At 34.3% G+C, this 288,358-nt stretch overlaps 1 pseudogene; it reads right to left on the reverse strand.

Moving 5' to 3' along the window:
• Window positions 1–45,514: 45,514 nt before the first annotated feature.
• On the reverse strand, window positions 45,515–206,402 carry LOC101131217 (large ribosomal subunit protein eL14-like; annotated as a pseudogene).
• Window positions 206,403–288,358: the final 81,956 nt, after the last annotated feature.

The following is a 288,358-nucleotide window of genomic DNA, read 5'->3' on the forward strand; positions in this document are numbered from 1 at the left end:
TCACCTCAGAGAGATGCAGGTCAGCAGTTGCTCAGTGTGATCAGCCCAGGATGAGGGAGTCAGTGTTTTGGGTCCAATCCAGGGGTTTAATGCCTGGCAATGAGCAGAGAGTGTGGGGATAAGACTCAGGAGAGACAGATTGGCCTCCTCAGCTTGGGTTGGCTACAGCTTTTTGGAGGTGTGGATGAGGCATTTAGGGTATTTGTTCCTTTGTTAGTCTGAAGGTAGCAGGGTTAGTCCCATGGCAGAGGCAGTGACAAAGAAGTTTTCAGTTGCCCCTGGGCCTCTACCTCTGAGAAGTATGGAGCCACTGTTACCGGGAGTATTCGGCCAGTGGGGTGGGGCAATGACACTGCTGGAATGAACTTGGGGCTTCCCTTGTTGGGGATCAGGAAGTGGAGGGCTTACCAGAAGGAGACACTGGTCACCTCTTCATATGGTGACTGTGGCAAGCTGTAAGCTCAAGTGTAGCCCTCAGGCTCTTTATTTCTTCCCCAGACTGAGGACAGCAAAGATAGAAATGCTGCTCTGACAATGGAAGAGGGACTGTTGTATGCCTCTGGGGGCTTCTCCTCAGGGAAACTCTGCATCACTACCAGTGGGTTTATGCAGCCACGGGTAGGGTGACTGTTCCACAGTCACAAGCCAGGGTCCCTGCCTGGTGAAGAGTGGGCAGTTAGGGGTTCCCCAGGAAGAGGGGCTGGATTCCTCCTTGTATGGTGGCTATGGTGTACTGCAGGTGAGAGACAGGACTAGCTGGATTTCCCAGGCCCACTAAGAATCCCTAAGCCTAGCTGGGAAGGTGACCACATCCACCTTTAAACATGGGGCTTGCAACTTAGCTCACACCCGACCCATCAGAGAACTCACTAAAATGCTAATTAGGCAAAAACAGGAGGTAAAGAAATAGCCAATCATCTATTGCCTGAGGGCACAGCGGGAGGGACAAGGATCTGGATATAAACCCAGGCATTCGAACAGGCAATGGCAACCCCCTTTGGGTCCCCTCCCTTTGTATGGGAGCTCTGTTTTCACTCTGTTTCACTCTATTAAAACTTGCAACTGCACTCTTCTGGTCCATGTTTGTTATGGCTCGAACTGAGCTTTCACTTGCCATCCACCACTGCTGTTTGCCACTGTCGCAGACCCGCTGCTAACTCCCATCCTGCTGCTGACTCCCATCCTGCCGCTGACTCCCATCCCTCCAGATCCAGCAGGGTGTCTCCTGTGCTCCTGATCCAACGAGACTCCCATTGCCACTCCCGATCGTGCTAAAGGCTTGCCATTGTTCCTGCAGAGCTAAATGCCTGGGTTCGTCCTAATCGAGCTGAATGCTAGTCACTGGGTTCCACGGTTCTCTTCCATGACCCATGACTTCTAATAGAGCTATAACACTCACCCCATGGCCCAAGATTCCATTCCTTGGAATCCGTGAGGCCAAGAACCCCAGGTCAGAGAACACGAGGCTTGCCACCATCTTGGAAGTGGCCCACTGCCATTTTGGAAGTGGCCCACCACCATCTTGGGAGCTCTGGGAGCAAGGACCCCTGGTAACACAGGTACCAGCATAGTGACTAGGCTCCTTCTTCCTTCCCTGATGTAAGGTTTTTAGGGTGGTACCACTGCAACTGCAGTGGTGGAGTGGTTGTGTGTTGACTCTTGAATTTTATCCATGGAGAAATGTTGGGCTGCCTCTGAATGGAGTGATCAGGCAGTGGGAGGGTGGTTGTGCTGGAGTCTCAGGTCACATGGCTCTGCCCAGTGAGAAGTGAGGACCAGAACCTGTGTGAAGAACAGTCTGGCCCTTTTTCATTAAGTATTTTGATATGGTTTGGCTGTATCCCCTCCAAATCTCATCTTGAATTGTAACTCCCATAATTCCCATGTGTTGAGGGAGGGACTAGGTTGGGTGATAATTGGATCATGGGGGTGGTTTCCCTCACGCTGTTCTCATTGTAGTGAATAATTCTCATGAGATCTGATGGTTTTATAAGGGGTTTCCCTTTTCACTTGATTCTCATTCTCTCTTTGCCTGCTGCCATGTAAGACCTACCTTTCACCTTCTGCCATGATTGTGAGCCCTCATCAGCCACATGGAACCATAAGTCCATTAAACCTCTTTTCCTTTATAAATTACTCAGTCTCAGGTATGTCTTCATCAGCAGTGGGAAAATGGCAAGTTGTGAATTTAACGTCAGCAGCGTGAATACAGTAAATTGGTACTGGGAGAGTGGGGCATTGCTGTAAAGATAACCAAAAATGTGGAAGCAGTAACAGGCATTTTGGAACATTTTGGAGGGCTCAGAAAAAGAAAGGAAAATGTGGGAAAGTTTGGAACTTCTTGGGGACTTGTTGAATGGCTGTGACCAAAATGCTGATAATGATATAGATAATGAAATCCAGGCTGAGGTGGTCTCTCCGAAGGAGATAAGGAAGTTGCTGGGAACTGGAGTAAAGGTAAATCTTGCTATGTTTTAGCAAAGAGACTGGTGGCATTTTGCCCCTGCCCTAGAGATATGTGGAACTTTGAACTTGAAGGAGATGATTTAGGGTATCTGGTGGAAGAAATTTCTAAGCATCAAAGCATTCAAGAGGTGACCTGGGTGCTATTAAAAGCATTCAGTTTTGAAAGGAAAGCAGGATAAAAATTCAAAAAGTTTGCAGCCTGCAATGAGATAGAAAAGAAAAACCCATGTTCTGAGGAGAAATTGAAGCCTGCTGCAGAAATTTGCATAAGCAACCAGGAGCCAAATGTTAATAATCACCAAGACAACGGGGAAAATGTCTCTAGGGCAGGTCAAAGACCTTTGTGGCAGCCCCTCCCATCCAGGCCCAGAGGCCTAGGAGAAAATGGGCTGGGCCCAGGGCCCCCCTGCTGTGTACAGCCTAGGAACTTGATGCCTTGAGTCCCAGCCACTCTGGTCATGGCTAAAAGAGGCTAAGGTACAGCTTGAGCCATGGCTTCAGAGGGCGCAAGGATGCAAGCCCCAAGCATTGGCAGCTTCCGCATGATGCTGAGCCTGCGGGTGCACAGAAGTCAAGAATTGAGGTTTGGTAACCTCCACCTAAATCTCAGATGATGTATGGAAATGCCTGTATGTCTAGGCAGAGGTGGGCTGCAGGGGCAGGGCCCTCATTAGGAACCTCTTCTAGGGCAGTGAGGAAGGGAAATGTGGGGTTGAAATTCCCACACAGAGTTCCCACTGGGGCATTGCCTAGTGGAACTATGAGAAGAGGGCCACTGTCCTCTAGAACCCAGAATGATAGATTCCACTGACAGCTTGCACCATGCACCTGGAAAAACCACAGACACTCAATGTCAGACTGTGAAAACAGCAGAGAGGGAGGCTGTAACCCTGTAAAGTCACAGAAGCAAAGCTGCCCTAGACCATGGGAATCCACTTCTTGCATCAGCATGACCTGGATGAGAGACATGGAGTCAAATGAGATCAGTTTGGGGTTTTAAAATTTGACTGCCCCACTAAATTTTGGACTTCCATGGGGCCTGTAGCTCCTTGTTTTCTGTTTTTTTGTTTTGTTTTGTTTTGTTTTGTTTCCGATTTCTCTTATTTGGAATGGCTGTATTTATCCAATACCTGTACCCCAGTTGTATCTAGGAAGTAACCAACTTGCTTTCGATTTTACAGGCTCATAGGCAGATGGGACTTGCCTTGTCTCAGATGAGACTGTTGACTGTGAACTTTTGAGTTAATGCTAAAATGAGTTAAGACTTTGGGGGACTGTTGGGAAAGCATGATTGGTTTTGAAATGTGAGGACATAAGATTTGGAAAGGGCCAGGGACAGAATGCCGTGCTTTGGCTGTGTCCTCACCCAAATCTCATCTCGAATTTTAGCTCCCATGAGTCTGATGTGTTATGGGAAAGAAGTGGTGGGAGAAAATTTAATCATGGGGGCGGTTCCCCCATATTTTTCTCATGGTAGTGAATAAGTCTCAGGAGGTCTGATGGTTTCACAGGGGGTTTCCCTTTGACTTGCTTCTCATTCTGTCTGTGCCTGCTGCCATGTAAGATGTGGCTTTTGCCTTCTGCTATGATTGTGAGGCCTCCTCAGCCATGTGGAACTGTGAGTCCATTAAACCTCTTTTCCTTTATAAATTACCCAATCTCGCATATGTCTTCACCAGCAGTGTGAAAATGTACTAATACATAGTTGCTCCATGCTGGAGATCTGGACCTGCTCTGGGCCCCACAGACTATCCAGTCTGGAGATAGCAAGGTCAAGGGCTGCAAGACAGCAAAGATAGCAACCTGCCCCTACCACTGCAAGTTCTGTTCCAGGGAGTTGCAGAGCTGATGGGGAGTTTCTAGAGACCCAGGCCTGAAAGACCTGCCCAGTAAGGAGATATGGGATTGGAGGCCCACATAACAAACAGTCTGGCCACTTAGGGCTGCTGCAGTGTGCAGGGTGTCCACTCTAGTCCCTAGTCATCTCAAATGTTCTAGTACCTGAAGGAATCAACAGTGAAGGCTGTGAAATAGCAAAGATGGCAGCCTGCCCCTTCCTCTGGGAGCTCTATCACAAGGAGGTACAGGCCTGTTGCCAGCCCTAATACACCTGCAGGAAGTGGCTGGAGACCCCAGTAAGAAGATCCCACCCAGTGAGCAGGAACAGGTTTGGCGACCCACATAAAAAAGCAGTTTGGCCGTTTTTCCATAGGGTAGCTGTGCTTTGCTGGGGGTCCGCTCCAGCCCTGGTCACTTCCCACTCTCTAAACATTGAAGGCAACACCAGCGAAGGCTGCTAAACAGCAAAGATGGTGGTCCACCCTTCCCTCTGAGAGCTCCTTCACAGGGCGGTTTGGAACTGTTGCTGGCCAGAAAACACCAGCAGGGTAGCTGGAAACCCCTGAGGAGGTCCTGCCCAGTGAGGAGGAATGGGATCAGTGACCCATGTAAGAAAGCAGTCTGACTGATTTATTTTCATTTTATTTTGTTTTATTTATTTATTTATTTAGAGACAGAGTCTCTCTATTGCCCAGGCTGGAGTGCAATGGCACGATCTCAGCTCACTGCAACCTCCACCTCCCAGGTTCAAGTGATTCTCCTGCCTCATCTTCCTGAGTAGCTGGGATTACAGGCACACGCCACCACGTCCAGCTAATTTTGTATTTTTAGTAGAGACAGGGTTTCACCATGTCAGGCTGGTTTTGAATCATGTCGGTCAGACTGGTTTCAAACCATGTTGGTCAGACTGGTCTCAAACTCCTGACTTCGTGATCTGCCCGCCTCGGCCTCCCAAAGTGCTGGGATTACAGGCGTGAGCCACCGCACTCAGCCTTGGCTGCTTCTTTTGTAGAGCAGATAGGCTGTGCTGGGGGTCCATTCTATCCCCTAGTTGCCTCAGATTCTCCAAAGCCCAAAGGCAAGAATGGCTAAGGCTGTGAAACAGCAAAAATGGCAGCCCAACCCTCCCTCTGGGAACTCCATCCCAAGGAGGTTAGAACTGCCCTCAGTGAAAAACACTAGCAGGGGTGACTGTAGACCCTGGTCTGGAGATTCCACACAGTTAAGAGAAATGAGATCTGTGTTCCGTTTAAATAAACATTATGGCCACTTCTTCACAGAGTTATAAACTGTACTGGGGGACCCCTCCAGTATCTAGTTGCCTGGGACTCCCTAGAGCCCAAAGGCAAAAACAGCTAAGTCTGTGGAACAGCAAATATGGTGGTCTATCCCTCCCTCTGAGAGCTCTATCTCAGGGAGTTGCAACGCTGCTACTGGTGGCTGTGGGTCTTATCCTGCAAGGGGTTTTGGAAGTGGGACCTACAGACCATTGATGCTCAGCTTTCTGGATTAAGCCCTTTTCCTGGGGGTATGTATGGGGGGTCCAACCTCCCACTTTGCAGGAGTTGCAGTCACTTATACCAGGAAGCTTGGGTAACTAAGGCTCCCTGAGTTCCACGTGTGCCTGAGTGGCTGCTCTGTGGAGACTCTACATAGCTCTGCATGTCAGACTGAAGGCCCTGGTGGAGTGGGTTCATGAGGGGGGTCTCCTGACCTAAGAGTCGCAAAGATCCTTGGGAGAAGCGTGTTGCTCACTCAGTCATTGCTTTCCTGGGCTCCTCTGGAGCTGTGTCACTCCCAAGTGGGCTGTCATCCTGCCTTGCTTTACTACTTTCTCTGCGGGTCGAGTTGTTTCCTGGATGAGACTCAGTGCATGCACCTGGATGTTTCAGTTGAAGGTGCTGTATTTACTCACCCCTTCCATTTCTCTCTGTTACAGAGGTGCATGCTAGCAGCTTCTAGTCAGTTATCTAGGCCAAAACCTCAGGATTTTCTTTTACTGTATTTGTTTTGTTGTTCTTTTCTTCTTCTTTTTCTTATTTTTTAAGATTGATCTCCATTTTACTTTGCATCTGGTTCTATTTACTTACAAATTAAATGTCTGATTTCATGCTTTGACTGTGACCCTAAAAAGAGACACCTTACTTTTTTTTCAACAATAGGTAACTCTTATAGGTTACCACTAAACAGTGGCAGAAATTTAAACAGCTACCTACAAATATTATATGAAAGTGGAGCAAAGCATCATCATAACTATTTTAGTTATGATGGAGGCATACTCTATAAAGAAACAAAAAAAGAGAATTTTACTGTATTAACAAATGTGTTCAATTTTGCATGAAACTGTTTATCAGCAAAATAATGTGAGTAAAAACAAGCCAATAGTAATTTCTTTCCAAAGTTTTGGAAAATGTTGGTAGTCATAAATGTTGGTAGTTGTTGTTGTTGTTTTTTTTTTTTTTTTTAGTTTGTGGTATATAAACTCTCGGTATTTTTATTGTAATTTTTTTCAAGGTAGCTTTTGCTCCCAGATTTGTGCTAACAAGTCTGTGACAATGATGTAGTAATGATGATATACCTCAGATTAGCACTACTTAAAGGGCACCTGTAAAAACAGCAGGAAGGCAATATAGTGAGGAACAGAACAGCAGGTAAGATGGTGTTTGTGCAAGTGCTAGCTATGTAGTTGTTAAAGCTAATGAGGTATAAAAGGTAATGCGACTTATCCTTGTCTTGTCCAGAGTTTGGAAGCATATTGTAGAGTAAGTCCCAAGAGAAAATGATGGAAAATTGCCTAGATAGAGTGAAATCAATGGCCAACAGAACAAATGACTTTTTTTCTTGAGTCTACAATAACCAGTGCCGAGTTAGAAGAAAGGAGTGTGTTGGCCTACAGGTCCTTAGAGATACATGATATCATATATGAAATAGGGATATTTTATTATTTTTAAATTTTATTTAATGCCTCCTAATGCTGAAAAGAGATCTCCATTAATGTGTGAAATTTCTCTTTGAAATTGGGCAGGGAGGAGTGAACCATGATGAGTTTCATCCCCAGGAATTAAAGTGCTAAAGTAAAGTGAGGATGATATTTCATTTCTTATAATCAGCCAAATAAGGAGGTGGAGTGAGATCAAGTCATGAAAATTTTCATCATTTGTTGATAACATCAGATATTTTTTCCTCCTTCTGCCCCAACAAGATGAGTCCTTGTTTAGTCATCGTATTAAGCATAAAGGTACTTAATATTAATACACAATGGTATAAACATAAGCCCTGTATATAAATTTGTAATTACCTATATATCATCTAGTCACTATTAAAGATTAGAAAAAGTTACCTTAAAAGTTAAATATTTTGAAAATTCAGATTTCTGTTGCTAGATCTTTCTTTCTTTTCATTTTGTAGCTTGATGATTATTAAATTTCATCATGCACTTAAACTGTGGAAATCGTTTGTATACAAAAAACTTGTATGCTATGCACGGCAGATTTAAGGAAATGTCAAAGAAATGTTGCATGATTTAAAAGTGTTTGATGATAGCCCGTATGACACTTTACAGTCTAATTTCATGCAAAACACAGTCTCGGCTATGTGAATATATCATGTGTGTATATGTGTGTGTGTGTGTGTGTGTGTGTGTGTGTGTATATATAGGAATTGGTTTACTTATGTGGGAACCAGCTAGCAAGCTCCAAAATCTGTGTAGTGGGCCATGAGGAAGTCCAGGTTGAAACTTGGGGATGAGCTGACGGCAATATACAGGCAGAATTTCTTCTTTTTCAGGGAAGCTTCATTACTGTTCCTAAATGACTCAACTGATGAAATCAGGTCTTTTCCCAGATTATCTGTTATAATCTCCTTTATCAAGTCAATGTATTATAGATATTAATCATATCTACAAAATATTTTCACAGCTATTCCTAAGATTTGTGATTTATAGAATAAATGAACACTACAGCCTAACCAAATTGATACATAAAAAATGACTAAAGCAGCTATTTACGTCAACCATGGAACATATCATATTTTTCCAAGATGCAAATAAATGACATGGATGATTTGTTTTAGGGCACATGTAGTATTAAAATATTTTGTTTTTCTCCAAATTTTGAAATAACAATCATTGATTTTGAGGACCATGTGAGCATGTGTATATTTTTATTCTATATTTTAATTTGTAGCATAGAAAATTTCAAACCTATATGGTTATTCAGAGAATAATACAGTGAAGCCCAATGTACTCATAACCTGACTTCAACAATTATTAATAGTTTCAGAATTAAAAATACACACATATATTTCTTTAATCACTAAGATATACTACTAACTAGATTTGGTTATCAATTTGTAAAAGGCATAAGGGAACTTAGTCTCTCTGAGGGATACTGGACTTACATTTTTCATTTATTGGTTAACACAAGAGAAAATCCCTGTGAGTAACAAGGTGGCCAGAATAACCTGCAATATTATTTTCTTTTTATTTTAGTTTTTTCACCTAATGAATGCAGTTGAATTTTATGACACCACCATTTATTGAATAGATGTAACTTTCCTATTGAGTAGTATTAAGAAAATACTAGAGAAAGACAATACTGAGTAGTAAAAATCAAGGATAGCAGGATAAAAATATATGATAACATTTCAAATGGTGCATTTTAAGAGGGTATAAAAATAATTCCTTTAACAATATACAAAAATTATGTTACTGGTCTATTAGGGATAGGAAACTCAGGTTGGAGAGAAGACAAGGTATTTGCTTATTTATCCATTGTAAGTTTTCAAGATACAGCACAATGGATGAACTAGTGAAATGCCACATTGCTTTTACTCAGTGCAGTATTGCTTTAATGTAAAATTCATGCTCAATTGCAATTTTCCCTCTGAAGGTTTAAATGAGCCGATGGATTCTGAAAAATGCACTGAGCAGCTAAAGTCTAATAGAGTTATGGTGTTAATAGCAGTTGAGATCTCTCTATTTTGTACCAGAAATAGGTATGATAGAGTCCATAAGGAGCGGGGGAAAGGGCTCTTTAAAATTATTTAGTCACAGAAGTGAATGTCACATGATTATTACCCTTGTCTTAGGGAAACATGCATGATAATGTATTCATTATTGATTATTTCTCTGTAGGACTTCTGCTTTGGCTCATTGCTCATTTTAAATGGCTCAGTAAGTCACAAGTGTTGTCAGTGCTTCCTCACTTAACTTTATATCATTTGTTTACAGCATCTGTTCAACACTAGCTTGCATTATGGATGAACTCCTATAGTCTGTAAGGATTTAATGCATAATGCAGTTTTATATTAAATATGTTACACATATGTCATACCCACAGTGGAATTGTTTGGAGACAACTGTAGATAACAGTGTATTATTTTATTGTGTATCCCAAAGACTTAGCACAGTGCTTAGAACATAGTATGAATTCTGTGAATGCCTGTTGAATGGTTGGTGTATAGATAAATGAATGAATAATAAAAAAAACTCTGCTGATTTTTATGTAAAACTTTGCACAGTGGTATACATTGCATGCACTATTGTCCTCTGCCTGGAATTCCAAATAATGGCTTTTTTCCCCTATGTAAACCCTCTTCTTCAAGGATTTGCCTTGTCCTCATGTTCTCTATAACTTTTACTTTATCACTTCATTAAATGGTGTTCTGTCTTTTGTTAATCACTTAACACTTTACAATAACTTATTAGGAGAAAGAAGACATAAACAAGTGATGCATTAAATTATAATGTACGAACTGAAAAATTAAATCAATATAGTACCAGATAGGCACTGTGTTTTACTTTTAAAGAATATAATATTAATGTTTAGATTCAGGTCCTGTTCATTAAACTAAAATAAATCACTAAGTGTTATGAATAGACTTCTTTCCCTAAGCACCTTGTGAAGATGAGACACGGCAGTTTCTAATAATAATGAGAGACGTAAAGTTTTTGTGTTTAAAAAAACTTTTTGAATTTTTCTTTATTTTCAAATATCTCTTATCTGAAATTGTTTTTCATATAATAAACATATATTTGAAAAATGATAAATATTGAACAGCAGAAAATTAGCTTTTTATCACTCAAGTCAAAGATCTAGCACAGTTTCATATATCAATACTAATTTTGATCAAGAGATTAACACTGGAGTATTAGCATTCTGTTCTTTCAAGGACAAAATGAAAGATATAAAGTAGTCATACCATTATAATATTGAAATTTCAGCTTTTAAAGAAATTGGAGCAATTATTAACTCTCACTCTTCATGCAGAGCTGTGGTGCTAAAATCTTGTATTAATTATTCCTAAGAACTTCCTGCCTTTTTGGCAAGTATGAAATATGTTGTTGGAATTAATACAAGAAATTATCAGTGGAAGAGTAAATGATGCAACATTCATTCATTCATTTATGTGTTTACTCTATAAATATTTAATGATATGATACTTTCTGGAGAAACAATTACTTTCATTTCTTATTTCTGAAATAAAGTAAAATATTCAGAATCATAGGTCCCATAGTAATATCTTAGCATGGGATCACATTCCCACCTGGATGGATTTGTTCATAGGATGTGGGTGTGAGCTGATAATGTAGCCTTTTCTACATACAGTCCGTGTAATCTTTAGAAGTAAATAAAGAAAGTTGGGATTAAAAAGTGGCTTCTTGAGATGCAGTTAAGAGTAAGAGAATAAAAGTCTAGAAGACCAACACACTTTTCTCTTGCTTATTCTGATAATGTCTGTCCCTCATAGCATAATCCTCATTGTTATGATTACAGAACCTCTGCCAATTTGCTTTGTTTTCTCAAACTTGGTATTGGCCAGGATTACAGCAGGTGGAATGCAAATTTGTCCTTTCTAAGGAAAGAAGCGGAAATAGGGAGATTGGAATAAAAATCCCATCCTGCTAAAGATAGAGGAAGCCTTTAAAAATTATTCTCAGAGATCTTCATGATAACTGGCACTTAATTACAATAAATTTATAATGTCCTATTATTAGAAGAATCGACATACTGAAGAAGTTGGAAGTAGGCCACTATAGCCTGTTTTCTTCCTTCAGTTATTGATATAGTTTGGATATGTGCCCTACCTAAATCTCATGTTTTATTTTAATCCCCAGTGTTAGAGATGGGGCCTTATGGAAAGTGACTGCATCAGAGGAGTGGATTTTTCATGAATGGTTTAGTACTATTCCCTTGGTGCTGTTCTCACAATAGTGAGTGAGCTCTCACATGATATGGTTGTTTAAAAGTGTGTGGCACCTCCCCACTCATTCTCTTCTGCTCCTCTGTGGCCATGTGATGTGCCTGCTCCCCCTTCACCTTCTGTCATGATTGCAAGTTTCCTGAGGCCTCCCCAGAAGCCGAGCGGATGCTAGCATCGTGCTTCCTGTACAGCCTACAGAACTGTGACTCAGTTAAAACTCTTTTCTTTATAAATCACCCAGTCTTAGGTATTTCTTTATAGCAATGCAAGAAGAGACAAACAGTTATAGAAACATTTTCTTTTCTTTTTTTTTTTTTTTTTTTTTTGTAGAAAGTACCTGATCTATACAGAGGAGCAATGAGATCAAGCTATTACAAAAGTTGGTATTTTTTAGACAGTTGGATGATCTGTTTGGGAATAATTGGCTGAATCTGCAGGGTTGCTGTGCTGTCCCCATTTGCATGGTTCTGGGATTCTGATAATAAGGCAGAGATTAGGTCACATATGCTAAGAGTCAGTTTCAACTAACTGGTTCCACTGGGCTTGGTATAGAATTAAGCATTCATGACTTTCTGAACGATCATAGCCCCATCACAATACACCATTTAAGCAAGGACACTGTTTTCTTTACATAAGCAGAGACAAGCAGCAGTGTATTTTTTTATTACTGTGCTTAACTTCCCAATAGGTGAGATTAATATCAACTTCTGAAGCATAAAAGAATATTACCTTACCATTAGGTGATATCGAGAACAAGTAAACAAGCTTTCTTTTTCCCTTCTGTTGAATGTATATGTATTATTTCGTTCTCACACTACTATACAGAAATACCCAAGACTGGGTAATTTATAAAGGAAAGAGGTTTAATTGACTCACAGTTCCCCATGGCTGGGGAGGCCTCAAGAAACTTAAAATCATGGCAGAAAGCGAAGGGGAAGCAAGGACCTTCTTCACATGATGGCAGGAGAGAGAAGAGCAAGCAAGAACAGGGAAAACTGCCTTATGAGACCATCAGATCTCAGGAGAACTCACTCACTATCATGAGAACAGCATGGGGGATCCCCCTCCCCCATGATCCAATCACCTCCTCCCCTGACATGTGGGAATTGTAATTGGAGATAAGATTTGGGTAGGCACACAGAGAAAAACCATTTCAGAATATATAAGGAAGTTTGGAGGAGAGGGAAACACTTAAGTCCCTAGTACCAGTGATAAGCTGCTTAGACAAATCCATACAGAAAATTTTGTATTCACTTTCAATAACTAAATGACACAGACCTTGGGGATAAAAGAGAAGCTTGAGAAAGAAGGAGTCTAGATGTTGATTAATAAGGAAGGTGTCAAAAATTTCTAACAGATTTCATCTAGAAGTGAGTTTTTACCTTAAGATTTTAGAGCCAATTACATAATGACTAGCTAGAAATATAAGGAGATGTTAGTTACAGTGAATTTACATCCTATCTCTTAATCAAGGAAATTTAAGCAAAGCAATTAGATAAAATAGGTCAACATTTTCTGCTAAATTGCAGATAAAGTTAAGAATTAAAGGAAAAGAAACAGGTAAAACAACAAGCAACAGAAATAAATCTAGTGTCATATTTAATTAGTGCAAGCAACTAATTGAAAATTGAACCAGTGCTAGAATAAATTAAATTCACAACCCTTATTTGTACATCAGTAAAACCATATAATGAAAACAGCATTTGGGAAGATTCACAATTAGAACATTTAATGATACATAATATCTAAAATATCTGCAGTTTAAAAAAGTACTTCATAATAATCAGCAAGAATTGAAAAAGTGTTTATTTCTAATTATTAAAACCCTCTTAGTTGAGATGATTATGGAAAATAAAGTTAATTCACATGTTAACAGAAATGACTTCTCTAGATAAGAATTCAGATTGACACCAAAACTTAAAAGCTGTATTATAATATTCCATTTCATGGAATAAGTAGAACCATCATTAAATTCTTTCAGCAATTTTATTATTGCTTATAATAGTATTTAAGGTAAAGCCACATTATTATTCCTATTTCATTAGAAACCATGGTGTTTGAAACTTAAAAAAATTAAGATTGTCTGTGAACTGTAAATTCTGGAATGAGTTCAAAATCACTTAAACTGAAAAACACCCAAAAGACCTATCACAGTGCAGTCCGTGAGGAGTGTGTTCTCTTTCTTTTATCCGTTTGAAATAGAAATTGTAAATTAGTAATTTTGAAATAGAAATTGTAGAACCTAACACACAGAAATTACATGTTTATATAAATGATTATTTAATTCAGGGTCTTTTGAGCAGTCACAAGAGTGGCTTCTTTAACAACACATTTTTATTGTTGCTTATTTTATATATTTTTTTTTTTAGAGATAGGGTCTCATTGTCTTGCCCAGACTGGAGTGCAGTGGTTTGATCATTGTTGATTATTCATAGTACAATACAGAGTTGCATGTGCTGAATATTGTTCCAATCTTGCCTTTAGAAACACTAGGTATATATTAAATATAATCAGTCTTTCATATCTGTGGATTCAGCATGTGTGGATTCAACCAACTCTGAATTGAAAATTTTGGGACAAAAAGTATGATTGTTTCTGTACTGAACATATACAGACTCTTTTTACTTGTTATTATTTCCTAAAAAATAACAATATAACAGCTATTTACATATCATTTACATTGCATTAGGTATTAAAAGTAATCTAGAGATAATATAAAATGTAGTGGAGGATGTGCATAGGTTATATGTACATAGATTATTTTATATAAGGGACTTGAATATCAGTGGATTTTGGTACCTGTGGAGAATTTTGGCACTCTCATGTATATTGAGGGACTACCGTAATTCATGTTTAAAAGTCACATATGACCACTGTATATTATTATAGCAAATATTTCTTCAGAAATAAGCTATAAACAGGTATGTGCTCTTCTTTGTTGTAGTTATGTTGGAGGACACTTTTGTAATGTGGCATTGGCAATACTCATGGGCATGAAAATATTTGTTGTGTCTTCCAGTCTGTTCTCAAAGACAACAAGAAGACCTTTTCTCTTGTACCAACAGCCAAAGACAAACAAACAAAAAAAGTAAAATAGAGAGGCTGAATCAACAGAAAAAACAAATACAATAGCAAAACAACAAAATTGCTCTCAAACTGGGGGTAATTCACAGAAATACAATAAACGTTTCAAAGTTAAATTTTTGTTTAGCGAAAACTTTATAGAATTTTTAGGATGAATGGGACCTATTTGTAAAGACAAGCCTAACTCAATCCATTTATTTTTCAGAAATATGAGTCCAAATTTTAATAACTTTCTTAATTTTAAGACCTTTTAAATAACAGTTTGATTTTGTATTGTGAAATAACATACTTGAAATATATGATTGTTTCTTGTCCTTGTCCTTAAGAACTAACAAACCTGCATGTTCTTCACCTGTACCCCAGAACTTAAAGTATAATAAATAAATAAATAAATAAATACTCGACTTGCAAAGTGCTAGGATTACAGACGTGAGCCACTGCACCCGGCTGGTGGATTTCCTGAGCAGAGGAGTTCCAGACCAGCCTGGCCAACATGGCAAAATCCCATCTCTACTAAAAATACAAAAATTTAGCAAGGCATGGTGCCAGGTGCTACTTGAGAGGCTACGGCATAAGAATTGCTTGAATCTCGGAGGCAGAAGTTGCAGTGAGCCAAGGTCACACCACTGCACTCCATCCAGCCTGGGAGACAGAGTGAGACTTTATCTAAAATAAGTAAATAAGTAAATAAAATAAAAACCCAAAACACTACTGTGTCTGTTTGTTCTAACATGTCCAGGGGCAGAGAAACTGATGATGCAAAGGTGCTCATCTCTGTTTCCCCCAACTTGACACTAACTGCCTGCAGAAAAGTAAGTGGTGGGCCTTGTTCAAACACAAGTAAGTTGACTGAAAAACCTGTAGCTCTCAGATGCAAAAGATTACAGTTAAAGTATAAAATTACCTATCTGGGGAGATAATTTTCTTTATGAAATTAAAGCATTCAAAAGTGCCCACATATACTGCACAATTTAGAAAACCACATGCATGCTTACGGGCAAGAGGCACACTCAGAAAAGGAATGAGAACATCTCTGCCTGATCTCTAGAGTCAGTGCTAGGAGGAAGTGAACAGTCACTGAATGAAATAGAAAATCATTACAGGGGTTTCACAGCAGATCTCAGCAGGCAGAACAGAGAATCAGTAAACTCAAAGACAGCACAACTGCAATTAATCAATCTGAGAAATAAGAAAAGAAATGAAGAAAAATGAACAGATATTAAGGAAAAACGACATTCTCACATATATAGAAGATAAGTTTGTTACCAACAGACCTAAGAAATGCTAGAGGAATCCCTTACACTTGAAATAAAAGGATATTAGGTAGAAGTGAAAATCATACAAAGGAATAAGAAAAGGTGAAGGTGACTACGGCAACTATTATTGTTATTTTAATTTGTAACTCCACTTTTTATTTTCTACATGATTTAAAAAGCAAATGAACAAAAATAATTATAAATGTATCCTGTCAAATAATGTATAAAGAAGTAATTTGTGACATAAGAAAAATAAAGGGGAGAAGCAATTCTATAGGAATAGAAATTTGTATATCATTGAAGGTAAGTTGGCTTTAGTGAAAACTAGATTGTTATACATTCAGTATGTTAATTATAATTCCTGTTAGCCACTAAGAAAATATCTATCTATTTATTATATATCTAGCTATCTTTCTAGCTATAGATACTTACATACACTTCTACAAATGTATACATATATAATATATTATCTTCTCATTTCCTTTTTTGTGTATATACTATACACATAACTGTATATAATATATATTTTTTGTGTGTATGTAAATACATGTATAATGAAGAATGAATAAACATTATACATATATAATATGTATGGACAATTATATACACACAAAATGAAAGATGAAGGGACTCAAAAACAGTATACTACAAAAACAACAATATCAACTAAACATGAAAGAAAGATGTAGTGAAAGCACTGAGGAATGAAAAGGCAGAAGGCACTGAAAATAAATAATAAAATGTCCGAAGTAAATCCTTCCTTATAAGTTATTACTTTAAGTGTAAATAGATCAAACTCTCTAATAAAATTGCTGAGATTATCAAAATGGATTGGGCGAAGTGGCTCACACCTGTAATCCCAGCACTTTGGGAGGCCGAGATGGGTGGATCATGAGGTCAGGAGTTCAAGACCAGCTTGGTCAAGATGGTGAAACCCCATCTCTATTAAAAACTACAAAAATTAGCCAGGCCTGGTGGCAGGTGCCTGTAATCCCAGCTACTTGGGATGCTGAGGCAGGAGAATCGCTTAAACCTGGGCAAACTCTGTTGCCCAGGCAGTGAGCCGAGATCACGCCACTGCACTCCAGCCTGGGCGACAGAATGAGACTCCATCTCAAAAAACAAACAAACAAACAAAGTCATCCAATTTGTATATTCTTTACAGAGACTTACTTTAGATCTCGTGAGACAAATAGGCTGAAAGTGAAAGAATGGAAAAATACGTTTCATAATCAAGAAGAGCTGGGGTGGCAAAAATAATAATGTACAACATAGCATTTAAGCCTAAATCGTTTACAAGAAACAAAGTAAATTAAAGGGCCAACTAATTAAAACACCATTATTCATATATACACCAAATAACAGAACCCCAAAACATATAAAGCAAACAAAATAATAGATGGAAACTTCAATAACCCCTAATAGAGATTCAACATTTAGACAGAAGGTCAATAAGAAAAGAAAGAACTTGAACAACATTACAAACTACCTAGATCTAACAGACATAAAGAGAATACTCTACCCAACAATGGCAGAATACACATTCTTCCCAACTGTACATGGAACATAATCTAAGATAGGCTATATGTTAGTCCACAAAACATGATTTATTAAATTTAAAAATATTGAAATTATACAAAGTATCTTCTCCAAGCACAACTGACTAAAGCTAGAAATTAATATTTGTAAAGAGCAAAACTCACAAATGTGAGTAAATTAAACACAGCACTAAAACAATGGGTTAAAGAAAAAATGTCAAAGGGAATTAGAAAGCACTTCAAGCAAAATAGAAACAAACAAACAAACAAACAAACAGAAAACATACCAAAACTTATTGATAGCAACAGGAGACAGACAAATTCCTAGGCAGACAGGGACAGATCCCTAGTGAAACCCGACCTTAAAGCCAAAGACAGCTTGAAGCCTGAAAACGGATCTGCCAGTTCCCAGTAGAGTCCAGGACCAGAGTGAGAACTTCCTCAATGCCATTTAGCCAATTGAATGGTGTTCTTTCAGGCCCGCCACTGGCCCTTTCAGCATGCACTTCCCCATTCTAGGCCTTAAAAACCCCAGACTCAGCCTCACAGATGGCTACTTGCTTCTGGGCCGCTTCTCACGCAGAGGACTACCCACTCTCAGGTCCCTTGTGTGCTGAAAGCTTTCCTTCTGTTACTCAATAAAATTCTTCTCCTTCCTAGTTACTCTCCAGTGTCCAACTACCTTATTCCTCTTGGTGGAGGAACAAGAACCCAGAACTTACCAAATGGCAAGTGCCAAAAGAGCTGTAACACACCCCAGTTCACTGAGCTGTGGGCAGCAAGAACGAGGGACAGCTGTAACATTTCTTGGGGGCTCAGACCTCAGAACTTCCCAGGAGACAGCTGTATAGCCCTTTGGAGCTCCGCGGTTGCTGGCATCTCCGAGTTTTCCGGTGCCACCACATTCCCCTCGCCCAGATGCCGGTGCCCAAGCTGGTCACAGCATGCCTGGTCCAGCCACAGGCTGAGCGAGGGTCCTGCTGCAGGCGTGGGAGCCAGGCCAGGGCACAAACTGAGCACAGCCTACTGGACCAAGCAGTGGAGTGAGCCCAGCAGCCCCAAGTGAGGCCCAGACAGAGGTCATGGTGGCCGCAGAGATTTCCAGCTGGCGAGGCAGCACCGAAGAAATCCTGTAATACTGTAACCCTCACTCCTACTCACTGAACAAAGGGGGAGAAAAAAAGATGCTTGAGCGCCATTCCCTCCTGCATACCAAACTACAAAAGTCACAAAATTATGAGATGCTTTGAAAGCAGTGTTCGGAAGGAATCGTAAATGCCTGAATTAAAAAAGAAGAAAGATCTCAAATGAATAACCTAACCGTACAATCTAAGGATCTAGTGGGCAAAAGGAACAAACTAAACCTAAAGGTAGCAGAAGGTAATAAAGTTTAGAGAAAGCTGACAAAATAGAGAACAGAAAAAAAAATTAGAATCAAGAGAAACAAAAGTTGTTTCCTTGAAAAGATCCACAAAATTTATAAGCCTTTAGCTAAACTGACAAAGAAAATAAAGAAAAAGAATTAAAATCTGAAATAAAGGTGGATATATTACTACTGACCTTACAGGAATAAAAAAGACTATAAAGGAACACTATGAAATAAAAGTATGCCATAAGATAGATATCCTAGATGAAATTAACAATTTTCTAGGAACACACAAACTATCAAAAGTGACTCAAGAAGAAATACAATATCTGAACAAATCTATAACATGTAAATAGATTAAATCAATTAAAAAAATAGAAAGAAAAGTCCAGGATGGACCAGCAGGCTTAACTGGTGATTTCTAACAAATATCTAAAGAAAAATTGACCAAAATTTTAAAATAATTTCCAAAAAGAGGAGGGAACATTTTCTAACTAATTCTTTGAGGCTAGATATCTAAGCTAACTATAGCAAAAGAAAATAAAATTACAGATCCATATCTCTTATATACATAAATTCAAATGTCCTTAACAAAATACTAACAAATAAAATCAAAGAACATATTTAAAAGATTAGACAATATGACCAAGTGGGTAATCCCAGGAATGCAAGTGTGTTTCAACATAAGAGAATCGAACTGTGTAATATAGTGCACTAAGAGGACATAAGGGGAAAAATACATGATCATATCAATTGAAGTGAAAAATTATTTGGCAGAACCTAACATCTTATCATGTAAAAAAGGCTCAGACAACAAGGAATAGAAGGAGGCTTTCTAAATATGAAGTCCTTTCATTAAAAACCCCCAGCTAACATGTTGTTCACTAGCGAATATTGAAAGCTTTCTTTTTAAGATCAGAAAAAGGACAAGGATGCCTACTAGTCAACATTTTACTGGAAGTTCTAGCCAGAGAAATTAGACAATAAAGAGAAATTTAAAAACATCCAAATTGGATAGGAGGATATAAAACCATCTCTCTTTGCAGATGATATGATGCTGTTTGGGATGGTTAGTTTTAAACTGTGTCAACTCGGCTAGGCAATAGTACCCAATTATTTAATCAAACACTAGGTTTTGCTGTAAAGGTATATTTTTAAATAATGATGTAAAATTTTTATTGCATTTTAATGATCCTCCAAAAGATAATATAAACAAAGTATATGCAATCAAATGTGGTTAATATCTATAACCATTTGATTTAGAGCCTGTGCACCCATATAGTCTGAATAATAAGGATTTAGATGACATCCATGGAAACCTAAAAAGGTTTTGAGAATTTTGTACCAGCAGAAACACTGCCAACTTGGGCTGACAGGAACCGAAATGGGACAAAATGAAGTTACAATGACTCTGAGGATAGAGACATGGATGCAAAGGCCAGAGAGCAAAGCAAGGATTCCAGAAGTCAGGGCTGAAGAATTCTGTGAGAGGCAAGGGCTGATAAAGCGTATGCGGGCAAGATACCAGGGCTGTCATCCAGGAGAACCGAAACAGCAGAGCCACCACCCTGGAAGACTGAGAGGGTAAGGCCACTGTCCTGGGAGGATAAGAGGACAGACACTGAGCTACAGGGCATTCCCTTCAAATTTTAGAGGCTAGTAGATGTGGCCCTGCCGGGCTGTAAACTTGCTTTAAACCAGTAACACCTTTATTCCTCCCACTTTCTCCCCTTCAGAATGGAAATGTCTGTCCTGTGCCTGCCCCACTGTTGTACTTTAGAAGCACATAACTTGTTTTCTAGCTTCACAAGTCTGTCAATAGAGAGGAATTTTGTCCCAGGATGTACCATATTCAGAGTCTCAGCCACACTTGATGTAGATGATTTAAATGTTGAAATATGGGGGTTTTCCTAACTTGATATTTAGCTATTTGGGTTTTAGAGTTGGCCCTGGAGTGGCTTATACATTTTTGTCGTGTTGGGATGGAGTGAATGCATTTTGTATATGGGCTGGATGTGAATTTTGGGGGTCCAAAGGACAAACTCTACTAAAGTGAATACTGTCTTCCCCCCAAGTTTGTGTTTACTCAGAACATTAGAGTGTGACCTTATTTGGAAATATAGTCTTTGCAGATGTAATTTGTTAATATGAGGCCATCCTGAATTAGCATGGCCTTAATCCAATGGCCATTATCCTTATAAGAAGAAAGGAATATAGAAGGGAATACAGGCATTCAAAGCTGGAAGCAGGGATTGGAATTATGCTACCAAAAACCAAGACATACCAATAATTTCTAGCAACTACCAGAGGCTAGCAAGAGGGATGGGGAGATCCTTTCCAATGTGTTGAGAAGGCATGGCCTTGTGGAGACTGGTTTTAGGCTTCTAGTCTCAAGAACTCTGATACAATTATTTTGTTGCTTTAAGCCATTCAGTTTGTGGTGCTTTGTTATGACAGCCTTAGGAAAATAATACGCTACATATAGGAAATCCTAAACAATTCACGAAACTACTAGATTTAGTAAATTAATTCAGCAAAGTTACTGAGTATGTGATCAAGAAACCAAAATCAGTTGTGTTTGTATCATCAGCAATGAACTATGTGAAAAGGAAAATAAGAAAACAATATCATTGACAATAATCAAAAGAATTTTTATTCAAAAGAATAAAATAACTTGGGATAAATGTAACCAAAATGATTAAAAACTTGTACAATATAAATTACAAAATATTGCTGAAAGAAATAAATAGAAATATATTCTATGTTTATGAAATGGAAGATGTAATATTTTTAAGATATCAATAGTATCCAAAATGATTTACAAATTCCATGCAATTTCTATAAAAACTCCTATGACTTTTTTGTAGAAATTGACATGTTAATCTTCAAAATCTTAGGGAATTACAAGGAGCCTTGAATAGCCAAACAATCTTGGAAAACAGAATGAAGTTAGAGTACTCCCACTTTTCAATTTCCAAACTTACTACAAAGCTCAGTGATTAAAACAATATGGTAATGGAATGAGGATAGGCATACAGACCAATGGAATAGAACTGAGGGTCCTGAAATAAACCTATATGTATATATGGCCATTTGATTTTCAAATACAGTGCCAAACTAGTCAATGGGAAATAGTAGTCTTTTCAACAAATGATGCTGGGACAAATGTATATCACATACAAAAGAATGAAGTTGACTCCCGCCTTAGAGCACATGCAAAAATTTACTCAAAATAGTTTTGTGACCTAAATGTAAAGTTCAAATCATACAGCTCTTAGAAGTCAGCATATGGGTAAATCTTCATGACTTTAGGTTAGGTACTAGGGCCTTAAATATCATACCAAAAGAAAAAGCAACGACAATGAAACTACGTAAATTGGACTTGATTGAAATTAAAACACTTGCATATCAAAGGATATTGTCATGAAAATAAGAAGGAAATCTTCAGAATGGGCGAAGATATTTGCAAATTATATATCTGATAAATATTTATTATTCAGAATATAAGGAATTTTTATACCTCAGTAACAAAAAGACTGATGACCCAGTTAAAAAATTGCCAAAAGACTGATTAGACATTTCTCCAAAGAAGACAGACAAGTGGCCAAGAAGCACATGAAAAGATGCTGGACATTATTAGCCATTAGGAAAACACAATTCAAAAGCACAGTAAGGTGCCACATCATACCCACTAGGATGGCTGTAACAAAAACACACATCATCAGAGAGAATGCAAAATGGTACAGTCATAGCCATTGGGAAAAACAATTTGGTGGTTCTTCAAAAAGATAAACAAAGAATTACCATGTGACTCCAGAATTCTCCCAATTCCACATATCTGACAAAATTTGAGAAAAGATACTCAAGTACATGTGCATAGCAGCACTATTCACAACAGCCAAAAGATGAAACAGACCAAATATCTACCAGTACATGAATAAACAAAGGTGAATATTCTTGCAATGAATTATTCAACTATAAAAATGATTAAGATACTTATACATGCTACAATGTGAATGAATCCCCAAAACATTACGTTAAGAGGAAAAAAAACAGACACAAAAGGCTACATATTATATAATTTTATCTATATAAAATATCCAAAATATACATGCATAGCGACAGAACACAGATTGGAAGTTGCTATAAACTGGGGAAAGTAGGAAGTGAGACGTGGGTGAAATTGCTTAATGGGTAGGGGGCTTTACTTTGGAGTGATGTATGTGCTTTGAAACTAGACAGGGGCAGTCATCTAAATGTCACTGAATTGTTCCATTTACAATTGTTATTTTATATAATGAATTTTACTTCAACTTTACTAAATAATATTTCCTGTAAATATTTCAGCATACTATCATCAAAAGAATATACTAACCTGATAATATAGTTTGCTCTATCTAGCTTCATCCTTTGTTTTTGTTTCACTCATTTATTTCATTAATTATAATCAACACAGTTTCTAAGTATTGAGTTTACTTGTCTCACTAAAGTAATAACTGATGTGATAGACTACAGCACCAGGAAGCTTGAGCTAATACCGTATTGCTCAAGTTATAAGCTTTTTCAACGCACCTTATTTTGTTGTTACTGTTATTTTTGTTCTGTTTTGTTTTATTTTAGGCTTTCAGCAGACTGAAGCCGTAGTTTTTAGTTTCTGTCTCTAGTGATAAGCAGAAAGGAGAGATGAGGAAGGGGCTTTACCAGAAACAAAAACTAAGAAACTATTCTCTCACTTGGACACCCCTCTGGCTTGGCCCAAAGCCCCGAGTAAACAAGCTCTTACCATGAAGGATGCTCCAAAGACTTACAGGTCAACTGCCAGGAGTTGAAAGCAAAGCTCAAATACATTTTGGGCAAGTTAATCTTTTTCGTAACTTTTCCTGCACAGCCTTAGTGTCTTATGCAGAAGAAACATTCGGTAATGCCATTCATTGCTCTACTCTTTTCTAGTATCTGATTATTTAGAAAAGTATTGCAAGCTCGGTGTAGTGGCTCTCAACTGTAATCCCAGCAGTTTTGCAGGCTGAAGCAAGAGGACTGTTTAAGCCCAGGAAATCGAGGTTGCAATGAGCTATGACCCTGCCACTGCATTCCAGCCTGAGTGACGGAGAGAGACCCTGTCTCCAAAAAAAAAAAAAAAAAAAAAGCTTTGTAAATTAAGCTGTAGAATACTAGAATACTTCATGCAATTTATAAAAAGAAGATTAACATTCAAGACATTAATTGTAACACAAATTATTTTTATATAAATGTATATAATTCAAATTATATATAAAGCAAATTAAAAGTTTATATAATATATATAATATATGTGTGTATTATATAAACTTTTAATGATCAACCTAGAACATAATCTAAATTGTTGAGAGCTAGGTAGAAATTTGAATATCATGGGAAAGTTTTTTATCGCTCTAGACATTTTTCTTACCAATAAATGAGAGCTGGAAAAAAATCTAGTTTCATGCTTGTCTGCCTTCCACAGTGCAGTGCTCCTTATAACAGTAGCATTTTGTAGATAGTGGTTCAGTTTAGATTTCACTGGAGAAGAAATGTTAAGGACCGTGTCTAACTTGTGTATATTGGTGCATTGGAAAATGAAGAAATGCAGTTACAAATTCACAGTACATTGCTCAATTGTTCAAGGACTGTGGAATTGGAAAAACAAAATTGACTTCTAGAAAATTTTACAAAAATAAGGATGATTAAAAGCAAACTTGGATATCTCTTTTCAAAATTCAAAAGCTGTGCTATTTGTTACAGATTTCAGGTGTAATGCTTGCTATTGCTCGTTTAATGTAGGTAAAAATAGTGTTGCCTTTTAGTCTCATGGAAAAATATATTTAAAAAAGAAAATAATGAGAACTATCCTCATGCAAACAAAGTGCTGGTCTTTAAATTTTCTTTCCAAATAGAAAAAATATTAAAATATGTTTTATTTGTCAAAGTCTCTTATAATAAAATGTAAATAGCCTTGTAACTGCCAGTTTTCATTTATATAAGTCTGCTCACAGGTGAGTATATCAGAATGTCTTTATTAGTCCAGAATGGAGATGCTGTTGGTATTGATGCAACCTATTTGATGTGTCATAGAGGAGGAAAAAAAACAATAAACTTTGCATGAGTGTTCTGTATCAGCAGTTAAGAGATAGGTCATTTCCTCTAAGGACAATTTTTGTCCTTAAATAAGCAAAAGCATCACATTTTTAAAAATCCATACTGCAGACAAACAAAATATTAAGCACATAACGGTTTGTGTTACTATTTGTCCTAATTTAATAATTATTAAATAAATAAGTACATGTTTCCTTTCAAGCTACAGAAATTTCGTCAAATGGCTACAAAGGCTAATTTAAGCAGAAGTTTTATTAGCCTTTGTTTTTAGTTTTATTAGCCTACTATTTCTATTAGATAGAAATAGTATCTATTTTAAATATAAAATTTTATTTTTATTTATTAATTTAAGGGAAATGTGTAAATTTAGCCACTACTTACCAATGAGTTAAATGTACTTAAAAAATTTAAAAAGTAATTCTCAATTTTTAAATTTCATTTATTTATTTTTACTTTTTGTATGTAGAAAAGCAATTTATTCCATTTTGAGCACTTAGACAGTTAGTCATGGAGAGTACCAGGCTCGCTGGTGAAACAGGTCACACCCAAAATGGAGATGGCATCGAACTAGTAGCCAAGGACTAGCTCCTAACAAAAAGCAGTTTTTATCAAGGATTAATTTAACAACAAATACCAGTTATTGATCTACTCTTCTCAACTTGACAGTCTACCTGTGGTATAACTGTCAGGTAAGATCATACATCCCTACAAATTCGTGTTCCTAAGTTGTTTTTAAAATAAACAAACAAACATCATTTCATAGAAAGGAAAAAATATAAAAACAGTTCAAGAAATACACTAACAAGCAAAAATGCATGGGGAAAGAGAAACGTGTAGTTTTGAATTAACTGAAGAAAACAAGAGGAAACTGGTCTGCATACGAAAATGTACGTCCTGGAAAGTCAAGTGTGAAGATTTCAGAGCAGGAATCTATTTGACTTGGATCTCCCTATTTCCTTATTAGAAATGATAGCTTACAGTATTTATATTTCAAGGCTCAGAGACCTATCTCCTTTGTCTCTATTCCTTACTCACTCGAGACTTTACTTAAATCACTCTGAAAAACTTGGAGACACAGCATAAGAAGAAAAATAATCACACATAATATTTTCCTTTCTGTAACTGAAGTAGTTTCTTCGGTTTCCCTTGTCCTTAACAGTGTTTCTTATCCTTTAGACCTAAAAAAAGTTTCTGAGTTCCTTTTATTTTCTTCTTGTGATCATGAGAAACAGAATATATTTTAAAATAGTCCCAAGGATCATCTGTACCTTTTAAAGCTAAGTTTCCCTTTCTGTAACTTTATAGAAAGGGAAATGTTATGGGTTTGTTACCAGAAAATCACTGAAGAAAATTAAAATGTAAGTCTGTGGCTTTGGTGCATTAAGTGTCTCCCAGTTAATATGTAGAACATACTCATTATTTGGGCTAATAGCATTTTTGGTGGTACCTGTTATACAGGGGTAGTGTGTTTTTAAACCACTGTTAAATCGATCTCAGGGTTGAGCGACAAATAAAGAGAAGTCTACAATCACTAGAAGTACAGACATATCTAGGGCCCTTATTCTTCTGAATCTATGCTTCCTTCAAGGTCTTCATCACTATAAATGATCTCTAATATTTGCCACACTACTTGCAGGACATTGTCTTGTAATACAGGACAAATCATCCAAGTTCATTGGGATTCCATGAGAAATCAGGTATCTTGGGAATGAGATGACCATGAATAGACAACAACTCTGGTGGCCTATTTTCTGAATCTTATGAGGTTTATTCCTCTCCAATTATACTTAAGTCTCAGACATTCAGTCTGTAATCAGTACCACCGGAAGCCAAAAACATCTTATTCTGAGGCGACCACTGAACCTGGAATAGCTTATCCTTATGTTGATTCAAAGGAATGCAACTTAAATTTCTCAATTTACATGCCATTTCATTGTAAGGAAAATGAAGAAAAAAATATGATTTAAAAATATTTAGATACTTCAGTGTTTGCCATGATATACACTTTAGAATTCAGCAGGGGTTCGAATTTTAATAGCAACATTGAAATAATTTTCAAACTCTGAGCACAGCCTCAGATATATCGATATACATATTTAGCACATGATTAAAAGGAAGATGAAGAGTTGAATCCTAGGGATCAATCAACTATTGCGAAGTTAAGAAATGATTTTAATTTTTTTTTTTGAAGTAATAGTGATTGTCTTAAGAAAGTCTATATAGTATCTCTCAGCTCAGAGATTTACTGACTTTGTAGAAAATGAAGAGGGAAAATACAGGGCGTAGAAAGATTATAAACAGTAATGATATAGTTAATGATGAACTAATATGTATTAAAAGCTTTTGGTTTTGTATGGCATTTAAACATACACCACCCTCCTGTTTCTCCACAGCAAACTTCTTAAGTTTGTATCTCATCAAAACACATTTGATGAGAAAATGTTTTAAATATTCACATCTTACTGATTCATACTGAAGATCAGAGATTAAATGATTATGCTATGGTCATAAGCAGTGTACCAGGATTTAAACTTAAGTACTCATCTCAAAACTTGCCTTTTTTATTAAACAAAACTGCCTTTATCATGCTTTAGGGTCACCAAATCAATACCATCCCTCAAAGGAGAAAATTGAGACTAGCCTGTAGGTCTCCAACATTCATGCTGGCAAATATTTATTCCAACATTATCCACTTTATTCCAACATATTATTTATCTTGAAAAATAAGCTGAAAATGAGTATAAAATGAGAATTTAACCTACAAATGGTATATTCTGTGCATTAGAACTTCTGATACAGAGGACATTTTAAAAATAAGTTATATAGGAATGAAAATACTGAAACAGTTTTACTTATCCTTTAAACTTAAAAAAAAGTTTCTCAATTTCTTTTCATTTCTTCTTGTGATCATGACAAACAGAATATATTTTTAAGTAGTAGCAAGGGTCATCTGTACCTTTTTAAGCTACGTGATGTTATTTTTATATTTCTATGTGACAAAGCAAAATTAATCATTCCTAATTTTTGCAAGAAGCTGCCATGTGCGAGAGAATGTTCTTATTATAATTATCCATAACACTTGAAGAGACATTCAGGATGTTATTCATCAGCCAATTCAATGTTCTTGGATTTTAACATTCCATTTTAATTTAATATGAATGATGGTTTCTCAGCTTGGTCAGCAAAAGACATTTTGTATAATCATTTAGCAATGTAGGAAAAGATATGACATTAGGTTATTCCTTCATTTTTACTGACTGTATAAGCACTTTAGATATTTAACTAACAATTTCTTCACCTGATATAGAACAACTATAAAGTTAACACATTGGGAATATTTAGCAATCTGTTTAATTATTACTTGGAACAAAATTAAAAATCTAATATAGATATAGAAATATCTTTCTGATATTTCTTTAAAAACATACTCTCATTATTTTTGAGTAACTTAATTTCTCATACAGTTCTGACTTGCAAATTTCTACTTAATTTATTTGTAAAGTAATATACAACAATTTGGCATGTTAATTGTGATGACTGACAGTCAAATGATCAAACTGATTATAGGTGAATTTCCTAATATGCCTAGTTATGGTTCTGGGACTTGACTACTGGTCTAAGATCATCATATTTGTAGCATGCTGGTCAGTGGAATTGAGAAGCTGAAAAACCATTCAGATATTTATTTCTTGTATGAAACTATGTCTAAATAGTTTATCTAATCCTTGTTTATTTTTTAATTCAAAGGATTAAATTTACATATAAGATTTTCCCCACTTAGATAATATAATGTGAGTTCATTGCAATAACAACTGTTACCATGCTGAAGATAATAAACTAAGACCTCAAAGGGACTAGGATTTTGTCTCTCTATGAAGTGATAAAGGGATCATAGTACAGCAGCTTTATTCTAAGCTTCTATTATTGTCAAAAGTGTTTGATATTTTTAATTTCTTGAGGGAATTAGAAAAATACACCTAAATCCTCCAATTTTAAATTTGAAGACACTTGGATTTAACACTTACTGAACTACTAATTTACAAAGAAATGCAATGTTCTGTAAGACACTGTAGTGGATACATAACAATGTACCCGTTGCACCTGTCCTGCCATAATAAATCTAGTGGACAAGATCAGATGGAAACAGTTCCTGAAATTCAAACACTAAGGGGTTAGTTCCACAGAAGTGGTGTGGTAGATTGTCAAATGGACAGAATTACTTCTCTTCTTCTATCCAGGTCCATTTACAATGTGATGTTTTTTAGCTTCTCTTATTAACAGGTAAAATTTATTTCTCCACCCCTCAAATGTGCATTGGCCTAGTGATAGCTTTGGCCAATAGAAGGTGGCAGAAGTGAAGTTGTGTTATGCTTTCACTTTCTTTTTAAAACCTGGCAATGCAATCATGTGAACAAGACTAGTCCAGTTTTCTAAAAATGAGCTACCACATAGAACAAAATCAAAGCAGCCAATACCAAGCAGACTCTCAGAAACAGACCCAATTAGTTGATCATCAGCTCACAGTAAATGCAGGGATTACAGGTGGGAGCCACTGCACCTGGCTAATTTTTGTATTTTTTTTAGTTTCACCATGTTGGCCAGGCTGGTCTTGAACTCCTGACTTCAGGTGATCTGCCTACCTCAGCCTCCCAGAGTTCTGGGATTACAGGTGTGAGTCACCACACCCGGCCTACAATATATTATATAATAATAATAATAATAAATCATTATTATTATTATTAGTTTAAGAAACATATGTGTATATATGTATATATGTATATATGTACGTATATATGTGTATATATGTACGTATATGTATATACGTGTGTATATACACATAGGTATGTGTATATGCCTGTGTATATACACATAGGTATGTGTATATGCCTGTGTATATACACATAGGTGTGTGTATATGCCTGTGTATATACACATAGGTGTGTGTATATGCCTGTGTATATACACATAGGTGTGTGTATATGCCTGTGTATATACACATAGGTGTGTGTATATGCCTGTGTATATACACATAGGTGTGTGTATATGCCTGTGTATATACACATAGGTGTGTGTATATGCCTGTGTATATACACATAGGTGTGTGTATATGCCTGTGTATATACACATAGGTGTGTGTATATGCCTGTGTATATACACATAGGTGTGTGTATATGCCTGTGTATATACACATAGGTGTGTGTATATGCCTGTGTATATACATATAGGTGTGTATATATGTATATGTGTGTATATACATATAGGTGTGTATATATGTGTATATGTGTATATATACATATACGTATGTGTGTATGTGTATATGTGTATGTATATACATGTGTGTATATATGTGTATATATATGTACATGTGTGTATATGTATATATGTGTGTGTGTGTGTGTATATATATATATATATATTTCTTAGGCCAGCACCTTTGTATAAGCAATATATATATAGCCAAATGATACATCACATTCTCCCTGCCCCATCCTAGTACTCTGTAACAGGCACTAACATGAGTAATTAACTAATCTTGGTCCATTTAAACCTCCTGGGAAACCTAAGCCTTGTTTTATACATTTCAAAAGTCTTTCAATTTCAGTCACAATCTGTTATCATTAACAATTATCTTAATTATATGCCTGATTTATATAACATCTAGAAATCAATGACCCCAATTTAAGAAACTATGTCTCTGCTCTCACAGAAATCTTAAGTAGCAAAGCCAACACTTTAGCTAACACTAAAGTTTACCAAGGTCTATTACCTCTGTCTAAAGACTTTCCAGATTCGTTCCACCATCTCCAAGGCCAGCGCCTTTGTGCAAGCAATCTTCTTTCCTCACGTGAACCAACTGCTACAATGGCCTCAAAACTGATTTTCCAATTCCCACTTTGATATTACCAACTATTTTCCAGACAGCAGAAAACATAGTTATTTAGAAACAATTGAAATTACATTTCTACCACATTTAGGTACCTTTTGTTGTTTTTCATTATACTTAGAATAAAATTCAGACTTCTAGTCATCAGTTAAGAGGTTCTACATCAACACATCCCAGCTATTCTACATGCCATAGTGAAGTTTCAAGAAAGAGTATTTCACTTTTGTTTCTTGAAAATTGAAAATATTCCTCTGTGTGTGTGTGTGTGTGTTTCTGCTTCAAAATATTTGCATTTGCTTTCCCTCCACATAAAATACCTTTTTTTTTTTTTTTTTTTTTTTTTTCTGAGACGGAGTCTCGCTCTGTCGCCCAGACTGCAGTGCAGTGGCGCCATCTGGGCTCACTGCAAGCTCCGCCTCCCGGGTTCACGCCATTCTCCTGCCTCCCCAGAGTAGCTGGGACTACAGGCGCTGGCCACCATGCCTGGCTAATTTTTTTTTGTATTTTTAGTAGAGATGGGGTTTCACCATGTTAGCCAGGATGATCTCGATCTCCTGACCTCGAAATCCGCCCTCCTCCGCCTCCCAAAGTGCTGGGATTACAAGCGTGAGCCACCGCTCCCGGCCCTAAAATACCTTTTTTATAATTCTTCACTTGACTACTCCTTACTGTTCTTTAGCTCATGTCCTGACTCTTCGCGGTGAGTGCTATGATCCCTTCCTCTGTGGAAACCTCTCTTCTCTGGTCCTCTCTATCAGATTATCCTGATTATTTATAATACGCCACTCTTTCATTTGAAAGTGTCTTGTTTGCTAAATAGTACATTCTAAATTCTTTTTTATTCCCTTCTACTAGATTGTAACCTGCATGAGAGGTTCGGGTCATCATTGTGCATGCCTAGGTTAAATCTAGGTCAGTGACTATCGTACACCTGTCACATATTTGTCATCAAAGATATATAACTGAACTACTGAGTGACCAAAATAAATACAGTAACATTGTTCCAAAACATTTAATTCGGAGCTAATATAAAGCACATTTGGGTCAATTTTCAACATTTTCTAGCTTTTTCTGTGAGCTTCACTTTAAATATAGCTGAAATCAATAAAGGGTTACTAATGTTGAGCAAAGGATTAAAAATTGAAGTAACTTAGTGTAAAACATTTTAAACTTTGCCAAAGTGATTGTATAGTGAACTGAAGAAACTGACTTTTAAAATAACTTTTAAAAATAAAAGTTATTTTTATTTGGGAAATAATTCAGAAACTTTAGTAAAATCATAAAGGCCTTTACTTTAAAGCAAAGAAAAAAAATTACTTTTAAACAAAATTAACAATCCCCGATACAAGGATCCTGGTTATTTATTTAATTACACCAAAGCTTTGATAAATACAAGACATAAGAAAATCACTTATTTAAATATCTGAAATGAAGTTCAATTTTTAAACTGGTTTTATTTCGTGAAAGTACACAGAGCAATTCTGTGTAATATATGTTATAATAAATTATATTTGTATAGTTAATTCCACATGTGATTGTTCTTGTTATAAATACTAGGAAAATATTCCATAAAATTTTTATTTTTGAATGTATGACTTTCCTTGTTCATTTGTTTATGACATGTTGTTTTTTGCTGTTGTCATTTATGTTTGTTACGTAGACAGGTTTGAGATTTTTAAATTCAGTAAAATGCTATTTTTAGATGTACAAAAGTATTCAGTAATATACTAACTACTTCAATCAAGATACTGAATATTTTCAAAACCTCAAAAAGTTGCCTAAAGTCCCTCTGTAGGTAATTTTCTCTCCTTATGCGCAGATCCCGTAAATCAGTAATTGTGTCTTTCTTTACAGTTTTTCCTTTTACATAATGTCATTTATATAGAAATTTATTTTTAGTCTTTTCAACCTGGTTTTGTTCAAATTGCTTAATACTTTGAGATTCACTCGCGTTGTTTCATTTAACAGAAGTGTGTTCCTTCTGCCACTTAGTAGTATCCTATTGCATGGATACATTGCAGTTTGTGTAATTCAGTCACCAGTTGATGGGTATTTGAGTGCTCTCTAGTTTTGGTGATTATGGAAAATTCTGCTATATACATCAATGCAGAGGTCCTTTTGAGAACATATGCTATTTATTTAAGAGTAGAATTGCTAGTAAGGATATGTTTAATTTTGAAAGAAATTCTCAAACTGTTTTCCAAAGTGAGAATATTCTCTTTACTTATCACCATCAGTGTATGAGAGTTCCAATTGCTCTGCAACCTTAAAAGCATTAATAGGGTTTATGTAGTTGTTGTCTACACTAGCAGGTATGTAGTTGGCATGTATTGTGATTTTAATTTGCATTTTCATAAAGACTAATAATGCCGAATAGTTTTTTCCTAAGTTTTTTTGCCATTATTTCTCACCTTTGGTGAATTGTTCATTTAAATAAGTTGCCCAGTTTAAAATTTGGATTTTGTGTCCTCTTATAATTAAATTGTTAGGGTTCTTTATATGATCCTCATAAATATCCTTTACCAGACATGTGTTTTGAAATATCTTTGAGGTCTGTTGTTATTGTTTCAATTTCCTAGTCTTTCAAAGAGTTGAACCTTTTAAAGTCCAATTTTTTTCTTTTGTAGTTCATGCCTTTTTATGTACTGTATAAGACATCTTTGTCAAACTCAAGATTCTAAGAATGTTCTGTTTACCTTTAGATGTTTTATTTTCTTAACTCTTACATTTACAGCTATGAACCCTATCAAGATAATTTTTTGTATATTGTCAAGTAAAGGTAGAGATTTTCTTTTTTATTGAAATATGGATATTTAGTTGCTTCAACATCATTTATTTGAAAGATACATCTTTTTCCATTTAATTATCTTGACACATATGTTCAAAATTACATAAAGGTGGGTTGGCTTTTGTAATCTCTGTTCTGATCCAATCGTCTCTAGGGCTCATGGTTTTCTTCTTTTTATTGTTTTTGTTTTGATTCACCTTTTTATTTTTAAATTTTATGAATACATAATATTTTCATATATTTATGGAGTATATGTAATATTCTGACACAAGGAAACAATGTGTAGTGATCAAAACGGGATAATTGGGATACTCATCACCTTAAACATTTATCATTTATTTGTGTTAGAAACATTCCAACTATACTCCTCTAGTTATTTTGAAATATATAACTAAATTATTTTTATTTATAGTTACCCTTTTGTGCTATGAAACATTAGATTTTATTTCTTCTATCTGACTGTATTTTTGTATGCATTAACCAACGCCTATTTATTCGCCCCTCCTTCTTTATCTTTCCAGCCTCTGGTAGCCATCATTCTACTCTCTACCTCCATGAGATCAATTTTTTTTAAGCTCCCACACATGAGTGAGAATATGTGATATTTGTATTTCTGTGCCTGGCTTATTTCACTTCACACAATTTCCTTCAGTTCAATCCATGTTGTTGCAAATGACAGCATTTCATTCTTTCTCATGGCTGAATAACATTCCATTGTGTACACATACCACATTTTCTTTCTTCATTCCTTGATGGACCCTTACGCTGATTCTATATCTTTGCTTCCGTGACTCATGTTGCAATAAACGTGGGAATCCAGACAGCTCTTCAATACACTGATTTGGTTTTTGTTTTAATATACACAGCAGTAGGGTTGCTGGATCATATGGTACTTTTATTTTTGGTTTCTTTAGGAACCTCTATATTTTCGAGAGGGGCTGTACTAATTCACATTCCCACTGACCGTGTATGAGCATTCTCCTTTCTTCGCATCCTTGTCAGCATCCATTTTTTAAAATAAAAGTCATTTTAACTGAGGTAAGATGATATCTCATTGTGATTTTGACCCTCACTTCTCTGATGATTAGTGAAGTTGACAATTTTCACATATACCTGTTGGTCATTTGTCATTTTTTGAGAAATGTCTGTTCAGGTCTTTTGAGAAATGTCTGTTCAGGTCTTTCCTCCATTTTTAAATCAGATTGTTTGTTCTATTAAATTATTGAGATACTAATAACATATTAATATGTAGCCATGCATTCTAGCCATTAATCCCTTGTCAGGTGGGTGGTCTGCAAACATTTTCTCCCATTCTGTGGGATGTCTTTCAACTTTGAGTATTTCCTTTGCTGTACAGCTTTTTAGCTTAATATGATCCCTTTTATTCATTTTTACTTCGGGCGCCTGGGCTTTTGAAGTCTTACTTAAAAAACCTTTGCCCAGATCAATGCCCTGGAGCATTCCCCTAATGTTTTCTTCTAGTATTTTCAGAATTCCAGATTTTAGATTTAAGTATTTGATCTATTTTGATTTGATTTTTGTATTTGATGACAGACAGGGATCCAGTTTCATTCTTCTACATATGAATATCCAGTTTTCCCAGTACCATATATTGAAAAGACTGCTCTCCCCTCAATGTATGTTCTTGGGGCCTTTGTTGAAAATGAGTTGACTGTAAATGTGTGGATTTGTTTCTGGGTTCTCTGTTCGGTTCTATTGGTCTATATGTCTACTGTTTTGCCAGCAATCTACAGATTCAATGCAATCCCTATCAAAATATGAATGCCATTCTTTAAAGAAATAAAATGTATACAGGAGCACAAAAGACCCACAATAGCCAATGCAATCCCAAGAAAAATGAACAAAGCTGGTGGCATCACATACCTGACTTCAAATTACACTACAAACTATAGTGACCAAACTAGCATGGTACTGGCATAAAAAACGTATGTAGACAAACGAAATACAATAGAGAACCCAGAAATGAAATTTATTGGTCTTCTTATGTCAATAGCATGCTGTCTTTATGAGTATTGTTTTATTGTGAACTTTGAAATAAAGTAGTATGAATTCTCTCAATTTTTAAAATTACTTTAGAAAATCTACATCTTTTGCTTTTCCATATATTTTTATTTTAACTAGGTTGTTAATTTTATAAAATATCTTGCTTCAGATTTTGTGTGTGAGTGAATACAGTGATTAATTTTTCAATTAGTGGAGAATTGATACATGAACAATATCGGGTCTTCTTATTGATTGTGGATTATCTCTTCAATTACTTAGGTTTGTAGTGATTTTTAATGAGTATTTCGTATTTGTCATTATCTAAATACTGTACATGTTTTATTAAATTTTATTAAATTCACCCTTGCTTTTTTAATATTTGTTGTTGCTCTTGTGTACGGTTCTGTTTTTAACCTCAATCTATAATTGTTCACTGCTAGTATGTAGAAATATAGTCAATTTTATTTACTAATCTTTTGGTTTAATTGGCTCCTTTCTACTCTCTTTAGGAAAAGGCTTAAATTATTAATTTTTTTCAGTTCAAATGCAAACATTTAATATTATATATTTCCTTTTAAGCATTATTTTATTTGCATCCCTCTGGCGCTGCTATGTTGTGTTTTACATTTTCCTCAGTTCAAATACTTTCTATTTTCTCCTGCTACTTCTTTAATTCATGGATTATTTGGAAGTGTGTTGTTTAATTTCCAAGTATTTAGGGATTTTTCAGGTATCATCCTGTTATCTATTTCTGGTTTCAATCTGTTTAGGACAAGAACATTTTTTATTAAGGTCAAATAACATTCTTTGTAGGATTTCAATTCTTTTAAACTTTTTGAGTTTGGTTTTATGGCACATATTGGCTATGCTGCCTAAATAGAATATATATTCTTCTTATATTCCATAAAGCAATTAAGTTGGCTGTCATATTGTTCAAGTCATCTAAATACTTTTTGATTTTTGTCGATTTGTTTATGTGTTAGATCTATTATGGACAGCAAGTGTTGAATGTCCTATGATTTTAAATCTTTACGTTTTTTCTTTTAGTGCTAAGATATTTGGAATTATGTATTTTTCATACATTTTTTTCTAACATATTTTTTCTAACATATTTTTGCCAGAGCCTATGTCCAGAATGGTATTTCATAGACTATCTTCCAGGGTTTTCATAGTTTTAGGTTTTACGTTTAAGTAATCCATCTCGAGTTGATTCTTGTCTATGGTGTAAGGAAGGGGTACAGTTTCAGTCTTCTGCATACGGCTAGCCAATTATCTCAGCATCATTTGTTGAATAGGGAGTTCTTTTCCCATTGCTTATTTCTGTCGACTTTGTCGAAGATCATGTGGTTATGGGGTGCAGCCTTATTTTGGGATTCCCTAACTTGTTCTATTGGTCTATGTGCATGTTTTTGTACAAGTGCCATGCTGTTTTGGTTACTCTAACCTTTTAATATAGTTTGAGGTCAGCTAGCATGATGCCTCCAGCTTTGATCATTTTGCTCAGGATTGCTTTGGCTATGTGGGCTCTTTTTTGGTTTTATACGAATTTTAATATGGTTATTTCTAATTCTGTGAAGAATGTCATTGGTAGTTTGGTAGGAATAGCAGCTTTGAATTTGTAAATCCCTTTGGGCAACATGGCCATTTTAACAATATTTATTCTTCCTATTCATGATCATGGAATGATTTTTGACTTGTTTGTGTTGTCTTTGATTTCTTTCAGCATTGTTTTATAATTCTCATTGTAGAGATATTTTGCTTCCCTGGTTATCTGTATTCCTGGGTATTTTGTTATTTTTGTGGCTACTGTGAATGGGATTGTGTTCTTGATTTGGCACTCAGCTTGGACGTTGTTGGTGTATAGAAATGCTACTGATTTTTGTACACTGATTTTGTATCCTGAAACTTTGCTGAAGTTGTTTATCAGATTTTGGAGCTTTGGGGAAGAGACTGTGGGATGTTATAAGTGTGAAATCATATAATCTGCAAACACAGATAGTTTGACCTTCTCTCCTCCTACTTAGAAGGCTTAGTATTGTGTTAAATAGGAATGGTGAGAGAAAATATCCTTGTCTTGTGCCAGTTTTCAAGGGGAATGCTTCCAGCTTTCCCCTTGGGTTTGTTGTACATTACTTTTATTATTTTGAGGTATTTTCCATCAATGCCTAGATTGTTGAGATTTTGAACATGAAAAAAATGCTGTTTTAAATTTTTTTCTGCATTAATCAGTCATTCAGGAATAGGCTGATTAATTTCCATGTGATTGTATGGTTTTGATAGATTTTCTTTATTTTATTTTATTATTATACTTTAAGTTTTAGGGTACATGTGTACAACATGCAGGTTTGTTACATATGTATACATGTGCCATGTTGGTGTGCTGCACCCATTAACTCGTCATTTAGCATTAGATATATCTCTTAATGCTATCCCTCCCCTCTTCCCCCACCCCACAACAGTCCCTGGTGTGTTATTTTCTTAGTTTTGATTTCTGTTTTTATTGCCTCATGGTCCAAAAGTGTGGTAGGTATGATTTCACCTTTTTTTTGAATTTTCTGAGTGTTGTTTTATGGCTGATTGTGTAGTCAATTTTAGAGTATTTGCCACCTGCAGATGAAAAGAATGCATATTCTATTGTTGCTGGGTTGAGAGTTCTGTAGATGTCTGTAAGGTCAATTTGGTCAAGTGTCAAGTTCAGGTCCTAAATGCTTCATTAGTTTTATGCCTCAATGATCTATCTAACATGGTCAGTGGGCTGTTAAAGTCTCCCACTATTATTGCGTAATTATTTACGTCTATTTGCAGGTCTCTTAGAATTTGTTTTATGAATCTGGGTGCTCCTGGGTTGCATGCATATATATTTAACAGAGTTAGGTTTTCTTGTTGAATTGCACTCTTTACCATTATGTAATTACCTTACTTATCTTTTTTGATCATTATTGGTTTAAAGCCTCTTTTGTCTGAAATTAGAATTGCAACTCCTGCTATTTTCTGTTTAATGTTTTCTTGGTAGATGTTTCTCCATCTTTTTACTTTGAGCCTATGGGTGTCATTGTATGTGAGACGAGTCTCTTATCAAGACAGCGTACAGTTGCATCTTGCTTCTTTATCCAACTTTCCACTCTGTGCCTTTTATTTAGGACATTTAGTCCATTTATATTCAAGGTTAATATTAATATATGCAGACTTGATTCTATTATCATATTGGTATCTGGTTATTATGCAGACATGTTTGTATGGTTGCTTTATAGTGTCAATGGTTTATGTACTTAAATGTGTTTTGTAGTGACTAGTAATGGCCTTTCCTTTCTATATTTATAAAGGCCTCCCTTAAAGACCTTTGTAAGGCAGGTCTGGTGGTAACAAATTCCCTTAGCATTTGCTTGTCCTATTTCTCCTTCACTTAGGAAGCTTAGTTTTGCCTAGATATGAAATTTTAGATGAAATTTCTTTTCTCTAAGAATGTTGAATTTAGGTCCCCTATCTTTTCTGCCTTGTAGGGTTTTTCCTGAAAGGTCCACTGTTAGCCTCATGGGGTAATCTTGTAGGTGATCTGCCCCTTCTCTCTATCTGCCTGTAACATGTTTTATTCTGTCATTTTGACCTTAGACAATCTGATGGCTATGTGTCTCAGATATGGCTGTCTTGTATATCATCTCACAAGGTTTTTCTGCATTTTTTGAATTTGAATGTTGGTCTCTCTAGTGAGGCTGGGGAAGTTTTCTTGGATAATATCCTCGAATATGTTTTCCAAATTGGTGCTTTCTTCTTCTCTTTTTCAGGGGCACCAATGTGTCATAGATTTGGTCTCTTTACATAATCTCATAGTTCTCAGAGGTTTTTGTTCATTCTTTTTTATTGTTTTTTCTTTATTTTTTTCTGACTGAGTTACTTCAGAGAATTGGTCATTGAGTTCTGATAATTTTTCCTCAGCTTGGTCGATCCTGCTGATAATACTTGAGATTGTATTGTGAAATTCCTGAAGTGAGTTTTTGAGCTCTATTAGATCAGTTTAATTATTTCTTAAAATGCCCATTTGATCTTTCAGCTGCTGTATCACTTCACTTTATTCCTTAGATTCCTTGGATTGGGTTTTGACTTCCTCCAGAATCTCGATCTTTATTCCTATCTATTTTCTGTATTCTGTTTCTGTCATATCAGCCATTTCAGCCTGGTGAAGAACCATTGCTAGAGAACCAGTGCAGTTGTCTGGCTTCTTGAGTTGCCAGAGTTCTTGCACTGGTTCTTTTTCATCTGTGTGACTGATGTTCCTTCAGTCTTCGAGGTTGCTGTCCTTTGGATAGGGATTTTTGCTTTCATCTTCTTCGATGCCCTTGGGTATTTGACTGTGGTATAAGGTAGTTTCAGTTGGCTGGCTTCATTTCTGGAAGATTTTAGAACCCCAAGGCTCAGCTCATCAGCCCTGGGCTGCCTGCTTTAATTCTGGGGGACTAGTATCAGGCCCCCTCACTCTGTTCTCTGGCCCCTTTGTTCTTTGGAACCTACTGTGCTGGAGGAGCAAAGGTGTTCCTTGTTGCTGGCCACAATACTCCTATGGGTGGTGCTGGCCAAAGTGCTAAAGTCAGGATGATGGCAGTGGAATCTGTGCTCACTAGTGAGTGCCAATAGCCATGGCAGTGCAGCCAGGGCCATGCACATTGGTTGGGGCAAGGCACCAGCAGGAGTAGGGCTGTCACATTCCTCTGAGTGCTCACACTGACAGCATCAGCGGCGGTACAGCAAGGGTGGGGGCTGGCGGGGGCAGGATTGCTGGTATCTGTCCAGGTGTTCACACCGGGATGGTGGCATGGCAGGATACCCATGCATCAGAGGGGGGTTGGGGGTGCAGCATGGTGCCAGCAGTACTGGCACAATGGGGTGTGCACGTGCACAAGCGCTGGTGAGGCAGGTGAGGTGAAGTCGGTCTGTGCGCACACACTGGGAAAGCAGTGGGTTGGTGGCCATGAGCATGTGCGTGCCAACAAAGCAGTGGGGACAGGCTATGGTGGCAGGATGGTGCAGGTGGGCTGGTGCATGTCATCAGGGTCCACTGTGCTGGTGCTCTCCAAGGGTCAGGTGTGGTCTGCCTCTGCCAGCCAAGAAGTTATGATGAGGGCCTCTGGGAAGCATATTGGTGGGAATTCAAGACTGTGCTGCAAGTAGGTGCAGCCAGGCTGGGGCCCTGGAAGAGGCCAGCAGGAAAAACGGTGCTCAGATTAGACCAACTCCAGCTCATGGGCAAGAGAGCCCTGCTCTGCATAGATCTGACAGTCACCCTAAGACTAAAGTCTCCTAGGGAGCATGTCCAGCCTTGGGGGATGGGAGTCCCTGACCCTGCTCCACTGCAGATGTTCCCACCTCACACCCTCTGGGCTCCACACAGGCTGGAGTCCTGCCCCTACCACCTCTCCAAGCAGCATTCCCTGCCAGCTCAAGTATCTGTGGAGGTCATGGCATCTCCTGCTGTTAAGATTCCAGAGGTTCGTGGTGAGAGCAGGCCACCCCTCCTGTGTTCAACTTACCTCTTCCCCAGAAGCCACTGGGGGCCAGGAACAAGCCCCAGTGTTCGGTAGCCATGTGCAGGGTTCCCTGCTTCCTCCTTCGGCCTAGTATCTGCGTCCTCCCTCCATCCACTCTCAATGCCCTCCCTCCAAAGATTTGCTTCGTGTGACATTCTTCCCTATGTCCTAGTCTCTTGATGGGAGATGTTCTTCCTGGCTGCGTCCAGTCAGCTCTCTAGCTCTGAGTTTCATCTCCTAGTTTGTTCTCAACAGAAATCAAAACTGATGTTGAGCAGTTATGCTCAAAGCAAAAGCCTTTTTCCATTTTCTGCTTATATCTGCTTCTGACCTCCATTTAGTTTTCAGCCTGTAAGTAGTCCTCACCAACTTGTCAACTTATTGTTTCACTTAAAATTATAATTTAAGCTATTTTTTTCAATAACTTTAGTTGGTTTCAGAGGTAGCATCTATTGAGGAACCAACTTTGTCTCAGAATGACAGAAACAAAAGTCCACTCTGGCTATTTGATCTGTCATCTGTCATCAGGGCCTCTTAATAGACATTTTACTTCTGTGTAAATCAGGAACCGAAAATGTGATTGTCCTGCTTAGTCATTATACATCAAGTTTATCTGTTTAAACTCTTCTTTGCTTTATTTAGTAGAAAACTACCTTTAAGTTCTTAAAAATCATCTTGGTATGATTAAAATCCTAAACAGAGTAAATAAGACATATTTTGTAAATTAATATAAATCTACTAATTCTTATGGCACATATGTTTTTAAACTAATTAATTAATTAATTGGTAGCATGGGAGATTCTTCTCATAAAGTGGAGTTTATTTGGGTCATGGTAATTTCTATACTGAAAAAGATAGACATAATTTTTTTCACATGCCTCCTTCTTAAAGTGTACTATAATAACATATTCCTCTTTCCTTTTAGACTCACAGTAAAAGCTGGCCACCAGTGAACAGTCACATACCTAAGAACATAGTGAAGTCATTTGTTAAATGGTTTCCTTAGTTCATTAATTATATCTCTAAAGGCTGTGTTGGCATGCTTAACATAGCCAGGAATTAATTTATTTATAAAATTGAATATAGGAACAGTAATTGGATATATACAACAAAACTTTAATTCACCTGGTGATTTAATTTGTTCTTTCATATAGGCAGATAGTTCTAATTTTACATATATGTTTGTTTAATTCTTGTTTGAGATTTCAAGTGTATATATTTTTCTCTTTTTTCTAATAAGATATGGTAGAGTGCTTTCGCTCTTGGGATAGTAGTGTTTCAACAGGAACAGATTTTGCTGCTTGCATCAGTAAATATGCCAGGGAAATCAAACTAAATAGGAAATTATCTACAACACAAGAATTTTCTTGTCATTCCATCTTTGCATAAAGAAATAACTCTGGAGGATATAAAGCAGATGAATAGTGTGTGATTAATTTTGATATAATTAAAGACTGCATTTACCATAAAATCAAAGAGAAAAAGATAAATATTAACATGAATATGTTAGAGAACTGAGAGAGGACCTCTAGTCCAATTATTCTTTAACATTTTTACTCTGACATAACAGAATTACCTTTCTTCAATACTAGATTTCTCTAAATAATTACATTTATATCATTCAATTGAAAACCTGGAATACAATTTCAATTCTTTGTAATGTCATGAACCATTCCACTCTACTTTCTAGCCTAATGACTCATCACTGTTTGAACATATCCTCCAGGTAAAGTTGGATTTAAAAATTTTGAATAAGCCATACTGTTTCTTAGTTTCATTAGTATGAGATAACCTTAGTTTTATTCCCACTTTATATCCATACCAATAATTTAAAGAAAGACTTGAAAGTCATCTCCGTTTTATTATGTCTCTCACCTATGCTTTACTTTTTCCATTACAATTCATAACTCATGGCTTGAAATTTCTTCATATATTTCATTCACTTCTAGTAGAATTAGCTATTTGAATATTGTTTCCCACTATGCCAAATCAAGTGCAATATAGTTGAGGGCCACTCCTTGAGTCAATGAATAAATAAATGAATTGTCTTATTACAAAAGAAGGACATGCAAATTAAGACTACAAAGATATACATATCTATACTCACCATTATTAGCAGCAATAAAATGTCTAAGACATTGAGTATAGGCAAAAGATTTAAAATGGGTAATTCTTATTCATTAAAAATGATAGTGTAGATTGGTGTAAACTCTTTAGAAATAATTTGGAGTTATCTTGAAAAGGTGATATTATATTCTTAAGTATATGACTTAGAAAAATTTTCTCTACTCACCAAGAGACATTTACAAAATATCTGATTGCACTTTTCACAATGGCTAAAAAATACACCAACCTGGAAATAAGGCAAATATTCACTCACTTGAGGTGAGTTAGTGAATTTAATATTTGCACATAATGGAATACTTAAAGCATTGGAAATTAATGAACAACCTAATACAACAGTAACTTGGATGAGTTGTAGAAACATAGTGTTGAGTGAAATAAATAATTGCAGAGTGTTACACGATGCCAGTTTTAAAAGCTTTAGACCAAGAAACACACAAAATATATTTTTAGGAAAACTAGATGTTTGAAAAAACATATATTTTAAATGCAGGTAAATCATGGATACAAAGTTATAGATATATAGATATGTCTTGCTTTGAGAAAGTAAGACATAGTAATAAAAATTAGGTCTCGGCTGCAAGAACCCTGAAATATTCTTATTCTTTTTATTATTCTGCTTTATATTTACATACAGGTTGAATAATTTATATTAATGTTGCAATTAGTTTAAAAGTGGATATCCAAAATATAAGGAAGTCTCTAAATATACATTTTACATATACATAAATCAAAATCCCACAATAAAAATGAAAAGGCTTCTTCAATAAAAAATAATAATACAATTTTTATGCTAGAATTGTGATATCTAGAGGCCCCTTGATAACAACAAAGAAAGAATAACTATACTCAATATCCTTTAAATATTAGAAGTACAAATTCTTCCAGATAACACCCACAACAATAACAACAACACAACTGGGGAATTTATCTCCAGAAAACCTGCTCTAAAGAAATAAAAATTATTAAGGCAAATTTTTATTAAGAAGGAAACACAGACTTATAAGAATAGATGAAGGGAAACGAAGACTGAAATATGAGTTTAAAAATGAAATTTATGGCCAGGCGCTGTGGCTTACACCTGTAATCCCAGCATTTTGGGAGGCTGATGCAGACGGATTACGAGGTCAAGAGATTGAGACTATCCTGCCCAACACAGTGAAACCCTGACTCTACTAAAAATACAAAATTTAGCAGGGCGTGGTGGCGTGCGCCTGTAGTCCCAGCTACTCAGGAGGCTGAGGCAGGAGAATCACTTGAACCTGGGAGGCAGAGGTTGCAGTGAGCCGAGATCATACTACTGCATTCCAGCCTGGCGACAGAGCGAGACTCCGTCTCAAAAAATAAATAAATAAATAAATAAATAAATAAATACAATAAATAAAAATAAAAATAAATGAAATTTATGAAACATTGACAGTACCAGGCAAATAAAAGACATCTAGAGAATTCTGAATACTAACTAAAATGTATGAATACAATGATGCGAGGTATAAAAATTAAATGGAATTTGTGTATAAGATTTTAGGACTGTAGGGAATATTTGAAAGTAATAATTTTTATCAACTAAGTGAATAATCCATGTTGTAAATCTTGAATCACTATTTAAAGCACAACAAAACATGCATAAATAAATAAGTAAATTGAGGAAAAATGGACTGAGAGTATTTCATTCATCTAAAAGAAGGCAGGATGGGGTAAAACAAATTGAAAACTGATACATCAACTGGGAAACAAATGATAAAATGACAGATATTGATGAATGGCAGAATATGTACCCCAAAATATGCCATGTGGGTATAAGAATTATTTTGAGTTAAAGGCACTTCCAAAGCGGCAAATGTAAAAATGTCATTCTAATCTCTTTTCAACCTGGAAAGAGGAGATAAAAATTCCCGTGTGCGAGATGTAGTCCCTGTACCAGAAGAAAAGAAATATTCTTGGCTGAACGGTCATGACCAAGAGAATTCTCTACAGACCTTGTCAAACAATTATTATCTTCTTATATTGATATTTGTAATCAAATGTATTGAGAGATTGGGCTAGTGTCTCCTCAGGACATGATACTTACGTATTACTATTTTCATTTTATTGAAAATGTCTGGTCTGAGGAAGAAGTGGATCTACCTAGCCATCAGCTGTTTTCTGTGTTACAGAGTTATGCACAAGTTTATCAAAATATACAAACAGCAGTGGATCAAGAGGGAAACAGAATAGTTAAATTAATACAAGACTATGAAAATCTATGTGGTGGCTTTCCTGGGCAAATTAGATTTAAAAAAATGTCTTCAACGTGTCAAAAAGAACCTTTATTTACTTTCATAACAGACTCTTATGCATTATTGTCAAATGCATTTGGAGCAGGTGCTCTCGGAACTGGAGTTTTCTGACCCTTCTCAGCTTTTGGAAGAGGACCTGCCTTCTGGCCTGTGGCTTCCTGGGAAGGAGGCTTCTAGGCTGAAGCCTTCTTTCCTGCAGTGGTCCTCTTTATTTTTATTTTTATTTATTTATTTTTTTATTATACTTTAAGTTCTAGCGTACATGTGCACAATGTGCAGGTTTGTTACATATGTATACATGTGCCATGTTGGCGTGCTGCACCCATTAACTCATCATTTACATTAGGTGTATCTCCTAATGCTATCCCTCCCCCCTTCCCCCTAACCCACGACAGGCCCCAGTGTGTGATGTTCCCCACCCTGTGTCCAAGTGTTCTCATTGTTCAGTTCCCACATATGAGTGAGAACTGCAGAAGCTGCAGCAGCACCTTTAGCAGCAGGTGTTTTTTCGGGAGAAGTTTTCATGACAGCTGCCTCTTGAAGCTTCTTAATTTCATTCTTGACTATTCTGCTCCTCATTTTATTTGCATTCATAACTATAAAATTATCAAAATCTGTCATCTTGGCTTTTCTTTCTATGGCTTCAATCTTTTTGTCCTGCCTTGTGGCTGCCCATTTTGTACTGACATTGGCCTTCTGCCAGGCTTGTCGGACATACTTCTTTAGGGTGCTGTGTACGAACTTGAGGATGAAGTCAGTGAGCCGCATGCATTTGAAAGGAGCGGCCTGTCTCCTTACCCTAGTTCAATGTCCATTAACCAAAGCCCTGTTTTGATCAATAACATTTACAATTGGGACCGGCTTTCTGGCATGAGGTCCAAAGGAGACTTAGGCCACCTGTCCAACCTCTAACACACCTGAACACCTTATGTTGATTGATCCCTACTCTACACTGCTTCTTCAAATGTTAGGCATATTAGTGTTGGTACTATTTCTACATTAGTTCTGTAATGCTACACACAATGTAAGTATGCTGACAGATATGATCATTTTGCTTTAAGGAGTCTGTGACCAGACACCGGAGGTTGAATTGTTCATTGTTTTCTGGCATCACTTCTTAGAATTAAAAGAACAAACACCAGCTTGATTATTTTTATTTTTACGCTAAGGGATGATTTGCTTTGCTTGTCAAATGCCTGAAAATTTATTTCTCTATCCTCGAAATTTAACAATTTAAATGAGTTATTTTTAAAAAAACAAAACAAACAATACATTTCTCTCAAATCAATATTCATCTCCCATGATTTCTTCTGCCATATCTTCAATATTATGCATGTAAATAGATTTCCTAATTATTTTTGTTAATCCTCTAGAAGTGCATTGCCTCATATACAAGCTGTTATTTTGTTTTCTTTAAACTTATGTACTTACTTCTTATGTTTAGCGTAATATTAATGTATTTTAATTTTTTTTTTTTTTTGAAACGGAGTCTTGCTGTGTCACCCAGGCTGGAGTGCGTTGGCACGATCTCGGCTCACTGCAACCTCCACCTCCCGGGTGCAAGTGATTCTCTTGCCTCAGCCTCTCAAGTAGCTGGGACCACAGGCACGTGTGGCATGCCCGGCTAATGTTTGTATTTTTAGTAGAGATGGTGTTTTGCCATGTTGGCCAGGCTGGTCTCGAACTCCTGACCTCAGGTAATCCAACCGACTCAGCCTCTCAAAAAGCTGGGATTTCAGGCAAGAGCCACTGCACCCAGCCTTAATTTTTTTTAAGAATGATTTCCATCCTTTGAAATGTAATGAGGCTCTCTAGATGAATTAGCTTATGGTTATTGTGATGGTTAATATTGAGTGTCAACCTGACTGGATTGAAGGATACAAAGTATTGTTCCTGGGTGTGTCTGTGAAGGTGTTGCCAAAGGAGATTAACATTTGTGTCAATTGACCAAGACTGACCCACCCTCAGTCTGGGTGGGCACAATCTAATCAGCTGCCAGCACAGTCAGAATAAAAGCAGGCAGAAGAACGTGGAGAGACAAGACTGGTTTAGTCTTCAGGCCTACATCTTTCTCCCGTGCTGGATGCTTCCTGCCCTTGAACATCCGACTCCAAGTTCTTCAGCTTTGGGACTAGGACTGGCTTCCTTGCTCCTCAGCTTGCAGACGCTCTATTGTGGGACCTCACCTTGTGATCATGTGAGTCAATACACCTTAATAAAGTCTCCTCTATATATACATCTATCCTATTAGCGCTGTCCCTCTAGAGAACCCTAATACAGTTATTTTTGTGACATTTCCTTGTGCACTTGAAAAGAATAAACCCCCAGCCATTATTTGTTCCATTGTTCTACATATCAGTATGTCAAGCTGGCTAAATGAATTTTTTAGCTGTTATCTTTCTTTAGTTTTATAACTACTTGCTCTAATACAAAGATGTCTTCTAAAGTCTTCTACTATGACTGTGGATTTGTACACTTCTCTTTTTAATTCTGTATATTTTTTGTAAAATATGTTTTAGAATGATGTTTTTTGATATACACATAATTAGAATTACAACTTCTTTCTTTTGGACTGAACCTTTTATTATCATGAAATGTCTCTTTCACTTTTCAAAAAGCTTATTATTAAAAGTATGTGATAGTCTTATAATAATTCAGCTATACCAGTTATCTTTTTGTTGGTGTTTGCATGATAATTTTTTTCTTTTCTTTCACTTTCAACCTTTATATATGTGTGTGTGTGTGTGTGTGTGTGTGTGTGTGTGTAGGTTTTATTAGTTTGTTTTTTTCTATCAAAAATAGACAAACTGACCAAGGAAATTAAAAAAAAAAAGAAGAAGGGGTGGAGAAGGAGTCCAGCAATGGAGTCACTCATACACATTCATCTGACTTAAGCTTAAAGCACTATACTAGGGTGTTAAAATGTTTTATTAAAATAAATGGTTCTATGTCGATTGGATACAAATATAGGAAAAAATGGTTTTAATATATTATTGACAACATAAACAAAAAATTTCCTTTATGTATTACAGTCCTAAATCTGAAAGGTTAAACAAGTGAGCATTTAGAAAAAAAAAAAAAAGAAAAATATTTTATGATATTGGTGTAAGCAAATATTTATTACACAGGATACAAAAAATCAATAATGTTATACTCAGAAGATTAAAAATAATTTAAGAATCAAAAAAATTAGAATGATAGTTTCCAGCTTCACCCATGTCCCTAATGCAAATGACGAGTTAATGGGTGCAGCACACCAACATGGCACATGTATACGCATATGTAACAAACCTGCACGTTGTGCACATGTACCCTAGAACTTAAAGTATAATAATAATTTTAAAAAATCTAAACAATTAGACAACCAAAAAGGAAAATAAATACAGGTGTAGACAGTCACTCTAAAAGTAAGCTAACTAAATAGACAATGAATAACTTTAAAACATGTTTGATGTTACCTAAGAAAAGCAACTTATGTCCCAAAGCTATACAATAGATCAAAGAGCTTTATGAGTGAAACAAAAATAGGAAAGAAAAAACAGATAATTTCAAGTTTTAGTGAGAAGATGAAGTAAAACAAATCTCATAAACTTAACACTTTAGAAAACTATTTGACACCTAGTAACTCCCTGATACACATATCCCATATTACTTATAGACATATACATAGTTCTAGTAATATGCCCAAAATAAATTTCTACATGTATTCACTAATGGACAAGTAAAATAATGTTTATAGCAGCTTTTTTTTTCTTACAAGCCTTGGTTCAGTAAAATCCCAAATACATATGAACAGAATTATGGATAAATAAACTGTGGTATATTCATTCAATGGGCTACTATTCATACATGTGTAGCAAAAAGAATGATTGAACTAAAACTATATTCAAAAACATGAGTGAATCTTCCACACCTAATATTAAGCCGAAGAAGCCAAAAACACAAAATTGTTCATTCTGCATAATTTATTTGTATACTGTTTTAAAACTGGCTGTACATATATATACATATATATATACATATATATGTATATATATATATATGTTACTAGAAGTCAGAATAACGATTACCTTTGTCATGTAGTGTAACAGCTACAGGAGGATGGCTGGTATATATTCAACTTGTTTTGACATAGGTGCTGATTACATAAGTGTATTCACTTTGTGAAGTATTATTGAGCTGAACACATACACTTTAGAAACTGTTTGCTTATTTTGCAACAATAAAATATGTAAAATGAAAAAATACTATAGGTTTGCTATGACCCTATATATTAATGTTATAAAACATACCACAAAATCAACTGATAAAGAACTTTTAATAATAATGACCTAGACTGTTGTTGAGTCTATATTTACTAACCCAGTTGTGTCATATCTGCCACCAGAATGTGGATTCATTATTTAACTAAGAAAATAAACATTTAAACAAAAGCTAAGCCAATGTGAATATGACAAATTTCAAAGGACAAGTGTATATTGGAAGTGTGAATATCCCCAGACATAATCTATGTTTTTACTCAAAATAGTTCAGAAATCTTAATAGGATGCATATATAATTTACATATACAACTATGAAAAGAAACATAATAACATTACTTGGCTTTTTTTTCCAATTTTACTTATAAACATACATACTCAAGCAGTCCTTGGATTTTGCTGTTTCTCATTATTTTCTACTGAATAGCAATAGTTAGCGTCATTAAAATGAGAAAGAGTTGAACTAAGTTGGAGGACGTTCAAGATTTCAGAGCACACAGTTGCAAAATCACTGTCAAGAGTAAAGTTGACCGGGCGCGGTGGCTCATGCCTGTAATTCCAGCACTTTGGGAGGCCAAGGCGGGCGGATCACGAGGTCAGGAGATCAAGACCATCCTGGCTAACATGGTGAAACCCCGTCTCTGCTAAAAATACAGAAAAATTAGCCGGGCATGGTGGCGGGCACCTGTAGTCACAGCTACTTGGGAGGCTGAGGCAAGAGAATGCCCTGAACCCAGGAGGTGGAGTTTGCAGTGGGCCGAGATAACGCGCCACTGTACTCCAGCCTGGGCGACAGAGTGAGACTCCGTCTCAAAAAAAAAAAAAAAAAAAAAAAAAAAAACAGTAAAGTTAACTTTGATTGACTTGTTTTTAACTGGCTTTGCAGCTGTAGACTACAACATTATCCCACAGGTTAAATGTTGCTGAAATGATTCTTAGTAGCTCTAGTAAGAGATCATATACTCTCTAATCTGGGAATTTCAAATAAATTTCTGCTAGACACATGAGTTGGGTGTAAGCTTTGAATAAATTATTTGGTATCTCAGGAAGTTTTTTTTTTTTCCAGTCTAGTGAATGTTTCAGAGACTGACTGTTTACTGCTGACTTCTAGTAGACAGTTTATGAACTGTTTACTTAGTTCAAGATAGAATAAGCTTTACCAGCAACAAAGTTTCCTGTAGAATGTCTCCTCTAGGAAAAATGCATCAGGATCTTAACTATGAGTGCTGAATAAGATTTAGTTTTCATACAAGCTGTAGATTTTGAGACTATAATACAGAAGTGATACTTGGGTTTCTTTGTTTTTATTTTGCTAAAATGAAAGTGATTGCCACATATCATGACTACTGAAGAATATATAGTTTTCAGATATTATTCTTATTAGCTCATTTTTAATGTCAAGTTTCGTTACTTTACAGTGATTCTACATGGTTCCTGAAGTTTGAATGTGATAGAAATGTTTCCAAATATATTTTCCACAATTAAATACAATATTTCAGAAAAACATTTAGTAAGATATATACTAAACACCTTATTGTGTCCTTACCATTGTGATAGATGCTGGATGGTAGAAATATACCAATATATAACACAGATTTTAAACCCTAGAGAAATGTCTTTAGATGAAAATAATTATGTATGTAAAAGAATGTACTCATACATTCATATTCAATAGTATACACTCATATTCTATTGGTTGCATTTATAAATATGTATTTATACATTATATTATGTATTAATATATACTTATATATTATATATGTAATGTAATATATATTTATATATAATAGATATTACATATGTATATATAAACTTATTTACATATAAAATATAAATATATAGATACATAAGTATATATAATACAAAATATGTAAATATAGCTATATATTATATATAACATATCATTTATGTTATATATTTATATAAATCTATGTAAATATATATAATATGATTATATGAGCCTATGGTATAATATATTACAAAATAAGTGCTATAAATATCACAAAATATAAAGGAATAACATACAAATTAAGCTGTTTGTTTTCACCAAATTTCATATAACTAGAACTCTTTCACATAAAGGTGTGCCATATAGAAGAATACTTGAAAGTAAGTTTATAAAATTCATTTCCTTTCATTTTAACTCAATAAAATGACTTCCTAATGTAAAACATTGCTGCTAGGCATTTTGTGCACTTTCAGCTGACATTTGTCAAAATGGAAAATTTTAAATGCTTTTTCAAAGGGAGAGATTTTAACGTGCATTTTGAAATATTTTGTCTTTGATATCTGAAAATAAATTGTTATAAAAGTCGTCAAGATCTATGTTTCTTATCACTGAGTTAAATTTTGAAGGGTTTCAGAAAGTTACCATACAGCTTGATAATTCTCAGTATTAATCAGTATGATTACAGTAATAGGCAATTAATTAACCTTTTAGGTAGAAGTGTGGCTAAAGGAATTGTCAGGAGGAGGACAGAAGAGAGTTAACATATCTTGGTTACTCTGATTTAGCAATCATTGTTCATGTCTAATCACATTACTTATATCAACTCTATTACATTATTGTCACTTAGATGTACATGGATAGTGATATTTTCCACTTCAATCATCATTTTAAAGATTATGTAGTTATTTGCTTGACTCAAATGAACACTCCATGATCAGTGAGCCACCTAATGCTACTACTATGAGTATTCTATTCAAAAAATATCTAATTTTCTAAAACTCTTCAAACCAAGCCCTGCTCGAAGGTTTTAGGCCACAAAGATCTTCATGTATATGTCCTGTCACTAAATAAATAATGTAGGTTGTGCTACGCAAACCATGCGAGATGTTATTGAGTTTCACTTGAGAACTTGTTTAAGCAAAAAATTGTCTTGTGGAAAAAAAAAAACAAGCTGGGGGTTATTAAATATTCTGAGGCAAAAAGACCCTCCTCTTAGAGCTTGAAACAATAGTCAGAATATGCTTCTAAATAAGAAAACAAATGGACTTCTTTTTCCTGAGTTTGTATTTTCAAGTTAATTATTTTCATGTAGGACACCATGATACTGCTAGGCAAACACAATTTCTTTGCCAGTCTCCTGAGTCTGAGACAAGTAAACAAGAACAAAATGCAGATGCATGCTTATAATTATATAAAATGATATTTTTATATCTGCACAGCCATTTACTGTTTACATGTACAATAATGTCTGTAGGTAGGAGCATACATTTTTGGTAACAAGAAATTTGGATTTTAGGGAATAATCTTCTCTTCATTTTTGCTTATATAATGATTACTCCAACAACTTTGTTAAATGAGTTCAGTTACTTTTCTGGGCCATGTGTAGATGTAATGAAAAATTAGGACTTGGAAGGTACGTCTATGATTGCTCAACAAACAGAGAATCCACTGCCCCTCCTAATTATCTGACATCCATCTGGCATAAGCAAAGACAGCGTTCTCTTGCTATTCCACTAACTTATTTGTGCTCAAAAGTGCTTAAAATTGCAACTATGTAATGAAATCAATGTGGGATGCTAGACAGAATATAAAAATATCAGAATACGTGTTTATAAAATAATAGTTATTTAAAACAAACATTTTATTCTATTATTATGGTTAAATAACTTTGGCAAGGGATGTACAGAGTAAAATTAATTCAAATGGGAGAGATTTCTTTGACATTAAAACATTAGTGGAGGTGTCATGTAAGTGATTTTGCATGTAGTCTAGAAAAGGGTGTAGAATTTGGACATGTTCCTCTATTTTGAGGAAAAAGAGCCAAAGTGTACCAGTAAAAACTAAGAAATATATATATATGGGAAAATTTTTTATAGAGTAGCTTAAGCATATGGGAAGTAAAATAGGAAAACTTACCTACACCTATATTAAAGGGCTTTTAACTTCTGACCTATGATTTAAAACTGTTTTATGTGATACATCAGTGCAAAGTTGTCAAAGAGGCTGTTGGAATTGGCAAAGTTCCATGAATTCCAATGTTAAATAACTATACATGGAAACATTTGACAGAGCAGTTAACCAATTTATGTGAATTGGATATAATTTATATAGAAGGAAGCCTAAAAGAAAAGAAGAAAAGAGGCTAAAGAATAGATTTGAGGCATGACATAAAAAAGAGAAAGAGGTAAGAAAGCAATTAGAAGGAAGAATTACAAGACATTGAATTATACCTAGGAAAAAATGGTGTCATGGAAACCAAAGAAGCAGAGAAATTCTTGCTAAGTCTAGCAGCCATATCAAAATATACAGAGATGCAGACTGCAAACAAAAAACCAGGATTCAATATTTGTTTTAATTATCCTTATAGAATAGTATAAAATCAGTGAGAAGATGTATGGAATGAAACTAAGATAAACAATAGACTAGGAAAGTAAAATTAGGGTATTCAGATGAGAAGTATTGAAGTGGAAAAATAAAATGATATATTTACATGTTAAATCAAACCAATGAACTCTGAAATCTATTATAGAAAATTGTATGTGTGTATATGTGTGTGTGTATACATAGAGATATATACAATCTTGTCCCTATTTTCACGCCCTTTCACACATTTTACTTTGCTGCATGCTATGTGGACAAATCCAGACTGGCTTGCTGAAGAATAAAAGAACACTTGGAGCCTGGACACCCATGCCAGATGAGACAATTTAGTCCAGTCAGCACTCGGCAAGATCGGCAGGTGACTACAGAAGCACTAGTGAGCCCTGCCACCAGCTAAGCCTGGTCCAGCCCAGCAAAACCACCTATCTTAGAGCAACCCAAATTGCCATCCCATATAATGTAAGCTAAATAAAGTGCTAGTATTTTAATCCACTGGGTTTAGGATAACTTATCGCATAGTAAAACTAACTGAATACAAATGCATTAAAAAAAATTCAAGGTAATTAAAAATCCTATAAACATTAATTTTAAATATATCTTACAATAATTTCAAATTCTGTGGAATTGTTTGCGAAAAAGCTTATTCCAAGGTATCCTTATGAGACCAAAAAATACATGTTTTTGTTCTAACCCTAAAACTTAAAGTATAATAAAAAAATAAATAAATAAATTTCCTAACAATTACTTTATTCCACCTCATCAGATTAGCTGATACAAATAAAAAACAAATGAAGTCCCTAAGGGACTGGGAGAAAGAACTAGAAATATGAAAATTTACAGAAATAGTATATATGGTAACCATATATTTTGGTGTATTTGGAACAGGCATAGTTTATGTCAGTATTTCCAGTGTCCTATCTGTCTTAGCATTTGTCCCAACCTTTTCTCTCCCAAGTGTTTCACAAATGGGACACAACATTTTATATGATTACTCTAGAACCTGGGAATATGGTAGCATGAACATAATAAAATTAAAGCAAAACTGTTATCTAGTTATTTTTTTCCCTAAGTTGGTGGTATTTAAAAGTTACAATTCAGGCATGAATAGTGACAACTCTCCTAAACAACAAACAACCATTAGTAACTTAGTGAAATTCTCTTGTTTTATATTTCAAATAAATAATCTACAAGTATAATTTCATTGCAAAGATTTATTTAAACATTATTTATGATATGTTGGTGAGGTTTTACCTATTTTCTGTCAAATGGTGCTGACAAACATTGTTGGTTGCTTTGGCTTGAATGCTATCCAATATTCAAACTTCAGGAAAGATAACAGGTTTTCACAAGGCATTATTTGTATAGAATTAGAAATAACCACTTTGTTGTTCTTTTATTATTATTTTTGCTGAAATTTTAATTGGACTAAAATGTTAAACTTTGAAAAATAATATTGTTTGAAGAAAGTTTTCGGAAAAATTCCTCAAAATTTTAAGATAAGAGGAGTAATAAGGTGATCTATTAAAACCTTATAAGAAATCTGCTTATACAGGTGACAAACATCTTGCTTTACCACCTTCAGACTGGTTTCTGATAGAAGAAAAAATAAAACAGGGAAATTTTATTAGCTTTAAATTATTTGAAGGCACAAACAATTTTTTTAATATATAAACTATGTCCCTATCACCTTTGTGGCAGTAGCAGTGCATGCAAACTACATTATACAGAACTATTTAAAAATGTTTTGATGTTTTCATTAAAATAGGAATACATACGTAAGTTACACCTTGGTTTAGTGCTATTTAATAAAAGTGTTAATAAAAATGTTTCTGAATTCAGCATATTTCTTAAAATTGGAAAGCCAATTTACAGTTATTATTTTTATTTGATCAACTTCACTTAGATTTGAGGTAAGAAAGAGATATATAACTTTGATATGAAGTATAATTAGACTATGGAAACAATTTTAAAGGTCAATGTTTTTTTCTTTATCACACCATCCAGTGGTGAGTCCCTGTTTCACAGCCATTATTATCCATGCACATTATCAATACCATCCCTTCACTTTTCCCAGCTATAAGATTGGAAATGACCACATATGCTTTGAACTTCTCCTTTACCATTCTTACAGCTCACTTTCCAAATCTCCAAATTTGTTGTTTTTGTTTTTAATACCACCTTCTAAATATCTAGTGACATACCATCTGCACTTATTTTATTTTGGCATAGACTACTTTAACAGTTTTCTTTTTTTTTTTTTAGATGGAGTTTTGCTCTTGTCACCCAGGCTGGAGTGCAGTGGCGCCATCTTGGCTCGCTGCAACCTCTGCCTCCCAGGTCCAAGTGATTCTCCTGTCTCAGCCTCCTGAGTAGCTAGGGTTACAGGCGCACACCACCACACCTAACTAATTTTTTGTTTTATGTTTTAGTAGAGATGGGGTTTCACCATGTTGGCCAGGCTGGTCTTGAACTCCTGACCTCAGGAGATCTGCCCACCTTGGCCTCCCAAAATGCTGTGATTAACAGGCGTGAGCCACCGCTCCCGGCCCAGTTTTCTACTTTAGTTTAATTTTCTCCAGTATTCACCCACCCTAGTTCATCTTTTATACTGCCTAAACTTTCTGATACGTAAATCAACTTTCAAGTATTATGAGTATTGAATTAGAGATAACAAATAAATTTTAGCGAGTATGCAAATCCACAAATTTAGAATTAATGAATAATGAGAAGAGACTGTATCATTATTAAGTGTTAGCATTTATTTGCCCCTGACTCCACTATCCATTTTCTTTTTATTCCAAGGGTGAATTCATCATATTGTTCCTGAATCACTCTAAATACCGAAAAAAAGGATAATTTGGGGATTTTGAAATCCAGGATATAGAAATATTATGGGATGTTAAAGATTGCAGTTAGTACATATATACTTATTTATAATAATGCTAATTATAAAAATATTTATAATTTTTTATAATTATTTATAATGCTAATATAGCATTTAAAAACTATAGTGAATGATTTTCACCTTATATTATCTAAATTAATGTTTAAAAACCCCTGATATAGTTATTGATATTTTTATATATAGCAAAAATAATTGAAGCTAAGAAGTGATATGTTTTATTCAGTGTTGCTATAACAAGTAAGTGGTACAGATAGAACACAGATAGGTACAGATAGAACACAGATTCATAGGTATCTTCTGTCGTGATATACATGTCTGTTTCCAATAATCTATGCATCATACTTTTATTAGATCATAGGTGTAATTCATCCAGAGGTTATTAATCGTATTTATCAAGACTTTATTTTTAATTTTTTTATTATACTTAAAGTTTTAGGGTACACGTGCCCAATGTGCAGGTTAGTTACATATGTATACATGTGCCATGTTGGTGTGCTGCACTCATTAACTCGTCATTTAACATTAGGTATGTCTCCTAATTCTATCCCTCCCCCCTCCCCCTACCCCACAACATGCCCCAGTGTGTGATGTTCCCCTTTCTGTGTCCATGTGTTCTCATTGTTCAATTCCCACCTATAAGTGAGAACATGCGGTGTTTGGTTTTTTGTCCTTGCGATAGTTTGCTGAGAATGATGATTATCAAGACTTTAAAGTGAAATAGCAGCTGAAATTTGAATTTATTTTGTATAAGAACAAACAGCTAAAGAATTGATATATCCTCAAACAATTTAAAAATTATAACCTAAAAAGAGATGCTCAAAAATGTTGTGTATACATACCATTAAGAACAAGTAATAAAGCAGATCTTCTTTAGGTGCTGGAATTTCAGTTCACATACGTGTGTTCTGTACACCTGACTTCTGCACACCTGACTTCTAATGCCTCTATGTGACACTATTTGAGAAACTCCTGGCATTATGATATTGCTCATGGCATCTTGGGCACTTATTGTGTACAGTACTACTAAATTCAACATTCCAATAAAATTGAATTTTGATTTTACTTGTTTAAACCTAAATTTGGAAAGTGAAAAAAAAGTAGGAAATGAGTTTTTACATTCAATAGAAACAGAATCTGTTCATAGTATCATCAATGTCTATCAAAATTTTTAGTACTTTTGGTGCTTATGCAAAGCAGAACCTAGCAATTTGGGATTTTATTAATATTAAACATATGTATGATAAATATGTGTTTAATAATTTCCATTAATTTGCAGAATAAATTTGCCATTTAAAAATCTTCATGTTCTTAGTTGTTATAAAACTCCCACTTCTTTCTTAATATTACACTGAAATGTTTTAGAGATAATATACTTTTAGGACTATCACATTCATAGAAACATACATTGAATCAGGAGGGAAAATGTGTTGGCAACGTGAAATTGTCTGTGATAAAACCATGCTTATGTATGGTGAGCCAATATTTTTTGAGATTGTACAATTTGGGCACCTGCAAAATATGGGTAACAATGTTAGATTTCTAGAATACTGTTGTGTGTTTAATGTGACTGTTACAGAGCATGTTCACTTGCCAAGTTTTACATGCCTGGGTCTACAATACTCATGAGCTGCAAAATCGTATTTTAGCTCAGAGTACTGATCCCATGGAATAAAGTTTTGACATCTTGTGTTCAGTTGTCAGAAGAGTGATTTAGCCTAAATGTTCAGATTTTTATGATAAAACTGTACATATAAGCACTTTAAGGGTCCGTAACATACCTGATAATCGTATGCTATCAGCAGAGATGGTCTCCTACTCTATGTAATTTTCCTTCCCTCTTGATGAGTTATTTGCTTTTACAATAAAGTCTTTTCATTACTTTACAAGCACATGTAGTTGAGTTTCCATAATCTTCTCATGGAAGTAAAAAAAATGAAAGTGTGTTTTCAATTAGTGAAAAATTAAAATTTATCTATTCCAACTAAAAATTATCTACTTCAACCCTAATTTATAGATGAAGATATTTGAAATCAGTTGAAACTCACCTAAAATAACTCAGATCTATAAGGTTAGAGCTGAGAATAGACCCATTTTCTTATGGTGCTTTAATTATTCTTTTTTCTAAACCATTCTTCAATAATTAAAAAAGAAACACAAATTTTAAAACAGGTTTGTAGAGAAAGCATTATCCTCTTTTGGTAGGTAAATGCCCCTACCAAAATAAATAAAATAATAGTATTTCAATTTTTAAAGTGTGGCATTTGAATCAATTTGAATACATCTCACCTTTAGTTTGCAAGGGTTAGCATATACTGCTCATCTGCTATTTCCTGTATTGAGCTATAATTCACAGAATGTGCACCAATTTAAAGTATACAACTCAATGTATTTTAACAGCTATACAGTGTTATTCAACCACCACAACGTAATTTTAAAATATTTTTGTTTTCTTCTTTTTTAGCTTTATTAAGGTATAACTGACAAATAAAAATTCAGACTGTACAATCTGATTAATACATGCATAGATTGTGAAATGATTACCACATTCAAGCTAAATAACATATCCATTACATTACAAAGCTACTTTTTTTCTTCTAGAAGTTATGTTAATTAAATGTGAAGGAGGTGATAGAAATAAAATGAGGCAATTACACAAAATTACATTACGTTGCGAGAAACTATTTAATCTCAATTGATAGAAATCCGGTACACCTACACACTGCTACTTCATTGGAAGTAATTCCTCACATTTAAAAATTACACTATTGTTATGAGAAAAATTTCAAAATACAGTTGATGAAATCGAAACTTCAATAAAAAAACTTTTAATAGTCATTTCAACTCAATTTTTGTTTACAATGAACAAATATTTGTTTTTGATATTGTCTATCTATCTCTTAGAAAATTGTTGTACTTCTTATTTTTGGTAGGTTTGTCTTTTAGTTTTCATACCAAAGATTTGAGTATTTTACACAGCACAATCACAGACTTAGATTATTTTGTATTTCTTTGTGTGCTTACTTTAATCAGTAAGTTTTATACCTAGAGATGATTTCCTGTTGCTTGCCAACATTCTTTTCTTTCAGACTGAAGAATTTCCGTTAGCATTTATTGTAACACAGGTATGGTGTTAATGAAATCCCTCAGCTTTTGTTTGTCTGAGGAAATATTTATTATTTATTTCTCCTTAACCTCTGAAGCATAACTTTGCTGAATGTAATATTCTGGGTTAGAAGGTTTCTCCCCTCACCCCGTGCGCCCTTCTCTGCTTTGCATATGTCATCCCAATCCCTCCTGGCTTGTGAGGTATCTACTGAGAAGCCTCCTGTCGGAAGTTTCAGAGCTCGTTTACATGTTATTTGCTTTTTCATCCCCTCTTGCTGCTTTTGGGATCCTTTTATAATTCTCGACTTTTGAGAGTTTGATTATTTATATGCCTTGAGGTAGTTTTATTTGGGTTGAGCCTACTTGGTGTTCTTTTGCCTTCTTCAACCAGACACTTTCCTCTTTATCTGTGTTTGTAAAGTTCTGTTATTACTCTTTTGAATAAAAGATCTACCCTAATATATTTCTCTACATCTTTTTTAAGGCCAATCATTCTTCAATAACTCATATTTGCCTTTTGACCCTATCTTCTAGATCTTATATTCATTTCCTTTTTATAATAATAATTATTATATCTCCTCTAATTATGTATTTTCATAGAAGCTATATTTGAGTTCACTAATTCTTTCTTTTGCTTGACCAATTCTCCTGCTGCGAGACTGGTCATTTTTTCAGTTTGTCGATTGAATTTTCAGCTCCAAAATTTCCACTTAATTTTTAAAATTATTTCAAACTTTTATTAAAAACTCAGACAGAATTTTGACTTCTCTTTTTCTGTTACCTTGAATTTCACTGAGCTTCCCTAAGACAGCTATTCTAAATTTTCTGCCTGAGAAGTCACATATCTCCATCACTCCAGGACTGGTCACTGGATTCTTATTTAATCTATTTGGAAAGGTCATGATTTCCTGGATGTTCTTGATCTTGCTTATGTTCACTGATGTCTGGGCATTGAAGAGAGAAGCAATTATTCCAGTCTTCCCAGTATGGACTTGTTTGTGTACATCCTTCTTGAAAGGGCTTTTCACATAGAACTTAAAGTATAATAAATAAATAAATAAATAAATAAATAAATAAATAAATAAATGAAAATGGCTTTTCAAAAATCCAAAAGAAATTGAGTTTTGTTGGCTAAGCCTATGCTCACTGCAGCTGCTTCGGCACTAGTAGACACCCTAAGTCCAGGAACACTGCAATTCTTGAAACTCTTAGATACACAGTATTGGGGGACTTAGGAAAGATAAGGGAGAATTTCCTGAGTATTCAGGCAAAGTATCTCACTCTCTTTCCCTCAAGCTGAAGGAGTCTCTTTCAGCATTGTGGTGCTTTGAGTTGAGGAAGGAGTGAAAAGGGCACTCCTTTGGCCACCACATCTGGCACCATATTGGGTTGCATGTAAAGCCTATGGCCTCCCAGACCAGCTCGTTTCTGGGGCTTGCCCAAGGATTGTGGCCTTTACTGTCTGGCTGTTGCTGATGTTTGTTCAAGGTCTAAGGCCACTTTAGTCAGCAGGTGGTGAATCCTGCTGGACTGAGTCTGTTCCACCAGGACAGAGGATTTCCTTCTGGCTAGGGGTGGGTCTGGAAATGTTATCTAAGAGCAAAAGTCTGAAATCAGGGCTTCAGTATTTTTGCTTGATGCTGTCTTTTATCGTGGCTGAGCTAGTATCCAAGTTGCAAGAAAAAGTTCACTGTTCTCCTTCCCTCTGTTTTCCCCAAGGTTAAAGAGTCTCTCCTGATGCGGCACTGCCTAGAGTTGGAGAAAGAGTGACAAAGGCATGTATGTGGCCACTGCAGTTGGTGTTGTACTGGGCTCCATCACAATCCCACTGCCCGTGAGACCAGCACATCACTAGGTCTTGCCCAAAGACTGCCATCATGATGACCTGATTACAACTCAAATGTATTCAGGGTTCCACTTTAATCAGCCTGTACTGAAGCCAACCTGGGGATTCCCCTCTGCTCCAGGGCTAGTTGAAATACTTCTTCCTTGAGTACCAAAACATTCTGCCCAGTGTTGTTTTCCATTGTATTGGGATGGCACCGAATCCCACATTCACTTCACTCTCCCTTTCACAAGCACAGATATTCTCTCTGCACTGCTCTGCCTGGGGCTGAGGGGTGGTGGTGTAAAAAGTCCAAGAGTTCTGTTCTTTTTCTGTCTTCTTCAATGTCTCTTTTATTGTTATTATATTAAAACCAAGTAGTAGGATCATTCATTTGATTTTTTGTGTTTTTATGAAGATGCTTCTTGCATGGCTAGTTGTTCTAGTTGTTCAATGTGGTGTTTCTACAGAAAGCTCATCACCGGAGGGTTCTATTTGGCCATAATACACCATCTCTGACCCTACTATATTTTCTTTCTTTTTCTTCAACTTTTAAGTTCAGGAGTACATGTACAGGATGTGAAGGTTTATTACATAGGTAAATGTGTGCCATGGTGGTTTGCTACATAGATCATCCCATCACCTAGGTATTAAGGCCAGCAACCATTAGCTATTCTTCCTGATTATCTCCATTTTCCAATCCCTTCCTACAGGCCCCAGGCCCCAGGCCCCAGTGTGTGTTGTTCCCTTCCCCATACTTATCATTCAGCTCCCACTTATAGGTGAGAACATGATGTGTTTGGTTTTATGTTCCTGTATTAGTTTCCTGAAAACAATGGCTTCCACCTCCATCCATGTCCCTACAAAGGACATGACCTCATTCCTTTTTGTGGTTGACCTCATTCCTTTTTATTCTGTGGTGTATATGTACCACATTCTTTTTTTTAATCCAGTCTATCACTGATGGGCATTTGAGTTGCTTCCATGTCTTTGCTATTGTGAATAGTAAGTGCTGCAATGAACATATGTGTGTATGTATCTTTATAAGAGAATGATTTATATTCCTTTGGGTATATAACCAATGATGGGATAGCTGGATCAAACAGTACTTCTGTTGCTAGGTCTTTGAGGAATCGCTACACTGTTTTCCACAATGGTTGAACTAATCTACCTCTCACCAACAGTGCAAAAGTGTTCCTTTTTTTTTTTTGCAACCTCACCAGCATCTGTTATTTCTTGACTTTTTAATACTCATAATTCTGACTGGCATGAGATGGTGTCCTCATTGTGCTTTTTATTTGCATTTCTTTAATGATCACTGATGTTGATCTTTATTTTCATGTTTGTTCACCACATGAATGTTTTCTTTTGAGAAGTGTCTATTTATGTCCTTTGCCCACTTTTAATAGGGTTGTTTGTTTTTTTCTTGTAAATTTGTTTAAGTTCCTTATAGATTCTGGATATGAGTCCTTTGTCAGATGAATAGATTGAAAAATTTTTCCCTGAAAACATTTCTTCCATTCTGTAGGCTGTCTGTTCACTATGATGATTGTTTGTTTTTCTGTGCAGAATCTATTTAGTTTAATTAGACCCATTTGTCAATTTTGGCTTTTGTTGCACTTGCTTTTAGTGTTTTTGTCATGAAATCTTGGCCCATGCCTATGTCCTGAATGGTATTGCCTAGATTTTATTTGAGGGTTTTTTATAGTTTTGTGTTTTACATTTAAGTATTTAACCCATCTTCAGATAATTTTTGTATATGATGTAGAAAAGGGGTCCAGTTTCCATTTTCTGTTTATGATTAGGCAGCACTTCCAGCACCCTTTATTAAATAGGGAATCATTTCTCCATTGCTTGTTTTTACCAAATTTGTTGAAGATCAGATGGTTGTTAGTGTACAGCCTTGTTTCTGAGTTTTCTGTTCTGTTCCATTGGTCTATGTGTCTGTTTTTGTGCCAGTACCATGCTGTTTTGGTTACTGTATCCTTGTAGTGTAGTTTGAAGTCAGATAGTGTGATGCCTCCAGCATTTTTTTTTGCTTAGGATTGTTTTGGCTATTTGGAGTCTTTTTAAAGTTCCCTGTGAATTTTAAAATAGTTTTTTTCTAATTCTGTGAAGAATGTGAATGGTAGTCTAATGGGAATAGTATTAAATATATAAATTACTTTGGGCAGTATGACCATTTTCACAATATTGATTCTTCCTATCCATGAGCAAAGAATGTTTCTCCATTTGTTTGTGTCTTCTCTGATTTCTTTCAGCAGTGGTTTGTAGTTCTTCTTGAAGAAGTCCTTCACTTCCCTTGTTAGCTGTATTCTTGGGTACTTTATACTTTTGGTAGCAATTGTGAATGGGAGTTCATTCATGATTTACCTCTCTCCTTGTATGTTGTTGGTGTATAGAAATGCTAGTGATTTTTGCACATTGCTTTTATATCCTTAGACTTTGCTGAAGTTGCTTATCAGCTTACAAAGTTTTGAGGCTGAGACAATGGGGTTTTCTAAATATAGGATCATGTCATCTGCAAAGAGGGAGAGTTTGACCTCCTCTCTTCCTATTTGAATATCCTTTATTTTTTCCTCTTGCCTGATTGCCATGGCCAGAACTTTCAATACTATGTTGAATAGGAGTGGCGAGAGAGGGTATCTTTGTCTTGCACCATTTTTTGAGGGGAATACTTCCAGATTTTACCCATTCAGTATGATATTGACTGTGGGTCTGTCATATATGCCTATTATTATTTTTAGGTGTATTCCTTCAATACCTAGTTAATGAGAGTTTTAATCATAAAGGGATGATCAATTTTATCGAAGGCCTTTTCAGCGTCTATTTAGATAATCATGTGGTTTTTGTGTTTAGTTTTGTTTATGTGATGAATCACATTTGATTTGCATATGGTGAATCAAACTTATGTCCCAGGGATGAAGCCAACTTAATTGTGGTGGATAACCTTCTTGATGTACTGCTGGATTCAGTTTCCCAGTATTTTATTGAGGATTTTTGCATCAGTGTTCATCAGTGATATTGGTCTGAAGATTTCTTTTCTTTTTTTTGTTGTATCCCTGCCAGGTTTGGGTATCAGGATGATGATGGCCTCATAGAATGAGTTAGGGAGGAGTCCCTCCTTTTCAATTTTTTTGGAATTGTTTCAATAAAAATGATACCAACTCTTTGTTGTACCTTTTGTAGAATTCAGCTATGAATCCATCTGTTTCTTGGCTTTTTTCAGTTGGTAGCCTATTTATTACTGCCTCAGTTTCAGAACTCATTGTTGGTCTACTCAGAGATTCAATTTCTTCCTGGTTCAGTCTTGGGAGGGTGGATGTGTCCAGGAATTTATCCATTTCTTATAGACTTTCTAGTTTATGTGCATATAGGTTTTTATAGTATTCTCTGATGGTTGTTTGTATTTCTGTGGGGTCCATTGTTATATTCCCCTATTCCTTTTATCATTTCTGATTGTGATTATTTGATTCTTTTCTCTTTTTTCTTTATTAATCCAGCTAGCAGTCTATTTTATTAATTTTTTCAAAAAGCAGTTCCTTGAGTAATTGATTTTTTGAAGGGTTTTCCATCTCTTTATCTCCTTCCATTCAGCTCTGATCTTGGTTATTTCTTGTCTTCTGTTAGCTCCGTTTGTTCATTGATGAACATTTAGGTTGATTTCATCACTTGGCCATTGTGAATAGTGCTGCAATAAATACGGAAGTTCAGCTCTCTCTTCAACATGCTGATTTCATTTCCTGTGAATATGTACCGAATAGTGGAATTACTGGATTATGTGATAGTTTTATCTTTAATTTGTTGAGGAAACCCCATACTGCCTTCCATAATAGCTATACTAATTTAAATTTCCACCAACAGTGTATAAAAAGTATCCTCTTCTTTTAATCCTCACCAGCATTTGTTTTTGTCTTTTTTGTTGTTGTTTTTGTCTCTTGATAAAAGCCATTTTAACTGGGGCTAGGTAATATCTCTTGTTTCTTTTTATTTGTATTTTTCTGATGTCTAGTAATATGCTTTTGTCAAATAACTGCTGGCCCTTTATATGTCTTCTTTTAAGAATACTTCTTTTGAGACCTATTCAGATCTTTGCTCATTTTTAATTGGACAATTTGAGTTTTTTTGTCTGTTTGCCTACTGAGTTGTTCTGGTTACTTATATAGTTTGCATGTTAACCCCATGTTGGATGCATAGTTTGCAAATACTGTTACCCATTCTGGAGGTTGTGTTGTTGCTCAATTAGTTGTTTCTTTTGCTATGAAGAAGCATTTTAGTTTGATGTAGTCATATTTGCATATTTTTTTCTTGTCTTGCCTGTTCTTTTGAGGTGCTACCAGAAAAATAAAAACCTTACTATGGGTCCATTATTGGAGATTTACAGGTTTCTTTTGGTGACACTATTTTCCTTTCTTTCTTTATTTCTTTTTTTTTTTTTTTTTTTAACAATTCTTGTATCTTTATGCTGATGCCCATGCATTTGCGGAGAGGGCCACCACTTCCAGCTTTTGCAGGTGTTCTTTGGTGGCATTATATATTTATTATTTAATACTGGAACTCAATCACTGACCTGCAATTATTTCCAGTTGTGGGGAGGATTTATTATTAGCATTGGAACTTACATAGTACTTTGAAACTAAATTGTTGCCCCACCTTTGTTTCCCGGCTTTGTGAAGACTTATTGAGAGAACCAGAATTGAAGACTCCACTGAAATTTAATCACAGATATACAATGATTTCTGGGTTTGAGGCAAACTTAAGTGACATCGGAAATTAACCACTAAACTTTTAGTTATTTCTAGGTCAGGGAAAGGCTCCATACCAGCACCTGGTGTTGCTGTGGTGTTGGAAATCTGTCCAGTCTCTTCATCATGGTGTCTCTGCTGATCAGAACCCAGATAAACTACCACAATTTGTGTGTCAGTTACTGCATTCAGTGCTCCTACTCTTTGTCTCCAATATACCCCATGTGTTTCAGCCCCCGTGGGACTCGCAGTGCTTCTTGTGGAATAGGACCAAAGTGGGCTTCCCACAGAAATCCCAAGCTACTGAAGGGATTAAAGTACACCTTCAAATTCCACTTTGGAAAAAGTGGGTCCAGAAAAATTATCCGTGATCAGCATTGCACCTCCTTGGGAAAGGGGCTAGCATAATCTAAAACAGTTGTCTTTTAGTGGTAACAGATTTTCTTATTTCTTTAGGTCCAGGGGGTGGTTTCTTCTCCCTGAAGTTCTGGTAAATATAGAGTAATATTCTTGTCTTTGATTAGTTGTTAGTGGTACTTTCGTTGTGGGGGTAGGTGTGATGATGCTGGGGAATATGTTTACTATCTTGCTGATATCAATGTTTACTATCTTGCTGATATCACTCCAGTTACCTTTTGTGTGTGTGTGTGCTTAGATTACTTAAGAGCCACTCTCCTATAAAATTTCAAGGATACAATATATTATTTTAACTTTAGTAACTATGCTTTAACTTAAATCTCTAGAACTTAGGCACATTGTAACTACAAATGTTTACCCTTTCACCAACATCTCCTACCTACCCATCTCCCTGGCCTTTAACCCCCAATTATTACCCTTGTACTCTCTGTTTATATGATTTTGACATTTTTAGATTTCACCTATGAGGAGCCTTCAGAAACTTCATGGAAAGTAGAATTAATAGATAAAAATGATAATGTAAGCTTTATTTCTCAATCTAAGCTCCATTAAATTTATGACACTTTTGTAAGTGATTATTACTACCATTTAGTTCATGCTTAAAGGACTGAGAGTCCTGGGAATTTAACTGTGTTAACACAATCATTTTACATTGTTAACGAAGAAAAATAAGTGCTCTTTAAATAATTGTTAAGATTAGGCAATGAAAAAGTCAAATAGAGACCACCGAGGAGTGTAAGCCAGAAGTATAATGATTTTCCATTGAAACTCTTACAAAATTGCTCTTGTTTGATGAGAGGAATGAATAGGAGCATTCCTATTGTGGTGGAGAAGGACTATCTGGTACAGCTTTTCTCTGCTAAAATTTTGGCTGATTTTCTCAAAACACTCATATAATAAGCAGATGATATTGTTATATGCCCTTCCAAAAAGTCAACCAGCAAAATGTTTTGAGCATTGCCAAAAAATGTTGTGATGACTTTTACTCCTGAGTAGTCTGCTTTTGCTTTGACTGGACCACTTTTACCTCTTGGTAGCCATTGCTTTGATTGTGCTTTGTCTTCAGGATTATAGTGGCAAGGCCATGTTTTATCACCTGTTACAATTCTTCAAAAAAATCCTTCAGGTTTTGATCCCACTTGCTTAAAATTTTCATTGTAAGCTCTGCTTTTGTCTTCAGCTTACCTGGGTGCAATTTCTTTAGCACCCATTGATTGGACAGTTTTTCTCAACTCAAATTTTTCAGTCAGCTTGTGTAATCTGAATCAATTGAGATGTCTATCATGTTCATTATTGTTTCTGATGGTCATTGTTGGTTCTCTTTAATTAGGGCACAAAAAAGATTTTTTTTTTTCTCTCAAAGTGAGGTGAATGGTCTGCCACTGCAGGCTTCATCTTCAACATCATCTCATCCCTTCTTAAAATGAATTATTCATTAGTAAACTGCTGATTTACTTGGGGAATTGTCTCCATAAATCTTTCATAAAACATTAATTAGTTCACCATTTTAAAACTCAAACTTCACCATATATTTGATGTTTGTTCAAGCTGAATTTTAGCAAAATTTATGTTGTTCCAATAGCCTCTTTGCAAATGGATATTTAATTCTTCTTAATGCCTTAAATTAAACCTATTCAGAAATATTAACAAGTTAATATGAGTTTATTTTGGTGCAAAATTTGGTTTTGAAATTGATGCATAGTTTTGTCGTAATACACATTTTCCATGAAGTTTTTGGTTACCCTTTGTATAATTGAGATCATGACATTAATCCAAAAAGACATACAAATGGCCAACAGTTATAGGAAATGTCTTCAATATCATTGGTTATCAAAGAAATGAAAATCACAACCATAATGGTATGCCACATCACACTTGTTGGGAAGGCTATTTTTAAAAGCAAAAGATAACAGGTGTTGGAGAGGACATGCAGGAAGAAAAGAGAAACTTTATACATGTTGACTTGAATGTAACTTGGTATGGCCATTATGGAAAGCAGTATGGAAGTTCCTCAAAAAAACTCCTAATATACATATAATCCAGCAATCTCACTTCTGGATATATATTCTAAGAAAATAAAATCACTATTTTGAAGAAATATCTTCCTTCCAAATTCACTTCAGCACTATTCACAATATCCTAGATTTGAAGCATATATATATATTCTAAGAAAATAAAATCACTATTTTGAAGAAATATCTTCCTTCCAAATTCACTTCAGCACTATTCACAATATCCTAGAGTTGAAGCAATCTAAATGTCTGTGGACAGATAAATAAATAACAAAAATGTGGCATATTATGTATACAGTGGTATATTATTTAGCCTTAAAAATAATAAAAATACTGCTTTTTGCAACAACATGAATAAAACTGGAGGAGGCTAGGTTATATGAAATAAACCAGGTAAAGATCATCTACTTTTTAATATGTAAATATGTGAATGTTTGAGTGACTTACTAAAATTTCTTATTTAAGTAATGAACACTGGATAGATTAAAATGCAATTATGTTTTACTTGGGAAAACACATTGCTAAACTGTAATGATAACATATAATATCAATTGAGATTTACTATGTGCCAGGTACATTGATGTTTTCTTTTGCATAATATTGTGGAGTCCTTAGAAATAGTCACATTATTAAGTCAAACTGACAGATTAAGACCTGAGACTTAGAAACAATAGGTAATTTGACCGATATCATAGAGATGTCAAGTGTAAGAGATAGTATTTTACTCTAGCATCTCTCTTGAGAACCCATGCTATCAAGCACCATGATACATTATTTCATATAGTACCTCAGGAGACTGTGTTTAAAATGAGTTATTGAAATAAAAGGGTTTCAGACTTTCTATTCCACCATAAGAAGTACCAGTATAAAACAATTTTCTGTGTAAGTGATTTACCTCTACCATGACAAAAAACACCAAAATAATTTCCCTCCCTTTGCTTCACATTAGAAATTAAAATTCAAGTATCTTGCACTCCTCCGTTTCTTATTGTGCTCAGGTAAAGCACAGTGTAGGCACATTGGGTGAAGTCTTTGGATTTTGTTTGTAATTACATCTTAACCTTTGTATGTCTTATTTTAAAATTTAAAATTTCATGTTTCTTGATTATGCAAAATTGCAAATGATAAAAATGATCCCAGAATTTATCGACCTCTCTGTTCCTGAGAAAATAAAGAATAATTGAACCTCTATTAATTAAAGTAACTTAAAACCTAAATTTCAAACCTCTTGTATTATACGGTTTCCCCTGCCACAGTAATATTTCCGAAACCCAGTTATTTGTACAATCTTACTTGCTATTGACATATAGAATACAGTTACTAGTTAGTGCTGTCTGGGAAAAAGTTAGACAGCAAAGTACAAGAGAATATGAAAGGCTTTCTTAAGAAATCTGAGTCATCTTCAAACCATATATTTTGAGACAATTAACACTGACTCTAAGTATTGTGCTAGTTCTGCTCATATAGTAGCCCCTTTTTGGATAGCCTTATTAATTTATCATTCTCCCTGGGTATAACAGTGAGTGAATTCATGTGATTTTCCTCTCTTATAAGCTGATTAGCTTAAGAATGCACATTTTATCTAGGTTGAGACAGAAAGAATAATTAACTTCAGGTTGCTGAAACTAATATGCAAAATTTTACAAAATTACATTATGAAAATATAAAAGCTAAGGCAGATTTTTTTTCAGATAGAGAGTATTAATCAATTTGGGACACACGAAACCATCTAACAGCAAGTTGTGAATACTTTTTAATGCCTGGTTGAGTCTGGATGGACTCTGGATTTATTAAGAAGGCTCTGAGCCTTAATAAATATTTTTTCCTGTATGATTAGGTGGGCTTAGTGTTACTTCTCTAACTTGTAACCAAAGAAACACAGTGGAAAGAACTACTTATCTACCTGATTACCAGAAAAGCCCTTAATTTGCAAATCTCAGGTTGATCATAACCCTTATTTTCTTCATTGTTGTGAGAATTAAACCAGAAATTTATGTATGTTTCCAAGCATAATACCTGATCAAAGGTAAGGCTCAGATATGCTATCTGTTATCAATTACCAAAACAAACACACAGAAATCACTCCCTACTCAGATTTATCTTGGTCTTTACAGCATATTTAAGAAATAGGGCAGGGTTTTCTGCTCTGCTTTAGGGACTTTTCACGTTTAACCTCAAATTACCAAAGGAGAAAAATATTTGAAAAGACACCATTATTATTTGTTACCATTTATTTACCCAAAATAAAATAAAAACATACTGTAAATGTCCCTTACTTACAATAATCATGCAAATTGTTCTCATTTACAAATGAAAGGTGATATTTAAATTGGGAAACACCATATTCCTGTAATAATTTCTAAATTTTACAAAAGGAATATATTTTGAGTTATATGGCATATACTAGCATTGTCATTTTGCATGTTTGATAATATAAGGGAAGAAAGACATGACATATTATATTCTGATTATCATTTAACCATTTTAGTTCTATGAAATGTATTATAACAATTTGCCCCAAGATAGAAGTATAACTTTAAAAATTCTGCAGAGAATTGCTTTATAATAAGTATAATTATGTAATTATAAAGATATTCCTTCCCCCAGCCAAGCTCCCCAAAGGATTATAAATCATTCTACTATAAAAACACGTGCACACGTATGTTTATTGCAGCACTGTTCACAATAGCAAAGTCTTGGTACCAACCCAAATGCCCATCAATGATAGACTGGATAAAGAAAATGTGGCATATATACACCATGGAATACTATGCAGCCATAATAAGGATGAGTTCATGTCCTTTGCAGGAACATGGATGAAACTGGAAACCATCATTCTCAGCAAAGTAACATAAGAAGAGAAAACCAAACACCGCATGTTCTCACTCATAAGTGGGAGTTGAATGATGAGAACACATGGACACAGGGAGGGGAACATCACACACTGGTGCCTGTCAGGGGATCGGGGGCCGGGCGAGAGATAACATTAGGAGAAATACCTAATGTAAATGATGAATTGATGGGTGCAGCAAACCAACATGACACATGTAAGAGCAACCACCAGAAGAATAAAAATTATGTGGATCACTTTCAAACCAATAGAAGTAAAAAATAATAAATAAATAAATAAATAAATAAATAAATAAATAAATAAAATTTTAAAAAAAGATATTCCTTTGGCCCAATAGGGTTTTATTTTGCTTTGGATGGTTATATTTTAGTGCTTTCTTTCATAAACAAATCTCTAAATATGTCAAGGTATTATTATGTAAGAATAAAATAGATGGGCTAAAGTTATAATAGAATCCAATGTATCAGATATTTTTAATGCCTGGAGTACAGAAAATTCAAAGTTATACAAGATCAGCTCCATTTACAATAATAGTAATCATTCTATTTTTTTCTAAATCTGTGAGTCACTTCAATAGGGTTTACTAGAAAGATATAGCAGTTGACATTTTTATAAATATTCTGGAACTTAGTTCACAGGTCAGTTATATTCCACAGAAGGAATTTCACTGGAACTGTTGCAAAATGAGCATTAAAAAAATCCCTTTCTGATTGCTGTACTTATTTTCTCACCTTCAGAAAAGAATTTTCTTTTAAGTCCTTTTCTTGGATTCAAAAAGCAGACTATTGCTGACGTGTGTGTGTGTGTGTGTGTGTGTGTGTGTGTGTGTGTGTGTGTGTGTGTGTGTGTTTTATTTACAGCACAAAATATTACCTTTCTTGTGTCAGTGGCAGTAGAAGTTGGAGGTATTATCATCAATGTCAATATCAAAATGTACATTTCAGCAATGTTAAAAATCACAAGTGTAGAGCACTGGAAAAAAATGCTGTGACTCTTTCCCCTTGGGCTGCTGTTTGTCCTTTTTATTTTGGCAGATGGTGAGTGTGAGGGTTGCTGTGCTAATGAGAGAGGAAAACCAAGTCTTCTTTGAGCTCAAGGCATCATTTAAGCCACTGCTCCCTCTGCTTCCAAGAGGTTCTCGAATCATAGGAAATTGAGTGATCACTATTGAAGGTACAAAACTGTAAGTTACAGACTTAGTCTTGGCTTCTATAGAGACAGAAGTACATTTTTTATATTAAAATATTGTGCTGATTTACATTATTTTAAAATTTACCTTAATTTTAAAGGAAAAGCTAAAAGAATATTAGGGAGTAGTTTATGTAGAATTTTGATTTTGTGCACTGATGGTGGAGCATAATGCCTCTTCCTCATGTTGCCCTAGGAAGACATACTCTCCATTCTTGATTTAAAGACCAAAGTAATAATATATGCTACAAGGACCTCTTTATTTGAGTGTTTTGTTCTCAATTAGGCTGGTGAAGAGAGTTAAAATGAGAATGAGAAATAAGTACAAGAGGGATGACGCTTGGCCAATAATGGTGAAGGGGTGTTCTGTGGGCTGTCTCTCAATCCGTATAAGTGTAAGAAGGTATGCTGCTAGAATTCAAAATACATATTGACTTAATGGTTGGAATATTATGCTTCATTATTTGGATAAATGGATTATTGGCACCTTGGTTAAGAGAAGACCAAGGCGAATACTCCTAGTTAGTTAGGGATGGATCACAGGATTGCATAACAAACAGGAAATATCACTCTAGTTTAATATGGAGTGGTATATTAAGGCAATATATGGGATATAATTGTCTGGGTCTCCTAAGAGGTCAGGTGAAAACTGAACCAATATGAATGAAAGTAATAAGAGAAAAAACTGATTATGTTACATAGATACTAGGTACTATACATATATATATACATATATATAGTGTATAATTAAAAACATATGCATTTTAACCTATTTTTCATAAGTAACAAAATATATACATGAAAGTTTTCACTGCTACATTTGAAGGTTGCTTAAATTTAATCAGGTAAAAAAAATTCAGCAACCACTTTTTAATCCTCTCTCCTGGAACATGCTATAGAATAAATTGTCTTCCCTCAAATTCATATGTTAAAATCCTAACTCCTAATGTCACTGTATTTGGGGACAGGGTCTTCAGGAGGTAAATAATGTTAAATGAAGTCATAGGGTGAAGTCCTGGTCAGATAATTAGATAGGATTAACATCCTTTTAAGAAGAGACACCAGAGAGCTTATTCTCTCTCTCTCTCCCTTTCACTCTCTCTCTCTCTCTCTCTGTCATCTCTCTGTCACTGTGTGCCCTCACCTAGAAAGATGTCATGTAAGGTCACAGTGAGAAGGTGGCTGCTTGCAAGCCAGACAGTAGATCTTCGTCAGGAACTGAATGAGCTAGCAAGCTGTACTGGAATTTTTGCCCTCCAGAGCTGTGTGAAATTAATTTTTGATGTTTAAGCCACCCAGTGTATGAAAGTCTGCAATATTTTGTTATGGCAGCCCTGGCTGGCTAATACCACACATAAGCAAAAAAATCATAATCCAGAAGGTGATACAGACAGAAGATATTCTATTCACTATTCTCACATAAGGATGCAAAAACCTACAAAAAGAAATGAGGTGAGAATACTTATGTTTTGAGAATATTTCTGTTACTATTATTTCACCTACTTTGTTTTTCCATTCTAATCAAAAACTACAAATCCCAATCTAAGTTTTATATTTGTTTGCTTTTCTTCTTTAAAATTATATCATCTAATTACTCAATTCAGCAGTTTCCATGTACTTTTTAAATATCTACTCCTTTCAATTAAAAAAATTAAGACTAAAGGGATTGTACATACTCTACAATTCTAACGTTATACACACTGTAAGACATGCAAATATTGATTTAAAAGGGTGAGTTAAAATTGGAACAGAAATTACAGTGATTTCTCTCATCATCCCAATGATTAACTTGGTCATCTTCTAGGCACCACTACATACTTCTTAGACACCACTGCACTAATCCGTAAATCATTAAAGCTTAAGAAAAAGCCAGGTTTTACATTGTGTCTTGGTCTCCAAATAGTTAAATGATTTTTAACTGTATAAACTAATGAAGATATAAGAATTGATACTCAATATCATCCATTTCTCTTTACTTCTAGGTATTTTCTCCCCAACACATTGTTCTCAGAATTTCTGAAAGTTCACACCTTTTTACTTTTATAATTGAATACTCTCAATCCAAGAAAACTTTGTACATAATGATATATACAGTTAGAAGATTCAAAGTTATCTTGAGCACTTTTCTCCAACAGCAGTTAATGTAGCCTGTGCTAGGTCATCACAGAGACCCAAGTCTTCACTGAGTCTACAGTCACTATGATAAAAGAGCAGTAAGATTTCTGTGTGTGTGGCATCTAAATAGTGTTATAGGAAACAGCCACAAAATTAATAATAAACCTCACATTTTAAGTTTTAGAAATAAAACAAGAAGACATTTATGCAGCCAACAGACACATGAAAAACTGTTCATCATCACTGGCCATCAGAGAAATGCAAATCAAAACCACAATGAGATACCATCTCACACCAGTTAGAATGGCAATCATTAAGAAGTCAGGAAACAACAGGTGCTGGAGAGGGTGTGGAGACACAGGAACACTTTTACACTGTTTGTGGGACTGTAAACTAGTTCAACCATTGTGGAAGTCAGTGTGGCGATTCCTCAGGGACTTAGAACTAGAAATACCATTTGACCCAGCCATCCCATTACTGGGTATATACCCAAAGGATTATAAATCATGCTGCTATAAAGGCACATGCACCCGTATGTTTATTGCAGCACTATTCACAATAGCAAAGACTTGGAACCAACCCGAATGTCCATCAATGATAGACTGGATTAAGAAAATGTGTCACATATACACCATGGAATACTATGCAGCCATAAAAAATGATGAGTTCATGTCCTTTGTAGGGACATGGATGAAGCTGGAAGCCATCATTCTCAGCAAACTATCACAAGAACAAAAAACCAAACACCGCATGTTCTCACTCATAGGTGGGAATTGAACAATGAGAACACTTGGACACAGGAAGGGGAACATCACACACTGGGGCCTGTTGTGGGGTGGGGGAATGGGGGAGGGAAAGCATTAGGAGATACACCTAATGTAAATGATGAGTTAATGGGTATGGCACACCAACATGGCACATGTATACATATGTAACAAACATGCACGTTGTGCACATGTAGCCTAGAACTTAAAGTATAATAATAATTTAAAAAAGAAATAAACCAGTAATAAATATTTGCAGTGAAACAGCACAGGGCCTATTATTTCATTTCTGATGACAGTTTGCCTACTGATTCAAATTATGTGACTTTAGGTATTTCAGATTTTAAAAAAAATTAAAGAGGATTTGAATTATTATACTGGTTTCTTTGAAATTAGGCATGCTACCATGTGCTGTGTGTTTAAATTCCGGTGCTCAATGTTTTGTGCTGAATCAGATGATAAATCAGAATGCACCCCTACTGCCTTTATGAATTTTCTGGCAATGAATGATGTTATGAAGAATTTATGAGGGGAAAATCTTCGCTAACTAAATAGTTACTGCCTTTTCCACAGGAATAAATCCTATCTACCTGAGACCAGAAGTATAAAGTTCTTGACACTATAGGATTCGTAACTGACAGGCACAGTTCCAGGTTCTTAATCATGGAGGGATATTTTCCTGTTGTAAATGTAAAAATGAGCCATAATAAGAAAATTAATAGAGCTCCCCAAGTAATCAATCCAAATACCCTTTGACTGTGTATGCACCACTCTGGGAGTAGACTCGGACTTTTTACTTACTGAGTAAACAATGACATTTGAAATCTTTACATACTATCTCTTTTATTTAGAAGTTTGCATATGCGTTTAGTTGCAATTGACAAGATAGCTGCATTAAGCCCTGTAAAATTATATAATTGTATTAAAATATCTGAGGTTTACACACACACACACACAAGCACTTTCATTCATTCAATCAATTCAATCATTTATACTCAGGAGGAGGGTAGTTCTCTTCCTTTGTTATTCAGTCAGATTGGGCAAATTCAGTGACTCATAGGATCATGAAATTTTATGTTCAATTTTTCTTAAAATCTTGTGAGTACACAGTAGTTCAGATAAAGGCCTTGCTATACAAACAGAGTCTACAGTTGCCCACTCTGAACAAGCATGATTTATTCAGCTGAATTAACACATGCTGAGAGTGATATAACTTTTTATGTATACTTACTGAATAAGTCAATTTTAATGTTATTTCGCCACATGCTGAAAAGCTTACCAATAGTATTCTTCCATTCCAACTTCTGAATGTCATAAATATTGATTTAACACAAACACCGGCTTCATTATTTACACTGTGCAGTAATAATCTTGGACATGATTATGTTGAAAGTGTTGAGAATGTGTTTTAAAATATTTTCAAACTTAGTTTTAAAGAGGAAATATATGCGCATGCAGTGAAATGTAAATCACCTTTCCACCACATCTCAGCCACTAGAAATGCCCTTTCCACTGATATTAGATTTGGGCATAATTTGTTTACCAATTTCCATAGATGACCCATTTATATCCTAAGATATGTGTAGACATAATACATTTTTATTCAAATGACAAAATAGTTTGTATACAAATGCTAATATAGTATACATAGTATTCTAAATCTCATCTTTTAAATTTACAGTCTTGATTTTATCTTGGAGATTATTTCCTAACAAAACATATAGTTGGCATATTTTAATGGTTACTGACATTATGTTTAATAATGCTCTATTATTTACTAAAGTCACTTGATATTTTGCCTTTAGATTATTATCAGTGTTTTGAAAGTATTAACAGTGCTACCATTTACATGCTCAGTTCATAAATGTACACTCATTTCTAACAGTAGGTCATAAAGAATGTCATATTCTTAACTTAGATAGATATTGACAATTGTATCCCATACTCTGATTCAATTCGTGGACTGTCTCCTCAATTGTATGGATGAGTGGCAATTTTCCATACTTTCTCCACTACTATCATCAAGTTGTTTCATTTTGTTAATTGAGTGCTGAATTACTTCAGATCATGTATCAGTTTTCCATAGCACTATAGCTCTAGATGATAGAAATATATAGTGATTTTTAAGTCAGTCCTTCTTATACCAACCAGCTGACTATCGTTTTTTATTTTAGTGCTCAATTTTCTATTTATTTATTTATTCTATTTATTTATTTATTTATTTATTTATTCTATTTATTTATTTATTCGAAATGGAGTCTCGCTTTGTCACCCAGGTTGGAGTGCAGTGGCGCGATCTTGTCTCACTGCAACTTCAGCCTCCCGGGTTTAATTGATTCTTCCGCCTCAACCTCCCAAGTAGCTGGGATTACAGGCACCCACCATCACACCTGGCTAATTTTTCTATTTTTAGTAGAGATGGGGTTTCACCATGTTGGGCAGGCTGGTCTCAAACTCCTAACCTCAAGTGATCTGCTCACCTAGGCCTCCTAAAGTGCTGGATGAGCCACCGCATCTGACCAAGTGCTCATTTCATATTATATTTTAGACCTCTTGTACATATCTTTTGTACATTGTGGTGTGGTGGTCCAGTATTTATAAAGGGACGGTTTATTAGCTCGGTGCAAAAAAGTAATTGCGATTTTTGCCGTTGAAAGTAGTGGCAAAACTGCAATGACTTTTGCACCAACTTAATATATTTTACATCTTCAAAACTAAATACATTTAAAAAAAGAAGTGAAAGTTCTCTATTACATTCCAAATTCAATTGGCTGAATATCAAAAATCGGAATCAAATGTGTAGTTGTTTGAAATGTATAATAGGTGTTAACACTGATGGGGAGCAGTCTTGGTTACTGCTAATGTTAAGAGAAACTTAACAGAGTTAGAGTTAATTTGAACCATTCTCCTCCATTATCAGATTGTTCCAAGGATCTTTACATAAAATATTTTATATTTGGTTTTTGCATTTGCCTACTTTTACAATAAATCCTATCTCAGTGAAACATTTTTAAAGCAATTTGTGGCGAATGCAAAAGATAGAGAAAGGTAATAGAGGAAAAGAGGATGTTGTTATGCATGCAAATAATTTGTTCATTAATAATATCAACCATTTAGTGATTGGAAAATAATGTTTAAAGTGGTTTATAAACTAATATGATTGTAGTTTGTTGCTTATTTGCACATAGCTTATATGTTTTAGTTTGGGAATTTGAGTTTTAAATATACTTATTCTAGTTGGGAAGAACTTGAGAATTTTTAGGAATATATTATTGTCTTCAAGTCAATGAAGACCCCGATAAATCTTCACATAACATACAAGCAGTTACTGCTTTGATAGCCAAACTCAGAGACAAGGGCCAGTGGTTCTACTCCATTGAAATAATTGTTCTCAGATACTCAGACCAAATAATTATGGTCTAAATAAATGTGGCCTGAAGACATCTTGGAAATACAGTATTATCAAGACTCCCCCAAGTTTTACTACAACTCAAGTCTATGGTGTTTGCATTAATATCATATCTAAAATCAATCTCCGTAATTTCAAAAAAACAACTACATGATTGGTGAAAAATATCCAACAGACACATGTAAAAGTATACACTTTCTTTAATGAAACAGGACACAGCCTTATGAAGAGAGTTATACAATTCAGGAGAATAGAAGAACTTGTCGCCAAAGGGTTGTAGAGTTGATGGTACCCTCGCCTCAGGAGCAGCAACTACCACCCTTAACCATTCTCATGGGAGTTCTGGTCCATCCTGCCATGCTCCTTACTCTCACACCCATTTCACTAGTGCATACACGTGAGTGTGTGTCAGTGTGGAGACACTGCTTATATGTCCATCTGGCAAATAACTGGAGCAAACCATTCTCAGTATATTATTATTTACTGTAAGACTGACTAAATTCAATTCATTAAGCAATCTAACTAAGCCCCAATAGTCAAATATATACAGTTTTTAAAAGCAGCAGCATAAATACCTTTTCATGTATTGGATGAAGAATGCCAAACTAACTGGTTATTGTTTTAATATGATAAGATAGTGTATTTGAATTACTAATAAATATTTTTTATCTTTTTTAACACATGACTCATCATTCCTGTTAAGAGGCGTATAATGCACTTTCTGCTCATTGCCTGGAGTAAGAGATAGCAAAATAAAACGCAGTAGCCAAGTAGTTGCTCCTATTCCACTTGATTTTTGAGTTACACACTTATAAACTTTAAACTAAGAAACTAAAATATCTTATGTTAAGATAGAAATATAAATATCTGGATCAATAGAGATGATAAAGAGCAATGCTTATGTCTCCTGAGGTTTGAAAAGGTTTCCTGCACTAAGGAAGTGGGCATGTCAGAAGAGAAGCAAAGAATATTATGAGTGGGTCTGTATTAGTCAGGGTTCTCTAGAGGGACAGAACTAATGGATATATATATATATATAAAAAACATTAGAAGGGGAGTTTATATATATTAGAAGGTGAGTTTATTAAGTATTAACTCACATGATTATGAGGTCTCACAATAGGCTGTCTGCAAGCTGAGGAGCAAGGAGAAACAGTCCGACTCCCAAAACTGAAGAACTTGGAATCTGTTGTTCAAGGGTAGGAAGCATCCAGCATGGCAGAAAGATGTAGGCTGAGAGGCTAGGCCAGTCTCTCTTTTCATGTTTTTTTCTGCCTGCTTTATATTTCAGCTGATTAGACGGTGCCTACCCAGATTAAGGGTGGGTCTGCCTTTCCCAGGCCACTGACTCAAATGTAAATCTCCTTTGGCAACACCCTCACAGACACACCCAGAATCAATACTGTGCATCCTTAAATTCAATCAAGCTGACAGTATTAACCATCACAAGTCCACCCCTTGTCAACTTGAATGCATACACTTCTCCTGAGATCATACATAATCTTCAAACAAAGACAATAATAAGGTCATAATTACACCTAACATAATACCACTATCCTTTGTACAACTGTAATACAACAGTCTCTAACCCAAATACTGTTACATAAAGTTAACAATACTTAAATGCTGATAGGAAGTCAATAAGTCTTATGTCACATGATAAAGGAAAAAGGAAATAAAATGAAGTTTTTTTTAGTACAAGGGTATACATGAATGTTTTTCACAAAAAAATGCACACATAATGTTTTTAACAAAAGAAGAAGGAAACACTGATGACAATTACAGTCCTTATTTCTGCAGCTGGTCATATGGTTGTAGCTGGTATTGATGACTACCTACCTCTACTATCCATTCTATATTCCCTTTGCCTTCAGCAAGCACATCATCAGCAGGTCATGTTTTCTTTTTTCTTTCTTCCTTTCTTTTTCTTTCCTTTTTTTTTTTTTTCTGGTGGAATGACCCAAACATTCATTCCTTAAGGGTCTGGGCCATTTGTAGTCCTGCCTGGATTGAGCTGTTGTAGTTTCCCATTGACCTTAATCACAGAGCATGGTAATACCAAGAGATGCCCTAATGGATCTTCTGTATTCCATGCATACTCTTCCTTACCTCCATTATGGAGTAGTAGACCGATTTCAATTTGATAGTCCGGGTCAATCACCCCAGCCAACCCTGTAACTCCCTTCTTAGCCTATTGACTTAAATGTGGAAGCCCAAATTGTCCAGGTGGCAATCTTAATTTCCAGTTTAATGGAGTGGTTGTTGTGTCTCCTGGTGGCAGCTTTCCTCCCTCTGGAACAAAGACTTCTAGCTAGGCCAGCAGAATGTAATGTCACAGGAACAGGAAACAAAAATTTTGCTCTTGGAACACTAGGGGTGATGGCGACTGGTGCCACTTCTGCTTCCACCCCTCGATTCCTGGACCTGTGAATCCTGGCTATGGGAGAAACCGTACCATATATTAGATGCTTATTCAGAGCATACATGGCCTTCTGGAGAGCTTTGCCCCAGCCCTGCAAAGAATTGTCCCCTAGTTGGCATGGTAATTGTGACTTCAAAAGACCATTCCATTATTCTGTCAATCCAGCTGCTTCAGGATGATGGGGAACAAGGTAAGATCAGTGAATTCCATGAGCTTGAGCCCACTGCTGCACTTCTTTAGCTGTAAAGTGAGTGCCTTGGTCAGAGGCAATGCTATGTGGAATACCATGACGGTGGATAAGGCGTTTCATGAGTCCGTGGATGGTAGTCTTGGCAGAAGCATTGTGTGCAGGAAAGGCAAATCCATTTCCAGAGTAAGTGTCTATTCCAGTGAGGACAAACCTCTGCTCTTTCCATGATAGAAGAGGTCCAATATAACCCACCTGGTGGCAGGTGGCTGATCACCCCGAGGAATGGTGCCATACTGAGGGCTCAGTGTTGGTCTCTGCTGCTGGCAAATTGGGCACTCAGCAGTGGCCATAGCCAGTTCAGCCTTGGGGAGTGGAAGTCCATGGTGCCTAGCCCATGCATATCCTCCATCCCTGCCACCACTGTTACTTTGTTCATGGGCCCATTGGGCAATGGCAGAAGTGGCTGCAGAAAGAGGCTGAGTGGTTTCCACAGAATGGATCATCCTGTTACTTGATTATTAAAACTCTTGTCTGCTGAGGTTACTCATTGGTGAGCATTCACAGGGGATACAAATATCTTCACAGTTTTTGACCACTCAGAGAAGTCCATCCGCATATCTCTTCACCAAATTTCTTTGTCACCATTTTTCCAATCAGGCTTCTTCCAAGTCTGTGACCATCCAGCAAAACCATTAGCTACAGCCCATGAGTCAGTATACAATCGCACATCTGCCCATTTCTCCTTTCATGCAAAGTGCACAATCAGGTGCACTGCTTGAAATTCTTCCCACTGGGAAGATTTCCCTTCACTGCTGTCCTTTAAGGATGTCCTAGAAAGGGGCTGTAGTGCTGCATCTGTCCACTTTTGGATAATGGCTGCATATAGTGCAGAACCATCTGTGAGCCAGGTCTTAATCTTCTCTTCCTCTGTCAACTGATTATAGGGAACTCCCCATGAGGCCATGAATGCAGGCTAGGGGAGAGAAGGCAGGAGTGGAGACCATGTGCATTTGAGCCAGTTCCTCATGTAACTTACTTATGCTTTCAGGAACTGATCGAGCTTGATAAGGTATATACCACTTCCATTTGATGATGGAATGCTGCTATGCATGTCTCACTTTATGGCTAGATGGGTCAGAAAAGCACCCAGTTCATGATATGCAGTTCAGGTCACGTGGTGACTTGATGACCCATAGTCAAATGTTCGGTTTTCACCAAAGCCCAGTAACAGGCCAAGAGCTGTCTCTTAAAAGGAGAATAGTTGTCTGCAAAAGATGGCAGGAACTTTCTCCAAAATCCTAGAGGCCTCCACTGTGATTCACCTATGGGGGCCTGCCAAAGGCTACAAACAGCATCCCTATCTGCCACTGACACCTCAATTACCCTTGTATCTGCTGCATCATATGGCCCAAGTGGCAAAGCAACTTGCACAGCAGCCTAGACCTGTTTCAGAGTCTTCTCCTGTTCTGGACCCCACTGAAAACTGGCAGCCTTTTGGGTCACTTGGTAAATGGGCAGGAGTAACACACCCAAATGAGGAATGTGTTGCCTCCAAAATCCAAATAGGCCCACTAGGTGTTGTGCCTCTTTCTTGGTTGTAGGGGGATGGGGGCAAATACAGCAACTTATACTTCACCTTAGAAGGAATTTATTGACAGGCCCCACACTACTGGACCCCTAGAAATTTTACTGAGGTACAAGGTCCCTGAATTTTACTAGGATTTATTTACCATTTTCTGGCACACAAAGGTCTCACCAATAAGTTCAGTGTGTTTGCTACTTTTCAGTCAATGGATCCAATCAGCATAATGTTACCAATGTAATGGACCAGTGTGATATCTTGCAAAAGCAAAAAGTGATCAAGGTCTCTCTGAATAATATTACTTGACAGAAAGTTGAAGGGTTGATATACCCCTGAGATAAGACAGTAAAGGTATATTGTTGGGCTTGCCAGTTGAAGGCAAATTGCTTCTGGTGCACCTTATGGAGAGGAATGGAGAAAAAGGCATTTGCCAAGTCAATGTCTGACTACCAGGTACCAGGAGATGTGTTAATTTGCTCAATCAATGAAAGCACATCTGGTACAGCAGCTGCAATTAGAGTCACCACTTGGTTAAGCTTATGATAATCAACTGTCATTCTCTAAGATCCATCTGTCTTCTGCACAGGCCAAATGAGAGAGTTGACTGGATGTGGTAGGAATCACCACCCTTGTGTCTTTCAATTCCTTGATGGTGGCACTAATCTTCACAATCCCTCCAGGGATATGATATTGTTTTTGATTTACTGTTTTCCTTGGTAGAGACAGCTCTAATGGCTTCCATTTGGCCTTTCCCACCATAATAGCCCTCACATTACCAGTTAGGGAGCCAATGTGGGGGTTCTGCCAGCTGCCAAGTATGTCTATGCCAATTATGCATTCTGGCACTGGGGAAATGACCACAGGATGAGACCAGGTACCCACTGGACCCACTAAGTCAAACTGTAGCTAAAACTCCATTAATTACCTCACCTCCATAAGCCCCTACTTTGACTGGAGGACCACAATGACATTTTGGGTTCCCTGGAATCAATGTCAGCTCAGAGCTAGTGTCCAGTAGTCCCCAAAATGTCTGATTATTTCCCTTTCCCCAGGGTACAGTTACCCTGGTAAAAAGCCAGATCTCCTTGGGGAAGGATGGGAGAAACATTAACAGCATAAATTGTCAGCTGTATAGTAGGGTCCTTCATCAAGGGGAACCATCCTCTCCTTCATTCAAGGGGTTCTGGGTCTGTAAACAGGGTCAAGTCTGGAAATTGACTGAGGGGCCATGATTTTCTATTTATAATTCAAATTCACTTTTTTGTCCATTTGACTTAGAAGTTTTCTGCTTATACAAATTAAGTAGGAATGCGTAGACTTCCTATTAATTTCACTTCTAGGAACACCACGATTAATTAGCCAATGCCAGAGCTCTACATGATTCAGACTATTCTGATTGCTGCTTTGCTTCTGCTGTCCATTATGGTAGCTATGCCCACCTTGCCTTTGTCAGTTGAGTGGCACCACTTGGCCACTGCCACCTCGGGATCCAATTATTCTCATTGTATTTAAATGTTGTAGTTGAGTGACTGTGGTTCCCACTGTTAGATCTGACATACACAAAGAACAATTACAAGGCTCTTCAAAGATGAGGTGCTGCCCTCACAAATCTATTTCACAAGGCGTTGGTCAAGGGTATATTTGCTGGACACTCCTAGCTAGGATGAGTAGGTTTAAAGTGACTAATCCACTCCACCATCCCAATCTCCCTAAGCCTTTGGATCCCTTCCCTTATAGTAAACCAAGGGAGATCAGGCATTTCCAGCTCACTCACAGTGAGCCATCTTTTAATCCATATCTCAGGTAACCAAGCAAATAAACTATTAGAACCTCTTTTAACTCCCAAGCTGCAACATTAAATGCAGAGTCCCTACTTAGTGGGCCCAAATCAATAAATTCAGCCTGATGCAACTCTATGTTTCTTCCACCATTATCCCACACCTGTAATATCCATTCTCATGCCTGTTCTCTAGATTTCTGCTTGTATAAATTAGAAAACTCAAGCAGTTCTTTTTGAGTGTAACGTACTTCCTCATGGGTCACATTCTCAACCTCACCTCAAGAGGCCCGCCAGGACTTTAGTCTGGTTGTAGGTCTAGAAGCAAACAGGGGTGTTGGGGTCAGCACCGGAGGAGAATCAACATTATCTTGACTGGCAACTGTCTCAGGGGAGGCCATCATTGTTGCCTCAGGCAGGGTTTATCTTCTCAGACAAAGGTGGAAAGCCTGATGGCAACATGGGTCAGAGAGGGAATGTTGCCACTACTGAGGATAGGGAAGCTGTTTCTTCTGGCAAAAAAGGTTCATCAGTGTTTACAAACTCAGTGTCCTCAGCTCCATCAGTGCCCTCCCATACATCCCCATTCCACATTTCAGGGTCCCATTCTTTTCCAATCAATGCTCTCACTTTAACAGTAGACACCTGGCAGGGCTGTGCATGCACCTTTCATTGCAGGTCAGCCATTTGCATGATAAGAGCTTGTGTCAGTTTTCCCACAATTTCAGCTCTTTCTCTACAGGAGATAAGACTCTCTCTCAATCAGGGTAATCTTAGCAGATTTGAAGCTCAGTATCTGCTTCTGAAGGCATGAGTTAGAATCCCAGAGTTCATCATTTTCTTTTATCATTTTATCCACTGAACTTAGAGTAACCAACCAACTTCATTATGTTCCTTGGTTCTCCACATATGGCCAAAGGTATTATGTGTAGAGTTACTAAACTCCTTGTCTCTCACAAGTGGCAAATCGGGAGTGTCAAATGCATTTATTTTGCATAACTCTCTAAACAGTTCACTCCAAAGTCTATCAGTGTTCTCCATACTATTAGCAGTAGAGTCCTTAGCATTTTGGGGTCAATCATATGAAGCAGCCAACTCCAGAAACCACAAAACCAATGAAAGAATTTCATTCTTAATATTCTGTTCCTCTAGAACCATTCTTGGTACCAAAATCTGTATCAGTCAGGGTTCGCTAGAGAGACAGGGAGTTTATTAAGTATTAACTCGCACGATCACAAGGTCCTACAATAGGGCATCTGCAAGCTGATGAGGAAGGGGAGACAATCTGAGTCCCAACACTGAAGAACTTTTAGTCCAATGTTTGAGAACAGGAAGTATCCAGCATGGGAGAAAGATGTAGGCTGGGAGGCTAGGCCAGTTTAGTCTTTTCACGTTTTTCTGCCAGCTTTGTATTCCAGCCGTGCTGGCAGCTGATTAAATGGTGCCCACCAAGATTAAGGATGGGTCTGCCTTCCCAGCCCACTGACTCAAATGTTAATCTCCTTTGGCAACACCCTCACAGACACACCTGGGATCAATTCTTTGCATCTTTCAATCCAGTCAAGTTGACAATCAGTACTAACCATCACAGGGTCCTTGAGAAAAAGATAGCCAGATAGAATGCTGTGTCCTGTAGCTTCTCTTTCATATATTTGTTTGTTGTAGGGAACTAAAAATTTCCAAAAGTTTTTTTAAACCTGAGAGCAGAGAAGCTAGTATCTTTCTTTCCAGTTTTCTTTAGGGAGGAGACAAAATCCTTTGTGTTGGCTATCATTAATTATCACTCAGTGGAGGAGTCTAGGAAAAATTTTTGAGTTTAGTTACACAAAACTGAATCAAAGAAACGTTTCTTGCATATCTGAATTTATGGATTTAAATTGGCAACTGTAAATAAGAAAGGATTTTGAAACACATAAAAAATAGCTAGATTAACGACGTACTTTACATTTTATAAGAGAAATAATATTTGCCAACTAAAAACATTCTTCATTTGGATGTGCTATGAAAGAAAATGGCTCTTGAATAATTAATTTCTCCTGCAGCTACAGTAATCAAGATTATCTGTGTCAGAAGTAAGACCAGTGATATATATCTTTGTTTGCTCATACATTTACTTGTTTACCATGCATCTATGGAGGATGTATTGTAGGAAATGAACTGTGATATATGTTGTGAAGGTTATAAATCAGAAACACAGTTTCTCTCTTTAAATAATGTGTCTGTGTATGCATTTGAACAAAAAAAAACAGCCTTTCAACATAATTTAATGAACTCTAACAAGGTGAAATGAGATAAAGAATCACGACGTCTACTTTACACCGAAATTCTCATTTACTCATTGTAATTTTAAAGGGATGCTTTATCTCCCTCAAAAGCAAATACATGACTAAATTATGCTGTCAGGGAATTCTAACAACCTCAATAATCAAAAAGAATTTTGTTATATTTCTCTGCCGTGGTATTAAAATAAAGCAAGATGTGCATATCTGATTAATTTATTTTAAAGTATTACAGTTTTTGAAATTTTTCAATGACCACATAAAATATGCATTCAAAAATACATTCTCTTGAGTACAGAAGTTAAAAATTAACGTTGAGGCATTTGGACTTATCATAAGCAACATTTGTGTTAAAATATTGCCTGAAACAATTAATGATATTTATGACATTCATGCTTGTCTTTATTTGTATTTTGTCCTCAATTCCTTAAAGAAGTCTTATAAGAGGGATTACAAACTTGTTATTTAAAAGCTAAATAATGACCTATGTAGAGATACTGTTGGACAATATAAATGTTACAGAGTTGAAGGACATATAAACTTATAATTTATAGATGGCGGGATATTACTGAGTATTTTTCTACCATTTTGTATATAATATGCTTCAAATTGCAGAGCTGTAAGGAACAAGTACAGCATAGGTCAAAGCTATATTACCAGAAATTGAATCACTTCTAACTGAAACATGGTATATAATGTGAATGAAATTTTCATGGTGTCACAGTTCATGAACTGTGTACTTGCCTTATGTCTACATGTGGGAAAAAACTATTCTTTTTTTATTTCTAAGACTTTGCCTAAAGGAAAAGCACAAATTTTTAACACCTCATTTCAGCAAAACATCAATGATTGACATTTTGTTCTAAAGGACAGATTTGCTTTCACTTAGATAGACTCCTTAGCACATGATTTCTTCATGTGTTAAATATAAGTAGTATTCTAAATAACTCCAGTCTTATAAATTAGTAAGTATATTCTTAGGATATTAAATGAAGTTCTGCTTTAAATATACCTTTATATTTATTATTAATTAGCCCTAACTGTGAAGAAAAAAATAATTTTTAGACAACGGGTTGGATTAGGTAGTTTTGTTTCTCTTTTGCAGACTTTCAGCCTTTTTGAAGAAATATATTTATAATTATGGAACATAAAATATGAGCTTTTTATATATTATTAAAGGCTTTAAATAAAAATCTTTTACATCAATCATTAGTAAGAACAAAGGACTGACATAATACATGCCTATGTCTTTGAACTGTAATGAAAGCCGTCACAACAGGAAATTGTTTGTTTAATTCAGCAATATAAATTCTAAATTTTCCCTTATACATGGAAAGAAAACATGCTTAGTAATGTAAAAAGTTGCATCTTATAACAATGAGTTATTAAGCCAAAATTTCCCTAGAAAATACATTTCTAGAGCATGTTTTAGAATCTTTAAGCCAATAACATAAAATGGATTTCTAAAATTTATTGACCTATGTGAACTTCATTTAAATAATAAATTTCATTATAAAAAGGCTTCATAGTTACATTATGTAATAAAAATTAAAATTATTGCAAATTCAGAGCTTAATGAACTTAACTTTGGGCTATTTTGATAGCAAGTGCAAAATATGTTCCTTTTTATTTGAAATTTAACGTACAGAAGCCAAACACTTACATCACATTAATTTTATAGTTTTTGGATACAAATAGGAGAATAATTTATTCATACCTGCTCCCTGAAAAATAGCTGTCTATATGTTGTATTTTAAGTGGCCATATATGGTAGGATCCAGACAAGAAATAAGAAATTAGATTGAATTGATTTACTATGTTAGCATTATGGTTAATAGCTATTTTGATTCAGAATATAGAAGATCATTTAGTAACTGAACAATCTGAGAGTAAGTATTTCAGCTCAGAAAAGTAACTTCAAGATATACACCTACATTGTCTAACTTATATATCCGTATTGAAATATAAGCTCCTTCTAATTTAATCTAATATTCCTACTTTTAGCAATAAAATGAGGGCTCAGGTATTTTTTTAGTCACCAATTGTAGGAGACAGTATAGCAAAACACCTTAAAAGTGCTAGCTTTTCAGATAGTTCTCATAAAATTCCAACCCAATTATACATATTTATTGATTCTCCAAATTAGCCTGATGATACTTTAAAAATCAACTTATAGTTCTGAATTGCATTCTTTTAAGTTAAGATGTTGTTATGGAAAGTTATTAGATATTACATTTCCTAGAGGAAACACAAATATTGTACATTTAAATGGCATTTCTTTAATGAATAAATAAATAAATTTGAAATATACACCCCAACTCCCAAAACAAAGGCCTCGTATTTCTCTATGTGACTCTTCTTTTTATGGCATGGGAGTAAAAATAGATGAGTTTAAAGAAAATGTTTTTGTCTCTATTTTAAACTCAGGTTTACTTTACACTCTACTGTACGTTAACTAAAACAATTGACAGTGTTGCCCAGGTTATAATTATGACCCCATGTGGTTCAATTTATGTATGATTTGCACTGAAGGAGGCATCATTTAACATCAAATAGTAATTTAAAAGAAGTCCAAACTTTACTTATTTTCCTCAAATAACACTAATGGGCCTCAACTCAATGCTCCAAGCAACATCTTTAGAATCTCCTTCACTACTTCGTAAATCTGAAACTGATAAAAGACCAATCCACTCACATACAAGTCTTCATGCTCTGTCTGGTATTTTGATGTACGTACTATTTATTTATGTTAGGTTTGACTCAGGTGCTCTCTTTTTTTTTTTTTTTTTTTCACTGTGGTTGGACAAAGATTCTCCTTTTGTGGTCAGTAGAGGACGGGTTTGTAGAAAGGCAGATACGCTTACGTATTAAGTAATCTTTTGAATTTTACAAACAATTACCAATACAAATTTTACATGTCTATAGAACAATATCTAATTCCACTGACCATTTTAATGTTCTTGGGGCTCCTAAAATTTGAAGTGTGATCCAGATGTCTATGTTTATTCTATAATATTTGCAATCTTGTGCCCTCTTATCTTCTCTCACTACATTCTTTTCCACATCAATACCAAAATTGTTCCTACAGAACCTTACAATGTTGCAGAGCCCTTTATGGCAACTAGACATTACACAAATTAAGTATAAACTTTAGGAGGATTTGCATATTAATGGGAGATAATGCCTTAATAAAACAAAGCAATATAGAATATTAACATTTCAGACACTAAGGCAAGTTATTATGGTAGACAGTTTTGAGCAAGAAGTTTTTAACCTGGTTAATTTTGTAGAAGTAAACATGGCTTAATTATACATAACTATCTGTGAAAAAAGTGGTGGGCCTTTAATAGAAATGCATAGAAATGCTTTAAAAATACTGGAACCATTTGTAGATTTACTATGCATTTACAGCTCTACTATGCTTGTACAGACTATGAAAATTATTTAGCCTCAGTAACTGATGTGATCATTTGTATACAATTCTTTCTTCCAAAACCTCTAGTCTTTAGCACAGTTGGCACTAACTGCTACAACTAATTTTTACTACCTGAATTATTTTCTTTACAGATATACTAGAAAATAAAATGCGGGTTTTTTTTTTTTCTGTCTCACTTCACAATTTTTTTGTAATGGGAATTAACCTCCTCTCCCTCCCTCTTTTGTTTGTTCAAGTGGCAAATTGTACAGAACAAGAAATGCAACACTCTATGTGCCACCATTGTGTATTTCATCAGAAATATACCAAGCAATGATAATTCAGTCTACTATTTTTACTCTCTGTGAACATAACCTCAGAAATCTTCCCAACCCAGTGGTTTATGAACCATCTAAAACCCAACTGGAAGTGACATAAAAATTGAACCTCTCTCATCCCGGTTGCCTGGTAACATTTCACAAATTATTTAACACTTCTATTCTTCATTTCCCAATAATTATAACAGAAAATAGTGCATTGTTCAAATACTTTCAGTGAGGTAGGAAGACCTATTAATCCCTTCTGCTTTAGAAAAATTTCTAGCTACTTCCTGAGAACAGACAAGGGTTGACAAAAATAATTGCAATTGTTATCTTTAAAAGATTTTCATTTAAGGTGACGTAGTCATTTGAAATTTTTGGACACATGTCCTCATATCTAAACACAATTGCAAAGATAATTTAAATATTAAAGGGAAAATCAACCATAGAAAATCAACATAGAAAGCACAGGTAAGGAAAATCCCAAGCTTCACAGGTCACAAAAGGAAAACTGCAAAGGAACATTTTGAACGTGGGTGAAACAGTTTATGCTAGCTTCAGGTCCCGGAGTAAACAGTTATAGACATGAATTTGTTGTCTGAAGTGTAATGGGTAAGTGGAACTAGCATTTCTGCCTGTCACCAGGGGTTAGGTGGCATCTCCTTCATTTTTAAAAGTAGGCTAAAGATGTATTATTATCTTTCCTTTGACTATAACTTTGCATCAAGGATGTGTGCAAAGACCAAACATTTATTTATTTCTCTTCAGATTTCTGGCCAAGTAACAGACTCAGCAAAATCATCAGCAACTTCCTAGGCACCCCACCCTACTGTTACGAAATGTGGTTGTAATCTGGATACATAGGTAGAAGAAAGCACAAAGCAGAAAAAGTTACACATGAAAATAAAAAATATATTCAAATAGTAAAAATAAATTTAAAATTATAAAAAACAGAGAAAACATAATCCGAGAAAATAAAGCAGGTAAAAGACAATACTAGGAATTCTGTAAATGTTAAAATGTAGTGTGGCATTTTGTCTTTTCAAAGACAGTTACAATAGTAATGCTTATCTCACATATTCTATTCCCATCGAGAGTTGGGGTATATTTTTCCAACCCCGGTATTTGGAGATGAGCCTATGACTACCTTGATCAATAGAATATGGGAGAAGAGGCTTATGCCAGACATTGTATTAGTCCTGGGCAGCTTCTACATCCCACTCTCCGGAATTCTGGAGCTCTAAGAAGTTCAGTCTAATCTGAGGAGAAGTGGGGGCATGAGAAGAAATACTTAGACACTAGATATGGAAGTGAAGAAGACATCATGAGCATTCAGCCAGGCTAGTTAATTAAATAACCTCAAAGCCCCATCTGCAAGCTGACTGCAAATGTGTGAGCAACATCAAGTATTGTCTAAGTCCAATCAAAGCACAGAACCATGAGTAAAGTAACAAGATTTTGAGGTGGTTTGCTCTGCTGCCATAGATAGCAAGATCGTATAGTAACTAAAATGAAAATAAGACAACCAATGAAGTAAGTAGAAACTGATCATAGTTAAAGTGAGAACTTAAGGAATTGGAATATAAGACTAAGAAATTAACAGAGGTTAGTAACATAAACAAGCTGTTAAGAAAAAAAGGGAAATACAATAGAAAAGTTTAAAATTGTACCTTACCGAAGCTTCAGATATGGAAAATTGAAGCAATGACAAACAAGAGATAAATAAATGTAAGATAGTGAAACAACTTTCTAGAATTAAAGAAAGGCATAGTCCTAAAAATCAAGTATAATTTTTAATAATAAGTGATATGTGAAAAAAAATCATAGCTAGATGCATTTTTTTATTATACTTTAAGTTCTAGAGTACATGTGCACAACATGCAGGTTTGTTACGTATGTATACATGTGCCATGTTGGTGTGCTGCACCCATTAACTCGTCATTTACATTAGGTATTTCTCCTAATGCTATCCCTCCCCCCTTCCCCCACCCCACACTAGATGCATTGTTAAGGCTGAATTGTATACTCCATAACCTATAGGTGGACGCTCTAACCCCTAGTACCACAGAAAGTGACTATATTTGAATATAGAGGCTTTAAAGTTATTTTTAAGTTAGGAGTCATTAGGACTGGCCCTAGTCCAATTCCATTGTTGTCTTTATAAGAGAATATTCAGATACACACAGACACACCAAGAATGAGGAAAGATCATGTAAGGACACAATGAGAAGGTGGCCATCTGCATGCCAAAGGGAGAGGCTTCAGAAGAAACCAAATTGCTCAATATATTGATATTAGACTTCAATTTAAATGAGTAAGCAGCTTATTAAAAATTTTCAAATATACATAGCAATCACTAAAATAGCTACAAGAGAAAACTGGGAAAATTGTAATCATTGTTGGAAATTTAGGAGACTAACGACAGCAGTTTTAAGCTGACAAACATTAGAAAAATATAAAAATCCTGAATAACAAGGTTAAATATATTAATATGGATGTAGATAGTTGTAAGTAAAATATAGACAAGTAGATACTGAGGTAGCTGTAACACTCAAACAAAATTTATAAAGTTATGCTAAAGAATATGTGGAATATTTCCAAAGTCTACTACGTATAATATGACTCAACGAATTATGTTTTGATGCAATTTAGAACAGTTTCTGGACACAGAAAAAAATAGAAATTAAAATTCAGTTAAAAAATTAAATTAGAAGTCAAAACAAAATAAGAGAGTAATACAAGACCACTATACTTGGAACATTTTTAAAAATGAACTAATAATACATGAGTCTGGAGAAATCATGACAAAAATATTATGTTTTGTACTTGAACCAGAATAAAAAATTATATATTGAATATTATGGGTTACAGTTGAATAATTACTTGGAGATTAATTGGTAATCTAAAGCGCATGTATTTGAAAAAGGATTGGAAAGAAATGCTAAGCCAGAAACTAGAAAAAGATCTTAAAATAGAAATTAAGAAATAACTGATAAATAAAAATTATAAAATATGAATGAAGAAAAATAGGACATGGCCAGAATTAAAAATACTTCTTTGGAATATTAATGATAATATTAATCACAATTAAAATAGTAATATTTGGTGGTGATTGACCTTTTATTATGTGACAGGTGCTTTTCTAAGTGCTTCCTATTTACTACCTTATGCAGTCCTGGGAAGCTGGTACTTTAAATACACTCTCCTTTTTTTTAGGTAAGGAAACAATCATGAGTAGGTTTTATAATTTGACCAGTCTATATACTAAGTGTTGGAAACATAATTTGATTCATATAAAATTCCCCCAGAAAAACTGATGAACAAAACAAGCAACATAGTACAGATTTAAAATATTGTGATTAAATATAAGGGAAAAATAAGTGATTGTAGATTTTTTAACTCCCAAAAGAATAGTCTATGTAATTTTTAAGCGTTCCTATGTAATCTTAGAGAAATTTTATTGTTATCTCAAAAGCATTTGAGTTCAAAATTTACCTTTAAAATTTTAGAACCTCAATATCTAATATCTATTAGGAAATTAGAAATATAATTAAATAATTTTTCTGCTTTTCTAATTATATATCAAATCTAAATTAATTTATATATAAATTTAGCCAAATACTCAAAGGACAGATATTGTCAACTTTTTTGAAGAGAAAATTAATGTTGTCAAATTTATTTTATAAAAATAGAATAATCATGATAATGAAAGCAATAAAGAAGCACATATTAAAATCAGGGACTGAAATCTTTATTAAGCCAAGTGTGAAAACCTCAGTAAAAGTTTAGCTAATTTAATTGAGTGATTATACTTAAAAATTAGATCATGTTCAAACAGGTTTATTTCATGAATGCAAAGATGGTTCTTTCCTGAAATTATATTTATGAAAAAATATCTCACTGGATGGCAAAATTAAAGTAGTGGTTGTCACAAATAAATACATAAAACCATATGAAATATAATGCATGCTATTGAAAACAATAAAAGCAATAGTGCTAAATTACTCAAAGCAATCCTATTAAACTGAAAGACCAAGATTGGCATGTCCACCAAGGTCTCTTTGATTCATTTATCAATTTTGTATGGAGAGATTTAGCAAGATAATAGGTCTATAAATTAAGTCAGAGATACAATATTGGAAAAGAGGAGGTAATATTAATTGTCTTCCTAAAATTTAAAAAAGAAACAAATAATTACTAAGAGTAATGAAAAAATGTTTAGACAGCTGGTGGCTAGACTACCAACCAACGAAAATAGCAATGTTCCTTGAAAATAATAACAATTCTAAAATAAAAATTGAAATAGAAAAGACTTAACTTACAGTAGCCGTAATGTCTATGGGTAACTACAAATGAATCTGAAACAGCAACAAAATAAAAATTATTCCCAGAGCAGCTTGATTAAACCACAGTTGGGAAAAAGATAATTGTGAAGCGAAAGCCTGAGAAAAGATTTGTATAAATCATAAGAATTTAAAAATTCTAAGTTAAAAGACAAAAGACAATAGAAATTGGGTCAAAAATATTCATCGAAAACTGAAAGAAAAAGAAAGCTGATGGGCAAATAAATATATTTAAAAATGCTCTGTCCAGGCCGGGCGCGGTGGCTCACGCCTGTAATCCCAGCACTTTGGGAGGCCGAGGCGGGCGGATCACGAGGTCAGGAGATCGAGACCATCCTGGCTAACACGGTGAAACCCCGTCTCTACTAAAAATACAAAAAATTAGCCGGGCGTGGTGGCGGGCACCTGTAGTCCCAGCTACTCGGGAGGCTGAGGCAGGAGAATGGCATGAACCCGGGAGGTGGAGCTTGCAGTGAGCAGAGATCGCGCCACTGCACTCCAGCCTGGGTGACAGAGCGAGACTCCGTCTACAAAAAAAAAAAAAAAAAAAAATGCTCTGTCACATGAGTTAGTGGAAACAAATTAAAAGCACAGTAGAGAATAGCATATCAGATTCATTAGTTAAGAAAAAATAAAATACAAAAGCTGACATTACTATGTTATGACACCTTCAAAAGATCAGTAAGATATATTTGACCACAGGTGGGATAGGGTTATGAGTTGTTTTAAGCACTTTGACAGATCACTTTGGCAACAGGTAGTAAGTATAAATGTGCTAATACCATAAAACTCATGGAATCTGCTTCTGTATATATAGCCTAGAGGTACAAGCTACTTCAGAGTCACTGATCAAAACAGAATGTATTTGGCATCTTAGAAGAATTTCTCACATTCATCTATAATCTCAGGAAATCCTGTATTTCAATTTACCGCAGGAAATTTCAGCTAAAATCATTGGGTTACATAGTGGAACACAAAAGCATGCATCTTAGTCACTAACAGTTACTTTCCAATAGGTAGAGGAAGTGCTGTGGTAAAACTTTTTGGATTTTTATCTTGATCAAAAAAGAAAATACTATATTTTTAAAGAATTAAAAGAATAAAACTGTGAAGAAAATAAATATCAGAGAATAAGTTATCATTGGATTGAATGCAAATGGGACTGACTAAAATGTATGTAATTTAAACTTAATAAATAGCATTTTATACTTCCATAAATGTGTATAGTCTGATAAAGTACACATTTCATACTGAATCAGTAATTAAATAAATGATAACTCATATCTTAAAAATGCCTAATATCTTCAATTTATAATAAGCATGAGTTTGTTCCCAAGCACATCTCAACTTGTAACTATTCCCTTTTTAATGCTATGTCAGTATCTCCATTTTTCATTTTCACTTTGTGGCTGGCCTGGTATAAATCTGCTCATGTTTAGTTATATATTACATAGTAGTTATCACTATTTAGTTACACTTTCTGTGTACTCTTCAGTTTCTCTGTAAAATGTTATGGTTCTTCGGGTCAGACCCTCAGGGCAAGACTGCACAAACAAGGCAACAAAGGTCTTGGCTGTGGCAGAAGTCTTCCAATATCTGATTAAACTATTCAGTCAACTCAAGTTTACTGTAGAAAGAAAAGATATTGATTCATAAAAGTTCTAGTACCTCACATTGGTATGATTTCCAGATGTTTTAATTACATATCACAATGCATCTCTTAACAATGAATGCACTAAACTGAACAGAAAAGTTACAGCCAGCTGGTTCTCTGTCAGGTTAAATAAGTTACGTTCCTTGTTTCCAGCTATTTACTTTTATAGCTCTCAAGCCTCAATAACTCCAAGATTAGGAAGGATAGTCAATATTATACTGCACGGTACACCTCATAGATTTATGCAAATTATATCATTCTATTACTTTTTGATGACTAATACATTGATTTTAATAGTAATATCTTCTGAATATTCTTGTTGTTTAGAAATAACTGATGTTACATAATAGTGAACCTGTTTAGTTGCAAAATCACATTTTAATGCTTTTGTGTTTCTTCAGTATTCCTGCTTTTTTCACTTACCTTTGTTTGCTATTATTTCTTACTAAGGCAAGAAGATTCCCCACTTCCCTCAAAATATTACTATCTTTATATTACACAGAGGCTAATTATCCTGCCCAATAATTTTCTTCCTTTTCTGCGATTAAAAATGTTCATAAAAATACAGCATATACATCTATCTAATTCCATGTTACAAATTTCAGGTATCTCTATAAACAGTCCTGAAAATCAAAGGAGTAGAGGATGACTTGATTAACTTTAAAATAATGTCAGAGAGAAACCCAAAGATGAGTAAGGCCTGGTCCCTATTCTTAAGGAGCTTCTTAAATCTGTTTAATATTAAACTAAACAGAAAATAACGTACCATCTATTTTTTTTCAACTTTAATGAAATAATTGTGATAGCATAGAACCAATAAGTAGAGGGCACAAAGAAATAATTCAGCATCAATCATTTTGCTCTGTAAGCCAGCTGCAGGAGAAAAACAGAAAACTGTGGGTACTTGCATTTTCACGTACCTGTGCAAAATTACTGCGAGTTCTACAAGTCACTTTATAGATACTAAAAGGAGTAAAAAGCTATAGTTTTTATAATTTGTCAAATATGTACAATTGATAAATGTTGTTTAGTTAGTGGTCTTGTGATATTATTATTTCCCTAGACTGCTATAATATGAAGATAATAATTTACCGATAAATATAAAACATATTGGCCCATTAAGTTATTTTCTCTTTTAATTTTGATTTTCTTTTGCTTTCCTTTTTGAAATTTTTCTGTTCAAATGATAAATTCTCTTTTGTATCTTGTGATAGCTGTAGAACTGAACCTTATATAAAAGTCATTTTACATCTTGATGCTTTATTATCAGTTTACACTTATTTCCATAGTGTCATTCTTGTTTTCAAATAATGTTTGATATATAAACTCATATGAAGGTAGTGGCTTGAACATTTTTCCTTATTATTGCTGTGACAGTTACTATCAGCATATTTTCTGGATATTATATTATTTAAGACTCAAGATATAAGTTATCTATATCCCAGATAGTTGTTCTCCAGTGACAGAATCATCTTTCCACTCAATAATAATTTTCATGTTTATGGCATTGAAAACATTTTTGTTTAAATTTTTTTGAAAAGCTTGATGCAACTTCAGTAACAATATTTTATCTGTTGAATAAAGGAACTTTTAATTTGCAAATAGAATACAAATGTAGTTCATTAAACTACATGAAATTCTTTAGAGAGCCTGCAATTATGTTTGATCAAAGAAATTTCCAGTTAATACAAAATTAAATATCAAATGCTTTGCACATAAAGTAAAGGAATTAAATAAGTTCAACATAATTGAAATTTACCTCCATTCATAAATACATATGTGACTTGACTTGTAAATATAGATATTTTTATTGAATTAATTTATCTAATAATTCAACTTTTACTTTTGTAATTTTGAGTATATTAGTAATTAAATAGAGTTTAAGGCAAAAAACAGTTATTTGAAAAATTACAACAAATTTGATTGTGGGTATTAATTACAACATATAGATTGTGGTAAGATAGGTTAAGGAGAATGACACAATCACACAAAGAAATACGAGGAGGAAGGTTTCAGATCACTTAGCCTCTGTGAGAGGCATTCATGCTTAGCCTACAGCAAGCTGGGTGTATCATGGTTTTGCTGCATGGGAATCCACTTTCCCCTTGTTCTTCTTCTAGTGAATACAGTAAAATTGAGTGAAGACTTAATAGTGGGTAAAAAGCAGTGTGTGTGGAGATGCCAAAAAGTCTGAGATTAGATGTAATCTATTTTAGAGAGATCTGGGTAAAGGCAGCTGTGCAACATCTGGGATCTCAAGGTCTTAGGGAAATTTGGAATCCCTTTGGCTTTGCAGAAAACACTGTTGGTTCTCTTGGGAATATGAGTTTGAGTGAAGACCTTTCCAGGGGTTTCATGCAAAGATGTCATTCCCAGAAGCTAACTGTCAGACAAAAACAGAAGGAGCATTTGGAGTATCTTAGCAATCTTGCTTATCCCCGCAAAGATGAAGAGTAACATATAAGGATCACAGTAAATAAAAATTTGAATTTAGTAGCAAATTTTAAGTGCAAATATGACCAATTGTGTTTGATGATTTATTAGATGTGATTCATTTTAAAGTGCCTGTTGAATTAAATTACAGACTGTTTTATTGCTGTTATTTGAAATATGTTCTATACATGGAAAGCACTAGAATTTCAATGTGTTGCTCTAAGTATTTTAATGTTTAAACAGAGTCAACTTTTATATTTTAAAAATATTTAAAATGATTTTTTCACCTTAATAATTTCAGCAAAGTAAATTCTCTATAATAATTTGGCATGAAATTAAAAAGGTAGACTTAAAGGGAAAAAATAACAGGTTCTTTTATGTTTCCTTGTATGAGTTTAATGATCAATTATTTTATCATTAATTCTTTTAGAAGCAATAGAGGCATTTTATTTTTTTTACTTGTTTCAAAGCTGTATTTCTACCTCTTCTGTATTATTTTATAAACATTTTTAATCATAAAGTTTTCCATTTATATAGATTAGTTTTTATTTGCTTGGATAATCTCTTAGTAGATGTGTTCTGAATATGAAAAAATGCTATCTTTTTAATTGTTTTGCATCTCAAAGGATTTATCTTTGCTGTTAATAGCTTTCTTTTAATCTATTTGAAAGTTTCTTTAAATGGTTTATCTAACTTTCATGATTAGAGTGAAAATCTGTGGAAGATTTTGGATAAAAAGAAAAATACAAATAAATATTTAAATACACTTAAGAAAGACTTACTAAGAAATTTTGTGTCTGGCACAGTGGCTCACACCTGTAATCCTGGCACTTTGGGAGGCCGAGGTGGGCGGATCACCAGAGGTCAGGGTTTCGAGACCAGCCTGGCCAACATGGCGAAACCCCGTCTCTACTAAAAGTACACAAATTAGCCGGGTGTGGTGGCATGCGCCTGTAGTCCCAGCTACTCAGGAGGCTGAGGCAGGAGAATTGCTTGAACCTGGGAGGTGGAGGTTGCAGTTAGCTGAGATCAGGCCACTGCACTTCAGCCTGGGCAACAAGAGCCAGACTCCATGGCAAAAATAAATAAATAAATAAAAATTGTTTACTTTATTTGCATTATTTGCCTTAATTGCATTATTTAACAAAGAATATTTTTACATTCTCATTGTAATTATATAAGGTTCTACAAATTATCACAGTGCATGAGGAGAAATGTATAAAATATTGATTTCAAAAAGTAACAAACATTCAGAAATTTGATTTCAAGCTATAATGTTAGCTAACTCTCTGGCATTAAGTAAATTAACACTTATAGTCAAATTTTCAATGTATACTCAAGGCAAGTTTCCTTTTCCCAACCACACTTCCTTGTTAGTATCAACATAGTTGAGATATGCACATGTAATTCTTCATAGAATTTCATCATGCTCCAAAAACGTTAAGTCTGACTAAGTAGAAACAGAAAAATGTCAACCACATTTGAATTAGGTTTAATTTTTCATGTGATATTCTTCAAAGGCAATTTAATTGCAAACATGAAAATAGTAACCACTCTCACATGCTGTGAACTTTTTTGGTTTATAGTGAACAAACAGGAAAAGGAGAAGCTATTACTTTTTTCATAGTCATAATAATTCTCAAGGAAATGTTTGCAAATATGGAAATGTCAGATAACACATTCTATATCCTGTATCTATCTACCTATCTACTCTTAGGTTATTTATCCATCCATCCCTATGAATCAGGGATCTTCATAGGGATGGATGGATCAATAACCTAAGAGATGATAGATACATGTTCTTAAATTTATTACCATAATTTCTATGCTCCTCTATCCTGAGAAAAATGTCTTTGATAAATGCTTGAGACATAAATGATTAGGTATCCAGAGTTTGGATATACTGGTAAAAATACAGCTATATTTATATTTGTATTAATACGTGATATAAATGAGAGGTCTGCAATTTGGAAAATAGGAAGGGAGAGGAAGAAGGAGGAGCTGATGATTTTAAGTGGAGACATTTAAAATTGCCTGTTGGTTTATTAAAAAAACGCAGTGAGGAGGCTGACATTTGTGAATTCACATCGGGTAAAATAGCACTCATGTATTTAGATCTTGGGAATGTAAAAATAAACTAAGGAATATTAGACTTATTGAAGAGACTTGGGATTGTTTTCAGTTGGTCATTCAATACAGATTTTTGCCTAGGTTTCTAGGCAAAGAAATCTCGAGTAGTAACTTCTGTATACCTATTTTGTATCCTTCTTCTCATCCACAAAATACCTTGAAAGAAACAAACAAAAAGTATTAGAAAATACCACTGAAGTATTAGAAAATACCAAAAAGTATTAGAAAATACCGCTGAATCACTGACTATACCATGGTTTGGCAAGCTATAGCCCTCAGGCTACATTCAGCCCTCTGTTTGTTTTGGTAAATAAAGTTTTACTGGAACACAGCAATATCCATTTGATTACTATTTTTTACTCCTGTTTTTAAGCCACAGAGACCATCTGACCCACAAAGCCTACAATATTTACTATCTGGACCTTTATAAAAAGTAAATTCTGACTCCCAACCTACACTAACACAACTTGTGCTTCATCAAATTTACTTTGTAAATTGGTGAAACTATTTTTTTTAATTGCCATGTTAAAGCAAATAATTTTGCCTACTTCCATCTTAATATAATTTTCATCATTTTAAAGCCATAACTTCTAAAATCTTGAAGACCCATCAAATGAGATCAACCTAATGCTTACCAAAAATTTACCAAGCACAAATAGGCTTTCTGTATGCAGTCTTTTTAAATTTTTATTTATTTATATGTTTTTGGATACAAGTTTAGTCAGAAAAGAATGTAAATTAAATTTTCATCATTTTTTGTGTTCTTCATAACTTTCTAACTGATGTATTAACTCCACAATTTCTCAGTGCCCTTTTAAATTCATAAAACAAACTTCTTTTTACTTTATTCATTTTTATCAGAAATTAATTCTGATTTTTGTAAATTGATTTTTTTGTCAGAAGTCTGTTAATTTTCATTTTACATTTTGAGACACACTTCTTTTGAATTTATTTTTTGCTTATACTAGCTTGAAAAGATTATTTAAGTTTCATTTTTATCAGTTTTTTCTTCCTTCTGTACTTTTTTAATTTCTAAAATTAAAGGATTATTTCTTGTTTATATTGTTAAATTTATTTAAGTATATTTTGAAAATAGCGTTTTTGATGACTTGCTTATTCTTGTTTAGGCTCTCAATAATCTTTGTATTTTATAGTTCTTCTTTTACCTCATTAAATTGTCTAATAGCATATTTTAAATTGTTTCTACTTTAGTTAGATTTTTGCCATTTCTCTTCCTTAATAGTGAGTTTTATTTGATGATTTTATGGGTACTTCACATATATTTTTCTTACATATTTTTATTACATATTCTATTTTTAACTGTTCATGATTTTTCATTACTTATCTCTGATTCCACTGTAATCACAAATTTGATAATTCTGTCTTTGTTACCACCTAATTTTTACAGATATAAAATTTGTATATTTATAATTGCATATTACAATTCAAAATCTTACATTAGTCTCTAATTTTGTTAAATACAGAAATTCATTATTTTCTGTATAATATAATCTTTATATTAATCATCAGGATGACTATCTTTTGAAATGTAGTATGTCTTTTCACACCTATTTTTCTGGTTCTCCAATTTTACAGAAGTTTAAAAGTTGTTACATAAATTCCATGCTCAAATTTCACAGAGAAAAATACTCAAGTTTATATCAAAGGAAGAAGCACAATTCAAGCTCCTAGTTCTTGATTCAGAGCTCTTGGAGAATAAAGGAAAAGTGAAGAAACCAATCAGAGCAAAAACAAGGTGCACATGAACTGCAGTGGATGGGAATGAATTGCCAGTCAAGTAGCCATTTAATCTTTGGTGTGCCCAGAACTCCAGAACCAAAATCTACTCTTCTTGATGTTAGCTTCCACATTACGAAGGTGGGAACCTTCCATTTTAAAGCAAGGATGCAAACTTTGCTGGTTCATACTGTAAAAAGAAGTAAGGTTGAGATCTTTCCATACCTCTCAGTGCTTCCAGACCTAGTTGGACTGTGGCAATGGGATCTGCAAAAGTAGAATTTTAGTTTGCCTTGCTTCTTCCTCTTGGGTGGGAAAGTCATAGAGAGCAGACATATACATAGAGGTATCCTTTCTGTCTTATTTTTATTTTTCAAAAAAGTAACTCCCTTTGGATATTGAAACATTCCTTGGATATTTTTAATATGGAAAAGTACTATTTTCAATGTTGCTACTGCTTTTTATTTATTTATATGCCATGGTGGATATAGCGGAATTTGATAATGCAGAGCCTTGCTATTCAAGCCACATTTCCATGGTTTGTAGTTCCATTTTCAGAAATTAGTAAGGGCAGATTTTATTAGAAACTAATTAATTTGGTAGCACAATCATCACCAGATGAATATAAGTTACTTTATCTATAAAGTCAACAAACTAAACAAACCCCATTCAGCATCTCTGAATATCCAAACAGAAGTGAGGACAGACATGGTAAGTTATTTTATTTTTCCTTATGAAAATACTGTTTTTTTCTATTACAAATCATATCCTTGGCAGATCAATGCACTATTTAATGAATGTCTACAGAATTTAACATATTTGTGTATAAATATAGCGTTTGTTTGTTTGTTTGTTTGTTTGTTGGAACGGAGTCTTGCTCTGTCGCCCAGGCTGGAGTGCAGTGGCACGAACTTGGCTCAATGCAACCTCCACCTCCCGGGTTCAAGCAGTTCTCCTGCCTCAGTCTCTCGAGTAGCTTGGGCTTACTGGCGCCCACCACCATGCCTGGCTAATTTTTGTATTTTTAGTAGAGATGGGGTTTTGCCATGTTGGCCAGGCTGGTCTCGAAGTCCTGACCTCAGGTGATCTGCCTGCCTCGGCCTCCCAAAGTGCTGGGATTACAGGTGTAAGCCACCCAGCCCAGCCAATATAGTGTTTGTTGAGTGTTCAGTTTATGTTAAGTGGTATCCTTTGGGAGGTTGAGGAGGGCGGATCACTGGAGGTCAGGAGTTTGAGACGAGCCTGACCAACATGCTGAAACCCTGTCTCTACTAAAAATAGAAAAATTAGCTGGGCTTGGTGGTGCATGCCTGTAATCCCAGCTACTCAGGAGGCTGAGGCAGGAGAATCGCTTGAACCTGGGGGGCGGGCGTTGCAGTGAGCTGAAATGGTGCCACTGCACTCCAGTCTGGGTGACAGAGTGAGACTCTGTCTCAAAAAAATAAATGAATAAATAAAAGGTATCAAATATTACCACCGTTGCTTTTTAAAAAATATTTTGCCTCAAATTGTAACAAGTGTATAAGGGATAGCACACACGGGTCATTTAAATTGGCTTCAGTTCAACTCAACCTACCCTCTTATATTCAGTAACATAAGATTTGAACACAAATTAAATTATCTGATTCTCATTTTAATTTAATAGAGTTATAAGAATTAACTAAACCAATATATAACATGACAGGTATCTATTATACTTCTTGGTATTTTACTAAATATAACTATCTTTCACTTACCTGTCTTGGATTGAATTCTTTTCTACAAAATGTAACTGAGCCTTGAAAACTAAAAAGAAAGATGCAGTTCAATACTTTAAAAAATGTACACCATCAATTTATGCTCTTTATTTTTCATATTTTTAAAATTTTTATGTCTGGTGAGATTTCTTTGGGAAAAAGTTTGTATCCAGTACATTTATACTACTATCCATTTGAATTAATCATAAATTCCAGCACATTTTTAGATTTTGCTTTGGGAAATAATACTTTTCTTTTTACGATAATATTTTTAAAATAAAAACCCTAGAAAATTATTTTTAATAATTTAATAAGCACTTAAACCCGGAAACATATCAATTTTCCTTAACCTATTGCCCAGTTTACACTATTACACTTATTTATAAAAATTTTATATTGAAAACCTGCAAAGTCATATGCAGTATCACCCAACTATGCATCTATAATGTGATTCCAAGGCAGCACGTATGTGCGCTACAACAACATGTGTAATTATTCATAAGGTTTCAAAGATATCATTAAAAATTTTGTAATAAAAGAACCATCTAACTAGAGCAAAGAATTTTAAGTATCTCTGATTTTCATTTAGAAAAGTAAAATTATCAATTATGCTAAATCTTTATTATTTTCTATTCCTTTTCCAAATCCATTAGCTAGTTTGAGTTTGTCATTTTATTGTTTCTGAGTTTTTTTTTTTTTTTTTTTTGCTGTGGAGGGAATTAAAAGGTCAATGTGTAGTAAGATTTACTTGGAAACACAAAATATTAATGAAAAGGAGAGGGGTCGTATTACACTAGTGAACTTTTAAGATGTCTTTGTTTCAGAAAATCAGAGCTGACTTTATGGATGTTGTTATAAATGGGGATTATTATAATAATTTTAAAGTTTACATGCAGTAAAAACTGCATAAAATATCAATAGTATTCTCTTTGGAGCATACTTCAAATACACGACACAAAGCACTTATTCTGAGGTCTAATGATGTTACTTATTAGCTGGGACAAATTGGAAGTCAGCTTGTCAGTATTTCTGATACCCTCTGCAATATAAGGACAGGAGAGGAACAGTTTAGTCAAGTGTGACAGTGGCATCATTAAAAATGCCAAGCTGTGTCACAAAGGGACTGCTGAAGCAGTGTTCTCTAGAAACTCCATGAAATATCTAAAACAAAACTTAGAATTCTGAGGAAAAAAATTTTCATTGAAATTGACAACAATAAATATTAAAATTAAGGCCTCAGGGTAGCCTCAGGAAGAAAGTGGACAGAAATTAAAGGAAGAAGAAAAATGAATAAAAGACAACATCAAATAAAATAAGATGCCTATGCATAGAGATAAATTAATTTGTTTATTAATTTCACAAAGTTACATCTATAGAGAATCTATACAGGAAAAAAGCTGGTACATTTTTAAGAGGAAGGCCAAAAACTGTCACATGAGGGTAGGTTATATTGATACCATGCTCAGTTACAACATATTTTTCAAAGTTCCATAAAGATGGCTCATGGTGAATTGCTCTAATCAAGAACTGCAAAATGAGAATATTAAAACAAATTGAGACTCATTCTGTCATATGCATATAAAGAAAATAAAAAATATAATCTATCTGACTATTGTATGCCTATAAAGATAGAAGGGAATTGTGGACCCCAAAATAAATGACATGTTACTCTAAAATTTCTAAAAGTATAGGCCTGCTCATTTCAAACATATTCAAGAGTGACTCAGCATAAATAACATGCTGGGGAAAATGATCTGGGACACAATAAACAATGCAAATAAAATGCTTTCCTGAGTCCATATTAAAATATGTAATGTGAGTTGATAAAATAAAATATAACCCCCTTGTTCAATCTAGCTATTAAGTCGAGGTTAGCATATGTAATACATTTAAGTAACAAGTCACATTTTCCCATCTTTTTTTCAAACTACAACTTGGATGTGAATAGAAGACGTATTTTTCCCCCATAACTAGTTTTTCTTTCTTCCACTAGTTATTAGGAAAGTAGGGGTAATAACCAAAAACTGTTTCTGAATCTATTTAAAGATTATCATATTGTATGTATTTTATTATATATTACATAGTACAATGTATGTGTAATACATATGTAGTATAGGCATCACATACACATTATATATATATGTGTGTGCGTGTGTATATATATACACTATATTGTCTCTCATCTCCAAATCTACCATTCATTGTCTTCTTTATGCAAATGATGCTAGACTCTGTAAAGAGATCTTCACCAGATGACATAATGTTAAGCTTTGACAATAGATGGCTCTGTATGGACTCTAGAGAAGTAAAGGGCTTCTCTTCCTTGGTTTGAGTGTGCCCCTCCTGCCAGGCTTCTGCAGTGTACACCACAGCTACTGTAGAAGAAGTTGGTTCTTTCAGCATGGGTGACTTCTCCAGGAACAAATTCTTGCAATACATACAACTTCTGCTGCATGTACAGCTTTTCCAGCACCTGGCTCTTAGACCAGGAGCACATTTCTAGCAAGTTCTGCCTAATGCCCATTAGCAGCTTTTCCACATCCAGTAAACCACAGCTTTGTCCTCCCTAATGATAGATCTCAGCCCTGAAGGAGAGATTCTCTACTGGATGGGGATGCTCATTTTTATAACAAGAACATGAATCTCTTTCCACCCTTTTGCCATTTGCTCATAGCTGGAGTCACATCTCAACATTCACCAGAGATAGTAGTATACACTATGACCCAGGGAGAAAAAAACTTCTGCAGCAAAATAATCACAAGGCTTTGCTTACATATATCAGCAGAAAGCTGGAAAACCTGTGTGAGAGTGGATTCTAAGGATCAGACAGGATAGGATATAACACTAAATTGGGTTTTATTCATTTTTACGGGTGTACCTAATTTAGCTCTTACAGCTGGAGATGACTGGAGCAGCTAGAAATAGCTCTGTAATTGGCAGATTAAATGAAACTTGACTTAGTGGTGACCTATATTTAATGAGGCTGAGATCCCAGAGTTCCACAGCATAATATGGAACAAGGAATTAGAAAGCTTGGGGATATAGGGAAGTTTTATTGGATTTATCATGTGTGCTTTGTATACCCAGACCCCAGGTGAATTCCATGTAGCCCAGATATAACCATAGGGAATGCTGTCATTGAGATGCACTTCCTGATTTCAGTGGCGATTATGGGATCTTAAAATATTGGAGGTCAAATGGCAACACTTAACATCAAAGGCAATGTGGGCACATCTACTGTAAAGAGAAGCAGGGCTATATCAGATATCAGGAACATTCCTAAACTGCTTCAGATGAACTAGATTTGTTAAAAAGTGTTCTAAATGGCAAAATACAAAGTACATCAATGCTTTTCCAAAAATTATTGTTATCTATGTGTGTGAGTGCATGTGTGCACGTTTGTGTGTGTGTGTGTTGCACAAATGTTTGGTCAAAAAGGAATCACAGCCTTGCGGAAATAGAGGGTGTAAACATTTGAGGAGCTGACAATAAAAACTGCTAAAAATAGTTTTCACACATATTTGGGAGGAGAGAAAATCTTACGTGGGATTCTCTCATGGTTTTGTGATAGCCTGCTCTATCTCTTATAAGTCTTTCCATGTTTGTTATTTAAATCGCAGCAAGATGATCAAGAAAGACAGTATTTTCCCATTCATATCTAGGACAGTATATCACCAGAGCTCCTGATATCATATTATCTTAACTCATATTTTAATACAGAGTTTGAGGATTTTCTATCTCTAAAAAAATAGGGAAAATTATTTTAATATAGCAGGCATAAGGCTAAACTTAATAACACTAATATTTGGGGTTAATAGAAGATAAAAGAAAGAGAAATACAAAGACAAAGAGAAAGACAAAGAGAAAGAGGAGATGTAATTCTCATTATGCCACACAACCCCAGGCAAGTTCTCTTTTTTCTTTTTTTTTTTTTTAAGAATTATAGGTGAATGAAAAACTGTAGTGAAAATAGTAACACTTTCCTCTAGCAATGTGTAGCTGTAGCGTAAATGTGTGAAGTGTATCATAAAATCCAACTCTACTTGTCACAATACAGATACAGAGATTCAAGGAGCACCATCTCATCTGGTAGATAATGATAGGTCTATTTATATAATTTTTCTTTTGTTGTAATAGAAAAAAGTATTTACTGTCGCACATCTGAAAATACAATATCATATATTTGATCATTATTATAGCTTTGGGACATTGGCTGGTGTCAAAGAAAAATCAAAGGCACAATAAAATTTTAGAGAGTTTGAGTAAGAAGCAACCAATTAGCGTTCCAATGACAAAATGTCAGAGGCAATATTTACTGGAAAAATGCAAAAGCACAGTAAGTAAATTATTTGAATGGTTTGCAATTACAAAATGACTTCATTTTAGTCCACCTTGGTGGAAAGCCGCTAATCACATAATCATATGTTAATTGGCTGCTTATGATTGGTTGAGGTTAAATTTTAGTTCTGTTTAACATAAGCATTTATCGGCAATGACACAAGTTAAGTTTTACTTATGTTTGCTTTAAGGCTTTTTTTTTTTTTTTTGTGGCGGAGTCACCCAGGCTGGAGTGCAGTGACGCGATCTCTGCTCACTGCAAGCTCCGCCTCCCAGGTTCACACCATTCTCCTGCCTCAGCCTCCCGAGTAGCTGGGACTACAGGCGCCTGCCACCACGCCTAGCTAATTTTTTTTTTTTTGTATTTTTAGTAGAGATGGGGTTTCACCGTGTTAGCCAGGATAGTCTCGATCTCCTGACCTCGTGATCCACCCTCTTCGGCCTCCCAAAGTGCTGGGATTACAGGCGTGAGCCACCGCGCCCGGCCCCAGGCCTTTGGTTTTGTTTGCTCAAATTTTTCGGGACTGTTACCTATTTTATTTTTGCTTTACATTAGTTAACTTTAAACTTAGGTGAGGAGAAACCCACGGTGCCTCCAGCCCCTGCCCTCTCCCCCTTTTCTCCTGATACACACTAGTAGAGAAATACTTCATGGAGGATCATCCTTATTGATTATAAATACAAGAGCTAAAATTTATCTATACCTCCCCCCAAAACACACACAAACACACACTCTCTCTCTCACACACACCATTTTGACTCGAGGAAGATACATTTTTCTGGGTTACTCCAAAATGTGATGTTTAGACTGTATACTATTCTTTTGTGTCAGACTGCCCTATTATACATTACACTTTTCATTTATTAATGAATAGAACATACATTAGTTCCCTAACTCCCTGCTTCTATGTTATTGAAACTTTCTTTTAAAAATATTCTACTTTATTCTTTCTACTTATCTCTTCTTTGTTCTGTCTCTTGTGTCACTCCTCAGTGTCCATTTCTATAATAAATTGGTCACTGCATATTTGGGACAAGCCATATTCTTGTTCTTGGCATATTAGAGTGCCCACTCATTATCCAATTATGCTGTCTGCTCAAGGCAGACTCTTACAGTGGAATAAAGAGAGCTCCTTCATACCTTTTCAATTTACTCTTTTCAGGGGAAACTCATGAAAGAAATACTTTAGTGGATATATTTCCCTCAGCGAATCTAGCTATAATACATTAGAAAGTTGAGGATGAATATTTAAAAATTACCCCTGGAAGAGGTTTCATTCAGTGATGAATACGTACTCAGCACACCCCTGCCTCCCGGAATTATCAACCTATGATTATCCATTAAAAATCTGTTTTTTAAACTCATATTCATAACTCTATTAATACAATAATATTACTAATTAATCAAGTAAAAACAAGGCCATAGAAACATCAATTTCTGTGATCTTTAGTTCAGGCATGTTTTCACCCATAAGAAATAGCTACCTCTCAGTAGATCAATATGCCTCATAATCTTATATGAAAAATGTACAATTAATTTAATATATTTTTTAATTTTTGTTCAAGAAAAAAATGATAGGCTTAGAAGATCATCTTCGTCATGCAAAATTGTAATTTTTAGACCTATCCAGAAGGTTGGAGCTTTCAAACATTAATATCAACCATGCTGCAATGCTTCAGTTGACGTTCAGTCTGGCAACTGGCCAGTTCTCTTGAGCCTAGCAGTGCATTCAATAAGGCCTAAACTTATAGGACCGAATTTAATTTTACCAACAGGAGAATTTCCTGGTATTGCTATCAGGAGAAAAATCTTTTTTCCCTCATAACAGGTCAAAGACAGAAGAGCAACAATCATTTTGCTTTATTTGTCTTGAGAAATTAATTCTCAAGTTGACTCAGCTCCCATATCCAACCACAAACAGAGTGAGATTTTGACACAGGGAAGAGTTTTTCTTATGTTTACTCTTTTCTTTTTCCTGCCTCGAATTCTTTATCAAAGCTTCGTTTCTGAAACCCTCAACTCTACTAAGTTTAAATCATGCAACTTTTAATGTCAATGTACAACTTACTTCATTGTGTCTTATCATCATTTCACTTCAATTATACAGATATAATCTCCATTTCCACACAATCAAGTGTTTTCTCTTAAACAGCTGAGATGAGATTTTCTATTTCATTTACTTTCTCTGGGGATATTTTGTGTTACCTCAGTATTGTCCTACCTGTTCTATAAAGGCATCTTTTTATTAAACTATCTAGCTTATCCATAATCTCCTATACTCACCCTTTCTTATTTATATATAACTAAGTATAGTCATACTTTATAGACAGAATCAATTGCATACAAGCATGTGATACCTGTATTCGACTTACCGCTTTTAAGATGTTTACATACATTGTTAAATTTTATCATAAATCTTCAATTATTCTGAGAATAAACTGCCAACCTTTGACATTCCTTAGCCATGATAAGCAATCTTTATGTTTCCTTTTTTATTTTATTTTTTTTAGTAGAACTGACTGAAAGTGAGTTATAAAATTGTATTCCTTATCCTGTTTGGCTTTTATGGCCTACCATTCTTTCATTTTCTTTAGGTGTTTCTCTATATAAACTATATTTTAGAAGTAACTCCAACTAAGTGACAAGCACAGTGTTCTTGATATTACAGTTATCAAACTGTCCGTAATATTGGTGAACTTTTGAGCTGCTATAAAACTAGTGGGACCCCTTCTTATTCCGTAAAATCACAGAATTACTTCTATTACTTCTGAATGTATCAAAGCCACTGACACATAGTATGAATATTTTACAAACATAAATTTTCTTTTAAAATAATATTTTTTATTTTTGTTAATTCTCTATAGAAAATTGTCAATAACGATTGTCCATTATTCAGATAATAATAATTTTATTTGAATCTCTTTTTTATAACAAAATAACAATTATTCTCTCATTCTCACTTGATGATGAGTTGCTGTAAATGCTTAACAAGGCTTTATCTGTAGTTGATCTTTCTACTTAAATACATTCTTCATTTGGTTTCCACTATTCCTAAAAGTACTTTTTCATCTGCTTTGTAATGATCTAGAAGTTTATTCACTGGTTACTCAATCAACGTAAACTCTTCTCTTTACTTTTCCAGTGCTCTACAATCTGATTTCTCTGTCACACTAAACTCAGTACTCCATAGCTAGATCTTCTATATTTAATCAACTTCCTGATTATCTTTAACCTTCTATGCTAAATCCCATCTTTGCTAATGTTTATGTTACTCCCCTACTCATAATGCACTTTACTCCTCAAAAGCATAATTTTGGAATTTGATCCCGGTACCATAATAAATTGTATTTCTTTTTATCTTCACGGCTCTGTCTTTACTCATGTGTAAAATATCAAAATAACAATACCTACCTTAATAATTTTGAAGGTGATTGAAATAATACATGCAAAGGTCATAGCATAGCAAAAGTACCTGATATGCCATAACTGCTCAATGCAAGTGAGTTATTATATTTTCTTCTGAAGTCCAAATTATAGTTATCTGTGCCAAAAAAATGTTGTTACTTATGTTATTGCTTTGGGGAATATTTTTATTTCTTCATATAGACTATAAGAGATAGTCTTTTAAAGGAAATAAATCTAAATTGTGTTGGAAAGAATTCAAATACTAGATAGAGAAGTTACTGTTTCTGTTCAATTATTTGCTTGAACATTTTATGAAAAGACACTACCTTCTTAGATGGAGCTGAATGCTCCAAATGGTTCTGTTGGCTTGACATATTTACCTTCTTCTTCAGTACAAGTGTGTCTTTCTGCAATATATATTCACTAGTCCACCTACTATTTGTTGAAATTACAAGAGAAAATAAACAATAAAAGATAGTTTCTAAGTACTTCTGTGTTTTTATTCTCTGAGATAAGAATTCTAAGTCATAAAAGTGCTGTTCAGATTTTTATAAATGCTAATGAATAGTCTTGCCAATGTATCTTAATAGAACTCATGGAAAGCTAAATCTGCATTGTGTTTTTTACATTTATCTGATTTGATTTCCATTGTATTACATATGGTGATTTGTGCCAGAAAAGAAACTGTTTTAGGTTGTTCAAATCCCAGTGTTATCATTTATGAATTTATGGTTTGTAAGAATTTAATTATAGAAACTTCTTTTGGTTTCTACCTTTTAATAGCTGGTCACATAGGCTAAATTATTATTTATCCTACAGAAGATAATAATTATTTTATATTTTTCCTTATTATTTTGTAATAAGAAAAAAATAGGATTATTTTCTGTAGCATAAAATAAGATTATCCTACATGATCATGTGTACGATAAATAATTGCTAGGTGGGGAGTTTGAATCACAATAGGAATAATTATAATAATTACTATGGCAATAATAAAAACATGAAAATTATAAAAAAGGAGAGGTAGAACATAAAGTATGAAAATAGATAATTACTAACATCTATAAAAGATTTATTGTGTGCCAGGAACTGTACTTGATACTTTGTTGATTTTAATGAATTCTCAAAATAACATACAGATAAATATAATTGACATTCGAATTTGAAAATAATGGAATCTAAGTTTTAAAGAGTTCAAATGATTCATTCACTGTTATGTGTCTTGTAACATGATTCAGTTTGGAAACTCACATGGGGATAAGCAAAAAAAAAAAAATTATAAAGGCCATGTATTTTGAGTCCTTTCTTAGTGAAGTTAAAATTTTATTTTGTACATAATTATCACTCAGTGACTAAGATAATATTATCAGTATAGACCCTCACCTTATCGTTTACTAATGAATATTAATGATTTTATGATCGCCTCTCTATCAAATCTTAAACACATATACAACATACATATAATATATGCACACAACATTTTCAAATGTAAGACTGGGATAGTTCCTTTCTGTAAAACACATAATATAAACATATGATATATCCATATATATATAAAATTTTTTTCTGGAATTAGTGGAAAATATTATTTGCAATCTACAGGACCTTTCTTTTTAATGACATTGTTTCAAATTTAGCACCAGAGGAAATATGAATAATGGTTGGTTTCAGGATGTTTGTTTGTTATTATTATTATTTTTTTTTAATTGAGACAGGGTCTTGGTCTGTCCCTCAGGTTGGAGTGTAGTGGTACAATCACAGCTCTACCTCCTGGGCTCAAGTAATCCTCCTATCTTAGTCTCCCGAGTAGCTGGGATGACAGGCGCATGCCACCATGCCTGGCTGGTTTCAGAAACTTTCAAAAATAGTTGATATCGTCTGTGTAATTTGAACATAGGTTCCCTTCAAGCTCCTTAGAAGTAAAACGATATACCCAAAAAATTGTTGTATTCCTTAGCAAGACATAACGTAAATTACATTACTTTGTCATTTAAATTTTAGATTATGTTGTAGAGTCTACTGGCAAGAAGAGAAATAAGAACATGAAGAAAGTTTTTTGTGAGAGTAATGTAGCATTCTAAAAATTACTTTTATCTTCCTTAAATTTATATTGCTACATATCCTTTATAAAATTAAAAGTATACTCACTAGCTTAGCAAGTTGATAATCTACATTATGAGTTTAGCCAGATAATTACAGTGTTATATCAGAATATCTTGAGATAGCATAAGTTGAAAAAAATGACAAATATAAAATAGCAAGTCAGACACTACATTTTCTAAAAATGGACAATTTATTTTTCTTCACCAGAAAATAAACTATATACTAGAGATGATGATCAAATAACTAGCTTTTTACTATAGTATTGTTAGAGAGGAATTTAATGCTGCTTATTTCTCTAATAATCCTACTGTACTATTTTGTAGAATATATACTATATGTTTTTATTAGCTAAGCAAATTGATTTGAGACGTAGTCTTAACTATTTTATCATTTTTTTGCTTTGACTTCATTCCTCTTCTTCCCATGTAAAATGCAGTTCTCATGCTCAGCCCATTAGGGCAAGAATGGCATCTTCCATATGAGCAGAACAGAAATGTTAATGAACATGATTTCATGAAGAAGGAGGCTCAACATAAACTTGACAATTTATTTAACTACAGTTTAACCCTTTCTCGTGTAACAAGAATATTGATATTTTTATTGTTAAGTAAACTTATCGATATTCTTGTTACATGAGAAAAACATTCATGTATGAGTTTTCTTAAGCAACTCTTACTTAGGTGGTCAATGTATGTAACCAGGCCTAATGTCAATCAGTACAGAATTGTACATAGTTATTCTTATACAAAAAAATAAATAAGTGAAGTGCCACCCTGCTTTAAAAACACTGCTATGGGTTGAATGTATCCCCCAGACAAGCATGTGTTGGAAATGTAATCCTCAGTGCAACAGTATTGGAAAGTGGGGCCTGATGATTAGGTGATTAGGCCTTGAGTGTGGAGTGAATGGATTAAGGCCATTAGAGTGGGAGTAGGCTTGTTATCTCAGGAGTGGGTTTATAACGAAAGGGGCAGTTTGAGTCCCCTGTTCTCTCTCGATCTGTCCCTCTCCTTGTCTTCTCACCATGTGATGAACTTCTGCCATGCTATGTTGCAGCAAGAAGGCCAATGCCAAATGCTGTCAGCTTAATCTTGGACTTCCCAGCCTCAAGAACTGTGAGGAATAAATTCCTGTTCATTATAAATTACTCAGTCTATGCTATTCTGTTATAGTAGCACAACGCAGACTAAGAGAAACACCAAATGAATAAAAAGCCAGAAGACATTTGCTATTTAAAGTATATACATATAAATGTGAAAGATATTTTAAAAGTGACCCAGTCATAAGATAATGATTTGAAGCTAAGTATTTGCTTCCCGTTTTGTAAAAATTTCATTGAAATTATCAAGGAAAAATAAATGTGAAATAAGAGAAAAAGCCTAAAATTTTCAGATGTTACACACACTTAAAATCTTGAAAGTGCAAAATAAAATTACAGAAACAAACCTATTCTGTTTCACGTTTTTGAAAAATAAAAATATTTGAGCAGTGGCCTCTACAATTTATTTAACTAATTTCTTCGAAAAATGTCAGTTTCTCTATATTAAATTAAAAAAAAACAAATTAAGAGGCACATAAAAGGCACACAACATTGAAAGGATTGGCTCATTCTAAGAAACTGGAAATAATATTCATGAAGAAAGCAAACTTATAGTATGACATTAAACAATATGTAAAATATTTAACTTAGATTTTCAATGTTAACCAAGAGGACATTGCATAGCAGAAAACTTCCAAATACCAACCAAGACTATATTCAGAAAAAAGGATTATCAATATCAAAATATAATGGATACAGTAAAACACAGATTACATGAACTTAAAATTGAATTGGTAATTCAGTGTTCAGCTTGAGAGTGTTTCCAAAAACACAGAAGAGACAAAGTTAATAGTGATGTATTTCTCAATAGCCATGATATTATCTCCTTTGCATCCTCCTAGACATTTCTCAGAGCCTTTACATGTAGGTGGGACCATTTACCTAATACCTGCTATTAACATGTGGCCAAGATATGTCTTCCCTATGCATTGAATTTTCTTGTCTACCATTACGTGCAGAGGTCCAATAATAAAGGGGTCAATTTTACAAAAAATATAAAAATCCTAAGTGTGTATGCACTTGACAACAAAGCATAAAATCACACAATTACACAGATATTAAACAATCTGCTCCTGAATGACTTTTGGGTAAAGAATAAAGTTAAGGCAGAAATTAACAAATTCTTGGAAACTAATGAAAACAAAGATACAATATACCAGAATCTTGGGACACAGCCAAACCAATGGTAAGAGGAAAGTTTATAGCACTAAATGCCTACATCAAAAAGTTAGAAAGATCTCAAATTAACAACCTAATATCACACCTACAGGAAATACAAAAACCAGAGTAAGCCAGCACCAAACCTAGCAAAAAAAAAGAAATAGCCAAAATCAGAGCTGAACTGAACAAAACTGAGTTGTGAAAATGCCTATAAAAGATCAATGAAATCAAAAGCTGGTTATTTAAAAGAATAAATAAGTTTGATATACTACTAGCTAGGTTAATTTAAAGAAGGGAGAAGCTCTCAAAAAACACAGTCCGAAATGACATTACTGCCAATCCCATAGAAATACAAACAAACAAACCAAAAAAAAAAAAAAAAACTATCAGAGACAATTATGAATACCTATTTACGCAAACAATAAAAGCTAAAAAAATGGATAAATTCCTAGAAACATATAACCTATTAAGATTGAATCAGGAAGAAATTGAATACCTGAACAGACCAATAATGAGTTCTGGAATTGTATCAGTACCAAAAAGCCTACCAACCAGAAAAATCCCTTGGCCAGATAGATTCACAACTGAATTCTACCAGGTGTATAAAGAAGAGCTGATACCAATCTTACTGATACTATTCCAGAAAATCAAAGCGAGGGGACTCTTTCCTAACTCATTCTATGAGCCCAGCATCATTCTGATACTAAAACCTGGCAGAGACACTAAGAGAAAGAAAAATTTCATATCCTTGATGAACACATATGCAAAAATTATCATCAAAATACTACCAAATACAATTCGGAAGCACATCAAAAAACTAATCCACCATGATTATGTAGGCTTTAATTCCTGGGATGCAAAGTTAGTTCAACATACACAAATAAATAAATGTGATTGATGTCATACACAACTAAAAACAAAAACCACATGATCATCTCAATAGACTCAGAAAAGGCTTTCAACGAAATTCAACATCACTTCCTGTTTTAAAAAACAACAAATTAGTCATCAAGGGAACACCTCAAAATAAGAGCCATCTATGACAAAGCCACAGTCATCATCATACTGAACAGACAAAAGCTGAAAGCATTCCTCTGAGGCCTGAAACAAGACAAAGATGCTCACTCTCACCACTCCTATTCAGTGTAGTACTGGAAGTCCTAGCCAGAGCAATCGCACAAGAGAAAAAAGTAAAAGGCACCCAAACAGGAAGAGAGAAAGTCAAACAATCTCTCTTTACAGATGATATAATTCTACATCTAGAAAACCCCACAGTCTCTGCCCAAAGGCTCCTAGACCTAATAACTTCAGTAAAGTTTTAGGATACAAAGTTAATGTTCAAAAATCGGTAGCATTTCTATACACCAATAATGTCGAAGCTGAGAACTAAATCAAGAATCTCATTTACAATAGCCAAAAAAAGAATAAAATACCTAGAAATATAGCTAAACAGGGATGTGACAATGAGAATTACAAATCACTATTGACAAAAATCAGAGATGACACAATAAAATAAAAAGTTCCATGATCCTGAATAAGAAAAATCAACATGGTTAAAATGGTCATATGGCCAAAAACAATTTACAGGTTCTATTCTATTCCTATCCAACTGTGAAAGTCATTTTTCACAGAATTAAAATAAACTATTCATAGGGAATCAATAAAGAACCTGAATATCCAAAGCAATCCTAAGTGAAAAGAACGAAGCTAGAGAAATCATACTACCCAACACCAATCTATACTACAGAGCTACAGTAACCAAAACAGCATGATACCGGTACAAAAAACGGATACATAGACTAACTGAACAGGTTAGAGAACCCAGAAATAAAGGCCCATAACTTCAACCATTTGACCATCAACAATTACAAACACAGGGGAAAGGATTCCCTATTTAACAAATGTTGCTGGGATAACTGGCTAGCCATATGAAGAAGACTGAAATTAAAACCATTATTTACACCATATACAAAAATCAATTCAACATGTTTTAAAGACTTAAAAGTGAAACCTAAATCTGTAAAAACCCTAGAAGAAAATCTGGGAAATACTATTCTAGACATATGCCTTGGCATAGATTTCATCATGAAGGCTCCAAAAGCAACTGCAGCAAAAACAAAAATAGACAAGTAGGACCTAATTAAACTGAAAAGCTTCTGCACAGTGAAATAAACTATCAACAGAGTAAACAGAAATCTACAGAAAGGGAAAAAAATTACAAACTATGCATTCAACAAAGGTCTAATATCCATAATCTATAAGGAACTTAAATCAACAAACAAAAAACAGTTTTATTAAAAAAATTGCAAGGGATATGAACAGACACTTCTCAAAAGAAGACACACATGTGGCCAACAAGCATATGAAAAAATGCTTGGCCGGACGTGATGTATCATGACTGTAATCCCAGCACTTTGGGAGGCCGAAGCGGGTGGATCACCTGATGTCAGGAGTTCAAGACCAGCCTGGACAACATGGTGAAACCCCGTCTCTACTAAAGATACAAAAATTAGCTGGACATAGTGACACGTGCCTGTAATCCCAGCTTCTTGGGAGGCTGAGGCAGGAAAATTGCTTGAGCCTGGGAGGCGGAGGTTGCAGTGAGCCGAAAATGCACCATTTTACTCCAGCCTGGGCAACAGAGCAAGACTCTGTTTAAAATAAAATAAAATAAAAATGATTAATAATAAATAAATAAAATAAAAATGATCAACATCACTAATCATTAGGGAAATGCAAATGTAAATCAAAAGCACAGTGAGACACCATCTCACACCAGTTAGGATGTGTTTATTTACAAAATAAACAGATGTTGGTGAGGTTGCAGACAAAAAGGAATGCTTATACATTGCTGGTAGGAATATAAATTAATTCACCCACTGTGGATAGCACTTTGGAGACTTCTCAAACAACTTAAAACAAAACTACCATTTGACTCAGCAATGCCATTACTGGGAATATACCCAAAAGAATATAAATTATTCTATGATAAAGACATGTGCATGCCTATGTTCATCGCAGCACTTTTCACAATAGCAAAGACATAGAATCAACCTAGATGTCCATTAATAGTGGGCTGGATAAAGAAAATGAGGTACATATACACCATGGACTACTATGCAGCCATAAAAGAATGGAATTGTGTCCTTTGCAGCAACATGAATGCAGCTGGGGGCCATTATCTTCAGCAAATAAACCCAGGAACAGAAAACATGTTTCACTCTGAAGTGGAAGCTAAACATTGAGAATGCATGGACACAAAGAGGGGAACAATAGAGATCAGGGCTTACTTGAGGTTGGAGGCTAGGAGGAGAGTAAAGATAAAAAATTACCTATCTGCCAAGTGCAGTGGCTCATGTTTGTAATCCCAGGACTTTGGGAGGCCAAGTGGGGGGTGGATTGCGAAGTCAGGAGTTCGAAGCCAGCCTGGCCAACACGGTGAAACCCCATCTCTACTAAAGATACAAAAAATTAGCCAGGCGTCGTGGGGTGCACCTGTAATCCCAGCTACTCGGGAGGCTGAGTCAGGAGAATTGCTTGAACCCAGGAGGTGGAGGTTGCAGTGAGCAGAGATCGCGCCATTGCACTCCAGCCTGGGTAACAGGGTGAGACTCCATCTCAAAAAAAAAAAAAAAAAAGAAAAAAAAAACCTACCTATCAAGTACTATACACTATGCTCACTACCTGGGTGATAAAATCATTTGTACACAAACCCACAGAAACACACTATTTGCCCATGTAACAAACCTGCACATGTACCCACCCCAACCTAAAATAAATGTTTCAAGAAAACAAAGATCCTTAACACAACCAAAGTCCAAATCTGATTGTTTAAAAAAGATAACTAACATTGTTAAACATATATTCAGGCTAACAAAAGAAAAAGGGAGAGAGAAAGAGAAGAGAGAAGACACAAATCCTGCATATCAGAAATAAAAGAGAGGTCATTACTATTTCTCCCAATGTTATGATTTCAAAGATAAAAAAATATGAACAACTCTATGACAAAAAATTTAAAATCAGATGAAATGAACCAATTCTTTGAAAGACACAACTTATAAAAATTACAAAAATAGTAATAGATTACCTGAAGAGCTCTATAAATCAATAATTAAATCTTTCCAAAAATATAAACCACCACTTCTGATTTTCAGTACGGCATATAGGAAACTTAAAAGTTTTCACTCCATTCAAACGACAAATTAAAAGCTGAACAAAAAGAAAAATCAACAACTTTTCTTCAGAGAAGTTTTCAGAAAAATGAGGTCACGGGGCAAACAGCTGTTCCAAAAATTGGAGAGATAGACATGTGGATACAGAGAATCACAAATTACCAGAGCAGAAACTCATTAACAGAAACTGTTGCAGAAATCAATGCTGGGGCACAAAAACCTGAAACTGTAATTGATGATTTGCTGAAGGCCCAGTCTGGACAAGCTGAGAGGTAAAAGCTCCCAGGGGACTCAGTTATAGGTGGCCTAACACTCCTGTTTTATCATCAGGAGCTCTTCCAGGTCATCATAGTAGATATTAGAAAAACAACAACAACAACAACAAAAACAAATAAGCAAAAAAAAAAAAAACCTAAAATGCAGACAATTTCCAAATAATTTTCTGCTCTCAAGCAGTATGGACTGCACATATTTCCTTCTAAAGACTACAGTATGGAAAACGGGAAAAAGAGTAATTTTACAGTAAAGAAACCTGACAAACATTACCTCAGCCAAGCATCAGCAGTGATTAGTCATATGAATAGTAAGTGCCCTTAATATGATGTGGTGAAACTGGCATATACCTATGTGCTCATTCTCCAGTAAATCCACTCCAATCATGAGAAGACCATTAGACAAATCCTTATTTAGGGGCATTCTGCAAAATACTTGTACAGTACTCCTCAAGGTTGTCAAAGTCATTACACAAAGAAAAATCTGATGACTTTTCAGAGTCAAGAGGAGCCGAAGGAGACATGACAAGTAAATGTGATCATGGGATAGAAACAGAACATGAGGTAAAAACTAAGAAAATCCGAGTATAGTCTTAAATTAATAATAATTATAGCAAATGAACCACACTTGTATGAATATGTTAATAATATAGGAAACTAGGCTTAGGCTTATAAGAACTTTCTTATCTTCTCACAGTTCTCTATAAATCTAAAACTGTTTTAAAATTAAAAGTTCACTAAAAAAAGGAAGTACGACAGGAAAATACAGAAGTGGCAATGTAGGTGACTATTTCCAATATAATTGCATAATTAAGAAATTGTGTAATCATCCCATAATAAGAAATTATGGTTATTTAAGAATAATATAAAATAAAACATTTGTAGTATTTTATCTTTATTTTAAAAATCTCTATTAAGTTGCTAGGACATGTTTATTAAGCTGTTTGAACCCAAATACTTATAAAGGAAAATTTTGGCATGCTACTTTTTTCTAGTCACACTTTAAAAAAATGATTGAGACAGTAAGGGAACCATAAACTAGATAGTTTGGAAACATCTTCCCTCATTGGAATACATGGCCCTAGAACAGTGGTTCTCAAAGTGTCCTCCAGGCACCTCTGGGAATCCCCAGTGCTCTTTCAGTACCCTGAATGGGTAAGCTATTTTAAAATTAATACTGAGATGTTAAAATCTTGTTTTTACTTTTCAAAATTATTTTAAATATATTTAATTTTAAGTAATACTCAGGTATTTTTAAACTTATTCTCTGAAAATGGACAGCACAATGTTCCAAATGCTACATGACATGAGATACTGAAAATTACCGAATGCAGAGGCAGATATCTGAATGTAGCTGTCATCTGCTAAGCTAGACACTAAAGAGACTTGCAACAATGTGAAACAATGTCACTCTTCTCACCAATTTTCTTTGCTGAAAAATATAGTTTTAAAAATATTAATTACACTAATATGTAATGAATTTATTACTGTTTTTAAATGGAGTAAATAAATATCTCTAAAATTGAATCTTTAAATTTTTACTATAGTAAATATCAATTGATATAACTTATTTAAATGAAAGACCTTGTGATTCTTAATAATTCTCAGAAATGGAAAGGCTCCTGAGACTAAAATCTTTGAGGACTTCACTGTGGATGACTGCAGAGTCATAGATCAAAGATACAGGAGTCCCTAGGTAACAGCATGTAGCAGAGATGCACTTGCTGCTATGCAACATTACCTGAGCAAATTTGTCTTTCAAATTTGGATCTACACATGTATCAGAGGAACAGTGTAGCTGCTCTTCAATATTCCAAAAGCAGTTTCTGAATTTCCATCTCCATTCTATTATTACTTTTAACCGAGTTCAGCATTTCTGGCACTGAATGAAAAAGATCTTAACAGCAGGTGTGATGTTAAAAAAAAAAATTAAGCTTACATTTCAAGGCATATCAATTTAATTTCTTTTCTTCAGGTTCTAGTAAATGAATCTGTATGTCTGCAAACAACTATTAGTTTATAATAAGTCTCATTATATTGACAACTATCTGCAAAGTACAGTATTCATGATATCCTTTGTTGATGCAGTTTTTTTTTTTTTAAACTTAGTCTGCGTCCTGCTGTTTTGTTTGGAAATCATATATATGGACGTGACATGCTACTTCCAAAATAATTTCTTGCATGTTCTGTATGTTGTCTGTCATTAAAAAACAAGAAAAAAAACCTCTTTTATATTTGGAGATAAATATTTATATTTTGCTTTCTAAACACATATATAAATAATATTACAAAATACCTTAGGCTTGTCATTCCTAACTCATGCATAATTTTTACTTTGATTTTGCATGTTTGAATATGAAATTTTTTGAGACTGCACCTCATGTTGAAACTTCCTGAAAGTACTTACAAAATTAAATTGGTATGACAACACAAGTCACCCTTAATAACTTAAAAAATAATAATGATCAGACATTATACAACCACATTCTATGAAAACACAAACCCTCCAGAAACCCTTTACTGTATATGTTTTTATGAACCTAACACTCCCCTAATCTATGACAGTAAGAATGTAATGAACATGTTGTTCTTGAAGTACATATGGGCTAATGGACCTAATAGGAGAATGAGCTAGATAAGGAATTGTATTTCAAAATTAGTTGTTTCTTGATAAACTAAGCTTTCTCTACCTTGCTTTTTGTAAGTATGAGCCAGTTTAGAAAAAAAGAAAAAAAAAAGGATCATGCCTTGGCACACTGGCATTAAAATGCTTCATGGCCTCTTAATTTAAATATGACAAAAATTTCACTTACTTAGAATGTTAGCATGTAGAACTATAAATAGTCCTCAAGTATAGGAGGAGATACAAGCACCTAGATGTTACCTGCAAATGAGAAACAGAGTTTTGTGTGTGTGTGCATGTGTGTGTGTGTTTTGAAAGGGAGTTTCGCTCCTCTTGCCCAGGCTAGAATGCAATGGTGCAATCTCGGCTCACTGCAACCTCTGCCTCCCAGGTTCAAGCGATTCTCCTGCCTCAGCCTCCCGAGTAGCTGGGATTACAGGAGTGCACCACCACATCCAGATAATTTTGTATTTTTAGTAGGAATGGGGTTTCAACATGTTGGTCAGGCTGGTCTCGAACTCCTGACTTCAACTGATCCACCCCCCCCTCAGCCTTCCAAAGTGCTGGGATTACAGGCGTGAGCCACCGCGCCCGGCCGAGAAACAGAATTTTTGAGACATCTCTTGATATTTGGCTACTCAGGAACTGAACTTTTATCTATTATTAGGAAATTTCAATCCTACCATTGTGAAAGTCAAACATTCAAATGCTATATTCACTTTGAACCTGTCTGCAGTCCAGGACATGGACCCATGGACTCTGGCTTGTCCATCTGACATATCATTTTGGAGCTTTGAATCTGCACTACTGACGCAGTGAAGCATGGGGAGGGCAGCAGTTGAGGGTCAAGTGAGATGCCAGCAACCTTCAAATTTCAGAGACAAGAGCAGCTATCAGTAAACAGCCTGATGTCCAATGTTAGTGACAGTAAGAACACAAATACCTAGTATTCAATAATTACAGCAATATGATTAAATGATGCCATGATCATGGCCGTAATCACTCTGCTTAGATTCCCTTTCTTTCTGCTCATTTTATGACTTTGTCTTCAGCATTTTATCAGTTCCATAAGCTAAGAAAATATATTCATTAATTTCTTTCTGTGCAATTAGTCCAAAGAGGTTCTGTATTTTGTAACTAGGATACTTATATGCTATAAAGAAATTGATTGCACCAGAATTTTAGAATTATTTTCTTAGATGTGAATTTTTTATATTAATTTTGTCTAGAAATCTGCATATGCCTTACTGTATTAATGTTGGATCATGTTTTCTTATGCTATAATTGAGACTTTCATATTTCCACAATGTATTTTATAAGTTCTGTGTATTGGGACATCTTTTCTTCCCCCATTTTCATATTTCTCATTGTACCAAACTAAAAGAAAATTATATGACATTTATTGAACATCTGATGTAAGCAAGGTATTGTGCTCGATGATACAATTCTATAAGACGTTATAATTTATTTTGGATGACATGATTCTATAAAATATGTCCTGACTTCAAGAGGCTTTTATATACTGTTGAGACAACTGTAAAACAGGATAGTATAACACTAGACATGCCACAAAGCAGGTTAGTGTTGCAAATAATTTATATACCTATTCTATTGTAGTCTCAAAGTCAAATAAGTTAGAATATTTTATGACAACCCTGTCAAATTATAATCACTAAAGATTATATAAAATGCACACATGCAGCTGGGCGCTGTGTCTCACACCTGTAATCCCAGCACTTTGAGAGGCTGAGTCAGGTGGATCACCTGAGGTCGGGAGTTCAAGACCAGCAACACCAACATGGAGAAACCCCATCTCTACTAAAAATACAAAATCAGCTGGGCATGGTGGCACATGCCTGTAGTTTCAGCTACTGGGGAGGTTAAGGGAGGAAAATTGCTTGAACCCAGCCCGGAAGGCGGAGGTTGCAGTGAGCCGAGATGGCGCCATTGTACTCCAGGCTGGGGAACAAGAGGAGTGGAACTCCGTCTAAAAAAAAAAAAAAAAAAAGGCGCACATGCACACACATATAATACAGATAATATAAACAAATAAAAAAGCACTGGCCCCATAATTGTGAGTTTCCTATTTTTCTCCTTTCCTCTGAATGTAAAACTTCTACTTTTTTTGCAATAAAATTGCATGGAATAAACTTTTCTGCATGCTTTCACACTTGTATAGAATTTCTGCTTAGCCACAGTTTTGTCATAGGCAGCTACTCTAACAGATGTATATCTGCCAGGGAAAATTTCAAGACTAAAAAAAAATTGTATGAGAATTTATAGCAAATAACCATGGGAAGATGCATCTGTACATTTAACATTTGACACATTTTCTCATCTGAGGTTAATATACACAAATAAAAAATATTATAAATGAGAAATTAGAAATATATCAAGTATTTTAATGTTAACATTAAATGGCAAAGCAAATATAATCATCATACAGTTCTACAATAGTATACATATGTTTATCTGTATAGTCTTAATAGTAAAATGTGAAATTTAATTTCTTCTAATAGGTTTTAAATAGGATTTTGAACTCCTGGAAAGGTGTAAATAGCCTTCACTAGTTTATCTCAATAGATAATAGATTGCTATAGAAAATGGACTACTCTAGATTATTGTAATAATAGATTATTATAATGATAGATCGCTATAATAAATTATTATAATAGAGCTTACATGTTTACCTAAGAAAAACTGTATCTTTTGATTTGGAGAAAATAAACAGGTTAATAGATTCTATTTCCTTATAATTTACATAATAAAGCAGCACTTTGAATTTTCTTAAGCTCTTATTAGAATTCTTTTGTAGAAATAAACGTCAGATGCAATTTATTAAATTATTTATGTATGTTTATTTCAAGAACATTAATATGATCATGTACTGCCAGAAAAAATTACTTTTTTTGATAGTTAGTACATATTGAATAATTTGGCATTGTTTAAAGAGTGAATTTTCAAAATAAAATGCTCATAATTATTCCAGGGGAGAGTAGCTTAAAGCATTGCAAGTAGCTAATAAAATGTTTTTCAGTAGCAAAATATATGCTGTACACATTAATGGAATTTTTTATTTAAAGAAAATATTTTTCTCTATATTACATAGATTTCATTCTATTTTATTTATGTGAATTTTATACATAATGTATTTTAGAAAGTAAAGGTAATAAAAATGTTTTGATCATTAAGCCATATTTACTAAATCAGTAATTCTGAAGTATATTGTCAAACATAGAAAATATGAAACTCAGTTCATGGATGATAATAACAAAAATATAACTACAATCCTCACTATTAAAATTATGCTTCTATCATTAGACTTTGTACTAACTTCTAGAAAGACAAAAGAGACTATCTTAACAACAACCCACAGGGCTTAAAGGAATGGACACTTGTTAAACCATCTCTGCTAGTCAGTTTTCCATATTGAACAAAATGTAGAACATAATGAAATACCCGATTGGATGAGTGATGACAATTTTAATGTTTTTAGTTGGTCCATCTTAGTGAAAAGTTAACTATTTAGATAGACAACAATTCCTCAATTCTTATTGCAGTATATAACAAAAAGACTCTAGGCTTTGGGAAGTTTGGCTGGGTGAGCCCGAAAAGTACCATGTTTTGTAAAAATGTATATTAATTAATGATTATTTATTGAATATATTGTGAACCAAAAACGCTAATAGTAGTTGTATTAAGTAGGTTTTCCATATCAAATACTTTGCCTAATAAGCTGAAAAACATATGCCAACTAATTTCAATCTACTATGAAGCTTGAATAAAATTGGGCATAAAAGATGAAGATGAGGAACATTTTATATTAGGTACTTGAACTTAAAAATATTGTTAAAAAGGAGGAGAGGAAAAGCCAGTCACATTAAATGAATCTATGAACTTCCTATGCTGTGGTTTCTTTATTTCTTCATTGTTCTATTAATGTTTTATTATTAGTTTGTAACATAAAACTGCTGTCCAATAACTTTACCATTATATTTTATCTTGTTTTAATAACGACTCCTTTAATAATAACCTTGGAAAATGTTTGTCAGATTTAAAAATCACTGACCTAAACCCTACAGAAGGAATAGTTTTGCCAACATTTCTTGAGCAAACTTTCTGAGAAGAAATACATATATATCTACTAGACATTTTATTTGCTCTTATTCACAGTTGAATTCTGGACCATGTAGGCAATTAAATAGTAGTGGGACAAAGAAAATTGAATTTGGAGTGAGGGTTGAAAATATTTTCATTGTACTTTTGACTACCTTGAAGTTATGTATGCAAAATATCACTATTATTTCTTAGTTTTGGTGAAATATGCTTTTTATGGTAATGTTTATTTTAATAAGACTCTACCTTTGTTTCAATTCCACAAACTAATGGTCAAGTCAAGCATTTTAGTGAGACTTTCTTTCTTTTCTTTTGAAGTAATAAAGTGAATATCACAAGATTATGATTTCATTATGTTTTAAATTTAGGGATTGCATTTATCTCATCATGTAGCTCTTCTAGCCACAGTGAGAGAAAATAGTGTGGGCTATATCACAAACTCTGTTAGTCCATTCTTGCATTGCTATAAATACTTGAGACTGGGTAATTTATAAAAAGAAAAAAAAAAAGGTTTATAGCTGGGAGTCGTGGCCCGAACCTGTAGTCCCAGGTACTCAGGAAGCTGAGGTGTTAGAATTGCTTGAACCTGGCAGGCAGTTTGCAGTGAGCCCAGATCGTGCCACTGTACTCCTGCCTGGGAAACAGAGTGAGACTCTGTCTCAAAAAAAAAAGAAGAAAAAACCAGCAAAAAAAAAAAAAAAAAGCAAGAAAGCAAGGAAAGAAGGAAGGGAGGGAGCAGAGAGAGAAGGAAGGAAGGATGGATGGAAGGAAGGAAGGGAGAAGAGAAGAGGAGAGAAAAGTGGGGAAGAGGAGGAAGGAAGGAAGGAAAAAGAAAAGAAAAGAAAAGAAAAGAGGTTTCATTGTCTCACAGTTCTTCACAGGCTTTACAGGAAGCAAAGCAGCATCTGCTTCTGGGGAGGCCTCAGGGAGCTTTTACTCATTTGGAAGGAGACCCGAAAGCAGGCACATCTCATGGCAAGAACAGAGCAAGAGAGAGAGAGAAGGTGCCACACACTTTTAAACAACTGATTCTCACTAGAATTCACTCACTCTCTTGAGGAAAGCACCAAGGATATGGTGCTAAACCAGTCATGAGTAATCCACCTCTATTATCCAATCACCTCCCACCAGGCTCCACTTCCAATACTGGGGATTACAATTCAACAGAGATTTGGGTGGGGACATATATCCAAACTATATCATAAACCATCCAGTCTCCTATTGCTAAAACAAATGGAACCATGGTATGCACATGAGTAAATTTATATGGGTAACTGTACAGCAAAAAAAAAAAAAAAAAAAGAGAGAGAGAGAGAGAGCAAACAAATAAATAATAGCCATTAGAGAGTTAAATGGAAAATTCAGAGAGCTTAATTAACATGAGGGATATATAATTAATTAATAGAACCCAGAGTATCCCACTCTTCTTATGGATATGTTACCTTCCTATCTCACCAGAGATCAGATGCTGGGAAAATATACAGCAATACCTAAGTAGACGTAAACGTTTTTTCACTGATGTACTGTAACCGTTTTCAACAATTGGATATTGACTTACCACCCTTGAATAATATCAGCTCTATCTTATGTTCTGTACAATGGAATCAGGTCATATGCATATTTAGCCTGCTTAACTGTAGCAATATGACGGAGAAACATGATATTAAAATGAAGATAGAAGTAGAGATTGAAAGGAAGAGAGAGAGAAGCAAAGAATTTTTAAAAAGGGGGATAGAATATTTCCTCATTCTAACAAAAACTTGACCTCCATTACTTCCAGAGGGGAAAAAATCCACGAATAAAATGCATATTATTTTAAGAATCTGAGGTTCCAGGTTTTGAAATTGAAGGATTATTTGTGAGATTATCAAGGCTAATTTTGGCTATATGTGATTTTTTTCTACTGGCAGTGTGACTTTACATTGCAATCCAAGAGTAAGAGGGAAATCAATTTTACACAAATTATAAAAAAGGGACAGCCAACAGTAATCTGTGTTTGAAAAAGAAAAGCCAGTGGAGAAAGGGGCATATGCCCAACTCCCTATCACATCTCTCAGGGTAGATTAAAGTTCATCCTACAGATTTATTCTGATTATATTTGTAGTTATGGGCTATTCCTTCATCACTGTCCATTTTTCCTAATTGGCAAGCATTTTTCTCAAGTATCAGACAGTTCCTTTTTAAGTTCAAAAGGCTATAAGGTTCAGAAAGGATTTACCAAGAGTAGCATGAGATTCAATTCTAAATGTGATTAGAAATGATCTTTAAATGTCAACTTGACTGAATATAATCAGCTTATACCACTGAAAAATATGTGTTCTGTTCTGTCATCCTTCTTATATTTGACAAGGTCAATAATACCAAAGCTGCAGAGTCAAGATAGCTATTTTTTTTTTTTTTTTTTTGCCTGAACTATATACAGGACCACTAGGGGAAAAAAGGCAAAATACGATTGATTTGGAAAAAGTGAATAAAACCTGTTTTAGTATTAAATTAAAAACCTTTCCAAAAGCTGAAATGTTTATAATGAATACATAATAATGAAAGAAAAGAATCATATATATACATTATATATATTATGTATACATATATACATCATATATGTATATATTTGATTCATCTTGGCTATGATAGCTTTGCCTTGTCTCTAATAATGTTATATATGTTACACTTTTAACTATTTAAACTTTAGTTGCCAGGTTTCCGATGTCTTTACTTCTCTGTCATATATGCAAATTCCGGCTTATGCTTTGTGGTGTTCTTCTATACTTACATAAAACATAATAAAAGGAAAGGATCATATATCAAGTTATGGACAAACATAATAGAAAAAAATGAGTCAAGTCACATTTTCACTGTTTATCAATGTTTTCCTACATGACTAGGATCACAAAATACCCACCTGGCTTAATATAAATCATTGGTTTTTATTTCAGTTTGTCATTCATCCACTGTAGTTGAAAAATAAGGTTGCATAGTTCTATGATTCCGAAGGAATGTGATCATGAACACTTAATTATCTTTTTATTTCTGCATTTCACTGGAGGCTCCAAAAAAAGCAAGGTATATCAAAAATCAGCAAAGAGAGAGATGGAAAATGTAATGAGTAAGCAGGCTGGTGACTGCCAATTTCCATGATAAAACAAATTGCATATTAACTTTCAAAAAGTGTTGAGGGAGAAAGAAGAAAAAAAAGGAAACAAGACCTCTGTTAGGATGTAGACAGGCAAGAGGAAAGCAACAATACCCTAAGGGTAATAGCAGTAGCCAGTATGGGTGTACTGACATTTAAGCAAAGCCATCACTCAATCACTTACAGTGGTTTAGTGATCCCAGACATTCTTGTCCTATAGGGGTATATCACTCAATACAGGTAATTTAAACTCAGGATCTCATAAAAAATAGAATATATGTCAAACTCATCTAGACAGGTATCTGCATAATACATGTTAAGTCCACAGGGGAGTATAAGCACAGTTGTCAAAATTAGGTTCAATTTAAGATAGAAAATTTAAAAAGAGATATATAAATGTCTGAGCAAATTAAAAGTTGGGATTCTAAAACCTAACTGAGCCATCCTATATGAAAACTTATTTTCCTTGGATATTGCACCCATTATCCTAACTCTGGACTTTTTAAGTTGTTTCTGCATAGGATAATCTTTCTCCTTTTACCTCTACTTGACCAACTTATCCTTCAGATACTATATTCATTGTCACTTTGCCAAGCCATTCTTAGACCAGGTCAGTTCTCATTGCTACATGAAATATCCACAGAATTAATTCTAATTCTGTCTTAAAATAGATCTCTTTTTTAAGGCACCCCAATACCTATCTATTTTTGTCATTAAAAGTTTTAGGAGAATTGTTGTGCACTGAAAGTATGTCAATAGATTTTTTTTTTTTTTTTTTTTTTGAGATGGAATCTCACTCTGTCGCCAGGCTGGAGTGGCACAACCTGGGCTCACTGCAACCTCCGCCTCCTGGATTCAAGCGATTGTCCTGCTTCAGCCTCTCGAGTAGCTGGGACTACAGGCGTGTGCCACCACGCCCAGCTAATTTTTGTATTTTTAGTAGAGACAGGGTTTCAGTTTTACCATATTGGCAAAGAAGGTCTGGATCCCTTGACCTCGTGATCCGCACACCTTGGCCTCCCAAAGTGCTGGGATTACAGGCGTAAGCCACCGTGCCTTCCCTATCAATAGATATTTTTATAGGTTTCAGTCATGTCTTTGACTAAGAGAGGGAAACACTTCCTAAGGTTTTGTCTTCTAAACTATAATATTGCCATGTATTTTCCAGCATCCTCCAAAGTACTGTCTCCTTGACAACTCATATATCAAAAAGATCAGAAGCAGAGGATTCTGATCCTATTTAAGCCAAAAGTTTTTGCACATATTTTGCTGTTTCAGAATATATAATAGCATCAATAAGATTAGTATTATGCTTCGAAGATACATGGTTAACTACAGTTTATATAACTGGGATAATTATAGAACTAGGTATTAAACATTATGAACATGATAAGAAATATGTAATACGCATGTATGTACAGGCTGTTATTCCATACCAGATAACAGAAGCAAGAGCAAACCTCAGTTCTTCTGACTCTAAAGGTACAATGAAATTGTTTTAAAATTAATCCTGTATGACTCTTTTTACTTTCAACAGTAACATTAAAATATTCTCTTAGACCTGTACAAGGAGAAACTCCGGCTCCGCTAAACTTAACGATTAATTTGAGTACAAACTAAATACAAGAATGGAATGTGTGAGCTAAACCAGGTCCTCCTGTTAAATGAATGTGAATCTGAGAGTTCACAAGTGTGTGCGTGAGTGTATGAGCGTGTTGATGGCAGGGAAGTAGAAAAGGGTGGCTGTAGGAAATTTGGCTGCTTTCGTTTTAAGCTGGCCACCCAAATCAGTTAAAATGTGTAACCAAACAGATAGCTGAGTTTTCTGTCTTTCCGTGACTTAAGTGGTCTTAATTTGAAAGACCTTACCTGCCTGGAAATTCAGAACAGATAAGATTATTCCAAGGGATAGAGAAACAGCCTGCTCAGCTCTCTGAAGAGTGTGACGAGGTCAGTTTCCATCCTGGTTCAGGAGTCCTGGACAACCCACTTCCAGCTTTGCTCTCTCCAACCCCAGTTATAAATATGCTCAGGCTCCAAGCACCAGACCTGCTGTAAAGTGAAATATGGCTTTTGGAGAGCCTCTGGGTTGTACAGTTAAGGTGTAAAGGGAACTAAAAGTGGGATCCACAGCTGGGAAAAGGGATGGGTGATACTTACATCTTCAGTTAAAACTTTACATATTTAGACCTCACTATATGGGACTCCATTTATGGCTCCTACTGTGAGGAGTGGGTCAGTAACATGCATTATACTTTGTTACTTCCTAGCAATTAGACGAGAAAAATTTACTAATATAAATCTGGAACACAGTAGGTAATTAATAAGTATTTGAAAATGAATTTATGCATAATAACATGACCAATTAAATTCAATAAGCAAGCAAATCAGACATAAAAACTTGCCATAGGCTAGATTTTTAAACTGGCTTTAAATTAGTATGTCTTAACAGATAAGAGTAGATTTTTAAAAAGGTTAATATATGTATGTGTTGTATATATAGTGTATGTATATTGTAGTGGTATATATAAACATGTAAATATAACTGGAGAAGTTTTATGTATATATGTATGTATACAAATGCAATCAGACATTATGAGGAATAAAGACTGATGGTTTCAAAGAGTTTGTGTTAATACTAGAATACTCTTAAAATGATTGGTGGATAAAGGCATAATGCATATATATACACAAATATATGGATGGCTGAGTTATGAATAATTAATTGACTTTTCCTTAGGCTTCTCTATAATTTATTATCAAGTAGGCATTGGAGCCAAAAGTTTAAATTTAATGTAAAATTTTTTTCAAATATGTAAAAGTATCTGCTAATTTAAAAAATTTAAATAAAATACTTGATGACGTACTACTGAAAGCTTGAAAATCCTCTTTTAATACTGAAGATAAACAAAAATAATACAGATTCTAATGATATGTAGTGTGACCTCTAAATTAATTTGTATTTATTCCCCTTCACTTGGTCAGCCAAGCCAGGATGGTGTTATTAGAAGAAAAATATGCCATTTAACATTTGACATTCTTCTCAATACTCAAAAATAAAGCATTTTGACTAAATTATATCACTTATTTTATAACAAGTATTAGTAGTTTCTGAAACTTCAAACAAATTTAATGAATTCAAATGAAAAACATATTTATTAACTATCCGACATGTGGGCATGTAGGAGTAAAGCTTGAATTTCTTATTCAACATTAAATACTTAAAGACCACAAAATAATGAATATGTGTGAAAAATCTAGTAATGCACTGCTAAATGTTGACCCTTTCTTTAGAATGATGACATTTGTGAAGATTATCAATTATGTTTGAAGTTGAGAAAATAAACAAAAATATCGACCAAGTCTCAATGTAAAAATATAATTAAAGGTTGCAGCAAAGTATTATTCTATTAAGTTTTACATTTTAAATTACTAAACCATCCCAGTGCTTCAGATACAGTATCAAGCTTGGGCTCAGAAGAAAAAACAATAGGTTAATAATAACAGAATTACAAAAACAAATGAACTCTTACTGCTTTGCATCCAATTCTTTATTCTTGGTGGGCATTCTTCAGTAACTGAATTTACTTTTTTTGTCACCACTTTTATGACAACAACACACTTCTAAAAGAAAAAAGGGGACTTAATTGGTGCTGCTAATTCATTCTGTTTTATAGCCCATTTCTCCAATTAAAGATTCAGAGAAAAATGCATGCTCAGGATGACTTTGCAAAGGATAGCACTGACTTTGATATTTTTCTGAAGAATCATCCCGTCTATCCACATCTCTATTTCACATCCATTACATCTGATGTATATCCAGTTTTCACACAAAAAAAAGCTAATATCTCTAGTACATACGAGAAATATTTAATTTGAAGTGTCCCATACTATTTCAATGTTGAGATTCCCATAGTTGCTGTAGTGTCTGTCTAATGTAAAAGTGTATTGTACCTATTACCATAAGACATTTAGAAGTTTAATTGAAAAATTATTACATATTTTGCAAGAAAGTTACAGTCTTATTTTTGCACTTCTGCTCTATTTTCCTGATGAACTGTTTGTAATTACACAGTACATTATTTTCGTAAAATCATTTATTAAGCATCCAGTATGAAAAAGGGGCCTGACAAATATTTGAGAACTACAATAATAAATAGTGATTTAGTGCCTGGTACTAATAGTATGGTTTAACAGAAAAAACAAGAAAGCTGAATATGCTGGACTAACAAAGAGCTAATATTTGATTCAGTATATATTGTATAAGTGCTGAAAGATTTTACTGAAAAAATAATTTGATGAACTTCAATGCCAAGCATGCCAAACTACACTGTTCAGCCTATATTCGCCAAGAGAAGGGATAACCTGAAGGTCCTTGAGGAGGAAAAAATAAAAAAGAGCGAAAAGCATAATCAGAAATATACTTTAAGAGGAGTAATTCACATTTAAGTGAATTTAGCCTTTTGGAGAGTGGGCAGGAAGAAAGAGTGGAAAGTAGAGAGAATAATAATGAAGAAGAAATCATTTAAAAAGTAAATTCAACTGACTATAAAAATTAACATTTATATGTATTAAACTTAAATGACCAATTGTTGTCACTTTCTTTTCTACTATGCCACTTTTATTAGACTATAAGCTTCTCTTCCAAACAATAATATCCTTTTTATGTTTTCATTTCCTATAACTAGACAAAATCTGGCGAAGAGTAAATGCCTATAAAATGCTTGTAAAGTGAACTGAGGGAGGAGAATGAAAATAATGTGTTTGAAATTTTAAATTTAAATGAACATGAAGGTGCAAATAATGCAAATATTCTTTGATAACAAAAGGTAGAGCAAGAAATGATCATTTGAAGTCAAATAGTGCTTACTCAGATCCTGGGGATGCTTTGTAACTCTGGTGTATTGTATGTGTCTTAATATTACAGGCAACAATTTTTGTGAGCCAAATGTGTTGATAAATGTGAAATACATAGGTGTGCAATGAGTATATTGTTTCCTAGTGGTGAAAATGGAGCCAAGATGAAATGATCTGTAGAAAATTTGATTGATTGATCGATTGATTATTTTTCTAATTCTCCCAGTAGCCTTTTTATTAATTTTTAATTTTCAATTTTTGTGGGTACCATAATAGGTGTATATATGTGTAGGGTACATGAGATATTTTGATACATGCATGCAATGTGTAATAGTAACATCATGGTAAACTGAGTATCCCTTTAAGCATCTATCCTTTGTGTTACAATCCAATTATAGACTTTTATTTTAAAATGTATAATTAAATTATGATTGGCTGCAGTCACCCTGTTATGCTATCAAATGCTAGGTCATATTCATTCTTTCTAATTACTTTTTGTACCTATTAACTGACCCATTTTCCTCCCACACCTCCGCTTATTCTTCCCAGGCTCTAGTAACCATCCTTCTACTCTCTATCTCCATGAGTTCAATTGTTCTAACTTTTAGCTACCACCAATAAGTGAGAACACATGAAGCTTGCTTTTTTGTAGAAAATGTTAGAACAAAAATGTTCTTAACAGCCAGGACAGATCTCTCTCATTGCCTCTGTCCTCTTACACCACTGCAATAGTTACTCAATAAATATTAGATGATCAAATTTTTCTGCAAGAACTAAGATTTAACAAGAAACAATAAATAACACCAACTTATTAAAATAAAATTAATTTCTTTTATTTTTCTTTGTAATGGAATTTTAACCCACATTGAGAAAATGGACTAACTTTCACCATGAATTTTAATGATTTTTAACAAAATAAATACTCTCATGAAACTACTACTCAGGTGATGAAACAAATCAATGAAATCACTGATGAAATTAAAAACCAATCTCTCCTTCCTGAAGTTAACTGTCATTTAGATGTTTAACTATTTAAGTTTTGCCCATATTTTGAAATGTATTAAAATGGAATCATACAGTCTGTGCTTTTATTTCTTTTCTTTGAAGTGTGGGTCTCTGGCTCAATTTTATGTTTTTGAGATTCAATTAATGTTTTTGTATACCTGTAATGAATACATTTTCTTTATTGCTGTATGGCATCGTGTAAATGTAATGCTAATAGAAGTTTAAGGTCTTTCAAATTTAAGGCCATTACGAATTATGATGCTGTGAAAATGTATAGTTTTTGGTGCAAAGTCACACTCATTTTGTTGGTAATATAAACCTAGATATTAAAATGTTGGATTTCATAATGTGTTTATGTTGAATGTTAGAAGATTATACTAAGCAGTTTTCTAAAGTAGTTTTATGAATTTATATTCTCAGTAACAACTAGAAGTTCTCATTGCTCCATATTCTCACCAACATATGTTATTGTCATTGGATATATGATACTATGTTATCATAGATTTAATTTGTATTTTCCTGAAGACTGGTGATATTGAAATTCTTCATAAATATATTTGGTATTGCATATTCTTTTTTTAAAAGTTTTGTTCAAATAATTTTGTTGTCTGTATTTTAATTAGTGATGTGTAAGAAGGTTTTTAAAATTAGCCCTTTGCTTTTTTAGGGGAAGATAATGAAAATATTTTCTTTCAATGTAGGTCATATACTTTTACTCTCTCTAAAGTGACTTTTGATGAATATTGAAATAAAAGCCAGTGTGTTGGTGTGTTCATTATACTACATCCATTTTTGCTTTGTTTAATAATAAATTGTTGTTTATTTCAACATCAGAAAATAGTTTTCTTTGCTAGTTTCTAAAGCTGCATAGTCTTGTTTCTTACATTTGGATATACATCCCTCTATAAATATTTTTTGTATATGCATGTGGTGAGAGAAATAAATCAAATGTATTTGTTTTGAGTGCAAAATTACCAGAGCCATTTATTGAAGACTCTTCTTTCTATAATACTATGCGGTAGCACTTTTGTGTCACAACTTGTATTTACATATGAGGGTCTGTTCCTTGCTGTTCTTTCCTATTTGATGAATTATTCCTACAAGAAATATGTAGTCTTATTTAGTACAGTTTCTTGCTAACTTTTAGTATCTAATAGAGTAATATAGCCAAGTTTTCAGAATTGTCTTGTACATTGTTTTCCCTTTGCTGCTTTATTCAATTTTGGTTTCTCTTTCTTGAGTCAGAAAATTCTGACTCAAAAGTAGGTAACTTTTTCACCTATTTCTGGATTTATCACTAGATATTTTTATGCTATACAATTGATTTTTATACATTTACTTTGTCACCAGCACTTTTATAAGCATATTTTCTAATTCTAATAATGTACTTGATTGTTTTGGAGTTGCTCTGTACATAATTATGTTACCCCCAAAAGAATATTGCAATCAACCTATTCGTCGATTTGTGCAAAGGAAAAAGCCCTGTGGGTATTTGGACTGGGAATTGCATCAAAACAATAGATCAGTTCCCAGAGAAAATGTTATATAATAATATTTTGCAAACATTAACATTGTACATTTCTATTTTAAGGTCTTAATTTTTTCAGAATGTTTTGTAATTTTGAATGTAGTGGTCACACGTGTGTAATTAAATGCATTCTTAGCTGTGTGATGCTTGTTTACATTATTGTAAATTGTATTTTTTCTTAATTCATTTTTCAGTATGTATGTTCCTGACATGTATATATATAATTGATTTTGGTGAATTTATCTTGTTTTCCATGACCTTGTTGGATTTAGGTGCTAGTTCTCGCAGTTTTTTTTATATTCCTTTGGATTTTCTAAGTATAGTATCATAATATTTGAAAATAAGGATAATTTTACTTCTTTTTCCTTAATTCTTATATCTCAAATATTTTTTCTTATATTATTGTACTGAGTAGGATCTTCAGTACAATATTGATTAGAAGTGGTAAGAGTAGGTAACTTTGCCCTTGCCCCGAATTTTAGGGGATTAAACTCGATATTTCACTCTTAAATATGATAGTAGCTGTGAGTTTTTCATGAATACAATTTTTCATATTGAGAGTTTCTTTGTATTGATCGTTTGTTGAGAATTTTGCCATGAATAATTGTTGAATAACATCAAATGCTTTCTCTGTATCTACTTGTGATCAAATAAATATTTTAAGTTTTATAATAAGATGAATTATCTATTTCTTGATGTTTCAATGTTAAGCAATCCTTGTATTTCTGGAATAAATCCCACATAATCATGATGGATTATCTTTTATTATTAATGCCAGATATAATTGACTAGTATTTCTTGAAGGATGTTTGCAACTATGTTTATGAGCGTTGCTGCTCTGTAGTCTTGTCATAATGCCCTTAGCAATGTTTGATTACCAGTTTATATTGGCTTCATCAAATTGGTTGAATATATTCTCTTTCCCTTTATTCTACGAAAAAGTATTGAAAATTGGTACTGCTTCTTTCTTAAATATATTGTGGAACTCACCAGTGACTGCTTTACTATTGAAACACTCATTGTGGTAAGATTTTAGATTATAAATTTAACTGCATTATTTAATACAGTATTATTCATATTTATCTTTCCTTTTAGAGCAGTTTTTGTAATTTTTGATGTCAAGGAATTTGTCTATACACATGAAGTTTTTCAAGTTATCAACATAAAGTTGCTCTCTATATATCTTTAAAACCCTTATACTGTAAATAGTTCTCTTACAAGATTGTGTTTTATTTCTAGTGCTAAAAATCTGAGGTTTTTTTAAGCAGTAATGTATACATTTATAAATTTAAGGAATCCTTTTAAATAAATATCATTTAAATTAGTTGGCTTCTTCTAATGTCTGTCTCTATTTTTATTGTTTTATATATCTCTTTCTTTCACGTTATTAGCTTTAATGTTTCCTTTCTTCCTTACGCTTTAGTGCTAAAAGCTTAGTGAGTTAATTTGTTAACATGTTTTAACATTATCAAATTCTGCAAGTTTGTCTGTATTATGGTTTTGTTAAAATATTTCCTAATATGATTGTTATTTCTCTTGCATTCCATGATTTATTAGCAGGCATGCTGATTAATTTCCAAATATTTGGCCATTTTCTATATATGTTTTCATTTATTTATAATTCAGTATTTTATGGTCCAAAATATACACTGTGATTTTTGCCATTTGCAATTTATTAACAATTGTTGAATGAAACAGAATGTGATCCAATTTGGTAAATATTCCATGTGTATTTGAGAAGAATGTGGATTCTGCATTTTTGTATAGTGTTTGTAAGTAATCATTTTGGTCCAGTTCATTAAAAGAGCTATTTCAATCTTCCATATCCTTACTAAGTTTCATTTTATTTTGTTTTGTGTATTTAATCTTTCAAGATCTAATAGAAGTGTCTAAAATCTTTAAATATGATTATGAAGTCCTATATATTTTTATTAGATCTTTCAATTATTTTTAAGTTGTGTATTTTAAAGCTATACTATGAGGTTTCATACATTTATGAGCTTATGTCTTTCTGATTTATTTATATTTTTATCATCATAAAAAATGCTGTCTTTAGTGGCAGGAATAATCCATGTCTTTACGTTTACTTTGATAATGTTAACAAAACATTATTAGTTTTTTATGATTACAATTTGCATGCTTCAAAATCTTTTTATTTTAAAAGTGGGTCTTTATATCTAAAACATTGCTTAGAGTTAGCCTATAACTGGAAAGTTGTTGACTTGTTTGAAAAAACACGTCTGGAAAAATTTCTGTTAAACTGAGTGTTTAGACTATTTGCCTTACTAAGATACTTAATATGGTTGGGTTTAACTTTGCTATCTTGATACTTGTTTTATTTTTTCTTCACTTGTTCCCTTTTATTTTTTTTTTACTTTTTTTGCCTTCATTTGGGTTATTTGAGCATATTTTAGAATTTAATTTTATTTTTTATTGGATTTTTATTTTAGTGATTGATCTAGGGTTTAGAATATGTTATTAAATTATATATTAAATTGATATTTCATCACCAGATGTATGAAGAAACTTAACTTAGCAAATACCACTTATCTGCCACCATCTCACTGTGTTAACGTGGTCATTTGCTTTACTCATGTGTGTGTTATGAACCTCACCATAAATTATGTCCTTTTTGACTTAAAGATAAAATGATTATATAAATGAATACCTAATAATAATCTTGAATACTTAACAATATGTTTATTATATTTGGTGTTCTTTCTTTATTTTTAAGTGTCAAATTCCCATTGGAATATTATTTATTCGACCTGAAAACTTCCTTTAATGTTTCTTTTTATATATATATTTTTTATTATATTTTAAGTTTTTAGGGCTAAAGACAAACTATCTCAACTTTAAGTTGTCTAGGACAGTCATTTTTTCACCTTATTTCTTGATGAAATTTTAGGCTGGATATAGAAATATACATTGATAGGGCTTTTTTGTTTAATACTTTAAAGGTGGCATTTCTTTGTCTTCTAGATTTTATCACTTTATTTTCATCTTTAGCTTGCTAAAATGTTATTATGATGTGTTATATTTCATCTTCCTTGTAAATAGTCTGTCAGTGATTTGCTAAGGTTCTTGGATCTTTGAGTTTCTGTTATTCATCAGATTTGGAAAAATTGGGAAAATATTAGTCTTTGTTTCTTCAAATGATTATGCTGCTTGTTATTTTTGACTTATTTTCCTGTGACAAAAAATGTGATATATTAAAATCTTAAATTTGTCCCATATGTCTCGAAAAGTTTGTTGACTTGAATTCCTCCAAGGAATTATGCAACATATATGTGTGCATTCATTCACATTTTATATTTTATATATGTATATGTGTGTTAGTTCACTTATCAAGTTTCTTATTCTCTCCCTATATTTACCTATACATGTATTCTACTGATCTTATGCTTTCTTATACTTATAAGACCTCATTTCTAAATCCATTACTTTTGTTATATGTTGTTCTGATTCAATTGATTTTTTTCTATTGCTACATTTTTCACTTTCCTGCTTCTTCACATGTTAATTGGATTTATTTTTTAAATTATACTAAATTGTGTAGAGACCCTAGATTATTTTATCTTTTTTCTTTTTTTTTCCACAGGGCTTCTCTCTGTCTCCCAAGCTGGAGTGCAGTGGCGTGATCTCGGCTCACTGCAACTTTTGCCTCCTGGGTTCAAACAAATCTTCTACCTTAGCCTTCCGAGTAGCTGGGATTACAGGTTCACACCACCACATCCAGCTAATTTTTATATTTTTAGTAGAAATGGGGCTACACCATGTTGGACAGGCTGATCTAGAACTCCTGACCTCAGGTGATCCGCCTGCCTTGGCCTCCCAAAATTTTATCTTATTTTAAAGAGTCTTAAATTCTGTTTAGACAGTTAAATTACCAGATCACCTTCCTTCCTTGCTTCTCCAGGCTGGAGTGCAGTGGCACAATCATAGTTCACTGCAACCTCAAACTCCTGGACTTAAGTGATTCTCCCATCTCAGACTCCTGAGTAGCTAGGACTACAGGTGTGAGCCAACACAAAAAATAAAATAATTTTTTATTTTTATTTTTTTGTAGAGACAGGGTCTTGTTATGCGGCCCAGGCTCCACCTTGCTTCAGTAAATGCTTTGATTTAGTCTGAGTTGGCGTCATTACTCCTAAGACATGAAGTTTTTGGAGTCTGAATTTGGGTGGTGTTACCTTTATATCCAGGATATTCAATAAAATTTCGGTACTCTGGATTAGTCAGTACTTCACCATATTTTTTTACACTCAGTAATCGAGATTCTAAGACCTGGCTCTGCAAGTTTCGACCTTCTACATAATTCTAAAGTCAAATTTATTTTTCTATACCAAATGAGACTGCCAATCTCTATTTGGGCCCCATTTATACACAGAATTATGGAAATTTTGTCAAGCTAAATGCTGGGAAACTGAAGCTCAGCTCATGAGATTCCTTGTTCTCAAGAATCACCTCTCTGTGCTGAAAACACTTCTTTCCAATATTTTGCACAATTTTTCATTTCTTTACAGCAGAAGAATAAGTCTAATCCCAACTACTAAGTCTAATCCCACAATGACTGATATCAAAAATTATTACAAATTTATTTTATATCACCTTAAAAATACGTAAGAAGCAATTATCTTTGAGAAAATTTATCAATCATTGCAATTTACAATCATCAAATTACTTTCTAAAATCTTCTATATTATCAAAAACATAATAATAGGCTTAATTCTTACACTCTGGAAAAAACACAGTCCTAGACGATATCTCTCTTTACATATATTTTCAAGATCAAAGAAAAAAGTTTGTGGTCTCTACTAATGGTATAAAATAATAATTAATGCATCCAATACTCCACACTCATTTTTCTCCTTTTCTAGTCTCTGGACACTATAATCTATTGAACTACATATGTATATACCCATGAAATGCATAGAGTTATACATCTCTGCCACTTTTATATGCTTAATATATTCTCCTGCATACATATATGTCCTTGAAGGGCATAAACTGTTACTTATAAATATTAAAAACCTGCAATTAATCTTTCCAGTACTCACCTTTATATTCCCAAACTGATACTCTTATCTTAAACAGACTCTGACAATTAATCTTTATCATCACTGTCTTGTTTAGAATTTTCATGTTATTTATATGACAAAATATTTTCACAACTGAAAACCAAATAAAACAAATTATATCATAGTCATAATATTATTTATGTTTACAATATTAACACAAAATCATATGATTGCTTTATATATGCCACGTTAAGGGATTTGCTTTGTCATATAGAAACTTGATGACAGAGTCAGGATACAAATCGAGCTAGTCTGACTCTACATGTATTTTAATTCTATAGAGACATAAATGGACTATTTTTTTTTCCTTTCAGATTTTTTAAAAAAGAAATATGTGTTTTTAAATGACATCCTACATTTTACTTGGAAATCTGAATTGTGAGTTTAGGCACTTAAATATATTCATTTATATGTAATCAAATATTTTGAGTTTTTTGTAGTAGCTACATTAAAGATTCATAGAAATGTCCTCCAAGATGACTTTATAATTGATATCCTTTATATTCTAGTAAGAAATAGGATTCTTTCCTTCCACGTACACCAAAAGTGATGCACTATGTCATCACTTAAAAATATATCATATTTTCTTATCTGCCTGACAGTATTTTTTCCTGTTGCATTGCACAATATCAGATTATGGTGATAGAGCAACATTAAGACAGTATTAAACACCAAATATCAAATATGCCTTTCTTGAATATGGTACCATATTTCTGCTTCAAAGTATGACTATTATTGGTAATAATAGAATTATGTGTTTACAATGATATGTAATATAGTTGTAACTCCATTGGGAAATACCTGTCTTATCATAATCTGTAAATCACATAAAAGCCAAAAGGTAAAGAAGGAAAACAGGTTGGTACCAAGGATGGAGAAATCAAATAATTCATAACACTTATTTTGAAGGTATAGACAAAAATATTCTTATTCCTTTCGATTTATTCCTTCAGTCCTGGTCTTGGTGCTCTTACCTACTTCTTTTATAGCATTTAAGAGTATGCTACTCAAAGTGTTTTCATTTAACCTCAAAATATTAACACTTAATGAAGCTTCACAAATTGTATTAATATGGATAAATAGTAAAGGCAGGTTTAGACATCATACATAAAAGAACAGATAATTTAGTAGTTCCGAAAATGGGCAAATGGGTAACAGTGCAAAAGAATGAGGGATAAGAAATTACTATTACCAAAGTGAATTATGGCAGAATAAATGTGTGACTTGAAATTAATTTTAACACAATTCACAATATGAAAATGCCCACAGTATAACACACACTGAGTTTATGAACACAAATATATAATGTCACTTCATGGACTTGAAGTCAAGAGTCTTACAATTTATTTCTATCATCATAGTTTCCCATAAAGGGGCACATTTTCATTTTCACACTCTATTCCATTTCACTGACATATTATTTCCATTGTGTCTCTCTTCCAAAAATGCAGACCTTCCAACTTTTCTTCAAACTTTTGGAACCAGTTTAAATACAAATTGGATCCTAATTGGACCCATTAGTTTGCTTCAGACTTATGTTATTATTGAGTGTAAGCTTATTAGAAATAAAATATTTTAAAGAAAAATACTTTTTCATTATTTTCAAATAATAAAAATATTTGCATTTGAAATAAGGATATTTTTCCCATCCCCAAAGCTGCTTTATGCTACTAAATTTTGCATTTTATCCCAAGTCTTTAATATCAGTTGCGCATTATCTGTCAGTTATAATAGATTACAAATATTCTCAGAACATAACATTAATAGCAAGAGGAGTGGCCAGAGTACACCACATAATACCAAATATACATATTCCACACAGAATGATGTGTGAGCTGAGTGAGCTGTAGCATATGCTTAGAGGTCTGCTGCCTGAGAATATCTAGTAATGCGTTGCATTTTCACTTGCTGAGACTTTAAATCAGCTGTCACAGAACTGCAAAATCTATGTACGAAAAAGATGCTCTAAAAGCATATATTTTGAAAACAATATTTTAAAGAAAGCAGTTCTACAACTAACCGGCTCTGGATAGCAACATTTGTCATTTTATATGTTAAATAGGTTTGGTATATTTATACCTTGCCAATAATTAATGGATATCTTCATAATTTGGAGTTTTACCTAAGAAACCCTCTAGAAAGAGTACATTACTATACCTAGTAAGAATATAGAGAATATTCAGTGAAAATACAGATTCAGGATCTGAAAGTCTGAATCCTTCACTCGTATGCGTGATACCTTGCGAAAGTTACTGATTTTTTCTGCGATTTATTTTCTTTTATGTAAACCAAGCTGGGTGGGGATTAGTGCCCTTTGTTTTATGTACTTCACATAATTATTTGAAGATTAAATAATTGTTAAGTGTTTGAAATAGCACCTGGCATATACTAAGCACCCTGTTCACGTTTGCCATCACAGAAGAGTAAGTTTTGTGTCATTATTTATTTTAAATAATATAATATAAAAGTGAGAAACCATTTGCTATCATCAGTGACATATCCAAATCTGGCATGTCAGTGGCACATAGCCATGACTTGACACCACTAAAATTCCTGTTTTTAAAGGCATGTTCACAAGTTCATTAACAATCATGATGTATGGATTTTTTTTTACTTCAGTGTTTTTTACTGAAAATTTTATATGAAATAGAATGTAAGTGCTAGGAGACACAAATTCCCAATCTGATCACCAACTTACTTAACAAATCTAACTCATTTATTATAAACACAGAGATGGAAACTATAACTACAAAAATGACAAAGAAGGATGTTATATACTGCCACTTATTTCAAGCTTCTAGGCTAAATGGGCTACAATTCTGATTCATGCGAGAAATTTCAAGAGAACAGTCTCCGAAGATGAAAAACATGCCAAAAGCTTTTCTCACTTATGATATGTCATTGAGAGGATAAACAGTCCATGGTGTATTAATTTTCGATGGTTGTAACATAGATGTTTGTTAGCCAAACTGGGATTTAATGCCCATTAGAGGTGATAGATTAATGGTTCTGAAATATCACATCATCTGTGTATTCATAGAGGAGGTAATGAAGGTAATGGCTTTCATCTATTCTATATAATGCATCTTGTATACAAGTATCCAGGAGCTGTTTATACACTACATTATATTCTATTTTCTTGATTTACTGATTTTTAAAAAAACTATTTTGTTTTACTATTTCTGGTGATTATTTTCAACAGCAGATATCAAAAACATTTCCAAGCCATTACTGCTTATGATAATTATTCCTCCTTTTGCCAAAATATATTGGCATTACTTATGAAATATTTACTACATGAAGATCATGTATTACATATATTAGTAATCTTTCTTTCTGGTTTTTATAATGTATCATTCTCAAATTTAAGTTGCCATTGGTTCTGATTAATATCGTTATTGTACATAGTGTTAAAAATAAAGGGAACAAACACTAACGTCATCAATTAAAACCAAACAAGCTGTAAAATATAGGACACATTCATGTTTCTGATGAAGTGTGAAAACATTTGGATTGCAAAATCGATAAAGTATATTATTTGATTTTTCAGAATCATGGTAAAATGATTATTTTAGAATTATTCATAGCAGTTCCTAAAATTCCTGCTTGTCTGTGCAAGTCCTATAATTAGGTTAAACTTACATTATTCTGCACAAAATAAACAGGTAAATGTTTGTCGTGTAGGGATGGAGAAAACGGGCATATTGTCAAACATTTTCTAGACCAGACAACTTTATAACACTAAGCGTTTAGAGTATATTTAGACTTATGAACATTGAACTAAAATTCGTTAAGTCTCAACTGAAAAAATTTCAGCAAATATTATCTCTTTTGGACTCCAAGTTAAGTTATTCTAGGAAGTAATGATATGCAATGACCATAAACTAACAAACCCTTGGTTTGGGTTCTTCTAATACTGCATTTTATCACAAAAGGGACTATATTTAGTTTATCCTAAATCCCACACTTTTTGGTATCATTAACTGAGTTCAAATGCAATGTTTCAGAAGTGTGTATGTACATGTATCTTTGTAAAGAAGTACATGGGAAGAAGGAGAGGAAATTTCAAAATACAATAAATACAATCTTCCTACATGCTTTAAATATAATGTGAGTGTGAGGGGCCCAGAAGTTAGTTGACAAACATTTGCAGGGATTAAATTAGAATAATGTAGTTCTTGTCAATTATAGGTAGGATGATAAGAGAGTAAGAGAAGAAAATTGGATTTTGTTATGATTTTTAGTGCATTAAAGGAAAAATCCTATTGCCCTTCAAGAATAAAACTAGACCAAAAACTTTTCGTTAACTACTTAATCAAGTAGTTAACTTGATTCTATAACTTTACGTTGCACAGAACCTACACATTCTATCGAAAACTACCAGTCTAGAGATGCCCAACTCATAAAACCAGAGATGGCTTATAACAAGACTACTCAATGAAGGTGATGTGAGAGACTAAGGTGAAGTGATGTGATTGGTTTTGGCTAAATGAGATATAAGCAGGTTCAGCTGGCTCTGCTTGGGGTTTATACCCAGAAATATGGAAGGAAAACATATGGTTTGGAGAAGCATATTAAATCAGGTATATCTTAATAAAAATTTTTTTGAACTATGCTAGTCATCAGTGCTACCTCTGACCCTAAAAGCTTAGCTTTCCAGGGCCCACCATATATCCATAAAATAAGATTACAAACTGCTTAAGAAAGTCAGCATGATCTTTTGTAGCAACACATAGTGTGTTCTCAGAACATTGACAGATAATACAAATACATATAAGTAACAAAACAAGATATGAATCCTGTGTTCCAAGAACTTTATGCTTCCAGAGGAAAGGCGAAACTAAAAGCATGAAGTATAAAAACATTTTTAATAAAAAATACAAAATATTCTGATATATTTTGTTTAATATTTATATATTCTGTGGGAGTTTAGAAGGATAAGGATCAACAAAGATTACAGCATTTATATTTTCATGGGAATAAATGAGACAGAGGTGAGATTTAAATGGTATATGATAGAGATAACAATGGAGAGAAAAGCATTCTTGATAATGATGTGATGGTCATTGAATGGCAGTTTATGGGGCAGTGTGGAGACCCTCATGAATGAACACATTAGAAATCAGGGTAAAATGAAGACGATGAGGTTAGGGAGTATTTTTGTCTAAAAACCAAGCGACAAGTTTAGGCTGGTGAGTTAGTAGCTAAAAGGCTTTTAAAGCTTTATTTGTTCATTTCTGTGTTTATGCCTTTACAAGAAAAACTGTTGCATGATGAAAGCCATATTTTAAGAAGGTTCACCGCTGACAACTAGGCTTCTATCTTATTATGAAGAGTCAGGATTGCAAAGGTGAAGAAAGCTTTAGTGCTGAAATGAGGTATTAATCTTATCATCAAGATTATGCCCCCAATTAGCTAGCCAATTAGTTGCCCCATAAGTGACCCCTATTTGTTTTAAGGGACTCGATAATACATTCACTCCATTGATTCTCCTTTTCCTAGATTCTAGGTCTTTCTTCTACCACTTCTATGGTAAGAAATCATCCATCTGATTTCAGATTTTTGTGATGCCACAGGTTGGACTTTGAAATCTGTGAGCTTTGATTGTTGAGATTAATCACTACCTCCAGTTGGATCCTTTTGACCTGTTATATTCTTATACTGTTATCTTTCATATACTCTACGCTATCTTTAGGAATAAGACCTGAACCTTTCCAGTTTCAGCACCTCCATAACACTGCCCTTTCTTGTTGGAATAACTTGATTTGTCCCAGTTTTCCCATCAGACACTTTAACTTCTTAATATAAACATAATGGCTGTATTTTTAAAGTTTAAGCTACTCTTTAAATGACAAAAAATGGAGCTATCTTGAGAAGAAAAATATTCTAGCCGAAAAGAAAACTATATGGCAAATTCTACTGTAACAATAGACTTGAATTAAGCACAGGGTCCACATGTAATTTGTGGTGCAAATGTAATTTTGGCAGAGTAGATATGTATGTGATCATAATTTTGTTTTGCTAATGAACATTCCCTTTCTGATGATATTACAGGCATGGATGGAGTGAATACGCCATATACCCCTATATCAAAGAATTTAGAGAAGGATGCATTCATAGACTGCTGCTACTGGTGAAAACTTAGTATGCCAATAAGAGACACTGCTACTGGGGAGTTCTGTGTATAGTTTGTCTCAGACAAACAAGTCCAAATAGGCAATAAATTTCAATCTTATGCCTTCTGAAATGGCTAGATCACTAAGCTGTTTTACTCATCCAGGGAAAGTTATGTCAATTTTGATAGGGAGGCAAAGTAGCAATTTTAAATTATACTTACGGTGACAATGTAGTTTATATTTTCACCTGGGAATTTTTTACAGTGTTAAGTGTGAATAATTAATTATATATTTATTTCAGAACAACAGGCATAGAAATCTAAGACAGTCCTGGTAGAATAAGAGTATATTATCATACTAGTTATACTGCATCTGAATGACTGATTAAAAGAATATTTAGATGATGGTCATTAATGAAATAGTATTAGATCCAGTGGACAAATCTTACAGAAATGATTATATTTAAACTATTGGCCAGGCACAGTGGCTCACGCTTGTAATCCCAGCACTGTGGGAGGCTGAGGAGTGTGGATCACCTGAGCTCAGGAGTTCAAGACCAGACTGGGCAACATACATCTCTACAAAAAAAAAAAAAAAAATTGCCAGGTGTGGTGGCTCATGCTTGTAATCCCAGCTACTCGGGATGCTAAGGCAGAAGAATTGTTTGAACCTGGGAGGCAGAGGTTGCAGTGAGCTAAGATCATGCTATTGCACTCCAGCCTGGGTGACAAAGCGAGATTCCATCTCAAAAAAAAAAAAAAATTCTATCAATCTATTCATTCTCAAATGCACCACAAATTTTTCTAATATTTTTTCTTGCAATTCAAAGTAAAATATGGGGGCAAATGAGTTTCCATAAAAACTTCAGCATATGTATCATTTACTGATCTTCAAAGCTAATTCATAGTATTTATCTCTTTATGTAAACTTTACATACAATGAAATGCTCAAATATTAACTGTATGTTGGCTAAGTATTGACAGATGCTCAATAGTAAATGTATGCTCAAATGCTCAAATATTAAACATATATTGCTCAAAGATTAAATGTATATTGGCTAAGCTTCCTGGCGCCATGATGTTCCCCAGTGCCAGCTGTCAAAGCTGCTTGCAGGACGCCTGGTCCAGCCACAGCCTCACAGGGAGTCAACGCCCGTGCCAGCACCTGGAGCTGCCCGTCCCGCCACAACCAGCATGCCTGGTTGTGCACAGTGGTGAGACCCCATGCTCATTCGTTCACACATCCTTTGCTGCTACACTCACTCTTGCCAGGCTTGGGATTCAGGCTGGTAGCATGAGCTGAGCGCAGGTTGCCAGGCTGAGTGGGCCCAGCAGACCCAAGCAAAACTCAGGCAAAAGTGCCACTGGCCACAGAGGTTTTCAGCTGTTGAAGTGACAACCCAAGGATCCCGTTACAGTAACACAATGATATTTGTGTATCTAAACATACAAAAGTCACAGTATGAATATGATATAAAAGGTGAAAAATTATATACTTGTATAAAACACCATAAATAAAGCATTCAGGACTAGAAGTTGCTCTGAGTGAGTTAGTGAGTGAGTAGTGAGTGAATATGAAGGCCTAAGACATTACTGAGCACTAACTTTATATTTCATAAACACTGTACACTGGCTACACTAAATCTAGTTTTAAAAATTCTTTAGTAATAAATTAACCTTACCTTACTATAACTTTGGTACTTTATAATTTTTAAAAGTATTTCTAACTTTTTAACTCTATTGTAATAACAGAGCTTAAAACACAAACACATCGTACAGCTGGACAAAAATGTTTTCTTTCTTTATATCTTTATATAAGGCTTTTCCTATTTTTATTTCTTTTTTTTTTGCTTTTTAAAATTTTTTGTTAAAAACTAAGACACAAACACACACTTTAGCCAAAGCCTATACAAGGTCAAGATCATCAGGACATTACTAGGGGACAGGGATTTTTTTTTTTTAGAGTGAGACAGAGTCTCACTCTGTCGCCCAGGCTGGAGTGCAGTGGCACGATCTCGGCTCACTGCAAGCTCCACCTCCCGGGTTCAGGCCATTCTCCGCCTCAGCCTCCCGAGTAGCTGAGACTACAGGTGCCCGCCACCATGCCCGGCTAATTTTTTTTTTTTTGGTATTTTTAGTAGAGAGGGAGTTTTACCGTGTTAGCCAGGATGGTCTCCATCTCCTCACCTTGTGATCCACCCGCCTCCCAAAGTGCTGGGATTACAGGCGTGAGCCACAGCACCCGGCCAGGAATTTTTTATCTCCATTGTAATCCTACCGGTTCACTGTGATGTATGCTGTCCATCATTAACTGAAACATTGGTATGTGGTACATGACTATATTAATTTGCTTCATAGCTTCTGATATTTGACATTGAATATTAAAAGTTGTTAACCTTAAAGAAGAGAAATATAATATGATAAAGGAAGCATTTAAGCATCCCGTTTAAGTATTTTTATTTTTCTGAAAGAAAATCTCTCCATTTGAATAATTCCAAGTTTCAATGTTCGAATGTAGAGAAAAGTAATTTTCACATATTCTTTCAATAACACATTTTTCTCCAGAATCCTACATTTAATTTCAGATATTTGCAAACAGAATTGTTTTCTGTTAACTTTATTTTTCTTGTGTGCCTACTATGGTTATTTCTGAAAGAGTACAAAACATTTTCTTCAGGATATCCCTACATGCATGTGTGGATATTTATTTCTCATGGCCATAACTAATATTAACTTCACAATATTCCAAATGTTAGTTTTCTATTTTAGACCTACAGCAAACAGTTCTTAATTATGATCAATTTTAAACAATGGAAGGTCACTGATAAATGGCAATAAGAGTTGTCATATTTTATGAGAAACACTTTACATGAATTATCTCATTTAGTTCTCACAATAACCTTAGGAAATTAAAATGGTGTTGTTGTTGTTACCTTGTTTTTGAGACAGAGTCTAGCTCTGTCACCCAGGCTGGAGTCCAATGGCACCATCTCGGCTCATGCCACCTCTGCCTCCTGGGTTTAAGCAATTCTCCCACCCCAGCCTCCCGAGCAGCTGGGATCATAGGCGTGCACCACCACACCAGGCTCATTTTTGCATTTTTTAGTAGCAACTTTTGCCATGTTGGCCAGGCTTATCTGGAACTCCTGACCTCAAGTGATCTGCCCTCCTCAGCATCCCAAAGTGCTGGGATTATAGGCATGAGCCACAGTCCCTGGCCTTAAAACTATTTTCAAGACACTTTTCCAAATGAAACAATTGACACTAACAAAAGATGAAGTAGGCTGGTGCAGTGGCTCATTTCAGTGATCTCATCACTTTGGGAGTCTAAGACAGGAGGATCATTTGTGACCATAATTTTGAAACCCAGACTAAGGAACATAGTGAGACTCTGACACTACAAAAAAATTTATAAATTAGCCAAGTGTGGTGATACATGCTTATAGTCCTAGGTACTTGAGAGGCTGAGGAGGGAGGATCTCTTGAGCCCAGGAGCTCAAGGCTGCAGTGAGCTGTGATCGCACCACTCCACTCTAGCCTGGGAGACAATAAAACTCTATCTCAAAAGAGCAATAATAACAAAAAAAATGAAGTAACTTTCCCAATGATACACAATATATCTCTAAGATTAAGGGAAATCTCTCTTCTTCAATTTCAAATGAGGATTAAAGACAGTATGTAATAGAGGCTGAGCGTGGTGGCTCTTGTCTGTAATCCCAACACTTTGGGAGGCTGAGGTGGGCGGATCACCTGAGGTTAAGAGTTCAAGACCAGCCTGGCCAACATGGTGAAACCCTATCTCTACTAAAAATATGAAAACTAGCCAGGCATGGTGGCAGGAAGCTGTAATCCCAGCTACTTGGGAGTCTGAGGCAGTAGAATCGCTTGAACCCAGAAGGCAGAGGTTGCAGTGAGCTGAGATAATGCCACTGTACTCCAGCCTGGGTGACAGAGAGAGACTCCATCTCAAAAATAAATAAATACATAAATTTTTAAAAAGACAGTATGTAATAAAGATGTGGGTTAAAGGGTTAGCATTTGCGCATTGATGAGGATAACTAATCTTGACCTCAATATCTTAGTGTTCTTAAAGAATATGTACTAAATTTGGCATTTATAGAGACAGAGAGAAAATGTATGTAAGAAAGAAAATGAGCCTTAGGAATGTTATATGAACTGATATTAAGGTTATAGTCACATTCATGGAGACAATAACATATCAATAATCAGATGTATGTGGGAGAGAATCATATTGAAGAGACTACATTAGTAATAAATGTCTCAGTCCTGATAAGGGTAATAAATTCCTGCCAAATTGGGTTAGGCATAAGTATTCCCATTTTAAAGATGAGAAAATTAAGGTACAGGGGTGTTCAGAAAGCTGAGCAAGGTTACACAGATAGATGGAGATGAGCTCTGAGATATGGCTCTCTAACCCCAAAGTCGATGCTTTCATTCACTTATGCCCTACATACAAAGATATTTGAATTGAAAATACATTTTTTAAAGTTTTGAATTTTCTCGGATTGCCCCGTTCTTTAGCTACAAAAATTGCAAATAGGAAAACTAAAAATTAATTTTTTCCTACTGAATTCTGAAAGTCTAAGTGATTCTATAACAACAGGGTTAGCTTCAGGAAGTGAAATTGTTAAAGGCTTGTTAGGAAAAAATACGAAAATTCAGTCGCACTTCCCTAAGAATTAGAGATCAGAATCACAGTTTGCCATGCTGAGAATCTTTTGGCCAAGCTTTGCTCAAATGCAAGGTAACTTATCTTTAAGCAGCTGTGAGTACACTGGGATTATCATTTGTGCTGAATTTCATGGCAGTTTAAATGGAATTTCAGCACTTAGGAAAAGAAAGTCATTGACAAGATTTATCAGAATATATTTCTCTTTACATATCATAAATCAATTTCCCATCATCTTCAGTCTCATAGCCAGAAGAATGCCATTCTGAATTTGGTTTTGATTTGGGTGTGGATGCTAATTTTCTGTATAAAAATTAGTAACTAGTGGTACTTTATATTACTCAACATATTTGCTTCCCACAAATTTACTTCCAACAGTTCTCTGGTGCTATATAGTAAAAGAAATAGAAATTCTCAAACTATTAAACTGATGACTACCTCTTGATAACCCCTATTTTTTAATTAGAGGTTGAGATATGATTAACGAAAATGGCAGTTTGTTTCTTTTACTAAAATTTAATAGCTGGAACTAATGGTAATTTCAGGCCCCTGCTGCTGTTTTGGCTACTGGAACACATCAGAAATAGAAAAACTCCAAAAAGTCAGCTTTGTAAGACATCTTTATTGTGGGAATCAGAAGCTACTTTTCAAAAGCATACATTATAAATACTCTTCTTTTTATATATGTGACAGTGGGAGTTATTTAATTGTTGGATTAAAAAACACTTCATGTAGACCTATAATTTTATGCTTCTTGTTCACTGGTTGTGTTAGATAGTTTGGAATCCACCGAAAAGAGTGATATAGATTTTATTTTATTTTATTTTATTTTTTGGAACGGAGTCTCGCTCTGTCACCCAGGCTGGAGTGCAGTGGCTCGATCTCCGCTCACTGCAAGCTCCGCCTCCTGGGTTCACGCCATTCTCCTGCCTCAGCCTCCCGAGTAGCTGGGACTACAGGCGCCCGCCACCATGCCCGGCTAATTTTTTTTTTTGTATTTTTAGTAGAGACGGGGTTTCGCCATTTTAGCCAGGATGGTCTCGATCTCCTGACCTAGTGATCCGCCCGCCTTGGCCTCCCAAAGTGCTGGGATTACAGGCATGAGCCACCGTATAGATTGTATTTTATATTGTTCTTTCCATAAGGAGACTTCTGTCTTCTTAAATATTATTATTACAATTAGTTAAAATAATTTTCTGTCAGCACTCATTATTTCATAATCCTATAATTATCAAGTTTTAATCAACTGTATTTTCACAGATTTTCTGATTGTAAATTGTTGCCAGCATAGCATATAATGCTTTTGAAGAATACTTATTTATCATATCATGTTCTAACATCCTCTTTTGGAACTGGCATTAGTTATTATTCATTTTTTTTGGAATGACAGTAAGGACTCAATAATCTGTCTCTAATGGACATCTCAGACAAACAATTTGATTGAACAAGATATATGGCATAGGGACTATAAGATATGGCATGGGAGCCATAGTGACTTGTGAAGCGTTCTACAGGTGGCAAATTAGAATTTACTAGAGTTTATTTGGGTAATTTATACACATACCTCCCCATTGCTCCTTGGCTCTCCCAGTTGATATTAATTATTTCATCTTCTGCATTCACAGCATTCAGGGCATATTTGACGTCTGAAGATTCATTGCGGCTTCAGATCAGGCCCTATTACTTGACTTTGGTAGACATTTTGCTGAAGGTAGAAATTAGTCTAAATTGAGATAAAACACCAATGGTTAAAATGTATATCATTAATTTTCATTTCATTAAATAATTTTATTTTAACAGAAACCTCCAAGATATGAGAAAGGATTGTCTGGTATTTAAATTTCAGTCACTGTACTAAGGCATTAGCAAGAGAGAGATTAATAATAATAACTTCTACTTATTTGTATTATACATTGCCCCCTCACCATTTTCCTAATTATAAAATATTACTTCTGGGAAAAATAATCTGTAATATAAATTTTAAAAGTATTTGAAATAGAATTCAATAAATATTTTACTGTGGATTCTGTTTGCCATTTCAGCTTGAGATTGCATCCTAAAAGGCGTTTGTTGAAATGTCAATGTTGTACAACTTGGTCTATGAACTTAATAATATTAAGCTTTATTGTATTGACAATGCCATTCCAACCTATTTACAGTTTCTTGTAGCTTATGTGTTTTTTATTAAATAATTAGCTTTTTAAAGAAGTTTGCAATATTAGTTTCTAAAGTATGGTTTAGTGATGTCCCTTCATTATTGTTTCTTTAAGCTTGCATATAACACATGGAAATGGATTGGGTGCATTATTTATGCTAGATGGGGAACAGTTAAGGGAAACATTCATAAATATCAACCAGGGGAAAGTAAGAAGAATGTGAAAACTCTCTGAGCAATCCAACCGTTGATTAGCTATAGAAGTCCAGCTCCTCTTCTGACTTTCAAAGCTTTGATAGGTCAGGGAGGAGAGCAGGCTCCGCGATTAAGGTCATATAAGTGCACCTGCAAATTTTAAGGTACACGTGCTGTTGACAGATATATCTTCAAAGGTAGGAATATGGCTCTGAATCAGTATGCACTTACATGAAATAAAAGTACCAGGTTCAAATTGTGATTTTTTAATATTTAATGGTATTTGTATTTAAGAAATAACTATTGAGCACCTACTGTGCATAGGATAATTAAGGGAGAAACAAAAAAAATCAATTTCAGCCAATTTATTTTGCTTATAGTAGAAATATAAATTTAACACTATGAATAGGTTCAATTTACTCAAATATGCAAGACACAATTCTTTGGCCAAGGCAATCTCCAGAGAAGTCCTTTTTTGTTTTAATATTTGATTATTTTTGCTTGATGTCTAAATTTTATCATAAAAAAATTAACAAAATTGGAAACTCTACACTTCCCACTTTATTCAAACATTTTTAAATTTATTCTGAACATTAAAATATTTGTAAGCATTGTCTAATCTGATAGTCTGTCAACAATTATTTAATAAAGAAAATTATTTAATATAAATTCCTCACAAAATGTTTCCAATATAAAATGCAATACATTCGGAAACAATTTATTCATGGTTAAACTTTCTCATATTTCTAAATAAAAATGAACTGGTCGGGCGCGGTGGCTCACGCCTGTAATCCCAGAACTTTGGGAGGCCGAGACGGGCGGATCACGAGGTCAGGAGATCGAGGCCATTATGCTTAACAAGGTGAAACCCCCGTCTCTACTAAAAATACAAAAAAATTAGCCAGGCCTGGCGGCTTGCGCCTGTAGTCCCAGCTACTCGGGAGGCTGAGGCAGGAGAATGGCGTGAACCCGAGATGCGGAGCTTGCAGTGAGCCGAGATCGCGCCACGGCACTCCAGCCTGGGCGATAGAGCCAGACTCCGTCTCAAAAAAAAAAAAAAAAAAAAAAAAAAAAACTGAACTAATATTATTTGAATGCAATTGACACCATATCTCCTTATTTGCTTTTAAAGTGGTATATGAATAATTATTTTACAAAGCGGTATATGAACAATTCTCAGGAAGCTCAGGAAATGGTAGGTTTGCAGTTTCCTCTTCTTGCTTCCTTCTCACGCTTGACTGAAAGTGAACTTTCAGGCTTTTAATTATCCTACGGCTTGAATTAAACCAGTGATAAATAGTTATTTAATTTGCTGTCAGCGTTAACTAACCTGAAGTGTGACAAAGCAATACAGAATTATCTATAGCAGCACCGCTAAATCAGAGTAGCTGCTATTTAAAATCATGATGCTTTTTTATTGTACTAGAGATGACTTACACTTAAGTAGCAAACTATTTTCAATATTTGGCACAAATAAGATCATAATATTTATATATCGAATACTGTTAGTTGTCCAGGAAGCATATATTCATTGATTTATTACTTCATGTAGTAAATAATTAATGAATCCTTCCCTTCATGGGCGGCTAATGCCATAGCATATAAAAAATGATAGTGGCTTGTATTAATCTGGAAAACTGATGGGAAGTGATTGGGTTCCAGATGTATTTTGAAAGTATAGGTGTTAGAATTCATGGTTTAGTTATTGGGTATAAAAGACATAGAAACATCAAGGATGACATCAAAATTTTTGCCCTAAGCAACTTAAAATAATATAATTGTCACTATCAAAGATGAGGAAGGTTGTGAAATGAACAGGTTTGGGGAGCTTATCAGGAATTCAACTGATCTAAAATAGTCATTACCACAACATATAATATGAAGTAATTTATTATTGTTTCTATTACATTTGAAAATTATTTTTAATGAAAATATGCTTAGTAGTCATTTAAATATATTAAATTTGCAGTTTTTAAGAATTGAAAGAGCAAAGAAAATGTAGTTTTAAGGTGAATGGATATATATTGTTTACAATACTGAGCCTGTAAAAATGGAAAATGCTTGCAAACATAAAAATCTAACACTAAAATTACTGTTATAAAAGATGACAATAACTTAGACATAAAACATTTTATTTTTTCTAGTTTGAAATTAGCATTGCTTATGAAACCCCATATCTTCTGTATGAAATTTTATGAATACAATAATAGGAAAGGTGAAACTAACCTTGGCTACTAAGAGAGCAGTTTACATTTCTAAAGTTGTCATAGCTTCGCGTCTGAATTTTAGAATGTAGCTTGTGCTACTTTCAATGTATTTTTCTCGTGTCTTTGTTTACTGATAACATGGTCATTTTGAAAGAAACTCATTTGCTTCTCTGGTATCTCGGTATTTGTATAATATTGGTCAACTGCTTATGTCCTCTTTTCTTATTTTTATTTCCTATCCATATCTCACTACATTTTTGGTCCTTTAAGCTATTACAATTTTTTCTGTACTCATTGTTGGTTAATAATTCACCATTTGCATTTGTCCTGCTTCCGCTTTCAGAACAAGACAAAGATATGAAGACATTTCTGAATTTTCAAAAACTGCCAAGAGGTAATGATTACAGCATGCAGATTTACATAATTAAAAATATATAATAATTATAAATTATTAGGAGAATTCATTGTAACTTTTCATATTAATAGAATTATAATTATATAGTTATTTATTTGTCCAGGCTAAAATTCGTTGAAATACACAAAATAGCAGTCAGAAATTCAAGTGCTCTTGATGCAGGAGTTTTTGTTCCTTGGTTCAGCTAAAATCTCGGTTCTTGTCTCAGGACCAGGAAATGTTAGTCACATGGACACACTGAAGGGTGAGGAGGATGGCTTTACTGGATGAAAAGAAAGCTCTCAGCAAACGAAGAGGGGTCCTGGCAACAGGCTCCCACATCACAGACTGAATACCAGGCCACCACACAGGAGCTGAAGAGGCCAGGCTCAGGCCCTTGCACAAGGCGCAAATTCCTGGTGGCTCCACCCCATTCTCCCAGTGCATGTGGGCCTCCAATCAGCATGCCCAGACAAGGCCCTGGGCAAGTTCCCTTACCTGCACAAAAACATGAAACATAAACATTTGTGGGGCAGGTCGGAGATTCTTCAGGGACCCTTCCTTATCTGCTTCCTGCATCTATCACTCTTGAGGGCAATAGGAAATGAACACGGACATTTGAGCATGTATATCGGCTGTGCATATAAACAAACATACTGATTAGTGGAACAGAATAGAAAGCCTAGAAATAGATTCAAACACATATGGGCAATTAATTTTTCACAAGGACACCAAGAAGACACAATGGGCAAAGAATAGTCTTATAAATGGTGCTGGTAAAACTGGATTTTTGAATGAAAGAGACTAAAAATAGACTCATATCTTACACTTTATACAAAGTCAACTCCTAATAGATAAAAATACCTAAACATAAGAACTGGAACCATAAAACTACTAGAAAAATACATTGGGCAAAAGCTTCTTGACATAGACCTTAGCAACAATATCTTGGATGTCACAGCAAAAGCTTAAGCTACAAAAGTGGAGATACTGACATGGGCCTACATCATACTAAAAAGCTTCTGCATAGCCACAAAACAATCAACAAAATAAAAAGTAACCTTGGGACTGAGAAAAAAATTGCAAACTGTATATCCGATAAGGGGTTAATATCCAAAATTTATAAGGAAATGGTACAACTCAATAGCAAGAAAAACATAACCCAATTAAAAAATGGACAAAGGACCTAAATAGACATTTCTCCAAAGATGACATAAAAATTTTCAAGTATATGAAAAAGTGTTCAACATTACTAATCATCAGGGAAATTATGAGATATAACTTCACACCCGTTAGGATATATATTATCAAAAAGAAAAGAGATAGTAAGTGTTGGCAAGGGTGTGGAGAAAAGGGAATCTTTTACAGTGTTTGTGGGCATGTGGAATGGTATAGCCATTATGCAAATTGTGTGGATTTTTCTAAACAAATTAAAAATAGAATTACTGCATGACTCAGCAATCTCTCTTCTGGGCATATACCCAAAGGAAATAAAATCATCACCTTGTAAGTCGATTTGCACTCTCATGTTAATTGCAGCATAATTCACAATAGCCAAGATATGGAAACAACGTAAGTGTCCATCAACAGACAAATGGATAAAGAAACTGCCATACATATATACAGTGGAATATTATTCAGCCTTAAAATGGAAGAAGATCCTGCCATTTATCACAACATGGATGGAGATGGAGTACATTATGCTAAGTGAAATAAGCAAGATGCAAAAAGAAAAATATTGCATAAAGTCATTTATATGTGGAATTAAAAAAAAAGAAGGTCTCATATACAGAAATACAAAGTAAAACAGTGGTTACCACGGTCAAGGGAGAGGAAGGTAGGCATAGAGAAATTTAGGTCAAAGGATACAAAGTAGCAGATATATGCAAGTCTAAAAGTCGAATGTATAACATTAGAACTGTAGTTAATACTGCATTGTATTTAAAATTTTTGCTAAATTAGTACATTATAACTACACTTCTCCCTAGGATATAAATGGGTAACTATGTAAGATGATGGTTATTTTCATTTGTTTCACAATAATAACAAATTTACTAAATATATTTATCTCATAACTCATGTTTTATGCCTTAGCTATACAGAATAAAATTGATTTTTAAAATTTACCACCTATTTTAAGAGATAAAGAAAATTCAACCTATCTCTGATGATTTCATTTAGCATTAATATATAAAGATTAAACATGTAAAACAGGAAAAAATATAATTTTAATGCAAAAATGCGGAAGTCTTAAATCAGAAAAATTTGATTTATAAGCTGTATTATTAATTAGTGTCATTTAAAATTATATTTAGGAGCTTGGGGGCATAAGGTCATCAAGCAGTCAAACCATTGTATCTTATCTTATTCCTACATCCCCTACTATTTCCAATGATTCAAAAATCTGTCTTCTAATAAATTCACTGTATCTAATTGCAGGCCTGCTGGGTACTTCCCTGCTAAACTTCTTCCATAACTCTATACTGAAGATTAACCTCTTAAATATGGCAAAGAAAGTCCTCATGATGACCCCACTCTGTGCCTTGCTATTTCACTTGCCAACATCCTGAGCCACACATGCTTCTCCACATACATAGTACGGTCACACACCTCTTCCTTGTCTATGCTCAGAATTCATGGAAGCCACTATCCAGGATGGGTTATTAATGTTCTTCCTACAAACTCCTATAAATGGCTCCAACTTATAAAAGCATTGCTTTATAGGAAACATTCTCTAAGGGCTTTACGTACATAAAGTCATTTAATTCTCACAACATCTGTGAATGGTAGGAAATATTATTTCATTTATATATGAAGACTGAGGCGGATAAGTTTGGCAAAAGCCATTAGTCTTGTAAGTGGTAACATTGGATTAAATTTTCAGAAAGCTTGGAGTCAGGATCTGTGCACCTAAACACTGCACTGCAGAGGACCTGTGTATATTGCTGTCATGCCATGAACCCTATTACATTATAATTATTTATTCATTGTTTTTTGCCTCTGTCAGTGTCTTGAGGGCAATGGCTGATCTTAGTTTTGTGCCAGTAAGTCACTATAATAGTAGTTACTTCACAATCAGTGCAATATAAATGTTTGTTAAGCCAAATTCCAAACAAATGTTAATTATCTCTTGTCTTTTGTGCAGTGCCTGGCACATACAGATGCTCAATTTTTGAAGGTATGAAGGAAGAGATAAAATATAAAAATAAGGAAGAGGAAAGAATAAAAGAAAAAAAGGGACTTATTCTTAGTGGGTGGAGGAAATATAATTAAAAGCAAAATCTTCTCCCAACCCAGAAATTCTCTCCCTTAAGGTGGTAGAGAAAGAAAACATCTTTTATTATTGAATATGCATAAAACCAGATGTAACATGCATTACAGGCAATCCATTAAGAGACAATAAAGACAGAAAGAATTCTCACCCTTTTAAACAGCAAAGCAGTTACAATCCATTACATACACATTTTCAAAATAAACAATAACTAGTCGTCAAGAGGACTTGACAGCATCATTTGTCACACAAGGTATATTCTAACTTCACCTGTTAATAGGCATCACTGCCTATGATAGCTCATTGGCTTTATCCAGAGTAAAAGCAAACTTCCCATATCTTTATGATAGGAGGTAGTTTTGCAGCTTGGAGCAAAAGATCCAAGGATGTTAGGCTTCTACCATCCCAGAGAAATTGACAGATAGAGGTGCTATCTTCTTTGATGTTTACATTTCACAAACATGGTACCCAGGTTCTAAAGAAAGATGTTCTTAGGTCATAAAGCTGGCAAAATGCCAGTCTGGTCTTCACAAGGATTTACATACATTTCAAAGACAGGAGAATGTACTCACAGTTATTCTAGAGTAAATGCTCAGAGACAAAGGAGGGAAGGGAGATCTCTCTTCAAAAGGTAGCATTAAGCCTCTAGTTTTAATTTGTATTTGTCCTTATAAGTAGAGTGAACAGATAACACGTCAAAGGGAGTGTGTTATATCCAGAACATCAAAATGCGCCAGGACTTGCTTACAAGAGTTTTCCTTGGAAGACATTCAGCCTCTGTGGGGCTTCATTTTCATCTGTAAAATAGTGAGTTGCACTGGATATTTTGTAAGGTCACTTTGGGACTTATTGCTCTATTTCAAAATAATGAAAAAACTGAGTGTCCAGTGAGGATGACAGTGTTTCTATTCTCCATGTCCACACTTGTTTGAACTTTAATTACTCTGATCTCTCTAACATGCAATCATGACATTCGTTGAACAGCCGTAGACCTCTAAACCATAAGAAAATGAGAATCACAGGGTTTCTAGTATGCACTTAACACATACCTTTAAAAAGCTTGCCAACCTGAGTGACTGTGTATTTAAAAGAAGGATCTCACTTTTATAATACAGAATATTATAACAACAGATAATGGACAATGAAAGAAGATTTATACACACACACACACACATATATATGTATATATCTTTAAGGTGTAAGGCTTAAAGATATATAAATGCAGTGGCCTTGCATTTACTGCCACTATCAGAATTATACAGATTTACAAATATTATTTTCTTGGTCTACAGGCATGCAGCAAGTGCCATGGTAATATTTCTTCTATTTTTTTTTCCTATAGGAAAAGGTGGGTGCCAAAAATAAAAAATAAGTTTGTTTCTTTCCTCTTTATCTGAGAAAAGTTTTCTTATACATTTTACTTCATAAATCCTGGTAGCAAATGTAAGTGAAAACATTTAACATTTCTGCTAAATACATGTTTACAGAAAAATTAAATAGAACACTATCGTTTACAAAATAAATATCCCTGAGGGGGGAAAAAATGTTTTGATCGCCTGGGCCCCTAGGTGCTTGGAAGTCTTTTCTTCTAAACCTAATTCCCAAATGTGTAAAGAGTATTCTAAAGAAGTAACAGATACGAAACTGTACATAGTTAATCTATACACTGCAAAGAGTATCCTACACGCAATACTTTATTTGTGCATTGTATTTATGTGTGTGTGTGTGTGTGTGTGTGTGTGTGTGTGTGTGTGTTTCCATGCTATAAACACCCGTAAGTTAACCTTAGGGCAGAAGAGGCTACTCCATCCATTTAGGAGTGCTTTGAAAACTCAAAAAAATTTAAATATGTGATCCTACTCATTTCTTTATATGAGTAAATGAGAAATGATGGTAATGATTGAAAGATAGAATCTTTCTTTGAAAAATTGTTTTGAACCCTTTCCCAAAAAAAAGGCCACAATGTTTTTATTGCACCTTTAATATGTGATGATTAAAAAAACAAAAAAGCTTTGTTTCTCATTTAGCACACCCAAGCTCTTCTGCTTCTGTATGAACTATGCTGAATAATCTTGTATTATGTCATATTTTTCTATGTGGTTTTCTCTTTATGGGTTGCTATTTTTATCTACCTCGCTTACCTCTCTGACCTCAATTTTTGTCTTTCCTCATTTCACTTCAAACACATACGCTTCCAGGATCCTACTGCATATACTCCCATTATAAGAACAGGATTCTACCAAATTACTATCTGCAAGCATAACACCTCCACTATTTTACGTCTTTGTCAATTATCATGTTCTTAATGAGGTGTGGTGAAAAATGTATTCAAACCCCTCCTCTACCACCAGAATAATTATTTGTAATTCTTTTTATTGTGGTAAAAATATATATAAAGGATAAATTTTCTCATTTTAAACATTTTAAGGTGTATAATTCAAGTACATTAATTACTTTCACAATATTTTGCAACCATTACCACTCTTTCCAAAACTTTTTCATCAGTGCAAACAGAAATTCTATAACCACAAAGCAATAAATCTGCATTCCCTTCTTTTTTTAACCCCCCTAATCTCTAATATACTTCCTAGGTTAGATTAGTTTGAATTAGATCAACATCTAAACGAATCTATGAATTTGCCTATTTTACACATTTCATATAAATGGAATCATAGAATATTTGTCCTTTATGTCAAATGGATATGAGATATGCATTTCCCTGATAGTTAATGAAACAGATCTTTAGAATTTCTTGTTGGCTGTTTGTATATCTTCTTTAGAGAAACACTTATTCAAGTACTTGGACCATTTTTAAAATTAGGGTTTTTATTTTTGTTGTTGATGTTTGTTAAGTTGTAGGAGTACTTTTATGATCTGGATATCAAAGTCTTATCAGATATATAATTTGCAAATATTTTCCCATTCTATGGGCTATCTTTCACTTTCTTAATAATGTCCTTTTATGGTGTATTAGTCACAATTCTCAAGAGAAACAGGGAGATTTACTTTAAAGAATTGACTCATGCAATTATGGCTACTGGCAGGTCCAAATTACGCCTGGGAGGCCAGCAGGCTGGAAACGCAGAAAAGAGATGCAGTTTTGGTCCAGGTGTAGTCTGCTGGTAAAATTCTCTTTTTCTCTGGAGAGGTAGGCCCTTTTTCTATTAAGATTTTAACTGATTACATTAGGCCCACCCAAATTATGGAGAGTAATCTGCTTTACTCAAAGTCTACTGATTTAAATGTTATTGTAATCTAAACAATTTTCACAAAAACATCTAGAAAAATGTTTGTCCAAATATCTTGGTACTGTGGCCTAGTCAAGTTGACACACAAAGTTAATTTATCAGAGATGCACAAATTTTTGTGTGTGTTTTGTATTTGTTTCTTAATGTTGATTAGGGCCAATGTATCTATTGTTTCTTTTGTCATTCATGCTTTTGGTGTCATATCTAAAAATCAGTTGTGAAATGCAAGGTCATAAATATTTACCTCATTTATTGTCTTTCAAGGATTTTATAGTTGTAGCTTTTATATTTAGGTTGTTGTTCCATTTTGAGTTAATTTTTTATGTGGTATGAGATGGGGTTCACTTTATTTCTGTTGCCTGTGGAAATTCAGTTTACAGTTTACTCAGCCTTATTTATTAAAGAGATTACTCTTTTCTTATGTAATATATGTAGAACCTTTGTTAAAAATCATTTGAGCATAGATATATGAGTTTATTTCTCTACCTTTAATTCTATTACTTTGGTCTGTATGTCTACATATGGCCATCTCCACAGTGTTTTGATTAGTGCTGCTCTTGCTTTATTTCTACATAAAGACAGAACCGCATTTTTGTATTACTGTTGATGTGTAATAAATTTTGAAATTTGGAAGAGTGAGCTCTACAACTTTGCTCTTCTGTTTCAAGATTGCTTTGAGTATTTGGAACACCTCAAAATTCCTATGAATTTGTGTCTGGTTCTCCCATTTTTGCCAAAACAGCTGTTGGAATTTGGATAGAGATTGAATTGAATCAGTAGATTTTAATAATGTTAACATGTTAAATATATTGTCTTTTATCCATGAATATAGTATGCCTTTGCATTGTTTTAGATCTTTAATTTATTTCAGCAGTGTTTTGTAGTTTTCAGAGTCTCTAATCTGCTTGGTTAAATTTATTCCTATTTTATTATTTTATAGGAAGTTATAAATGAAATTACTCTCTTAATTTCTTTTTCTTCTTGATTTTTTATTGCCAGTGTATAGACACACAGTTCATTTTTGAACAATAATCATTTTAATTGTTGAAAATATCCAAGACAAATGAAAGAAAAGTACACTTTAGAAAACTCTATATTCCCTATTGCTGAGAAAATTCTGAAGAATCTGCATATTTATTTGACAGCTGTACTTCAGACAGCCTTTCTACATTGAAGGATATTGAATTTAGCAGTCTCCAAATTCTGAAATGATTTTCCCAAATGACAATTTATTACATATTTTACCTCTCCTTTTGTCTACTTTCTTTACTGTCTCTAAATTTAAAACTCCTTATGTCTTGAAAGGCTTGAAAAAGTTATATCAGACCAGATACAGCTAATTTTATAAGCAAGTAAGATCTGCACCATTTTATTTTTGAAATTCTATATAATTTGAGGACTAAATGTGCTCTGAATGTGTGTGTGTGTGTGTGTGAGAGAGAGAGAGAGAAAGACGTTAAAAAAGAGATTAAACTTGAGATTTAGATTCAGAGTCTGAAAACAAGGGAGAAGAATACAAAGCTTTAAAATAATTATAGGGACAGGAAATTTGTGTGATAAATTAATTGAAGTGAAATGAGGATGGTTTATTTCCAAAATACTAGAGTGTGTTCAAATATGGAAACCCGCCTGTTCCTGTTGTTAAAATATGTTATAATTAGGCCGAAACTGAATACCATCTTGAAAACATACAGAATATTGACATGGTCATAAATATGAAACATTTTCATGGATGATTATTAGAAGTAAGAAAATATAAACTTTAATGATCCCCAGATTAAAGTTTCTAGAAAATTGAACCTCTAAAAATTCACTAGTATTATATGTGAATGTGTAGGGAATAATGTATGTTATTTTTAGATCTTCCCACTTTTCTTCAATATTTAATCAGTTTTATGGCCTCTGTATTAAATTTTTCTTCTTCGAAAGATTGAACTCTGTCCTGTTTGTTTTTCCTGCACCTAACATAATGTCCTCTGTGTAATACATACTTAGCATTTATTGGTTGAATTAATATATCATACATTTCCTGCTTCTCCACCAGTTCTGCTCTCTGCTCTTCCCACCATACTCTTTATCCTAGGAGGCTGATCTATCTGGTTTACATCACTTAAGAAATTTATACATTTGAGCTTCTGAATTCTCATAGAGTTGGACCTACAGGCAGAAGATTAAAGGATAAGGTCATCATATTTACTCCTGTCTTTGCAAGATCACCAGGCTGGCACCGTCTGTCTTCTGAAGGTCATAGTCATCTCAAGAAAGCACCCCCACTTTTTTTTAACAGATTTTTCTCTTTCAGGATTCAATTACTATCTTCTTGCTTTGTAATCTCTCTTATTATTGCTACATTATGCCACACATTTTTACATGGGTCCTTGGTAAACCATTGTAATATTACTCATATTTGAATGTGCATTTCATTTATATTGGGGCAGTGAGGAATAATCTAATGGCCATTTATACAGCAGAATAGTTTATAAAGATTAATATTCTACAAATAAACAGCATACAAATGCTAGTTAAATGCTGTTTTATGGTTAACATAACTTCTCCAGTTGAATTCCTCTTTTTCCTGTTAAGTTATGTGATGTATACATAGAACAAAAAGACAGTAGAGAGCTTATGATATTTCTTTTGTCCTCTTAGCCATTAAAGAAGGTATCAAAAAATAAAATTAAATAAACACAAAAGTTTACACTTTTCTCATCACAATCAATAAACGTTTTGAAACTGACAAAGTTAAAAGAGAAGAAACTTCTTTACAAGTCACTGCATATAAAATATAACTTCCTTTAGGAAATTATCTTTTTAAAATATACTCTTAAATACTCTTCAAGTGGTTGTGACCTGCAATCTGTAATGCTGTCGTTATAGTTTAGCAATCTTAGGTCTGGTATAATAAAATGCACCTCTACATCCTGTGATACAGTAAGTAAAAATGAACATGAAGAGTTACTCCCTGCATAGAATATATTTGAACAATAAGTACATAGATTATGTAACAGCAATAATTTTAAGATTGAAGATATTAGTGAGATAATGTTTATTTTTTGCTGTTTCTTCCTGTCTTACTTTACTTTGTTGACAGTGATGTTAAGAAGCTAATTTTATACATAATTGATATTATTCATTTATTTTCTTCTCATTCTTCATAGCCATTAAATGGTAGCTGCATATGGCAGAAATAAACTCTAGTCCTTCCAGAGTTATGGGCAGGAGGGAAATGGGGGTAATATTTATTAGGAGACTTGATTAAAAAAGGGAATGATAGTCAGTGATTGAAATTTCACCTGAACAATTTATTTCGCTATTCTTTTCTTCTTCCCAACTTCTAGAGGAAAGGATCATATTTAGGATTACCTGATAATTCAGTTTTCTAGGCAGAATCCATGTTTATGTTTTTTATTTTATGTAACTATAGACTGTAACAATTTTACTCTCAGAAGTGTTCCAATTTGTATAAAATTATATGTTCACCTTACTTATAGAATAATATTTCTTATATATCAAATCTAAGTTAGGTTGGCCAGATTTTAAAAAGTTGCATACTCTATGCAATATTTGGCACATATACACGTTAGGAAATGCATATCTAAAATTCAAAGTTAACCAGAAACTGTATTTCTGTATTTTAACTGGCAACTTTACTTAGAGGAAACGTAAAATCTGAGGTAAGGTAATAATAGCATTCCAGCCCTTGCACTACACTTCAGTGAATAAGACTCCAAAGCCAAACTTGAATTTAAAAGGCATTCAAAAGTTTTCCTCAAATATTTTTAATATTTTTAAAGCAGTAAATTAATACATACATGGTAAAATAAATACTTTGACAAAAAATAAATGAAATGTTATTATTTATTTATTATTATTATTTTTTGAGATGGAATCTCGCTCTGTCGCCCAGGCTGGAGTGCAGTGGCAGGATCTTGGCTCACTGCAACCTCCACCCACCCCCACCCAGGTTCAAGCAATTCTCTTGCCTCAGCCTCCGGAGTATCTGGGATTACAGGCGTGTGCCATCACGCCCAGCTAATTTTTGTATTTTTAGTAGAGATGGGGTTTTGCCATGTGGGCCAGGCTGGTCTTGAACTCCTGACCTCAGGTGATCCTCCTGCCTGAGCCTCCCAAAGTGCTAGGATTACAGGCATGAGCCACCACGACTGGCCCAAATGCAATGTTAATTTTATTCTATCCCCAGGTTGTCAATTTCCCCAGAGGCAAACACAATGAACAACTTCTTGCATGCCTATTGAATGTCTTTTATACATACTTTATTTTGCATATACATATAGATGCATATATTAAATATAATAAGCATAGGTAAATGGAGAGGAGAGAGAGATACACAGATAGGTGTCATATCTGTGTATGTGTTTATTCCATCTAAAATTTATTTATCTATCTAAGGTTTATTATCATATAACTATTACTATCCCATAGAGACTCACTTATATCTACAATTTGGAAATTGACACTGCATATAACATTTATCCCTTTTTTCCCATAGATTTAGCATAATTTATTTAGCCAGTCCTTCTTTGAAACCATTTATGTTTTTTCCACAATTTTATCAGCATAAATTTCCTTTAAGTCAAAGTTTATATCCACCATTATGTTCATCATGGAATTTTTCATTAGGATAATTATCAGATTAGGCTATGTACACTTTAACTGTAAATAATAATATCAATTTACAGTTTCACCAAAAGATTATGGCTGCCTGTTGCTCCTCACTTGTTTATCTCACTACGTATAATAAAACACTTTAGCCTTTGTCAAGTTTTGGGGTCAACATATTTTAACTGGTATTCATATTAATATATGAGTAGGCTTATGCATGTTAAAAATTAAAAGTAAGTTGCTTTTCTAGGTGAAAAATGTTTTTTCACATATTTTTTATTTTTCTGTCATGATTTACTATTTACAAAATTCTTTATACATATTAATAAAATAATTATTACATCGCAACTGTGTCTTCCTAATGTGTTACCCATATTCTGATTATGATCATAGATTTCTTTTAAAACTTATTTTAAGTTCAGGGGTACATGTGCAGGTTTGTAATATAGGTAAACTCGTGTCACGAGGGTTGTACAGATTATTTCACAATCCAGGTATTATGCCTAAATCCCAGTAGTTATTTTTTCCGCTTTTATTTCTCCTCCCACCCTCCAGACTCAAGTAGGCCCCAGTGTCTATTGTTCCCCTCTCTGTGTCCGTGTGTTCTCATCATTTAGTTCTTACTCATAAGTGAGAGCATGTGATGTTTGATTTTCTATTACTGTATTAGTTTACTTAGGATAATGGCCTCCAGCTCCATCAACGTTCTTACAATGAACATGATCTCATTTTTGTGGCTACACAGTATTCCATGGTGTATATATATCATGTTTTCTTTATCCTATCTATCATTGGTGGACATTTAAGTTGACTTCATATCTTTGCTATTGTGAATAGTGCTGGAATAAACATACATGTGCATGTGTCTTTATGATGAAACACTTTATATTCCTTTGGGTACATACCCAGTAATGCGACTGCCGAGTTGAATGGTAGTTCTGTTTTTAGCTCTTTGAGGAATTGGCACGCTGTTTTCCACAATGGTTGAACTAATTTATATTCCCATCAACAACATGGATTTTTCATAATAAAAAGTTTAATGTATTCATAATTTAATTCTTTCCTTTTTTAATTCCTATGCTACTTAATAAATCCTAACACATAATTAAATTATTCAAATATTTTCTTATTTTCTTCTGGCAAACTTATACATATATTAATGTTTTCACTTATTTATATTTCTACTTTTATCTGTAATGTATTCTGATATTGGAAAACAAGAATTCAGCTTTTTCTCCACGCAAGCCTCTATGTTTTTTTCCAAGTATCCGAACACTTTGTTGAATAAATCAGCTTTTCTCTATTGATTTTAAGTTCATGTTTTATTATATCACTAAATTCATGAGTATTTAAGACTATTTTGGATTTTTCCTGCTATTTTACCTATTATTTTATGATTCAGAACTAAATTAAATTGCTCTAATGATTGTGTTTTACAATATATTTTAATATTCATTGATTTTTTTGTCAGAATTTCTTTGATTTTGTGTGCATATTTTTCCATCTAAATGCTATATTCTTGTTAATGTTTTAAAAAAGAAGTAACTTATTTTACTGGACTGGAAGTCTTAACTTTATAGGTCAATTTAAAGTAAAATAATATCTTTATATTTACCTTTTAGTTCAGAATCAGTTGGCTTTTTTTCTTTTTTTTTTTTTTTGATAGGATCTTGCTCTGTTGCCTAGACTAAAGTGCAGCTGCGTGATCTCAGTTCACTCCAGCCTCAGTCTCCCAGGTTCAAGCAATTCTTGTGCCTCAGACTCCCAAGTAGCTGGGAGTACAGATGTGCGCCACCAAGTCCAGCTAATTTTTGTATTTTTAGTAGAGACGAAGTTTCGCCATGTTGACCAGGCTAGTCTCCAACTCCTGACCTCAAGTGATCCACCCACCTGGGCTTCCCTAAGTACTGGGATTACAGGAATGAGCCACAGCATCTGGCCAGATCCAGTTAGCTTTTGCTTATTTAAAAAAATATATGTATCCAAAAGTTAGTAGCTTAGTGCACCATTCAAATATATGGGTTGGCAATGAGAGCTGGGTCCTGCTGGGTGTTGATGTAGATCTTCCCTAGGGTCACCAGATGTTTACAGTCAGCTAACAAGATGTCCACAAGCCAGCTGGCCTAAGATGGTGTGTTGGTTACATTCATGTGTTAACTTGACTAAATTATGGTGCTCAGTAATTTGGCCAAACAGGAATCTAGTTGTTGCTATAAAGGTATTAGAAGTATTGAACATTTACAATAAATCAGTTCATATCCAGTAAAATTTACTTAATAATGTCAGTGGCTTCTTTCAATTTGTTGAAGGCTTAAATACAAAAAGGTGGACTCCCCAAAAGAAGAGGGACTTGTACCAGCAAACAACCTTTGGACTTGAACTGCAACACTGACCCTTCCCTGAGTCTCCAGCTTGCCAGCCTACCCTTCAGATGCAGGACTTCTCAGCCTCAGTAATCACAAGAGCCTATTCCTTAAAATCTCTCATTTTATTCTCTTATTTTATTCATTTTATAGCTTTCTTTTAAACATTATGAATAGTAACTATTGCAAGACTTCTGCCAAAAGGGATGAATAAATCAATAAGCTGGCACTTTTGTACATGTCTGCAGTTGATTTCCATCTCAACTTATGTCAGTTGCATATTTGCACCATATTTCTACATATATTGCAATTTTTCCAAGTATCTGTATAAATACTTTACAAAGGCATTTATCTTTTACATTTACATGCAGTCACTACTTATCCATCATTACTCATCTGGTGACATATTACTGCAGTTGCAGTGCTATTTGCAAGGTGTAGTTTTTCTGCCAAATAAGTATATTAACACAGCCTTTTTGTACACACAACGTGCCTGCATATTTCCTTGTTGGAATCTCCCTTCTTTGCCAGCCTGTAGACCCAGTGTCGCTGTTCCAAGTAAGGAGCTATTGTTTTGGCCATCTTTACCTTTAATAAACTATTTTGCTGTTTAAAATGCATAAGCTCTGAGAGCTATGCATTTTTTCTCAGCATCCTTTCTCGTCCCAGTTCAATTTTCTGTGTACTTTGAAGGCATCTTTCATAAACTGAAATTGAAATTATGGATGTTTTCTATATTCCTCCTTTCATTGAAAATGGAATTTTCTAATTTTCAGCTAACTTTAAAGTACAAAGAGTTGGAGAAATAACTAGTCTAACATCTTTAGATGAGCAGAGAATGCTAAAGTGTCTTTAAAGTCTTAACATTTGAAATGCTTAACAGAAAGAGAAAATATTATGGCACCTAAATCATACTGATAATTGTTTTATGATCATTGTTTAAGTTTTAATAATCTATATCATCCACAGATAAGAATATCAACGTGACTGATGATTAAGATAGTGATAAACAGTGACAATCATACTAAGGTAGACTCCCACATTAATATCTCAGTCAAAAATTTATACAAATAAAGTTTAAAACTTGGATAAATTTCAACAAAAAACAGAATTTAAGATTTGTGGTTAACATTACCAATTTCATTATATTTAATGGATACTTAGCACCTTTACTTGGTATGTTTCTGCCATTCATGAAGTTTTGAAATTTAAGAACTTTAAGCTAAACAATTTAAATAGAGTCTGTTTACTTTTCTAAATTTGCTTTGACAAAAACCTATAGTTTCAATAATTTTTCCATTTCCAATATAGTCTATTATGTACTTCCTTCTTTGTTTATATGTGCATAACATTGTTTGATATCAAATTAAGTTTCTTACAGAAATGTTGGTAGGGATTTCTTTGTGCTCTTTAAGATATGTAATTTTGTCTTATGGAAAATAGCCATTTATTTTGAATACGTGGCTTGGAAAAAATAAGTAGTCTGCATTGTGAAAGCAATGGTAAAATTGTAGGTAGGCAATAAGAAAACATGACACATAAGAAAGATGTTTAGTTAGGAAACTTGGCTGGAAAACAGAGGAAGCAAATCCATAGATAATATATAACTGGTAAGATTCTAATAATTATTTGCTTTTAATATAGAGTGATTTCCTCTAATTTAACTATTAACGATCACACTTAGAATTTTTCTAAGGCAGGTAACTCTTTGCCAAATTGAAAACATCTGAACTAATTGTCTGAGTTCTATTTTCAGGGTTGTCAAATAATTTTCTTCTTTTCAAAATCCAATGTTACGCCATATTAATTTTGCATGAATTCGATGTGTCAAGAAAATGGATTAATAGTACAGGAGTTACTCTGTCAGCATTTAAGACTGAGTAAAATAATAGACTGGCCAGGAAAATAATATATTTTTAAAATTTTGTATCTCCAGTTACAAAGCACATATTTATTATTTTACTTTTTTATTATCAGAAAGTAGCGATTGGTATAAATGCAGATCTAACTGACACCTTTGTATATTGAATTTTTAAAAAGTAATTTATTCTTATTTCTTTAGAAGGTAACTAGAAAAGAATAGAAATAGAAGAGACAGTCAATAGATGTATGCTAAATTATAAGTACTCTAAAGCTTTTATCTATTGGTGATAATGTTACCCAGTCTCCAAGTGGTTAAAGCACAATGAACACTAAGGGAAGAGTATTGGCATGAGAATAATACCAGCCATGAGAACGGTAGGGAATTTTGCTCATATGAAGGAGCACATGATATAATCCCAGCACTTTGGGAGGCCAAGGTGGGAAGATCATGAGGTCAGGAGTTTGAGATGAATCTGGCCAACACAGTGAAACCCCAACTCTATTAAAAAGACAAAAATTACCTGGGCATGGTGGAGGGCGCCTGTAATCCTGGCTACTCAGGAGGCTGAGGCAGGAGAATCGCTTGAGCCCGGGAAGCAGAGGTTGCTGTGAGCCGAGATCACGTCACTGCACTCCAGCCTGGGAGACAGAGCTAGACTCCACCAAAAAAAAAAAAAAAAAAAAGAAAGAGAAAAAGGAAAAGAAAAAGCGCATGAAAACCCTAGACCACTGTCATTATTACTCTCTAAGATTAACTTTAATAGGCAATTACAAACGGTTGAAACTCTAGAGAGAAAATATGTTTCCATTAATAGTGCAATTATATTTTGAAAGTAAATATGGTGTTAGGAAGATCACAACAAGGATTCAAAAACAGAAGCTATTCATGTGGTCTTTTATCAATTGCTGTGGCATTACCTGGTATCTTCTCTAGGACCACTCAGCTTGCATTATAGATAATTCAATAAAATGAATACAGTAAGTTTGTTTAATAAGCTGAAAAGAAAGAAGCTAATTAGTATTGTTGTTATTTTGCAACCACTATTTTTACAATATTTCTGTCAGATCTTATCTTGCCACTCTTGATTGCAATCCTAGAAATATCCTTCAGTGTCTCTTGTCACTTTCAATTCTTCACAATGTCATTTTTCAGACAATAACAGAATCTGATCCTGTTAATGTTAAAGCATTGATTTACTTTCCAATTATATGTCTTTGCTCTCCAGCTCAGTCCTAATCTGATGAAAATCTTTAGGGAGGAAGAAGATTATAGCATGTTTAATTTCTTCTCTTTTTCAGCCATTGCCTGACATATTCACTACCCTTTGTTCTTTTCTTTCACATCAAGGTTCAGAGAATCTAAAACCTTTCTCATTTTCTTGAAGAATCCTAAGATTTATTGAGATGGGCGACTTTCTTATCTATCACCTTAAATTTCAGCTTCCGTAAAGTTTTGATCATGTTGTTTTATTAACTTGACTCCTATTCTTTATAACCATGCTTTACCTTCAATAGTACAACTGTCACCTTTCTTTCTAATTTAAAGCACCACAAACCTAAAGTTGTTGCATATAACAGATTTTAGGGAAAAAATATTTCACAGCAATGAACAGGGACTAATGAGTTTGTTACCTGTGCCTGCTTAGGCTTATGAAAGTAATCCAAAGCCAGTTCTTGAAATTATGCAGATTGTGCGTCTTCATGAAAAATACGAAACTCCCCAATGTAATACACCTCAATTTCTACTTTATTGAAAAATGTTTCGCATTGTTTTCAAGGTAGGCAGGGAAGCATTAAGAATATCTCCTTTAGGACGACGGGCACACTTTAATTTCTATAGGCATGGAGATAGCATGGTGTAGTGGGTAAGAGGACAGTCTCAGGAGATAGAAGTCTCTCCCTCCGACCAGCTATGTGACTCAGGAATGTTACTGCCTCTCCCTTGGTTTCATACCTCTAGTTGAAAGTGGTGATAATGCAGTACCTATCTCATAGTGCTGCTGGGAGATTTCAATGACTTAGTTGTAAAGTGCTTAGAGCAGGGTCTGGCTCAGAGTAAGCCTTACATATGAATTTATAAAGTACATGAATTGGATGGCGTCAGGTTACATCATTTGAATACAATGGAAAAATCGTCATCTTAAGCAATAGGATATCAGGAAGGTATGAATATAAAATTGTTTGGTCACAGAAGTCTCCGTCCCAGGGCTAAATTCTTTATATAGTTTGTGATTCAACAGTAAACTCAAAGAAAGAGAAACAAACAAGAACATCATTTCTGGTACTTATGAGTATTTTTCTGTGTATCTTTTTTAGTAATTTTGAAGATGTCTTTTCCTATTTCTCTCACTGACAAACTCTGGAAAGATTACAATCTAGTGTGGGAGAACAAAGGAGGACACGTAGTTCTAGAAAAATACATAAAAGGAAACGAATTAAAATTGAATACTAGACATTTAACATGAGGCATTTTGCCACTTTGTGGCAGAAAATTTCTCTGTGGACTGACTTTTGAAGCATCTCCCTGTTTTCTAACAGATTCTCCATTTATCTTCAAAAATTGCATCACTCAAACAACGAACGCCTTTTAATCTATCATACATCACGATTTTGCATGATAAAATATGCTAACTATGTGCTTTTCTATTCAAAAGAAACTGTCTACCACTGCCCACTACCCCAAATTACAGAAATGAAACCATCTCTTTTTAAATAGTAATTTATGCTTCTGTTATATTTACTGGAAATATTAACCATGTGTAATAAGCATAGGTATCTCGTTTGTATCCAAATAATGTATTTGATCTGAATTTTCAAGGACTTTGAGTATATATTATTATAAACAACATATCTATCACTGAGCTCATCTTATACTTTCTGCCTTAAAGACCCCTTACTGTATGTGTCATTTATTTCAGGTAGTCATGATTCCATCAGTAACATACACAGGACCTAAATTTATGTTTGGGTCTTCCTTTTAGTCTCACACAAATCTATTGTCATGGCATGCCTAAACTTTAGTGGTTATATGTTTTCCAATAATTAGTTCTTACTAGCATTGACATCATTCCCATTTCATCTCAAATCAAAGATGCACAAAAGATGACTAAAATAGTCACACAATTTTTTCTTCTTTGTCTTCCAATCATCTCCTAGACATATCATCTATTGTTCTTTCTTATTGACATTAAATGTTTCACAAACATTCTCAACAGTTTTTAATAGCTGTTGAGCAAAAAGTGCTCAACTTTTCTTTCATTAATTTCTTAAAGAGTAATTGATAACAGTCAGTCTGGTTTTAAAATCCCAGGTCCTCACTGGCCATATCTTCTACCTTCAGCCTCAGTCCACTTCTTTCTCCCTTCCTGGAGTTTCCATGCTTTTCTGTGTAAAAATTCCTCTAACATCCCACAGACTATTCAAGGGCAATTTTAGACACAATTAAATCTTTTTTCTTCAATGTAGAGGTATCAGTTTCAGTACCAAATATGTGATATTTATACACTGCTTGTGTAACACAAAATCCTTCTTACACTAGCACTATATTTTCTTCAATGTAGAGGTATTAGTTTCAGTACCAAATATGTGATATTTATACACTGCTTGTGTAACACAAAATCCTTCTTACACTAGCACTATATTTCCTTCAGTTGGTTCAAATCTCCTAGTTCCTTTTATCATCTTTAGCTGAATTTTTCTTCTGCATCTAGAACAAAAAATGGTAAAATTAAGTTTGATTAATGTATTTTTATCAAAGTTCTGTTTGCACAATTTTACACTGATAAAATTTGAAATTTATCTCAAACTGAAATGATGCTGCAGAATAGTAGTTCAAAAGTAAATCAAGAGTTCAGCAAATCAGTAATATGAAAATCCGAATTACTAAATTCATACAAAATAAAATTGATTGCCAACCTTGTAATAACTATGTTACTGGATGATATGAAATAATATATGATTCTTGGTTTCAAGTTGCATTAAATATAAGGAGTAAAATAACAAAAAACTGCAAAATTAAGATTTAAATATCTTTAGAAAAGATAGTTTTTACCATACCACACTTTTGTTGAAAGGTAAATTAGAAAACTGAAATGATCAAGGTTTTAGAAAGAAAACACGGGAAGAGAAGCTATACCTCACAATAATGAGTACCACAATTTTTATTATATTTATTCTTGTATTTATAATTTAGATTCTCTGATTTTCCTCCACTATCAATATAATATTCACTGTTGTTCTTATGCTTCACAGACTCCAAATTTCATTTACAAAGAGTGATTGGTTTGTTTAACGTATTGTCTGCAGAAAAAAAACATGCGCCAATTCATTTTCTTACTTAATTTTTGTCATTATTTTAATGATGTGCCAAATTTCTGTATATTTTAATTTAATTATTTAACAGCGGTTCACTGATTGAAACTATAAACACAATTACAAAGAGTAAAATGTGTGACTTAGATCAAGTAACTTACAAATAAATCATTCTGAGTAGTTCCATGTATCTCTCACTTAAACTAAGTGGCAAAATGAAATATTTTAGAACTCTCCACAGGAGAGAGGAGAAAAAGAACGTGAACAAATTGAATAGCAATAGCAGCTTTTCAAATTGAAGAAGAACAGGAAAAATGAGGTTGTTATTTTTGTTTTAATGTCTATAGATTACCAGAAAATAGTTTCCTCTTAAGCATAAATAGCCAAAAATATCACTTGGTAGAAAGTTATTTTTCTAAGTGTTTGATGTAATTGAAACATTTTGCGCTTTCTGCATTAGCTTAAATTGTAGGATTATTTTCATCATAGTTGATGCCTGTCAGGTAAAAACACCATGAAATGATTTTAGTTTAGGTTCATAAATTTTAATCATTTGAAATCAGATACAAAGACAAATATGCAGTATGATAAAACAAAAATTTAAGACATTAGATATTTGTTCGATTTTTGATAGAGTTGGTGATAAGGTGTAGCTTCTGTGTTTTATTTAGAAAAAGAATTATTGTTAATATTTGGTGGAGTTAATGAAAGCACTACAGCTGGTTGGACTATTTGAGACCTCTATTGGACACAGTGTGTAAGATTACTCTCAGAATCAGTAATTTCAGACAAAGGAAGGAAGTTTAAAGAAGTAAGTCAAGATTGACATTTTGGTATCCCAAATACTTAGTAATTTAAACTTTAATGCTCTCTATTTTAAACTGTATTATACAAAGAGAATGTTGGCAACTAATCAGTAACAATGCATTTGCATCAACCTATACTACTTTTACTTGTAAACCCAATAAAATTTTGGGCCATTAAAGGATATATACGGGGAGCCCATACAGAGATCTCAAGTATTGTATTGGTAAATATTAATATCAAATAAAAATTTATTGAAATATATAGCGTGGTTATGGTTATATTAATTATAAAATATGATGGTTAAACAGCTTTCAAGTCAGGATATTGCATCACAGTCAGAAAAAAAATTGAATTCATGTTTAGAATTTGAGAATTCAATTACATTTCTACCAAACCATATGGGATAGATGACCTACATCCCTTGGGTATTTTCCTGGTTCTTCTCATGCATACTTACCTGAAAATAACTTAAAATTGTAAAAGATTATTAAACACTGGAAATGTTATGCACTGTCTAGGTTCTGCAGGCATAACGGTTGATAAGTCAAATATGCTGTCAGCCTCATTGAATCTATAGTCTTGTATAAAAGTGGTGCTATGAAATTGTATATCATATTCTTAAGCTAGATAAGAGTATGAGGGGAAAAAGGCAATGAGATGGGCACAATTAGAAACTAAAGAAAGTGTTCTCTGAAAAAGGGGCCTCAATGCTCAGGCTTGAAGTCAGTGAATAAATTGACTAAATGAAAACATAGGGTGACGAACACTTCCAATAAAACAAATAGTAAAGGGAAAAAAAGCCATGAAAATCAAACAAGCAAAACAAACCCCCCTGATTTCCAGTAAAAGTGGTGGCCGGAAGGCATTTCAAAGTTACCAGATCAGGAAAAAAAAAAAAAAAAATGGGGTTAGATGTAAAAATGGAGAATTGTGGACATTGGGATTCTGACTGAAGCCATGGAAACGGCAGACATTTTTAAGGGAGAATAATGCCAAGATTCCAGATCTGGGAAAATCTTATGTTAAAGCATCCTGTAAAGGAGATAAGGCATTCATAAGAGACAGATAGAAACATCTACAGGATTTGGAAGAAGTCCAAGAAAATGTTATTAAGGCCAAATAAACAGGTATATCCACATTAAAAATTAATGAGATCTTAATATAAAGACCAAATAATAACACCTTTTGCAATGAACTTATGAAAAAACCTATTTATCTTCCAAATAAAATTCTAGACAGAAATGCACAAACATTAATTATCCCTGGATACTGAGAATGAGGGTGATGTTTTTCTTCTTTTCAGTTTTCCATATTTAATGTTTATATACCAATTATGTGATAAATCTGGAATTATTTCTTCCATAACTGTTTAGATATGATCTTTTTTTACTTTTCCCTGTATAGAAGAGGTATTTTAACAGTATCTACTAAAGTAAAGGCAATGAAAATGATTAGTGTTTTCAAGCAGTTACCAAGGAATTGCTCGTTTTAAACAAGTTCTAGGCAAATAAGTGAAGATAAAAAATGAAATCAGCATATTTGAATATTCATAAGTGTTTATTAAATGAGAACAACAAAAAGGGAATTTTTTTAAAGAAAAAATAAAATATTTTTATATTAAGGAAAAGACAAAGTATGCAAAATACAAAAGAACTGTTTTTTAAAAGAGGAATTTTTAGATATACAATCCTTATAAATCCAACTACATTATTAAAATTACCAAAAATAAGCATAGAAAATGAAGGTATTATTGACCCTTAATATTATAAAATTACAGAAAGATACTAAACATATGTTGATTTCTCAAGAACACACATTATTTTTATAGTAGGTTAGAAGTTGCAATCTAATTTCAATTAGAAATGCTTTCATAAACATTTATCAAGATGGGTAATGTTTCTAACTGTCACTCAATGTCAAAAGTTTGGATCTATGTCATAAGGTAGTACCTTTTCATTTTATTTTATACATTGGAACTATGAAACAAAATTTAGTAGAAAGCAGACTAGCTTGAACCATAATTAAAAGGTTTTATTAAAATACCAAAGGAGTCATCTTAAAAAGAAGCCTTTGTTATAATGCAATCTCATACTTTGATTGCAATTCTAATGCACAGTATATTTTATAAACCAATAAATATGTGAAAAACTAATCAAAGAAATTAAAGAACACCTCTAAATTAAATAGCATTCAATAAGTTTCTGACTGAAGTTTTTTTTTATATTGGAGAAACTTTCCTTCTTGATAATGGAATAGATATTGAACAAAGTTTCAGCATTGTTTTTACATATTGCTCATTTAATAAAAAGTGCAATGATAAGATGCCAAAAAGCAGAAAGCTATTACTAAGCCCTTTGGATATTTATGGGGTTTAGTGAAAATATTGATAGAATGTTCACCAGACACTAGGTTCTTGGCACTCTAAAGCAAAAATCACTGTTTGCTTCTTTATAGGTTGACCGGTAAAAAATATATCTCGTTGCAATTTACAAGTTTCCCAAACGAGTTTTAAGAAACATAATGAGTACAGAATTTTCAGAATGTGCTTCATTTCCACTCACCAAAATATTGTAATTTTATTTTCTATATTGATGAACACATGAGCTACATATTAGAAACTCCTTAATCAAAGTGACATATGTGCTTAGTTTGGAATCTAATTTTAGCTAATTAAAAGGCATGCATGCGAACTGGATTGTTTCTCACACAACAAAAGCAACAGATGTGCTTAGAAACAAGAGAATCATTAACAAACTGAAATGATACGGAGATGAGCACTGTCATGGTGACATAAAAGTTCAGATTGAGCTGATTCTCATTAACTGTAGGCTGGCAGAACCCGGAGAAGTCTAGGTAGACAACACCAAAAAACGCAAGAATATAATATTGGCAAATAGTGTTCTTAATAAAAATTCAGCTAAGACACTGCAAAACTGTCTACTACTTAGGAACCACTAAAGCAATTAGATATATAAAACTTTGAATGTTATTAAGGTTACAGTAGTTAGACATGCAGACATAAGCAGGTGATATGGTCTGGCTGTGTCCCCATGCAAATCTTATCTTGAATTGTAATAATCTACATGTGACAAGGGTTGGGCCAGGTGGAGACAACTGAATCTTAGGGGCAGTTTTCTCCCATACTGTTCTCATGGTAGTGAATAAGTCTCAGGAGACCTGATGGTTTTATAAAGAGGAGTTACCCTGCACAAGCGCTCTTGCCTGGTGCCATGTAAAACGTGACCTTGCTCCTCATTTGCCTTCAGCCTGATTGTGAGGCCTCCTCAGCCATGTGGAACTGTGAGTCAGTTAAACCTCTTTATTTTATAAATTACCCACTCTGAGGTATGTCTTTATTAGCAGCATGAAAACAGACTAATACAGTAAATTGGTACCACAAAGAGTGCGGTGCTGCTGTAAAGATACTCAAAAAGATGGGAGCAACTTTGAAACTGGATAACAGGCAGAGTTTGGAAAAGTCTGGAGGTCTCAGAAGAAGATAGGAAGATGTGGGAAAGTTTAGAACTTCCTGGAGACTTGTTGAATGGCTTTAACCAAAATGTTGATAGTGACGTAGACTATAAAGTCCAGGCTGAGGTGGTCTCACATGGAGATGAGGAACTTGTTTGGTACTGGAGTAAAGGTCACTCTTGCTATGCAAAGAGACTGGCAGCATTTTGCCTCTGCCCTAGAGATCTGTGGAACTGTGAACTTGAGAGAGGTGATTTAGGGTATCTGGCGGAAGATGTTTGTAAGTGGAAAAGTGTTCAAGAGGAAGCAGAGCATAGAAGTTTGGAAAATTTGAAGCCTGACAATGCAGTAGAAAAGAAAATCCCATTTTCTGGGGAGGAATTTAAGCCAACTGCAGAAATTTGCATAAGTAAAAAGGAGCCAAATGTAATGTCTCCAAGACATGTCAGAGGTCTTCACAGCAGCTCTTCCCACCACAAGCTGGGAGGTGTAGGAGGAAAAAATGGTTTTGTAGGCCAGGCCCAGGGCCTTGCTGCTTTGTGCAGTCTCAGGATTTGGTGCCCTGTGTCTGAGCAGTGGCTAAAAGGGGCCAATGTGAAGTTCAGGCTGTTACTTCAGAGGGTGCGAGCTCCAAGCCTTGGTGGCTTATGTGTAGCGTTGAGCCTGTGGGTTTACACAGAAGTCAAGAATTAAGGTTTGGAAATCTCCATCTAGATTTCACAGGATGTATGGAATGCCTGGATATCCAGGCAAAGGTGTGCTGCAGGGGAGGAGCCTTCATGGAGAATCTTTGCTAGAGCAGTGAGGAGGGGAAATCTGAGGTTGGGGACCCTAGACAGAGTTCTCAGTGGGGCACTGCCTAGTGGAGATGTGAGAAGAGGGCAACATAGCAAAACCCCATCTCTACAAAAAATACAAAAAAATTAGCAGGGGATGGTTGTGTGCACCTGTAGTCCCAGCTACTCAGGAGGCTGAGTTGGGAGGATCACTTGAGGTGGGGAAGCAGAGGTTTCAGTGAGCCAGAATGATGCCACTGCACTTCAGCCTGGACAATGGAGCAGGGCTATCTCAAACTTTTTTAAAAAAGTGATTTAAGTCAAAGTTGGATACATTTTTTATTCACATAAAAATTTATTATCACATAAAGTGGTTGTTTCTTTCTTATATACAAATGTATCTTAAAAAGTTGATATCATATAAAAATGCAGGAATCTCAAGAATGAGTTTTTACTCACGTCTCCAACTCTAATCCATTACTACATGTATCATTCTAGTTGGAGATATTAAATACAAATGGCTTCATATAGAAGTATTTTATATATTTGTATATGGTTTCTAATATTCTCTAATGAAAGGATAAATAGTTAATTCTAAATTTAGGGCAGGAAATATACAGGATGATCTTGGAGCTTAAAGTTATTCCAGAAAGTAAGAAAGTGCTGGAATACACACACACACAAAATGATAGGCTATGTCAAAGGGACATAGGAACCAGCAAAAAGAGATTTCAATGGCCAGAGCTAAAACAATTTGAATAACAAAATTAAGTAGTATTGTGTTATAATCCACAGAATAAATATTAATGTGCTAATACTGCTATAGATGAATGATTGAATAAGTAAATAAATGAGGGAAAAGAGACTAATTTCACACAAACTGTAATTTCAAAGTGTTTATGTAGGTATTCTTTAGGAGCTAGAATTTCACTCCCTGCTATTTAAGTATAGTCTATGTATAGTGCCTTCCTTCCAGATTACAGTATGGAAAAGAGGGAGAAAAAGTATAACTTTGCAGTATAGAAAACAATCAAACATAACCACAACCAGGAAATCAAGGTCAACATCAATGGTGATGTCATTGATCGTGTGTTCCCTTCATATGATGTAATGTTAATGGTACTTCTGTGTTCTTTCTTCAAAGAAACTCATAACTTCGCACAAATTCTAATTCAGTAATGGTCCACAGAGTTGAGGTAATCAAAGACAAGGAAAGTCTGAAAAAATTTTACAGCCAAGTGTAGCCTAAGGAGACATGATGATTAAATGTAATGCTGTATCTTATATGGTATCCTGCATCAGAAAAAGAACATTAGGTACAAACTAAAACTGTATAAATAGAGTGGACTTTAGTTAATTATAATGTATCAATATCAGTTCATTAATTGTGACTATTGTAATATACTAACGTAAGACATTAATATTAGGAGAAACTAGCTGTGGGATATAATGGATGCTATTGTAATTTTTCTGTAAATCAGAACTGTTCTACATTAAAAGTTTATTAAATACATACACATAAAGTGTAGTATAAGGTGTGAAATTGACATGAAATATTAATGTGCTTTCTTGACATCTGAAGGTAGAAGGGCCTCAAATGCCCTAGCCACACATTTTACTGCACATTATGTTCCCACAAATATTTTCCCCTAATCCTTATCATGAGGACCAGCTACAGTGCCTGCTTATCCCTGAGTAATGGGCTTCGGTGCCCCATCAGCAGCCCATGGAATTACTTGAAAAAGATAATCATACACTCATCTGGAACCCAGGGGTCACCTGGCTCACCTCAATTTCTTATTACTATACAGCTTGCCTTCCACAGCCCAGCTTGTTCACTCTGCTCCAAAATAAAACCCCCATATTGGCCTGTGTGGCCCACGGTGTCCTCTACTCCTGGGCTGTATGTATATGTGACTAATAAACTGCTGCAAATATTATCCTGCCAGTGTCAGGGTTTGTATGTTCTGCCATCTCCATAACCCTAAGATGGAAATTATTCCCTCCACAATGAGGTGAAGGGAAGGGACAAATCCAAGGGAAAGTGGCCAAAACTTTAGAACCTGAACTATCTCACTACATCTATTTTGTAACTGTTTTCAATTTCTTAACTACCCAAAATATGCCTCTCTACTAATCTCCCCCTTTTTCTTACTACTACTTGGTTTCTAAATACAACTCCTAATTTCTGGCTGTATTTATTAGACATTGTTTTTTCTCCATTTAGAAAATCTGAATTCCTGAGGAATTTATGGATGCTGGGTAATGGCTCCACCACCACATGTAATCACCCTGAGATGTTCTTTGTTACAGCTTCTCTTCAAGAACATTGCTTTGATTTGCCTTTTGAAAACTTGTGGTTATGGCTTAGACACATCTGGTGAAAACACAAATACTTCATAATACTGTATCTCAAAAGTATGTATGACATGGTAAAAATTACAAATATTAATGGTTTTGCAGTAAAACCTACCATTTTATGTGCATTATGTTGATTTAGATGTATTTTTAAAAAGAAAATATTTGTTTAGGGAATACTTATCTGCCAGTCTCCAGCCACTAATACATGTTATCTGTGAGATTAAATATATGAGGAGTTGAGGAGCTTAAAGCTTTGAAATAGCTACTGATTAAAATAGAATAAATAAAATAGGTTTGCTAAATAATAGAGGCTCATCTGAGATGGATCAGAACTCTCTTTTTGAATTACTATTTACTCTTCTGTAAAACTATCTAGATTTTATCTTTATTTTCAGGACATATTTTCAGTCATTACTGTATCATAAAATAACCAGGTCATATTTTTTCCATCTTCTATTCAATTAATTCAAATAACACTATTAGTCAGAATTTTTTAAAAAACTGATATTTTCTACCCTATATCAGAAGCTCTGGTAGATTAAGGATTATTTCATAAACTTTTTTTAACATTTTTGGCTCCACCCAGGACATCAGTTTATTGACTTCTCTATCTGCTTCACTGTCCCTAACATTTCCTCCCTCCTCACTCTCAGCTTTGACTCTGCATTCTTTCATTGCAATCATGTCTTCACAATTACCTTCAGCATCATTGCCTCTCTTCCTATGACACTTAACTGGAAAAAATCTCAACTCAGACTAAGGTAAATTATATGGTTTGGCTCTATCTCCACCCAAATGTCATCATGAATTGTAGCTTCCATAATTCCCATATGTTGAGAGAAGGACCCAGTGGGAGGTAATTGAATCATGGGGGCAGGTCTTTCCCACTCTGTTTTATGATAGTGAGTAAGTCTCACAAGATCTAATGGTTTTATAAAGGCGAGCTCCCCTGCACACGCTCTCTTGCCTGCCACCATATAATATGTGACTTTGCTTCTCATTTTCCTTGCACCATGATTGTGAGGCCTCCTCATCCATCTGGAACTGTGAGTCAATTAAACCTCTTTCCTTTATAAATTACTCACTCTCTGGTATGTCTTTATTAGTAGCATGAGAAAAAAAAACTAATGCAGTAAATAAAATAAAACACATGTGCAGGCATGTGCACATGAGCACACATGCACACATGCAAACACCATTACCACTGCTGCGTTAAATTTAGGATCATGAAAATCAAGTGAAATTTTAATGATGACAAAAATTCTTCTACATTTTCCTAGAATCCCAGTGGTTCCCAACTTTATCAGTCAGAATAATCTAGATAATGCTGTGTTAACAAGCAACCCCTAAACTTTAGTGTAAGGATACAAAACAAAAACAAAAGTAAAAACAATGGCTTATCATATTTCTTACCACTCCAAATCTGTAGCAATACTGGGAAACTTTCTTGGACAGCTATCATGTAAGTGTGACTAGCATTCACCCTTACAACATCTTATAATTCCATGATGCTGGGTCAGGAAAGGAGTTCTCTGGGACATGAATTCTTCATCAATTGATTGCCTGAGATAGATCTCCCAGATAAGTGAAACACATTCAAATGGACAAATTGAGTCAAATAATGACATCCAACCTCAAAGTAGAAGAAAATTGAAGTCACTGCCAAATACAAGTGTCACATTTCACAAATACAGGATGCCCAGTTAAATTCAAATTTTAGATACAAAATGAATAATTGTAATATAATTGTACACCATGCAATATTTAAAAAAATATTTTTAATAAAATACTGATCACTGTCTATAATGTAATTGAGTGTCCTGTGTATTATCTGGCAACCCTATACTCAAATATGCAGAGAATTGAAAATACTGTTGAACAGTACTATGCATACTACTGCAAAATTGTCATATCGTTGCTCATTTTTAAAAAGTTACAGTATTCATGCTCTTTTGAAGCCCCAGTTGAACCAGCTCAGGGAATTTTATTGTGTGATTGCATAGCAATTAGTTATCTATGTAATGAATGATGGACATTTTTAAGATACCTATAATGTTGTTAATGCAGATAATGAATCTCAATGTGGCTAAGTTTAGTAAGTAATTGACTATCTTCTACATAATCAAAATAATGATGTGCATAAAATTTCTGATTCTGAATGTCTATAATTTCTTTTTAAAATTTCATTCTAAACTGATAACCACTGGACTAAACAGATCTTCAAATATGTTCTTCTATATACTCCTAAGTTTACTAATGTGGTTTGAAATGATACAGAAAATCATCTGTAGAAAGAGAATAAAAAGGAAATTCTCCTTTTGAATCATTAGTTTTTCTCTCTTCTTATCAGAGTTAATTCTTTAAGTATGGGAAATATCATTTTCAGCTTCAATTGTCTGTTTTTTTTTTCTTTTGTTCTTCTTTTTTTTTTTTTGCCAAGATTAAATAAGCACTTTAGGAGTCCATTGACAGAGTTTAACCAGCATGAGTGACTCCAGGGATTACTGTGTGTCCTCCATTGTAGCTCCAAAGAACATAGCTCAGTGTTCTGTGTATAATACAAACACCTTAATTGCTTGATGAAAAAATGACGAAAGGTAAAATATACCTACATAATTTTTATTCATCAGTGCCTTCCTTAGAGAGCCAATTCTGTAGGTTGGCCTTTTATTGAATGAAATAATGACTTCCAGGAAATTTATTTGCATTCAAATGTGATGCTTGAAATGGAAAAAAAAATACTTTCATACATGATTCAGTCATCTATATTTAGTATGTCTAATAAAAATTCTGGATGACCTATCTTCCTTTCAAAACTTCAACATTCCACTGTTTTGATCACGTTACTGAAAGAAGACAGCAAAACAAATACTTGAAAAACTCTATTTTAAACACTGTGCTTCTGTGACGGCAGGATATACAAATATGCAGCAAAGTAATACCTTTGAGTCAAATCAGGCCCACATTTTATTGTCACAAAAAACCAATATCCTGCCATCTGCATGAGTAGGTGTTGCAAAATATTTGAATTATCCAACTTCTGACATATTCTGAATTCATATACAATTCAGTTTCACATAAATTTGTTACATGGAAACAAATATGTCTAAAGAAAATGAGTTGCTATCTCATGGCACTGAGTACATTTGAGTATAAATCTGAGAAGACATTATCATGGAGTAGTGAGTTATCATGAAAAAAATAACAGATAACAAAATTAGCATTCACAATATTATTTAACTCTAAACAATCCCTTTCAATCCAAATGTTTTGAGGGATTTATAAGACATTTGAAATTTTATCACTAATAATGATTACTTTCAAGCACAAAGACACACAAAATCTTTCTTGGATACTTTTATGATTCCTACATAGTGCTAAAAGAGGAAGAATCTGTCATTTATCTTCTCCAAGGTATATCAGCAAGGCCATATTAAAAATAGAGAAGATATATAAGAGAAATAGCTTAAAAATGAATGTTTATCTCAGGATTTCTATTTCTTTTTATGTTGTTAGGAATCAAAATCTATCGTGCACATCATATTATTGCCCATAGTAATCTAAATGTCCAAGTTAACTCTCCAATGGGTTGTAAGATGAATAATTGAAATCAAAATCAGTATCTGTTTGATTACAAAATCTATCCTTTTTTCCATCCACCAAAACTCCTATTAGTAAAATTCAGTGTAGTCACATTCCTAGAAATTATTTTTTAATCAATAAAAGGCATGCACACGTACACACATTGTGTATGTGTAATTGATGCATGCAGGTGAATGTTTATTTTCAAAATTTGTGGATTTAAATTAAGATAGTCAGAATTAAGTTAATCCCTTACTGTCTTTTTACATGGAATTCTCATTCTGTAGATCTAAAAGTATTCTTTCTTTTCTTTTTTTTTTTCGTGCAGTGGGTACATCTGCAGAATTGTTACATGGGTAAATTGTCTGTTATGAGAGTTTGGTGTATGGATTATTTTGTCACCCAGGTAATAAGCATAGTACCTGATAGGTAGTTTTTTCATGCTCACCCTCCTCCCAGCCTTTCCCTTCAAGTAGGCTCCACTTTCTATTGTTGCCTGATCTGAAGGTATTCATAGTGTTTAGGGTAAACTTCTATGGTTAAAGACATTAAATTTCTAAAAGACGTTAAATTTCACTTGAAACAAAGAATGATTAAATAGTTTTATGAAATCTGCCAGTTTACAATACTATCATGAATACAGTAAGTACTATCAAGTTTTGGGTCTCCACTTAACTCTTAAAATGCTAAATTTTAGATGATATTAGTGGATGGAACATCACTGACATTTTAATGTTTTAAAAATCATTAGACTACTGTTTTATTTGGAAATGACTTGACTCACACAGGCCAAGTTTTTTTTAATCAAAATTGTCTTCTAAAATAGCTAAGTTTAGATATCCAAGGTCACTTTTCACTTATTGATGGATATAGAAAATTATTTATCCCTTTCTTGCTATTGTTGAAAGAAATGTCGAACTTTAAGAACATGATAGATGAGTATCTACGTGGATGCAACTGGAATTGGGAAGCAACAAGCTTTACTGAAAGGCTTCAAATGGCCCTTCACTCATTACGTTCTAGCTCTAAAAGGAAGGTATTCTCGTGTTATCTGGGAAAAATAGAACCAGAGATCTATAGCCTAAGGTGATCAAATTGCCCTAAGTCTAAGTGGTTGTGCTTCTCTCCTTCCTTTTTCCACTAATTTGCCCTTTCTTCAATATAATCTATTACTCTCTCTTCCTTGCTTTGTGAGTATATTTAAAGCTGCTTATTTAGAGACCAAAAATATTAACTATTAGTTTGGGTAGAGTCATTGGCATTAATAGAAATATGCCATCACACAATTTTATTTCATTTTATTAATCATTTGTTTTATAGAAACATTCATTTTAAATGAACTGGTTATATCAAAAGATCTCCAAAAAGATCCTTTGAAATAATAAGTCTATGTGAGCCATATTTTAGACAATGCCACTTGTATAATCAGTTGGATTATAAGCGTTACAGAAGCAAAATTATCTTTATATTCATTTGAATCCATTCTTAAATTTCAAATTAATATGGCATAAAAATTTTGTACATGTAGAATAAACTTAATCTCTATTCATGTATTTGGTTTTAGCAAATGTAAAAGAGTGTGTATGTGTGAATTATTTGTGTATTCTATAGAATAAATTCAAATGTGTGTTATAAAAATACCCAGACAGGCTGGGCATGGTGGCTCATGCCTGTAATCCCAGCACTTTGGGAGGCCGAGGTGGGCAGATCACCTGCGGTCAGAAGTTCGAGGCCAGCCTAACCAACATGGAGAAACCCCATCTCTACTAAAAATACAAAATTAGCTGGGCATGGTGGCGCATGTCTTAATCCCAGCTACTCGGGAGGCTGAGACAGGAGAATCGCTTGAACCCAGGAGGCAGAGGTTGAGGTGAGCCAAGATCGTGCCACTGCACTCCATCCTGAGCAACAAGAGTGAAACTCTGTCTCTCTCTCTCTCTCTTTCTCTCTCTCTCTCTCTATGTGTGTGTGTGTGTGTGTGTGTGTGTGTGTGTATATATATATCTCCAGCCAACATAATTAAACATCGATAACATTTACTGAGCCCTTACTTTCTACCAGGCAAAAACAAGTAGAACAGAAAAAATACATTATTCTCCCTTAGAATCGAGACTTAGGGAATGAAAGCAACTTGCTGTTCTTGCTGCTAGCAGATTTTAAAGCAGGGGTTTCAATCAAAATATGTTTTACTTCAAAGTCTATCATATTAACAGTACATAGCTGAGTGCGGTGGTTAATGCCTGTAATCCCAGCACTTTGGGAGGCCGAAGTGTGCGGATTGCCTGAGCTCAGGAGTTCAAGAGGAGCCTGGGCAACACGGTGAAAATTCGGCTCTATTAAATACAAAAAATTAGCCAGTGTGGTGGTGTGTGCCTGTAGTCTCAGCTACTCGAGAGGCTGAGGCAGGAGAATTGCTTGAACTCAGGAGGTGGAGGTTGCAGTGAGCCAAGATCACGCCATTGCACTCCAGCCTGGGCGACAGAGCGATCGTCTGTCTCCAAAAAACAAACAATCAAAAAACCAGTACATTATATAGTTTTTCAAAAACATGTAGGAAATCTAGGAACTAATAATTTTATTATTTTAACATCGTTTAATAAAAGTAACTCAGAAAAACACTCTAGCTATGTATACATATCTGCCACAATAGTAATAACATAATCAGCAAAAATAGATTAGTGCTGTGTAATTTTACAAAGAACACAGGTCATTGTGATGACAAATTGGCCCAGAACTACTCTTCTAATGTTTGCAACTGGAAACCCAAACCACAGTTCATATGTTTATTCGCACTTCAGAAAATTGTGCACTGGAGAAACACACCATACACACACAAACACATGTATATATCTATGTGTATAGTTGTTGTTTTGCTTTATTAAGAAGAAAATGAGAGCTTGCCAGTTCAGTCTTAAGAGACTAGTGATGCAAGCTCTCCTCTAATTTTATGGTTGAATCCCAGATTACTGTTTTTGAAAGACAATGTTTATAGAACTGTTTACTAATCTTCTGACTTTCCAAATGTGGATAATCTTGATGGAATTTTTATGACATCTGGCTACTTTAATTTCTTCTTTCCTTTCTGTTTTTCCTAGAGTTACCCATCATTATATATGAAATTTCAGAATCAGCTTTTCTGAGCCAAGTGACCAGTTCCTGTTATTTCTCTTTTCAGATAAATTACTTTCTACTTTGAAGAATACATGTTTTTCCTTGATTCTTCATCCCACCCTTCCCCAGTTGTGTGCTTAGAACACTTATGTTACAGATGCAGAGGTCTTCCAAGAAACCTCTAATTGAAATCAGAAATGGTTTATTCACTAGAATCAAGGAAACAAAAAAATGGTAGCTTTTTCTATGAAGTTCTTATAATAGCTCATTGAAATGTGGTACAAAATAACACACATATAAATAAATATATGTGCTAGTTAAATTTGTTAATTTGTTTTAGGATTTAATTAATTCCAGTAGGTGTTAGATGTGCAGACTTGTTCTTTCTGTTGATTTTACAGAAGGATGTTTTTATTGAGCTGATACTTAATCGAATTCTTTTACTCATTCAAACACCCATTAAACTATTTATTTACTTCTACCCTACTGTACATTCTGAGTTTGATACTATGTTGAGATAGAAAGTTGCATATAATATTCCCTGTCTTTCAGCACCTGTTAGTCTCATGCAGGAGACAGAAAAATAAGAGTATAGAACAATGCATCACCAATTAGAGTTATGTTTCAAGAGTGAACAGGATAATTTTGGAGAAATCATAGGATGAAGGATCATTTCTTTTGTGACTTGAAACAGAAGAAAATTTCTTAAACTTCTGAATTCAGAATGAAGAATTAATTTTAAAAAGGGGGAAAGAAAATTAATAAACTTTAATTTGTGCGTCATAATCTAAGTGAAATAAGCCAGGCACAGAAAGACAAACATTGCATGTTCTCACTTATTTGTGGAATCTAAAAGCCAAAATAATTGAACTCGTGGACATAAAGAGTAGAAGGATAGTTACCAGAGGTTGCAGGGGGCGAAAGTTGGGGGTTGGGGTCAGGGCTGGATGAGAGGTGGGATGGTTAATAGGTACAAAACAAAACAGTTAGGGGCTGAACTTCTTAACATATAAAGAACATGAGAATAAATAAATGCCAAAAAAAGGTAGAAAATGGAAAACAATTTATGACCTATTGAACAATGTGTTCATGGATGAAGAAATGAAATGTTTCTTAGTATAAAGTGAATCACAATAGATTAAATTTCCTACTTATTGGATTAACAAAACTTAAAGTTCAATATCACCACTCCTTGTGAACTTACAGGACATAGGGCTCTCTCATATACTGCTGATGCAAATTATAAATTAAACAATACTTATGAAAGAAAGGACATATTATAATATTTATCCTTTGACAATCCCAGTACAGAGAATCTATTAAAAAATACAATGGCAACATTTGAAACAATGCATGACCATTATATTATTTACAGAAATTGCAAGAGTAAAACTAATCCAATATTCATTGTTATAGATCCCACTGAACTATAATGTATTTACTGAATGGGATACTATGCCATAAAATGTAAAAAAAAATTGTATTATATAATACAATGATTTTCAGGATTTACTTTTAATATCAGAAGATATTTTGGAATTCTACCATTAGTACAAAACTTTGCTTTTTATGTGAACTTTGGAGTATTTATATATACATGTACATACAAATGCATACATAAGCCCCCTTGCTTATTTTTGTAGCAGGAAACACATACAAGAAAGAAAAAAAAAGGTGACAGTAATAGAAAACACGTGGAAATGACAGACATGAAAGTGTGATTTTCTAAACTGATTTGAAGACATATTTTCAAAATACACATTTGAAGGGCAAAATTAATTTTAAAAAGGCAAAAACTAGAATTTAAAAACAAGCCTAAACAAATAAACCTAATTTTTTTCAAGTTGGTGACATATCTCAACTTAAAAAAATCATTTCAAATGGTTTTAAAGCACAATATTTAGCATACACATCAGTATTTAGAATATATTCTACAGGAAAAAAATAAACTGCAAAGAAATCTTAAACTCAATTTAGTAGTGTAAATGTTAACTAATGTTGGTATTAGTATTTGAAAATAAACTTAAATAATATGCATAATTTGTATAATTTAGCATATGGAAATGTTCAAGTTGTAATATTAGTTAAAATACACAATACTGTAACATCAAATAATCTCAACATTTAATTACATTATTGATGGCTTATATTTTCAGAATTTACCTCCACATTTGACAGTCACTGAAAAGTATAAAATATATTTCTATTTATTTTTATTCTGATATAAAAAAATGGCTGCTACTTTAAGATATTAAAAGCCTTATTAAGCTGGGTGCAGTGACTCACACCTATAATCCCAGCATTTTGGGAGACCGAAGCGGGCAGATCACCTGAGGTCAGGAGTGTGAGACCAGACTGGCTAACATGGTGAAACCCTGTCTCTACTAAAAATATGAAAATTAGCCGGCCATGGTGTCTCACACCTGTAGTCCCAGCTACTGGGTAGGCAGAGGTTGCAGTGAGCCGAGATCGTGCCACTGCACTTCAACCTGGGCAACAGAGTGAGACCTCATCTCAAAATAAATAAATAATTAAATAAAATCCTAATATAAACCTATGTTCAGAGACATGAAACACTAGCGAAATTAATCTGTATAATGTCTTGCTTTACAAACAAAAATAATGCAACTTCATAATGGCACATTTATACATAATGTGATTACACACCTTTGGTAGTATATTTTAATAACATAAAACACTTAAAGCACATTTTTAAAATGCAAACAATTTTGAATTATAAAACTTAAAGAGAGTGTGCATGTGTATATAAAGTGGTATATAATTACACTGTATTAGACAACACAAAGTGTTTTTGGCATGTATGCTTTTATGCAGAGAGAGGGTCATTTTATTTTAGTCTCCTAATGAAAATTTTGATTTTTCCAGAGCTGGATACTTTGACAGTTTGCTCCTGTTATATGTGTTCTTTCTCTTTGCTCCAATGTCCTGAATCTCCTCTGTGCTCATGTACTTCTCATTGCTTTGACAGATACTTCCCTAGGGAATCTTGGGAGAAGGGTAAATGCTTTTAGTGATATATGATATTGTAAATTTCAATGACTTGACTATTGATCATGTGGTCTGACATAGTCTAAACAATGGCATAGAGAAATCACCTAAGACTCACCTTTTCTAACAATTACTTTCCCTATCAAATGTGATTCGTTTTTCTTTTTAGTTTTCTTCAAATCGATTGTATAAAATAATTCAATATTTATTATTCATATGCGGAGTAATTTGGTATTGTAGTTCTGATAAATTGTTAATTGTATACACATCTCCAAATTTTTTTATAAAATCCTTCTGTTGACGAAATACAAACGTTTGAAAACGTTTAAAATTTTCCTTTTCAAGTTCTATTAAGGTAAAACCTGCACATATTTTGAAAATACCATTGAGCAGGTATTTTAAAACTTAGAATTTTAAAAAGTCTTCTGGCCTAGTCCTCAGTTCTGTTTTATAGAAGTCATTGCCTTTTACAGATTTGTACATTTCTTCTGATATCCACGCTAAATAGCAAGTATCATTTCATTTCTAGATCACTTGATTTTAGAATTAAGCAATTTATTTTTTATTAATTAGATGCGGATTTAGCTGCCTTAAACTACTGCCATCTTATTCCTACTAACAACATCTTAAGCATTTTTAAAATACATTTAATTAAGCATGTATGTTCTCAAATGAGATAACTTTTCAACATGATTTTCTATGTTGGCAATAGTTTTAAAGCCGTATGTATCTTACATCAGTTACAGTAAACTTAAAATGCAATAAAAACTTCTATTTCATAAGATTCTCAAAGATTTTTGAGGGTGTTTTTTACTAATCATCTAGCTTAACTGTAACATTTCTCTTTTAAAGCAACTGGCCAGATGAAATTTCTTTTAAAACTTTCAGCTAGAGGAAAGCTTCAGGCAAAATAATTTTACTGACATAAAACACTGACAGGGCACAGATTCATATGTAGACTTACAATCTTCTTGCAGACTCATTGTAACCAAAAAGAGATTTTTAATCCCCAAATCTTTGTGTGTTCCTCCATTGCAATTTAAATCTGTCTTAGTAAATTCTAAAAATTATATTTTAGCTTTGCATAATTCATTACTGACAAGAATATATTTTGGCATATTTTAAAGCCTGCTCCTGATAGGGAGAAAGGTTTGAAGTTTTCATGACACTAAATTTGAATATAACTTGGGTCAAAATGTTTTTCACTAAAGCAGTACACATTTGATTCAGTATTAGATTAATGTCTTTTATGATGGAGAGTCACTGACTTTGATAGAGATCAGTCAAATTGAATAAAAGTGATTACCCAAAGGAGACATGGAAAATGAATGTGGATAGTGAAAATAAAACACATTGAAATGTGTGAGATTCTGCAAAATCAATGTTTAGAGAGAAATTTGTGGCTTTGAATGCTTACATTAGGAATAAAGAAAAGGTTAAAGTCATTTATCTAAGTTTAAACATTAAGAAGCTAAACAGATTCCTTCCCAGAGAGTCCAAGGACATCTCTTTTTATCTCTCATTAAGCAGAATTTAGTCACCTGTTCATACCTAGCTGCAAGGAAGTCTAGGGGAAAAAAAAAATTTCTAGTTAGATGTATTTCTAACCTAAATCCAGTTGAGATATCTTGTGAATGAGAAGGGAAGTATGGATACTGTCTGGCAACTCAGTCTCTGCCAAACAACTGAAAATAGAGATCAAAACTAAGGGTCACCCTGGCAGTACCTCATGAAGCTGAAGTGACCCTTTCTGCATACATCTATATTTTCTTAAGCAGAACTAATATTAAAATCGAAACTATCAACATTCTTGAAGGGATGATTTAGGTGAATCTACAACCCACATAATAGGTAAAGAAAGGCAAGAAAAAACATCCTATTATCTATTTTGTATAGGTTAAAATTACTTATTTCACGAATATTTATGGAATACTCATCATATGGCAAATTCTAGTCTATATATTAAAAATATGAAGATAAGTCAGACAAGGTTTCTACTTACATGGAACTTATGGGCTGGTGAGAGAGTATAAACTAAAAATAAATAAATAATCCACTTTAAGTATTCAGATGAAAATAAAATAGAGTGGGATAGTGTAGTAAGTGGGGCTGCTTCAAAATGGATGTTAAGGACAATCTCTCTGAGGAGGTGGCATTTGAGCTGATAATTAAATTAATGAAGTTGATTTTGTAACTTAATTCTTTAGAAATACTAAAATCTTTATTTTATGCAGTATGAACTGACTATCCAGATATGAGTTACAATTTTTTGCTGCCTTATAATTAAAATTCATCAATTGTATCATCAATTGTAGTTAAATCATTTAAATGATTTCCTCTCCCTGTGTTTGTTTTCCTCTCTTAAAAAGGGATAATTCCCCCAGCGCAGTAAAACCAGTCACGTTAAAAGAATTTTTTATTGTTGTAAAAACCATATAATATTAAATTTATCATATCAAATATTTTATGTGTACACTTCAGTAGTGTTAAATATATTCACATTTCCTTGCAACAGAACTCAAGAATTTTTTCTCTCTCAATACTAAAACTCTGTACTCATTAAATGCTAATTTTCCCTCCCAACACACCCCAGCTCTTGGCAACTACTTTCTTTCTGTTTTAAAAATTTGATTTCTTTATATGCATAGATTTATATGCACAGATTTATGCAATATTTCTTCTTTTTTGACTGGTTAATTTCACTTAGCATAATGTCTTTGAGATTCATCCATGTTGTAGTATGTGACACCATTTCCTTCTTTTTTAAGCCTGCAAAATATTATTTTGTGTGTGTGTATATATACATATATATATATGTATATATGCACACACACACCCCCTACATTTTCTTTACTGATTTGTTGGTGGAAATTTGTGTTGCTTTAACATCTTAGCTACTGTAAATTATGCTGCAATAAACATGGTGTGCAAATACCTCTTCAAGATACTACTTTCAGTTCTTTTGGATATGTACACAGAAATGAGACTGCTGAATCACATTGTCATTTTATTTTTTAATTTTTGAGGAAACTCCAGATTGTTTTTCATAATGGCTGTGCCATTTTACATTCCTGTAAATAGCGCCAAAGTGTTTCAATTTCTTTCTTCCTTGTTAACACTTGATATTTTCTCTTCTTTTGATAGTGACCACCCTAATATATATGAAATAATAGCTCACAGTTGTTTCTCTTATGATTGGTGATGTTAGGATCTTTTTATATGCTTGTTGGCCACTTGAATATTTTATTTAAAGAAATGTGTATTCAAATCCTTTGCCCATTTTTTAATTGGGTTATTTGTTATTTTGTTGTTGCTGAGTTGTAGAAGTTGCTTAGATATTCTGAATATTAACTCCTTTTTATATATTATTCGAGAATATTTTCTCTTCTGATTTAGGTTGTTTTTTCACTGTTTATTTTTCCTTTGATATGCAAATGATTATGTATTTGATAAAGTTCCTTTTTTCTATTTTGACTTTTGTTAACTGTCCATTTAGTATAATATCCAAGAATACATTGACAAATCCAATTCTCTGAAGCTTTCTCCCTCTGTTTGTTTCTAGGAGTTTCATAGTTTTAGGTCTTACATTTATATATGTAATATATTTTGAGTTAACATTGTATGTGATGCAAACAAAATAAGGGTCCAACTTCATTCTTTTACATGTAGATATTCAGTTTTCTCAACACCATTTATTGGAGAGGCTCTCCTTTTTCTGCTGTGCAGTCTCAGCACCCTTGTCTATATATTATTTGTGCAAGCATTTATTTCTAGGCTTTCTATCATGTTCCATTGGACTATACAATCTGCCTTTTTGCCAGTACTACATAGTCTTGATTACTGTTTCTTTGTAGTGTGTTTTCAAACCAGGAGGGGTAAAGTCTCCAATTTTATCCTTTTTCAAAATTTTTTTAAAGATGCTATATGAATTTTAACTTTTGAAAAAAATGGCTTTGATGTTTTGATAAAAGTTGCATTGAATTTTAAGATCACTTTGGGTAATATAGGGATCTTAACACTATGAAGTCTTCCAACCCATAAACATGAGATGTTTTTCCCTTTATTTGTATCATCTTTGATTCATTTTAACAATGATTTGTAGTTTTCAGTGTATAAGTCTCACTTTTTTAGTTTATTCCTAAGTATGACTCTTTTTGATGCTGTTGTAGATTGTTTCCTTACTTATCTTTTTGGGTTGCTTAGTCTTAGTGTATAGAAATGCAACTGATAATTGCATGTTGATATTATGTCCAAGAATTTTGCTGAAATTAATGATTGGATTTTATGATTTTTTTAAATAGGATCCTTGTGGTTTCTACATATAGGATCATATCATCTTCAAACAGAGCTAATGTTACTTCTCACTTTCCAAATTGAATGTCTTTTAATTCTTTTCCTTTACCATTGCTCTGGCTGGGACATTCAGTACCATGTTGAATAGAAGTGGCAAGCGTGGACATCCTCACCTTGCTCCTCATAATAAAGCATTAGTTTTTCACCATTTAGTATGATTATAGCTATAGGTGTTTCATATATGGCTTTTATTATGTTAAAGAAGTTTCCATTTGTAGTTTTTTGAGAGCTTTTTGTCATGAAAGGGTAAAGCTTTTAGTCTTTCATAATTAAGTATGATGTCACCTGTGAGCTTTTCATATACAGCTTTATTTTTTGAAACTCTTTTTTTCCTAGTTTATTGAACATTTTTATCATAAATACCATCAAATGCTTTTTTCTGCATCAATTGAGATGGCCATATGGTTGTTGTCCATCACTCTGTTAACACAGTGTATTGCCCTGATTGACTTTCATATGTTGAACCATCCTTGCATTTCATCTTTAAGTAAATAACTTGTCAAGAGAACCTCTTTCCACTGTATTGTGATTTTCTTAATTACAACTATATATAAGTCCTAGTTTACGTCCTATTTTTAATGAAACAGCTGATGTCTGTCCTTGACTAGATTCTAATGACTAAGAAAAATGCGTGTGTGTGTGTGTGTGTGTGTGTGTGTGTGTGTGTGTGTGAATAGTTTATGCAATGAATGAGAAGAAGTGAAAGGTAGTGGTTGAAAATGTGAGTTCCCAAGTCGTACTTTATGGGTTTGTGCTGCAGTTATCTCAACTATAAAATTGAAGCATCAATAGTAGAAATTTTACATAGCCAAAATAAGAATATAATGTGTTTGAATTTGAAATCAAATTTTGCTTGAAAAATTGCATTGCTAAAGTTGGTATTGATTTTTTAAATTATCATTTTTATTTTAGAATAGTTTTAGATTTTCAGCATAATTATGATGCTGGTACAGAGAATACCATTATATCCCACACTATTTTCCCCTATTATTAGAATCTTATATTGTAATTGTACATCTCCCAGAATTGAATGAACTAAATGAAAAAATATTGATATATTCATTAACTAAGTTCCAGCTTTATTTAGACTCCTTAGTTTTATCCAATATTCTCATTCTGTTCCAAAATATCATACAGGTTGTTACTTTGCATTTAATTATTATATCTCCTTAGATAGTTTCTCAGACTTTCTTGGATTTAATTACCTTGACAGTTTTGAGGAATACCAGTCAGAAAGTTTTTAGAATGTCCCTCAATTTGGAATTATCTGTTGGTTTTTGTTATTTCATGATTAGATTGTGGTTATGGATTTTTAGGAGGAGGCTACAGAGTTAGAGTGACATTTTCTTCACAACATATCAAGGGGATATACCGTCATGATGACTTTCACTTTTGAAATTAACCTTAATCACCTATCTGGGTCATATTTGTCAGATTTCTCTGTAATAAAGTTATTATTTTCTTCCTCTTTTCCTACATTGTACTTTTTGGAAAAAGTCATTCTGTATAGCAGCCTACATGTAAAAAATGAATAGTGGTATGCCACCTCTTCACAGGTTAGATGGTGTACATAAATTATTTTCAATTATTGTGCATAAGGCATTTGTATCTTGTTCCTATATATTTATCATTCAAGCATGTGTTTATGTCAATATGGACTTTAGGATATTGATACTTTGGGTTATAATCTAAAACCATTTTGGTGCTCAAATTGTTTCAGCTTTGGCCATTGGAAGCTCTTTCAGTTGGCTTTCAGTTGTGCCCCTTTCAGATATGTCCATCACTATGACTTGTTTTATTTTGCTTGTTTTATGGTACTTTCTTATTTTTTGGCATTACGAGGTACTCCAAACCTCTCTTGTATATTTCCTGCTCTAGTCCTTGAATCAACCCTTTATTCAAATAAATTCTAGTTTCTTTTATTAGAGAATGGTATTAGAAACCAATATTTTGGCACTAGGAATGATTGTTGCTATTAGAATTGTGTTGCTTTCTAGACCCAGGGTAGATTTATATTTGCTACAACTCACACTTATCAACCTCATGGTTCTCCCTTATTCAAATAAGAATCATAAAGGAAAAATAAATTCTGAATATGTAGATAATTACTGATGATACAAAATTTAGAAATTAGAGGAGACAAAATAAAGGAAGAATAAAAGAAGACTGAAGAAAGCCCACAGGACATATGTAACAACATTAAGCAAACAAATATTACATTATAGAAGTGCCAAAGAGAGAAGATATGAAGAAAGGCACAGAAAACCTATTTAAGGAAAAAAATAATAAATGAAAAATGTCCAAGTATTAAAACAGATATTTACTGACATTCAGATTTTGGAAACTTAAAAATATCCAGTGAAATCCAACCTATAAAGATCTTCTACAAGGCACACTGCAATCAACTTTTCAAAAGTTAAAGATAAGAGAGAATTCTAAAAGCCTAAAAGCTGCAATAAAAAAGCATCAGGTTGCATGTAAGATAATTCACATTAGACAATCAGCAAATTTCCTAGCCAAAACGTTGCAGGAGAGAAGAGATTGAAATCATTTATTCAGGAAGTGCTATAAAGGGAGACAAAGGATAATAATTGCTATAATGAAAACACAGAAAAGTATAAAACTCACCAGTACAGGTAAATTTATAAATCAGGTTCAGAATACCCCACTAGTGTACTGGTGATATGTAAATCTCTGAATCCTCTAGTATAAAGGTTTAAAATCAAAGTGGTCAAAACAACAGCTACAATTAGTGCCTGAGGAACACACAATAGATAAAGAAGTAAATTAAGAAAACAAAAATATAAATCGTGTGTGGGAGGAGAAAAGTCTAGAATATTTTTTCCGCCCAAAATTAAGTTATTAATAGCTGAAATAATCTAATTCTATAAAACTGTTTATTAACCCCATGATAACCAAAAAGAAGAAAATTACAGTAGATACAGAAACAAAAAAGATAAAAGAACAGATAGAGAACTCAGAAATAAATCCACACATTTAAGTCAAACTGATTTTTGACCAAGTTTCCAAAAACACACATCAAGGAAAAAATAGCCTCTATAATAAATGGAGCTGAGAAAGCTGAATATCCATAATAGACCTCTACTGCTAACCAGTCTCTTCAATAAATCATGCTGGAAAAATTGAATATCCATATACAGTAGAATGTGACTAGCTCCTACCTCTTAGCATATATAACAATTAAATCAAATGGATTAAAGACTTAGGTATAAAACCTAAAAAGATGAAACTACTAGAATAAATAGGAAAATGTTTTATGACACTGGACCAGGCAAGGGTTTCTAAAATAGGACCTCAGAAGCACCGACTAAAGAACCAAAAATAAACAAGTAGGATTATATTAAATTACATTTAACTAAAATTTTGTTTGTACAGAATGGGAAACTATTAACAGAATGAAGAGACAACCTACATAATGGGATAAAATATTTTAAAATTATACCTCTGATGAAGGGTTAATATCTAGACTATTAAGGAATTTAAACAACTCAACAGCAAGAAATTTAAAAATTGCCTATTTAGGTTGGGCATGGTGGCTCACGCCTGTAATCCTAGCACTTTGGGAGGCTGAGGTGGGCGGATCACTTGAGGTCAAAATAGTTCGAGATCAGCCTGACTAACATGGAGAAACTCCGTCTCTACTAAAAATACAAAATTAGCTAGGCTTAGTAGCACTTGCCTATAATCCCAGCTACTCGGGAGGCTGAGGCAAGAGAATTGCTTGAACCTGGGAAGCAGAGGGTGCGGTGAGCTGAGATCACGCCACTGCACTCCAGTCTGGGCAACAAGAGCAAAACTCCATAAAAAAAAAAAAAAAAAGAAGGAAAAGCCATTTAAAAATTGACCAAAATAACTCAAATATTTCTCAAAAGAAAACATACAATGGCCAACCAGTATATTTTAAAAGCCCAACATCACTAAACTACAATGAGAAATCACCTAACTGCAGTTAGAATGTCTATTATCAAAAAGACAAGAGATAATAACTGCTGGCAAGGATGTAGAAAACAAGGAATGCTTTCATACTTTTGATGCTAAATCCATTATGGAAAATAGTAGGGAAGTTCTTCCAAAAATTAACAATAGAATTATTACATGATACAGAAATACCACTACTGGGTATACATCCAAAGGAAATTATATTAGCACATTAAAGAGATATCAGCACTCCAGTGTTTATTGCAGCATTATTTATAATATCCAAGATATAGAATCAAACAGCCAATCAATACCCAACAACAAATAAGTGAATAATGACAAAATGATATATATACATACACACAAAGTAATACAATTTGGCAATTAAAAAGGAGAAAATTCTGTCATTTGTAACTATAGAATAAATCTGGAAGATATCATGTTAAGTGAAATAAACCAGACACAGAAATATAATATTGCTTGATCTCACTCATATTTGGAATCTAAAAAGAAAAAAAAAAGTTTTTGATAGCAGCAGGAGACAGAAAAATTCCTAGGCAGACAGGGATGGGTTGCCAGTAAAACCTGAACTTAAAGCCAAAGACAGCATGAAGCCTGAAAACTGAGCTGCCAGTTCAAGGTGGAGCCCACAACTAGAGTGAGAACTTCCTCTATGCCTTTTAGTCAAATAGTGCTTTTACCAGGCCTGCTCATGGACCAATCAGCATGTACTCTCCCACTTTGAGCTCATAAAAGCCCTGAACCCAGCCTCACAGGTGGTTACCTGCTTTCGGGCCCCCTCTCACAGAGAGGGCTACCCAGTTTGGGTTCCCTCTCATTTTCGGAGCTCTTCTGTCACTCAATAAAATTCTTCTCTGCCTTGTTCATTCTCCAGTGTCTGCACACCTCATTCCTCCTGGTTGTGGGACAAGAAACACATCTACCAGCAGGTGTGAATAAATCTGTAACACTCACTCCTGCTTGGCAAGATATGGGAGTGAAAAAATCACAGGGCGCCACACTCTGCCGTTCACGGAACTGTGGGCAGTGGGAACAAATGAGAGCGCTAACACTTCCTGGGGGCTCAGACCTCGGGACTCCCAGAGCAAAAGCTGTAACACCCCTTGGGGTGCCATGGTTGCTAGCCTCTCCAGGTTTTTTGGGAACCGCTCCATCCACCTCATCCGGGTGCTGACGCCCAAGGTGGAAGCTAGTCACAGTGTGTCCTCCAGACCATTCATGGGGTGAATGCAGAGCCATGGCGGGCCTGGGATCCAGGCCAGTAGCTTGAGTTGACTCCAGCTTGCTGGGCTGAGTGGGCAGAGTGAGCCCAGCAGGCCTAAGTGAAGCATGGGCACAGGCACCACCAGCAATGAAGATTTCTCAATAGCGAAGCAGCACCAAAAGTATCCTGTGTCATTATTATCATAGAAGCCGACAGTATAAGAGTGGTTAGAAGAGATTAGGGAGTGAAGAGAGAAGGGGAGGATGGAGAGAGGCTGGTCAATGGGTACAAAATTACAATACGATAGAAGGAATATATTTAAGTGTTCTAATACACAGTAGAGTGACTACGGTAACAGCAGAGTGCTGTATTACGAAACAGCTGTAAGAGAGGATTTTGAATGTTCTCACCACAAAGAAATGAAGAATGAATGTGGTCATGGATATATTAACTACCCTGATTTGATCATTACACAACAGAAATACATATTAAAACATTAAACTGTTCATCAGTTTAAAGCAATTAAATATGTTTAATTGCAATGTGTCTATTAGAAATATTAATTAATTAAAACATAAATATGATTAGTAGCATGTTATAATACCAATGGATTTACCTGGAAACTTAGGACTTTTAGTGCTCACTTACCAGACTCTATCAAAAAAATTGTCCAGAAAAAAGTACATTAGTATCACTTATTAATTATAAAAAGACATAATTTTATGTATTTTTATTTATTTTATAATTTTATATGTTACATATATATATACACAAAATTTTATATTTGCATTTTATATGAAAACACAGAGGGCAAAGTTAAGTAGAAGGCTAGTATGATACCATTACTTATAAAAAAATAAATATTGCTCTTTTGGTGAGAAATTACTGTTCTTAGTAGAACAAGATCGAGTGCTTACAATTCATTAAGGAGAATTTTATAATTAATAAAGGTTACATTGCAAAACAATGTTAAATATATAATTTGTTTAATAGTGTTATGGAATAAATTGTGCTCTCCAAAAACTTATATGTAGAATCTCTAACCCCCAATATGACTGTAGTTGGAGACGGGTTCTCAAAGAGTTAGTTAAGGTTAAAATGAGCACCTAAGAGCACAACCCTAATTCAGCTGGAATGTTGTCCTTATAAAAAGTGGGAGAAGCATCAAGGGTGCACTCTCACAGAGAGAAGGACATGTGAGGATACAGCAAGAAGATGAACATCTGAAAGCCAAGAAGTGAGGCCCCAGGAGAAATCAAACCTGCTGGACTTTCCGCCTCCAGAATTGTGTGTAAATAACTTTCTATTGCTTAAGTCACACAGTCTGTAATATTTGTGGATGACATTACTAATAGAATAATACAGATGATTTGCTAAAAGTTGAATCACTTTATGGAAGAAAAATAAATATGGTCATGAAACACAGATCAAAGTGCAACTCTGCTTTCATTCAATGCAAATTAGGTAATTTGCCTCAACTGTCCTGCTCCAGATGAAATACATTAAAATAATTTGCTTATAAACATTGAAGATTGCTGAGTGAGTGCGGTGGCTCACATCTGTAATCCCAGCACTTTGGGAGGCTGAGGTGGGCAGATCACTTTAGTCCAGGAGTTCAAACCAGCCTGGACATGGTGAAATCCTGACTCTACAACAAATACAAAATGGCATCATGTCACATGCCTGTAGTCTCAGCTACTTGGGAGGATGAGGTGGGAGGATTGTTGAGCCCAGAAGTCAAGGTTTCAGTGAGCCAAGATCATGCCACTGAACTCTAGCCTGGGCAACAGAGTGAGACCTCATGTTAAAATAATAATAATAATAATAATAATAAAAGCTAAGAAGATTGTAAAATAATTAGCAGAAGAGAGGAAGAAAGGTTCTGGCAGAAGTAGTTCTGCACTTGGGAGCTCCTTTTTCCTGAGGACACTGGCTGCTGTTATAGGGGAAAGCTAAAAGGTGAACCTTTCCTACTGTAGCAGCATTTAAGAGCTAGAATGGCATAAATTGTTTTTTGTCCTTGGTGAATACCCTTTCAATTTTGGTAGAGATCTCAAAAAGATGCACTATATGAAAATATTCTTAATATATTCAAGATAATAAAATTCCAGGTGTGAATTTCAAGAGAGAATTAGAGAGTATAAAAAACTATTACAAATTTTAATATATAATAATATAGTAACTGAAATTAAGAATTCATTGGATGGTTTTAACAGTGAACTATGAGAGATATATAGAAAATTGTTAAATTAAATAGGTCAGAAGCTAAACGGATAATTAGTAGATTGAATAGGTCAGAAGAAAATTTCCACAGCAAAACTGAGACAGATAAAGAATTTTTAAAAATGCAGAAAAGATACTGGACACAGTGACACACACCTGTAATCCCAGCACTTTGGGAATCCCAGGTGAGCAGATTGCTGGAGCTCAGGAGTTTGACACTAGCCTAGGCAACATAGCGAAACCACATCTCTACACACACACATACACACACACACACACACACTTAACTGGATGTGGCGGTGCGTGCATGTAGGTCCAGCTAGTTGGGAGGCTGAGGTGGGAGGATCTCTTGAGCCCAGGAGATCGAGGCTACAGTGAGCCATGATTGCACCACTGCACTCCAGCCTAGGCAACAGAGTGAGACCTGTCTTAAAAAAAAAAAAAGGGGGTAAAAGACTTTAAAGACCTGAGGAAACTTTTTAAAGTATAACTGAAAACTCGGAATATGAGGATAAATAAAAGAGTCGCTTCAAATATTTGAGAAAATAAAGGAAAATAATCTGCCAAAGCTAAAAAAAAAAAACCGTAAATTCTACAAGCTATCAGATGGAAAAATATGTATTTCAAAAATTTTCAAACAGTTCCTTAGTGGTGAAACTGCTCAAAATAAAAAGTATTAAAGAAAAAAGTCTTAAGAGTATTGAGAGAAAAAAAGGGAAATTACTAAAAATATAAAAATAAACTAATGGCTGACTTGACAACTGAAACACTGAAAACCAGAAAATAATAAAACAGTATTCTCAAACTACTGAAATAAAATATGTGCCAGCTTAGGATTTTGTAATGTCATATGTCTTCAAAAATAAATGAAAATGTAAAAATTTCAATGAAACAAAAATTGTGGTATACCCTAACCAGCGTACATTTACTAAACTAAATAAAATCCTTAAAAAGTAAGAAAATAAAAGTATAGAAATGCAGAAAAAATAAATACCAAATTACAATAGATAAAAATTATATAAATATAAATGAATATTTACTTTAGTATAATTAGTATTTTGGAAATGTTATATGTGTATAAGTACATACATATAAACATATGACAGAAATAAAGAGGAAGAATATAGTAACTTTTCAAAGACCTTTATGTTGTTGTAAAAATAGTAAATGTATTATTAATAATGAAAGAATAATGAGTGCTACCATTTGCAGCATAAACATTAAGTAACAGTATTCTGTAAATGCCAGTTTAGTTTAGCTTTAAAATGAAATTCAAATACTAAGACAGTATAAAAAGTTTAAAAAGGAAGAAAGCAACAAACTGTAGGCGTATCAGATAAAAGCTCTAAAAATTGTAGATATGAATCTAAATATATCAATAATAATGCTAAATTGTAAATTGGCTATAGCTATGGTTAAGGACCTAGATTTTAAACTTGATGAAAAGAAGAAAACTCAGTTATATGCTTTTTATAAGGACACTCTCAAAACTTAAGGACATAGAAGAAATTGTGTTAGTTTCCTTGGCTGCCATAACAAAGTATTACAAATGTGTTAGCTTGAAACAACAGAAATTTATCCTCTCACCATTCTGAGGCTGGAATTCTGAACTTAAGGGTCCTTGTTCTATGAGAGAGAAAGGTCTTGCTTTCTCTGAAGTTTCTAGGGGAGACTACTTTGCCTCTTCCTAGTTTCCGGTGGTTTCTTGCAATCCTTGGTGTTCCTTAGCTTAAAGATGCTTCACTCCAATATCTGCTAGTCATTCCATGGCAGCCAGCCTGTGTATCTGTGTCCCAGCTTCCCACTTTGAATGACACAGGTATGTTGCATTTAGAATCCATAATAATCTCGCAAATTTTATCTTAACTTGATTACAGCTAAAAAATAACCTGTTTCCAAATCAAGTCACATTTACAGATCTGGGTACATATCAATTTTAGTTAGACACTATTCAACCCAGTATAGTCCTTCCTTTTGCCCCAAAAATCCATGTCCTTTCCACAAGTATATTACATTCCAGTATCCCCAAAATCTTAGTGCATTCCATCAATAACTCTAAATGTAAAATCTCATCTGAATACTGTCACCTCAGAATAAATAAAATTAGTAGAATCTCAACAAAAATAAAACACATAGAAGGCATATTAAAATCCAGGCACAAGTAAAAAATAATAAATAAAATGAAAAGTTTTTTGAAGATTAGTAGAATTGATAAAGATCTAGCAATAATATCAAGATAAAATAAATCTATAAATTATTGATATTTTCAATGAAAGTGAGGATATCACAAGAGACACTAAATGTATTAAAAACATAATTAGTAATAAAATAAATAAGTTTATGCAAATTCAACAACTTAGATAAAATGAACAAATTATTTAAAATGCAGTAATAGAACAGACACAATATAAAATATACAGTATAAATAGCCCTATATTGCTGAAAAATTGATCAATAATATTTTACCAACAAAACACCAATTTTCACAGGCATATTTTTACTCCTGCTGCATCAAACTAAAAAGGTTGTGCACAGCAAAGGAAACAGAGTGAAAAGAGAACCTATAGAATGGGAGAAAATATTCACAAACCACATATTTAAGTGGCTAATATCCAAAATATATAAGAATCTCAATTAATAGCAAAAAAAGAATTAAAATTGTACAGAAGACCTCAGTAGATATTTCTCAAAAGAAGACACAAAAAAGGCCAACAGATATATGAGAAAGTGGTCAACATTACTAGTCATCGGGAAAATGCAAGTCAAAAACACAGTGAGATACCACCTCATACGTGTTAGGACAGGTGTTATCGAAAAGACAAACAGAGTAAGTATTGGCAGGAATATGAAGAAAAGGGGATCCTTGTACACTGTGAGAATGTAAATTAGTACTGTCATTTGACAGACAGAGTGAAAGTTCTTTAAAAAATTAAACATAGAACTACCATATGATATAGCAACCACACTTATGGGTATACATTCAAAGGAAATGAAATCAGTATCTCAGAGATTTCTGCATTCCTATGTTCATTGCAGCATTATTCATAGACAAGATGTGAAAATAACCTTGCTTATATATGGCATAATATTCTTATATATTCCATTATGTATAATATCCCATTATACAAATAATTTCCCATTATGTATGTATAGGTTTGGTTCCATGAGATGAATAATTTCTGGAGATCAAATGTACATCATGGTTACTATAATTAACCAGATGATATTATATATTTGAAATTGGCTTAGAGGGTCGATCTCAACTGTTCTCATTTACAATATTAACAATGTCTACCTATATCAAAAAATCAAGCTGTACACCTTAAATATATACCATTTTTTGTCAATTTACCTCAGTAAAATTGAAGTTAAATAAATGTGAAAATATATATATATATATAAGTTCAAAAATAAAACACAAATGTTCAGTTTTCACTGATAAATGTTAATCAACCATTTAAGGTGAAAATATTTATTTTATACAAACTCTTTCAAAATAGTGCCAAAAATTGAACACTCTTCAATTCATTTTATGAGGCCAACATAACTCTGATACCACAACCAGGCAAAGAGATTACGAACAAATTTTCCCTCATGACAAATAATTATGTGTGTGTGTGTGTGTGTGTGTGTGTGTGTGTGACAGAGTCTTGCCCTGTCGCTCAGGTTGGAGTACATTGGCACAATCTCGGCTCACTGCGACTTCCACCTCCTGGCTTCAAGCTATTCTCCTGCCTCAGCCTCCGGAGTAGCTGGGATTACTGGCATGCACCACCATGCCCGGCTAATTTTTGTATTTTCGGTGGAGACAGGGTTTCTCCACAGTGGCCAGGGTTCTCTCGAACTCCTAACCTCAAGTGATTCCACTCACCTCGGCTTCCCAAAGTGCTGGGATTACAGACACGAGCCACTGTGCTAGGCCATGATTAATAATTCTATATTTTCAAATATATTTAGCAGTTAGAAAATTATAAAATCCTATCAAATAACATTTATCTCAGGAATGCAATGTTGATGTAATATTGGAAAAGTTTTTCATGTGATACTTTATGTTAAAATAAGGGATAAAAAATAGGCTTTTATCACAATAGATGTAAACATTTTAAAAAGCAATGAACAAAAGTCATCACTTCTTTTTGATTGTAATCTCAGCAAACTCGTATTAAATAGGAATGTCCTTACCTGATAAACAGAATCTATGAAAGATCTACAGTCAGCATTCATCATTCTGTATTTTTTTTAACTATATACTTTTTGCCTTTGTGTTACTATAGACTTTCTGCATATACTATTTGCCTTTTTCTTATCAGAACTAAGTAGTGTGTTCTTTCAGTTTCCTTTTTTTTTTTTTTTGTCCCCAGGGAAATATGGTTGAAACAGCAGAGATCAGTTGGCCACCCCGTATCAATCAGTGTGGTTTAGTGGTTAGACTGTAAGAGTTACTGATAGGCACTAAAAATTGCTGAAACATGCATAATCTGATTTTTAAAAAAGCATCGCATACATTACTGACGAAGTAATGATGCATTGTTATGTGTCAAGAAAACCTCTCTTCTTGCTCAGAGGAGAGTCATAACGTTTTAGAATGATCAGAAAAGGTTTCATGTCGGGGACAGAAGTCTTCTGAATAATAAAATTCTAATCCAGTATCAAAATCCCACCTTTGGTTTTTCTTCTGCTTGCCTTGGCATAGATAATAGGCTTCTTTCAAAGCAGTCTTAATTGCAAGCATTAGAATAACAGCCCATTTTTTCACCACTGACAATGCCTATAAAAGGCAGCCACTTTAGAATTAACAATTTATTTCACCATACTCAGAAACTTCTGTGCAGGAAACTGGCGATTAGTGACCAGCATCAACGAAATAGAACACAATTATTAGCCAAATTATTTGTAATAGTCTTATACTCATGTAGGCACTCTCTCGAAGATTGACGTTTCTTCTTCCATGATATTTTGCAAGTTATACTATTTCATTAATATTGTAAGAAACTTAACTACAGAGTAATTACAGAAATTTAGTGAGTTACATCTGTCTGCATGTTGAACATACAAAAATGGTATAATTTTATTAAATAATAAGATTAGAATTTTCCTATGACAAAAATAAAAGGTCAGTTTTTGTTTTCACAGATACCTTTTTAAATATTTAAATATATTAAGCTATTTTTTTTTCTTTTTATAAACAGGGTCTCACTCTATTGCCCAGGCTGGAGGGTAGTGGTGCAATCACTGGCTCACTGCAGCCTGGACCTACCTGGGCTCAAGCGATCCTCCCACCTCAATCTCCCCAGTAGCAAGGGCTACAGGCATGCACCTCCATGCCCGTCTAGTTTTTTTTTTTTTTTTTTTTTTTTGTAGAGACGGGTTTTGCCGTGTTCCTCAGGCTGGTCTTGAAATCCTGAGCTCAAGCGATCCGCCTGCCTTCACCTTCTAAAGTGCTAGGATTACATGTGTGAGCCACCGTGCCAGCCGGCAGCGAGCCTTAAACTTCATTATCCATCAGTTCAAAACATCAGAGAGAAAGTACGTAATTTTCAGCCCCTGAAAATTAATTTTCTTGTTACTTTTCTCCTAAGATATATATTTGTTTTTATTATAAATGAAACAAATAAAAATAAAAGACATATTGGCATAAAAAATACAACTAGAACTCTATATTTTTGTCTCATTTATCCTAGTTTTAAAAAATGTAAATTAGAAAATTAAAAATTATATATATTTATGGTATATAAAATAATGATACATGTATACATTGTGGAATGATTAAAGCTATTTAACATATGCATTGCATCACATTATTTTTATGGTGAGGACACTGAAAATCTACTCTCTTAGCAATTTTCAAGCATACAATATATTGCTAATAACTATAGTCACTATGATGTACTATAGATACCTTTCCAAACTAAAATGTGTCTTTCCACCATCATCTCTCCAATTCCTCAACCAAAGCCACTGGTAACCACCATTTTACTCTCTTTTTCCTTGTAGAACTCACCATATTTACTTTCTTTTTCATCATTTGGGTTGCCAATAATTATACACAAAAAAAATCAGATGAACATGTTTTAGACTACTAACATAATCTAACTTTCACTATTATTCCCAGCCTGTAGTAACCATCATTCTGCTCTCTACCTCCATGAAATCAATTTGTTTATTTCCCACATAAGAGTGAGAATATGTGGCATTTGTCTTTCTGTTTCCTGGCTTATTTCACTTAACATAATGACCTCCAGTTCCATCCATGTTGCTGCAAATGACAGGATTTTCTTCTTTATTATGGCCAATGGTATTCTATTGTGTATATACATCACATTTTCTTCATCCATCCATTGATGGAGATTTAGGTTGATTCCATATTTTGGCTATTGTGAATAGTGTGTGATAAACATGTGGGTGTAGCTATCTATTTGATATGTTGATTTTCTTTTGATTTTATTGATATATATTTACCCACTAGTAAAATTGCTGGTATTTTCAGTTTTGTTTTTTTTGAGAAACTTCTATAGTATTCTCTGCAGTGGCTATAGTAATTCACTTTGCCACCAGCAGAGTATGAGCTTTCCCCTTTCTCCACATCCTCACCAGCATCCATCATTGCCTTTTTAATAAAAGCTATTTTTAACTGGGTGAGGTAATGTCTCATTGTTGTTGTGATTTGAATTTCTCTGATTATTAGTAATGTTGAACATTTTACTTATACCTTCCTGCCATTTGTATGTCTTCTGAAAAATATCTATTCATATTTTTATCCATTTTATTTACTTATTTATTTTGAGATAGAATCTTGCTCTGTCACCCAGTCTAGAGTGAAATGGTGAGATCATGGCTCACTGCATTCTCAAACTCCTGGCCTTAATTGATTCTCCTGCCTCAGCCTCCCCAGTAGCTGGGACTACAGGTGTGTGCTATCACGCCTGGCTAACTTATTTATAATTATTTTGTAGAGACAGGGCCTCACTATGTTGCCAGAGCTAGTCTTGAACTCCTGGCCTCAAGTGCTCTTCCAGCCTCAGCCTCTCAAAGTGCTGAGATTGCAGGAGTGAGCCACTGTGTCTAGCCTTGTCCGGTTTAAAATGGAATCACTTTGCTTTTCTACTGAGTTGTTTGAGGTCCTTATATATTATTTCTAGTTATTAATCTCTTGTCACATGGAGAGTTTGCAAATATTTTCTGCCATTCTATAGGTTGTCTCTTCACTTTGTTGATTGTTTCTATTGCTGTACAGAAGGTTTTTAGCTGATATAATCCCGTTTGTCCATTTTTGCTTTGGTTGCCTGTGCTTTTGAGGTCTGTCTTAGGAAATCTCTGCCTAGACTAATGTCTTGACATGTTTCCCCATTGTTTTCTTCTAGGAATTTCATAATTCCAGGTTTTAGATTTGAGTCTTTAATTTTTATTTGATTTTTGTGTATGCTGAGAGAAAGGGATCTAGTTTCATTCTTTTGCATATACTTATCTAGTTTACCCAACACGTTTATTGAAAAGACATTCCTTTTTCCATCGTATGTTCTTGGCAACTTGGTCAAATATAAGTTGACTGTAAATGTACGAATTCGTATCTGAGACTTCTATTCTTTTCCATTGGTATACGTGTCTGTTTTCATGTCAGTACAATGCTGTTTTGGTGACTATAGTTCTGTAGTAAATTTTAAAGTCAGATATTGTGATGACTCCAGTATTTTTTGTTATTGCTCAGGACTGTTTGGCTATTTGGAGGCTTTAGTAGTTAAACATAAATTATAGCATTTTAAAAAAATTTCGGTGAAGAATGTCATTGAAATTTTAATTGAGATTACATTGAATCTATAAATTGCTTTGTGTAGTATTGTTCACTTTTACAATATTAATTATTCCAATCCATGTGCATGCAATATATTTCCATTTTTTGTGTCCTTGTCAATTTCTTTTATCAGGGTTTTATAACTTTTGTTTTATAGATCTTTCATTTCTTTGGTTAAATTTATTTCTAGGTATTTTATAGCTATTGTAAATGTGATTGCTTTCTTGATGTCTCTTTTAGATTATTCATTTCAATCATGTATAAATGCTACTGATTTTTGTGCATATCTATTTTTACCTACTGCATTTATCAGTTTTTACAATTTTTTGTGGAGTCTTTGGGTTTTTCTAAGTATAAGATTATGTCATCTGTGTAAGATTATGTTTCTTTGATGCCCTTTATTTCTTTCTCTTGCCTAAATGTTCTAGCCAGGACTTCCAGTACTATGCTGAATAAAAGTGGTGAAAGTGGGCATCCTTTTTAAATTCCAGATCTTAGAGAAAAGGCCTTCAATTTGTTCTTATACAGTAGGATGGTAGCTGTGGGTTTGTCATATATGGCTTATTTTTGGATATTTTCCTTCTATAACCAAGTGGATGAGTGTTTTTATTATAAAAGGATGATGAATTATATTGAAGGCTTTTTCAAGCTGATCATACTGATGATTATATGATTTTGTTTTTGGTTCTGGTAATGTGATGTATCTCATTTTTTAAAAATTTTTTTATTATTATTATACTTTAAGTTTTAGGGTACATGTGCACAATGTGCAGGTTAGTTACATATGTATACATGTGCCATGCTGGTGTGCTGCACCCATTAACTTCGTCCTTTAGCATCAGGTATATCTCCTAAAGCTATCCCTCCCTCTTCCCCCCACCCCACAACAGTCCCCAGAGTGTGATGTTCCCCTTCCTGTGTCCAGGTGTTCTCATTGTTCAATTCCCACCTATGAGTGAGAACATGCGGTGTTTGGTTTTTTGTCCTTGCGATAGTTTACTGAGAATGATGATTTCCAATTTCATCCATGTCCTTACAAAGGACATGAACTCATCATTTTTTATGGCTGCATAGTATTCCATGGTGTATATGTGCCACATTTTCTTAATCCAGTCTATCATTGTTGGACATTTGGGTTGGTTCCAAGTCTTTGCTATTGTGAATAATGCCACAATAAACATACGTGTGCATGTGTCTTTACAGCAGCATGATTTATAGTCCTTTGGGTATATACCCAGTAATGGGATGGCTGGGTCAAATGGTATTTCTAGTTCTAGATCCCTGAGGAATCACCACACTGACTTCCACAATGGTTGAACTAGTTTACAGTCCCACAGACAGTGTAAAATTGTTCCTATTTCTCCACATCCTCTCCAGCCCCTGTTGTTTCCTGACTTTTTAATGATTGCCATTCTAACTGGTGTGAGATGGTATCTCATTGTGGTTTTGATTTGCATTTCTCTGATGGCCAGTGATGGTGAGAATTTTTTCATGTGTCTGTTGGCTCCACAAATGTCTTCTTTTGAGAAGTGTCTGTTCATATCCTTCACCCACTTTTTGATGGGGTTGTTTGTTTTTTTCTTGTAAATTTGTTTGAGTTCATTGTAGATTCTGGATATTAGCCCTTTGTCAGATGAGTAGGTTAAGAACACTTTCTCCCATTTTGTAGGTTGCATGTTCACTCTGATGGTAGTTTCTTTTGCTGTGCAGAAGCTCTTTAGTTTAATTAGATCCCATTTGTCAATTTTGGCTTTTGTTGCCACTGCTTTTGGTGTTTTAGACATGAAATCCTTGCCCATGCCTATGTCCTGAATGGTAATGCCTAGGTTTTCTTCTAGGGTTTTTTATGGTTTTAGGTCTAATGTTTAAGTCTTTAATCCATCTTGAATTAATTTTTGTATAAGGTGTAAGGAAGGGGTCCAGTTTCAGCTTTCTACATATGACTAGCCAGTTTTCCCAGCACCATTTATTAAATAGGGAATCCTTTCCCCATTGCTTGTTTTTCTCAGGTTTGTCAAAGATCGGATAGTTGTAGATATGCGGCGTTTTTTCTGAGGGCTCTGTTCTGTTCCATTGATCTATATCTCTGTTTTGGTAGCAGTATCATGCTGTTTTGGTTACTGTAGCCATGTAGTACAGTTTGAAGTCAGGTAGCATGATGTCTCCAGGTTTGTTCTTTTGGCTTAGGATTGACTTGGTGATGCGGGCTCTTTTTTGGTTCCATGATTGTATATCTAGAAAACCCCATTGTCTCAGCCCAAAATCTCCTTAAGCTGATAAGCGACTTCAGCAAAGTCTCAGGATACAAAATCAATGTACAAAAATCACAAGCATTCTTATACACCAATAAGAGACAAACAGAGAGCCAAATCATGAGTGAACTCCCATTCACAATTGCTTCATAGAGAATAAAATACCTAGGAATCCAACTTACAAGGGACGTGAAGGACCTCTTCAAGGAGAACTACAAACCACTGCTCAATGAAATAAAAGAGGATACAAACGAATGGAAGAATATTCCATGCTCATGGGTAGGAAGAATCAATATCATGAAAATGGCCATACTGCCCAAGGAAATTTATAGATTCAATGCCATCCCCATCAAGCTACCAATGAGTTTCTTTACAGAATTGGAAAAAACTACTTTAAAGTATCTCATTTTTATGTATTACATATATTGAACTAACTATTCTTGCACCATTTCATCATGGTGAATAATATTTTTAGTGTGTTGTTTGGTCTGCCAGTATTTTCTTGAGAATTTTTGCATCCATGTTTATCTGAGATATTGTCCTATAAATTTTTTTCATGTTGTGTCCTAGTCTTGTTTTGGTATCAGGGTAATACAGGCCAAGTAGAATGAGACTGGAAATATTTCTTTCTCTTCAATTTTTTGAAAAGTTTGAGTGGAACTGCTATCAGTTCTTCTTTAAATGTCTAGTAGAAATCAGAAGTGAAGCCTTCAGATCCTAGGCTTTTCTTTGATGGAAGACTTTTTATTACTGCTTCTGTATCACTACTTGTTATGGGTTTATCAAGGTTTTCCATTTCTTCATGGATCAATATCTGTAGGTTATATGTATCCAGAAATGTATGCAATTCTTCTAAGTGTTCCTATTAGTTGGTGTATTATGATCAAATGCTTCTAATAATCTGTAGTGATTCTTTGTATGTCTGTTTTTATGTCTTCTTTTTCAACTCAGATGTTATTTTTTTGGGTCCTTCCTTTTTTTTTAGTCTAGCTGAAGGTTTGTTAATGTTTTTTATTTTTTCAAAGAAACCATATTTGTTTTGTTTATCTTCTGTAATTTGTAGTCTCACTTTTATTTATTTTTGCTTTGATCATTTTATTCAGCCATTCAGAACATATATATTGAGCCCTTAGCACAATTTATGTGCTGTTTTAGGCAATGCGAGAATTATAAAAATAAATCACATATTAATCAGAAGGCTAATTCTAACTAACTTCACAAAGAAATTTAGTTATTAATAGTAGGTTACAAGTGGTAAGTGCTTTGTAAATTTTACAATATTTATTTTTAATTTTTGTGGGTTGTAAATGTGTTCTTTAATTTCAACTTTTATTTTAGCTTCATAGGGTATAGGAGCAGGTTTGTTACATGGGTATATGTGTCTGAACTTTATTATATCCTTTCTTCTAATAATTTTACATTTAAATTGTTATTTCTTTTCTAATTCCTTGAGGTGCATCATTAGATTGTATATTTGAAGTTTATTTTTTGATATTAGTGTTTATTGCTGTTAACCTCTCTCTTAATATTGCTTTTGACATATTGAATAGATTTCAGTGTGTTATATTCTTTTAAATTTTTTTCAAGAAACTCTTAAATGTATTTCTTTATTTCTGCATTGACCCCATTGGTCATTTAAAAGTGTGTTATGACCGGGCGCGATGGCTCACGCCTGTAATCCTAACACTTTGGGAGGCCGAGGCGGGCAGATCACAAGGTCAAGAAATCAGAGATCAAGAACATCCTGGCCAACATGGTGAAACCCCATCTCTAGTAAAAATACAAAAATTAGCTGGGCATGCTAGCGTGTGCCTGTAATCCCAGCTACATGGGAGGCTGAGGCAGGAGAATCGCTTGAACCCTGGAGGCAGAGGAGGTTGCGGTGAGCCGAGGTCATGCCACTGCACTCCAGCCTGGTGACAGAGCAAGACTCTGTCTCAAAAAAAAAAAAAAAAAGTGTGTTATTTAATTTCCATATGTTTGTGAAGTTTCTGAGGTTCCTCTTGTTATTGATATCTAGCAGCATAATTTATGGTCTGTTTTGGAGAATATTTCATGTGCTAGTGCAAAGAATGTACTTCTTGATGTCTTTTTTAGATTATTCACTTCGGTCATATATAAATGCTACTGATTTTTGTACATGTATATATTTTCTGCTACTGAATTTATCAATTTATCTGTAGCAGTGGGGTGAAATGTTCTGTGTTAGGTTTACTAGGTCTAGTGTACAGTTACCTCTGATTAGCTTCTTTTCTGATTTCTTGTCTGGATGATCTGCCCATTATCAAGAGTGTTAAAGTTCACTAATGTTATTGTTTGAAATCTCTCTCTCCCATTAGATCTATTCATTTTAGATTCGATCCATTTTAACATTTTATCATTAGATCTATTTTAATATCTTTAATTTATATTTTATAATCTAACATCTTTTTAGATTATATCTGTTTTATTATTTTATCATTAAATCTATTTTCTTTGTATACTTGAGAGTTCCAGTGTTGGTTGCATAGCTATTTATAATTGTTCTATCCTCTTGCTGAACTGACCCCTTCATAATTATATGATGACATTCTTTGTCTTTTATTACAGTCTTTAATTTGTAGTCTACTTTATCTAATATAATAAATATAGTTACTCCTGCTCTTTTTTTAATTTTCAGTTGTATGGGATATCTTTTTACACCACTATACCTTCTGTCTATGTGAGCCTTTAAAGGTTTAGTTGGTTTAATATAGGCAGCATGTAGTTAGCTCTTAACTTATTTTTAATCTATTCAACTTCTCTATGCTTTTTAATTAGATAATTGAATCAATTTGCAGTGGGCATTTTTGTTGATAAGACAGGATTTTTGGTTCTGTTTCTTGTTTTATGGTTGTTTTGTAATTACTCTCTTCTATTGTCTTCTAATGGGTTAATTGATATCTTTCTGATAATATGTTTCAATTCATTGCTTTTTATTTGAATGAATTCATAATAGGCTTTTGTGTTGTGGTTAACATGAGGCTTGTAACAAAATATAGATATAACAAAATATTTTTCTCTCATCGCTTTGAAAAATGTTTTTGCATTCCCTCTTGGTCTGTACGGATGGTTCTGTTGAGAAGTCTGTTGCCAGATGAACTGGAGTTCCTTTATTTGTTATTTGTTTCTTTTCTCTTGCTGCTTATAGGACCTTTTCTTTTCCTTGACATTTGAGAGTTTGATTAGTATGGGCCTTGGGGTCACTTCATATCTGTGTGGTTTTCTCTGACCTTCTTGTACCTGGGTGCTTACATATTTCTCATGTCTGGGAAAATTTTCTATCATTATATTTTTGAAAAAGCTTTCTGCCTTGCTTTTGCTCAACTCTTTCTTGAACGCCAGTTTTTCTTAAATTTGGTTATTTGAGATAATTTTCTATATATTGTAGATCTTCTATCTTCATCCCTTTTTATTTTTTTTATTTTATTTCCCTCTGACCGTGTATTTTTAGTCAGTCATCAAGGTCACTGATTCTTTTCTGTGTTTGATCCCTTCTGTTGTTGAGAGTCTCTAATAAATTTTCAATTTCAGCAAATGTATTTCTCAGTTCCAAGATTTCTGAGTTGTTTTTTTTTTAGTATTTAAATCTTCTTGCCAAATTTCTCTAATAAATTATTGAATTGCTTTTCTTTGTTATCTTAGAGAAGACTGAGTTTCTTGAAAATTTTTATTCTAAATTTTTGGTGAGAGAGCTCATATTTGCTGTTTCATTAGGATCAATTACTTGTTCCTTGCCCTGCCCATTTGAGGATATTATGGTTCCTTGTAAGCTGTTGTTTCTTGTGAATGTATGTCTATGTATTTTCATTAAAGTATTAGTTATTTATTCTAGTATTCTCTGTCTTACTTATTTGGGTACTTATTAGATATATTTGTTTAGAGGGTTTTTTTTTTAACTACTAGGTGACTGCTTTCTTTATGGCTCTAGCTGGCACCTTAAGCCGAGGTTCACCTCAGATATAGTAGTTAATCAACGTGCTGCCCCTTCTTGAAAGGCAGCACATTGTTTCAAAGGGGATATCCTGGCAGCTTGAGAAGGCTGGCTGGAGGTTTGTGCATAAGTGACCTGTGAAACAAACCTACAGCATGCTGCTGCTAAATGGCCACTCTGATTTGCTGACAATTTTGGCCAACTTACAGAGCATAGTTTCTTGGGCTGAGGATAATAGTTCTACCTCCCCGCTTTGTCTCCTCCTGCCCTCAGGGATATTTCATCCTTCAGACAATTCTGATGCTTTCCAAAGGTTAAGTCAGGGACAAATCCTCTACCAGGAAATCCAAGATGATGGGGAAGCTGGTTGTCCACTTCATTCTCATTTTTTCCAATGTACAAATTGTGAGTTTGGGGAAAATTTTTAGGCACTTGATGCCAGGGAGACTGTGGAAAGGCATTATGGGTGTGAAAGTGTAACTATCTTACCATCTGCTTGGAAATTTTTCCACTTCTCAGTGGAACTGTCTCAGCTTCATATGTGAGTTCTGAAATATTGCTTGTTATAATCTCAGTGCGGTATATTTGGTTTTGGTTTTTTTGTGGGAGGGACTGAGGCCAGCCTGCTTCTATGCCACAATTTTGGAACCAGATGCCATATATATTTTAATCAGACTAAGAAATTATCTACAAATTGTAATCTGCAGTCTTTCATTAATTGAAAACACATAATTTGAGTGGCTATTTTGTGGTAGGTGCTTGATGATCAAATAAATAAATGAACAATGAAATGAAATGAAAAGCTTCCAACAAAGTACAATTAATTAGTGCTTTCAAACAAAGTTGGTGGCAATAGAAGTCAGCAGAGGGAAACTAAGGAAAAAAATTGAAGCTTATAAATGCATTTCTTACTCAAGAGAACGATGAGCTTTTGCTGAGATTAGAACATAAAGAAGACATTTTCATTGAAGTCTGGAAGTGGAGATTGCTGCCAGATTGTGGAAAGTCTTGAATGTGATATAAAAGAGTATGTATTAGAAAAGGTCTAAAGGCTGGTAAGGGGAGCAATATAATCAAATATTAGTTTTGGAAGGAAAACTGGCTAGCTTGTGGGACATATTTTAGAGTGTGGAGAAACTAGAACAGAAAGACTCATTCCTTAAGCTCACACGACAGACAATCAAAACTTATATAAGTAAATAGAAATATTTATTTAAGAATAAAATAGTTGAGTTTTTATGTAACTCTAGGAATGATTTAAATAGAGGAAACGGAAGAGTTGATGAAGAACTGGGTGGGCAGGTTGAAGGGAAGAGATGCATACAGCCTAGAGAATCTAAGAAAATCCAGGGATTCAGGTGAAAAGTTGGAGGACAGAGAAGTAAATAAAGGGAAAATAGGAAATCAGAATTTATACCATCTTTTTCTTAAGAAATTATTTTGAATGTGAGAACTATAATACATTTTTTTTTCTGAACTACTACCAATCATTTCCTCTACAGGATGATTTTGCTAAAACACAGTCAGTTAAAATGTGACCTTCTAGGGATGGCAGGATGCAACACTGATTCCAGAAGCTTTAAAGTCTAACAACTAGCTTGTTTTCCTGAATTCAGGATTTTTTTCTGACCATATCCATTAAGCACTACTTTAAAATTCGCTTTATTATTAGCCAAGGGCTTCTAGTAAACACGTTTGCCTTCTTTAGAGGGGGAGTATCACAGACACTTAAGCCCTAAGTAATTGGGATATTTGTATAGCCTGAGTTTTATTCATGGAGATTTACATTCAATTTCCATTAATCTTAATAGGAAGTCATTACCTAATTGGCATGGATGATTGATAATTCAGAATAATTCAAGATAGTGTTACCGCATTTGATATTTTCTGTTACAAATGTCAACAACACTCATTTAAAACTAAATATGCATCATGTTATCTATTCCTAGGTAATTCTCCACATGGGCAAAACTTTACTTTGTAGGTAATTTTAAAATTAAAAAAAGAAACAGCACTGAAAGCATTAAAGATGTTAAAATATCTTTAATAAGTAAAGCTATTTTAATACTCAGTTCTTATAATTAAGAACTGCTGAATAGCCTGGAAAGTTATATAAGAAAAATATTCTTTGTGATATCTGAATATATATTTAAACAGGAAAAATAAATATTATTAGCGTATGTGAAATATAAAATTAAACATAAAGCTTTGTTCTTAATATGAGATTTTTTAATGTCCTTAATTAAGAATTTGTGTCATGTGTACCATTTTCAAATATATGATTGGGAAACAGAAAATATAAATTTGAATTTAATTTGTAGGCTAAATATTAAGTGACCATATATACATAGGAATGTGAGTGTCAGTGTATGTTCATCTGTAAGTAGTTATAGAAAAGTAAACAAGAATCACTGCAATGATAGAACCACTATATTCTAGTTTAATTATTTAATTTGTGTGTTTAACATTTATATTTATGTATTTTTCAACCAATTTGTGCAAAATGAATTGTTAAATAATAATTAATAAAGTATATCCTACCTCCTATTTGCCACATATTCCATGCTGCAAAATTAGAATGCTATAAAGAAAAAGTATGTTCCTAGAAATAGTTATCAGATCTTTATATAATGAATATCAAATTATAACTAGTTGAAGTAAGTACTGACCAAATTTCCAAATTTTAAAGCCATTTTAATGTTATAATGGAAACACATTAATTGTTTGTTATTATTCTGTCTTCTATAGACAACTTCATAAAAGGGCAATAAATAGAACTTATATTTATCATTGTTCTTATTAGAAGCAACCCCAGCTATGATAATTATTCTACTTTTCAGATAAGACCTGTGACTGGGACCAAGAGACAGAGAAACAGATAAAAGTGATAAAAATAAAAGTGATTGAAGCCTTCTAGGTCAATGTTTTCTCAAAAGTCAATGAACAGTCAGCTCACCTGATATTTTGTTTAAATGCAGATCTGACTCAGTCGGCCTGGAGTAGAGGATTTAAGATAATCTTCCTGTCACAATTCCAAATGATAATATTATTGATCTAAGGACAATACTTGAGTGGCAAGCCCATTCTTCCTAATTTTCCAAATACATAAATAAAGTCAGCTAAATTTGATGATTCCCAAATACCATAAAATTGATCATGAGCAGACCCCAAACTATATCATATCATTTTTCTTGTATTTGCAATCTGTACACATTTTTTATTTTTCTAAGTATCAATTACATTATTTTCTATGTCACAGCATTTATATTTTATTTAAATCAATTTAACTGGAACTAACTGAATCACTATTAGCAAATCTCTTAACCAAGTTTAATATTACTGAAGGAAGAACAGTACATTAGGTAGAACACTGAAAACCCACAGGAGAAATTAGAAATTAAACATTAAGTAGTGACTGGAGGAATATTGGGCTGTGGTAATGTGATACTTTATTTGAATCTGTAATACGGTTAGGTTAATTTGGAAATACTTATTGTGTCTCAGTTCTAGTGTAATGATCCAATTCAACTGGCACAAAAAATTTCATTTGAATGTAATCTTTAAACCTTTGTACATATTTTCTCTTGTGAATTTAGTTAACCATGCCAAGTCATTGCAACAGAGTTCCCTACTGATATAGAGATTTTCTTTGGCCTGCAAATGAAGTTGTTTGTGACTTGGAGTAAGGTTCCTGCTAGGTCTGCCAGCTTGCTTTAAGCTAGAATGAAAATGCATGAATGGTTGACTTATGTTGATGTAAACTGTAATTTGAATATGTTCCAATCTTTCCAAAAGCTTTCAAAATGTGTTGTAGTATGAAGTTGGATAATTATGTATTGTCTTCCACTAATAATAGTTATAAATCCAGCACATTTAAAAAGCCTGCATGAAAGTGTCAGTTTACAGAATGATATTTATATTAGCAAAAGTAATGCATTTCAAGGATAAAAACAAACAGTAAAGTAAGAGGAAATACAGCTACCTATTGGATAGCTTTCTTCTGGGAGAAAATTTCCACTCATATTTTCACAGATCTTAAGGAAAATAGTAACCTGTCAGTCAAAAGTAATTGAGGATCTATAGTACTTGGAACTGTTTATCAATGGGTTTGTTTACATGCCAACAAGTCTATATAAATAATATTAACTATATTATAGGAGAGGACTTGGTTCATGGTGCCTCCTAAGTCATACATTTTCACATTTTGCATGAGATGTAGAAGTACAGCACTGACAATAAGTAAAAATGAAAAAAAAATTCTCAAGGTCCCTTCCACTCCCCACTCTTGACTTCTTAGGGCCCTATATTTGGTCCAGTTCTTCCATAACAGCCAATTTCTAGATTTGTCTAGTCTTATCTCCCACCCAAAATGAGAGAGAACATTTGTCTTAAAATTTCAACTTGATCTTCTCTTGACACAACAATCTGTTCTAATGCACTGGGGATTCACATTTGTACATTTTTACCAATGACTGAGATGAAATTATGGAATACACAGTTGACAGAGACATAAAGTGCTGGGTTTAGGAACTAAAATATATAAATATTTTCATTCACTCAGCACATTTATACTATTTGTTTAAGATATTCAAAACACTGTGCTTGATAGGATGGAAATGGTAGTGGCATAAATGATATTTTACATTTTTCAAACTTAGAAAAACAATAATAATCACATAAATTTTAGGCATCTTGAAAATCCATTGGACAGTACTGTATATTTTAATGTGAGATGTTTTGGGAATCTATAAATTATAACACATAAGTGACTATAAGTTTTGTCTATGTATGAAACTATCTGTGGGAAAGTAAAAGGCAGGGTTGTGTTAAGTCAGATGTTTCACTCTATGCATTTTAGTATTACAACTTCGTGTGAGAGAATGCAAGTGCATTTACTCTGGGACTAGTTCAGAACCAAATGAAACATAGTATCTTTGGAAATCTGAAAAATGCATATTCAGTTATGTCTGAAGCATTTATATTTTAATATTGCTAGGATCCAAGAGGACTCCAAATGAATTGTTGGTTACATAAAATCAATCTAAGATTCTGAGTTAGGAAAATGTACTCAGAACCAATTGTACAAGCACACACAGATGTACACACACACACACACACACACACAGACACACAGAGGCATGCAGATGTACACACACACACACATACAGACACACACACACACACACACACGCAGAGGCACGCATACACATTCTGGTCGTTGTTTTCGTTTGTTTTTCCCCAAACCTCACAATGGACAAAATGATAAAAGCATGTTAGAGCTAAAATAGGTGAACTTTTAGATAAGTTAGCAGCAAATAAGAAACTGCCCAACAGCATAATTTGGCCCTTAATGCCATTGGCAACATTTCTGAACATCTAATAATTATACACTTGAACCTCTTTCTAGAGTTCAACATGAAGTTAAAGCTCACCTCAGGGCTTACTAAAAACTTATGCTTAGTCAAATCTTAACTTTTCCTGCATGGCTAGGAGGAACACTGATTTACTTAACCCTGTAATCTCTCATCTCAGCTGCAATATTCTTTATACTGGCTTGTTTCACTAAGAGGGGAATCATGTCATACTGATCTAAATTGACTTGTGCCTATGTCTGCTCCAATTTTGCCACAAGCAGAACCACAATATAGTATCACTTTATTAGAATTTATTTGCTTTTCAGTTACATCACATAAGTTATTCTCTCTAGATAGATAGATTTAGAGACAGAGAAAGAATAACTTCTGTGATATAACTGAAAAGCAAATAAATACTAATAAATACTTGTTATCAAATATATATGTGTGTGTATTTATACATATATATATATACACCACTTTGTTGTATTTTAAACTCTTAATTCAGTAGCTAATTAAAAAAATGTCTCAAGATAGATTGCCACTATTTTAATTAATATTTCTTGGTGTAACAGCTTTCTATTTAGCTGCAAAATTTTATTCTAATTACATTCTTTCCAAGAAGCTATGTAAATTATTGGCAGATTTAATACTCTCAGCCTGCATCTTCTCTCCCATTGAAAGATTTCTGGAGTTTACGTACAATTAATTACTAGCAACCATATCTTTGTGTATGTGATTCAGAATTTTGTAATGTTTGGAGACATCCCCTGCCTTTAAAAGAAAATCCAGAAGAAAGACTGTTTTTCAATTTTTCCTTTTTCTTAACCTCTATCTCTGACTGCAGGTTAACTTCATTTAGGAGGAAGAATTGAACTTTAGGGAAAAAAACTTAATTCTATACAATGGTTTCACTGATGACTATATATCAAAGACCAGATTTCAAATAGGCATACAGTCCTTACCTTCTCTGTGGCCCGGTTGTATATCAGTACCATCACAAACTCCTACCTTCTTTATTCCAATTTATGTCATATGTGACTCCTTTCCCTTTGAACTCAATCATACTATTCCTTTCTGTTGTCGTTGTTATTGTTCAACAGTTTTCCATTACCCTATTCTAGTTAATTTCTTGCCAGCCTACTAGAAATTAATTTATGACAGGTTAGCCAGAATTTAATTAGAATAGAATATAACTAAATTAATTAATTTGTATGATCTCTTAAAAACTAAAAATATTTAGAGCAAAAGGTTTCAGTAAACATTTGCTAAATGAACTTCTCATTTATCATAAAATAATAGCATTTCTCTATCAGTATTCCTAATATATGGACACACTACAATGTATTGCCAATTATAATAAAGCTATATTGCCCTAGTCAAATTCTTTAATCTCTCTGTGGCTCAGAGTCTTTGTTGTAATATTAGAACAAATATAATATTTATTTTATAGATTTATTTTGAGGATTAAATGATATACATATGCAATAGTTGGACTGCTTACTGGCAGATATCATTTGTAATAATAATAATTAAAGGACTTTTCCAGTCGGGCACAGTGGCTCACGCCTGTAATCTCAGTACTTTGGGAGGCCGAGACGGGCAGATCACCTGAGGTCAGGAGTTTGAGACTAGCCTGGCCAACATGATGAAACCCCATCTCTACTAAAAATACAAAACTTAGCCGGGTGTACTGGTGCATGCCTGTAATTCCAGCTACTCGGGAGGCTGAGATGGAAGAATTGCTTGAACCCGGGAGGTGGAGGTTACAGTGAGCCGAGATCGAGCCACTGCACTTCATCCTGGGCGGCAGAGTGAGACTCTGTCTCATAAAATAAAATAAAATAAAATAAAATAAAATAAAATAAAACAAAACAAAATAAAAATAAAACATAAAACATAAATATAAAAAGACTTTTCCTAACGTGTCACCTTTAGTTAGTTCTTTGGGAAACTAAGAATGGAGCAGACATGTGTCATGGATAAAGTCAAGTTTAGTAACCGAGAGTGAAAAAGGCACAGGTCAGAAATAATAGTAACATTTCAACAGGTTGAATAGAATGTGAAATAAAAATATGGGAATATAGGCAGGAACTGAATTTGAGTTATGTGTAATTGAAACAAAATGGAAAAGGAAATTGGCAGAATCATTAGACTGGGGGGTATTTCCCAACTGGTGCTACACAGATTGCAGCAGAGCGGGAATGAGAGAACTGTTATAAACAGCCTAGAAAATAAATGTGTAACTTAATCAATATCATAAATCCCTTTTGCCAAAAAGACAACTCTCTTTTAGACAGAATGATCCAATTTTAATATAATTCAGTTGAGGGGATACAGAATAGTATATCATAATTACTATTTTGTAATAACATCAAAAACAGCTCAAATAGTACATTATACATTTCCTTTTGCTTTTTTCTCATGTTAAATCTGCTTTTGAGTGACAGATATCTACCTTTTTATACATTTATCTTTTTTATTGTTGAAGTTGGCTTTGCATATATTTACCACATATTATGAAATTCCTATCTCAGAGCTTTACAACCAATCCCATTAAATTAAACAAGAATAAAAACTATGTATTTTAAATATTGTGTGTTTAAAAGAATAAAATAATGAAAAGAATAAAAACTATGTATTTTAATACTGTGCTGTGTACTAGTAGCTGCTCCCTGTCTGTTACTTGTATCAATCCATTTGATTCCCACTACAGTTCAATAGAATACAAATGAAGGGTGAGGACAAAGGCAATTTGGCTTTAGAGCTCATGTTCTTGATCATTCTGCCACTCTAGTAAACAAATAAAATGGGAGCTTGATGATGAACACAGAAATTAAAATATTATTGTGGAATCGTTTATGAACTGAGAAGTAATTTAAAGACAGCTCATTTTATTTCATACCATCCTTCTTTTATGTTTTTACTCTATTAAGTACATTTTATATAGGCAATAAAATGAACCAAAAGAGAGTTATTTGGGTATTTTTAAGTGGGAAGGCCAGGACCACTCCTCCACACCAAAGTAGCACACTCACAGTCCAAATGCCACTCACCTTGGCATGGACATGGTTGAAAATGAATTTAAATTAAATTCATTTAATTGTTTATGAATGAGTTTAGCTCATTCCTGCTCTAGAGAGAGCAAAAGTAATTGTGTTGCATTTCAGTGTATTATTAAAAGAGGATAAATGTAACACACCATACCTAGTGGCACTGGTCTGTGGCCAGGACACACAATTGTAATAAAGTTCCCTTTCTTCCAATAATTCACAGTCACTTTCTTCCTCTATGATAACACATCAGAAAGGAGAGCTTTTTCCCAACTGGTTACTTCTTTTACGGGATTAAGTGAGAGAGATGATGAAATAATAAATACTAAGTCAATTCCTATATCTTACTAGGAGAGGAAAGCTTAATCAATCAAAATAATCTTTTCTCTTTCTGAGATATTTTAAATTAATGCATGCCAAAATTTAGGTGTAGCACAGACGGAGTTATTCTTTTCTCTTCGTTTAAAGAGGAGAATATCATATAACATAACCAAATGACCAAATTCAGTTTGACATTTGTTTCATCCTTTTTATCTGAATACTAAGTTTAAATAATGGCAAACGGGTTTTTAAGATATTTTGTGTTGAAAAATGTTTAATTACTAAAACCTATCATTTAAAATATTGCATTGATATAGAGTATTTCCATTTAATGTTTTGATGGTTTAAGATTATTTATCTTTTAAATATCTCGTTCGCCTTTGTTTTCTAAAATATGGTGAAATCAAAAAGAGTACATTTCCATGGAGGACATATGCAAAAAGATAATTAACCATGATGTAGAGGGAAAACAAGTTGCACAAAAATTATACTCCCTAATGTTGCCTCATTTATTTTAAATAAGTACTTACTTTCTGAATAAAGTACAACATACAAAAACAGAAAACCATAAGAAAATAACAAAAAAAAGCTATAAGATATGGTAAATGAGAAATACATTTCTGCATCCTTAAATGCTGAAAAAGCCAAATTCTGTTTATTTTACAAATATATTTTTACTTGTGATATTTTTAGTTTTTAAAGCTGTCAAAAAACGTTTCGGTAACTGCAAAGAGACTTCCACAACATGTGAAGAATAACTTAGAACTAAATGATATAATACAGGCAATATGTAATACAGAAGCACACCTCTGTTGAGCTCCAGAAAGTAATATGTTTGGAGGAATCAATCTTTGATGAACAGGCATCCAGAAAAAAGATATTAAAGTGACTGTTTTGTTTTATAGTTGTTTATTTGTTTTTGTTTTTGTCAATTCCTCACAAGCTGTGTTCCAATATAATTAAAACCAATATGAGAGGATTTCAAAATACTAACTAAATAAAAGTATTTCATTGTAATCTTTGATATCAGTTGTAATGTCTCCTTTTTCCTTCTCGGATTTTATTTGTGTTTTCTCTTTTATCTCAATCAGTCTAGGTAAAGATTTGCTTATTCTGTATATCTTTTCAAAAAAAACAATTTCTGTTACTTCGTTCTTTTGTATTGTGTTTCTAGTCTATATCTCACTTATTTCTGCTCTCATCTTTATTTTTTTTCCTTTTACCTATTTGTGAGTTTAGATTGTTCTTGTTTTTCTAGTCCCATAATATTAGGTTATTTATTTGAGATCTTTCTACTTTTTTGATGCAGGCATTTATTGCTATAAACGTTCTTCTTAGAACTGCTTTTTCTGTATCTCATAGACTCTATTATGTTGTGTTTCCATTTTCATTTGTCTAAAATAATTTTTTTACATTTACTTGTAAATTTGTTTATTGATCCATTGGTTGTTCACGAAAATGTTGTTTCACGTCCATGTATTTGTATAGTTTCCCAAATTAATCTTATTAATTTCTAGTTATAGTCCTTTTTGGTCAGGCTTGCTATGACTTTTATTTTTAAAATGTATTATGACTTGTTTTGTGGCCTAACATGGTCTTTCCTAGAGTTGGTTCAACGTGCTGTTGAGAAAATGTGTATTCTGCAGCGGCTGGGTGGAATGTTCTGTAAATGTTTGTGAGGTCCACTTGGTCTAAAGTCCAGTTTAACTCCAACATTTGTTAATTTTCTGTCAAGCTAATCTTTCCATTGCTGAAAGTGGGGTGTTGATGCTCCTTATTATTATTGTATTGAAGTTAATCTCTCCCTTTAGGTCTGTTAAAATTTGTTTTATATATTTAGATGTTCCAGTATGAAATTCAAGTATGTTTACAATTGTTCTATCACCTTGCTGTATTGGCTCTTTTATCATTATGTAAAGACTTTTTTAAATATTTTATCATCTTTAACTTAATGTCCATTTTATCTAGTATAAAACAGAATAAAATCCAGTCACTTGAAGCAAAATAGATAAACCTGGAAGACATTATTTTAGGTGAAATAAGCCAGTCACAAGAAGACAAACACTGCATGAGCATATGCAAACACTGCATATGTAGTAGGCTGATTTTAGCAAATACAATGTATTGTATATTTCAATTCAGAAGAGCATATATGTAATTTTATTACCACAGAGAGATGATAGATGTTTAAAGTGATGGATATGACAAATACCATCACTTGATCATCATACAGTGTATGCATACACTGAAACTTCACGCTGGACCCCAGAAATACATACAATTTGTACGTCAATCACAAATAAAAATAATTAATACAAGAAGCATTTTTATACCTTTTCTTACAGAGCTCCAAAAAAATAAGTGTTCCAGTAATGAAATCATGAATCAAAGATTTTCAAATTCAAAAGGGAAAACTTGCTTTTAGAGTCCAACACTCATATTTGAAAAAGCATATTTTTAATATTGCCTTTTCACTAGGAAGGCCAATAATATTTCAAATTTCTATTATAAGATGGATTGAATAATCTAGGAAAATACAATTTGATATTAAAGCTATCAGGAAAATGTGTCATCTGTTATGAACTTTTATAATAGGTTTTAACTAAAGTTAGTTTGGATGCACCCAATTAGTAAGACACAATGTATCAATATTAGCCTCAGGCAATAGAGAAAACTGGACATCCTACATATAAAAATGTGCTAAGTCAGTAAAATGCAAATAGTACACGTCAAGCAGCATCTACTAATTAGACAAGAGCTGACCTGGGACAATAAGTGAGGAAGAGAACCTTTTAAATTTCAGTGACAATTCAGGAAGACACAGTTACTAACAGGGTCATTTAGAGCTGCATTTAGTTTCACAGATGTATAAATTGTAAGACCATTTTACTTTGACGTCACCAACATAGTATAGCACAGATTACATAAAACACTCAAAGGCATTTTCTCATAGTGTATTCATTGGTCTTGTTTAAAATAAGCATTTAATTCCTAGTGCATTTCATTATGATTGTCCAAATTGTGGGTTAACAAAGCACTGTGGTTTCTTCTGAATTATTTTTTGATCATTTTACTGATCACTGGGACTTCCCCCAAAATACAAGACTATTTACATTCATGTTCTAAGTGTGTAGAAGGCTCTACCTTAAAAAAAAATTTATTGATGAATTAAGAAAAATGCTTATTTTGGGCAAGTTTAATTATACTTTTTAAATTTAAATATATTTTGTAGTGAGAAAGGAAAATTTAGCTGTGTAAGGAAATACGCCAAGAAAGCTGTGAAATTTTAGGTTAAGAATTTCAAATTAGAGAAAAATCTTGATGCAATTTCTTACAAATTTTCAAAAATTAGTAAGATATAAAGGGTACAAACAATGATTGAGTTCAGAATAGTAAATGACTTTGGTCATTCAGAATTCAGGACTGACTAAGTTAAAACAAATATAGAACAGTATCAGAGAAAATTGTTAAAAAACATAAGACAAAAAGTGATTTCTGGTTGCAGGTCAAACATGTAAATAGCTTGGAAGTTTTCATTTCTTTCTCACAAGAAAAAAGCTGACCATGCTGAAAATTAACTCTTGTTAGATCAATCAGAGAAATGAGGTAACAGGTCAAACTGCTCTCTGAAAACTGGAGACAGCATTAGGCCAAGAATCTCAGCTTAGTAGGAGCAGAAACCCACAACTGGGACTAATACACGTAGAAATACTTACACAATAATTGACTAACTTTTGGACCCTCAGTGTGGACTAGCTTGAGAACTAAAAACCATATGGTTCCAGCCTTAAGAGGGCCCCCACACTTTTGTGAGATTTACCTCTAGGAACTCGACCAGGTTCTCAGGGCGAGTATCTGAGAAAAATTCTTTAACCAACCTGGGGGACAGGAGTACTCAACTCCAGCCTCTCCTAGCCTTCCTGTCTCACCGAAGTCTGGGAAAAGGGGAGAAGCACTTGTAAAAAACACAGCCTAGGATCACAGGCTCACTAAAAACTGAGACATAATCATATGAGTATATAAAATGTTTTCTATCTCCATGTTACCACCACAACAATCGGGTTCCTCTATAGTAATAGTGGATTACCTCTAAACGAACCTCAATGCTCAGTCATTATTTTTTTAAAAAATCAGGAAAACCCCAAGGTAATAGGAGAAAATGAAACAAAGGCACTAGTGGACATTTTAGTCCCTAACATCTACCACTATAGAGGACATAGCTCAACTCCTAGCCAGATAATACAAACTGTTACACTAAAGACCTGTTTGGCTCAGTTTCATTTACTAGATAATCATGTCAAGCTTTCAACATAAAAATTACAAGACATTCTAAAAGGGGGAAAAATAGTTTGAAGAGACAAAGCAAGCAACAGAACCAGACTCACAGATGGTAAGGGATCTATGATGGTTAATATTAGGCATCAACTTGACTGGATTGAGGGATGCTTAGATGACTGGTGAAGAATTGTTTCTGGCTGTGGCTATAAGGGTGCTTCCAGAGGAGACTGACATGTATGTCAGTGGACTGGAGGGGAAGACCTGCTTTCAGTAGCAGGTACTATGGAATCAGCTGCTGGAAACGCTAGAACGAAGCAAGTGGAGGAAGGAGGATATTCAGTTTGCTGAGCTTTCTCTCTCCCTTCTGAAAGGGGACACTTTTTCTCCTTTTGTCATTGGACATCAGACTCCAGGTTCTTTAGCCTGTGGCCTCTGAGATTTGCCCCAGTGACCTCCCAGGGTCTCTCAAGCCTTTGACCTCAGACTGTGGCCTGTACTGTGGGCTCCCCTGGTTTTGAGGCTGTCAGACTTGGACTGAGCCACGATATCGGGCTTTGTCATGCCCCAGCTTGCAGACAGTCCATTGTGGGACTTTACTTTTGTAATAGTGTGAGCCGTTTCTTCCTAATAAACTCCCTACTCCTTTACTTTTGTTATAGTATGAGCCAGTTCTTCCTAATATGCATTCTACTGGCTCTATCCCTCTGGAGAGACCTGACTAATAGAGAAAGAGGCTCTAATAGGCTCTAATAAAAAAAGTGGACAACATGAAAATAAAAGACAGGTAATGTAATCAAAGATATTAATGCTTTAAGAAAGAATCAAAAGAAAATCATAAAAGTCAAAGAGGATGAAGCAGAATAAACACTGTATTTGATGGTATCATCAGTAGACTGGACATGGCTGAAGAAAAAAATCAGTGAGCTGGAAGATACATCAATAAAAACTTCTCTAACTAAAAACAAAGAGAAAAAAAAGAAAAAAAATAGAAACCAGAATATCTAGAAAGAGAAGTAACTACAAAGTGTAACATACATATAATGAGAATATTTAAAATGAAGAAGAAAGAGTAAAGACCTGGAAAGATTTGAAGTAAAATTGGCTCAGAATGACAATTGCCAAACCACTGACCCAAGAAGCTCAAAACAAACCAAGTTGTATAAATAACAAAAAATTGAACCCTGGGATATAATACTCTGATTACAGAAAATCAAAGACATAAATAAAAAATTAAAGAAGCCATACTTTACCTGTAGAGGAACAAGGATAAGAATTACATTGGACTTATCAGAAACCATGTAAACAAGAGGAGAGGGAAATAAAATATTAAAAGTGTTAAAAAAAAAACCCAGCAAACAAGAATTGGGTGTCCAATGAAATTTTCCCTCAAAAATAAAGGAGAAATAAAGACTTTCTCAGGCAAAAAAAAAAAGTTCGTCATCAGTGAATCTGCCAAGCAAGAAATCTTGAAAGGAGTTATTCAGAGAGAAGGAAACTGATATAGGTCAGAAACTCAGATTTAAAAAAAAAGAAAGAAAAGAAAAGTTTATGAGAAAAAAATAATTAAGGATAGAATAAAATATCTAATTTTGATTCTTCTTAACTGATATAACAGATAATAATTTGCATTGGTGATCATAATTAAAAGATAAATGAAATGAATTACAACAATGATATAGAAGATAGAGAAGAGAAATTGGGAATATTCTGTTATAATGTATCTGCACTCTCTTTGGTGGAGAATAGTGTTATTTGAAAGTGGATTTTGATTAGTTGTAAATGTATATTGTAAACACCAAAGCCATCACTAAAAATAAAAGAAAAGTATCTTTAAAATAACCTACGGAAGACACTGTCAGAGTGGAAAAAGCAAAAATTCTAAACTACATGTTGACTACAAGAAATTCACTTTAAATTGAAAACACTGATAGATTAAGAGTAAAAAGACGAATAAAGATATACTATGTTGACATTAATAACAACAAAGCGGGAATAGCTGAATTAATTTCAGAAAAGCAGACTTCAGGCTGAAATTATTGGGGATAAAGAGGGGTATGACATAATAATGAAGAGGTTCTAGAAGAACCTCATATATAAAGATATAACAATCTTTATTGTTCATATATAACAAAAATATATAACAATCTTTATTGTTTATGTGACTAACAGTGTCAAAATATGTGAGGCAAAAACTGACAGAACTTCAATAAAAAATAAATAAATCTACTACTGTAGTTAGAAATTTTAACACATCTTTATTAGTAATGGACAGATTTAGCAAGTATAAAATTACTAAGCTTACAGTTAAAATGACCAGCAACATCAATCAAATTAATATAATTGACATTTATGGAATATTTTATCCAACAACAACTGAATAGACGTTCTCCTCAAGCACACAGGGAGCATTCATCAAGACAGACTATATTCCAGGCCATAAAACACACCTTAACAAATTTACAAGGAAAGAAATTAAACGAAGTATGCTCTCAGATCACAAGGAAATTAAACAAGAAATCAATAACAGAAAAATTACTGGAAAATCACCAAATACAATAAAATTTGAAACAAACAACTAAATACCACACAGGTCAAAGAAGAAGTATAAAAAATTTTAAAATATTTTGAATCAAATAAGAAAAATCAATGTTTTTTCAACGCAGCAAAAACAGTGCTTAGTGGGAAACAACACATTGAATAAATACTTTTGGGAAGAAGAACAATCTAAAAATTATAATGTATTCTTCCTCTGTAGGAAATTAGAAGAAAAAGAGCAAATTAAATCCAAAGTAAGACAAAAAAATGGTAAAAATTACAGCAAAGATTAGCCAAATTAATCACATGAAATCATTATAGAAAAATCAATCAAACAAAAACTCTTTTTTTTTTGGAAAACGTTAAACTGACTAATCTCAAGGCAGGCTAATAAAAAAATGAAAAGAGAGAAAGAAGACACAAATTACTAATATCAGAGACGAAAGAGGGCCCAATGCTATGCCCACAAATTTGAAAATTTTGATGGTATAAACCAATTTGTTTAAAGACACAAGCCACAACAACTCACACAAGAAAAAATATATAACCTAATAGGCTTATAGCTATTAAATATATTAAATCAATAATGAATAGTCTTCCAAAACAGAAAGTTTAGGTCCAGATGGTTTCACTGATAAATTATATGACACATTAAGGAAAAAAATAATACTTATCTAAAATGTTTTCTAGTTAATTGAAGCAGAGAAAATACATTTTTAACTCATTCTGTGTGGCCAGTATTACCATAAAAAGCAAAAATCAGATAATAAAAACTATTTTTCAAAAAGCACACCAATATATCTCATAAACATAGATGCAACGATTCTCAAAAAAATTATCAAACTGAATTTAACAATGTATAAAAAAGAATTATACACCATAATTAAATCTACTTGATAAAGAATATCTACCAAAAAAAAAAAAAACTACAGCTAACATACTCAATGTTGAAAAACAACAAGCTATTCCCCAAGTCAGAGACAAGGCAAGAATGTCTCCTCTCACCACTTTTATTAAACATTATACTAGACGTTCTAGTGAAAGAAATTTTTAAAAAGTAAATAAAAGGTATAAAGATTGAAAAGAAAGAAATAGAACCTCTGTTTGCAGATAACATGTTCATTCATGTAGAAAGTCCAAAAGAATAAAAATGTTCTCCGGGAAAGAACAAACAATATATAAAGTTTTAAAGATATAAATTTTTAAATTACAACATTCATGTAGTTTATGTCAACAATTTATTGAAATTTAAAAATGAAAACACAGCCTGTTAGATTAGCACTGAAAACATGTAATACATAAATAAAGATCTAACAAAACATGTGCAAAATCTGTATAAGTAAAACTGGAAAACTCTGATGAAATAAATCAAAGAAGAAATAAATGGAGAGATAATGCACGTTTGTTTATAGGAAGGCAATATTATCGAGATGACAGTTCTTCCCAACTTGATCTATAGAGGGTCAATGCAATCCCAATCAAAATTCCAGCCAGATATTTTGTGGATATATTGGCAAAATTATTCTATAGTTGATATGAAAAGGCAAAAGATCCAGAATAGCCTATGCATACTATATCGAAGAAGAATAACAAAGTTGGAGGACTGGCATTATCCATTTTTAATACTTACTGTAAAATCACAGTAATCAAGACAGCATGGTATGAGGAAAAATAGGTAAATATATCAATAATACAGAATAAAGGGTACAGAATTAAACCACAGATATATAGTTAACTGATTTTTGACAGAGGGGCAAAGGCAATTCATTGAAGAAAGAATAGGCTTTTTAACAAAAGGTGCTGGAACAACTAGACATTCACGTGCAAAAAAAAATGCTAGACACAATTTTTAAATCTTTCACAGATATTTACAAACATTAACATTAACTCAAAATGGATAATAGGGCTAAATTTAAAACACAAAACAATACAACTTGTAAAAGTTAACATAATATCTATGAGAATTGGGTTTGTTGATGAATTTTAGATACAGTACCAAAAATATCATAAAAGAAAAAAATTGACAAGTTGGACTTCATAAAAACTTAAAACCTCTTTGTGAAAGTCATTATTCATAAAATTAAAAGACAAGCCACAAAGTGATAGAAAAATTTATAGAATACAAATCCAATAAAGGACTTGTATCCAAAAATATACAAAGAATCCTTAAAACATGACAATAAGACAAAAACTCAATTTATAAATGGAAAAAAGGTCAGAACAGACATCCAGCAAATAATATATCAATTAGCAAATTAGAAAACACAAATGCTTGACTTCCTACTTAATTAGGGAATTGTAAATTAAAACCACAATGCGATATCACTCCAAACCTATTAGAATAACTAAAGTCTAAAATATTGATGACATTATATGTTAATAAGAATGTAGAGCAACAAAAATTCTCATTCATTGCTGGTAGAAATGCAAAATGGTCCAGCCACTTTGAATTTACATAAACCTAGTCTTGCCTAATGATTCAGCTGTTGGTTGGTATTTGATATGGCTTGGCTGTGTCCTCACCCAAAATCTCATCTTGAATTGTATCCCCATAATCCCCATAATCCCCCGCTGAAGAGACCAGGTTGGGGGTAATTGATTCACCAGGACAGGTTCTCCCACGTTGTCGTTGTGATGGTGAGTGAGTTCTCATGAGATCTGATGATTTTATAAGAGGCTCTTCCCTCTTCGCTCATTTGCTCTCTCTCTCTCACCTGCCACCATGTAAGATGTTCTTTGCTTCTCTCTTGCATTCTGCCATGATTGTAAGTTTCCTGAGGCCTCCCTAGCCATGTGGAACTCTGAATCAATTAAAATTATTTCCTTTATAAATTACCTAGTCTCAGGTATGTCTTTATAGCAGTGTGAAAACAGACTAATACAGTATTTATCCAAATGAACTGAAAATGTATGTCCAAAAAAATACACAAAACTTTATAACAGCTTTATTCATAATTTCCAAAAACTTGGAAACAACCATGATGTTCTTCAGAGGTGAATGGATGAACAAATTGTGGCACATCCGTGCACTGAAATATTATTCAGCAATAAAAAATCTTAAGCTATCAAGACATGAAAAAACATAAAGGAAACTTAAAAACATATTCCTTAGTGAATGAAGCCAGTCTGCAAGGGCTACATACTGTATGACTTCAATTACATCACATTCTGGAAAAGGCAAAACTATACAGACAGTAAAAAGTTTTCTAGTCACCAGGGATTTGGAAGAAGGAAGGAAGGAATAGGTGGAGATTTAAGGATTTTTAGAGCAGTGCAAATATTCCACGTGAAACTGTCATGGTGGATACACAACATTATGCATTTTTCAAAACTCATGCCACTATACAACATGAAGATTCAACCTAATGTTAAATATAAACTTTAGTTAATAATAATGTGCTATAATTAATTCTTTAATTTTCTTTAAAATTCTTCCATTGTACCACACTAATGTAAGTTATTAAAACTATGGGAATCTGACATAAGAGGTGGATGGGATGAGTTATGAGGGAGAAGGAATATTACAACCCTCTGTACTTTCTGCTCAATTTTCTGTAAATCTATAGCTGCTCTAAAATCCTCTGTTATTTCAAAGCAAAACAACTTAAAAATCAGTGCATTAATAAAATTAAAAGAGATATCAACCAACCCATTTACCATACTCTAAAATGTATATATTAGTGTGTGTGTCAGGGGGGATGGGAGTGACTATACGGAGATAGATAATTTTTGTAGAAATAAATAAATACATTATATATTCTTTCTGAGCAATCTGTTTTCCAGATAATTGTAATCAATTCTAAAAATTAACTTTCAATTATTAAGTGGGTATTATGAACACAGTAATCAAGCATGGGATAAAGGAAAACTTGATTTTACATCAAATAACATTGTTTTAAATACTGAGTCATCTAGTTAACTGCCATGTTCCTTTGGACTTAGTGTTCTCATCCACCAAATAAGATAGATAGTAATTATTTTCTTGCTCACAGTAATTGTTAATACCAGGGTCACATTTGAACATATATAAAAAAATCTTATAGGGAAGCTCATTTACTTTGATCAGTTAATGTAGTACTTATTCTGCAATGTCATTTCAGGAAAAAAAACCCAGAGATCTAAACCATTTGCTCGACAAAGCTATTGAGAGTCCATACTGTCCCAGGCAGTACAACAGACACTGAGGATATCATGGTGAGAAAGAGAACCACGGTTCCAGTTCTAATATTACTGAGTCTGAAGAGGAAAACAGATGTTAATGAAAGAGTTCCATTAATTCGTGTAAAATGGCAATGGTAGTGAAGTGCTGCAAGGGATAACTGTAGGGCACGGTGAGAGAACATGATAATAGGATTTGTACTGGTCTTGACCTTGTGATAATAAAGACATAATGAGAAGCTCAAGAAAATTTAGTGGGATATAGAGACGGAAGCAGAACATCAACAACAATAACCACTAACCACAAAGCTACTATGGCAAAAAGAGACTGAAAGAAAAGAGCAAATAAAGAAAGGTGAATAGTCAGTCAGATAAACAAAAAGAAGAGAGTCCAAAATAGATCCCACTACATATCAGGATTATACCCAATTATATATTAAATTTAATATCCCACTAAAGGCCCGTGCACTACCTACCTAGTTATTTAAAAGAAAAATAAATTTGTATTTCTACCTAATACGTTGAACCAAACGTGCTCCAGGTGATGGATGATACAGGCACACCTTGTTTTATTGCATTTCACTTTATTGTACTTCACAGATATTACATTTATTTATAAATTGAAGGTTTACAGCAACCCTGTTCGAGCAATTCTATAAGTATTCCTTTTCCAATAGCATGGGTTCCCCTCATGTCTCTGTGTCAGCATCTTTTAGCAATAAGGTATTTTTAATTAAGGCAGGTACTTTTTAAAGACATAATGTTGCTATACACGTAATAAACTACAGCATGCTGTAAACATCACTTTTATATACACTTAGAAAATTTTTAAAAATTGTGACTCACTTTATTGTGATATTCACTTTACTGAGGTGATTTAGAACCAAACCTACAATATCTCCAAGGTATGCCTTTAGTTCATTTTCATTTAATAAAACTATAAAAATATAAAAAATGTAGGTGGAAATTTTAATCTTGAGATAAGAACATCCAAAGATGACTAGAAACAACATTTGATTGTTTTGAATTAATAAAACTTAATTTTATATAGCAAAGCCACATAAGACAACAGAATGTAAATGTCACTAGCATTTAAAGGATATGAGAAGAGATGTTTGACAAGAGATTGAGAGGCATTGTCAGAGAAACAATATGAAAACTAGAAAACTATGATGCCTAAAAAGGTGAAAGAGGATTATTAAAAAAAAAGAGTAGTCAAGAATATTATTGATGTCAATAATTCAAATTTTTAAAAAAGAGATAACTAAAGATATATCCAATAAAGTCAGCAACAGAGATAGCACATTGTACTATAATTTGTTGAACTAGAATATTTTAGACATAGCCATTAGAGAAGTTACAAAGCTCTGAAAATCTGTCATATGATTTCATTCACAAATTACATAGTGAAAAACGAATATTCAACTATGAACTTCAACTTCTTGCAGCCAACAGGGTAGATTTTCTGTTGAAAAGTAAATGTGGCACATTTATTTTGGACTCAATTGATATTTCCAATTCTTTTTCAAGTTATTATTACAGGCTCATGCCTGTAATCCCTGCACTTTGGGAGGCCGAGGTGGGTGGATCACTTGAGGTCAGGAGTTTGAGACCAGCCTGGCCAACATGGTGAAATCCCATCTCTACTAAAAACACACAAAAAATTAGCTGGGCGTGGTGCCAGGCCCCTGCAATCCCAGCTACTCGGGAGGCTGAGGCAGGTGAATCGCTTGAACCTAGGGTGCGGAGGTTGCAGTCAGCCAAGATCATGCCACTGCACTCCAGCCTGGGTTACAGAGTGAGACTCTGTCTCAAAAAATAAAAAAAGTTATTATAATTGTATTATGTTTTTACCACAAAAGGCATCAGATGTTTTCATGAAACATCATATGAAAGTATATAGTTACCATGTAAATTTTCGTATCTTTGACAAATCATAGGGCAGCAGAGATTGAATCTCTGATATTTTCCTCTGCTTTTTGGGGATGCCCAACAGAGGGCAAAGAGAAGCTGGAGGTTGATCCATTTCTGACAGAATAATGAGCTCCAGCAAAATCCCAGGGATATTACAGCCCAGGTATATGTGCGCTCCTCAGTAAATGTCAATGCTGTTTTTTAGGGACAAACATCAATCATGATCTTCTAATGTCAGCAGTATGGCATAAATGTTATTTGAACAAGGGAAAAAGGGAAATAACCTTGGACAGATTATGTCAGATACATATGGACTCTTAATACATTTATGGATGAGTAAAGGGAAAAGACTATGTCAATGTTCTGTATTAATAAATTTCTAAGTAAAATAACAGAATTGTAGATAGCTCATCTGTGACAAGGAAGTGGCCTCATTCAGCCCACATATTTATGTTTCTCCAAGTAGCCCTCTTAAACAACTGTTATGTCCTCTTCCTTTGGAATCATACACCCCTTAAAACTACACCAATCTTTGTGCATATTGCGGCATTATTCACAATAGCAAAGACTTGGAACCAACCCAAATGTCCAACAATGATAGACTGGATTAAGAAAATGTGGCACATATACACCATGGAATACTATGCAGCCATAAAAATGATGAGTTCATGTCCTTTGTAGGGACATGGATGAAACTGGAAATCATCATTCTCCGTAAACTATCACAAGAACAAAAAACCAAACACCACATATTCTCACTCATAGGTGGGAATTGAACAATGAGAACACATGGACACAGGAAGGGGAACATCACACTCTGGGGACTGTTGTGGGTTGGGGGGAGGGGGGAGGGATAGCATTGGGAGATATACCTAATGCTAGATGACGAGTTAGTGGGTGCAGCGCACCAGCATGGCACATGTATACATATGTAACTAACCTGCACATTGTGCACATGTACCCTAAAACTTAAAGCATAATAATAATAAACAAAAAATAAAAATTAAAAAAAAATATGCACCCATTAATCTTCAGCTGCACAGAATAGAATGATCAGAAATATTTTTTAAGAAGTTTATGAAATTTAGGTCAGAATAGACTAGACTCTCCTCTGGTAAAGGTCACTCTAATTGAAAATAAAAGTGAAAAAAAATGGGACTATTTTTTTATAGTTGACTTAGTTCAGGTTGCTACAATAAATTACCATAGAGTGGTGTTCTTAAACAACAAACATTTCTCATGGATCTGGAGGCTGGAAGTCAAAGATCAGGATGCCAGCATAACTGGGTTCTAGGTGAAGGCTCTCTTCCTGGTTATGTCCTCACAAGATCTCCCTTGGTCTTGGCATACCCATGCAGAGAGACATAGTTCCCTAATCATCTCTTCTTGTTAAAAAGCATTAATCATAGTGCAAGAGCCCTATCCTAACAACCTAATCTGCCAGTAGTTCCCTCAAAAAGGCTCCACTTTGACATGTGAATTGGAGAGGGGGGGACAAATATTCAGTCAATGGTAATATTCTATATTTGAAACACCTTAAACTCCTTTTCTACAGATTTTTCTAGAAAATTATATTATAAACTTGGGTATAAATTTTCTGGTATATAAATTGACGTTGGTAGACTGTCAGTCAGAGTAGAACGTGAAGTTTGAACCTGAGTTACTTGAAATCGATCCTTTTAAGCAAAGCTCTTTTCATTTCATCCCACTATTAGAAGATAATTTGGCAAATATGAGTCAAGATTGAGTTTTCTAATTTGAGATGATATCTCTAGGAGACTTTATAAATCAAAAAAATAATTTTACCATCCTTCTTCTGAACACTATTTGACCCAACACATTCTGGTGTTCCCAGTTATTTTCAAACTTTAAGGGAAAAACAGATTATAAATGTAAATTATGTTCATATAGTCTATTCATAACGGTGCATTTTTCATAAACCATTCATTGTAAAGAGGGGTCTTATTTTTTTAAAAAATTGTGGTGAGTAATGCTGCATAATGATATAATTAAACCGGCAACTTCAGAAGTTATAAAGTAACTACACTTTCAAAGTCTTGCCCTTTTCAGTCCAATGCATTCTTGATTACAGAACAAAAATATGCATCCAGATTTACTTACATTACATGTTTTCCTGTATTTTTTTCATAGTTTGACTTATTGGTTACAACCGAGCCAATTAAGTACAAGACGTTGAGAGAAAGAAAATGATAAATAACTTCAGCATGAGATTTAATTGTTGTAAAAATATATATAGGGATCAGTTTTTCCAGTGATAAAGCTACATTACTACTATTCACCAAACATGATTCTTGATCTCGGGGAAGCAAACAAGGAATTATTTAGTAACTGTGACTGAGTTATATCAGTTGTTTTACATTCTTTAGTAGAAGCATCGTGATATAACAACTCAAAAATTATTAACAGCTTCCGAGATGAAGAGATTTTTCTCTCTTCAAGTTTGAACAATCTCATCTAAAAATCTTTACATTGTCAACAACTAGAAAGACTAATCTCAGGAATCTATATTAGCTAGGCCTAGATTAAGTGAGGTGAAATGAAAACTCAAATAAGCATTATTATTAATGTGAACAATCCTTCATTTTGAGTGAAGACATCAACAACCCAAATTGTTGCTGAATATTGGATGTTCAAAAAAAGCCCTAATAGCAACCTTTGTCTCATTTGATATATGAATAAACTCAGAAATATATAAAAAAGTACAGCATATCAGATTTTTAAACTGTTATTTTAGGTTTAGGGATGTATTAGTCTGTTCTCACATTGTTATAAAGAACTACATGATACAGGATAATTTATAAAGAAAAGAGGTTTAATTGACTCACATTTCTGCAGGCTGTACAGGAAGCATGGCTGAGGAGGCCTAGAGAAACTTACAAATATGGTGGCAGGCACATCTTACATGGCTGGAGAAGAAGAAAAAGAGCAAGAAGTGGAGGTACTATCTACTTTTAGACAACCAGAGCTCATGAGAATTCACTCACTATCATAAAAACAGCAATGGAGAAATCTGGCCCCATGATCCAATCACCTCCCACCAGCACCTTCTCCAACATTGGGGATTATAATTCCACATAAGATTTAGGCAGGGATACAAATCCAAACCATATCAGGGTACATGTGAAGGTATCTAATATAGGTAAACTTATGTCATGAGTGTTTGTTGTACAGGTTATTTCATCAGCCAGGTATTAAGCCCAGTACCCAATAGCTATCTTTTCTGCTCCTCTCCTTCCTTCCACCCTCCACTGTCAAGCAGACCCCAGTGTCTGTTGTTCCCTCCCTTGTGTTCAAGACTTTTGTTCATCACTTTGCTCTCACTTGTAAGTGAGAACAAGAGATACTTGGTTTTCTGTTACTGCGTTAGTTTACTAAGGACAGTAGCCTCCAGCTCCACCCATGTTCCAGCAAAAGACATGATCTCATTTATTTTTATGGCTCCATAGTATTCTATGGTGTAACATGTACCACATTTTCTTTATAAAATCTGTCATTGATGGGCGTTTAGGTAGATTCCATGTCTCTGCTATTGTGAATAGGGCTGCAGTGAATATTTGTGTGCATATGACTTTATGATAGAATGATTTCTATTCTTCTGGGTACATATCCAGTAATGGTATTGCTGGGTCAAATGGTGGTTCTGCTTTTAGCTCTTTGAGAAATTCATACTGCATTATACAATGGTTGAACTAATTTACAGTCCGACCAACAGGGTATAAGTTCTCCCTTTTCTCCACAACCTTGCCAGCATCTGTTATTTTTTTACTTTTTAATAAGCCATTCTGACTGGTGTGAGATGGTATCTCATTGGGATTTTGATTTGCATTTGTATAATGATCAGTGATATTGAGCTTTTTTAAATATATACTTGTTGTATGCATGTATGTCTTATTATGGAAAGTGTTTGTTCATGTCCTTTGGCCACTTCTTAACGAGGTTGTTTGTTTTTCTCTTATAAATATGTTTAAGTTCTTTAGAGATGTTGGATATTAGACGTTTGTCACATGTATAGTTTGTAAATATTTTCTTCCATTCTGTAGATTGTTTGTTTACTCTGTCAATAGTTTCTTTTGCTGTGCAGAAGGTCTTAAGTTTATTTGGATTCTATTTGTCAATTTTGTTTTTGTCGTGGTTGTGTTGGGTGTCTTTGCCATGAAATCTATGCCCATTCCTACACCCAGGATAGTATTGCCTAGGTTGTCTTCCGGGGTTTTTATAGTGTTGGGTTTTACATTTAAGTCTTAATCAATCTTGAGTTGATTTTTGTAAATGCTGTAAGGATGAGGTTCAGCTTCAATCTTCTGTACATGGATACCCAGTTATCCCAAGACCATTCATTGACTAGAAAGCCTTTTCCCCATTGCTTGTTTTTTTTTTTTGTCAGCTTTATCTAAGATCAAATAATCATAGATTTGTGGCCTTATTTCTAGGCTCTCTATTCTGTTCTGTTGGTCTATGTGCCTGTGTTTGTGCTGGTATCATGCTGTTTTGGTTACTGTAGCCCTGTAGTGTAGTTTGAAATTGGGTAAGTTGATGCCTCCAGCTTTGTTCTTTTTTCTTAGTATTGCCTTGGCTATTTCAGTTCTTTTTTGGTTCCCTATAAAATTTAAAATAGTTTTTTTCTAATTATGTGAAGAATGTCATTGGTATTTTGATGGGAATAACATTGAATCTATACATTGCTTTGTTCAATATAGCCATTTTAATAATATTGATTCTTCCTATCCATGAGCATGAAATATTTTTCCATTTGTTTGTGTCTCCTCTGTTTCCTTAGAGCAGTGTTTTGTAATTCTCAGTGTAGAGGTCTTTTACCTCCCTAGTTAGCTATATTCATAAGTATTTTATTCTTTTTGTGGCAATTGTATGGGATTGCCTTCCTGATTTGGCTTTCGGCTTGGCTGTTGCTGATGTATAGGAATGCTAGTGATTTTTGTACATTGATTTTGTATCTGGAATTTTTGCTCAAGTTGTTTATGAGTTGAAGGAGCTCATTGACTGAGACTATGAGATTTTCTAGATATAGAATCATGTCATCTACAAACAAGGATAGTATGACTTCCTCTCTTTCTATTTGGATTCCCTTTGTTTATTTCTCTTGCCTGATTGCTCTGGCTAGGACTTCCAATACAATGTTGAATAGGAGTGGTGAGATGGGGTGTCTTTGTCTTGTGCTTGTTTTCAAGAGGAATGCTTCCAGCTTCTGCCCATTTAGTACGATGATGGCTATGGGTTTGTCATAAATGGCTCTTATTATTTTGAGGTACATTCCTTCAATACCTAATTTATTGAGAGTTTTTAACATGAAGGAGGGTTGAATGTTATTAAAAAGTTTTTCTGCATCTTTTGAGACAATCATTTGCTTTTTGTCTTTAGTTCTGTTTATGTGATGAATCACACTTGTTGATTTGTATATGTTGAACCAAACTTGCATCCCAGGGGTAAAGCCATTTTGATCATGATGGACTAGCTTTTTGACGTGCTGCTGGATTCAGTTTGCAAGGAATTTGTTTGATAATTATTTTGCATCAAAGTTCATCAAGTATATCGGCCTGAATTTTTATTTGTGTGTGTGTATCTCTGACAGGTTTTGGTATCAGGAAGAGGCTGACATCATAGAATGAGTTTGGGAGGAGTCCCTCTTCCTCAATATTTTGGAATAGTTTCAGTCAAAATAGTACCAGCTAGTCTTTGTACATCTGGCAGAATTTGACTGTGAATCCATCAGGCCCTGGACTTTGTTTTGGTTGGTAGGTTATTTTTTATTAATTCAATATCAAAATTCATTATTGGTCTACTCAGGAAATCAATTTCTTCCTGGTTCAGTCTTGGGAGTGTGTATGTGTCCAGGAATTTATCCTTCTTTTCTAGGTTTTCTAGTTTGTGTGTTTAGAGGTGTTTGTAGTAGTTTCTGATGGTTATTTTTATTTCTATGGGGTCAGTGGTAATTGTGTTTATTTGGATACTCTCTCTTATTTATTAGTCTAGCTAGTGGCTTATCCACTTTATTAAGTTTTTCAAAAAGCTAACTCCTAAATTTGTAGATCTTTTCAATGGTTTTTTGGTGTCTCCATTTCCTTCAATTCAGCTCTGATTTTTGTTATTTCTTGTTTTCTGCTAGCTTTGGGTTTGATTTGTTCTTGTTTCTCTAATTCTTTCAGTTTTGATATTAAGTTGTTAATTTTAGATCTTTCTCACTTTTTATGTGGGCATTTAGTGCTATGAATTTCCCTCTTAACACTGCATTAGCTGTGTCCCAGAGATTCTGGTAAGTTGTATCTTTGGTCTCATTAGTTTCAAAGAACATCTTGATTTCTGCCTTAATTTCATTATTTATCCCAAAATGATTCAGGAGCATGTTGTTTAATTTCCTTGCAATTGCATGATTTTGAGTGATTTTCTTATTCTTGACTTCTATTTTTATTGTGCTGTGGTCTAAGACTGCTAGGTATAATTTCTATTCTTTTGCATTTGCTGAGGATTGTTTTATGTCCCATAATGTGGTCAATTTTAAAGTATGTTCCATGAATGATGTCTTGAAATATGTTTTCCAAGTTGTTTACTTTTTCCCCCTCCCTTCCAGGGATGCTGGTGATTCATAGATTTGACCTATTTACATAATCCCATACTTCTTGGAGGTTTTGTTTATTCCTTTTAGTTCTTTTTTTCTATATTTTTGTCTTACTGTGTTATTTCAGAGAACCATTTTTCAAGTTCTGGGATTCTTCCTTCAACATGGTTTATTCTGCTGTTAATACTTGTGATTCATGTGAAACTCTTGTATTGTGTTATTCAGCTCTGTTAGATCCACTGGGTTCCTTTTCATACTAGCTATTTCATCCTTCAGCTCCTGTATTGTTTTATTGTGACTTTTAGTTTCCTTGGATTGAGTTTTGCCATTCTCCTGAGTCTCAGGGATCTTCATTTCTATCCATATTCTGAATTTTATTCCTGTCATTTCAGCAAGCCCAGCCTGGTTAAGAACTCTTGTTGGAGAACTGATGTGGTTGTTTGGAGGACATACAACACTCTGGCTATTTGAGTTACCAGAGTTTTCACTGGTTGTTTCTCATCTCTGCATGTGGATGTTCTTTTTACTGCAGTGTAGAATGAGTATAGTTACTAGACTTCTTTTCTGGACATTTTCACAGGGCTGATGCTTTGTGCAGGGTCTTTATTTGAAGCTGACTTCTTGTCTCTGGATTCAGAGGGGGATATGTTAGTGAGGTATTTTTGGTATTGAATCTTTGGAGTGTGATCCAGTACATGACACTTAGGCATTTGTTCAGTTATTAGACTCTTCCTCAGTTGTGACTCCCCTATATTTTCTCAGTTGTAGCCATGTTCACTCTCAGTGCTCTAAAAATGTGGGTTCTTCTCAAGTGCTGGCTATAGATCGTGACTTGGCACCCCTGGGCTGCCCACTGTAGCTCTGAGGTGGTTTCAGTGTTTATGTTGCTTCCCCAACTTGGAGGCAAGAGTAAGGAACCTTAGTAGTGGCTGTGACCAAAGATCTTTTGCTTGTCTCCCAAGGGTTCTAACCCAGGGAGTGCGGGTCAGCAATTGCTCAGTGCAATCAGTCCAAGAGGGAGAATCTGTGCTGTAGGCCCAAGCTGGGGGCTCCCTGTTTGGTGATAAGCAGCTGGGAGTAAGTGGGACCCATGGGAGATGAACTGGCCTTCTTTCCTTCTGTTTACTGCAGCTGTTTGTAGGTGTGGGTAAGGCATTTAGGGTATTTCCTCCTTCGTTAGTTCAAGGGTGGCAAGGGCAGTTCCACTGCAGAGGCAGTGACAGAGAGGCTTTCAGTTGTTCCTGGGTTCTGTCCAGTAACTTGCAGAGCTGCTACTGGCTCATAGCTCTGGCAGGGGCAGGCTGGTGGCCTGGAGGACCTGCCCAATAAGGAGATATGGGAACAATCACCCATGTAGCAGTCTGACCACTTTTTCGTAGGGCTTCTGAAGTATTCTGGGGGCCCACTGCAGTCTTTAGTCACCTCAGATTTTCCAATACCTGGAGATATCAACAGTGAAGGCTTCAAAACAGCAAATATGGTAGTCTGTCTCTCCCTTTGGGATCTCTATCCCAGGGAGGTATGAACCTATTGTTGGCTCGAATGCACCTATAGGAGGTGGCTGTAAACCTCAGTTGGGAGGTCCTTTCCAGTGAAAAGGAATGGGATTGAGGGCCTTCTTCAAAAAGTAATAGTAGTCTGACTATGTTTTCATAGAGCAGGTGTGCTGTGCTAGGATATCATGTCTCCCCTCAGTTGGCTTGGACTCTCCAAAGCCTGAAGAATGAAATGGCTAAATCACCCAAACAGCAAAGATGGTGGCCTGCCTCTCTCTCTGGGAGTTTTGTCCCAGAGAGGTTTCAAATCTCTGTTGGCCAGAAAACACCAGTGTGAGTGGCTAGAGACTCCAGTTGAGAGGCTCCACCTAGAGAGGAGGAATAGGACCAAGGACCTGCTTAAAAAAGCAGTCTGGTCACATTTCTGTAGAGCAGTTGTGCTGTGCTGGGGATCGCTTCAGTCCTCAGTAGGCTTGGACTTTCCAAACCCAGAAGGCTGGAACAATTAGATCACCCAAACTGCAAAGATGGTGGCCACTCCTTCCCCTGAGAACTCTGTCTCTGGGAGGTGCAACACTGCTACCAGTGACTGGCTGGAATTTCAAGCCAATGGGTCTTATCCAGTGAGGTGCTGTGGAAGCAGGGCCTGTAGACTGTTGCTGCTGAGCTTCCTGGATTCAGCTGTTTCTTAGGGGTATGTACAGGGGTCTAACTTCCTGCTTTGCCGGGTTGCAGCTACTTTTTCTGGGAAGCCCAGAAACCCTGGGTATCCAAGGCTCCCTGCTCTCTATGTGTCTTGGTGGCTGCTCTGCTGAGACTCCATGTAGTTGTGTGTGTCAGACTGAAGGCTCTGGTGGAGTGGGTTCACAAGGGTATCTCCTGACCAAAGGATTGCAAAGATCCATGGGAGAAGTGTGGATTCCTGGGGTTGCACATTCACTCACTGCTTCCCCGGGTGGCGGAGGTTCCCCTGGCTCCATGTTACTCCTGGGTGGGCCATCGTCCAGTCTTGTTTTTCTCCGTTCTCCATGGGTCAAGTTGTTTTCTTGATCAGTCTCAAGGCATGATTAGTCCCAAGGGTGTTTCAGTTGAAGGTGTGTATTCTGTCTTCCCTTCTATTCCTCTCCACGAGAGCTGTGTACACTAGTTGCCTCTAGTCGGCCATCTTCACAAATCGGATTTACCTTTTCACCCAATAAAGCAGACATTGGAAAGGGGCTTATATGAATGGGCAAATTGATCCTAGCCCAGAGTCCTAGAATTAGACAGACTTCCCAATGCAGTAACAAATATTACTATACCACGTTAGCCTGATTCTACTTCTAACCCAGTCAGAGCAGGGGCTTTATGTTTAAGCTTACAATTTAGACAAGCAACTGAGAAGGAGGTAGAACTAGCTAGGCTCAGTTCTTTACTCTTAAAACTCTGAATAATCATAAGAAAGTAGAGTATCATACTAAAGAACATACCTTCACATGGAGGGAATATTAGGGGAATAGTGAATAAGTTTCATTTTCATCTCCACTTGCTCACAATTTTAGTTAAGCTCTTTTATTTGCATGCCAGCTCTCTGTGTTAAAATCTTACCCATTTATTGACATGAAATACATCTCTTCATTAAAACTTTCACAAACTAAATGTCATATTTTCTGTAATCAGCTATGGGACTATTTACCAGTATGTTAAGAGTGCACCACTATGTTCTCACTTCTAACTATTTATCTATCTACTATATGCGCGTATGTATACATATATATTTATACATATATGTGTGTATATATAGAGAGAGAGTGTAAAAGAGGGAGATGTCTAATTTCCCCTAATAAGTGTTGTTAAAACAAAAGCCATATTTTTGTAAATGAATCACTTTAGTGCTAGTATGAATTAATTTAGTAGTTAGCATTTCCAATTTCAGAAATGATTATTAGCAACCATCACGGGGTTGTATTTTTCACATAATGTGTATATTACATTATCCTATATACATGCCTTCAGAATTTAATTTTTTTCTAATTGTTTCTACAGAAATTTCTCTCTGTATATCTTAAATATGTTCATTGCATGCTTTTACAATACTTGCTATATGGCAGACCTTAGTTATATTCTTTAACCCTCAACACTTATTTTGTGTACTTCAGACAATGCTGTAGAAGTAAAAATGATTAATTCTTAATTGCTCTCACTCAAACTGACATATATTCCATAAGTGTTTCTCGTATAGCACTGACTTGCTTCATTTATCAATATGTATGTGTGTGTATACATTTTCAAGAACCCATTTATATATCTTAAATCTTTGTCAAATGAAAATGCACTAAAATATCTTTTTGATATAATTCTTTCTTTGGAATGAAATAATCATAATTCAAGCCCCAAATCACTTTTATAGTAAATATTTGATAGTGGATATACTTCAGTGAGTTGTTTGGAACAAAAATATCAATAAACATATATTCTCATTTAGTGCATGACTACTAAATAAAATTTCTCTATTGATATCAAAATAAATTAGTCTCATATTCAGAGAAAAGTAATTATAGTATCTATAGGTGATGATTTTAAAGCTAAAATCTTATAAATACAAATTTAGATTGTACTTTAAAATGATGAAATCCTTTTAAAATTGATTTATAAAAAATTATTTTATAATTATGTTCTTTAAAAATATTCTGGTTATAGTTATTAAAATATTTACCTTTCATCAATTAATATCTATAATAAAAAATAGAAGTGTACATTTTAATATCATTTTTATTGAGTTCATATTTTTCTTATTCATCTCTTCAACCCCTAACATATATATACCATAAATATTTGCCTTTAGATTTGCATATTAGCCTAGTAAGTTATTTCAGTATAACTACTAAATTTATAATGGAAACTATGAAGTACAAAGGAAATTTTAGGATTATAATCTACTTCATATATAAATAAAATATCATTGATTTAAAAAACAAAACTCATACAAAATTTAGCTAAATAATAAAAAGTAAAATATAAAATATATAAAGAAAAATGAAAGAAAAATATAGTTCTGCAACTGACTTTTTGTTGAAACTTCAAGCACTGTTGGATTTTTTTTTGTATTGATAGTAACAGAATAGTTTGCAGGTAAAGATTTCTTCAGATTAATGGGACAAACTTCCAATCTCTTCCAGTTATTTAATTTACTAGTAAATAGTTCCATTATCTAAGATTTATATCAATCCTAAAATCCTGAGTTTTAATTCTGTCAAGTAACTTACTTGCTATCTGAGCTTCTTGAATTCTACCTCCTCCAAAGAACGCAAATAAAGATGTTAAAGTCAATGGAATCAGGACTGTATAAAGTATAAAGTAACAAATTCAGCTCTATAAAATGTAAAAGATAATGATTTAAAACACAGCCTAAAATGTCATGTTAATGAGGACACAACATGAAAAATAAATTCTTGTTTAGGCGGCATGTGTTCATGGAGAAATGTCTTCTAAATCGAATCCAACTTTCTAAATATTCAAGCGGGGTGCATGAATCAATGCATTTCTCAACTGAGTAAGACAGTCATTCAGCCATTACTAAGATGTGTGGGACCAGAAGCTTATCATTTTTTTCTCCTCTTCTAAGCCATTGTTCATAAAATGAGTAATAATAAATTCTGAGGAGGAGGTAAACACTCAAAAATAGTTTAGCAACTGTAATGCTTGTGTCAACTCTTCACTGTCCCAGCTTGACATATCCCTACATAGAGCTTCTTATATAACTATTGTAGGGGCAAAAAATTCCCTATTAGTCAAAAACCTATTTTTTTAGTGCATTAAAATGAATTGCTAAAAGAATAAAATTTTAAAAGATATACAAAATACAAGCCAAAATGTTACCAGTAAATTCAAAAACTTCCCACCTATTTCCCAATGAATATAATCAGAATAAACATAATATAGGGAAAATGAAGAGATAATTAGAAAAAAGATACATGTTTTTTATTGAAAGAGTGCTTGCACGCAGTTGACAAAAAGAATCCCTATCACATCCCAACATATTGTGATTCCACAATTACAAGTAAGCATATCTTCTGAATTAAATAGAAGTTCCTTTTATAAAACACCTATATGAACACTGATAAAAAGGATGTATCAATATTAAAAAACTTTAGTGTGACAAATTGCCTGACTTCTTGCTTGTTAATTTGTCAAGTGTGAGTTGAATTGACAGCGCGATTCTCAGGGATAATGTATATACAACCTGTTAACTTCATAGTAGAGAAGATAATCCTACTAAGTTATGTTGATAGAAATAAAACATAGTATAAAGCAATTTTTGCAACTTCAGGATATTCTTTTTTGTTTATATTTAAAATGAAGCAAGAGTGATGCTCTTTTTATTATTGTCTTGGTTACTTATTAAGCATCTTTAAAAAGCAGCTGTACTACTCTTTAAAAAGAGCTGTACTAGAAAAGAAAAGTAAAAATTCATACTTTCTGTTTATTATACATGTTCATTAGGTCCAAAGAATTTATTCAATATTTTAGAGCAGAAATGTATTTTAGAAATCAATTATTCCAAATCTCTCTCTTTCAGATGAGAAATATCAACTAAGTAGCAGATTAATTATTAAGCACTAAGCATCTGTTGATGATTGCTTTCAAAGACAGCTGTAAGAATTATTCCCATCCTACTTGCCCTTTTGCAATGGAATTTGTCATTTCTTCGAATAACAGGTGGTATCTATTTTTCCTCTATTGAATATTGGTTGGTCGTTTGATTTGCTTTTACCAATAGAATGAGGCAGAAATTACTTCTGAGAGTAAGTTTTCAGAGGCTTTGTAACTTCCTTTTTCACTCTCTTAGGAAGGCTCAGCTACCATATAAAGCAATCTAGACTGTCATGCTGGTGAGGCTAGATGGAAATAAATACCCTGAAGGTTGGTAGAATGCAAAACTACAAGGAGAGAAAAGCTCTGAAGGATAAGAGCCTATGAGGAAAGAGAGGTTTCAGCACTCCAGCCATCCTAGCTATAGGGTCAGATATATGAAGTAATAATGATACTCCACCCTCAATAGGGAGCAGAGAAAACCCATCCTAATTAAGCTTCTTCAAATTCCTGATCCATAAGATAAAATAAAATGGCTGTTGTATTCAGCCACTTAGTTTTGGAATGATTTGAGTCACTAAATTTTGGGGGTAGTTGCTCTTAAGTTATAAATACCTGAATCTAACGGCGCCAAGGAGGTAAGCAATTCAATGGCAAATAAGAGATGGCGTGTATTTATAAGTACACTGCCAAGAGATGATTAGTGATAAATTCATGTGCAATTAGCTCTAAGAATGTTATAAGCAGCATACTGAATGTAAATTCAAAATGTCATTGGAATAGAGGACAGTTAAGTGAGTAACGCATCAGCAAACTTTTTTTTTACTTTCTTTTTTATTATTATTATTATACTTTAAGTTTCAGGGTACATGTGCACAATGTGCAGGTTAGTTACATATGTATATATGTGCCATGCTGGTGTGCTGCACCCATTAACTCGTCATTTAGCATTAGGTATATCTCCTAAAGCTATCCCTCCCCCATCCCCCAACCCCACAACAGTCCCCAGAGTGTGATGTTCCCCTTCCTGTGTCCATGTGTTCTCCTTGTTCAGTTCCCACCTATGAGTGAGAATACGTGGTGTTTGGTTTTTTGTTCCTGCGATAGTTTACGGAGAATGATGATTTCCAATTTCATCCATGTCCCTACAAAGGACATGAACTCATCATTTTTTATGGCTGCATAGTATTCCATGGTGTATATGTGCCACATTTTCTTAGTCCAGTCTATCATAGTTGGACATTTAGGTTGGTTCCAAGTCTTTGCTATTGTGAATGGTGCCGCAATAAACATATGTGTGCGTGTGTCTTTATAGCAGCATGATTTATAGTCCTTTGGGTATATACCCAGTAATGGGATGGCTGGCTCAAATGGTATTTCTAGTTCTAGATCCTTGAGGAATCACTACACTGACTTCCACAAGGTTTGAACTAGTTTACAGTCCCCCCAACAGTGAAAAAGTGTTCCTATTTCTCCACATCCTCTCCAGCCCCTGTTGTTTCCTGACTTTTTAATGATTGCCATTTTAACTGGTGTGAGATGGTATCTCATTGTGGTTTTGATTTGCATTTCTCTGATGGCCAGTGACGGTGAGCATTTTTTCATGTGTTTTTGGCTGCATAAATGTCTTCTTTTGAGAAATGTCTGTTCATGTCCTTTGCCCACTTTTTGATGGGGTTGTTTGCTTTTTTCTTGTAAATTAATTCAACAATGCTTCATGCTAAAAACCCTGAATAAATTAGGTATTGATGGGACGTATCTCAAAATAATAAGAACTATCTATGACAAACCCACAGCCAATATCATACTGAATGGGCAAAAACTGGAAGCATTCCCTTTGAAAACTGGCACAAGACAGGGATGCCCTCTCTCACCACTCCTATTCAACATAGTGTTCGAAGTTCTGGCCAGGGCAATTAGGCAGGAGAAGGAAATAAACGAGAAGGAATAAATTAGGAAAAGAGGAAGTCAAATTGTCCCTGTTTGCAGATGACATGATTGTATATCTAGAAAACCCCATTGTCTTAACCCAAAATCTCCTTAAGCCGATAAGCAACTTCAGCAAAGTCTCAGGATACAAAATCAATGTACAAAAGTCACAACCATTCTTATACACCAATAACAGACAAACAGAGAGCCAAATCATGAGTGAACTCCCATTCACAATTGCTTCAAAGAGAATAAAATACCTAGGAATCCAACTTACAAGGGACTTGAAGGACCTCTTCAAGGAGAACTACAAACCACTGCTCAAGGAAATAAAAGAGGATACAAACAAATGGAAGAACATTCCATGCTCATGGGTAGGAAGAATCAATATCATGAAAATGGCCATACTGCCCAAGGTAATTTATAGATTCAATGCCATCCCCATCAAGCTACCAATGACTTTCTTCACAGAATTGGAAAAAACTACTTTAAAGTTCATATGGAACCAAAAAAGAGCCCGCATCACCAAGTCAATCCTAAGCCAAAAGAACAAAGCTGGAGGCATCATGCTACCTGACTTCAAACTATACTACAAGGCTACAGTAACCAAAACAGCATGGTACTGGTACCAAAACAGAGATCTAGATCAATGGAACAGAACAGAGCCCTCAGAAATAACGCTGCACATCTACAACTATCTGATCTTTGACAAACCTGAGAAAAACAAGCAATGGGGAAAGGATTCCCTATTTAATAAATGGTGCTGGGAAAACTGGCTAGCCATATGTAGAAAGCTGAAACTGGATCCCTTCCTTACACCTTATACAAAAATTAATTCAATATGGATTAAAGACTTAAACGTTAGACCTAAAACCTAAAAACCCTAGAAGAAAACCTAGGCATTACCATTCAGGATATAGGCATGAGCAAGGACTTCATGTCTAAAACACCAAAAGCAATGGCAACAAAAGCCAAAATTGACAAATGGGATCTAATTAAACTAAAGAGCTTCTGCACAGCAAAAGAAACTACCATCAGAGTGAACATGCAACCTACAAAATGGGAGAAAATGTTCGCAACCTACTCATCTGACAAAGGGCTAATATCCAGAATCTACAATGAACTCAAACAAATTTACAACAAAAATCAGCAAACATTTTACAAAAGAGGTGATAATAGAGTCAAATTTCACTCAGCCTTTCATTCATCCATCATACATGTAATGGGTGTATCACCAGTGCTCTGTAACAATATGTACAAGTGAGAACATCGTGTTTTGTTTACAGAACTATGTTGTAAAAAGTGGATTGAAGGATTCTGTGAAGAATTAATGGGATATGAACTTAAAAAATTAGATAGAAACTAGACCATAGAAGATTTTGAAACTATTCCAAATACTTTAAATTTATGTTTTTGTAAAATGGGGTGATACTTCAGAACACCACTGGAAGGGATCATATGAAATGTAAACAATGAAGTCTAGACTCTTCTGAGAAAGAATCAACAAAAGTCAGCTGTTGATTGGATATACTACAAGAAGAGGACTGATGAAGGAAAAATCAATACACTCTGCACTACAGATTCTGTATCATTTTGAAACTAATCATAAAACATTCAAGTGCTAGATTTTAATAAATGCATAAAAATCAATTTAGTTTTAATTTTCCTAATGCAAATGTATCTTAACATTCTGAGATTGGAATTACTTATTTGTAAGTCAAAAATTGCAAAATTTCTATTGACATATAAAATTATAGAATGGTCCTTTGATATGAAATGAACTGTTTAACAATTTGGTGAGCAAATAAAACTAGAAACAAATTTTAAGCATTTTTTTTACCATTTCAGATTTATTTGATTTGACCATTAATCATTCTGTTATTTAAGATTTATGAAATACAACAATATCATTTGTATTTTCCTTATACAAAAATAAGTTTTGAGTTAGATATAGAAGAATTATGGGTCTAATTCCCTTTTTCACAAGTTAATATACTAAACAATGAATCATTCACAAAGGTGCTGTACTCCCAATATCACACATTTACAGTAGTTTTTGACAATAATAAATGAAGTTTGCTTTAGGAAGAATGGCATATTGAAATTATTAAAACTGAATTTTTACTCAATATAAGTTTAATTATAAAAGAGAGCTTCAGTTCCTGGTTGGGACAAAAAGAAACTATCCATCATATTGCAAATTTTATCAGCTCATAGTTGTATAAAACTAAACTATTTCACCCTGCATAATATAAAAGTTTAAACATAACATAAAGTTTTTGCAAAACTCTAAAGTATAACATTATTGATAATGAATACATTGAGCTCAACTCATGGCCTTCTCTATGATGAATGATGTGGATTACTAGAATATTATTTCTGCAAAAAACCTGTTTCACTATCTAATGTGTAATACTGATAAAGTGTTATTTTATTCTGTATTATGTTCTTATTCTTGTACTCTCTTTTCATATTCATATTTAAACAACTTGTTTTATTATATAAATACATTGCCTTTATTTAAATATTTATATTTATATAATATCCTACTGATCTTAAAGCATGGATTGAGCATATTTCATTTACCCATTTTAATTTGTCTCTTCAATAACTGAACTATTTTTGTGCCTTCTCACTAAATTAATCTGATTGGCAATAAATTCCTCAAAATGTAGTGCTCTTTTAAATAATAGAACACACCAACTAAAGTCATGTAGTTGTAAGGTATTCTGACAATATGTTAGCAAATAATTATTAAATGTGTACCAAAACAATAAGTTAAATTCAATAAAGAACAGCAAAGAGAGAAAAACGTTTTAGTGATTTAGCTTATATAAAAGATAAAATGTATTATATTTGACTTCTGGTGAAATACATCGAATTAGAAATATATTTTTTCTCTTTCTATCTTGTATTAGCAATAAATTAGACTAAAGCAGTAAACTGTTATTAACCCAATATTCAATATAAACTGAGAGGGAAAAGTCCTATAAATGATATCAACAATTTTAGAGAAGATTGAAAACATCCAAAGAAGCCCTGGAGTTGAGAAACTTTAATTCTAAATACTTGCAAGAGAAAAAAGCAAGTTCTTATAGCAGGAGACATGCTGAGAATGCACAGGAATTAAAAGTATCAAGTGTCTTTGAAAGAGAGGAATGGGGGAATCCTAAGAAATTGGTTGAAAGTCAAAGGGCAATTAGAACCCCCAATTTTTTCCTACATCTAACACAGTGAGCCAATTCTCTGCACCCCCTTTCTACTGAGAGACAGATATTTTACTAAACTATAAATCATTCAGAGTCAGGCAAATCATGAATAACAGAGGACAGGGAAATACATTTTAGAGAGAACAGATACATTAATTAAAAGCCAAGTTTCTAAACGAACAGTGGCCAGGCAGCCTTCTCTTGCTGCAAATCTCCAAGAGCACTGGGTATTCTTCAGAGTCCCACATCACCCTCTTCCTCCCCGTGCCAACACACAGACACACACACACACTCACGTGCAAGTGTGCAGACACACACACAAACATATTTATCATAGAAGAAACTGTGGCTTCTTCTTTGAAGAATCTAAGCAGGCAAAGACAACATCTATACATTCTAAAATTTGTCCATATTCCAGTGAAATAGAGGAACTCCCATCAGCTCACTCCATGAGAAAACCCACCACTTAGTAAATCCGGTACAAAGAGATTCCAGTCAATTACTTGGTGTCTCAGTTTTAAATATGATTGGTTGGCTAACAATTACCTGACATTTGAGCAAAGAATTTAATATGAAAGGTAAACACTTAGGAGAGAGAGAGAGAAAGAAAGAAACACAGATGAAGGAAAAACAAGAAATAAAGTATAATTAATATTTTAAAATTAGAAATGGCATAATCAGATAAGTTGACATTCATCATAAAACCTCAATGGGATTTATAATGAATAAAATGATTAAAAAATTATCCTTCAGATATTAGATATATGACAAAGATTAAGGATGTTGAGGGCTAAATTTTAAGAGATTTATAGATGAGAGTTTAACAGAAAAATCTAGAAGTATAAAAAATCTTTAAAAGTTACAGACCCTACAGTGATCCTATATTCAACTAATAAAAATTCTTGGAACTGAAAATAAAAAAACTGAAAATAAATCAAATAAACAGTATAAAAAATTCCCAGAAATATGAGCATAGGTATCCATGTTGAAATAGTGCACTGAATATCTTACCAATGAATAAAAATAAATAAAATTACATTATTATGAAATTTCACAGCAGTAGAGAAATTTCCAAGAAGAGAAGGAGCTAGAAAAAGCAGCAGTGAACAGGAATTGGAATAGCACTCTCAGCAGCAAAGATAGATGAGACAAGGCAGTAAGTATATTGCCTCCAGAAGTCTGGAAAGAAATCAGGAGCAACCTTTCTTAGTTAATATCTCCATTAGGTATAAAAGATGTTTTGTTTGTTTGTATGTTTGTTTCTTTTTGTTTTAAAGCAATGTGAGATTCTTTTAAGGCGTTTTGAGATATACTTTATTTCAAAAACGTAACTACCTGTACATTTTTTCTCTTAACCCACCAGAGGCTGTGTGTTGTTCAAAATTAAAATTAAAATCGGCCAGGAGTGGTGGCTCAATGCCCGTAATCCCAGCACTTTGGGAGGCCGAGGCAGGTGGATTACTTGGGGTCAGGAGTTCAAGACCAGCCTGGCCAATATGGCGAAAGCCCATTTCTACTAAAAATACAAAAATTAGCCGGGCATGATGGCTCTCACCTGTAATCCCAGCTACTCAGGAGGCTGAGGCAGAAGAATTGCTTGAATTCGGGAGACGGAGGTTGCAGTGAGCTGAAATTGTGCCACTGCACTCCAGCCTGGGTGACAGAGCGAGACTCTGTCTCAAAAAAAAAAAAAAAAAAAAATTAAAGTCAAGAAAACAAGCCATGGGATTCAGGATGTAGAGACTCTAATAAGAGTGATAAAGCAAATTCTCAGGATAACAACTCTGTAGTAAGCAGGGAAAATTACTAGGCCAGCTTGGAGTTGGGGACAAAGTATTCTGGGAGAGAGAGCTTAAGGGTGGAGTTAGGGGTGGGGGAAAAAGGGAGGGTGGAGGGGGGGTAGATAACAATTATTACATCTAGAAAAAAACAAACAAACTAAAGGAAATGCACTTGTTTCCCTATTGAAAATATTTCATTTTAATTTTAAAAATGCTACAATTATGCACTACTAGAAGGTAAGAAATTGGAAAGGCAGTAATAGAGATAGAGATCAAGAGGTAAAAAGAAGGAGCGGAGCAGAATGCTGTATATGTATTCTTAATTGTAAGCCTTATTGTCACTGGGGCATTTACCGATCAATATGAAATATATAAATAATAATTTCCATTGATAAAAAGATAAGTAGTTTGAACCACTCTGTTAATTTGAGTATAACTGAAAATCTGTAGTTTTTAACAGACTTTATATTTTTGGAATAGTTTTAATTTCACAGTAAAGTTAAGCAGAAAGTATGTGAACTTTCCCATATACACCCTGTGCCCCCACATGCAGATTATCCATTATCAACATTTCAGACCAGAGAGGCATATTTGTTACAACTGATGAACTGACATTGACATCATTATCACCCAAAGTCCATAATTTACATTAGAATTCACTCCTGGTATTGTACATTCTATGAGTTTTAACACATATAAAATGGCATTTATCCCTGTAATAATATTCATAATAGTTTCACTGTTCTAACAAAACCTCTGTGCTCTCCCTAAAAAAATTATTTTAAACAATCTAATTGAAGATATTAGATAATGAAAAATTATAGTGCCAATAAGTACGAAAAGAGAGACACCAGAAAAGTGAGTACAGCTTTTGTGGCTGCCTTACCTCTAAGAATGTGTTTCATTCCAGAAGAGGCAGCTAAGATGATGAAATGTTAGGCAGCGCTTTCTGAAGCCCCCAAGACATCAAGTCATAAAGAATTAGTCTAGGGTCAACCAAGTAAAGAATAAGGATGGGTGCGAACTCAGGGAATATGAGTGAGTCTAAAGTATATTGCCCCTCATAAGAACTATATATAGACATTAGATTATCTCTACCCAGTTTCCCATCTATCACAATTTTTATTTTGCCTGTCTAAATTCTTTAGACTTTTTTTGAAACAATTCTCCTGACCATAAATTTTCTCAGTTTTTTATATATTTGAAAATATCTTTATTTTATTTTTGAAAAAGTATTTTCACTAAGCATATATAGTTTGATTTCTTTGACTAGCACTTAAAATTTTTATTTTAATTGCCTTTTGGCCTGCATAATTTCTGATCTAAGACATGATCTTCTTGAAGACTGTACCTAATGCCCCACATACGGTGAAATCTCTTCATCTGGTAAGAAAGCAACTTATTTCCAGCCTGTATGAACTCTGAAAATTGTTCTACCTATATATTTTTGCCATTGCCAAGATTTCTGTCTCTGTGAATCATGTAAAAACTGTATTATAATATTTGATTCCAATTATACAAAAGCATGGCATTTGACCCACTTCTTTCTTTGAAAATTATTTTATTCTCTACTTCCTTCTTCATATTTTCTTCTCTGTGTCTATGATGCTCTCTGGGTACTTCTCTCTCTTTCTCTTCTTATCTCCCTGTATCCTTTTCTCTCTGTCTCCCTGTCTCCAAACAAATATTTTCTTGACAAGCCTCTTTATCCCTGCTGGGTAAGTTACCCATCACCCTTTTGTCTAGGAAAAAGAAAGACTGACAGGGCTATCTGTGTAGTGGACACTCTTTGTTTTGTCTGTTTAGTCACAATTAATCACCAGCATTTTTCTGTAGACAAGTTGTATGTACAGAAGAAAAGCTTTAAGAGAGTGATTCATAGCTAGAGTGTCTTAAGATATTGATACACTTAAGATCAGTAAAAGTGAAAATGATACCATTGGCCAACTGCTAAGTTGTGCATAACCAGTAGCCCATGTTATCTTGCAGAAGCATTTGTTAAGTCTTATACAAAAGATGCTAAATACTAGAAGACAGAAAACTGAAAAATCATAGAATTCAAAAATATTTTTTAAAGTAAAAGAAATACATTGTTTATGCATACATTATGTTATCACATGTTCAATGTGGTATCAAGTAAAAAAGGGAAGGAGCTGCTATTCTAGAGAACAGTTGAAAATACCTCTTGTTATAAACTGAATGTTTGTGTTCTTCCACCAAAAAAAAATCATATGCTGGAATCCTAACCCCCAGTGTGATGGTATTTGGAGGTGAGGTCTTTGGAGATAATGAGGTCATAAGGGTAAAGCCCTTATCCTTGAGATTAGTGCTTTTATAAGAAGACACATGTAAAGCTTGCCCTTCTGTTCTCCACCATGTGAAAGGTACATTCTGCCAACAAAGGACAAGACTTTTACCCAACACATATCCATCAGTCCCTTGAACTCAGATTTTCCAACCTCCAGAACTGTGAGGAATAAAGATATGTTGTTTAAGGCACCACGTCTAAGGTAATTTTTTGTATCAGCCTAAGATATTACTCAACATGGGCAGGAGTAACATATTCTCTGGCTTTTCCTCATCAGGAGTGACAATAAGGAACAAAACAACAGGAAATCAGTTGTTTGGTGATAAAATTAGTCTCTATTTATCCAGTAAAATTGACTATAGGGAGATCAAGGATGGATATTTTCTGCTCTTCAGAAAAAAAAAATTGGAGAATATCCCAAACCTAAGAGATATTAACTTATAATATTACAAAAAATAGATACTTTGAATTTTTAAATATTTTCTCTTATCACATATGGTTAACATTAGTATTGGAGTTTGTAAACAGCCATTAGAACATTTACTAATAAAACATGAATTTCTGCTTTCCTTTTTTTGTAATAAACAAAAATGTAAGGCACAAAAATCTTACAGAACAAAACTAATGTATACCATTGCATTTAAGAATATTTTTCATGAGGTGTAAACTAAATGTCATAGAAACTTACCTCTGAATACAGATCTGAATACAGAGTAGGCAGACCAGGATTTCAGACTATTTTTTCTATTAAAATGTTCACCTAAAAATTCAAACACAGAAACCTAGGTGGCAATTTTAATATCCTGTAGTTAGATCAATCATGAAAGTCTTACGATATTTGGTTCTGTATTATAAGAAATAAACATAATTAAAGGAAATTGCCTAGCACTAATACCTGTTCAGTTTTCTCTGAGTTTCTCTTGATCTTATGTGACTCATTTGGTTGATTTTGATTTCCAGAGTAACGAAATTCAGGAGAAGCAATCGGGGACTGTGTGCACCAACATTTCACTATGAATTAGACCTAGATCCTGCTAAATGTTCATTATTTCTGTCTAACATCGTCCAGCTTACACAGAAAGTCAGACGACATTATACCAAATCCGAGTTTTCAACAAACAGAGTGAAATGTAGAATGACATGGCACCTAACAGAGTCAGCTGTGATTCAGGAAAACTGATGTACAAGGGCAAACTTATCAACTTGCTGAAATTGAACTGGGCTAAATCACTTTGCTCTCTCTGAAGCAGCCAAACTAGCAAGGAGGCTATAATTTAGTGTCCCGAACATGGACATAAATAGACAACACATGGAATTCTAACTTCACACTAAATTTATTTCTTTTTTTTTTCTTTTTTTGTGTGTGTGTGTGTGATGGAGTTTTACTCTTGTTGCCCAGGCTGGAGTCCAGTGACACAACCTCAGCTCACTGCAACCTTTGCCTCCTGGGTTCAAGTAATTCTCCTGTCTCAACCTCCCAAGTAGCTGGGATTACAGGTGTATGCCACCACGCCCAGCTAATTTTTGTATTTTTAGTAGAGATGGGGTTTCATCATATTGGTCAGGCTGGTCTCGAACTCCTGACCTCAGGTGATCCACCCTCCTCGGCCTCCCAAAGTGCTGGGATTACAGGTGTGAGCCACTGAGCCTGGCCACTTCACAACAGATTTCTATAGGCTAGAGCCAAGTATCCAGTTCTCATTCTTGTGAATAAATGTACCTGAGAACTCTGAATCATGCTAGGACAAAAAGACAGATTTTTCTGTAATATTTAACTTTCTACATTTTTTAAAACTCATATTTTTGCTGTTGAATTTCATTTATGTGAGTATATCATGTGTTTTACACTGGGTTTTTATAAAGTTCATTTTTAAAATACTTGAGTTAGGTAGTGTTGAGTAGAGTTGAAAGGGAAATTTATGTAGAATAAGATGCATTTGCCTGAACATTGTATTAGTGAATCTTACTTGGACAGACATTAGCTCAATTATTTGTATTATGAGGTTGTTCACTGCAAATGATTAATCGTAAGTAGATCAAAAAAATTGCAGTGTGTATCTGTACAATGGAATGTTTTGCAGCCATATAAAAGTTCTGACATTTGCAACAACATGGATGAATCTTGAGGGCATTTTGTCAAGTACCATAAATAATTCACAGAAAGACAAATAAGATATGGTATCACTTATGTGTGGAATCTAAAAAAGTTATCTAAAAAACTCATAGAAACAGTAGAATTAGAACAATGGCTGCCAAGGGCTGAGTGGATGGCAAAATAGGGACATGTTGGTTGTAGGGAATAATTTTCAGTTAAAAGATGAGTAAGTTTGGGCAGTTCCAAGATGGCTGAATAGGAACAGCTACAGTCTACAGCTCCCAGCATGAGCGACACAGAAGACGAGTGATTTCTGCATTTCCAACTGAGGTACCATGTTCATCTCACTGGGTCTTGCCGGACAGTGGGTGCAGCCCACCCACGGTGAGTCAGAGCAGGGAGAGGCATCGCCTCACCCAGGAAGCACAAGGGGTCAGGGAATTCCCTTTCCTAGCCAAGGGAAGCCATGACAGACAACACCTGGAAAATCGGGTCACTACCACCCTAATACTGCACTTTTCCAAGGGTCTTAGCAAATGGCACACTGGGAGATTATATCCCATGCCTGGCTCAGAGGGTCCCATGCCCAAGGAGCTGTGTTCATTGCTAGCACAGCAGTCTGAGATCTAACTGCAAGGAGGCTGCTAGGCTGGGGGAGGGGCGCCCACCATTGCTGAGGCTTGAGTAGGTAAACAAAGTGGTGGGGAAGCTTGAACTGGGTGGAGCCCACCACAGCTCAAGGAGGCCTGCCTGACTCTGTAGACTCCACCTCTTGGGGGCAGGGCATAGCAGAACAAAAGGCAGCAGAAACCTCTGCAGATTTAAATGTCCCTGTCTGCAGCTTTGAAGAGAGTAGTGGTTCTCCCAGCACGGAGTTTGAGATCTGAGAACGGACAGACTGCCTCCTCAAGTGGGTCCCTGACCCCCAAGTAGCCTGAGAGGGACCCCCCAGTAGGGGTAGACTGACACCTCACACAGCTCGGTACCCCTGAGACGAAGCTTCCAGAGGAACGATCAGGCAGCAACATTTGCTGTTCAGCAATATTTGCTGCTCTGCAGCATCCACTGCTGATACCCAGGCAAACAGGGTCTGGAGTGGACCTCCAGTAAACTCCAACAGACCTGCAGCTGAGGGTCCTGTTAGAAGGAAAACTAACAAACAGAAAGGACATCCACACCAAAACCCCATCTGTACGTCACCATCATCAAAGACCAAAGGTAGATAAAACCATAAAGATGGGGAAAAAACAGAGCAGAAAAGCTGAAAATTCTAAAAATCAGAGTGCCTCTTCCCCTGAAAAGGAATGCAGCTCCTTGCCAGCAATGGAACAAAGCTGGATGGAGAATGACTTTGACGAGTTGAGAGAAGAAGGCTTCAGATGATCGAACTTCTCTGAGCTAAAGGAGGCAGTTCGAACCCATGTCGAAGAAGCTAAAAACCTTGAAAAAAGATTAGACAAATGACTAACTATAATAACCAGTGCAGAGAAGTCCTTAAATGACCTGATGGAGCTGAAAACCAGGGCGCGAAAACTATGTGACAAATGCACAAGCTTCAGTAGCCGATTCGATCAACAGGAAGACAGTATCAGTGATTGAAGATCAAATGAATGAAATGAGGTGAGAAGAAAAGTTTAAAGAAAAAAGAGTAAAAAGAAATGAACAAAGCCTCCAAAAAATATGGGACTATGTGAAAAGACCAAATCTACCTCTGATTGGTGTACCTGAAAGCGATGGGGAGAATGGAACCAAGTTGGAAAACATTCTGCAGGATATAATCCAAGAGAACTTCCCCAACCTAGCAAGGCAGGCCAACATTCAAATTCAGGAAATACAGAGAACGCCACAAAGATACTCCTCGAGAAGAGCAACTCCAAGACACATAATTATTAGATTCACCAAGGTTGAAATGAAGGAAAAAATGTTAAGCACAGCCAGAGAGAAAGGTCGGGTTACCCACAAAGAGAAGCCCATCAGACTAACAGTGGATCTCTTGGCAGAAACTCTATAAGCCAGAAGAGAGTGGGGGGCAATATTCAACATTCTTAAAGAAAAGAATTTTTAACCCAGAATTTCATATCCAGCCAAACTAAGCTTCATAAGTGAATGAAAAATAAAACACTTTACAGACAAGCAAATGCTGAGAGATTTTGTCACCACCAGGCCTGCCCTACAAGAGCTCCTGAAGGAAGCACTAAACATGGAAAGGAACAACTGGTACCAGCCACTGTAAAAACATGCCCAATTGTAAAAATCATCGAGGCTAGGAAGAAAATGCATCAACTGATGTGGAAAATAACCCGCTAACATCATAATGACAGGATCAAATTCACACATAACAATATTAACCTTAAACGTAAATGGGATAAATGCGCCCATTAAAAGACACAGACTGGCAAATTGGATAAAGAGTCAAGACCCATCAGTGTGCTGTATTCAGGAGACTCATCTCATGTGCAGAGACACATATAGGCTCAAAATAAAGGGATGGAGGAAGATCTACCAAGCAAATGGAAAACAAAAAAAGGCAGGGGTTGCAATCCTTGTCTCTGACAAAACAGAGTTTAAACCATCAAAGATCAAAAGAGACAAAGAAGGACATTACATAATAGTAAAGGGATCAATTCTACAAGAAGAGCTAAATATCCTAAATATATATGCACCCAATACAGGAGCACTCAGATTCATAAACCAAGTCCTTAGAGATTTACAAAGAGACTTAGACTCCCACACAATAATAATGGGAGACTTTAACACCCCACTGTCAACATTAGACAGATCCATGAGACAGAAAGTTAACAAGGATATCCAGGAATTGAGCTCAGCTCTGCACCAAGCAGAACTAATAGACATCTAGAGAACTCTCCACCCCAAATCAGTGGAATATACATTCTTCTCAGCACCACATCGCACTTATTCCAAAACTGATGACATAGTTGGAAGTAAAGCATTCCTCAGCAAATGTAAAAGAACAGAAATTATAACAAACTGTCTCTCAGACCACAGTGCAATTAAACTAGAACTCAGGATTATGAAACTCACTCAAAACCACTCAACTACATGGAAACTGAACAACCTGCTCCTGAATGACTACTGGGTACACAATGAAATGAAGGCAGAGATAAAGATGTTTTTTGAAACCAATGAGAACAAAGACACAACATAGCAGAATCTCTGGTACACATTTAAAGCAGTGTGTAGAGGGAAATTTATAGCACTAAATGCCCACAAGAGAAAGCAAGAAAGATCTAAAATTGACACCCTAACATCACAATTAAAATAACTAGAAAAGCAAGAGCAAACACATTCAAAAGCTAGCAGAAGGCAAGAAATAACTAAGATCAGAGCAGAACTGAAGGAGATAGAGACACAAAAAAACCCTTCAAAAAATCCATGAATCTAGGAGCTGGTTTTTTGAAAAGATCAACAAATCAATAGACCGCTAGCAAGATTAATAAAGAAGAAAAGAGAGAAGAATCAAATAGACACAATAAAAAATGATAAAGAGGATATCACCACTGATTCCACAGAAATACAAACTACCATCAGAGAATACTATAAACACCTCTATGCAAATAAACTAGAAACTCTAGAAGAAATTGATAAATTCCTGGACACATACACCCTCCCAAGACTAAACCAGGAAGAAGTTCAATCTCTGAATAGACCAATAACAGGCTCTGAAATTGAGGCAGTAATTAATAGCCTACCAACCAAAAAAAGTCCAAGACCAGACGGATTCACAGTCGAATTTACCAGAGGTACAAGGAGGAGCTGGTACCATTCCTTCTGAAACTATTCCAATCAACAGAAAAAGAGGGAATCCTCCCTAACTCATTTTATGAGGCCAACATCATCCAGATATGAAAGCGTGACAGAGACACAAGAAAAAAAGATAATTTTAGACCAATATCCCTGATGAACATCAATGCAAAAATCCTCAATAAAATACTGGCAAACCAAATCCAGCAGCACATCAAAAAGCTTACCCGCTATGATCAAGTGGGCTTCATCCCTGGGATGCAAGGCTGGTTCAACATACACAAATTAATATACGTAATCCAGCATATAAACAGAACCAAAGACAAAAACCACATTGTTATCTCGATAGATGCAGAAAAGGCCTTTGAAAAAAATTCAACAGGACTTCATGCCAAAAACTCTCAATAAATTTGGTATTGATGGGACGTATCTCAAAATAGTAAGAGCTACTTATGACAAACACACAGCCAATATCATACTGAATAGGCAAAAACTGAAAGCATTTCCTTTGAAAACTGGCACAAGAGAGGGATGCCCTCTCTCACCACTCCTATTCAACACAGTGTTGAAAGTTCTGGCCAGGGAAATCAGGCAGGAGAAAGAAATAAAGAGTATTCACTTAGAAAAAGAGGAAGTCAAATTGTCCCTGTTTGCAGATGACATGATTGTATATTTAGAAAACCCCATTGTCTCAGCCAAAAATCTCCCTAAGCTGATAAGCAACTTCAGCAAAGTCTCAGGATACAAAATCAATGTGCAAAAAAATCACAAACATTCTTATACACCAATAACAGACAAACAGAGAGCCAAACCATGAGTGAACTCCCATTCACAATTGTTTCAAAGAGAATAAAATACCTGGGAATCTATCTTACAAGGGATGTGAAGGACCTTTTCAAGAAGAACTACAAACCACTGCTCAATGAAATAAAAGAGGACACAAAAAATGGAAGAACATTCCATGCTCATGGATAGGAAGAATCAATATTGTGAAAATGGCCATGCTGCTCAAGGTAATTTATAGATTCAATTCCATCCCCATCAAGCTGCCAATGACTTTCTTCACAGAATTGGAAAAAACTACTTTAAAGTTTATATGGAACCAAAAAAGAGCCTGCATTGCCAAGACAATCCTAAGCAAAAAAAACAAAGCTGCAGGCATCATGCTACCTGACTTCAAACTATACTACAAGGCTACAGTAACCAAAACAGCATGGTTCTGGTACCAAAACAGAGGTATAGACCAATGGAACAGAATAGAGCCCTGAGAAATAATACCACAAATCTACAACCATCTGATCTTTGACAAACCTGACAAAAACAAGAAATGGGGAAAGGATTCCCTATTTAATAAATGGTGCTGGGAAAACTGGCTGGCCATATGTAGAAAGCTGAAACTGGATCCCTTCCTTACGCCTTATATGAAAATTAATTCAAGATGGATTAAAGACTTAAATGTTAGACCTAAAACCATTAAAACCCTAGAAGAAAACCTAGGCAATACCATTCAGGACATAGGCATGGGCAAGGACTTCATGTCCAAAACACCAAAAGCAATGGCAACAAAAGCCAAAATTGACAAATGGGATCTAATTAAACTAAAGAGCTTCTGCACAGCAAAAGAAACTACCATCAGAGTGAACAGGCCACCTACAGAATAGGAGAAAATTTTTGCAATCTACTCATCTGACAAAGGGCTAATATCCAGAATCTACAAAGAACTCAAACAAATTTACAAGAAGAAAACAAACAACCCCATCAAAATTGGATGAAGGATATGAACAGACACTTCTCAAAAGAAGACATTTATGCAGCCAACAGACACATGAAAAAATGCTCATCATCACTGGCCATCAGAGAAATGCAAATCAAAACCACAATGAGATACCATCCCACACCAGTTAGAATGGCGATCATTAAAAAGTCAGGAAACAACAGGTGCTGGAGAGGATGTGGAGAAATAGGAACACTTTTACACTGTTGGTGGAACTGTAAACTAGTTCAACCATTGTGGAAGACAGTGTGGCAATTCCTCAAGGATCTAGAACTAGAAATACCTTTTGACCCAGCCATCCCATTACTGGGTATATACCCAAAGGATTAGAAATCATGCTGCTATAAAGACACATGCACACGTATGTTTATTGCTGCACTATTCACAGTAGGAAAGACTTGGAACCAACCCAAATGTCCATCAATAATAGACTGGATTAAGAAAATGTGGCACATATACACCATGGAATACTATGCAGCCATAAAAAAGGATGAGTTCATGTCCTTTGTAGGGACATGGATGAAGCTGGAAGCCATCACTCTGAGCAAATTATTGCAAGGACAGAAAACCAAACACCGCATGTTCTCACTCATAGGTAGGAATTGAACAATGAGAACACTTGGACACAGGAAGGGGAACATCACACACTGGGACCTGTCCTGGGGTGGGGCAAGTGGGGAGGGATAGCATTAGGAGATATACCTAATGTAAATGACGAGTTAATGGGTGCAGCACACCAACATGGCGCATGTATACATATGTGCACATATACAAACCTGCATGTTGTGCACATGTACCCTAGAACTTAAAGTATTAAAAAAAAAGATGAGTAAGTTTGGGGGACATAATATATAGCACAGTGACTATAGTTAACAGTACTGCATTGTATATAGTAAGACCTCACTTAATATTGTTCACGTTTTCTTGGAAACACTAACTTCAAGTGAAAGAACATATAACGAAGCCAGTTTTACCATAGGGTAATTGATTTAAACAAGTAAAGTTCCTATGGCATATTTCCGGTCACAAAAACACCTCCAAACTTCTAAATAAAGACCAAAACATGTAAATATTAAGAATTGAAATAAATATGAGATATCATTTATTTCACATAGAAATATCGATAAAAACATGTAAGATAATTATTTAGCCAGTTATTCCAGTTCAGGGTCACAGGTGGCTGGAGCTTACTGCAGCGGCTCAGGATGCAAGGCAGGAACTAGCCCTGGACAGGAGGTCATTCCATTACAAAGCACATTCACACACACGTGTGCATGTGCACACACACACACACACTCAGATGGGGGCAATTAGACAAACCGATGAACCTAATGAGATCATTTTGGAAATATGGAAGGAAATCAGAGTACCTGGAGAAAACCTACATAGACATGGGGAGAAAGTGCAAACTTCACACAGGCAGGAGCCCTGGCCGGAGTAATTTTTTTTTTCTCATTGACATTATAATGAAACAATGTTGAACAGATCAATGTTATTTGAGCACCCGCTGTACTTGAAATTTGTCTAGGAGGTGTGTCTTGAATATTCTCACCACAATAAAAAGATAATTATGTGAGGTGATTGATAGATTAATTAGCTGCTGTGTGGTAATCATTCCACAACATGTACCTATATCAAAACATTACATTATACTGGGTAAATATGTTCAAGTTTTATTTGTCAATTATATCTTATTAAAGATGGAAAAAATAAATAAAATAAAGAAAGTAGCACTATAAAAAAAGATTGTTAATGATGGTCCACCCATAAGAGCATTAAATCCGTGTTATTAAACAAATCTTTAGTATTTTGGTGTTCATGCTTCTGGGAATTTAGTTATGATTATTAGGTAACTATTTATGGCATTCATTTGAGTGTTAAAATGAGCAACTAAACAAAAACATTGACTATATAAGCTTACTAAAAATAGTATTACATAGATCCACATTAAAAATAACACAAGGAAAGAAAATACAATGATTTGGCTTTAGCCAAAAACAGAATAATTACTGTAAAGTTATTGACAGTGTGTAAATATGGGATTATCTAAATGTAAATGCTCTGAAAAAGTTTTGTTGCTACTAATGCAGAAGTTATTTTACAAGAAACTATATAAAATTTACTTAAATATATACCTTACTGTTTACATAACGAGTATATTTCCTCTCCACTGAAAGAATGCAGACCTCTTTCTGATAAGGCAAAAGGGGTTCTCTTCAAGATCTGCCCCACCTCTTTTTCTGGATTTCATGTCAATAACTAGGGTTTGTTTATAGAAAATCCCAGCATGGTACACTGTAAGCCTTATAAGGGAATAAAAGGATCAGATAGCAAAGGAGCTATGAGAATTATACAGCCTGTACCAGCAGTAGCCAAGAGAATATTCTTGCTACTGAATTTTGACGGTGCCTGATCAAGGGGTAAGACTGTAATACTAAGGAAGAGTTTATTAAATTTGGGGCATTCCCTTGTTTTACAGGATATGACACCCTGGCAAAGACACTGGGAGATGATAAAAATTTAGTCCTATGTTGGCTTCTAGAGGCTTAGAGAAAGCAATGACCCTTACTGAGCAAAGTTGAAATTCCTGAAATTTCAGGAGCAGGTAGCAATTAAAATAATCAGGGAAACAATGATGTTGATGTGGATGTATTACATGATAAGGGCCTCACCACACTGGAATGTTTGTTTCATAGGAAGACCCAGAGTAGTCACCAGTCACCAAGCTATTAGAAATATGTGAATAAGAGGGACACCGGCATCACGAAGATGTTCAGCAGTAGCTTTCTGCTGCAAACCAGTGATGCTGGGAGAAAAGGCAGTTTTTGAACTTTGGTGGGCGATACCAACAGAAATGGTGGGCTTTGAATCAGTTGACATCAGTGGCAATGCTCAAATTTCAAAAGCTAAAGGATCACAGTTATCGAAATGGCCAGTAAGGTTGGAGAGCAAAACAATGAGGTTTAACCTATAAAGAGTTGTGAAGATGATTAATAAAACCTTGCATCTTCAACAGCAAAATAAATATGCAGAAAAAAGTAAATAAAATGGATGAGCATAAAACTGAAGCCATTTTCTCAGTAAAAAGTCATAATCACTTGCACTTTTCCCAGATCTGAGCCATTGTTCTGTCCATTGACTGAAAAGATAACTGAGTCTATAGGAAGAGGAAGCCTATGATGTCATAACAAATATACACAGCAACAAGCCCCCTTTCTTTTCCTATAGCTGACTATACATTGGTAAAAAAGAAATACTCAGATATTTTGAAGACTATTGGAAATAGAGTCTGAGTTCATATTAATACATCGAGAACAAAACCATCATTATGGTTTCCCTGTTAGAACGGAGGCCAAGGAAAAAGTAGAATCTTGGTCAAAGTCCAGCTACCTATTATTACACTAGTTTAATTTCCTCAGCCCTTGAATGTATAATTCAGGTTCATATACTTAGCATTTGGAGAAGCTTTGATGTTGGATCACCACTTATATGTAAGATTAAATCTGTCATAGTGGAGAAGAGCAAGTGGGAGTCTCTATGACTGCTGCCCCACAAAGACAGGATAAAAAAAAATTAATATCACATCTTGGGTGGATGGGAGAGGTTAGTGCCACCCTTAAAGATCCAAATGATGTAATGGTGGTGGTCCCTGTCATATCTCTTTTGAATATACCATTATATATCTGTAGAAAATGGATAAATGAGAGAACAGTTGTAGACTATCACAATCTCAACCAAACAGTTGCCCTGAGAGTATCTTTCATGTGAGTTATGATTGTTGCTAGAGAAGATTAATGCATATTCTAGAACATAGTATATACAATGATTGTTTTAGTTAATATATACTTTTCTATCACAACCAGAAAAATGGATATGAAAAGGTTTATGTTTATATAAAATGGACAAAAATACACATTTGCAGTTTGACCTCAGGGCTGTTAAGTTAGCAAACTCTTTGTTGACATAGTTCAAAGATTTCTAGGCCATCTGAACTTCCAAAATATATCAAATTGATTTATTGCATCAATAACAGCATGCTCATTAAGTATGATAAGAGGTGTCTTATATGTTGGAACCCTTGGTATGGTGAATATATTCCAGAGAGTTGGAAACAAACCCTACAAATATTCAAGGATTATCCATTTAATTAAATATTTTAATGGTCCAATGGTAGGGAAACCCAGGACACCCCCTTCAAAGTGAAAGATAACTTGCATATTTTGCATCCTCTACTACAAGTAAGAAAACACAGCAGTCTTTGGGTCTCTTCAGATACTAGAGACAATGCATGCTACTACCTACTATAAATACTGCTCTTGTAAATATATTGGGTAACACAAAATCTTCCCCTATTGAGTGAGGTCTGAAGAAGAAAAGGATGCTGTATCAGGCTTAATATCCCAAGCCATGCTACATGGGCCATAAGAACCAGAATGTCTATTTTGATAGAGGTGTCGAGGGTAGAAACTGATGCCAAGTGGAGTTGACAGCCAGTCTTAATAGGAGAATCATAGTATAGGCCCCTGGATTTCAGGAGTCATTCCTTACTATTTAGTCCTTACACACTCGTTAAGAAAAACTCTTGGTATGCTACTGGGCTCTGTTCCAACTGAACATCTGACCATGAAGCATCAAGTGAACATGACTTTGTAAGTGTCCACTATGAATGACATCTTATTGGATTCATCAAAACATAAATCAGATTGCGCCTGGCACCATTCCATGGTAAATTAGAGGCTATACATCTGGTCAAGCTTAAACTAGACAATTTGGGGGAGAAAGCATGTGAATGAACACATGGCAGTGGGCATAAAGTGTGACATTCTTTTCATCATGTTAACACTCACCAGAAAGCATCCACCATAAAATAACCACTAGATAATAGAAAAAAAAATCCTTGACCTTTGTTCGCGGGGAACACTAATGACATTATGGACACACACATTACATTTTCATGATGGCTGAGATGGAAGTTATAATCAGACTTAATAGCTTGATGAAACAGTTATTAAGAGCAGTCTATCTAGTGACACACCTGAGTGTAAACTAGTCTGCAACAGACACCAATTCTAAGATATCTGTATGATATTATTACTTATGGAAAGCAACTGGGCATTTCATGGCAAGTTGACTGACTGTATCACTGACTGTGCTCACTAGGTCCTTAAACTGTAGATAGTTTTTGCACAGGAATGAACATTTATCCCATATGGGAGTTTGTCTTTCTTGCCCACGAAGCCTCAACCGGAAATATTATCTGAAGGTTTACTGAATACCTGATTTTCATGCATGGAATTCCACACACTGTAGAATCCAAACAAGGATCTAATGGACTGTGAAGGAAGTGAGGGAGTGGGCCCATAATTATAGGATCCATTGGCCATATCATATAACCGTAGGATACATTGCTCATATTATGTTTTGCATTAAACAGAAATAGCTGCTTTGATAGAGTACTGAGATTGCCTTCTCCAGGTACAACTGAAACACTAAGAACTGAAACAATATTCTGCAAAGATGGATTGATGTTCTACAGGTTTCAGTACACAAACTAAAGTAAAGACATTTATATAATGCTGTGTCCCAAACAGAATTGAATATATGAGTCCATGATTCAAAGTTTGGAAGCTGGAGTTGCTCCACTTGTCATTCCCAATGATCTACTTGAGGATTTAGTGCTATTTATTCAACTCCAGCCTTTGCAGTATTAGATGTTTCAGATTTCCAAATAGGCACATTCTTGAGAGTGTAAACAGCAAAGATTCCATTTAATTACAATCTAAGGTGGCTGCTTCAGCACTTTCGTCTATGAAAACATAGATAAAGAACAATTCATTCTAAACTGGTAGTCAGAGCAGTCAGTTTCCACAATATTAAATGAATTTAAGCAAGAGTTTGGATATTGTTTATTACTGATAAGCTTAAAATACGGATGACTACTGGCTGAAATATAGTAAAAGCAGGGAGAAAAGGGATAATTTTTCTCTCCCCTCAGAAGCTCAAGCTACTAGCCTCTTCGGATGGGAAGCTGAGGGTGGGCGTGGAGAGAGGAAGAAAGCTCACGGTTTTGAAGCTCATTATTTGCTGTGATGTAACCTTGGGTATCTAGCTTATTAAGAATTTTAAAACTTTAGTTTTTATGCTCACATTAATTAATGTTTTTCTTCATTAATATAGACTCAAGGAAAAAATCTATTCTAATAAAATGCTAAGAAATATGCATGAGTTAATATTTCACTCTAAACCTTTTTTTTCTTGTTGGAAGATATTAATACATCTTTAAAAGTAAAATTATTTTGTTTTCAACAATATGGTGCTAATAACAAAGCACAGCAAAAGTAAATTGCCATTCATCAAAAGACATCAGTTATATTTTTCCCTAATTTCTCACTTCTGATAGATTCAGCATTCATTGTTTTTGTACTTTCATGGAATAAAGTTCTTCTTTTTACCCTCATTGCCTGCACTGTTATTTGTCCTTGGAACAAAAGCTAAAGTATGCCTCCAACGTCAGATGACTTTGTTGCTATTTGGAAGCGTCAGCTTTAGCAACAAGATAATTGTATTAACTATTCATCAAGCTTTGCACTATTTGATTCTATCAAGGCATATAATTGTAAATGCAACGATGCTTGAGTTTCTCCAAAATGCCCTGCTTAGCCTATCATGGTAAAAATTTACTGCTAGGAAAGCAGTAAAGTGTATTTATTTTAATATTAATTATCCAAAAACAAGACAAACATGAGTTGGAAGACAAGAAATAATGCAGATGGTGCAGAATTATTCCACTAATTGTTTTGGCTTCCAATACTGCAGTACAGTTGTTTCAATTTCTACCTAAACAGAATGACCTATGGGCTTTGTTATCTTGAGAGAAACATAATTATCTGCTGCATTTGCAGCTTCATGGATTATTAAGATGAATTGGAACTTGTATAGACTTAGGAAACAGTATTTCCTGATTTAAGACTTTTGCAAGATTAGAAAGAACCCATTGGCAATTCCATAACCTTAGAAACTCTGAGGAAAGAAGAAATTTTAGGCAAAGGTTAATCAAAAGAGAACCAATTAAATTTAACCGGGATACTCAAAGCAACTTGTAAATTATTTTATCTTCAGACTAATAATGAACAATAGGAAAGGAAACAAAATTGCATCCATATTTCCAAAATCCAAAGTTAATTTTATGTACATTATTTGCATATTAATATATGCAAATATTTATTCATTCTTGTAGTTCACGTGTAATAATATGTAAATTCTTATCCATCACTTTAGCATTAATCTGGTAGGATTAAAATGATAATTTATTGCATAGTTTTAAGCATCATGTTTATTATCTATTTTTGCTTGATATAAATCTTTCACATTCTTATGACAAGTCATTTTTCTGTCTTGTATATCTTTTCTGTATTTAGGAGAGATTACCCAAATTAGAGTAATTATAGGTTTTTGATATTCAGCAGATGATCGGTATCATATGATGGTTAATTTTATAACACCTGGGTTAACAGTGAATTCAAATGGTTTGGCTCAATACAGGTGAACTGAGGTTACATTACAGTCCAACTTTGAGGTAGCCATGAAGCATAGTATTAAGGGAAATTTTCCCAAGTAGAATATGAAGTTTTGAGAGTTGGCAGTTTGGATATTTGATGAGTTCTAGGTTAACCTCCTTTTTGGCAACATATGTGATGTTGGTGAAATGTACTATACAGTGAAATCAAATTCACATTATTATGGTTTGTCCTATGGGTGGTATACAGGTAGAAAGTAAAGCTTTGAAAGATTAAATGGTTATGGCACTTAGTAACTTCGATGATTGGTCACAACTGATGACTACGAAGACTTTGGGGCAGACTTGCTGTCTGCTTCTGGCTGCCTTTAAGTACATACCTGGAGAAATACAATGAACAAGCTTTGCATTTCCAAATACAGGCTCAAGGAAAGAATCAAGAAGGTTTTGTAGAACCTTAAATGCCCTTAAGTGGCAGAACAGAAAAGAATTAAACGCTGAATAAGTGAATACGTATAAGTTTGGATCAGACAAATCTAATGATATGGGTTCACTCCCCTAGAGATTAGGGATGCAATGTATTGGGAGTGGTGTTGAGAGTCTGCCAGACCGGCTAATTCGAGCCTGAACTTAATGGTAATCTACAGCTTTTTGACTCCAAGAGTGGTCAGAGAATCAACTGCGAGCATTATTTGGGAGCTTTAGCAACACAGAATGTAAGGTTTCGCCCTACAGCTACCGAATTAGTCTGTCTTCCAACTCATGTTTGTCTTGTTTTTAGATAATTAATATTAAATAAACTTTTACTGCTTTCCTAGCCAGTAATAAATATCCAAGATAGTTGTCTGTATATTAAAATTTGAGAAGCAATGTCCTTATGTCAGTGAACTTCCTGATCATCTTGTAGAGGAAGGAATCCTAATAATCAAGAATCATAAATGTTGGTGTAGGTCCTCTATACCTGTCAGGTATGTTCTAAATAATACCATGTGGAAGTGTTCCTGGACACCCCTGTATTAAGGCATTATGAAATACGCTAATGAGAAGAAGGCCAGCATAGTTGAAATGTATTAAAAATCTTTGTCATGTTTTTTGTCCTTAGGCTGAAGACAATAATAAGAAATGCTGCCATAGAGTGGCATAAAACTATAATTACTAATTAGGCTTCATGACTATTATTTTTAATAATTACTTTTTTCCCTCTGTTTGTTTACTCGTTATCCCTGCTACCTTTTACAGTGAGCAGTAGTGTTAGATAATGTTGCAACTGAGGCTTCAGGTGTGAATATGAATGAATGGCTGCTTTTGTTCAACAACAGAATTGTGTAGTTATAACACAGACTTTTATGCCCATCAAAAATATTGACTGTTTTATAGAAAATATCTGCTGACAACTAATCCAAGCAAATCATCACACTGAAGCTTGAGTGATAAAAAGGTGTGTGTGCTGGTTCTCCTTTTGTCAAATCATTCCTCAGCGCTTCTCTGCTCTATGTCCTGGAATGCTCACCTCTAAGAAGTGCACTGCCTAAGCAAATTTGCCCCTTGGCTTCTGGTTTAATTTGAAGAATGGTAACTGCAGGCTGGGCATCAAAGTGAGAAGAGAGAGAAGTAGAGGTGTTGGTCTCTCTCCCTTGCCTTTTTCTCTGTCATTTGGGTTGAGGGTTTTGTTTTTTTTTTTCTCTCTCTCTCTTAAAGGCTACAGCTCCTGAAAGGCTGTCTTCCACCGTGGCTACAAGAGGTTCAGGTAACATTCTCCCTCTTCTTGTCTTTCAGGTCTGATGGTGGTCTTTGAAAGCTTGATAATCAATTTTTTGTTTCCTTGGCCCTGCTGGCAACTCTGGAAATATTCCTTTCGTTAAACTCTTCTCAATTAAAATGTTGATGGTTTCATTTATTTCCTTCCGACACAAGTGGATCCATGCACTGCCCTGTAATGCTACCACTTTCATGTATCAATGTGAGAATGGCTCTATCTATATCTGAGAGCTCTGTTTTACCAATCAGTTTAATTTTTTTGTCTGCCCCAATACTGTACTGACTTACATATTCTGTTTATGATTAAGCAGTAAAATACTAAGGAAGAGGTTTTGGGAGAGATTGACCTCAACATGGAGGAGAATTTTATCTCTGATACAGTTTAGAATTGCCAATCATGTTGGTAATTTAAGAACAAAAGTTCATTTACTTGGTTTAACTGTTAATTTAAATCCTTTACAGATAATGCATACTTTATTGCCTGCAACCAAGGAAAACCATTCCCCACACCAACCTTGGCACACTTGTGATTAAGTATTAATTGTATCATAGAAGAAGTTACTCTTCTTTTTCAAATGGATTTTCCTACTCTTGGTGGTTTAATTACTTTTCAATATAAATGTTAATGTCACCTTATCAAATACTAGATAAAATGCTTTTTTATTTTAATTTAAATTGTATTATATGTATTAGATGTATGCATTATTTATTTGGCAGAATTTATATCTTGTAATATTGTATTTTGTAAAAATATAGCTGAGATATCTTGCTGCTAATTTTTCAAGAAAATTCATAGTTTTTTGTAATCATCCTGACTATATTTTCTCACATTTCTTTCTAGTACCTAATGGTCATTATGGCTATACAAAATTGACTTATTTTTAACTTATATTTTCTGCTTTTGATGTTATACAGAGAGAAAATAGATATTTGCCTATTGAACTTGAATACAGACAAGTTCCTGAATTTTGAGTATTTCTAACAATGTATATGAGGACTTTCTGAGAATTTTCTACATGGGAATTTAAGTCATTTTAAAATAAAGTCACTTATTTTTTCTTTCAATCTTTTTGCCTTTACTTGCCTTTTTCCTCCTTTATTTCTTTATTATCCATGGGTCAAGACGATGAAATGAAAGTAGTGATATTTAACATGCTTACAATTTTAAAGCGAATGTTACTAATTTTTCTTCATTGATGACATATTTCGCTGTAGATTTCTCATAGAACCTATTACAAAGTTTAGTTTACCAACTTATTACCATACTTCATTGTAGATTTATTGTAGAATCCATTACCAAATTCCTTTCAATCTATTCCTAGAATAACATTTTTCCCAAAATTATGCTTTGAACTTTGTCTTTTTTTTTTTTACCATCAAATGAAATACACACACACACACACACGCACACACACACGCAATTTCTTACTGTGGGGAATAGCAGTTACACATTTTCTAATAATTGACACACCTTACTTTTTAGGATAAATATACTTTGGCCCAGGAGTTTTATCTTTGTTTATCTTATTCCCATATGAATTGTCATAGCTTCATCTACATTTTCTAGTAGTATTGCCCTGATTACACTGTCCTTGTGAATTCTGATGTAAAAGCTAGACTGTCTTCATAGAAAAAGTGGGGGTATGCATTTTTTTCAATTATCTGTTCACCAAAAGATGTCTTTTTTATGTCTGAAATGTTTTGTTCTTAAAAAGAGATTAGCTGGTACTCCCACTAAACTATTGTTTAAATTTCTTTAATAGTTTAACAGTGCAGCTTTCTCTTTCTTTTAGGGATAGATTCTGAAAGTAATTTTCCTAGTAATTTTCCATGCATATAGTTTAACATACACTAGTATAAAAATCAATCATGGTAATTTCTCTACAATCTCTTCTGTACCATATGTTTTTACTCTCAACTCAGTTTATCTGTGTTCTCTCTCTGCGTCTTGGTCTTTCTGTGTCCATCTCTCTCTCCAGGTTCTCTCTCTCTCTTTAATCTCACTGAAAGTTTGATATTTTATTATACATTTCAAGTGTGGACTTGTTGATTCTTAATTTTGTGTTGGGTTTATTTGCCATTGTGTTTGTTCGTTTATTTAAAAATTATCTTCTAAGTTTACATCTGTTGTTTTCTTGTTTTTAACTTCTGAGTTAGACACTCATTAATTTTAAGCTCTTTTATTTTCTTAGGTAATTATTTTCTAATTTAAGCATTTGAAGTTATAAATTTACTTTTATCTACCCAAATTCACCGTATTTAATAAAATGCAGTCGTGTTAAAATTACGTTTTACTTTTCTGTGTCTTTAAAATTTGCATTACAATTTATCCTGTTATCTTTGAGGTATTTAGAAATGTATTCTTGATTTTCAATTTATTTTCTGAATTGGTGCTATATATGTTTTTTGTTTTTTGTTTTTTTTTTCTGGTGCCCGGAATACACGAACTACCTAGGACTGCTTATGCCACCTTGAAAATCCTTTGCTTAATAATGGAGTCTCTTATTCATTTCCTACAATTTGCAAATGGCCCTGGGTTTAACTGTGTCATTAACAGCAACACTGGTGTCACCATGCATCATAAGATACCTCTAGTGTCTGCATTCTGCTTACTGCTTCCTCTTCTCCTTTTCATTTACTTTTTCTTTTGAAGGGCCAGTGTACATGTGGTGGATATATATTTTTTATTCTTTTTGAATCCAGCAATGCATTAAAATTGATTATATCCAGAATGTAATTATTTAAAAAAAGATAGTCCCTTCAAGCAGGTAAAATAAGACTTTTAAATTCATATACAGATATTTCCATCATTGAAGTATATATAATTTGAGGAAAATGGTATTTAATAACATTATAAGTATTGGCATGTATAAAATTTTGAAGAGGTAGTAACCAAATTTGAGATAAAAATACAAAACATCATTAAAGGAATCATTTATTTTATTACTTGATTATAAATACAATAATCATGCTCACATACCATCGTTTAATGTGATTCTAGAAAATAGAGCAGGCATATAAATATATTAAACTTTATGAGGACTTCTCTTGGAAACATCTTGGGTATTAAAATTAGTAAAAACATATGATATTTATAATATACTAATTAATAATTGCTTCACATTATCATTGAAGTCTCTTCCCTCCCCCTTATTGGTCCTTACTCTGGGTAACTATCAATGTCTTGTTTCTTCATTCCTATTTGCAAAGTTGCATGAGCTCTGGTGCAAAGTATACAGCCCGCTTTCTGTCTCCAGTAAAACTTCACAATTGAATAAATTGTAATATATCCCTTTTTCAGTTATAATTTTATTCACATGAACTTCATTACACAGTTTCATAAAAATTAATAATCTCAAATCCGCAACCTTAACACCATAGACTACCTCAACTGCAGTAGATTTCATTTCTAATTTATTGAAAAATTAAAGAAAGATCATATTTACTTTCTTGGCTATGTTTTTTTCTTTCCTTGCCTATGGTCTCTTCCATTCTCTCTTGCCCCTTTTATTTTATATTGTCACCCAATATCAAGTGTTTCTACTTAGTAAGACTGACCTTTCTGGCTATGAGTGTTCTCCCATTTTGATGTGAGTCTTCCTTCATCGCTTGTTTTTCTTTTAACTTTATTTTAAATTTCTCTTTTTCTATTATTTTTTCCTAGATCTACAAATATACCCACCAATCCTAGACATAGTGAAACAGAACTGCTTTCCTTTACAATAAGCTCCTTTCCAATATATTGGGATAAGAAATAATGGAATAAGAAGGAGGAGGTACAACTTTTAAAGCATTTTTAGTTTAAAAAAGAAGTTATGTTATGTTTAGAGATGGAAATACTCTGTTAAAGAAAACTGAATTTAAAAAATCTCATTGACTCATTTATTAAGGAGACATAAATCCAATGAAAATCATATTTTAAAAAAATTCTTAATTATGGTGCAACCTACTACAAAAATGTTACTTTATGTGTTTTTAAAAGAGGGAAGCCTGCGAGATGCTTAATCTACTTCTCATTCAGTGTTTCACCATGCTTCTTATGCCATTCACTGTTCTATAAATTTTTTTTACAGAGCTGTATCATAATATACTATTAAGTGCATTATAAAAGATTAGAATGTTATTTCTTTTAGCACTCTATTTATGCTTACTACTGACTTCAAAGGACATTCAGGATGTAGAAGAGTTATTTTCCCAAGGGCACAAAGAAGAAATAATCCCGTCAGCAATTCTTATAGACAAGTGATGCAGAGGCAGTTTTAGCAAACATATAGTCTCCTTTTAACCAGAAATGATTTGTGTGTTTTCTTGAGGCAATGTCTATTTGTAGCAGTGTTAACATTGACATCAGTAGCTAGAAAATGACAGCAAAAGACAAATGATCCTCAGGTGTAAAAATCAGCAACTGAGATCCTTGGCCTTTGGGAAAATATCAGGATGACCAAGAATGATGGCAGATCACAGAAGGGCCACAGACTGAAACCTTTACTTAGATAAAGGTCATACCCCTACAGTGATCTCTGCAGCATTCTAAGAGTGGCAACTTCATTAAAACTGATGTCCAGGAGAGTCAAGGAGAGTACATAGTTGATAGTTCCCAGGACATAGAGAATACTCCTTAGATTGTGTCTGTGTGTCTGTGTGTGTGTGTGTGTGTGTGTGTGTGTTAAAAACTTATTCTGTCCCCCTCCATTAAAACTTCATGATGGAAATGATTCTTCATTAAGAAAGAAAGGCATTCTGTTTCTATATTCTTTTAGTAGAAAAACTGAAAAAGAATGAGGAAGAACATGTTCATGTGTTTCATACAGAACATGTCCTTTTTCATTCTTTTTTTTCTATATGACATAGAAATAGTAGAGGGAGGTGGGTAGAGAGGATAAAAAAGGCCATTTTCAAACAGTCATCACTCGGTGAGCTGAGCTAAAATGCTGATGAATACTATTAGTAGTTGCAGTCATCTACCATTTTCTATAAAATGGGTGGCTTTTCTCACACTTGATCTTAGCCAAAAGGCCGACAAGCGATAAAATGGGTGGCTTTTCTCTATTAAACTGCTCTCCTTTTCTGGTGTTTAGGGCACATCTTTAAAAACCAAAATACTTGAAGGAATGAGTGGATGGATGAATAAGAAAACAATTGCTCGCATCTATATAAAGGCAGACAACAAAATAAGAAAAATATGGAAGAATATGGGAAATTGAATTTAAATACTGAAGAATTAAAGATAAGTGATTATCTCCACTTCTGGTAAATACATATTTAGTAATCCTAGAGCGTCATTTAAAATCACAATTCATCACTTCCTTCATTGGTGTATCATAGCTAATGGATAATCTTTTGTACACATTTGCTCTGAGAACCACAGCT

The sequence above is a fragment of the Gorilla gorilla genome, chromosome 4 (genome assembly GCF_029281585.2).
Source record: "Gorilla gorilla gorilla isolate KB3781 chromosome 4, NHGRI_mGorGor1-v2.1_pri, whole genome shotgun sequence".
Lineage (NCBI taxonomy): Eukaryota > Metazoa > Chordata > Mammalia > Primates > Hominidae > Gorilla > Gorilla gorilla.